The sequence below is a fragment of the Thalassophryne amazonica genome, chromosome 8 (genome assembly GCF_902500255.1).
Source record: "Thalassophryne amazonica chromosome 8, fThaAma1.1, whole genome shotgun sequence".
Lineage (NCBI taxonomy): Eukaryota > Metazoa > Chordata > Actinopteri > Batrachoidiformes > Batrachoididae > Thalassophryne > Thalassophryne amazonica.
The window spans coordinates 57,225,367-57,486,479 of NC_047110.1; the positions used below are offsets into that span (position 1 = coordinate 57,225,367).

The 261,113-nt window shown below is 40.6% G+C and overlaps 9 protein-coding genes across 13 annotated transcripts in view; 7 read left to right on the forward strand and 2 right to left on the reverse strand.

Moving 5' to 3' along the window:
• Positions 1-19,678: 19,678 nt before the first annotated feature.
• Positions 19,679-54,659, forward strand: gtf2h1 (general transcription factor IIH, polypeptide 1). The gene is made up of 15 exons (XM_034176332.1): positions 19,679-19,874; positions 20,156-20,324; positions 26,231-26,423; positions 32,352-32,517; positions 33,892-33,985; positions 39,783-39,932; positions 40,311-40,390; positions 40,482-40,615; positions 40,697-40,784; positions 40,892-40,980; positions 42,494-42,611; positions 45,679-45,769; positions 51,118-51,233; positions 53,702-53,794; positions 53,875-54,659. Exons 2-15 carry the CDS (start codon positions 20,171-20,173, stop codon positions 53,959-53,961), a joined length of 1,653 nt encoding a protein of 550 aa, XP_034032223.1. The 5' UTR covers positions 19,679-19,874; positions 20,156-20,170; the 3' UTR covers positions 53,962-54,659.
• Positions 54,660-63,938: 9,279 nt separating this feature from the next.
• Positions 63,939-121,362, forward strand: hps5 (HPS5 biogenesis of lysosomal organelles complex 2 subunit 2). Its single transcript, XM_034176336.1, is given in 34 exon segments — positions 63,939-64,063; positions 65,437-65,566; positions 67,442-67,466; positions 67,469-67,533; positions 67,535-67,552; positions 68,837-68,901; positions 69,045-69,237; positions 75,742-75,872; positions 76,208-76,231; positions 76,233-76,294; positions 76,297-76,417; positions 76,493-76,564; positions 76,702-76,772; positions 76,775-76,789; positions 77,012-77,189; position 77,758; positions 80,389-80,547; positions 85,985-86,048; positions 86,051-86,101; positions 86,104-86,142; positions 87,043-87,160; positions 87,548-87,697; positions 89,538-89,606; positions 89,701-89,747; positions 89,750-89,833; positions 89,836-89,985; positions 90,020-90,298; positions 90,388-90,508; positions 115,681-115,830; positions 115,927-116,046; positions 116,984-117,097; positions 117,213-117,319; positions 117,751-118,039; positions 120,645-121,362. Coding segments are annotated over 33 exon segments (3,321 nt in total). The 5' UTR covers positions 63,939-64,063; positions 65,437-65,458; the 3' UTR covers positions 120,706-121,362.
• LOC117515673 (Hermansky-Pudlak syndrome 5 protein homolog) lies at positions 90,847-96,063 on the forward strand. Its single transcript, XM_034176334.1, has 5 exons — positions 90,847-90,958; positions 91,900-92,012; positions 92,128-92,234; positions 92,668-92,950; positions 95,575-96,063. Exons 2-4 carry the CDS (start codon positions 91,987-91,989, stop codon positions 92,934-92,936), a joined length of 402 nt encoding a protein of 133 aa, XP_034032225.1. The 5' UTR covers positions 90,847-90,958; positions 91,900-91,986; the 3' UTR covers positions 92,937-92,950; positions 95,575-96,063.
• Positions 100,928-110,898, forward strand: LOC117515672 (thyroid peroxidase-like). Its single transcript, XM_034176333.1, is given in 9 exon segments — positions 100,928-101,051; positions 103,878-104,010; positions 104,093-104,222; positions 104,299-104,505; positions 107,044-107,410; positions 110,063-110,223; positions 110,316-110,534; positions 110,536-110,572; positions 110,655-110,898. Coding segments are annotated over 9 exon segments (1,485 nt in total). The 5' UTR covers positions 100,928-101,011; the 3' UTR covers positions 110,846-110,898.
• Positions 121,363-125,462: 4,100 nt separating the features above from the next.
• epx (eosinophil peroxidase) lies at positions 125,463-145,860 on the forward strand. Its single transcript, XM_034175479.1, is given in 19 exon segments — positions 125,463-125,477; positions 125,670-125,830; positions 125,942-126,117; positions 128,955-129,094; positions 129,173-129,235; positions 129,237-129,284; positions 129,286-129,300; positions 129,377-129,575; positions 132,116-132,490; positions 135,148-135,198; positions 135,201-135,307; positions 135,400-135,658; positions 135,741-135,911; positions 143,451-143,688; positions 143,785-143,996; positions 144,413-144,577; positions 145,401-145,484; positions 145,604-145,697; positions 145,773-145,860. Coding segments are annotated over 19 exon segments (2,631 nt in total). The 3' UTR covers positions 145,831-145,860.
• An 11,156-nt stretch (positions 145,861-157,016) lies between these two features.
• On the forward strand, positions 157,017-167,532 carry LOC117514909 (RNA polymerase II elongation factor ELL2-like). The gene is made up of 10 exons (XM_034175480.1): positions 157,017-157,154; positions 160,346-160,394; positions 161,360-161,515; positions 161,979-162,208; positions 162,804-162,928; positions 164,059-164,213; positions 164,947-165,010; positions 166,397-166,568; positions 167,324-167,368; positions 167,470-167,532. The coding sequence occupies exons 1-10, from the start codon at positions 157,017-157,019 to the stop codon at positions 167,530-167,532; spliced, it is 1,197 nt and encodes a 398-aa protein (XP_034031371.1).
• A 12,196-nt stretch (positions 167,533-179,728) lies between these two features.
• On the reverse strand, positions 179,729-207,350 carry rab3il1 (RAB3A interacting protein (rabin3)-like 1). 2 transcript variants are annotated; one of them, XM_034176337.1, is made up of 11 exons: positions 207,115-207,350; positions 199,751-199,919; positions 197,825-197,920; positions 195,056-195,133; positions 194,639-194,875; positions 191,886-192,014; positions 191,674-191,786; positions 191,481-191,504; positions 191,104-191,203; positions 190,938-191,004; positions 179,729-180,678 (listed from the first exon to the last, which is right to left on the reverse strand). In XM_034176337.1, exons 1-11 carry the CDS (start codon positions 207,333-207,335, stop codon positions 180,593-180,595), a joined length of 1,320 nt encoding a protein of 439 aa, XP_034032228.1. In that variant the 5' UTR covers positions 207,336-207,350; the 3' UTR covers positions 179,729-180,592. The 2 variants fall into 2 exon arrangements, with proteins under 2 accessions (XP_034032228.1, XP_034032229.1); XM_034176338.1 differs by lacking the exon at positions 191,481-191,504.
• Positions 207,351-209,280: 1,930 nt separating this feature from the next.
• On the forward strand, positions 209,281-228,047 carry best1 (bestrophin 1). The gene is made up of 11 exons (XM_034176339.1): positions 209,281-209,483; positions 209,596-209,873; positions 211,593-211,687; positions 212,483-212,716; positions 222,242-222,396; positions 222,494-222,571; positions 226,045-226,197; positions 226,288-226,368; positions 226,459-226,610; positions 226,690-227,973; positions 228,030-228,047. The coding sequence occupies exons 2-10, from the start codon at positions 209,722-209,724 to the stop codon at positions 227,774-227,776; spliced, it is 2,187 nt and encodes a 728-aa protein (XP_034032230.1). The 5' UTR covers positions 209,281-209,483; positions 209,596-209,721; the 3' UTR covers positions 227,777-227,973; positions 228,030-228,047.
• A 7,936-nt stretch (positions 228,048-235,983) lies between these two features.
• The window catches only part of incenp (inner centromere protein), a 53,254-nt gene continuing 28,124 nt past the window's right edge, over positions 235,984-261,113 (reverse strand). Inside the window, exons 12-21 of one of the 4 annotated variants that reach the window (XM_034176341.1) lie at positions 256,241-256,350; positions 256,059-256,170; positions 255,211-255,321; positions 253,829-253,956; positions 246,369-246,489; positions 243,453-243,536; positions 241,472-241,519; positions 241,132-241,194; positions 240,660-240,810; positions 235,984-236,421 (exon numbers count right to left, since the gene is read on the reverse strand). In XM_034176341.1, coding sequence (XP_034032232.1) covers positions 236,240-236,421; positions 240,660-240,810; positions 241,132-241,194; positions 241,472-241,519; positions 243,453-243,536; positions 246,369-246,489; positions 253,829-253,956; positions 255,211-255,321; positions 256,059-256,170; positions 256,241-256,350 — 1,110 coding nt within the window. In that variant the 3' untranslated portion in view covers positions 235,984-236,239. Of the gene's footprint in view, positions 236,422-240,659; positions 240,811-241,131; positions 241,195-241,471; positions 241,521-243,444; positions 243,537-246,368; positions 246,490-253,828; positions 253,960-255,210; positions 255,322-256,058; positions 256,171-256,240; positions 256,351-261,113 lie in introns of all 4 variants that reach the window. The other 3 variants (XM_034176343.1, XM_034176340.1, XM_034176342.1) reach the window with 3 other exon arrangements.

A 261,113-nucleotide genomic window follows, 5' to 3' on the forward strand; every position in this document is an offset into this window, starting at 1 on the left:
ATGAGCACAGCAGTAAAAGTATCAGAGTTATACTTCAGATTCTTCAATATTCAATTCCACTAACACAGAAACACAGTCTGACAAATTATTATACAAAGCTTGACTTAGCAATTAAAAGGATAACAGCAAGTCATTTTTCTACAGTAATGTTCAGTATTTGAGTAGAGAAATAAAGTCATATGGCCGACATCCATTTTAGAATTACAGACTATGAAATAATATCAGCACAAGTTAGTTATTCTGAGGCATTGTACTACCAATAATAAAGATGGCATTAACAATAACTTAATGAGTCATGAAAACCAGGAACTTTAGTCTGTTGTCATGTTTCATGGTGGCTTGGCCCTGAAGGTTGTAGGAGGCATATGCAGACTCACAGACACAGGTGTAGGATTAAGAAAAATGGCTTTATCTGGTAAGCAGGCAACAGGTTTGGTACACAGGATATCAGTCAATGTAGTGGAGGTACAGGCAGGTAGCAAGCTGAGGCAAAGTCCTAAAACAAGCAAAGTTCCAAATACATGGCATCATGGAGTTCACAGGGCTGAGAGAGAGGCAAAGTAAAAAAATAAGCAGAGTTCGGGGATTAGACGAGGCGGAGATCGATAACACAAGCAAGGTCAGAAATACTACAAGACTAAACAGGACGATGGCGTGAGGCTGGAAAGTGCACAAATACAACAATCTGGGGAGGGACTGTGAGACTGAGGGCTTAAATACTAGTGGAAGAATCAGGGTGCTGGAAGGGGGCATGACCAGGGAAGACAGGTAAGTGCAAGAGAGTGCAGTCAGACAAAAGTAAAGTGAACTGGGGCAAGATAATTAAGTGGCAGAAAACCCAACGGTGCAAAACATGACGTGCTTGACAAACCATAATAAACATGAAAAAAACAAAGGGGTAAAACTTAGAACTAGGGTGGTGAGTCAAAGAGTGGAAAACCAGAAAACTAATGATAATAATTAAAACTAGAGAGGACCTGATACAGGAAAGTGAATACAATAAACATGACAAAACAAACAATCAATCAATTCAATACATTTTTTTATATAGCGCCAAATCACAACAAACAGTTGCCCCAAGGCGCTTTATATTGTAAGGCAAGGCCATACAATAATTATGTAAAACCCCAACGGTCAAAACGACCCCCTGTGAGCAAGCACTTGGCTACAGTGGGAAGGAAAAACTCCCTTTTAACAGGAAGAAACCTCCAGCAGAACCAGGCTCAGGGAGGGGCAGTCTTCTGCTGGGACTGGTTGGGGCTGAGGGAGAGAACCAGGAAAAAGACATGCTGTGGAGGGGAGCAGAGATCGATCACTAATGATTAAATGCAGAGTGGTGCATACAGAGCAAAAAGAGAAAGAAACAGTGCATCATGGGAACCCCCCAGCAGTCTACGTCTATAGCAGCATAACTAAGGGATGGTTCAGGGTCACCTGATCCAGCCCTAACTATAAGCTTTAGCAAAAAGGAAAGTTTTAAGCCTAATCTTAAAAGTAGAGAGGGTGTCTGTCTCCCTGATCTGAATTGGGAGCTGGTTCCACAGGAGAGGAGCCTGAAAGCTGAAGGCTCTGCCTCCCATTCTACTCTTACAAACCCTAGGAACTACAAGTAAGCCTGCAGTCTGAGAGCGAAGCGCTCTATTGGGGTGATATGGTACTACGAGGTCCCTAAGATAAGATGGGACCTGATTATTCAAAACCTTATAAGTAAGAAGAAGAATTTTAAATTCTATTCTAGAATTAACAGGAAGCCAATGAAGAGAGGCCAATATGGGTGAGATATGCTCTCTCCTTCTAGTCCCTGTTAGTACTCTAGCTGCAGCATTTTGAATTAACTGAAGGCTTTTTAGGGAACTTTTAGGACAACCTGATAATAATGAATTACAATAGTCCAGCCTAGAGGAATAAATGCATGAATTAGTTTTTCAGCATCACTCTGAGACAAGACCTTTCTAATTTTAGAGCTATTGCGTAAATGCAAAAAAGCAGTCCTACATATTTGTTTAATATGCGCTTTGAATGACATATCCTGATCAAAAATGACTCCAAGATTTCTCACAGTATTACTAGAGGTCAGTGTTATGCCATCCAGAGTAAGGATCTGGTTAGACACCATGTTTCTAAGATTTGTGGGGCCAAGTACAAAAACTTCAGTTTTATCTGAGTTTAAAAGCAGGAAATTAGAGGTCATCCATGTCTTTATGTCTGTAAGACAATCCTGCAGTTTAACTAATTGGTGTGTGTCCTCTGGCTTCATGGATAGATAAAGCTGGGTATCATCTGCGTAACAATGAAAATTTAAGCAATACCGTCTAATAATACTGCCTAAGGGAAGCATGTATAAAGTGAATAAAATTGGTCCTAGCACAGAACCTTGTGGAACTCCATAATTAACTTTAGTCTGTGAAGAAGATTCCCCATTTACATGAACAAATTGTAATCTATTAGACAAATATGATTCTAACCACCGCAGCGCAGTGCCTTTAATACCTATGGCATGCTCTAATCTCTGTAATAAAATTTTATGGTCAACAGTATCAAAAGCAGCACTGAGGTCTAACAGAACAAGCACAGAGATGAGTCCACTGTCCGAGGCCATAAGAAGATCATTTGTAACCTTCACTAATGCTGTTTCTGTACTATGATGAATTGTAAAACCTGACTGAAACTCTTCAAATAGACCATTCCTCTGCAGATGATCAGTTAGCTGTTTTTACAACTACCCTTTCAAGAATTTTTGAGAGAAAAGGAAGGTTGGAGATTGGCCTATAATTAGCTAAGATAGCTGGGTCAAGTGATGGCTTTTTAAGTAATGGTTTAATTACTGCCACCTTAAAAGCCTGTGGTACATAGCCAACTAACAAAGATAGATTGATCATATTTAAGATCGAAGCATTAAATAATGGTAGGGCTTCCTTGAGCAGCCTGGTAGGAATGGGGTCTAATAAACATGTTGATGGTTTGGATGAAGTAACTAATGAAAATAACTCAGACAGAACAATCGGAGAGAAAGAGTCTAACCAAATACCGGCATCACTGAAAGCAGCCAAAGATAACGATACGTCTTTGGGATGGTTATGAGTAATTTTTTCTCTAATAGTTAAAATTTTGTTAGCAAAGAAAGTCATGAAGTCATTACTAGTTAAAGTTAATGGAATACTCAGCTCAATAGAGCTCTGACTCTTTGTCAGCCTGGCTACAGTGCTGAAAAGAAACCTGGGGTTGTTCTTATTTTCTTCAATTAGTGATGAGTAGAAAGATGTCCTAGCTTTACGGAGGACTTTTTTATAGAGCAACAGACTCTTTTTCCAGGCTAAGTGAAGCTCTTCTAAATTAGTGAGACGCCATTTCCTCTCCAACTTACGGGTTATCTGCTTTAAGCTACGAGTTTGTGAGTTATACCACGGAGTCAGGCACTTCTGATTTAAAGCTCTCTTTTTTAGAGGAGTTACAGCATCCAAAGTTGTCTTCAATGAGGATGTAAAACTATTGACGAGATACTCTATCTCACTTACAGAGTTTAGGTAGCTACTCTGCACTGTGTTGGTATATGGCATTAGAGAACATAAAGAAGGAATCATATCCTTAAACCTAGTTACAGCGCTTTCTGAAAGACTTCTAGTGTAATGAAACTTATTCCCCACTGCTGGGTAGTCCATCAGAGTAAATGTAAATGTTATTAAGAAATGATCAGACAGAAGGGAGTTTTCAGGGAATACTGTTAAGTCTTCTATTTCCATACCATAAGTCAGAACAAGATCTAAGATATGATTAAAGTGGTGGGTGGACTCATTTACTTTTTGAGCAAAGCCAATAGAGTCTAATAATAGATTAAATGCAGTGTTGAGGCTGTCATTCTCAGCATCTGTGTGGATGTTAAAACGCCCACTATAATTATCTTATCTGAGCTAAGCACTAAGTCAGACAAAAGGTCTGAAAATTCACAGAGAAACTCACAGTAACGACCAGGTGGACGATAGATAATAACAAATAAAACTGGTTTTTGGGACTTCCAATTTGGATGGACAAGACTAAGAGTCAAGCTTTCAAATGAATTAAAGCTCTGTCTGGGTTTTTGATTAATTACTAAGCTGGAATGGAAGATTGCCGCTAATCCTCCGCCCCGGCCCGTGCTACGAGCATTCTGACAGTTAGTGTGACTCGGGGGTGTTGACTCATTTAAACTAACATATTCATCCTGCTGTAACCAGGTTTCTGTAAGGCAGAATAAATCAATATGTTGATCAATTATATATCATTTACCAACAGGGACTTAGAAGAGAGAGACCTAATGTTTAATAGACCACATTTAACTGTTTTAGTCTGTGTGCAGTTGAAGGTGCTATATTATTTTTTCTTTTGAATTTTTATGCTTAAATAGATTTTTACTGGTTATGGTGGTCTGGGAGCAGGCACCGTCTCTACGGGGATGGGGTAATGAGGGGATGGCAGGGGGAGAGAAGCTGCAGAGAGGTGTGTAAGACTACAACTCTGCTTCCTGGTCCCAACCCTGGATAGTCACGGTTTGGAGGATTTAAGAAAATTGGCCAGATTTCTAGAAATGAGAGCTGCTCCATCCAAAGTGGGATGGATGCCGTCTCTCCTAACAAGACCAGGTTTTCCCCAGAAGCTTTGCCAATTATCTATGAAGCCCACCTCATTTTTTGGACACCACTCAGACAGCCAGCAATTCAAGGAGAACATGCGGCTAAACATGTCACTCCCGGTCCGATTGGGGAGGGGCCCAGAGAAAACTACAGAGTCCGACATTGTTTTTGCAAAGTTACACACCGATTTAATGTAATTTTAGTGACCTCCGATTGGCGTAACCGGGTGTCATTACTGCCGACGTGAATTACAATCTTACCAAATTTACGATTAGCCTTAGCCAGCAGTTTCAAATTTCCTTCAATGTCGCCTGCTCTGGCCCCCGGAAGACAATTGACTATGGTTGCTGGTGTCGCTAACTTCACATTTCTCAAAACAGAGTCGCCAATAACCAGAGTTTGATCCTCGGCGGGTGTGTCGTCGAGTGGGGAAAAACGGTTAGAGATGTGAACGGGTTGGCGGTGTACACAGGGCTTCTGTTTAGGGCTACGCTTCCTCCTCACAGTCACCCAGTCAGCCTGCTTTCCCGGCTGCTCGGGATCTGCCAGGGGGTAACTAACGGCGGCTAAGCTACCTTGGTCCGCACCGACTACAGGGGCCTGGCTAACTGTAGAATTTTCCACGGTGCAGAGCCGAGTCTCCAATTCGCCCAGCCTGGCCTCCAAAGCTACGAATAAGCTACACTTATTACAAGTACCGTTACTGCTAAAGGAGGCCGAGGAATAACTAAACATTTCACACCCAGAGCAGAAAAGTGCGGGGAGAGACAGGAAGGAGAAGCCGCCATGCTAAATCGGCTAAGAGCTAGTAGCTACGCTAAGCTAGCGGATTCCTAAAACACGCAAAGTGAATAATGTGTAAATAATTTAGAGGTGATTCAGCAGAAGGAGTGCTTTAGTAAGGCACGTAAAGATTCCACTGGGAAACAAATCGTAATCTAGATAACTAGATCTAACTGCGCAGATTAAACAGCTAACAGATACAGAAAAACACCGCTGTGCTCCGGAACAGGAAGTGATACAATACCGCAGTGAGAGCCAACCACCAGTAGAGGCAAGCAAGAAGTCTGTTTAGACTACTACTGACTGAATAGGAAATAAATGATGAACAAAAACAAAACCAGAGACTACAGAATACAGGTAATGCAATGAATGACTAAACCACAAATAAATTACAGAGAATTAAACCAGTAATAAAAGCATTACTGTTGTGTGGGCCGCTGAAGAGGAGGTACTGCTGGCCCACCACCACCAGATGGCGCCCTGCTTGAAGTGCGGGCTTCAAGCACGAGAGGGCGTCATAGCAACCGGGAGTGACAGCTGTCACTCATCATCAGCATCAGCTGTCACTCATCCACATCATCACCACCACCTTAAAGGCCGGACTGCAACTCCACCTCCCTGCCGAAAAATCAACTACCAATCAGGTAATTTTCTCTGCTGAACAAAACCTTGTGTAATAGTCTGAACTTCTTTTGCAGCCGTTTTCCTGTGGTGTTGCCTTATCTGTGAGATTGGCATTTGGTGTGATCAGTGACGGCTTCGCTTCACACCCCAACCAGATAAGTGGTTAGACAGGAGCTGCACGAGTGTGTGATTGGAGGTGGAGGTGCTCCCTCCTTACTGAATACAGACTGTGGGATTTCTGAGTGTGCGACCTCACACTCATCAGAACTGTCTCTGTTCTCTGCCAGCAGTACCGGGTCTGACTGCTGAAGACAGCGGCCACCTGGGGCGCAGGGCTTGGCGGCTCCGGTGTTCTTCAGCTCCGTTGGCAGTGGAAGCTGTGTGGGATCCGGCTCTTCTCTCACCAGGCGTCTTCTATCGTCGAGCCTGCCCACACGTCACCTGGTGTATGATTGACAGTCACCATATTGTTATTGTCTGTACGTCGTTGTGCGATTCACAACATTAAATTGTTACTTTTGGCTTATCCATTGTCTGTTCATTAACGCCCCCTGTTGTGGGTCCGTGTCACGACACTTTCACAACAGGATTTCTCGGCCAGCGTCATGGATCCCGTGGGGCGTCAACCATCGCTTGAACAGCCAATGGGAGAGCGAGGTGCACAGGCGCCAGCAGATGCGTGTTGGGTGAGCTGCAGCACATCTTAACCGCCTTTACCGCTCGGTTGGACTTAGTTACCGAGCAGAGCAGTGTTCTCAATCGTAGGATGGCGGCTCTCACCGCCCAGGTGGAAGCGAATGCTCAGGGCGCTGCTGCAGCACCTCCTCCTGCTGACCGTGTGCCAGAAACAGACATTCCGCTGGTCATTCAATGAACCCCCCCACCGTCCCCTGAAGCATACATAAGCCCTCCGGAGCCGTACGGAGGCTGTGTGGAGACATGCGCGGACTTCTTGATGCAGTGCTCGCTCGTCTTTTCACAGCGTCCCGTCATGTATGCAGCAGACGCTAGCCGGGTGGCTTATGTGATCAATTTGCTTCGAGGAGAGGCACGTGCCTGGGCTACGGTGCTTTGGGAGCAGAATTCACGGCTCCTAACAGTTTACACTGAGTTTGTGAGGGAGTTCCAACAGGTGTTCGACCACCCTCATAGAGGCGAGACCGCTTCAAGTGTGCTGCTGTCGATACGGCAGGGGCGTCGGAGCGCAGCGAAGTATGCAGTCGACTTCCGCATCGCGGCAGCGCGAGCCGGCTGGAATGCTGTTGCGCTTCGCGCCGCCTTTGTAAACGGACTGTCTCTGGTCCTTAAGGAGCACCTGGTGGCAAAGGACGAGTCGCAGGATTAAATGGTCTTATCGACCTGGTTATACGGTTAGACAACCGATTAACAGAACACCGACGGGAGCGAGACGAAGGGCGTGGTCAGGCACAAGCCGTCCCTCTTCCTCCCGGGTCCGAAAGGGAGCCGACTTCCCCACGCTCCGCTGCCAGGGCTCTCCACGTGACGACAGCTCCCCCTGCTGATGTTGCTAGGGAAACGAGCAGGGCCAAAAAACGATCAGATCAGAGACAAAGGAGGCTGATCCATGGAGAGTGTTTTCTCTGCAGCTCTACCGAGCACACACAGAGAGAATGCCCCAAACGGTCAAAACAGTAGCACTCATCCTTAGAGACTGGGCTAAGGGTGGGTCACAACACCCACGTGGGGAAACCCCGACGATCTGCACGAATCCCAGTCACGATCCTGAGTGGGGATCTAACCCTTCACGCCCCAGCACTGGTGGACACGGGGTCGGAGGGGAATCTGCTGGATAGCAGATGGGCAAAGGAGGTTGGGCTCCCTCTAGTGGCCTTACGTCACCATTGTCGGTGCGGGCGCTAGATGGCACCCTTCTTCCATTAATCACACACCAGACACAGCCAGTGACATTGGTGGTGTCTGGGAATCACAGAGAGGAGATTGTGTTTTATGTAACACCTTCTACCTCCCGAGTGATTTTGGGTTTTCCATGGATGTTAAAACACAATCCCCGGATTGATTGGCCGTCTGGGGTTGTGGTTCAGTGGAGCGAAACCTGCCACCGGGAGTGTTTAGGATCCTCGGTTCCACCCGGTGTGACAGCTAAGGAGGAGGTTTTAGTCCCCCCCAATCTGGCGGTGGTGCCAGCTGAGTACCATGACCTTGCTGACGTCTTCAGCAAGGATCTGGCACTCACGCTGCCCCCGCACCGTCCGTACGATTGTGCCATTGATTTGATACCGGGCGCTGAGTACCCGTCCAGGCAGGCTGTACAACCTCTCACATCCGGAACGCGACTCAATGGAGACCTACATCCGGGACTCGTTAGCTGCCGGGTTGATCCGGAACTACACCTCCCCGATGGGTGCTGGTTTCTTTTTTGTGGGCAAGAAGGACGGCGGACTACGTCCATGCATTGATTACAGAGGGCTGAACGAGATCACGGTTCGCAACCGATACCCGTTACCTCTGTTGGATTCGGTGTTCACGCCCCTGCATGGAGCCCAAATCTTCACGAAATTGGATCTTAGGAATGCTTATCACCTGGTTCGGATCCGGGAGGGAGACGAGTGGAAGACGGCATTTAACACCCCGTTAGGTCACTTTGAGTACCTGGTCATGCCGTTCGGCCTCACCAATGCGCCCGCGACGTTCCAAGCATTGGTTAATGACGTCTTGCGGGACTTCCTGCATCGGTTTGTCTTCGTGTATCTAGACGATATACTCATCTTTTCTCCGGATCCTGAGACCCATGTCAAGCATGTACGTCAGGTCCTACAGCGGTTGTTGGAGAACCGGCTGTTTGTGAAGGGCGAAAAGTGTGAGTTCCACCGCACTTTGTCCTTCCTGGGGTTCATAATCTCCTCCAACTCCGTCGCCCACGATCCGGCCAAGGTTGCGGCGGTGAGAGATTGGCCCCAACCAACGAACCGTAGGAAACTGCAACAGTTCCTCGGTTTTGCAAATTTCTCATCAAGTTCATCAAGGGCTACAGTCAAGTAGTTAGCCCCCTGACAGTCCTGACCTCCACAAAAGTCCCCTTCACCTGGTCGGATCGGTGTGAAGCCGCGTTTAGGGAGTTGAAACGTCGGTTCTCGACTGCACCGGTTCTGGTGCAGCCCGATCCCAAGCGCCAGTTCGTAGTTGAAGTGGACGCCTCTGACTCAGGGATAGGAGCCGTGCTATCCCAGAGCGGGGAGTCCGACAAGGTTCTCCATCCATGTGCCTACTTTTCCCGCAGGTTGACCCCAACTGAACGGAACTATGACGTCGGCAATCGGGAACTTCTTGCGGTGAAGGAGGCTCTTGAGGAGTGGAGACACCTGTTGGAGGGAGCATCGGTACCATTTACGGTTTTCACGGACCATCGGAACCTGGAGTACATCCGGACCGCGAAGCGTCTGAACCCCAGGCAAGCCCACTGGTCGCTGTTCTTCGGGCGTTTTGACTTCCGGATCACCTACCGCCCATGGGACAAAAAACCAACGATCTGACGCCCTGTCCCGGGTGCATGAAGAGGAGGTCAAGACCGAGCTGTCAGACCCCCCTGAAACCATCATCCCCGAGTCCACTGTCGTGGCTACCCTTACCTGGGACGTGGAGAAGACCGTCCGGGAGGCCCTGACACGGAGCCCGGACCCAGGGACAGGTCCGAAGGACAAACTGTACGTCCCACCAGAGGCCAGGGCTGCGGTCCTTGACTTCTGTCACGGTTCCAAGCTCTCCTGTCACCCAGGGGTGCGAAGGACCGTGGCAGTGGTCCAGCAGCACTTCTGGCGGGCGTTTATGGAAGCCGACGTCCGGGAGTATGTCCAGGCCTGCACCACCTGTGCCAGGGGCAAAGCCGACCACCACAAGGCCCAAGGCCTCCTCCAGCCTCTGCCTGTGCCTCATCGCCCCTGGTCTCATATCGGCCTGGACTTTGTCACGGGCCTCCCGCCGTCCCAGGGCATGACTTCCATCCTCACGATAGTGGACCGGTTCTCCAAGGCGGCCCACTTCGTGGCCCTCCCGAAGCTCCCGACGGCCCAGGAGACTGCAGACTTCCTGGTCCACCACGTCGTGCGTCTGCATGGGATTCCATCAGACATTGTCTCAGATCGTGGTCCTCAGTTCTCCTCCCAGGTCTGGAGGAGTTTCTGCAGGGAACTGGGGGCCACCATCAGTCTCTCGTCTGGGTACCACCCCCAGACGAACGGGCAGGCAGTCTAAGGCACACCTGTGCACTAATCATGATGTCTAATCAGAATCTTGATATGGCACACCTGTGAGGTGGGATGGATTATCTCAGCAAAGGAGAAGTGCTCACTATCACAGATTTAGACTGGTTTGTGAACAATATTTGAGGGAAATGGTGATATTGTGTATGTGGGAAAAGTTTTAGATCTTTGAGTTCATCTCATACAAAATGGGAGCAAAACCAAAAGTGTTGCGTTTATATTAAGGTTGAGTGTATAATTCTATGAAAAGTAAAACCGTAAAATCCTCAACGGAAGTCTAGACCCAAATAAGAGGAAAACCCAGACATGAACCCCGGGCCAGAGCAGATCCTGACATCAGTGGTCCTGAATGAAAACAAGGTATCCAATGTTTTACAGAATATTTAAAAAAATAACTTAATTACTGGATTAAATTGCAACATAAAGCATGTAACAAGTGGTCAGCAGCAAAACTATCCCTGAAAAGACAGGTTCGCACCAGGTTGTCTTTGCTGAAACCAAATTCTCTGAAAAGTTCCAGGATTGCCTTGCTCAGAAACAGTCCCATGCAAAAAGGAGACTCAGTGAATTCTCTGTAGTTCAAGCTGTACTTGTCAGAAGCTACAGTAGAGGAGAGAAATGGGTGAATGGAGAAGTTACCCAAGTTCTGGGTCCTGTGACGCACATCAATTGTTGGAAAACAAACATGCAAACTCAGAGAACAAGGATGAGGGTGATCATTCTGAATTTGATTTTGACATTAGACTGAAAAGGTCAGAGTAGGTCACAGTGCCTAAAGAAACTGTGCAAACTGAAAATGAACAGATGAATGCATTTCCACAGGGAGTGGTGGAAAGCGATCCACCTGAACAGACTATGGAACATCCAAAAACGAACGTTCGTCCTCCAACAATACTGCACAAAGGTGTAAATGAAAAAAAAAAATATATGCAGTATTGATTTACAGGGGAGGACTACGGTGTCTGAGTATGACCACTAGAGGCGGTCACACTATAAGAGAGGCTGCTGTGCAGACAGCAGGCAGACAGGGCAGATGAAAGCAAGCAAGTGGGTAACACCATCCAGTTGTGCTGTAATTAGTGTAATAAAGTTGCCGTCGTTCCTGTGCAAATAGCGTCATTTCTCTACCATGATGAACCACATTTATTTCTGTTACAACACAACACAGCACACAAAGTGCCACTTGATAAATCCCATGCCCCGCTACAGCAGCCAGCAGTAGGGGCATCCATGGACAGCCACGCTGTAGACATATGGGTCCTTTCTCATGAGGGAACAAATATATTCTGTGCTCAATGGACTACGAGGTCTGTTAGAAAACTATACAACCTTTTTATTTTTTAAAAAACTATATGGATTTGAATCATGTGCGCTTGCATCAGCCAAGCTTGAACCTTCGTGCGCATGCATGAGTTTTTTCACGCCTGTCGGTTGCGTCATTCGCCTGTGGGCAGGCTTTGAGTGAGCACTGGTCCACCCCCCTCGTCGGATTTTCATTGTCAGGGAAATGGCTGAGCGATTGGAGCAGCGCTGAATCAAATTTTTCCAGAAACTGTGAGAGACAGCCAGGTGGACACCATTCGGAAAATTCAGACCACTTTCAGTGAGGATACTCTGGGCGTCACACAGATTAAGGAGCATTACAACCGGATTAAAGATGGCCCACAGCGGCGGAGGGCGCGCCGCGCTCCGAGCGGCCATCGACAGGCTGAAACGACCAGATCATTTCCAAAGTGAACGCTGTGTTGATCCGGGACGTTGTCTGACTACCAGAGAAATTGCAGAAGAGGTGGAAATCAGCACTTTTGCAGCACATTCCACTGTTACGGAAGATTTTGTAATGAAAGACGGACGTGCTTTTTGTTGTGCGCCATTGCGGCTCCGTCCCGACGCGCGAATTCCTCCGCACGTCTGCGCAAAAAGTAGTTCCTAGATAATTGTGATATATTCTTGTGAGATAATAAGTATATCTCATCTCAATCAATTCTAAAATGTACCAGTAATAAAATTATAAAGATAAGTGAAGTTTTAAGAGTGGTCGTAATAAATATTTAGGAAACCTAAATTTTTGGAGTATGGAGTTAAATTTGTCTCAATATGTGCAAATGCACAGAGGGTGATTTACAAATATCCTTTGATTTGTACACGGGCTTTGTGATCCACAAACACAAATTTCTGATTTGTAGCTTGTGTGTGGGTTTTTACAAATAAAACTGAAAATTCTGTTTGTGAAGGGTGATTCAGCATTGGTGGATCACCGAACACACACATTCATCACTTTGCTCAGTTACGCAATATTGAGTCATTCTCAGCGCAAAACTGCAGTTGAGATCCACAAATATGTCAGTCGCTATTCACATTATTGGCAGAATTATTGGGGGAGCTGAGGGGGGGCTTGGCTCATTATTGAGGGGACTTAAGCCCCCCCAAGCCCCCTCCCTTGGCGCCGCCACTGTCATCACGATGGCTGGTAGCATCACTATATTCACAGGAAGGCGCTAATTGCTCTGTGAGAGGAACAGCAGAAGCTGCTGAAGGCTGCAGACAAAGGAGCAATGACTTCATCTGAGCAAATTCAGAGGCTAGCATGTTGATCTTATCAGACAAGATCAGTTCATGGCTACTCTTTTTTTTTCCTGGAGCAGTAAGGGCCTCAACATATGGGCACTTATGTGATTTGAAGGCCAGTGTTGCAGAGGGCGTCTCAGCTTCAAGCCTGGCCAGGCTAGCCAATATGTCTGCCAATGGTATGGAAACACAATTGAAACAAGCGTCTTCTGTGAGGGCTTGTATTTTTTTTATATTTTTTATTAATTTATATTAAGTTGTAGAGATTTCTTTCAGTTTGAGTTGAAGGAAGATAATTTTAGACATTTGTTTTTTATTATTACTATTTTATTTATTTATTTGTAGTTGAAACAGCATAGACAAATTCAAATTGGTAATATACAAAGTGTTCCAATACTTTTGGAGGGCACTGTATATTGACTGAAATGATAATCAGACATAATCCAATGTGTTTTTATCAAAAGCTTAAAATACATTGAGTTCTCTTTCGACTAAAACTAGACTAAAATTAACAGATTTATAGTCAACTAAAACATGACTAAATAAAAATGGTATGTGAATGACTAAATATGACTAAAACTCAAAAAGACATTTGACAAAAGAATGACTAAATAAGCAAAACAGGTGACAAACTTAACACTATTGAGGCCATGCCTGATATCCTGTGGACATTGTACCAGACCGTGGTGGTGAAGAAGGAGCTGAGTCAGAAGGTAAGGTTCTCAATCTACATATTGCCTGTGGTAATGAAATTTGGGTACAGTTGGTGAAAATGTGGTTCCTCAATCAGGTATACGAGGGCTGTCAATAAAGTAACGGTCCTTTTTATTTTTTTCAAAAACTATATGGATTTCATTCATATGTTTTTACGTCAGACATGCTTGAACCCTCGTGCGCATGCGTGAGTTTTTCCACGCCTGTTGGTGACGTCATTCGCCTGTGAGCACTCCTTGTGGGAGGAGTCGTCCAGCCCCTCGTCGGAATTCCTTTGTCTGAGAAGTTGCTGAGAGACTGGCGCGTTGTTTGATCAAAATTTTTTCTAAACCTGTGAGACACATCGAAGTGGACACGGTTCGAAAAATTAAGCTGGTTTTCAGTGAAAATTTTAACAGCTGATGAGAGATTTCGAGGTGATTCTGTCGCTTTAAGGACTTTTCACGGTGCGAGACGTCGTGCTGCGCTCTCAGGCGGCGTCATCAGCCTGTTCAAGCTGAAAACCTCCACATTTCAGGCTCTATTGATCCAGGACGTCGTGAGAGAACAGAGAAGTTTCAGAAGAAGTCGGTTTCAGCATTTTATCCGGATATTCCACTGTTAAAGGAGATTTTTTTAATGAAAGACGTGCGGACGGATCCGCGCGTCGGGACGCAGCCGACGCGGTGTGGCGGCACAGGAAAAACACCTCCGTGTTGATAACCATTTGTAAAATCCAGGCGGCTTTTGATGGCTTTCAGTGGAGTGAGTATTAACAGGCAGGACATGTTCCAACTTGTCCTTAAGGCTTTCAACAGAGGTGTTTTTCCTGTGGCGGAGCGTCGCGGCGGCTGCGTCCCGACGCGCGGACCCGTCCGCACGTCTTCATTAAAAAAATCTCCTTTAACAGTGGAATATCCGGATAAAATGCTGAAACCGACTTCTTCTGAAACTTCTCTGTTCTCTCACGACGTCCTGGATCAATAGAGCCTGAAATGTGGAGGTTTTCAGCTTGAACAGGCTGATGACGCCGCCTGAGAGCGCTGCGCGACGTCTCGCACCGTGAAAAGTCCTTAAAGCGACAGAATCACCTCAAAATCTCTCATCAGCCGTTAAAATTTTCACTGAAAACCAGCTTAATTTTTCGAACCGTGTCCACTTCGATGTGTCTCACAGGTTTAGAAAAAATTTTGATCAAACAACGCACCAGTCTCTCAGCAACTTCTCAGACAAAGGAATTCCGACGAGGGGCTGGACGACTCCTCCCACAAGGAGTGCTCACAGGCGAATGACGTCACCGACAGGCGTGGAAAAACTCACGCATGCTCACGAGGGTTCAAGCATGTCTGACGTAAAAACATATGAATGAAATCCATATAGTTTTTGAAAAAAATAAAAAGGACCGTAACTTTATTGACAGCCCTCGTATGGTCTTACACTCAGGGACAGGGTGAGAAGCTCGAAATAAGAGGCCATTGTTGTAGCAAAAGTATTTGCAACTGTGTATTTTGAGCCACAAATGTGTTTAAAAAAAAAAATCTGTGCGTGTGTAATCGTGTGTCTGTGAAAATCGGGCCATTCCATTGCATGTGTTCTTACACGTGATGTGACCTTGCTACACTTTAGCCGCAAAAGATCCACAAAGGCGTGCAGCGATTTGTACCTGTGTGGAGACTTACCACCAGGGGCGCAAGCATCAATGATATCAGTCACCGCTACTGTTTTAAGCCTGGACAGGCCCTCGAAGAACATCTTTGGGGGCATTTTTTTTTTCTGTGTTTTGGAGATCACGATAGATCTTCTTGTGTCTTTTAAAACTAAATACACATTTTTTTACACATTTGTGGATCTGGTTACACACACACAGATTTTTTTTTTTACATATTTGTGGACCTGGTTAGTGGTCACACATTTGTGGACCTGGTTACACACACAGATTTTTTTTAATCTTCTTTTTTTACACATTTGTGGACCTGGTTAAACATTTGTAGATCTGTATAAACAGACACAGATTTTTTTTTTTTTTTTTTTTTGGTTTGAATCACATTTATCTAATAGATTACAATTTGTTCATGTAAATGTGGAGTCTTCTTCACGGACTAAGGTTAATTATGGAGTTCCACAAGGATCTGTGCTAGGACCGATTTTATTCACTTTATACATGCTTCCCTTAGGCAGTATTATTAGAAAGCATTGGTTAAATTTTCATTGTTACGCAGATGATACCCAGCTTTATCTATCCATGAAGCCAGAGGACACACACCAATTAGTTAAACTGCAGGAATGTCTTTCAGACATAAAGACATGGATGACCTCTAATTTCATGCTTTTAAATTCAGATAAAACTGAAGTTATTGTACTTGGCAACACAAATCTTAGAAACATGGTGTCTAACCAGATCCTTACTCTGGATGGCATTACCCTGACCTCCAGTAATACTGTGAGAAATCTTGGAGTCATTTTGATCAGGATATGTCCCTTCAATGCGCATATTAAGCAAATATGTAGGACTTCTTTTTTGCATTTGCGCAATATCTCTAAAATTAGAAAGGTCTTATCTCAGAGTGATGCTGAAAAGCTAATTCATGCATTTATTTCCTCTAGGCTGGACTACTGTAATTCATTATTATCAGGTTGTCCTAAAAGTTCCCTGAAAAGCCTTCAGTTAATTCAAAATGCTGCAGCTAGAGTACTGACAGGGACTAGAAGAAGAGAACATATTTCACCCATATTGGCTTCTCTTCACTGGCTTCTTGTTAATTCCAGAATAGAATTTAAAATTCTTCTTCTTACTTATAAGGTTTTGAATAATCAGGTCCCATCTTATCTTTGAGACCTCATAGTACCATATCACCCCAATAGAGCGCTTCGCTCTCAGACTGCAGGCTTACTTGTAGTTCCTAGGGTTTGTAAGAGTAGAATGGGAGGCAGAGCCTTCAGCTTTCAGGTTCCTCTCCTGTGGAACCAGCTCCCAATTCGGATTAGGGAGACAGACACCCTCTCTACTTTTAAGATTAAGCTTAAAATTTTCCTTTTTGCTAAAGCTTATAGTTAGGGCTGGATCAGGTGACCCTGAACCATCCCTTAGTTATGCTGTTATAGACTTAGACTGCTGGGGGGTTCCCATGATGCACTGAGTGTTTCTTTTTATTCACCTCTTTTTGCTCTGTATGCACCACTCTGCATTTAATAATTAGTGATTTATCTCTGCTCCCCTCCACAGCATGTCTTTTTCCTGATTCTCTCTCCTCAGCCCCAACCAGTCCCAGCAGAAGAGTTTTTCCTTCCCACTGTCGCCAAGTGCTTGCTCATAGGGGGTCATTTTGACCGTTGGGGTTTTTCTGTAATTATTGTATGGCTTTTGCCTTACAATATAAAGCACCTTGGGGCAACTGTTTGTTGTGATTTGGCGCTATATAAATAAAATTGATTTGATTTTACACATTTGTGGATCTGGTTACATATTTGCAAATACTTTTGCTACAATAATGGCCCCATACTCGAATATCCAAGAAGGACTAAATGTGGCATTGCTGCTCCTTCACATCAAAAGGAACCAGCTGAGGTGGTTCAGGCATCTGGTGAGGGTGCCTACTGGTCTTCCAGGTACACCTAGCTGGGAGGAGGCCCTGAGGAAGACCCAAGATTGGTATCTCCCAGCTATCTTGAAAATGCATCAGGATCTCCCAGGAATAGTTAAAGGACTTGGCCAATGATAAGGAAGCTGCTTGGTCTGCTGCCACCGTGACTCGGCTAAGTGGCAGAGAACAAATGAATGAATCTGAAACTTTTTAAATTTCATTTATATAGCAAAGCTGCCTCAAGGCATTTCACACAAGTAAGGTCTAACCTTACCAACCCCTAGAGCAAGCACACAGGCGACAGTGGTAAGGAAAAACTCCCTCTGATGATTTGAGGAAGAAACTTCATGCAGACCAGACTCAAAGTGGTGACCCTCTGCTTGGGCCATGCTACCAACACAATTTACAATACGAATATACAGTGGGGGGAAATAAGTATTTGATCCACTGCCAATTTTGCAGATTTTCCCACCTACAAAGAATGGAGAGGTCTGTAATTTTTATCGCAGGTACACTTCAACTGTGAGAGACAGAATCTAAAAAAAATCCAGAAAATCACATTGTATGATTTTTAAATAATTAATTTGCATTTTATTGCATGAAATAAGTATTTGATGACCTACCAACCAGCAAGAATTCTGGCTCACATAGACCTGTTAATTTTTCTTTAAGAAGCCCTCCTATTCTGCACTCTGCACCTGTATTAATTGCACCTTGTTACCTGCATAAAAGACACCTGTCCACACACTCAATCAATCACACTCCTACCTGTCCACCATAGCCAAGACCAAAGAGCTGTCTAAGGACATTAGGGTCACCCTGTAGATCCACACAAGGCTGGGATGGACTACAGAACAGCAGGCAAGCAATTGGGTGAGAAGACAACAACTGTTATGGTTATTTATTAGAAAGTGAAAGAAACACAAGATGACTGTCAATCTTCCTCGGTCTGGGATTCCATGCAAGATCTCACTTTGTGAGGTAAGGATGATTCTGAGAAAGCTCAGAACTACACAGGAGGACCTGGTCATTGACCTGAAGAGAGCTGGGACCACAGTCGCAAAGATTACATTAGTAACACACGATGCCGTCATGGTTTAAAATCCTGCAGGGCAGCAAGGTCCCCCTGCTCATGCCAGCACATGTCCAGGCCCGTTTGAAGTTCACCAGTGACCATCTGGATGATCCAGAGAATGCATGGGAGAAGGTCATGCGGTCAGATGAGACCAAAAAAGAGCTTTTTGGAATCAACTCCACTTGCCGTGTTTAGAGGATGAGAACAACCCCAAGAAAACCATCCCAACCGTGAAGCATGGGGGTGAAAACATCATACTCTGGGGGTGCTCTTCTGCAAAGGGGACAAGACAACTGCACTGTAATGAAAGGAGAATGGATGGGGTCATGTATTGCGAGATTTTTGGCAAACAACTTCCTTCCCTCAGTAAGAGCATTGAAGATGGGTCATGGCTGGGTCTTCCAGCATGACAATGACTCCAAACACACAGCCAGGGCAACTAAGGAGGGGCTCCATAAGAAGCATTTCAAGGTCCTGGAGTGGCCTGGCCAGTCTCCAGACCTGAACTCAATAGAAAATCTTTGGAGGGAGCTGAAACTCCAAACCTGAAAGATTTGGAGAAGATCTGTATGGAGGAGTGGACCAAAATCCCTGTTGCAGTGTGTGAAAACGTGATCAAGAACTACAGGAAACATCTGACCTCTGTAATGGCAAACAAATGTTTCTGTACCAATTGTTAAGGTCTGATTTTCTAGGGTATCACATACTTATTTCATGCAATAAAATGCAATGTAATTATTTAAAAAATCATACAATATGATTTTCTGGATTTTTTTTTTTTTTTTTTTTTAGTTCTGTCTCTCACAGTTGAAGTGTACCTACAATAAAACAATACAGACCTCTCCATTTGTAGGTGGAAACACCTGCAAAATTGACAGAGGATGGAACACTTATTTCCCCCACTGTATACAGGAAATTTTGAGACTCCATGCTGGTGTTCAGGACGGGAGGCTTGCAGAAGACGGCCACACTCCCACTTCTGATGGAGCCGCACCTCAAACAGAGAGCAAAAACAGAATCGGGTGGCAGAAAGATAACAAATACAGTATATTTGTCAGCATTAAGCAACAAGAAAAACAGAAGAAAACAAACAAAAAGAAACAAAATATAGAAATCAAGCGTAAACTATTACCTCACAAAAAGATATTTGGCACAGTTTTATTGTTGTTGTTGTTATTATTTTTAATGGTTGCAATTTTATTTATTTATTTTTTTTTTTATTTTTTTTTTTTACCTGGCCCACTCATCTACATTTTACTATCCAAGCGCTGTGCTCGTTGTTACCAATGCAGGGAACAAGAGTCCGCTTCAGTTTGACTCCAAAGGACTCACATGAGGTATTAGAGAAATTATGCAGAGGGTGTACCGAGCTGTTTTCAGTTTTAGAACAGGAATTGCAGGGAGGATTTAAGGAAATGAGTGCTGTAACTGTTCTGAAAAGTACTCCATTACAGACGGTGGCAGTACTGCACGTAAAAGTTGTTTGCCAGCCGCTATAACAAAAACAGAAGAAGCAGCGTCTTGCCGTCGTGACAGTTGGGTAGTCATGTCTGTGCAAGTCTGGTTGTTCACTGTTGGAGTGATCTAAACTGTGTTCCTGATGTCTCGCTCGTTAGATTTTAAGTTTTATAGTCGATCATTTTGATAGAATGTGTTGCGGGGAAAGCGAAGTATATGTGGTAGTATCGAGTGAAATTGAGCTACAGTAAGTTTATTGCAGATTTCTTCAGGCATTTTGTCTTGAATGCTAGCTAACAGGACACAGGTTGACGTTCGCTAAATTACCATGGTGCTTGCAGTCAAATCGTTTTAATCAATTAAAAAGAAACTTATCGTGTTTATTAAGAACATTGGAATATGATCAGCTATAACACGTGTTCACTGTTAATCTCTTTGGGATCATGATGTTATAGCGTCACATAGGCGCTTGTGTAGTTATTTCTCTTGGGATGGAGGATGTGGATTTTTCACAGTTTGTTCGGTCAGCTGTTTGTTTCAGCCATGGCTTCGCTGTCAGAGGAGGTTCTTCTGGTGGTGAAGAAGGTTCGTCAGAAGAAGCAGGATGGCACACTTTATCTCATGGCTGAACGCATCGCCTGGGGTCCAGAAGGCAAAGACCGCTTCACAGTCAGCCATTTGTATGCAGATATTCGCTGTAAGTGTGTGATTAAATCATTGATTTGTCAGTTGCTAGACAAGCAGCGTACATGCGACTGGACGAAGACCCTGTGCTAACTGTAGCCTTTAAATTTGCAATTCAAAAACAATGGGATCATAGGGCCTGACTGTTATTCCCCCACTACGGGGGGGTTTGGGGGTCTTGGCCCCTTCCTGGGAATGGAGCTATGGCTCTGTGACAAAAAAAAGTGTAAGGAAAATTGGTGTGGAATACAGGTGAACTAATCATAGTTTATTGACTTCTGTTTTATTATGTTTCAACGCTAGAGGACACACAAAAAAAAAAATCAACTGAAACATTTCAAAACATTTGTTTCAAGACTGTTGATGTATAGAGTTTGCAGCAATGAGCTGTGTTGCTTTACAGGGTAATTTTCATGTTCATGCCATATTTGTTGATTGGAAGCTTGTTTGTTCCAACCATTCCGCAGTGCATTCTCAAGCCACCTTAACACTTGCATGAATTTGATCCCCACACTGACATGCAATCGTGTGTGCCAATGAGTAAACTTGTCGTAAACACTTGTAAACTATGCACGGCTGCGTGCCAGTGCACAAAGAAAATTTTGAAAGGTTTAAAACTTCTCGCATGCATAAATTTCGTGCCACTTGGATGAACTAGTCATGAACATTCCGCATGTTATTTCCAAACACTGCATGTTATTGCGCACAGGGCATCTTAACCTGAAATTAGATTATGTAGAGATGTTACATCTATAATAAAAATAATTTTAGAGGTACATTATCTAACTAGTACAAAGGAATAAAAATGCAAGTGTTTTACCAATCCATTACTATATATATATGTAGTATAACGCAATGCTAAAATACCCTCGGCCATATGAGCATTGCACTCGTTGCAGTTGTTTAATTATTAAGATCGTATTGTCTTATGTACAGTTTGTACATGTTCAGTAAAGCCCCTCTATCAATCATTAAATCAAAAACAATATTTACGTTTTAACGGTATCTACAGGAGGCTTTGCATGTGTGTTTACATGAGCTTTTGACGAGCAGAAGTTGTGCAAGTCAAGGAATATATGTAGATCACCCTCTGTGCATTTGCAGGTATTAATGAGACAAATTTAACTCCATAGGAAGTTTGCTAACATCCGCTAAATATCTTATAAATCACTTCAGAGGTGTTATTGGGCTCCAAAACAGCTTTAGAAATGTTTATTTCTCGCTAGATTTGCAGCTAGCTTCCAGCCTGTGATGTCATCATACTAACGTCAGCGAAATAAGTTCAGAGGTGTTATTGGGCTCCAAAACAGCTTTAGAAATGTTTATTTCTCGCTAGATTTGCAGCTAGCTTCCAGCCTGTGATGTCATCATACTAACGTCAGCGAAATAAGTTCAGAGGTGTTATTAGGTTCCAAAAATGGCGTAGAAGTGTTTATTTCTCCATAGCTCTTACATAATATATGAGAGACATGCATATAAACACAAAGCAAAGCTTTTGAAGAGCCCAGCCACTGATGTCATGGTGCAGCTGTACTATGATTGGCTGTCATCCCGCAACACTCAAAAACAAAGCGGAACAGATTCAAATAGAATGTGACTTTTTACCTTCTTAAAATATGTCAAGGTTAGCCATCTTTGAACATGTCCAAGGTCTGTGTCCCAAGAATGCTCCCTGTGAATTTGAAGACTGTGGCAGTAATAGAACTGGACTTACGCTGTATATATACACACACACACACACACACACAGACAGATGGACGGATGCCAGGTCTTCACAATACCTGATGGCCATACGTTGGTGTCAGAGTTGAAATCTGTAATAAGCAACTCAGTTAACTAAACACAAAGAATGATCACGCCAGAGACTGAATTTCATTTCCTGATCAGGGAGAGCCAGCGTGACCCCCTCGTCACTGTCCGTCAGTCAGCTCTGAAGGGCCCGCCCACTTTGCTCCTGAATTTATTAACACACAGACATATTACAGAATAATATACAAGGCACAGCTGTGTTTTTCAGTCAGTTCATTCTGTATCACTTCGCACCTGGAAGGCGCCCTGCAGTCTTGCTCAGACAGATAGTAATTGTTCTTCAAGTTGAAACATTACAGCGCCAGCCTCGAACTTATGTATAGGCTGTGTTATTCTCTGCTCAAGGCCGAAATATTAATCTGTGCTCGACAAAAACATAGCTCTTAGCAAAACAATCTGTGAATTCTTTCACCAACAAATGTTACTTTCCTCTGTGTTAGCATTCAGCAAAAGAACAAGTGTTGTTTTCTCATGGAACAGTTGTAATGATTACTCAACAGTTTAGTTTATATTACTGTTTTAACAATGAGTGATTATTTAGAAGAATAGTGGTACATGAACTTTTACATATGCACATATATATATGGAAAACAGAGAACAGAATCAAAACAAAATGAAAGGCAGCATCAAGATAAGGGCATCAAAGTAAATATAAAGACATTAATATTTGTTAATAATATTGACAATATACGAGGTCTGTCCGTAAAGTATAGGTCCTTTTATTTTTTTCCAGAACTACACTCAACAAAAATATAAACGCAACACTTTTGGTTTTGCTCCCATTTTGTATGAGAAGAACTCAAAGATCTAAAACTTTTTCCACATACACAATATCACCATTTCCCTCAAATATTGTTCACAAACCAGTCTAAATCTGTGATAGTGAGCACTTCTCCTTTGCTGAGATAATCCATCCCACCTCACAGGTGTGCCATACCAAGATGCTGATTAGACACCATGATTAGTGCACATGTGTGCCTTAGACTGTCCACAATAAAAGGCCACTCTGAAAGGTGCAGTTTTATCACACAGCACAATGCCACAGATGTCGCAAGATTTGAGGGAGTGTGCAATTGGCATGCTGACAGCAGGAATGTCAACCAGAGCTGTTGGTCGTGTATTGAATGTTCATTTCTCTACCATAAGCCGTCTCCAAAGGTGTTTCAGACAATTTGGCAGTACATCCAACCAGCCTCACAACCGCAGACCACGTGTAACCACACCAGCCCAGGACCTCCACATCCAGCATGTTCACCTCCAAGATCGTCTGAGACCAGCCACTCGCTGCTGAAACAATCGGTTTGCATAACCAAAGAATTTCTGCACAAACTGTCAGAAACCGTCTCAGGAAGCTCATTTGCATGCTCGTCATCGTCATCGGGGTCTCGACCTGACTCCAGTTCGTCGTCGCAAACTTCGCACAGCCATTGAAGAGGAGTGGACCAACATTCCACAGGCCACAATTGACAACCTGATCAACTCTATGCGAAGGAGATGTGTTGCACTGCATGAGGCAAATGGTGGTCACACCAGATACTGACTGGTATCCCCCCCCAATAAAACAAAACTGCACCTTTCAGAGTGGCCTTTTATTGTGGACAGTCTAAGGCACACCTGTGCACTAATCATGGTGTCTAATCCGCATCCTGATATGGCACACCTGTGAGGTGGGATGGAATATCTCAGCAAAGGAGAAGTGCTCACTATCACAGATTTAGACTGGTTTGTGAACAATATTTGAGGGAAATGGTGATATTGTGTATGTGGAAAAAGTTTTAGATCTTTGAGTTCATCTCATACAAAATGGGAGCAAAACCAAAAGTGTTGCGTTTATATTTTTGTTGAGTATATATGGATTCATTCATATGTTTTTACATCAGACATGCTTAAACCCTCGTGCGCATGCGTGAGTTTTTCCACGCCTGTCGGTGACGTCATTCGCCTGTGAGCACTCCTTGTGGGAGGAGTTGTCCAGCCCTTCGTCGGAATTCCTTTGTCTGAGAAGTTGCTGAGAGACTGGCGCTTTGTTTGATCAAAATTTTTTCTAAACCTGTGAGACACATCGAAGTGGACATGGTTCGAAAAATTAAGCTGGTCTTCAGTGAAAATTTTAACAGCTGATGAGAGATTTTGAGGTGATTCTGTCACTTTAAGGACTTTTCACGGTGCGAGACGTCGCGCAGTGCTCTCAGGCAGCGTCATCAGCCTGTTTCAAGCTGAAAACCTCCACATTTCAGGCTCTGTTGATCCAGGACGTCGTGAGAGAACAGAGAAGTTTCAGAAGAAGTCGGTTTCAGCATTTTATCCGGATATTCCACTGTTAAAGGAGATTTTTTTTTAATGAAAGACGTGCGGGCGGATTGCAGCGTCGGCTCGCAGCCGCCGCGACGCTCCTTCACAGGAAAAACACCTCTGTTGGAAGCCTTGAGGACAATTTGGAACATGTCCAGCTGATAAACAATTTCTCATATACTCACTCCACTAAAAGCCATCAAAAGCCAACTGGATTTTAACAAATGGTTATCAACACGGAGGTGTTTTTCCTGTGCCGCCGCGCCACGTCGGCTGCGTCCCGACGCGCGGACGCGTCCGCACGTCTTTCATTAAAAAAATCTCCTTTAACAGTGGAATATCCGGATAAAATGCAGCAACCTCTCTCTTGAAACGTCTCTGTTCTCTCACGACGTCCTGGATCAATAGAGCCTGAAATGTGGAGGTTTTCAGCTTGAAACAGGTTGATGATGCCGCCTGAGAGCGCAGCACGACGTCTCGCACCGTGAAAAGTCCTTAAAGCAACAGAATCACCTCAAAATCTCTCATCAGCTGTTAAAATTTTCACTGAAGACCAGCTTAATTTTTCGAACCATGTCCACTTCGATGTGTCTCACAGGTTTAGAAAAAATTTTAATCAAACAAAGCGCCAGTCTCTCAGCAACTTCTCAGACAAAGGAATTCCGACGAGGGGCTGGACGACTCCTCCCACAAGGAGTGCTCACAGGCAAATGACGTCACCAACAGGCGTGGAAAAACTCACGCATGCGCACGAGGGTTCAAGCATGTCTGACGTAAAAACATATGAATGAAATCCATATAGTTTTTGAAAAAAATAAAAAGGACCTATACTTTACGGACAGCCCTCGTATAGAAATCTCTGTCAGTTGGCCTCAGGTAATTATAAATGATTACCTTTGAGACAAAATTCCAAATGCATTCTCCACCACACACTGTAGATAATTTCTCTGTGATTCTGAGAGTGATGAGAAAATGGTTTCATCAGCCATGTTCTGAGAGCAAATGCGTCATCGGGTACGAAATTATGTGGCGCAGGCTTTAATTTTGTATAGCGTGGCATCAAGTGGGACAAATTTTTTCGCCAGTGTGGGGATCAAATTCATGCAAGTGTCAAGGTGCCTTCACCTTTAAAGATTATGATTCCGTTTCACTTGTAGAACACGCCTAGAACTCCCAGAGATGTTAATGATAAATGAACTGCATTTATGTAGCGCTTTTCTGTCTGAATCAGAAGCTGAATGCGCTATACATTGATACATACGCTAATGTCAGGGTGCTGCCATACAAGGTACTCACTACACACCGGGAGAAACTTGGGGATTAAGGACCTTTCCCTTGGCTGGGATTTGAACTGAGGATCCTCTGTTCTCAAGCCCAACAGTTACCCACTAGAACATCACCTCCCCAGTGATAGTAGAAAACTTGTAACTTCCTTATAGCAGAATTACTGTCAGCAGCAGATGTGAAATTTGTTCATTCTTCATTATTAATGATCTGACGAAAATGTACTTAATTGAAAGGCACAACATAATTCAGTCAGTGGCTGCAAAGAAAACTTGCACCCTTTTGGCCCTTTCTGGAATACTTTGGACACTACTGATGTAGGGGATGTTGGTTCAAAATATTGTTGAATAAACTACTTTCATTGCCAATTTTATGGGACATTGAATACCACGAGGTTTATCGTGTCACGGACTGTACAGATGGACATGTTATTTTTAGAATACGTTAAAATATAACTGAAATTGTCGAGGCAACCACCTTGACAAAAGTAATTATGAGAGTTCTCCAGGTCAAATACATTTCTGTTCTGTGCAGGTCAGAAAATCAGCCCAGATGGCAAAGCCAAAATTCAGCTTCAGCTGGTTCTTCATACCGGTGAGAGTACTACATTCCACTTCGTCAATGAAAGCAGCGCACTTAAAGATCGTGAGGCTACCAAGGAACTTCTCCAGCAGTTGCTTCCCAAGTTCAAGAAGAAGGCTAACAAGGAATTAGAGGAGAAAAACAGGTACAGCTCAACAGTTGTCTGAGTATTGTGTCTAAATTTAGAAGTGCCTTGGATCTGGGTTTTTATTTTAAGTATATTCACTAGTCTTGTGTTTAATTCTGGTTCATGTAATTATTTACAATACACAATATCATTTATAGTCCAGCTGCCAAGGGCTGAAAAAAATACCCATACCCCTCCCAGTGGTAGAACAAAATGAGACCTGTTTTATTTGAAGGGTATGGATGTCTACTTTTAGAAAATCATGGTTGTACTAAATTAAAATGTGTACAGTGCAGCAGATTAACCCCCTGTTTGCCAAAACATTAACATGTCTTTGTACTGCAATATCTGATATATTCCCCTAACAAAAAAGGCACAATATGTAATCAGGGCATCAATTAACCCCAATTTTTATGTGTAAGGCATACCACTACATACATTCTTAGGGTTTAATTAAGTTCTTACCCTACTATGGGGATATTAACCCTTTAGAATCCAAACTTTTTATGAATTTTCCCCCATATATTTTGTTGATAGCACAGATTATTCATGAGTGAATGGGAATAAAATAAGTTGAAGTTTATAACATTTGACAATTTTATGTCTTTTATTAGAAAATACCAGGTAGAATCATTTAAAATGAGTACAGTGCTTCAAATTAACCCTTTGTTAGCGGTAAACCATCAGTTCACAGTTAGCTATTTGACTGATTGTGGCTGAGAATTCCTTTGGGGATGAAAGTACATGACTTTTATATAAAAATCATCACAAAGAATGTTCTGAAGTCCTTTTAATGACAGTATAGACAGTTTTAACCCCTTTCCAGCTAATCACATGTTGATCTAGCAATCATTATTTGAAACTTGCAGAGGGTATTTGTGTGACCAGTTTCGATCGTCATTGCAAAATACACATATGCAGTTATTTTACTGCACATTTGCAGTAAAATATTATTTGCTGCCTCATTAATTAATGCACAATTGGTCTGCCATAGAAGCACAATGACCTTCTCAGAAACAATCTGTTGGCTTAATTAAGTTCATTGAAAATTAAAATTTGTACCATCTCATTGTTTCTACTCTTACTTACCTTTGTTAGACAAATTAATACTATCTTATTATAACTTATTTTGGTCAAATTTGGTCATATTTTGTTCGTTTAGTCCTGATTGAGATAAAATCCATTTCTTGAAACAAAGGATAAATTGTGGAGCCATCTATAGGCAAATTGAAGACATAGAATCTATGGGAAGCTACACCTGAAAATGATGAAAATGGTTATCAACAGCCAACTGCTCTTTAAGTTGCTGCGTTCAGAAATACAGTGAATTAACTGGGTAAAACCACTGAAAGATACCTAAAACACTCCGTTGTTTGTATTAGTAGTGGTTAATTTCAGAAAGATTATCAAAACTGTACAGCCAGATGCATTCCGGCAAGTTTCGAAAGAATTCTTGATCAACATGTCATTAGCTGGAAAGGGGTTAACACTGTCTATACTGCCATTAAAAGGACTTCAGAACATTCTGTGTGATGATTTTTATATAAAAGTCGTGTACTTTCATCCTCAAATATACGCTGGCACCACTTGTTTCCGCATCCGCCATATCACGGAATCGTGTTGGCTCCAGGCAGACAATCGGACTATCCACATAGGCTTATCACGATAAATAATATATTGACTTAACGTTGGATATATAAAGAAGAAAGTGATAGTTTGCTTGCTTCAATATATTGCACATGCTTGTTTGTTTACATAAGCCACCAACATTTCAGTGCTTCATGCTGCTTCTGTACCTCCTGCTTTCTGCAGGAAGCAGGATCAGCCCGCTCAGCCTGTTTTCTATATAGGAAGCACCACCAGCCAGTTGAAGCGAAGTAACTGCAATATTCCATCTAGAAAATTTGGAAGAATAAATGAAGTTAATTCAATTACCTTTTTTTTCCCAAAAATATTAATCAATTCAATCAATTTCAATCAATTTTTTTTTTATATAGCGCCAAATCACAACAAACAGTTGCCCCAAGGCGCTTTATATTGTAAGGCAAGGCCATACAATAATGATGTAAAACCCCAACGGTCAAAACGACCCCCTGTGAGCAAGCACTTGGCTACAGTGGGAAGGAAAAAACTCCCTTTTAACAGGAAGAAACCTCCAGCAGAACCAGGCTCAGGGAGGGGCAGTCTTCTGCTGGGACTGGTTGGGGCTGAGGGAGAGAACCAGGAAAAAGACATGCTGTGGAGGGGAGCAGAGATCGATCACTAATGATTAAATGCAGAGTGGTGCATACAGAGCAAAAAGAGAAAGAAACAGTGCATCATGGGAACCCCCCAGCAGTCTACGTCTATAGCAGCATAACTAAGGGATGGTTCAGGGTCACCTGATCCAGCCCTAACTATAAGCTTTAGCAAAAAGGAAAGTTTTAAGCCTAATCTTAAAAGTAGAGAGGGTGTCTGTCTCCCTGATCTGAATTGGGAGCTGGTTCCACAGGAGAGGAGCCTGAAAGCTGAAGGCTCTGCCTCCCATTCTACTCTTACAAACCCTAGGAACTACAAGTAAGCCTGCAGTCTGAGAGCGAAGCGCTCTATTGGGGTGATATGGTACTACGAGGTCCCTAAGATAAGATGGGACCTGATTATTCAAAACCTTATAAGTAAGAAGAAGAATTTTAAATTCTATTCTAGAATTAACAGGAAGCCAATGAAGAGAGGCCAATATGGGTGAGATATGCTCTCTCCTTCTAGTCCCCGTCAGCACTGTAGAGTGCTGACGGGGACAGACAGGCAGACAAAAATATTAATGTAAGCAAAAGCTCACTAATCCACATTTCTAGTGAATCACTGTCCCCATATGTGATCAATCTGCTGCATAGATAGATGGATAACTTGGTTGATCCCTTGGGCAAGGTCCCTCAGGGAAATTAATGTTCTATTTGCAGCTGGAAGCTGGTGGTGGAAAGCAAACACAGGCTGCTCCTGTGTTTGCTCTCCACCACAGGAAATCCAAGGTGGATCTGCATGTTGAATTGACACAGGTTTTGTGCCGGATGCCCTTCCTGACACAACTCCACATTTCATGGAGAAATGTTGCAGGGGTGGGGTTTGAACCGTGAAACTTCCACACTGAAACCACGTGCACAAACCACTTGGGCACCACCTCTGCCCCTACTCGTGCTTAATTCCACCTAACGGTAGTCAACCCATAAATGAGTAAAGAGGTGGAATATGGGCAAACCTGGCATAACTTGATACCTGCTGACAGTGCTAACATACAAATTAAATAACGCAAATATTCCACTCAGCCGAAATACGGGCGCACAGATATCTTAGATCCCCTGTTAGTACAATTAGCGATGCAGCAAGCCATATTAGATATTTCTTACAAAATGCTCATAGAACACATACACAGTCAGTTCACAACAGCTAGCAGCCACTTCTTGTGGCCTTTGCTTCAGGGGCTCTACACTCGACTCATTGCCACATTCTGTCATTCAAACTGATCTCGCTCCTAATTATTTGTACCTTTCTAACTTAAAATATCTTAAACTGATGACCTATAAAGCCATTCACCCCTATACAGCTGTCATAAAGGAAGAAACTAGCTAGAGACCAAAACTGTTTCTTTGTACCAAGCTGTAAATATGTTTACCTCTGCTATAAAGTTGGCTATTTTACTGCTGTGTTTGCACATAATGACGGCAAGTCTCGAATGCCACAACATATACATTCTTGGCTGCTGATCACGAATGTGATGATTTGAGGCAGAGGCGTCAGGTGTCCTCAGGAACTGCTGCAACCTGTTACCACGCATTACGATTAATGGTACTTGTTGCTGGCGAATGATCAGGAACCATTACGCACGGTCAAGAATAATGTTCCACGCTGTTCTGTGCTATTGCGCGTAACAGGGCATCATTACGTTCTCTCACGTTGTGAATGAGGTGAATTGTCTCCACACACACACCCATATTCATCCATCAGCTGCTGAACAATTCAGATCGCTTCGGTTTGCTCCTCAAAATCCACAGCAGAAGAATGTTGTGACTGCATGCGTAGTTGGGTTCTGTGACATGGAGTGACGCAGAGAGGAGGAGGAGACAGAGAAACCCAGATGTGTGGCTGCACATGGCTCTCGTCTCATGCGTTTTCCCAAACATCAGGCGCAGCAGCAGGGTGGAACACCTGCAGGAGCACGCTGATAAGCATTGGAACGAAACTTTTAGCCGACTTGGCGTCACTGTCCTTCAGCATACTGCAGCAATGAAACTGAATGCGGTGCGGCTGGGTTTAATTGTGCGTATGTCAGAGAAGAACACTGTCACGCTCTATTAAGGATCACCACTACTCAAGACAGATCAACACGCTCAGTTGCGACCTCCACGACATCAGGCGAAATGAGGGTGGTGCGTGACATTCGTGGAAGATTTTTTTTGACAGCCAAAAACATGCTCCACGAATATCACGCACTATTAAGAAACCTATTCAGATGTGTTAAGTCACATTATGAATGTCAGGAATGTGCCAAGAATGATGCAAATATGAACATGTAACACGTGCCACTCAGTCACACCACTGACTTCATGAATGAAGCTGTCAACAAAGGAGAATCATGTAAAAGTATGCAGTGTCCACACCCTACTTTTATCATAAATAGACATCTTTTAAGTTAAGCGGAGCAGCGCACAGAAAGAGCAGCAGAGCAGATACACAGCGAGAGTTACCATAGTGGCACAACATGCCCTTATATGGCAGACATGTAGGAACCGTCTTTAAGAAATGAAACAAACAGCCAGTATTAATAGTGTGTTTAATGTGTGTGTTGTGATGTTTTAATAATAAATCATTTGATTGGTCAATTAAAGTAAATAGTTAACTTGGATCAACTGTTGTATTTTGCTACAAAATCCGAATGGGATGTGAAACTATAACATTATTTTCTTCAACAATCATTAAATTTTGATCATACATTATAGAGCTTGTACAGCAAGAATAGATTAATTGATAAGAGTAAATCCTGTGTTTGGGCCGCATAAGACAAGCACAAAACCAGAATTACAGAGCAACACGGTGCACAGTACATTTACTTGAAAGCATAGGATCATATAAGCAAATGTTTATTAATTTGCATGCATTAAATACAAAATTAAAATGTTCCATCATGCTATAGATTTGCAATAACAATGTAAATTGAATACATGTGCATGATGTGGTGATTTATGCTACGCTGAGGCTCGCCGTTGAAGGCTTTGAGCTTCCAAATACTTTGAGGACCAGTAACAAAATTGCTGCTGCTGGTCCTGACCAGTAGGCTCAATAAATATTTCTCTAACCATGATTCTGTGGAGAGTAACTCCCTTTTGGTGCCAGTCTCAAATGGCTGTTCAATAAACTGCAAGACCGAAGGTTGGGGGGCTTGCTCAACACTGTATCATTTTCAGAAATATGTCAGGGGAAATTAGCCTGCACCCACTCGGTCCTCTTGTCACATTGTCACTGTCGCTATGGACAAAATCGACTTCTACGAGTTTAATTTGCCCAAATATAGAGCTGACTAAAGGCAACGAAACAGTGTTACATACTAGGATCTGGTCAGTTGAAGTGGGGCAGATCTTCTGATCGTCAGTCATGTACAACCAATCAGTAGTTTTCTGCATATAATGGCATTACTTATCTTATGAAACAAACTATACGCTTCTAACTGTGGAAGCTTTGTGCATGTAAATATTTTGTAAGAACTCACTCTTCCACAGCATATACAATATCCATTTTAGAGGATTTGGTCTTAGATTTAACTTAAGCATGGTCCCCCAATCCTGACTTACATAATTATCTTTTTAAAGAGTCATTAAGCCATCTCATCTTTGTCTGAACTGCCTTCAAACAAATTATTAACTATAAAAATGTAACTACAACAGTTGATTTAAAATTTTATTGTTCTTCCTGTAGAATGCTGCAAGAAGATCCTGTGCTTTTCCAGTTGTATAAGGATTTAGTCGTCAGCCAAGTGATCAGTGCCGAGGAGTTCTGGGCTAACCGGTTAGGAGGTATAAATAATGTGGATCTCACATTATATAACTACAAACAAGATGTTGGTATATCTGGAGCTTTTTTGGTGAGTATCTAAAGTGTATCTCATGTAGAAATTAAAGTAATCAATCAATCAGGAAAGAACTGATTTAATTTTCTAGGGCAAAGTCAGGAAATCTTGGAAAATTGGAAAAATCCCTGTCTTTAACATTGAACAAATTTTCAAAAATTCGTAACTGTCAGAAATGATCAAATCTCTTTCATATTTGAAAACTTTATGTAGGGTGGCATTCTTTATCGACTGACAAAGTGTGATCCGGATCTGATCCAAATGACAGATTTTGTGGCCATTTAAATTTAACATTGAAAACCCCATTTAATGTATATTTTACATGATATCTTAATTACTAGGGGAGCTACGACCACACTACCTTTGCACCCCCCCAGGACTAAACCAAACCAACTTTTTTAGGTGCCTTAGATGACCCCAAAACACAATCAGGATGGTCCCAAAAATAAAAACTGGCCTCAAGCCAGTTATCCAAGATGGCCTCCAAGATGGCCACCAAAATAGGGTTTTTCACTAAAACACCTTTAAACAACATATAAACAACTTAAATATCACAGAAGACCATTGCAGGTCACAGCAAACTCATTTGTGCCTAATCTAAATTCATTCATGGGTTTAAGATTCAAAATGGCGTCCAAATGGCCGCCAGTAGACCCTTATCATTGAATCTCTGTGATATTTAAGTTGTTTATATGTTGTTTAAAGGTGTTTAAGTGAAAAACCCTATTTTGATGGCCATCTTGGATAACTGGCTTGAGGCCAGTTTTTATTTTTGGGAACATCCTGATTGTGTTTTGGAGCCATCTAAGGAACCTAAAAAAGTTGATTTGGTTTAGTCCTGGCGGGGGGTGCAAAGGTAGTGGTCGTAGCTCCCCTAGTAAATCAAATGTGCCCCAATCACTCTTATACTCGAAAGTGAGTTGGAGACTGGCACTCGCTCTTGCCTGACAAAGTCTGATCTGGATTGTGGATGTTGTGGACATTTGAATTTAATATTGAAAAGCCCATTTGATGTACATTTTGAATTGTATCTCAATCAAAAGTGCCCCAATCATTCTCATTTGTGATAATGTGGTGCATTCTCAATGAATAGACTAAATTTAATCCACATCTGACCCGTATTCCGGATTTAGAGGATATTTGATTTTAACATTGAAAAGCCCCATTGAACTATATTTTGTTATGTTTTATCTTATGAAAAAGACACTTCTGACAGGGCTTTGACCTTGAAAATTTTTTCCAAGGTAAAAATTTGTGGAATTGGAAACTAGTGTTGGCGGAGCTTTGTGCTCTGCAGTACTCTAATTATTTCATGTTGTGGATAAAAATGTAATAATACCTCAACATCCTCCACATATCATTAACAGTTGACATTTTCGTACAATACAGGCTGACATTCGGCCACAGACAGATGGCTGCAACGGCTTGAGATACAATCTTACAGCTGACATTATTGAATCCATCTTCAGAACATATCCTGCAGGTAAAAGAATTATATCTCCACAAGTTAGGACTTGAACTATGTATACCAACAGTAACAGCAGACCGTGGATATGCTGTTAATTTTCAATGTTGACTCCTTGCAGTATTCTGGTTTTATGTAATGACTTTACTTATTAATGCACTGACAGCTCTTGAGGAAGAACACCTATATAAAATTATCTCATGCAGACTTTTGTTAATCTGTAAATCCGCACTTCATAATAGGTAGATGTATATGTGGTGATTTCACACTAACCTCTGCAGTTAATTAGCAATTTAATGGGTCATGAAGTTACTTTTATTGTATAGCATTTTTAAAGAGCCCTCCATGAGCAAAGAGCATACCAGATTTGATCAGTCTGTGTTAAGAACTCTTACTGTAATTGCAAGTTGTGCAGTGTTGGACAGAATAATGTCTCATTAAAAAAAAAAAAACTATTTACGAAAGATACCATATCATGCATTGTGTTTAGGATATTTTATTAGTGTGCATCAGTTTAGGCAGGCAGATCATTGACAAAAAATATAAAGTTCATCTGATTATTGTGGACAGAATATATTGCCACATTTTTCATTGTTTCCATCATGAATTTTATGTTGAAGATGCCCTTTTGGTTTACAGATGCTGCAAGTGGGAACGCAAGTTTAATATTTTCACTCCACCTACATGATGACATTTAGCTGTGCCATACAAGTTCACTATTCTGTGGCATTCTGTCGTGTATTGTTGTGAACCCTGCTGACTGATGGAGCTCACCAAATGTTTGTGCAGTGATGCCCACTTTGGGTTAGTCATCTAAGGGTGGAGGGTGATAGCCATTCAGAGTAGAGAGGCACCGTGACGTCACTGGCTGGTCTCTCTCTGGCTGCTAATTTGTCATGGCAGAATCCGCTCCGAAACCGCTATGTTTTTGCGTAAACATAACATGCTTCTCATATATTATGTAAAAGCTAAGAGAAGTAAATACTTGTAAAATTAAAAACACTGTTTTTGGAACCTGATAACTCCTCTGGAGTGATTTACAAGACATCTCGCAGATGTCAGTGTGCCTGAGCATCACACATAGCGAAATCTGCTCCGAAACCGCTATGTTTCTGTGTAAACATAACATGTTTCTCATATATTATGTAAACGCTAAGAGAAATAAACACTTCTGAAACTAAAAACACTGTTTTTGGAACCTGATAACTCCTCTGGAGTGATTTACAAGACATCCCGCCGACATCAGTGTGCCCGAGCATCACACATAGAGGAATCCGCTTCGAAACCGCTGCATTTCTGTGTAAATGTAACATGTTTGCCACATATTAAATAAAAGACAGTGAGAAATAAACACTTCTAAAAGTGGAAACACTGTTTTTGTAACCTTATAACATCTGTGGAGTGAATTACAAGACATCTTATGGATGTCAGCGTGCACGCGCATCACACGCACTCAAAGGTCATTTTCAGTCTTTTCAAAAGCTCATGTATACGCATGCCCTCCTGGAGACACCATTAAAAGGTACACAGTCATACAGCCGAGGGTATTTTAGCATTGTTCCAGGTTAGAACATAAATGTGTTGCTTTGCCGTACTCAGAACAGGATTCTCCCCAGAAATTTTTAGTATAGCAGTGCTGTTGACACTTACTACCCACACACCACCAACGAAGTAGGTCCTCCAGAGGAAGCTCTAGCAAGTACAAATGGAGGCCATTTCCTGCAACTTAACCTTCAGTCTTCTCTAAATATACAACTAAGAAAATACATTAAGCACGATACATAAGAAAATCTCCAACACCAAGTTCTTCTTATGATAGAATGTTATTTATTGCACAAGGCACACTCTAAATGTACCAAATAGCTCTGAAATTAACTTAATTAGACCATGATATTTTTTACCTTTTACATACAGGTTTCCAAAATATTGGACAATCAGGTACTTAAGCTCACAATAACACCCAAATCATTAGCTCATTTACTGAAACTAAAGCTTTTGTACATTTCTATTATTGTTTTGATTAAATATCCATGTATTTATATTATGTATTCAGACTGAACTTACTAAATAAAATCAGTCAATCAAGGAGGTTGTCTAGGGCATGATGTCATTGTTGCATGATCGTCATGGCAACAGCTGTGCAGTTTTCGCATTGGTGAATGTATGCATTTCACACATGCTTTCACATGGTCAGGGATTTAGCTAATTCCAATGGAAATGGAGAGTGGGCAACTGGGCTTCAAATATTCCAGCAGACAGCCCAAAGCAAGCGAACACCTGGACATTCAGAAGCGGGCTGGAAGAGCTGCAGGTGTGAGTCGAGCAGAGATGGAGAGAGAGCTTCTCATCAGTTGGGCCTGTGGCCTGGAGGAGAGATGCGTAATCAGTAACAGATGTCAACAGACAGTGGCAGCAACAGAGAACGAGTCATTTGGAGAAAAAGTGTTTAAACAGTTTAGTCCCACAAAACACACATGGAGATATATATATATATATATATATATATATATATATATATATATATATATTTTCCCTTTTACATGAGGGACCGTAACTTCAGTGTACGAACCAGTAAAGCGTCCAGTCCACACCTGAGAGCTGTTGTGCACTGGCGCTGCCCCACAAAAAAAGGCACGTTAATGATAAATTAATAAAAACTGTCCGGTGTGAAATGGACGATTCTTGTTTCTTGCCTGCAACAACTTTTGATTCCCATTTAGTAACTTTAATCAACAGAAAGGTGAGTCCAAATCGCTCAGGTGTGATTTTGGCCCTTTCTTCCACACGGACTTCAAGGTTCTGTGGACCACATCTATGAAGTTTATTTAGTTCTTTTCATAAATTTTCTATTGGGTTCAAATCAGGTGATTGGCTGAGTCATTCTAGCAGCTTTATTTTCATTCTCTGAAACCAGTTGAATTTCCTTGGCTTTATGTTTGCGATCTTTGCTGAAAAACAGCTCCAAACCATGATGTTCCCACCGCCGAACTTTGCTGTTGGTATTTACCCATTGTACTATTTAGCTACCATATTTTCTGGAGTATACATCACACCTGTTAAAAGAAAATGCCTGTTGAAGAGGAAAACCCCACATATAAGTTGTTTACTCACTGCATGTCAAAGCTGTCTCAAACAACTAGAACAGTTCCATCAGAGAGGTCAAACTTTCCAATGCAACAGTGCTATAGCGTTGATAATCAACTACATTGGGCTGGTCATGTACTTAAATTGCCCAAATACAAATATATAAGGCTGTGCTGCATGGGCAGCAGGAGCGCATGTTGACACATAAAGACACTCAAACAAAACTTATGCACTTGTCAGCTTGAACAAGAGTGGGCAGTCCACCCCCCCCCCCCCCCCCAAAAAAAAAAAACAAAAACAGGAGGAAATGGCACCAGAGCTGATGTAGTTAGGTTTGAGAAACATCATGTAGGCAGTTTGGGAGCCAAGCTTGCTAAGGCCCCCTTTACACAGGATGGCGGCAGTTGAGAGCCTGTCGTGCGGCTTCAAACACAGCTGATCCACAGAGGTGATGCAGAAACACCTTTCTGTGTAACCACTTCAACAGGCCTTGTGCAGTGTTGTCTCATGTAGAGTTTGTGTGCTACAAATTACATCACATTTCCACGGACTTCTGCCACTTTTTTGGACATATATGCTGGATTTTGAATGGTTTACTATTACATTTCCTCACTGTTCGTGCACTCAGTGAGAGAGAGAGTGGACAATACAAGCTCAATATTAACTACATAGTCTTTCACGCTCGTTATTTTGGATTTATCTTGTGTGTGCATACCTTTCTCCGTCATTCACAGGTGGCGTTGGCTAAATCTGCAGAAAAATTACATCATTGGATAATTAACACCCTTCACTGATCTTTTTATGGCTGGAAAACAAATGACCCGTAAAATATATAAACAGATTTTTTAAAAACCATTGCGGGGACTGAAAAAGTCACGGCTGTTGTCTTGTTTGCACTTGGTTCTCCTCTGGCCGGACTGTGTGTTAAACTCTGGATTTTATAATTGACGGGAAAAAAGGACAAAACTGTGGTGAGTCCACAATGAACTTAATGTACCTACTTATATATTAAAATGTTCCATGTAAGGTGTTTTCATGCAGGTTCTGTCAGGCACACGGTAGTGGGGGGGGGTGGGTGGGGGACATGCATGTATAATCCAAACTGAATGTGCACCTATACAGAGATGTGGAAAAATTATTAATTTAATATTTACCTAGTTTTGTCTTTCATGGTGAGAGGTTTTTAGTTAGTCAGTGCTACAGGTTGTCATCATAACAGTAATCGTGGTGCAGGTTACTTCTTTGACGTGTTTGATGTGACGCGTGCTTTTGGCGACAGCTGAGCTGCATGTGCACTTGTGCTGAATTGATGCCGGAGCTTTCAGGAGCCCAGAATGAACCATCATCTGCAGGAAAAGTAAAAGACAAATCTTTATGCCTGATTTCTGCTCAGATTTAAACACACACAAACCTTTCTTATGAACTCTGCAGACATCAGCTGATAAGGAACCCCTTTTTTTGCTTTATAGCAGAGCTTTATAAAATGAACTTAATGTACCTACTTCTATGTTAAAACATTCCATGCAAGGTGTTTTCATGCAGGTGCTTTCACATGCATGGCAGTGGGGGAAAAAATGCACACACACGCGCATAATCCAAATTGAATGCACTGCAATGTACAGAAACATGGGAACGGATTTGTTTAATATTTAGCTCATTTTGTCTACCACAGCAACAGGTTTTTAGTTAGTGCTACAGGTTGCCATCGTAACAGTAATAGGGATGCAGATTACTTGTCTGACATGTTTGACGTGACTTGTACTTTTGGTGACAGCTGAGCTACTTGTCCGCTTGTGCTGAATTGATGCCGGACCTTTCATAAGCCCAGAATGAATCATCAGCTGCAGGAAAAGTAGACAAAGCTCTCTGCCTGAGCTCTGCTCAAAGATTTGAACATGCACAGATCTTTCTGATAAACTCTGCAGACATCAGCTGTCAAGGAACTCATTTTGCTCTTTATAAAATGAGCTTTATTCATAAAAATCATGTCACACGGCCCCGATCATTGCATACCCATTGGCTTTGATATTGTAATAATATTGCTGAGTTCATGCCCAAACTCATGTCACTCTGGTCGTGTGTCAATGGATGATCTGCTGTTGCCATGGCAAAAATGCTGCGGTCATTGCGTGCCCATCGGGCGGTCATGGGGTGGTCTGTAAGGTGTTTTTGTGTGGCCTGTGTGGTATTTGTGGGTCTTCTTGGCTTGGCAGCTCTTCTGCAGAAATTAGGTGCGGCTTCATACTTCACGGTGACTATTGCGATCATGGCGATTTGTGAGAGGATACCAAGTAGACCTTGTAAGGTCCTGGTGGTGGCTGAGAACCTCTTTGGCGACATCTAGCATTCGATGTAATTTCACTGGACAAACTTTGTCCCTGTGTAAAGTGGGTTTCAATGAAAAGAAAGGGTTAGCACCACTGGACAGGATCCTGTGCTTGGCATGTGGAAGGACATGCAAGGCACAGATTGGGATGATTTCCTATGAAAGAACATACAAACAACACTCACAATAGAATGCCCGAGAAATGAGAACTTGTTCATCGTCACTGATTCAAAACATCATGAACAGGAGTCATATTCAATGCTTTTATTTTCAAAGTTTCACTAAAAAAATTTAAAAGGTTACTGTGAAATTACCCATACTTAATTGATGTCCATGTAAAGGCACACTTGATGTTTCTTTTCAGATACATAATGATGGTTTAAATGTGTTTATTTCAACCTGCAGTGAAACAGAAGTATAGTGAAAATGTGCCTCATAACCTGACGGAGAAGGAGTTCTGGACCCGCTTTTTTCAGTCCCATTATTTTCACAGAGATCGCATTAACACAGGAACACAGGATATTTTTTCAGAGTGTGCCAAGCAGGATGAAAAAGGTAGGATTTGTAAATTTTATTTTTGTGTAAATAGTACACAGTTTTGGTCAAATAATAACATACACTCATTTCTGACGACTGTTATGGTAATATTGGTCTTTCGGTGATTTCTTTAAACTGTTCTTTATCTGAGGCAGAAGGATTGTACAGCATATGTCTTTAATAAAAAAATAAATAAAAATTTGATTCATGTTTTTTCTGAAATCAAAATGGGGCCAAATATTATCAAGACAGTCATGCCTGTGATGAGTGTATGTAAACATTAGATAATTCACTGTTTGGTAGAGGGTATGTGAATTACACATACAGAATATTGTATTTATTATTGCACTCTGATGCATGGGGCCACAAGTCTGACTTTTTAAATTTGTCGCACAGGGTTAAAATCTATGGTTGTTCAAGGAGTGAAGAATCCTTTGGTCGACCTCATTTCCTTAGATGATAAAACATTAGATGAGGTGAGAACTGAGGTTTTTTGTTGTTGTTTTTGTTTTTTTTGCTAGTCGCATTCTATTCTCCCTTCTTAATATGCCTGTTTCTGTCACACAGGGTTATGGCATTTGTTCTGTTACACCCTCAACCTCCAGTTCAAACAAGACATTGAAAGAGAGCAGCAATTCTGCCATCATAAAACGTTTCAACCATCACAGTGCCATGGTGTTGGCAGCAGGCTCACGCAAGGGGTACGCAAGGTTTGGGGGGGAAGGGGGTAAAGAAAAGTAGATGATCATATATTTGTTGTTTTGTTAATTGCATCTTTGAAGGGAAACACCCACTGACCAAGCCAGTGAGACGAGCAGTACAGATGGAAACTCAAGGGATTCTGACTTTTTCCAGCCTCCTGTTAAAAAGGTATGATAGCAGTGACATTTTTTTAATATAGATTTTTGTAAACTTTTATCACAATATAATCACAATTATATATCACAGTTGTGTCACTTACTTGTGCTGCTTCTCAGGTTAAATTACAAGAAGCCATAGAATACGAGGATCTGCACATGGAGAACGGATCAAAAACGGTTACGCTGAATCTCAAAAAATCTGACAGGTACAGCTTGTTCATTTCATCATATTTCTTTTGCCTCTGCCAGTTTACTTTTGACAGTGGGTACTTCCAGATGCAGGTGAATTTAATTTATGTTTTCATAGGGCTATGGATTGATTTAAAAATAATTAAGCAACCACAGTTTTCATTGTGTGTAATCATGATTAATCCTACCGCAAACATTGAGTCACCAACGAAATGTTTATCAGCAAGGAGGAGGATGACCCTGAGCCAGGTACAGAGCCTCCTGCTCTTCAGACATGAGGAAAACATCAATAAATTAGAAAATAATAATCATGATTAAAACAGTCACCCCCCCACCCCCCCCCAAAAAAAAAAAAGAAAAATTGAAGTATTGAGGACTACTCATAGAAATAAGACCTACACTGTTCTTGACGACACCATATTTTATGACCAGCATGCCCATGGGTGCACAGATGAGTGCAACGAAACTTGTTGCAACTTCATACACAGTGTGGGAACTGTGTATGAAAATAACAATTTGTCTGATGGGGGGGTGCTTGTGCTGTGTGCATTAGGGCTGCAACATACGCTTATGTTCGTAATCGACATACGCTTATGTTCGTAATCGACTAATCAGGAAAATAATAGACCAATTAAATGATTAGTTGTTTGGTGTATAAAATGATGAAAATGCTGAACAGTGTTTTCCCAAAGCCCTAGATGATGCCTGCAAAATTGGATGCACCATTTCAGTTAAAATGTGACATTGTGACGTTAATCTGGAGCCCTGTCTCCTTCAGCTGTACTGTGGCTTCCCACTGGTTGAATTGTTTCCAACTGTATTGGTTAAATGCAGACTGCAGATTTGCACTTTAGTGTGCATGTACAGTAGTGTTCAGAATAATAGTAGTGCTATGTGACTAAAAAGATTAATCCAAGTTTTGAGTATATTTCTTATTGTTACATGGGAAACAAGGTACCAGTAGATTCTCACAAATCCAACAAGACCAAGCATTCATGATATGCACACTCTTAAGGCTATGAAATTGGGCTATTAGTAAAAAAAAAAAAAAAAAAAGTAGAAAAGGGGTGTTCACAATAATAGTAGCATCTGCTGTTGACGCTACAAACTCAAACTATTATGTTAAAACTGCTTTTTTAGCAATCCTGTGAATCACTAAACTAGTATTTAGTTGTGTAACCACAGTTTTTCATGATTTCTTCACATCTGTGAGGCATTAATTTTGTTGGTTTGGAACCAAGATTTTGCTCATTTACTAGTGTGCTTGGGGTCGTTGTCTTGTTGAAACACCCATTTCAAGGGCATGTCCTCTTCAGCATAAGGCAACATCTACTGAATCTACTGGTACCTTGTTTCCCATGTAACAATAAGAAATATACTCAAAACCTGAATTAATCTTTTTAGTCACATAGCACTGCTATTATTCTGAACACTACTGTATGCACTGTATGTTATTGCTTAATTTCTTATTTAGATGCAAACATAAGCATACTAATACAGTATCTTACAGCCTTTTTTCTTCTTCTATAGATATGCTCATGGTCCTGTGCCACTCCAGTCCCAACAGTACACCACCAGCCAGGATATTATCAACTCTGTGAGCTACATCCGGCACGAGATGGTCAAGTATAAACCCAAACTTACTCAGGTTAGATTGGTCCCAGTCATGTTACTGGAACTTCATAAAGTCATATCATAAATCATAAAGTTGAGCTATCCTAATGGCTAAACCTGGAGATGTGAAGTGTGATGGTGTAGGACTGTTTTGGTCACATCAGACTTGGTGATCTGGCTTAAATCCTATGTTACACAGGATCTGGATCTGTCTGATCCTTTTTGTGTAGAGTTTCCATGATCTCCTTGTGCTTGCCTAGGTACTCTCAGAGTACTCCAGCTTCTTTCCACTTCCAAAAACATGAAAGTTAGATGAATTTGTGACTTTCAGTTGACCGTTAGTGCAAGTGTGAATGTGTCTATCTGTATGTGGCCCTTCGATAGAGTGGCAGCCTGTAAATGGTAAATGGACTGCATTTACAACCCCTGGCAAAAATTATGGAATCACCGGCCTCTAAGGATGTTCATTCAGTTGTTAATTTTGTAGAAAAAAAGCAGATCACAGACATGACACAAAACTAAAGTCATTTCAAATGGCAACTTTCTAGCTTTAAGAAACACTATAAGACCTCAGGAAAAAAAATTGTGGCAGTCAGTAGCAGTTACTTTTTTAGACCAAGCAGAGGGAAAAAAATATGGAATCACTCAGTCCTGAGGAAAAAATTATGGAATCATGAAAAACAAAAGAACGCTCCAACACATCACTAGTATTTTGTTGCACCACCTCTGGCTTTTATAACAGCTTGCAGGCTCTGAGGCGTGGACTTAATGAGTGACAAACAGTACTCTTCATCAATCTGGCTCCAACTTTCTCTGATTGCTGTTGCCAGATCAGCTTTGCAGGTTGGAGCCTTGTCATGGACCATTTTCTTCAACTTCCACCAAAGATGTTCAATTGGATTAAGATCCGGACTATTTGCAGGCCATGACATTGACCCTATGTGTCTTTTTGCAAGGAATGTTTTCACAGTTTTTGCTCTATGGCAAGATGCATTATCTTGAAAAATGATTTTGTCATCCCCAAACATCCTTTCAATTGATGGGATAAGAAAAGTGTCCAAAATATCAACGTAAACTTGTGCATTTATTGATGATGTAATGACAGCCATCTCCCCAGTGCCTTTACCTGACATGCAGCCCCATATCATTAATGACTGTGGAAATTTATATGTTCTCTTCAGGCAGTCATCTTTATAAATCTCATTGGAACGGCACCAAACAAAAGTTCCAGCATCATCACCTTGCCCAATGCAGATTCGAGATTCATCACTGAATATGACTTTCATCCACTCATCCACAGTCCACGATTGCTTTTCCTTAGCCCATTGTAGCCTTGTTTTTTTCTGTTTAGGTGTTAATGATGGCTTTCGTTTAGCTTTTCTGTATGTAAATCCCATTTCCTTTAGGCGGTTTCTTACAGTTCGGTCACAGATGTTGACTCCAGTTTCCTCCCATTCGTTCCTCATTTGTTTTGTTGTGCATTTTCGATTTTTGAGACATATTGCTTTAAGCTTTCTGTCTTGACGCTTTGATGTCTTCCTTGGTCTACCATTATGTTTGCCTTTAACAACCTTTCCATGTTGTTTGTATTTGGTCCAGAGTTTAGACACAGCTGACTGTGAACAGCCAACATCTTTTGCAACATTGCGTGATGATTTACCCTCTTTTATGAGTTTGATAATCCTCTCCTTTGTTTCAATTGACATCTCTCGTGTTGGAGCCATGATTCATGTCAGCCCACTTGGTGCAACAGCTCTCCAAGGTGTGATCACTCCTTTTTAGATGCAGACTAACGAGCAGATCTGATTTGATGCAGATGTTAGTTTTGGGGTTGAAATTTACAGGATGATTCCATAATTTATTCCTCAGAATTGAGTGAGTCCATATTTTTTCCCTCTGCTTGGTCTAAAAAAGTAACCGTTACTGACTGCCACAATTTTTTTTCCTGATTTCTTATAGTGTTTCTTAAAGCCAGAAAGTTGCCATTTGAAATGACTTTAGTTTTGTGTCATGTCTGTGATCTGCTTTTTTTCTACAAAATTACACAACTGAATGAACATCCTCCGAGGCCGGTGATTCCATAATTATTGCCAGGGGTTGTATATAGCGCTTTTCCATCTGCATCAGATGCTCAAAGCGCTTTACACATCAATGCCTTACATTCACCCTGATGTGAGGCTGCTGCCAGGCAAGGCGCCCACTACACACCGGGAGCAACTAGGGGATTAAGGACCTTGCCCAAGGGCCCTTAGTGCTTTTCTGGTCAGGCTGGGATTTGAAACGGGGATCCTCTGGTCTCAAGCCCAATTCTTAACCACTAGACCACTACCTCCCCTAACTACCCTAGACTGTCCAGGGTGTACCCCACCTCACTCAATAACCACTCAGACAGGCCTCAGCCCTTAATTGGAATAAGTGGGCTCAGAAAGTAAATAAATGAATGAATGTAAAGTGTATACAGAGTGCACGCTATGCTGTTCCTTCCACATTTCAAATTCTAGGTCATAAATTGCTTTCACTGACAGTGATGACAAACATTCACTGAGGTTGTACAGACTTTGTTTGTAGTGAAAGTCTTGAACTCACCTTTTTGCTTGACGTTGTAAAACAAAAGATTTAAATTCTTCCTCAACATGAAAATGGTTGCTAAATGGTTGTAACATTTATTTTTTTAAACCTACTTACTCTAATCAAGGGTCACAGGGGGTGGCTGGACCCTATCCCAGAAGTCATAGAGTATGAGACGCGGTACACCCTGGACAGGACACCAGTCTATCACCAGGCCACATATAGACAGACCTGCGGTGAATTTAGAGTCACTATTCATCTAACCTGCATGTTTTTGGGAGTGAAAGGAAGCTGGAGTACTCTGAGGGAACCAAGGCAAGCACAGTGAGAACATGCAAACTCTGACAGAAAGGAGCAGGCAGGAAGCAATCCCATGACCTTATTGCTGTGAGGCAGCAATGCAACTCCACCATGGACCATGTCTTTTTTTTACCGTCAGTAAAAGATTTTCCAATAATTTAGGTCCCAGTTATACATACTGCATTTTAACCTTCACTTTGACCATGTTTTCACCACAGTAATCTTCTCGGCAGGTGTTATCCAGCACAGCAGCTAGTTCTGCAATTGCAGCTCTTTCTCCAGGGGGTATCGTCATGCAAGCGGGAACGCGGCAAGCCATACATCGTATGTTTTGTACAGTTGCTAGAAATTCACATTTGGTTCTGTGATGATTGTTGGCAAGTGATGTGTTTAGAAGAGGTCTTCACAGGTCCCCTTGGGTTTGAGACCCAAACCAGATCATGTCCAATTACACTATGTAACAAATTTTTATTTTTGTTTTGTTCCTGGATACACAGTGTGTTTTCCTAACCTGTTATGCCTTAAATAAATAGAAAATAGCTGTTATTCCACAGAAACTTTGCTTCTGTGATCAGGACAATGATATGTTGAAATTTGTCTGTTTTTCAAGAATATTCTCGATTTGCCTTCACTACTACTGAGTAGTCTTCCAGAATATTCTTGAACTGCTAGAACTGTCCAGATTTTTCTACAAGTTTCCAGAATTATCTAGAAATTTCAAGAAACTTTTAGAACTTTCTAGAACATAAAAAAAATTTAAATCAAAGTTTGTGCTGAATGTAGTCATTTTTCCATAGACTTTAGACATAAGCAGTTGAAATATAACACTTAGAAGCCAGGAACAAAAATTGTGTTATCGGTCCTTCTATTCAACACTGGAACAGTTCAGTTTTGGTTGTGACAGGTCTCAGATCTACTAAGAGATCAGAGCATGCATGCTGTGCTACAGGTGAGATAAATCCTGAAGAACAGAGAATGCAGCATCCTTGCATATTACAGTAAGGTTAAGAACTGTGGATTTGAACAATGCAGCAAGTCTTGAATACAAGAAATGACAACTTTCTCTTGCCATCTTTCTCAGCATGTACAGCCCCAAAGTATTCACAGTGCTACATTTTTTACACATTTTTTGTTACAGCCTTATTCCAAAATGGATGAAATTCATTTTTTTTCTCTCAAAATTCTAAAACTAAAATAAACTAAGAAATCACATATACAACCCCTGGCAAAAATTATGGAATCACTGGCCTCGGAGGATGTTCATTCAGTTGTTTAATTTTGTAGAAAAAAAGCAGATCACAGACATGACACAAAACTAAAGTCATTTCAAATGGCAACTTTCTGGCTTTAAGAAACACTATAAGAAATCAAGAAAAAAAAAATTGTGGCAGTCAGTAACGGTTACTTTTTTAGACCAAGCAGAGGGAAAAAAATATGGAATCACTCAATTCTGAGGAAAAAATTATGGAATCATGAAAAACAAAAGAACACTCCAACACATCACTAGTATTTTGTTGCACCACCTCTGGCTTTTATAACAGCTTGCAGTCTCTGAGGCATGGACTTGAGTGACAAACAGTACTCTTCATCAATCTGGCTCCAACTTTCTCTGATTGCTGTTGCCAGATCAGCTTTGCAGGTTGGAGCTTTGTCATGGACCATTTTCTTCAACTTCCACCAAAGATTTTCAATTGGATTAAGATCCGGACTATTTGCAGGCCATGACATTGACCCTGTGTGTCTTTTTGCAAGGAATGTTTTCACAGTTTTTGCTCTATGGCAAGATGCATTATCTTGAAAAATGATTTCATCATCCCCAAACATCCTTTCAATTGATGGGATAAGAAAAGTGTCCAAATATCAACGTAAACTTGTGCATTTATTGATGATGTAATGACAGCCATCTCCCCAGTGCCTTTACCTGACATGCAGCCCCATATCATCAATGACTGTGGAAATTTACATGTTCTCTTCAGGCAGTCATCTTTATAAATCTCATTGGAACGGCACCAAACAAAAGTTTCAGCATCATCACCTTGCCCAATGCAGATTCGAGATTCATCACTGAATATGTCTTTAATCCACTCATCCACAGTCCACGATTGCTTTTCCTTAGCCCATTGTAACCATGTTTTTTTTTCTGTTTAGGTGTTAATAATGGCTTTCATTTAGCTTTTCTGTATGTAAATCCCATTTCCTTTAGGCGGTTTCTTACAGTTCGGTCACAGACGTTGACTCCAGTTTCCTCCCATTTGTTCCTCATTTGTTTTGTTGTGCATTTTCGATTTTTGACAGTTTGTTTGCCTTTAACAGCCTTCCCATGTTGTTTGTATTTGGTCCAGAGTTTAGACACAGCTGACTGTGAACAACCAACATCTTTTGCAACATTGCATGATGATTTACCCTCTTTTAAGAGTTTGATAATCCTCTCCTTTGTTTCAATTGATATCTCTCATGTTGGAGCCATGATTCATGTCAGTCCATTGGTGCAACAGCTCTCCAAGGTGTGATCACTCCTTTTTAGATGCAGACTAACGAGCAGATCTGATTTGATGCAGGTGTTAGTTTTGGGGATGAAAATTTACAGGGTGATTCCATAATTTATTCCTCAGAATTGAGTGATTCCATATTTTTTTCCCTCTGCTTGGTCTAAAAAAGTGACCGTTACTGACTGCCACAATTTTTTTCCTGATTTCTTATAGTGTTTCTTAAAGCCAGAAAGTTGCCATTTGAAATGACTTTAGTTTTGTGTCATGTCTGTGATCTGCTTTTTTTCTACAAAATTAAACAACTGAATGAACATCCTCCGAGGCCGGTGATTCCATAATTATTGCCAGGGGTCGTACATAAGTATTCACACTCTTTGCTCTACTTTATTGATGCACCTTTTTGCAGAAATTACAGCTTCAAGTCTTCTTGAATGATTCCACAAGCTTGGTGCACCTATCTTTTGGCAGTTTTGTCAATTCCTCTTTGCAGTACCTCTCAAGCTTCATCAAGTTGCATCGGGAGCATCAAGGCACAGCCATTTTCAGATCTCTCCAGAAATGTTCAATCGGATTCAGGTCTGGGCTCTGGCTGGGCCACTCAAGGACATTCACAGAGTTGTCCTGAAGCCACTCCTTTGATATCTTGGCTGTGTTCTTAGGGTCATTGTCCTGCTGAAAGATGAACCATTGCCCCAGTCTGAGGTCAAGAGCACTCTGGAGCAGGTTTTCATCCAGGATGTCTCTGAGCATTGCTGCATTCATCTTTGCTGGGATGGTTGTCCTTCTGGAAGGTTTACGTCTTTCCACAGAGAAATACTGGAGCTCTGACAGAGTGACGATCGGGTTCTTGGTCACCTCCGTGACTAAGGCCCTCTCTGATTACTCAGTTTAGACGGGTGGTCAGCTCTAGCAATAGTCCTGGTGGATCCAAACCTTTTTCATTTATGGATGATGGAGGCCACTGTGCTCATTGGGACCTTCATAGCAGCAGAAATGTTTCTGTACCCTTCCCCAGATTTAAGCCTTGAGGCAGTCCTGTCTAGAGCCCTACCGATATGGATTTTTTGAGGCTGATGTCGATAACAATATTTGGATGAAAAACAGCCGATAATCGATAAATTGGCTGATTTGCCGATAGCCGATAAATCAGCCGATATATATATATATTTTTTTAAATGAATAAAATGTTCTTTTTTGGACCCTTAACAAAAAAGGTATGAGCTAAAAGCTGAAGCTTTGTCCTCATATTGATTAACTTTATAACCAAGAAGAATTTTCAAGTTCAAAAAAATGCAATCAAGAATTAAACCTTTGTGAAATTAGCAAATACATATCCTTAAAAAGAGTTGTGAAATACATCTGATCTTGTACCTCTTGTTGATGCAACTTAGATATAGGTTCAGGATAAGGATATAGATCCTTATAAACTTACTTGTATGCTTTTGTCAGCCGATCAGTGCAGTGTGACGGCGAGTTACGGGGGCTGGTGATGAACACATTTAAGCAGGGGTGTAAGCAGCTCTCAGTTGAATGGATTCAGAGCTCCATCTACTGGACAAATGGACAACATTTTACATTGCCGACACAAACATTATTTCAGTAATTGTTCTGTTTATGAGAAATTAGCTGCGTTCTTTCAGCAAAATTTCAGCCGATAGTGAGTACTTTGAAAAGGGCTTATATCGGCCAATAATATCGGTGGCCGATATATCGGTCGGGCTCTAGTCCTGTCTGAGGTCTACAGACAATTCCTTTGACTTCATGCTTGGTTTGTGCTCTGCTGCACTGTAAACTGTGGGACCTTATATGTAGACAGGTATGTGCCTTTCCAAAACCTGTGCAATCAACTAAATTTACCCCACGTGAACTCCAGTTAAGCTATGGAAACAACTCAAGGATGATCAGTGGAAACTGGATGCACCTGAACTCAGTTTTGAGCTTCATGGCAAAGGCTGTGAATACTGATATACAAGTAATTTCTTAGTTTATTTTATTTTTAATAATTTTTTTTTAAAATCCCCAAAAAGAAAAACTTTTTTTCCACAGTCATTATGGAGTATCGTATGTAGTATTTTTGAGGGGAAAAAATGAATTTCATCCACTTTGGAATAAGGCTGTAACATAACAAAATGTGGAAAAGTGAAGCGCCGTGAATACTTTCCGGATGCACGGTTTGCGACAGGATTCAGCTGTGCATACGTACCCGTGTGGAGAGATAAAGATATACTCTCTTGATTAGGTGGCAGGTGTGGATAAATTAACATCTTTTTCATATGAGATAGTTTGCATCATCTTCTATTCAATATTGCTTTATTTATGTTACATTTACATATATAAATCTATCTGTGCATGCCTTGTTTCCACAGACGATGTGTGCAACGTCCGTAATATATGCAGGTCACCATCTACTGCTCAATGCAAAGAATTTTTTTTTTTTTTAACAGAGGCCACAGCAGGTGACAAATTCCCAGGATTATAGCTGTATTCCAAAATCACAAAAATCCTTGATGTGCAAAGTGAAAATTGCTACGTCACAAACAAACACTGTATAGTGCAGAAATAAATCATGCTCAGCATGTTCATGATACATAATTTTTGCAAAGTTCATACATTGCACAGTTTATTTTTATGCATTTATTTTTGTGCATTCTGTGAGTGACTTTTTTCTTCTGTATACACACGCACACAATTTAGATAAATTGTGTGTGTCAAAGTATTCTGCCATCTTTAACTGTGTTCATCATTTCCTTTTGCCTGGGGTTGTCTATTGAACTTTTCCTACGCTGTCCCCACAATTTCTGGTGGTACTGCTCCATATAGTCTGTATCTAAAAGCTTTCAGAAAATGGAAGCAAATGTGGATGAAGTGAATGCAGACTGTGTGGACGGGGTTTTGCTGCTCCTAGGATCCGTCACTCATAACGAGCAGCACATCACCCTTGACTGTTTTCTCGTCATTTTGGTTGTTCTTGTGCATGGCCTTTTGAATTGAGATAGTTGATAGTTGCCTGGGAGTTCTGTAGTACTAGAGTGAGATTACTTGATGTGAAGTTTTTGTTGTTTTTTGTCATTTCTGTGAGGGTTTTCTTTTTCCATTTAGCCAATGTATCTTCAACCTGTCATAAAAAATTATTACAACAAAAAATGATTTTAACTTCCTTATTTTGAATATTTGCTTTCTCAGAGATGATACCCAATGATGTTCAGGGGGAGTTGAAGCACCTTTATGCAGCTGCTGGAGAGTTGTTGAGACACTTCTGGTCATGTTTTCCTGTGAACACACCATTTTTGGAAGAAAAGGTACTGTTGTCCAGTGTATAGAGAAACTCAAAGTATTAAAAGTAGGTTGCCCTTTGATTGGTTTTGCTTTGACGTCACTTGGTTGATAAAGTGTTTATGGGACATGTTTTGCACAGTTTAAACATCATTGCTAGGCCATATACTCGTATATTTCATGAGCTGAACTTAAAGATCTAAATCATTTTCTATATACACAAAAGACCTGTTTCTCTCCAGATATTGTTTACAAATTTGTCTAAATCTGTTAGTGAGCGCTTTGTTAGTCAGCTCATGAAAAATGGGAGAAAAAACAAAAGTCTTGTTTATATTTTTGTTCAGTGTATAATAGCACCAACAAAAAATTATTTCTTTCCTTCATCTCTATCAAGAAGACTAACTACAGGAGGAAGCACATGAGTGAAGTTTTGAGATTACCTGTTATCCAGCTTGCGTTAGCATCCAGATTTTTTGTAAATCACTTCCAAATCTACCAAGTGTTGGTAATATTGTCTGATCCCTTGAATTTCTTCCCTTAGGGGTTGAAATACTAAATTGTTTCAAGCCAGCATGAATTTTGATAATATTGGCAAGCACCACAAAAATTTAATTGAAAAAACACTGTTAAAGCAAACTGAATTTAAAAAAAAAATCACTTGTCTCAAACACTGCAAGGCAGAAACAAAGCTACATGTAACATCTGCACAGCTTTGTTTCAAAACTCGGTGGGCCCACTGAACCTTTCTTTGTATCAAATTTTGTTCTTAAAAGCCTAGGTTGCAAAAATAGAATGAGATGATGAGTTATGGTAATGCAGAAATTGCTTCTTGCATGATAGTTTTGTTTAATGCTGTTTATACCCCCCCCCCCAAAAAAAAAAAAAAACATCCACTGCAATAAACAATTTATGACTTCAAAAAACGTACTAAAAAGCCAAATGATGGGAACAGTATAATCGTTGGACACACCATGATTGGATTATAAACTATACTGTACATGTATTTGACATAGAAATATTGCAATTGTTTTTGCACTATTTTTCCACAAAAGAAAATATAAACCCAAGTGAGGATCATTTTGCACTTGCTAATCACATTACAATGTTACATATTACAATATTACAAACATTTAAATATTAACCTTAGATAACAATATTGACATATAGATCTACTTTGTATCTACTGTCTCGATCCGCGTCATGGCCCAGTTTGTTTAACAAACATGAAAGCGTATGGCTGGGACCGTGGTATGGTATACAGCAAACTTTACCTACCTGTGAAATGTAAGTCCACTCCCACGAGTTTCACGAGTATCACAATTCCTGCAATTAATTGCAGCGCAAGGAGGCTTCTTGAACTTCTTCAGCTCATTTCCCACACGTAGATGTAAAACAAAGTTAAATTGGTGAATATTCGTAAATATTATCAGCAACGAAATTGTGCGTGTGCTACGAGGGTCTTTTGCAATCGGCGTTCGATGTTTTGGGGGAAGCAAGATGGCGTTTTCTGTACCTCCGAGGGCTTCACGCCTCAACAGCCAATCAACGTTCAGCGATCGATCGGGCCCATTCCATGTAGTGTAGAGTTCAGTGGCTTACCCTCGTAGACGCGATACCCTCACGAGGGCTGACCAGAATATCAAACAGGTTTGATTTTCCTCTGACCATACGATTGCCGATCGGGCGGTGGTCGTCAGAGGTTTAATGCCACTCGTTATTCCATGTATACTACACAATGCAGGACGCACGATTAAGCTGAAACTTGGCACGTCCGAAAAATTCTCGCACGAGTGAAAAATCGGCTGAAAAAAGGCCAAAACTCACATAGTGTAAGCCCAGCTTTAGTAAATAGATCCCCTGACAGTTCTATAAAAATGTATAAATTGTTTTACAGATAAATGAATGTAAAATGGCTAACTCGTATGTATACATCACACACCTAATGGAGGAACTGAAAGACTGAACTGAACTGAAAGGTGTCACACAATTGACTCATTTATTGTTGCCAAACAATAAGTCAAAATTACATTGTGTGCTTTATTTTCATAAAAATATATTTATTTTTTAGAAATTAAGAGTGGACTCATCACCATGGCCTAAAAAGATTAAAGGAGAAAGCCATTACACCAAAATCAACACACACCCAAACACACACACAAAAAAAACAGCTATTACATGGGTGTTTTGCTGTAAAAGCGACTTGGTGTACTTAATAAAATTAATTTCATCAGTAAGACGGAGCTTGATTGGGAAATCACCTAGTGCACAAAACTGATGGTTGCCAGTATTTCAGCAAAATACTGTGAGAATCTTGTGGAAAACCACCTTAACGATTTGTTAAAATGCAATTCCATTGAATGTTAAACACATAAACTGTTGACCCACTAAAAATCAAATATATAAAAATCTCTAGAATCTCTTTAGAAGTGTTTCTCATGCCCACGTATATTTTTTTCTTTTCTCAGTTGTGCTCGTTTTTGTTCCTTTCAAACAGGTGATAAAAATGAAGTCCAACCTTGAGAGATTTCAGATGACCAAGCTGTGTCCTTTTCAGGAGAAGATTAAGCGTCAGTATTTAAGTGCAAACGTAAGTGCTGATTTACCGTAAAATGGCTTTGGAGTTCACACGGGGATAGTTGGACTAAATCTTTGTGATATTCTCCACAGCTGATAGGGCATTTGGAGGAAATGCTGCAGACAGCTTATAGCAAGTTCCATGTGTGGCAAACCCGTCGGATGTCGAGGAAAACTTGAGGATAGATTGTCAAAGAGAGGAATACACTAAAAATGTATGGACAACTGGTCTGTCTGGGCCCACGTCTGCTGCAATGAGACTACGGCCCACAGCCTGCTTCACCAGTGGTTCACACTGACTTAAGAAGATATGGATGGCTGCTGCTACAGCTGCAAATATAAGCAATGTTCAAGCAAGACTAACTGCGTCTCAGTCGTATACTGTAACTGTTTCTTACTCTTCCATTGGTATTTAATAAGTTGCTGAGAGATCAGTTCCTGTCACGACGGAACTTTTAAATGGTGTGACATGACCAAATTACAGGTAAATATATGTGAAGCACTCAGGACAACAAGTGGACATGTGAAGTACAAGCCAAATATAGGAATGCTGATCTGTGAACATCATCTGAGCCCAGAGCAGGATGTGGAGGTTGGACGTGCAGGCAAGCCCTCCTGAGCTTTATGGAACCATGTGTTCGGTAAAGTCTGAAGCAGAAGCGGGACAATTGATATATAGCAATACTGTAAAGACAGTTCTCTAGTGCTTTAGTGTGTGGTCCACTCACACTGTCACTGGTTTGTAATGTCTAACTTCTATCTGCACTGAAGACTAAATGTTCCTCTGAATTACAGCTTTTGTTTAAGATGTTTTCTGTTGCAGCTGCTGTTTTCTCAGCATTTGCAACATCTCAGCGCTTTCTATCTCTATCTAGGTTGCGAAAAGAAAATGGTATTGGAGACTTTGGATAATAAATAGATCTCTTTTCTCCACTCTGTCTAACAACACAATATATACAGTTGTATGTAAAGGTTTGGGCACCTCTGATGATTTCCATGATTTTCCTTTATGAGTCATTGGCTGTTTGAGTCAGCAATTTCAGTTAAATACAACCGCTGGCAAAAAATTATGGAATCACCAGCATCGGAGGATGTTCATTCAGTTGTTTAATTTTGTAGAAAAAAAGCAGATCACAGACATGACACAAAACTAAAGTCATTTCAAATTACAACTTTCTTGCTTTAAGAAACACTATAAGAAATCAGGAAAAAAAATTGTGGCAGTCAGTAACGGTTACTTTTTTAGACCAAGCAGAGGGAAAAAAATATGGAATCACTCAATTCTGAGGAAAAAATTATGGAATCATGAAAAACAAAAGAACGCTCCAACACATCACTAGTATTTTGTTGCACCACCTCTGGCTTTTATAACAGCTTGCAGGCTCTGAGGCATGGACTTAATGAGTGACAAACAGTACTCTTCATCAATTTGGCTCTAACTTTCTCTGATTGCTGTTGCCAGATCAGCTTTGCAGGTTGGAGCCTTGTCATGGACCATTTTCGTCAACTTCCACCAAAGATTTTCAATTGGATTAAGATCCGGACTATTTGCAGGCCATGACATTGACCCTATGTGTCTTTATGCAAGGAATGTTTTCACAGTTTTTGCTCTATGGCAAGATGCATTATCTTCTTGAGAAATGATTTCATCATCCCCAAACATCCTTCCAATTGATGGGATAAGAAAAGTGTCCAAAATATCAACGTAAACGTGTGCATTTATTGATGATGTAATAACAGCCATCTCCCCAGTGCCTTTACCTGACATGCAGCCCGATATCATCAATGACTGGAAATTTACATGTTCTCTTCAGGCAGTCATCTTTATAAATCTCATTGGAACGGCACCAAACAAAAGTTCCAGCATCATCACCTTGCCCAATGCAGATTCGAGATTCATCACTGAATATGACTTTCATCCACAGTCCACGATTGCTTTTCCTTAGCCCATTGTAACCTTGTATTTTTCTGTTTAGGTGTTAATGATGGCTTTCATTTAGCTTTTCTGTATGTAAATCCCATTTCCTTTAGGCGGTTTCTTACAGTTCGGTCACAGACATTGACTCCAGTTTCCTCCCATTCGTTCCTCGTTTGTTTTGTTGTGCATTTTCGATTTTTGAGACATATTGCTTTAAGTTTTCTGTCTTGACGCTTTGACGTCTTCCTTGGTCTACCAGTATGTTTGCCTTTAACAACCTTCCCATGTTGTTTGTAATTGGTCCAGAGTTTAGACACAACTGACTGAACAACCAACATCTTTTGCAACATTGCGTGATGATTTACCTTCTTTTAAGAGTTTAATAATCCTCTCCTTTGTTTCAATTGACATCTCTCGTGTTGGAGCCATGATTCATGTCAGTCCACTTGGTGCAACAGATCTCCAAGGTGTGACCACTCCTTTTTAGATGCAGACTAACGAGCAGATCTGATTTGATGCAGGTGTTAGTTTTGGGGATGAAAATTTACAGGGTGATTCCATAATTTATTCCTCAGAATTGAGTGAGTCCATATTTTCTTCCCTCTGCTTGGTCTAAAAAAGTAACCATTACTGACTGCCACAATTTTTCTTTTTCCTGATTTCTTATAGTGTTTCTTAAAGCCAGAAAGTTGCCATTTGAAATGACTTTAGTTTTGTGTCATGTCTGTGATCTGCTTTTTTTTTTCCCTGCAAAATTAAACAACTGAATGAACATCCTCCGAGGCCGGTGATTCCATAATTTTTGCCAGGGGTTGTATATCATATAGCAGACAAACAGTGATATTTGAGAAGTGAAATGAAGTTTATAGGATTTACAGAAAGTGCGATAATTCTTTAACAAAATTAGGCAGGTGCATAAATTTGGGCATCCCAACAGAAAAAAAAGATCAATATTTAGTAGATCCTCCTTTTGCAGCAATAAAAGCCTCTAAATAACTTCCTGTAGCTTCTAATGAGAGTCTGGATTCTGGTTGAAGGTATTTTGGACCATTCTTCTGAACAAAACATCCCCAGTTCAGTCAGGTTTGTTGGTATTCGAGCATGGACAGCCCGCTTAAAAATCACACCACAGATTTTCAATAAGGTCTGGGGACTGAGATGGCCATTCCAGAATGTTGTACTTGTTCCTCTGCATTAATGCTTTAGTCGATTTGGAGCAGTGTTTAAGGTTGTGGTCTTGTTGAAAGATCCAGCCCTGGCGCAATTTCAACTTTGTCACGGATTCTTGAACATTGTTCTCAAGAATCTGCTGATATGAACTGGAATCTATGTGACCCTCAACTTTAACAAGATTCCCAGAACCTGCACTGGCCACACAGCCGCACAGTAGCAAGTGTTTTTTCTTGGAATGCTGTTTTTTCCGCCATGCATACTGCCCCTTGTTATGTCCAAATAACTCAATTTTAGTTTCATCAGTCCACAGCACCTTATTCCAAAATGAAGCTGGCTTGTCAAGCAACTCGGTTTGAGGAATGTACCCAGAAAAGGCTTCCTCTGCATTACAGCATCTCCTTGTGTGTACTGTATAGTTGAATGATGCACAGACACTATCTCCAGCAAGCTCATGTTGTAGGTCTTTAGAGCAGGTTTGTGGGTTGACTATTGACTGTTCTCACCATCCTTCGCTTCAGCTTATGAGATTTTTCTTAGCCTGCCACTTTGGGCCTTAACTAGTACTGTGCCTATGGTCTTCCATTTCCTCACTATGTTTCTCACAGTGGAAACTGACAGCTTTTTGTATTCTTCCCCTAAACCATGATGTTGAACAATCTTTGTTTTCAGGTCATTTGAGAGTTGTTTAGAGACTCCCATTTTGCCACTCATTAGAAGAGATGCAAAGAGGAGAAATATTTGTAAATGGCCACCTTAAATACCTTTTCTCATGATTGGATTCACCTGTGTAAGGAGGGCAAGGGTCAATGAACTTACCAAACAATTTTGTGTTCCAATAATTAGTGCTAAATGTATTCAAATCAATAAAACAAGGGTGCCCAATTTGATCCACCTGCCTAATTTTATTTAAATAATTAATACACACTTTATGTAAATCCTATAAACTTCATTTCACTTTTCAAATATCAGTGTGTTCGTCTGCTATATGATATATTAAACTGAAATTGATTTATAAAGGAAAATCACAGAAATCATCAGGGATGCCCAAACTTTTGCATACAACCATATATGTATGGATATATACATACACACATACAGGTGTGCTCAAATGTTTACATACTCTAGCAGAATATTTGATTTTTGGGGGGCATTTTTCAGAGAATATGAATAACTCAACTTTTTCTTCACTTACGGTTAGTGGTTGGGTGAAGCCATTTATTGTCAAACAGCTGTGTTTACTCTTTTTAAACCATAATGACAACAGAAACTACCCAAATGACCGTGATCAAATGTTTACATACCCCAGATCTTACTACTTTGTATTGCCTCTTTAACATCAGTGACAGCTTGGAGTTTTTCTGGTAGTTGGGGATGAGGCTCTCTGATGTTAAAGCTGCTACTGAATGTGTCTTGTACTTTATTTACATCAATTATGAAGAAATACAAACAGTATGGCACTCTATGGTAAATCTGCATGGAGTAGACAGTTCTGACTGTACACGAATAGTGAGGAAAACCACCAAGATATCCAGACAACCCAGAAAAAGTTACAGGCTTATGTGGCTGGAGAAATTGTGCACAGTGGAAGCTCTGCATTTTGTATCACCAGAAGGTACATCTGAGATGCAAGCCCAGATTTGATCTGTTTTGTTGAAAGAAAATCCTTCTCCACCCTACTCCACTATGAAGCTGCCAGGGTATGTAAACCTTTGAATACATCTGTGTGTGTATGCACGCAGTGCATTCAGAAAGTATTCACAGCAGTATACAGTAGCCTCGTTCCAAAATGAATGAAATTCTTTTTTTTTTTCCCCCCCCAAAATTCTATACATAATACCCCAAAATGACAATAAAAAAATGTTTTTGTATTGATATTTATTAAAAAAAAAAAAAAACGAAGACTCATGTATAGAAGTATTCACAGCCTTTGCCATGAAGTTCAAAACAGGATGCTCAGATGCATCCTGTTTCCACTGATCATCCTTGAGATGTCTTCAACTTAATTGGAGTCCACCTTGGGTAAATGCAGTAGATTGGACATGATTTGGAAAGGCACACACCAGTCTACATATACGACCTCACAGCTGACAGTGCGTGTCAGAGCACAAACGAGCATGAAGTCAAAGGCAGAGGCACAAATCTGGGGAAAGGTGCAGAAACATTTTTGGTACTTTGAAGGTCCCAGTGAGCACAGTAGCTTCCATCATCCACAAATGGAAGGCGCTGGGATCCACCACGACTTTTCAGAGGGCTGCCCACCTGTCTAAATTGAACAATCGATGGAGAAGGGCCTCTGTCAGAGCTCCAGCATCCCTCTGTGGAGAGAGGAGAAGCTTCCAGAAGGCCAAACATCTCTGCAGCAATCCACCAATCAGGCTTGTGTGGTAGAGTGGCTGGATGGAAGCCGCTCCTTAGTAAAAGGCACATGCCAGCCCACCTGGAGTTTGTCAAATGGCACCTCCTCCAGGACACTCTTGAAGAACTCTCACCATGAGAAACAAAATTCTCTGGTCTGATGAGACTTGAACTCTTTGTTGTGAATGCCAGGTGTCATGTTTGGAGGAAACCTGGCGCCATCCCTACAGTGAAGCATGGTGGTGGCAGCATCATGCTATGGGGATGTTTTTCAGTGGCAGGAACTGTGAGACGAGTCAGGATTGAGGGAAAGATGAATGCAGCAATGTACAGAGACATCCTGGATGAAAACCTGCTCCAGAGCGCTCTTGACTTCAGACTGGGGCAACGGGTTCATCTTTCAGCAGGGCAATAACCCCAAGTACACAGCCAAGATATCAAAGGAGTGGCTTTGGGACAACTGTGAATGTCCTTGAGTGACCCAGCCAGAATCCAGACTTGTATCTGTTTGACCCTCTCTGGAGAGATCTGAAAATGGCTGTGCACCAACGCTCCTCATTAAACCTGATGGAGCTTGAGAGGTGCTGCAAAGAGGAATGGACAAAACTACCCAAAGATAGGTGCACCAAGCTTGTGGCATCATATTCAAGAAGACTTAAGGCTGTATTTGCTGCCAAAGGTGCATCAACAAAGTTTTGAGCAAATGGTGTGATTACGTATGTACATGTGATTTCTTAGTTTTTCATTTTTAAAAATTTCAAAAAACATTTTTCATGTTATAGGGTGTTGTGAGTAGAATTTTGTGGGGGGAAAATGAATTTACTCCATTTTGCAATGAGGCTTTAACAACAAAATGTGGAAAAAGTGAAGCACTGTGAATACTTTAGACGGGCAGCCAGCTCTAGTAACAGTAGTGGTGGATCCAAACTTCAATCTTCTATATCAGGATGATGGAGGCTACTGTGCTCATTGGGACCTTGAAAGCAGCAGAAATGTTTCTGTACCCTTCCCCAGATTTGTGCATTGATACAATTCTGTTTCTGAGGTCTGCAAAGGATTCCTTTGACTTCATGGTTGGTTTGTGCTCTGACATGTACTGTCAACTGTGGGACTTTATATGTAGACAGGTGTGTGACTTTCCAAATCATGTCTAATCAACTGAATTTATCCCAGGTGGTCTCCTGTTCAGCTGCAGAAACATCTCAAGAATGAGCAGTGAAATCAGGATGCACCTGAGCTCAGTTTGAGCTTCATTACAAAGACTGTGAATACTTCTATACATGAGATTTTTTTTTACTAAGTTTGCAAAAATCGCCAAAAAAAAAAAAACACTTTTTCACGTTGTTATTGCATATTGTATTGTAATAGAATTTTGAGGAAAGAAATGAAATTCATTTTGCAATAAAAGCTGCATAGGCCACAATACATGCCCATCTAAAGCCCTGTTTCATACAATTGTAGCATTATTTATTTATTTATTTATTACCTCCACACAGGAGCACCAATAAATATATGTAGCGGATATTTAATAAAGCCTCCACACGGGGGACCATTAGAATGTAGTGTTTAATAAATTTACAGATATTCAGGCCTCGTAACAGGGGACCATAAAGATGTAGCAGAATAAGTAGTTAAACTCCCAAATTTAATTAGATTGGGTTAGGCCCATCTGATGAGGTCACCAAAATAATAACAATTGAGGGTTTAATACTTATTTAATTATTACTCGGGGCACCACCTATTTATAGCATAGGTACTTTAAGCATTCATTAATTTATCAGTCTCAAATTAATTAGTCAGTCTCAGTTTAATTAAATCAGTCTCTGATCTGAAAGTTATGAATTCTCAATACGATTAACCACAGGTTTCCTTCTGAACACAAAGTGAACCACAGCAGAAATATTTACAATTTATTTTCAATTATATAGAAATGAACAGTTTACTGGGGTTTTGTGGACAGTGATTAAATAAGTTCATTCATGGAAACAGTTTTCTTACTAACTCAAGAGACGTTGAAAGAGAGAGATAAAGCTTAAAGACTTTAAGTGAATAAATCCGATTAGAATTGAATAATGAAATTTGAAGCCAATTAACTTGAAGAAATTATTAAAGACACATATTAATATATTTAAATAGAAGCAGAATTAAAAATATAAGAAGAGCCACTTCACACCATTAACAACAAAAAGCCCTTTTACTGGAACCTTTAACTGGGTCACTTAGCTGGTCCATTGAAAAGGTGGTTCGGACGGCCCGTCCGTCCGTCCGTCGAAGATGTAGGTTCTGCAGCGTGCTCACTTGGGTCAAGGGGTTAACTCAGCGGTTTCCCCGTGTGATCCCAAAGGCTTGGGACGGTTGGTTTTACCGACAGGATGGCTGCATGCAGTCAGGTTTGAAATCAGCTCTGTCATCAGCTGCAGGACCTCAGAGGTGGAAGGTGTTTGTTGAAAATGGGTCCTGATAGCTTTTCAAAAGTGTGTTGGAGCCAGATTGTGTGGAAACGGGATGCATTCAGTAGCAGTCGATTTAGAAAATTAACACTTTAAGAGCATTGAAAAACAAATACCACAGAAAAGGAGAAATCACTTTTCTGTAAATTCGCTATTAGTTTGAAAAGCTCAGCTTGTAAGGTCTCTTAAAAATTCAAAATACTTGATGCACCTAAAGCGTCAGGTTAAAACTTTAAGGGTTTGTCAAAATAAAGAATGACTGAAATGAGTGCCACATGGTAGCTTAGCTTAGCTTAGTAATGGGGCTGGGGCCTTGGCCCAAAAATAAAATTAAGCATTAAGGGAAGAGAGAGAAGAAAGAGTTACCGGCAGAGAAGAGAGGAGAAGGAAAAGGGAGCTGCCGGCGGAAGATAGAGCGGCATACGCTGTTCTAACTTTTAAAGTGGAAACTGATGTCACCAAACTCCACCCATATTAGGGTGTGTAATCTCACAGAAAGCTCCATGTCCTCAGAGGGCAGACAGATATGATTCAACTATTTAAACACATTAACAAACATAATGGATACACATTATTACTAGTCAGACACATCCTTTGGATAAACAGAATACTTCAACATCACATTTTAGATAATGCCAGAAAGGAAATACTGATAATGCAGAAATAAAAAGAAATACTGATGCAATTTTTTTTATTTTAAAAGAAAGGTCTTTTCCTTTGCTTTAAACCTCAAGCTAAAAGCTGATTGTCAAGACAAAGTTTTATGACTAGGTGTTATCATGGGGGAAGGGTTATCATGGGGAGAGGTTCTGTCCTGGGCTTGAAGTCATAAAATTTGGGTTCTCCTGGCCTGGAGAAGCTCAGATTCTGACGTGAAGCCATTATAATGTCATATAATTCATAATGACTGAAAATTCACTTGATAAAAAGGCAAGGGCTCCCCTTTGAAGAACTTTGAATTACAGTTTTGTTTTTCTCAGCGAAGCAGTGTTGACGCCAAGGGGGGGGGGGGGGTCTCAGGCTTTTCTTCCAGATGGCCAAGGAATTTCTCGACTGAGGGTGGAAGCACAGTCTGTCTCCAGTTCAAAACTCAGGTTTTTGTTGAGACAGCATTAATGTATTTATTTAATCAGGGTGAATCGAGGCCATGTGCTACATAATACATAGGGGGACAACTTTATTCTTGAAAGGAAATTCGAAAAATATTGTTGCTCAGAAAATGTATATCCCACATCAGAAAGCTGCCCACAAAAGTGTGAAAACAAATAATTTTGGCAATTATTTTCATTTTAAAATTTGCGGCCAAGTGATATTTAGAGTCATGTCTTTGTTTACATAATAGGACAGTTTCTGCAATTCCGATCCTTTGCATTTTCATTACTTTTCAGTAGCAACTGCCTAAAATCAAATATCTAGTATGCAGAAAATTTGACATTTTGTGTTTATGTGCATTGCAAGATCTTGTTATATCTGGGGTTTCATCCATTACCTGGGGTCCTTGGGGAAGGGTCCTGGGTTGGGTCCTGGAATCTTGTCCTATCCTTGGGATCGTGACACTTGTATCAAAGAGTCAAGTGATCATTTCAAATAGGTAAGTTGTAGATCAGTCTTGTCAAACATAATGCTGCAAAAACTGTGGACTTCATATTTTATACAGAAAATGACAAAAATTTACCCCGCCCGCAACAGTGCCTTTTTCTTAAGTGTTTTTTTTTATATTACTACATTGTAATCTATAATTATTTTCCAACATGATCTGCTTCACTATACCCCTCCAAAATGTAATATGTGACATCGAATAGATTACCTGCTAATAATAATTTTTCATCATATACATGGCAGATGCAAGAAAGACTTGCAGTACTTCACAGTAGTTCGGATAATGCCCATAATCAATTTAAATCATGAATCTGATGATCAGTGGAAACTGATGTACCATAGGAAAACGCGTTTTCATCAACTGCACGTCATCATTTCATGAGCACCCCTCCCCAGAGTGGGACATTGATATTCCTAATCAGGGACATTTCCTACAAAGCCAATTTTAGGTTGCCCCCACCGTTGTTGCACGAAAATTAAAAATTAGGCATATTAGTTATATGTCCCATTGCCTAGCAACATAAAATGAAGAAAAAGTTAAGCACTATGAATACTAAATAATACACTGCAAGTACTTCGGATTCGCCACTTCGCGCGTGTGTAATTTATCAAGAGCATGACGTCACGACAGGGGGTGGGAGGGGAATCACGCTGCCTTCAGGAAGTGCACATCAGCTGAGCGCAGCGGTGACACACACACAGACGGGTTGACACCTCAAGTAATGTAGGGACGTGAGGCAGTGGCTCGGTGTGCGTTTGACGTCTTTGTAATGAACTGACTCTTTCGGTGAGTTTATTTCATCGTCAAACCTGCAAACAGCTTCGTTCCATCAATGTCTACGCTAGCTTGCGCGTGCTACTTGTTCGGCGAAGCTTTAGTATAAAAATAAGTAGCGTGTAGAGACTTCACTTGCATTTTTGTGAATTTCCACACGAACGTGGTGTCTGTGAGAAGTTATTGTGACTTGTGGTTTCCCTTTCATTTTATTTTAGAAAATGTTTGTGTCAGCAGGCAGGTCTCGTGATGTAAACTGCATCAGTCAGTTACAGCGCCCCTGCTGGTTCTTAGTAGATACGTATAGCGACCCGTAAAGTAACTCGATTTCGTTTACTTTACTAATTAAAGGGACTTGGCTGTAAATTTATGCGTTGTTGAGGAGCTGTTACTTTAAATCAGAAGAATTTTACAGTAAATCATTTTTTGCAGCCATTTTTCTTTAAATGGCTCAGGATGATCGGTATATAAGCATTTAAAAGTCATGGAATATGTCATTAATTAATGTTATTCATTAAGCAATAAAACCAGTATAGCACTCTATAATAAATCTGTCTAGAGTAGTGAGTCCTCACTGTCAGGATTCAAAAATAATAGTTACAAGGTACATTTATTTTGAATTGTACTTTGCTGTCAAATGAATTCCTCTTTTAAGCAACATAGAATATCCCATAACTAGATGGAATTGCTTTTTAAAGCTTTTGAATCTGTAATTGGAATAATTAGGGGTTAATTGGGCAATCTTTACATGAACCAGTGGCTTCTTACATTATCTGGGTGGGCAGAGGGTCAGGAATCTAAAGAATTAAGCCTAAGTTGCCAAAGCAAAAATTTGCATCTTCCAGAGTCTGGTTCCTTCTTACAAACCACCTAGAAAATACTTCAGGTACCATGAGCAACTGTACAATTTATTACACAAATCTATGAGACACTTGAGATCATGCAAATTTAACATTATTAAGGAAAGGGGCCCAAATTAAAATGGGCTTTTCTCCCCAAGGTCCAGCAAAATCTCAGCATTACCACTAAGTAACTGTTCGAGTGGGAGGCATTTGATAGAAATTTGACATTATCCACCTTTAAGATAATACTCAGTCACTGTTAACCCAGGTGGAAGCATTCCTAACACCTACATAAAATACAACCCCCTCAGAGTGTTTTTTTTTTTTTTTTTTTTTTTTTTTAAGGGTTCATTTAGAATTATGATAACATGTGGTTGGAAGTACTGTGAAGTGAAGTCATGGCATGTTAATTAGAAAGGGCGGGTATTTGATGAAAGTCATGTGATAACAGTTAGCCGAGAGTCGTATACAAGAAAGAAGTGCAGTGACTCTTGGAAGTCCTTCACATTTTATTCCTTCACCATCTATTTTATGCTTTCCCAGCTGTGGAAGTTCACTGGGGACAATGCCTCTGTTTCCGGTTGTGTCAGAGAATCATGGTCATGTGTTGGCAGAGTTTGACTGCCTCGATCCACTTCTGTCTGCACTTCGTTTAGACTCTGGCAGACTCAAGGTAGGTTTCATCATCACAGTATGTATGAATAAATGAATGTTCCTATTAAATGTCATATTTTTTTTCCAGGTGATTTTTAAGATTTCTTATAAAATTATGAGCAATCGCTTCACCTGGCTGCTGCAGTTAATGGTTATTTTAGAAATTTTTTCTTCCTCTCTGAGTCTAGTCATTTATACTTAACTAGAGTACCATGCTTGTAAAGTGCAAATCTCCACCAACGTTAGTTTCCAATTCCACAAATTTTTACCTTGGAAAAACATTTCAAGATTAATTCCTGTTAGAATTGGCTTTTCATAAGCTAAAACATAATAGAAAGTATAGATCAAAAGGGCTTTTCATTGTTAAAAATCAAATGTCCACTAAATCTGCAATACGGATCAGATGCGGATCAAACTTAAGTCTATTCATTGAGAGTGCATTTTTCACCTCATTGTCAGAATGAGTGATTGAAGCACTTTTGATTGAGATATAATGCAAAATGCACACCAAATGGACTTTTCAATAGTTCATTAAAATGTCCACAAAATCCACAATCTGGATCAGATCCAGATAAAATTTTGTCAGGCAATAGTGCGTGCCAGTCTGCACTTCACTTTCAAATATGATAGTGACTGGGGCATGTTTAATTAAGATATAATGTAAAATCTATATATTAATAGCCAAGTGGCCTATGTGTGTGCATGTGTATGGCTTCGGTCACAGAGAAACTGGGGAGACATGACATTTGACATTTGGTATGCTTATGTGTTTTGGGTCAAGGATGAACGCTGCGTAAATGGAAAGTTGATAGGGACAAATATTTTTGTGTGCATGCATAGGTGCGTGCATGTTATAACTTCGATCACCGGACAAACTGGGGAGAGCTGACGTTTGCCGTTTGGTACAGTTATGTATTTTGGATCAAGGATGAATGCTGTCAAAACGGAACGTTGATAGGACTAATGTTTTTGGAGAAAGTACAAATATTACAGTGCTGTAAAAAAGTGTTTGCCCCCTTGACCCTTTACATGTTAGATTTTTTTATTAGGACATCAAAGAACAAAACAAAAATTCAGGCCTTGTATATTAGAATTTCCAAAATCATGCTCTTTAAACTCACAGTGAAAGTAAATCTGTACAGTTTGATAAAAATTAATTAAAAATTTAAAAGCCAAAATGATGGTGTGAATAAGTAAGTGCCCCCTTTAGTATAGCAAATGTAAACCATCACTTTTATATACAGTTTTCTTCGGACAAGTCAGGGGATGGATACGTGAACATTCCCAAGACACAGACTATGTCTTGGACATTATTTACATGAATTATGAAGAAATACCAACAGTATAGCACTCTATGGTAAATCTGTGTGGAGTAGATAGTTTTCAAAAATTGAGTGACTGTATACGAAGATGAAGAGTGAGGAAAAGCCACCAAGGACACCAGGACACCTGAAGAAGTTAAGACTTCTGTGGCTGTGATTGAATAGCTTGTGCAAAGTGCAGGTTTTGAGTGTTGCATCACCAGTTAGACAGCTTCATGATGAAGTGGTATAGAGAAGCTTCTATTAAACAAGAAGGAAAAAAAAAACATTTGAAAGTTCCAGCTACAATTTGCCAGAAGGCATATTGGAGTTTCAAGTATAGATGTTGATGTTTGTTGAAAGAAAGTATCTCTGTGCAACTCCACTATGAAATGGCAGGAGTGGTGATACAACAATGCAACACGTGCACTTTTTAAATTCTGTCAGTATAATTGAAAGGACATCTTGTTACTAGCTGCTCAAATAAAGGTATGTCCGTCTCTAGTTGGGCTCATATTTCTTGCTAATTTCAGTCAGAGACTATTCACAAATGTTTTGACTTTGAGTCTGTGCTTATTGCATGTGTGTTACAGTGCACCTGTTTGGCAGTGTCCAGGAAGTGCTTGCAATAGGAACATCAGCAGGAGGGCTGCACATAATTCAGAGGGAAGGCTGTAAACAGAGGGCTCATCCTAACTCACAAGGTGATACACACTGAAGTACTGTATTCGCATTTATGCTGCAGGTAACCACAGATGAGCTGCAAACAATAAGTTTGAGGGGGGTGGTGTGGGGGAGTCATTTTTTGTGGAACATTATTGACGAGTCCTGTGGTTAACTGATTAAAAATGGCAATAAGTGTGTGTGTACAGTTCCTGTAGTGGTCATTGTTTAATTTGTCATCACTAAGTGCAAGGGGGTATGGACTTCCTGAGTTTTCGCTGCTTCTCCTGGAAACTCCTCTCAGAAAATTGGAGTTGGCTCCCTTCCATGCTTCTTAAAAAGGAGCCACTACAGCTCCGTTCCTTTTCCCTCTATAGCTATACTTATAACTGGTCACAATAATTTGTTCAGTTTTTAATTTGTGTGTATGCTCCAGTCTCCATTTACACCTAGTTGCATTCTGTTGGTGGATTGCACACAATGCTGGCTTTTATGCACAGATCACATCAGCTGTAATATGCGCACAACGTCCAGATTCAGAGGTGTGTGTGTTTGTGTTTTATTATGGACAAAGTGTAATGAGGTCAAAACAAAATTATTAATTGAAATTTGAGTTCTGGTTTCTTTGCAGTTATGAGTCGGGCAGCCTGACACCCAACAAAAAACTTGAACACAGTTTGCATTATACCAACAAAATATCCCTGATGTTTACAATGAATGATTGGTGTGTGTGTGTGTGTGTGTGCGTGCAAATTGTATTTTTATTATTAGATGTTTTTTTTCTGCCTATGAGAAGGCTTTAAGAGCTCCTTAATAGCGCAGCACAAATCACGAAAGTGCTTTTACGGTTCATCCAAAAAGAACAGAAATCTTGAGTTTTGCCAAGTCATAATGTCACAGTTTTTAAGTTTGTTAGATTTGCCACAGTGCCAAATCACAAGCAAACTACTCCTCACACCAAAAGAAACATGAAACCTATGGGAATTGTTCCTGAAGTCCATTGGTCCACCTGCACATTTACCTTGATGTTTAGGATGGTCTGACAGATTTCTCACAGGTCTCTTTTGGTTGATTTCACTTGATCGCGAGCATCTCTCTACTCTTTTCATTGTGTCATTGCATGTAGGAGAGGAGCAGCAAATGGAGTGTTCTTTTGTTTTTGTTTTTTTTAAATGGAGCTGCTCTCTCTCCTTTATCTGGATAAAAAAGAAGCCCTCCCCTCCTTGGCTATGGCAAGAACGAGCACTTTCCTTTCTAGAGGGCACTGTAAAGCCCTAACTGTCTTCTAAGTTCTTGTTAGCTGATTACCTGACATGTTCTTCCAGGAGGGATCTATCATTCAGGTGGCATGGTGCCCTAACGATGAAGATGTCATCGCTGTTGCAACTAAGTGAGTCGGTCTGTCTACAAGAAAAGGGGTGTCTTATACCTATCTGCCTTTGAACAACATCCACCAGTTGTGATCTGATTCTGCCTTCTTTTTCTACATACAGTATGTTTTGACTGTTGTTGCACTGTTCATCTCTGATGCAGTCAGGGTCTGGTGGTGGTATGGGACCTACAGCTTGAGCGGCGGGGTCGTCCAGAGAGAGTCGGTGTGTCTTGGGAGCACAGGGGACAGACCATCACTGCTCTTTGCTGGGACACCATCACACTGAGAGTGTTCATTGGGGACAAAGGAGGCAAGGTGTCATTTCTCCGTGCAGGCTCTTCTAAACTAGGCAAAGTATGACTCACCTTACTCTTAAATATCGTAGTTGTATTTTTCCTAGAACATATGTAGCAGGCAAAAGGGTTTTAGTATCTATTAATGGAGTAACACCTGACCCACTACACAGCGAAGGCAACTAAGTGTCCAGAAAGAACAAAACAGGAGGCGGATGTCTCAAAATATTAAAGATTTAACAACTCAGAATAAAAGCGAAAGTAGCCAATTGTTCGAACATTGACAGTGCCACTCTAAAACAGGGGAAAAAGTCAAAATAAGGGCAGTCTCGATTAATAGCACATTACAACAGTTTCAGCTGCTGATTGGTTAATCGAATATCCGACACACATACATACATACATACCCTTTTATTTAACCAGATAAAAGCCTCATTGAGATCAAAAATATATTTTCCAAGAGTGACCTGCCCAAGAAGGCAGGTCACTCTTAACATGGTCACTAAGAGACCTAAGAACTTTCATACACAACAAACATACAAAATATCTACACACATATACATACACCCATATAAATAAATCAAATCACAACATCCAGCAAGCATGGGATACAGGAGTGGTGGGCACAGCTAACCAAATAGTTAGCTTCGATAACTGCTAATCAGCTAACTGAAAAGTTGTCTTTTATAATGCTAAACCGATAAACTGCCTGAAAATTTATTGGAAGCTACAGCTAACCGATAACTTTCCATTTTGTCTCCCGTACACTCTTAGCTACTAACAAGCCGATTTTGAGTTTAAGCGCCGCCAAAGGTTTTAATAGAATCAAAGGCAATCACAAACCCAAACACAGCCAATGAGCCAGCTTCTGTCTTTGTGCGGCCTGCCCACTGCTGTGGGGAAGCGTCATTTACCTTGATAGCATACAGTGGTCCAGTCATGAGGCAGAGGTCTTGAAAAGGAAAGCAGGTTTGACTTATGGTTTTGATTTATAAATAAAATTAATCCAGATCGCATAGAAATGCGAAGCCACCGAATTGGACTTGCCCAGATTAAACAAAAATGAAAGATAATTAATGCCTTGCCCAGCCTTATCAGCAGGTGATTGGAGGCCATTAATAAATTAAAATATAATAGATTGTACCACTAAATATAAAAACATATGCTGGATAATTCATGTTTGTTATGCACAAGGATGAAGCCTGATGATGACAGTGTGGCTGTATGCCATTTACCACATCCTTTCACACCCATAGCATCTCCTTCACGCTTCCCTATTATACATCTTGTAGGCCCTTTAGTGACTTTTATGATGAACTAGCGTTCGAATACCTGGCACATTATTATTATCATTATTAAATTTAATTTATTCTATTATTATTGTTGTTATTGTTATTTCATGACGAGTTTGAAATTGCCCCTGTCCCAACTTTTTGGAAATGTGTTGCAGACCTGACATGCAGGGATGAGTATATATTAACAAATGAAATGTTGAACACATTAAAGATGAAATATCCTAGGTTCATACTTTCTGGACTGAAATAGAAGTCAAAAGAAATGTAAGAATTAGTTTTGTTTTATTACCCCTCCATTTTCCTCATCTTCCCAGCTTTTTCTGATTTGTTATTAAATAATGGAGTATATATGCAATGTTTTACTGTGATAATGTACACACAGCTTTACATTTTTAAATATTTTGTGTTCCAGTATATGTTGTTATTATTCATGTGAATTTCCACTGTGGACGGACAGATGATAGACTTTGCAAAAGACTGGAAATGGCTGTGGTCAATACCTACTTTAAGAAGAGGGAGGAGCAAAGGGTGACATAAGAGTGGAGGAAGGTGCATACAGGTGGACTCTACACTCTTTGTAGGAGATGTAAGGTAAAATAAATTGGAGACTCTAAGGTGGTGGCAGGAGAGAGTGTTGCATGACTTTAGAGGTGAAGAAGAGGAAGAGAGTTGTAGCTCAACAAAGGATCAAATGGTGGAAGCTGAAGGAAGATGTGTGAAATTCAGTGAGTAGGTGAGAGAGGGACTGGATGGAGGGGAAGCAATTTTGGAAAATTGGAAAAGTACTGCAAATGTGGTGAGGGAGGCAGCTTTGAAGGTACTGGGTGTGACATCTGAACAGTAGAAGGAAGACAAGGAAACTTGGAACGAATATATTTAGGAAAGCAAACAGAAGTAGAGATGCAGCGTAAGGTGAAAAGAGAAGTGTCAAAAGCTAAGGAAAAGGCATATGGTGAGGTGTACAAGAAGTTAAACAGTAAGGAAAGAGAAAAGGATTTCTAGTGATTGGCTAGATAAAGGGACCAAGCTCGAAAGGATGTGCAGCAGGTTAGGGTGGTAAAAGATACAGATGGTAATGTGCTGACAAGCGAGAAGAATGTGTTGAGAAGGTGGAGGGAATATTTTGAGGAGCTGATGCAGTAAATGAGAGAGAGAGAAAAGGCTTGATGATGTGGAGAGAGTAAATCAGAAAATGCAAGAGATTAGTAAGGATGAAATGAGGGCATATATGAAGAGGATGGAGTGGAAATGCAGTTGGTCCAGATGACATTCCAGTGGAAGCATGGAAATGTTTGGGAGAGATGGTAGTGGAGTTTCCAGATTGTTTAATAAAATCTTGGAAAGTGAGAGGATGCCTTAGGAGTGGACACAAAGTGTTGTGGTTCCTATTTTTAAGATCAGGGGTAATGTGCAGAGCAGAGGTGTAAAATTGACCAGCCACAGGATGAAGTTATGGGAAAGAGTAGTAAAAGCTAAGCTTAGAACACAGGTGATCTGTGAGCAGTAATATGATTTCATGCTGAGAAAGAGCACTACAGATGCAATGTTTGCTCTGAGGATACTGATGGATAAGTATAGAGAAGGCTAGTTGCACTGTTTGTAGATTTGGAGAAAGCTTATGACAGGGTGCCAAGAGAAGAGTTGTGGTTCTATAGGAGGGAGTCTGGAGTGGTAGCAACATATGTGAGGGTGATGCAGGACATGCACAAGGATAGTGGCGAGGTGCGCAGTAAGAATGACAGATTTGTTCAAGATAGAGGTTGGATTACACCAAGGATCAGCTCTGAGTGCTTTCTTGTTTGCAGTGGTGAGTCTCCATAGACTATGATGTTTGCAGATGACTTTGTGATCTGCAGTGAGAGTAGAGAACAGGTTGAGTCTAGCCTGGAGATGTGGAGATACGCTCCGGAGGGAAGGGGAATGAAAGTCAGTAGGAGCTGAGCGCATGTGTGTGAATGAGAGGGAGCACAGAGGAATAGTGCAGTTACAAGAGTAGAAGTGGTGAAAGTACACAAGTTTAAATACTTGGGGTCAACTTTCTAAAATAAAGGGCCTTCACACTGAACACGTCAGAAGCGTCAAAAATTGGTCTAAAAAGCATTATTTTCAATGAGACGCGTTGCTTTTTAGACGCATCAGAAGAGTCGCGTCAAAAGCCGAGCTAAACCGACGCTTCTGACGGGAGCACGCATTGCCGCTTGTCGGCAGGCTGATGCGGTCAAAGTTCAATCCAATCCAACTTTCGACACTCTGAGCTGTGACGTACCTTCGCGTTGTCCAATAGGAATGACGCGTCGGGCCAAAACACGGAAGACTCGTGGCAGAAACCACTGATCTCTACAAAATGGATCGGTGCAGAAACCACTGATCTCTACAAATGGATCGGTGCAGAAACCACTGATCTCTACAAAATGGATCGGTGCAGAAACCACTGATCTCTACAAAATGGATCGGTGCAGAAACCACTGATCTCTACAAAATGGATTGGTGCAGAAACCACTGATCTCTACAAAATGGATTGGTGCAGAAACCACTGATCTGTACAAAACATTAACATGTGACAGGACTACTCATTTATAGAGCAGTTTTCTGAAGAAAAATCATTGGAAATGTTTTTTTGTTGTTGTTTGTTACCTCAATTTGTGATTACTGTTAAAAAAAAAAAAGTTTAGAACACTTGTAATTAAAATAGCTAAATAAATCAATAAATGGTTCTTTAGAAACCTTTCATCTGTAAATTAAAACCACCTGTTATTTCAGATTAGATAATTTCTTGTTTAACATAAGGAACCTTGGACATTTATTTTTAGACAAATAAAATAACATTTAAGTCTGGTAGATTATTTATATCTCATTTCAACCAGAAAAACAGACACTAAATAAATACAAATGTTTATTATAAATGCAACAGGAAATAATTTAACAATGACTGCAGTGTGATTGTAAAGTAGGATTTCTGTGACATAAACCTCGTTTTTTATATAGTCATTTAAACTTGTAATTTCGTCAAAATATGTAATTGCTTTTAATGTTATCAGGACAGAGTCATTTCTAAAATATGAATTTGAGCACAATAAGTGGAGAGCTTCTACCTGTGCAAATGTCTTTTGACTTTGATTCGTGGACATTTTTAATGATCCGTTCATTTATTGTTAAAATATAAAATGAAACAGCTTTTTAAAAATAATAAAATAGTTGCTGTGCAAAGAGCCTTTATTTAGAAGCAGGTGATGTTATGCTGGATTCTCGGGACCAGATGAAGGTCTCTTCTACAGCTTTGAACTCTGGTGGTGTTGCTGAAGACACTTTGTCCTATTTTGAAGAGCAGAGATGTTTTCTTCGACTGGACTTCGTGGTGTTCAGCTCATCAGTGGAAGTTTGGTGTCTGCACAGCAAAATGTTCCTGATTGGGACAAATAAAAATATTTCTTTAATATAAGAACACTAAACAGTTTATATATAAAAAAAGGGAAAAAAAACCGGCAAAAAAATGATGGAAAAAAAAAAACGCCTGAAAAAATAAGTTATTTAAAGTTTAGCTTTTCTGGTGTCTGCAAAAAGCTGTAGCTTTATTGGTAAAAATAAGAGACTGAACCATCTACAAATTAAAGTGTTCACTCAGATCAACTGTGCTATAAAGCTAAGCTAACATAAGCTGATCAATAAACCTTCGCAGCAGTGCAGAAACATCACGTTTTACTTTTATTTTATCCTCACCTCGATAAAGCTGCAGAACTAACCTCCGTTGGGCAAACTGGGACTTCGCAAATATCCAAAAACTGGGAGATTTCGGACTGAGTGGGTCTGCTCCATCCCCCCGGCTGCCTGCCTCGGTCTGCCAAGGAATGATGCCTGAAGGCCGGCTTCTCCGTGCGGGTCGGCCTACTGCTGTTTTTTTAAAGCTTTTTTGTGGTTCAGGCGACCCAAATTCAAGATGGCGATCGCTGAACTTTTTTCAGGTTGTGGAAACAGCCAGAGTGTGAGGTGGCCGCAATCTCCGCCCCCTTGCCGCTTCCGAAGCGACACGTCTGACATCACAACGCGTTGGAAACGCACAAGCCTGGCGTTATGACGCGTTGGGGGGGCGTTAAAGCGTCGCGCTGAAGCTTGCAGTGTGAAAGGCCCTTAATGGAGGGTGTGGTAGAGAGGTGAAGAAGAGAGTACAGGCATGGTGGAGAAAGGTGGCAGGAGTGAATTGTGACCAAAGAATATCTGCAAGGGTTGAAGGGCAAAGCTACAAGACAGTGAGACCAGCTATGTTGTATGGCTTAGAGACGGTGGCACTAACAAAAAGACAGGAGACGGAGCTGAAGATGTTGCAATTCTCCTTGGGAGTGACGAGGATGGACAGAATTAGGAATGAACATATCAGAGGGACAGCTCAGGCCGGAGGGTTTGGAGACCAAGTTAGAGAGTTGAGATTGAGATGGTTTGGACATGTGTAGAGGAGGGACCCAAAGTATATAGGGAGAAGGATACTGAGGGAGGCCAAAGAGGATGTATATTGATGTGCTGAGGGAGAGCATGCAGGTGGTTGGTGAGATGGAGGGAGATACAGAGGACAGTGTTGATCTGCTGTGGTGACCCCTAACAGGAGCAGTTGAAAGAAGAATATTTAATAATATTCATGTGAATTTCCAAATATGATTTATTGTCCCCTGCTACACAGTAGTAAAGTGGGGATTGGAATGGGTTGCTTAGAAGTTTTGTTTTTCTGTGTCCAAATCATCAGAAGAGCTACATGTTACAACATAAACAACTGAACAGAATGGGATGAAACTTGACTTTTTTTTTATTGTGTACTGTTGTTGTATGAGGCTGAAGATGCAGGTTGTGCCCTTTTTCTTTTTTCCTTTTTTAAGAGTAATGGCTACTGTTTCCCATTCTATAGGCTTGTCGGGACCCATGCGACTTGTATTCTCCTAAATTTGTTTCACAATGAGGCATTTTAGCAAAAGCAGTTTCAGTCAGAACACTGTAAAAGACTTTATGGTGAAAGGTGTTCAATTCATTTGGAAACTAAGTACACATCAAAAATGCATTCCTTTACAATGACCTTAATATATTTTATTCATAGTTGCTGCACACAGCAACAGTAACACTAGCTACTGAATGAAATGTGATCAAATGCACATTTGTTATATGTTAAATAAAAAGGTACACTGTGCTTTAATTTCAGTTATTCATAACTTATGACCATCTATCCTGTCACAGAGATGACGGTGACAACGTTGCCTTGTTTTATTCAATAATATTTTGTTTGTGCATAGGGGTCAGCGTTCATTATGTTTCCTGTTCAACCCATCACAACTGTTGACTCCAAAGTAGTTCAGCTTGGGTACCATGATGGTCGCCTGCTTGTGTCTTCCCTTCGCCGTTGTTACCTTTATGACACAGAGAGGTGTGGATCAATATAGCGTCTGTCCTGTATGTAGGCACACAGATAAATGTCATAGTCAGAACACCCATATTCACATGGCGTGTGTGTGTATATATCTCAAGATGTTAGTTCTAAGTATCATTTACTTAATTTTCACTGCATAATTATTTAATGTAAAATAATTCTACACCTGCATACTTGGTAAGATTTTTTTTTTATTCATATCAGTGATCAGTTATTAATTTTTTTTTGTTGTTGATTGTTTTGTCGTCTTGTAAAAATTTTGCATTATTTTTGTTGAATGTTTAGCAATGGTGGTGGGGTTTTTTTTTTTCTTCTTTTTTATGTCATTAGAGAGAGTTCTGGCGTGTTGGAACAAAGACGTGAAGGAGAGTATGGAGCTTGTTTTTTCCCCCAGGGCAAGGGTGTAACAGGTCAGCCTCCCTGTTGTACTGTGCCCGTCCTGGGTCTCGTATATGGGAGGCCAGTTTTAATGGTGAAGTTCTGAGTACCCATCAGTTCAAACAACTCCTCGCCTGCCCTCCTGTGCCTCTCATCACGTACAGGTACTAAATATTCTTGCATTTAGATAACTTTCTTTTAAATGACAGCCTATCAATGTGTACCTCCATTACCTGCAGAAATGAACCATGTTACAGTGGAGAACAGATGGCCCCTCAGTCACTTGCTTTCCAAAAACTGCTTTGTTTCGGGTAATGATACACTTTTGTTTTGAATTTTGTGTATATGAGACAGTGAGTGTGTGTGTGTTGGTAGGGCATGTGAAATCATAAAACAATACTGAACAAGGCAACAGAGAAACCAATTAAACTATCCTCACATTGTGTAGAGACCAAAACTTGCTGACCTGGACGGATTTTGCTGTTTATATCTTTACACCTCAGAATGGCCAACTCCTTTTGTGACTGAGGTCAAAGGTATGTTTCATTATTCTGCCCGTATCCTTTCCTGTCAAGTCAGTGAGCAATGTACATCATGTTTGTACTTACATTTGTCTTTGTGCTGCAAAGTTCATCCCAACTTACCATAGGTTCTTATGCTATTCTAATTTATAAATGTTTTTTTTAATCATTTTGTACAAGTCAGTCTTGAAAATACGGCATTTATTGTTTGTTGTTGTTGTTGTTTTTGTTTTTTAGATTTGGTCGATATTGCAGTCTCTCGCGGTGAGCTCTTCTGTCTCCATAGCAATGGGCATCTGTCCCACCTGTCCCTGTTGTCTCCAGACCGCTGTGTTGAGCGCCTTCTTCGAAGGGAGTCCTGGCTTCTGGCTGCTGCTGTCTGTTGTATGTTCCAGCACACCATAACCCCAGCAAGGTAAGGAGGCTGCTGCTGTCACACTTACTGTGGGTTTGTCCACATGTGGAGTGTATTGTGTATCAGGTTAAGATGTGTATATAATACTACAACACCAGTTCCAATGAACTTGGGATGTTGTGTGAAATGTAAATAAAAACAGAATACAGTAATTTGCAAATCCTCTTCAACCTACAGTGGGGCAAAAAAGTATTTAGTCAGCCCCTGATTGTGCAAGTTCTCCTACTTAGAAAGATGAGAGAGGTCTGTAATTTTCATCATAGGTACACTTCAACTATGAGAGACAAAATGAGAAAAAAATTCAGGAAATCACATTGTACAATTTTTAAAGAATCCTGTGGGGTCAAAATGATTATGAGAACGGTGAGCAAAAATCCCAGACATACACGAAGGGACCTCATGAATGACCTGCAGAGAGCTGGGACCAAAGTAATAAAGGCTACCATCAGTAACACACTACACTGAGAGGGACTCAAATCCTGCAGTGCCAGGCGTGTCCCCCTGCTTAAGTCATTACATGTCCAGGCCCATCTGAAGTTTGTCAGAGAGCATATAGATGACCCAGAAGAGTATTGGGAGAATATCATGTGGTCTGATGAAACCAAAATAGAACTTTTTGGTAAAAACTCAACTCGTCATGTTTGGAGGAAGAAGAATGCTGAGTTGCATCCCAAGAACACCATACCTACTGTGAAGCATGGGGGTGGAAACATCATTCTTTGGGGCTGTTTTTCTGCAAAGGGGACAGGACGACTGATTCGTGTTAAGGGAAGAATGAACGGGGCCATGTATCGTGAGATTTTAAGCCAAAACCTCCTTCCATCAGTTACAGCATTGAAGATGCAACATGCCTGGGTCTTCCAGCATGACAGTGATCCAAAACACACCGCTCAGGCAACGAATGAGTGGCTCAGTAAAAAGCATTTCAATCTCCTGGAGTGGCCTAGCTAGTCTCCAGAACTCAACCCCATAGAAAATTTGTTGAGGGAGTTGAAAGTCCGTGTTGCCCAGCAACAGCCCCAAAACATCACTGATCTGGAGGGGATCTGCATGGAGGAATGGGCCAAAATACCAGCTACAGTGTGTGCAAACCTGGTGAAGACTTACAGGAAACATATGACCTCTGTCATTTTCAACAAAGGTTGTTACAAAGTATCGAGTTAAACTTTTGTTACTGACCAAATACTTATTTTCCACCATAATTTACAAATAAATTCTTTAAAAAAATCCTACAATGTGATTTCCTGGATTTTTTCCCTTTATTTCCTGTCATAGTTGAAGTGTACCTATGATGAAAATTACAGACCTCTCTCATCTTTCTAAGTAGGAGAACTTGCACAATCAGGGGCTGACTAAATACTTTTTTGCTCCACTGCATATTCAATTGAATACACCACAAAGACAAGATATTTAATGTTCAAACTGATAGACCTTTTTTTTTTTTTTGTGCAGCTATTTGCTCATTTTGAAATGGGTGCCTGCAACACATTTCAAAAAAGCTTGGTCAGTGGCAACAGAAGACTGGGAAAGTTGATGAATGCTCAAAGAACAACTGTTTAGAACATTCCACAGGTGAACAGGTTAATTGGAAACAGGTGAGTGTCATGATTGGGTACAAAAGGAGCATCCCCAAAAGGTTCAGCCATTCACAAGCAAAGATGGGGCGAGGATCACCACTTTGTGAACACCTGCGTGAAAAAATACTCCGACAATTTAAGAACAATGTTTCTCAACGTTCAGTTGCAAGGAATTTAGGGATTCCATCATCTACAGTCCATAATATAATATAAGATTCAGAGAATCTGGAGAACTTTCTACACGTAAGCGGCAAGGCCGAAAACCAACATATTGACCCATGAACTTTGATCCCTGCATTAAAAATCAACATCATTGTGTAAAGGATCTTACCGTGTGGGCTCAGGAACACTTGAGAAAACCATTGTCAGTTAACATGGTTTGTCGCTACATCTACAAGTGCAAGATAAACCTCTACCATGCAAAGTAAAAGCCATACATCAACAACATCCAGACACGCCGCCGCCTTCTCTGGGCCTGAGCTCATTTGAAATGGACAGACGCAAAGTGGAAAAGTGTGCTTTGGTCTGATGAGTACATTTCAGATTTTTTGGAAATCATGGACGTCGTGTCCATCGGACAAAAGAGGAAGAAGACCATCCGGATTGTTACCAGCGCAAAGTTCAAAAGCCAGCATCTGTGATGGTATGGGGGTGTGTTAGTGCCCATGGCAATGGGCAACTTACACATCTGTGATGGCACCATCAATGCTGAAAGGTACATCCAGGTTATGGAGCAACACATGCTGCCATCCAAGCAACGTCTTTTTCATGGATGTCCCTGCTTATTTCAGCAAGACAATGCCAAGCCACATTCTGCACGCGTTACAACAGTGTGGCTTCATAGTAAAAGAGTGCGTGTACTAGACTGGCCCGCCTGCAGTCCAGACCTGTCACCCATTGATAATGTGTCGTGCATTATGAAGCGCAAAATACAGCAATGGAGACCCCAGACTGTTGAACAGCTGAAGTCGTATATCAAGCAGGAATGGGACAGAATTCCACCTACAAAGCTTCAACAATTAGTGTCCACAGTTCCCAAACACTTACTGAGTGTTGCTAGAAGGAAAGATGATGTAACACAGTGGTAAATATAGCACTGTCCCAGCTTTTTTGAAACATGTTGCAGGCATCCATTTCAAAATGAGAAAATATTTGCACAAAAACAATAAAATTTATCAGTTTGAACATTAACTCACTCGATGCCCTTGGCTCTTAAACGCGTCTTTTCAGCGCCAAAGACGTTTTTTTCTGATAAAGGAAAGTCTGAAGTTTCTTTTGGTATGTTTGTTGTTGACATGGACATAGAACTCAATTTTCTATGGGTCTTGAAAAAAAAAAACTCAAATGCTGAAAAAATCCTGGCACTGGGATGTTCTGAACTTTGAAAATGGCTGGCACTCAATGAGTTAAATATCTTGCCTTTGTGGTGTATTCAGTTGAATATAGATTGAAGAGGTTTGCAAATCATTGTATTCTGTTTTTATTTACATTTTACACAACGTCCCATCTTCATTGTAATTGGGGTTGTACACTGTATACGTGAAATAACACGGTACTCTCCCCAAGGGCTTTGTTGCTGTGGTGTGCAGGTAGATTACTGAGGAAAGTCTTGCTTATTTCAGGCCAGGAAATCAATTCCTATAGACCGTCTTGAACACCTGAGGGCACAGCTCAATTCGAGCACGCATCCTGATCTGACTGGACAGTTGGAAGAAATAATCTCAAAGGTCGAGCCTGTGGACTCTGCCTCCAGCAGCCGCAGAAGCAGCATCTCCTCTCATGTAAGTTTGCACAGAATCGCGTAAATCATTGTCGTGGTAAAGAAGATAGTCTCTTGGTCGTGTTATCTAGACATGCCTGCGCGTGGGTTTATTTAACATGGGAATGCCATTCCATACGACCAACACACAGTCTTTGACAGAGCCTTAGTCTGGTCGGCTGGCTGGAAAATCCCAGATGGTTGGGGTCTGAGGACCTGCTGAATCCTTGATATGCCTTCACAATCATTGGGTGACAACCCATCAATTCCTCTGCCTGATTCGCATTTGAGGACTTCTTGTTTCACAAGAGCCCCATTAGCCATCTCATGTTCAGGGTTCCTGTTGGGCCTTCATGGCTACTGTAGTGACCATGGGGCACACAAGGTCCCCACCGTGCAGGGCTGTGAAAACTCCACGGATCCGAGGAATTCCGCGGATTTCATCATGGGAGGAGGGGGCTAAATGTAGCATGTGGACATCGCAAACTTTTAGAGCTCAAGTTTTAAAAGAAGAATTTTGCAGCATGTCTATGTCACGGAGCGACATCAGACAGAGCGAAGATGGCGAGAATGACGGTTTGAAAAAGTCTGATAAGAACAAGAATCTGTGGAATTGTCGCTGGCTTCATGAACACATCTGAAAGATAAACAGGACAGTGAACTGTGCCATCAAACACTGTAAGAATTTTTCTCTCCAGAAATTAAACATTGTGCTGTTCAAACAGGATTTAGACAAGATTATGTGACTTTTTTGATTATTAATCTAGACTTTATTTTATTGGAAAAAAGACATTGTGGCTTTGAATGGATTTACAGGAATTTATACAAGAATGTAAATGAGTTTTTATTAATGTAGACTTTTTTCATAGGAAAAAGACACTGTGGATTTACAGGAATTTACACAACCATATGTGACTTTTTTACTATAAGGTGTGTTATTGTTATTTTACCCTGATTTTCAAAATATTCTACATTACAAGCTTTAGCTGTGGTTTTTGAAATGCTTTAATAGTCTTTTCAGTCTTCATGAATTTCATGTAGTTTAATTGTTCTGAGTTAATGCATAATTCTGTTTACAATTAAAAGGAAAATCATTCCAGGTCCTACTTCTGCATCATATTCTGTTATTTCAACATTGTTATTGACAGTTAAAATGAAAGGTTGAATCTAGGATCATTTCAATATGCACATCTTTTGAGATGCTGAAAATGTATCATTAGATACAAGATTTGTTTGGTTTCGGGGGCCCCGCAGGCCCTAAACCTCGGCTCGACCCCCTGCAAATTTTCCTTGGATTTCACAGTTTTCATTTCACAGCCCTGACCGTGTTTCACCCCAACTGGCAATTCCCTACTTGATCAGTTACCCAGGTGTCACGATGTGGACGAGGGGCTGGACTTTGAAACCCACATAGGTCATTAAGTCACTCTTGCTAGTATCAATAATTACAGCTTGCTTTGCATACATAATTTGTCAGGTAACATATATAATTTATTTTTGTTTGGCATCTAGTTCATGTACTGTATAAGTATTTTCATTTTATGACAACACCTACTTTGTCATGAAACCTGTTGAATATTGGTGGTGTGTATCAATAGCATTTGTTTGTGTATTGATAGCATTTGTTTGTTTGCCTTTTGTTGGTAATGACAAAACATTGAAAATAAAATTGCATATATAATCTTGCTAACAATAGACATTGAACGACAATGTGTCAACCCTCTGATGCTTCTTATTGGTGATGTTTTAATGTAAGATTGTAAAAAGTGAACTTGTCCTTTTAAATCTCCCATCATATCAGTTAGCGCTATTCTTTATACCCTTTCAGTCACCAAATGCTTTGACTTGATACCTGTGTAAGGTCCTCACAACAGAAATGCCTTGTCTCTAAATTTCAACCCATCAATTGGGTTTGTCTGCTTTCTTTTTCTCCATCTGAGTCTTCCAATTCCATCTTCTCTGCTGCCTGCTCTTTCCTTACTAGAAAGTTTTACAAAATTTTACAGGTTTACAAAATTACTCATGGAAAGCTTGTTAGTTATGTACAGACAGGTTGTTCATTGTTGCATTGTATTTTCTATTAGCTGATATTTTGTGATGGTGACATTCTTCTGATAAGTAATGTAATTAAATAGAAGTGATGTATCTAGGTCAGACAACGGCCAATTAAATTCCCCTTTTCTACTTTTCTTTTACTAATAGCCCAATTTCATAGCCTTAAGAGTGGTGCATATCATGAATGCTTGGTCTTGTTGGATTGTGAGAATCTACTGAATCTACTGGTACCTTGTTTCCCATGTAACAATAAGAAATATACTCAAAACCTGGATTAATCTTTAGTCACATAGCACAACTATTATCTGAACACTACTGTATATTGACGAGCGCGCACGCATGATGTCCGTGGCTTCTCCACTCGACACTGAGGCAAAACTGAGTCTTTTCAGATTATTTTATTTTACTGTTTTGTGGATCATGGGATAGTTTCATCTCATGCAGACTGAGACGTTATGAGCAGATGAGGACTGGGAGGCTTTTAACTTGTGACGCAAAGCGGCTTGGTTAACAGCAGAGACTCGATACATCAGCCGCAATAATGAATTACAGCCAGCGCTGTAGCCTGGCACCAAACTCCTGTGTGACAAATGGACTTTTCTTCAGCCACGACAGAAGGAATTAAATTTTCAGACGTCATTTTGTAAAGGTGGATAAGTTTTCAGATGATCTCACTGAAACTGTCAGGTAAGACTATATTATTTACTCCATGGGTGAGTGGTTTTAATATTTAATAATGTGTTAACGCTTAACGTACAGTACATTAAGTACTGTACATCAGTTCATTGCGACCAAAGAGCTGGCAAAAAAACCAAAACAAAAAAACAGCTTATCTCTACCGGCATGCCGAAATCACCTTCCAGTATTGTCACTGTTGTCAGACTGAAGGTTTTCCTCCAAGGTTTCTTCTCCCTCATTGTCATCTAAATAAAGCTCAAAACCATAAGGTTGTGCCCCCCACAGTTTTTTGAGAATCACCTCCAGACTGGAATTAAAGAAAAAAAAGCTCCACACTCGAAAAAAAATCATCCGAAAACAGCTCGACGTCCACTGTGTTTACAGTTGATTTTGGCTTGAATCAGCAGGTGCCGTTCCGGTGATGACGTAGGAACAACATGGCCGCAGCTGAGGGCTGAAATAAAGCGCAGGCTTCAGACAGCTGTTTATCCTTCATCTGCGCACTTATCATTGACTTTTATTGTTCAGGATTTTTTAAAATATTTCATCATTTCTAGTGATTATTTGTGCACATTTTTTTGTGTCACTGACACTTTAAACTCAAACTGAAAGCAAATCTCTACAACTTGATATAAATTAATTAAATATATAAAAGCTGAGATGATAGGTTGCATAAGTTTCAATTTCTGTTCAGTTTATTTCATTTATATAGTGCCAGATCGCAACAAGGTTGCCTCAAAATCGCAACAAGGTTGCCTCAAGGTGCTTCACACAAGTAAGGTCTAACCTTACCAACACCCAGAGCAACAGTGGTAAGGAAAAACTTCCTGAGGAAGAAACCTCAAGCAAACCAGACTCAAAGGGGTGACCCTCTGCTTGGGCCATGCTACAGACATAAATTACAAAACAATTCACAAAACGAACATAGAGGAAATGTTGCCGGTGCACAGGACGGTTTCTGGAACAAATACCACACCCATCTCTGGATGGAGCTGCACCTCAAACAGAGAGAAAAGAAAAAAGCAGAATCAAGCATCAGAAAGATAAATACAGTGTTAAGTGTAATAAGTCATGGAACACTTTGTTATATCTGTGAATAATCAGTTTTGTTGCCAGTTTTCTTCAGACAAGCCAGGGGATGGATACATGAACATTTCCAAATCACTGAATATGTCTTGGACTTTATTTACATCAGTTATGAAGAAATACAAACAGTATGGCACTCTGTGGTAAATCTGTGTGGAGTAGATCTCAAGAGTCAGGAAAGACACAAAAACCCCCAGAAAAAAACAAAAAAAAAAACAGAAAAGTTATGCAGGCTTCTGTGGCTGTGATTGGAGGAATTGTGCATAGTGCATGTTTTGCATTTTGTATCCACAAAATAGAGCTTCATGATTAAGTGGTACAGAGGAGGACTTTCTTAAAAAGACCTGAAAGTTCAGCTACAGTTTGCCAGAAGATAAATCTGAGATATGCAAGCTTAGATTTGATGTTTTGGTGGGAAAAAAAATCTCCATTTGCAAGGTATGGTTTTCTTTGCACCTGCTTGAAGTATAATAGAAGATATTTGTCCGATTTCCTCAGTCCTTGGGGGTAGATTGCATAGATAAGGTGAAGAGTAGAATCACGGGCTAAGCTCAAGCCCATTATAGTATTTTTTTTCTTTTATCACCTCCAACCATCCAAACTAGTACATTCCCAGAAAATATGAAAATGTCCTGTTGACATACTCCCACAGTTCCTCCAACACTGAGCCTTGTCAGGGTCTTTACATTGTTCACTCTTGGTACTAGCGGTAATAATAATAAATTTACCATATTTTTCCATGCAAATTCCCCTCCACAGCCTTAGCTTGAAATAATTACCACAGCATTGCATATATTTGATCAGTTATCAGCTTTAATGTATGTTGTATTAAGATTTGTCCCCATTTGTAAACATTAGTATAATCTGGATATCTGTTTCTTGGAGCATTTTCCTTTATAGGAGAATCAAAAAGTATCTTAACCAGGCCCGTTTCCTCCTCTATTTTATCATAATCTATATTATAATAGCCAAGTGGCCAATTTATCTTTTTATTATGGGTTTTTGTGCTTTGATTCCTGGAAAAGTCCTATATAGTCAAATAATAATAACAAATGTGATTTTTCTCCCCTCTCAGTATAGAAATCGCACCAGCATAAGTCACTGCACCTCATTCTTTCTCTCCCGTGAGGGGTCGCCACAGCACATCATTCATTTCCATCTCACCCTGTCCTTTCTAACTTCCTCTGTCACACCAGCCACCTACATGTCCTTCTGCAGCACATCCATAAACTCATCTTTGGCCACCCTCTTCTCCTCCTGTCTGGTGATTCCATCCTCTGCATCCTTCTCGCTATATACCCTCTGTTCCTCTTCTGCACATGTCCAAACTGTCTCAATCTCACCTCTCTAACCTAGCAAAAATTATAATAATAAATAAAATAAGTGACATTGTGCTCTGTGATAGATTGTTGTACCCTCTCTCATGCCCTATGACTCGTGGGATACTCCTCCCCGACTCAGTTGGCCCTTGATTGGAGTAATGAATGAATGAAAATGAATGAATTAGGCTATTGTATAACAGTACAAATCCAGTATGAATATGTCACACTTTAAAACTACATATGGTACGTATTTTGGAGTCTTGTGCTTTATCCCTTCACATTGTAACAGAGTGTACTTCTCCCTTTATAATCATCCAGGAGAGCTTCAGTGTCCTGGATTGTGGAATCTATCGTGTTATTAGCCGCAGAGGAAGCCAGTCGGATGAGAGACATGTTCGCTCATCAATCAGTCAATGTCGGAGGAGGAGCGACTCAAGGATTCATCTTAATGCAAGATGAAGATCCAGGGGATCATGGTGAGAGGCAGATTTTCTGTTGAGCATTTGAATGAATTTCTATATGCCATCAACCAATGTCACCAGCAGGACCATTTCTTTTGCAGAATATTGTGTTGTTTAAAAGCAAATGTGATGGATGCTTCCAGTGTTGACCACAACCATGAGAATTAGTGTTTCATTGTGGAATTTGTATTTTTTTTTTCTTCTTATTTTTAAATTTTATTAATTACCTGTTTGTTTGTTTGTTTGGTTTTTATTAATTACCCCATGTTCAATTATCTCTAACATGGTCTTTTATCACACTACACTTGTTTCTGTATCATCTTTACTTTCAAATACTTGAAAAATATTATGAAAATTTTAGGGAATTGAAGATGTCTGTACAGTGAAGACCTTACAGTATATGGATTCTCACATGCTAAATCCAACCTTTTCACAACACACTGAAAACATACAAGTAAGGTGGATACATTTATAATTCTCAGTGTGCTGAGCTGCCAAACAATTGATTAGCATGAATATATGATTTATGGTAATGATTGTGATTTTCTCTGTTGTGTCAAACATATACACTATTAAACTGAAAGTGTGTTTATGATGTGGGAGGGATTTTTTTTTCAGACAATACTTAGTCAAATGTTGACCTGCTGCACCATCAGAGTTGTTACTGTAAGTTTAATTAGCACCCTGACAACTTTACAAATTATTAATAACAAGTTTCTTCTCTATTCCATTGCATTTTACTGTATCACTTCTTTGTTATATTTTTCATAATGTGCAGTATTTAATTTACATTTTTGTAGTGGTGTCTGGCACCTTTGCCCCACCTGCCATTTTGTCCTCTTCCTGTCATCATTCCCCTCCAGTATTCCATCATCTCCATGTTTCGTCTGGCTCTTGCCTCCCATCTTTATTCAGATCACAGAGTAGTGAGCGTCTGGAAGTTGGACCGATCTGAGCAAGGCATACCGTTCCATCTTCCCCGTCGTCTTTCCGGCCAAAAACCGCCCCGCATCGCACTGCAGGCTGTCAAGACAGGTAAACATCCAGAGACACAAACTACTACTGTTTACTGTTTCAGCACTCTAAAAACAATTTCCTTTGGCATTAATAAAGTTTTTTCATACTCTTAAAAAGACAAACGTGTTAATTAGCCTGTGTCACGGAGGAAGTAAGCAATTTTAGGGTTTTATTTAAAGGGAAAAGTGAATCCCCTACACCAGTGTATTAATAAAGTGCAGCTGTGCATATTGTAGCGTACTTCCCCTTTCTGCTGAAGAGCTACAACTGTTGGCTATTTTATTTATTTATTTTACTTATGTTCATCTGCATATGGGCGTTACATATTTCACTTCAGAAAAATGAATCACTGATTTCTTGTGATGGCACAGTGTGCTGTTACTGAAACCAAGCTTCCTTTTGTTAGTGTTTCTAGCTTTGTTAAGAAGACGACTGAAAAGATCAACACCATTCAGATGAATACTGACCTTTGGCCGCGACCAGACTTCAGAGAGGTTGATCAGGCAGAAATGGTTGCTGCCACGACTACATCCTCAGAGAAAATTCCAAATGAGTAAGTACAATCTCAGAAATTTCAACCACAACCATTTAAAGACACATTCTGTTTAAATCAGATGATCATCTGTTTATCTTCTTTATTATAGTAACTACTGTAATCTTACAGAAAGGATATACCTATCCTTTGTGAATATCCTTTCAGAAAAGAGGCTGTACTGATATCTATTTGTGATGTAAATTTATACAACCACTGTATGTATACATTTACAGTGCATCTGGAAAGTATCCAGAGGACTTCACTTTTTCCACATTTATTATATTGCAGCCTTATTCCAAAATGGAGTAGTAAATTCATCTTTTCCCTCAAACTATACTTACAACACCCCATGATGACATGATTTTTTTTTCTTCAAATTTTTTAAAACTAAGAACACTGAGAGACAATTTTGAAGAAGGGAGCAAGTGCTATTTATATTATAATATTGTGTTTTTAACCTTTCAACCATTATTTAGAGCTGCACATACAAAAGACAACAGAAATATGAATTTTCATAATCTAAGTTAATTATTCTGCTTCACCATAGACCCATTGATGTCTGAGAAGTAACCATTATAGGAGTAAATGGCCCCTTACTTAGCATTTAGGGGCTATTAGCCAACCAACTCATTGAAAATATGAATAGCCGTTTTCTGGTTGTAGCAAATTCCCAGCCACTTGATTTTGTTAAGCCCTGGTCAACCCACCGTTGCGTATTTTTTTTTTTCGCCGTACGTTTCTGCGGATGCCACAGCCACTACTTTTTTGTGAAAACGTACGGAGGCAGTAGCAAGAGGAGGGAGGGAGTACATTCAACGCACGTCTCTAGGAGTGTAACGATAAAGAGGAATGACAATAAAGCCGTGTGTGTTTGTGGGGTCGCTTTCTTTTTTAATGAGCGGGGACCGGAGCGGCAGGTGTTTTTCGGCGTTCTTTCCATGAAAAAAAAACTCCTGTAACAGTGGAATGTGCCGAAAAAGTGCTGATGTCCACGCCTTCTGCCTTTTTGTGAAAGTCAGACGACGTCCCGGATCAACAAAGCCTTCACGTGGAAATGATCTGGTTGTTTCAGCGGGGTTTGAGCCTGCGCGCTCTTAGCAGCTGTGGGCGGTCTTTAAACCGTCTGGATCACTCCTTAATCTGTGTAATCCCCATAAAATCATCCCTGAAAGCCATATTAATTTTCGAGCGGTGTCCACCTGGAGGTCTCTCACAGTTTTCTGGAAAAAAATTGATGCAGCAAAGCTCCAAATCGTTCAGACATTTATCGCAATAAAAAACGATGAGAGGGGTGGACCAGTGCTCACACAAAGCCTGCTCACAGGCGAATGACGCAACCAGCATGCGTGAAAAAACTCACGCATGCGCATGAAGGTTCAAGCTTGGGTGATGCAATCACACGTGATTCAAATCCATATGGTTTTTGAAAAAAAATAAAAAGGTCCGATACTTTTCTAACAGACCTCGTATTACTGCACTTTACATGGAAAATAGTACTGTGCGTGGGGCATTTTGTGACGAATATCTCTAGTTTATTTGATCATTTGTTCAACTTCATAGTAATGTTATTTATAGCTCTGTGCACTTTTTGTGTGAAGGTCATGTTGAAAGGATCTGTCAAACATATATGCTACAAAAACATTTAAAATTTTGTATTAAGAGTGCATTACACTAAATTTGACACTTTTTACTGCAAGCAAATATCTGCCTCAGATTGTTGCCTCAAAACTTTGCCGATTCTCAGTATCAGCCTTAAAATTCACATCAGTCGACACTATATATATATATATATATATATATATATATATATATATATATATATAAAAAACATCTGATACTGATCTTCCATTGAACACAGGGTTTTTGCTGAACTGCCAAGCCCAGAGGTCGACATGCAAGAACTCCGATTGGCAACAGAGCAAGCCATGTAAGTCGGTGTATATTTTGTGAAAATGCAAACAACAACATTTCAAGTGCTTACACATTTTTAAAATGCCAAGTTACTTTATTCCAATGTGCAGGTCAGAGATTCAAGATCCTTTGGTGCTCCTGGATCCAGTTTGCCTGAAAGAACCTTGCTGGAGTGGCTGACTGTGCTTGTAAAAATTCTTGGCCCTGAGGAGCTCAGGTCAGCTGCTGCAGGTCTTTCAAGTTTGCTGGTCCAGAAGAAGCAGTGTGGGAGGGAGATTATCTAAGCACCTGTACAGAACAAACAGTGGAGTCTTCCTCCTCATCTGGAGAACTGACAGACAGTGTTACAGAGCAGAGGAAAGAAGAGCTCTTAGAATTGGAGAAAAAGAGAGCCGGTGTTTGAACCAGCTGACCTCAGATTCCAGTGAGAACTTCCTGGAAGATTCAAATGGGTCCCTCTAGAACCTCTGCGAATCCATCCCCCCAAGTCTATACCGTCAGATCTCCTAACAAGTCTCACCCAGCTGGCTACACTATATGTAGAGCTGAGCTGCTTCGGAAGCCAGGCAGATGAGCAAGCAGTGAAGTGCTCCACCTTCCTACGCCGCTACTTCTTTCTGCTCGACCACGAGCGAGTGAGAAGAATGTGTCTGTTCTGTTATCACGAGCATCCTGAAGTGCAAAGCTCCTTCAGAGAGGCCATGCTAGGTCAGAGGCTGAAATTCCTAATCTGTGCTGCACTTATTATAGTGTATATGTTACTGTTTGGAATATCAGCTGCTCATCTTTTTCCTTAGATCTTACCCAGGACAGTAAGGTGGTGGAGGTGATTCAGAGAGGAGATTTGCTGAAATCACTACACAGCTTGAGAGAGCTGCAGCCCTGGACAGCACCTTTTCTCATCGCTCATTTACACAGGTTGCTGTTCCCTCAAAGCAAATCACTACATAATTCAGTTGTAGGTGTTGTGTATTGTATAAATTAAATGCACTGTGTCACCCAGGTTATATGAGAAACATGGAGAGGCAGCTGTACGTTCATTTTCCCCAGTTCTATCCTGTAATAACACCAGCCGATGTATTCACCATGGCTCAGCAAGCACTTCTTAGCATACCTTGATAATCTGGTCCAGTCACAAGCTGAGGAGAACAGGTACTCCTTCAGTTTTATGCTTTTGTTTAAAGAATTTTAAAAAGAGCGTATTCCCCTCCCTCTGTGTTCAAATTCTTTCTTTCCATTTCTTTTTTAGGTTGTCATTTTTGGGGTCGCTCTTGAACCAGAATCACTGCATCAGGATTGGCTGGAACTGGCACTGACCCATGATGCTCCTCATCATTACGACACCCTTACTCCTGATGGACAACCCAGGTGTGGATCTGTTCATACAATGTGGAAAGAATGTAAAACTGTGTTCCTTTTTTCTTTTAATTATTACTGTTCATTTGGAAGAATATATACACGCACATACACAGTGCTCTCCAAAATTATTTGGCCCTTTGGTATTTCACATTTAATTTTTTTATACCATTTCAAATGCAAAAAGTAAATCAGGGTTCTTAATATAAAAATTTCAAAAATTATCTTCCTCAAACTCAAAGCAAATCTCTACAACTTGATACAAATTAATTAAAATAGAAAAGCCAAGATGATGGGTTGCATAAGTAATGGGCCTGTAAATAATCAATTTTATTGCCAGTTTTCTTCAGACAAGTCATGGGATGGATACATGAACATTTCCAAGTCAATGAAGATATCTTGGACTTAATTTACATTGATTATGAAGAAATACAAACAGTATGGCACTCTATGGTAAATCTGTCTGGAGTAGACAGTTCTAAAAAACTGAGTGACTGTGCAAGAAGGAAAAGAGTGAGGAAAGCCACCAAGACACCCAGAAGAAGATATAGGCTTCTGTGGCTGTGACTGAAGAAACTGTGCACAGTGCATGTTTTTGCATTTTGTATCAGCAGTTACTGTATACAACTTCATGATGAAGTAATATAGAGGAGGATCATTCTTTCACCAAAATATCAGATTTATGGTTGCATCTCAGTTGTATCTTCTGGAAAATTGTAGCTGAACTGTTCAGTCTTTCTCCTCTATAAATCAGATTGTTGTGGTGTCAAAAGACAACAAACATAAAGAATGATTAGAGAGAAAGTTGAAAGGGAGCTGGTTCAGATCACCACCAACATTTGCTCAATGTTTCATTAGTCCAGGGCCATCTCTCCACAAAAGAGTACAGACACTCCATTGTCGTCATCTGGTGGACAGTGGTAATTGTGAATTAATGGGATTTTCTGTTCCAGGTGGCATTCACATTGTTTAGTTGGGGCTATGGACGCCTCCTGTCTCTGCTGATTCGCCTTCCATCAGACTTGTCCTCAAAGCAAAAGATGGCAGAAACTTGTCGCAGTCACGGGTACTTCAAATTATTATTTTATTTAGTTATTTATTTTTACACAAGATAAATCATTTGCTGTTGTTGACAGCCATGTGTGGAAATGATTTTTTGGGCTTCCATTTGATGTTTGCAGCTACTGGATTGGATACCTTTACCTCTGCCGTGAGCTTCAACATCGCAAAGAGGCATTCTCTACCATCTGTCAGCTGGATGACCTCACCCTACTAGAAGAACCTTATGGTGAAATGGTTTCCTCACAATTTTCCCTTTTCTGACTCTGAGACAAGTAATTTATAATCTGAAAAAGAGGTGCTGTGGGATCTGTCTTGTAATTTTAGAGAATGAGGTGAAATGTTGACTATGGTTAAATCAGTAATTGTTCCTGTAACTGTAGTAAATACAGACAGATTGTGAAACTTTACAGCATTTTAACTTGGAAAATCTTCCTCCATGTACCATGGAACACCAGCTTTGGCTAAACAGTAGCTTCATGTTATAGACATTGATTATGTAGTCAAGGAAAATTCAGTTTTTAATTACCTTCATTACACTGTCTACATTGATTGGAGTTACTAATCTGGCAGCCTGCCTAATGCCGAGATAATATAATTACAGCATATAACAAAAAGGCATTATAAACTACAGTATGTGAGGACATTGTGTTATTTGCTAGGTGTTGAGCCTCAGACCTTGGATGAGTGGAAGCTCCTGATCCAGTTGTCTCAGCAGTGTAACAGCGAGGTAGAGCAAGTTACAGGTGTGAATGGGAACGGGCTGACAAACGGCTCAGCAGATTGTGATCAAAAGGTCAACCCTGAGAACCTGACTCTGAGACTGGCTCAAACAGCCGGTCCTGACCGTGCACTGGCTGTGTTGGAAGAGTGCGGTGTGCAGATGCCACTTTCACCAAACTCCAGACTGGTTGTGAGCTGCTTAGAGTAGCAGAGAAAAGGCAAGGTGGGTCAGAGTGTGGATGGCTAGTTTGTCAAATCTTTATAAGCAATTGTGTGAATTTTAACAGAGCCTTAATGTGTAGTTTAAATGTCCTCATGTTAGTGATGGTGTGTGTGCTTGTGCGTGTGTGTAAGTGTTACAGATTCCCCTTACAATAAATATGCTTATGCACAATTATCCATCACTTTCATTACACTTACAGAGATTAAAGTTCTCTGTTGCTACAGCGGATTTCTGTCAATTGGGCTGCCAAAAGACAGGGTTTGCATAGTGATGGGATGACAACACTGGTGCGTCAACACTGTGCCGAGCACACAAGAGTGAAACCCCGTATCGGTGCGCGTATTTAAGAAAAAATCACGTGACCGATACAGGAACTGGGTCGTTCGGCTGCGCCATGCCAAATTGTGTTTATAAGGAAACAAGCTGTATCAACATGTTTGCGGATTTGGTTGGATGGAGTTTTGCTGGTGGAGTTTTGCTTGCCCTCACCTTGCTCCACTGACTTCATGGCACGTTTCAAAGATGTTTGCCCAGTCCTGGAATAATTTTGATCTTTTGACGCCAAATAAGATAAATCTTTTTCCTCCTTTCGGCATTGTTTACTGTTATTTTTCCAATTAGATATGTTTGTACTCCTTTACAATACTGGAAGAATAACCAGAAACACATACGTACACACCTTTATCAACTTGTACTGAAATGTTTATGCTCGCCATCTTCATCTGTACCCTGTGAAAGAGGTTTTTTCTAAGGCAGGGGAACTGGTGTGTAAGAGGAGAAATCGCCTTGGAGCAAAGACGCTTCAGAAACCTTCGTTCTTCAATAAAAATGCATAAATGAATCTATTTTCAGTCTTGTATTTCATATGCTTTAACACTTAAGTAACAAATTGCCATACACAAGTTACAAAGTTTTAACTCTGAATTTTATTACAGACAATTTGCTATATTTTACAAACCAGCTCAGTTTAGCATTTACACAAACAAGGTTTTAAGCAAATTTGAAACTCTTCTCATGAACAGCTTAACTCGACACACAAATTGAGCACATGAAATTATGCAATGATGAGATCATATTTTAGAGGACTGGCGATTAACTATTTCACAGGCTGACATTGCGTTTGCAGCACGGTAACTTTTCCATCTTATTTACCTGCAATGATTTTATAACTACTGCAGGGGTCACTAATGAGCGACCAACACAGTGGCTACACAGTTTGTGTGGTGTGTAAATACACTCCTTGAGGTATCATCATCCCATCACTAGCTTTGCACTGACGCCTTCCTGACGCAAAATCAAGGCTGGATGCAAGCTAGAAAATTTAACATGTTCAAAAATCAATTTTTAGAGTAATGTCTCTATTATGTTTTTTATTGTTTCTCCTGGCAGTAAGTCTGTGTGTCTGTTCCTTTGTGTTCTGTCTGCACTCTGCGGGAGGGGGAGGGGGTGGTGTGTTTGAATGTGTCACAGCGAGCAGAGCTTTACAAACATTTTTGACGTTTCTTTCAAAGTCTGCACCGAGTGTCTGTGAGTGTCCTTGCTGTGGTTCAACTAAAACCACAGCTGCAGACCTGCAACACATTAACATCAAACATGGGCATCCCCCCCAAAAAAATACACCTAAAATCTCTTTCTGAGGATGGCATGACGTAAAATGCACTCATACACCCTTCTTACCGCTCATTTAAGTCGCACTTTACACATAAATTCACAAATTCTTGATTGTTCCTCCTCAGACTGCAAACCAGGGGTGAATCCAGATGGAAAGAGGGTGTTGTGGGAGATGTGCCCTCCACAACACCCCTAGATTAAAGGTCTACTTTTGAAGACATTTTTCATACCACCACCGCTACTACTACTATTACTAGAATGCACCGATCCATATTGTTTCACTTCTGATCCCTGAATTTGGATATCTGCCAATCCAATACTGCTCTGATAGCAGAACTCTGTTTACTTTAATATTGTCATTATTGTTGATTTTATCTGAGGATATTTTGTATCCCCAGTTATACAGCTTCATGATGAAGTGGTATACAAGAGGATTTTTCTTAAAAAGAAAACCTGAAAGTTCAGCTACACTCAGGCGCTGCACCTAAATTTTATGTTATTGTCTGCCCTTTTGGCTGCTCTGGGTTCTGCTGGGTCACCACGCCAGATCCACCACAGATGCGCACTGGGATTTGGCACACCTTTTACACCGGATGCCCTTCCTGATGCAACTCAAGTTTTACCTGGAGAAACAGACACAGCCCCTGGTCTTCCAAAGAGGTCTCCCATCCAAGTCCTAATCAGCACCCACTCTGCTTAGCTTTCAAGAAGTGGAGAGGATCAGGCATACACAGAGCAGAGCCCAAGTCTTATTGTTGTGAAAACTTTGGTGTTTATTCAGGCATTATGTTGGCAACATTTTAATGTACGAACATGTGCAAATGCTACATCATAAACGTGCACATTAACGATATTATGTCTTATATCTGCCAATAAGTCAAAATAGTGATTATCATGTGCGGACCCGGCTGAAATGCTTAGGAGTTTGACAAACTCTACAAACCCATGAATGGAAATGCGTCATGGTTTTTGTTGTTTTCCCAAATCGGTACTGCAGTGTTGTTTCTGTTTCAGGGCAGTGATCCAGGTGATGCTTGAGCGCTGTGATCGATTCCTTTGGTCGCAGCATGCCTAACTCAGTGTCCTCCATCAGCATAGCAGAACTGTCTATGTAAGTGTCTCTAACTGTTGTGTGAGCTGTAGCTTGAATAATTTGCTGTAATATTTATCTGAAATTCATAATGTATCTTCTCAGTGAACACAGTATTATTTTTGGCTGCTGATGGACATTGTTTGGGAGTATTGTTTGTATTTTTTTATTGTGATTTATTTGGATTTATATCAGTGCTGTATAGAGTTTGGTCGCTTTTCGATTTTGCTATTGTATTTATATGCTTATTTTTGTGTACAGGAACTAGAATTTGCTCATATTTGTGAATTAAGAAACACAAACATATCACTATCCTGTTATAAGAAAAAAAAACTGTGAATTAAATGCACATATTCTTAGGGTGAAATGTACTAGCCTGTTATGATATCAATAAAGTGTGTGTGTGTGTGTGTGTATATAATGCCTGTCAAATTCCAGAAATTGCTGATATTACCTATTAAAGGCTCCTAACAAAAAAAGGGGGGGGGGGGGGTAATAATTGAGGGGATCTTTGGCTACATTTACGGTATTACCTTAAGAACCAGTTCCTTCTGATTTTAAAGAACAGGGGGAAAACTTCTAAAGAATTAATAAAGGTTTCTGTAGCAACATTTTTAATCTCAAGTCAGGTTCTTCCTTAGGACCCATCTCAAAAACATTGATGGTATCACCAGCAACCATAAAATCTTTTGTACATAAATGTAAGAAGCTTAGGGGCAGAGTGCCTTTGGGTCATTGAGAAAGGATACCTAAATTACCATTCAGGAATTGGCAAACTTTTGTTCTAATGTTCCAACAGGACTTCTGGGTCACAACTAAGTTGATGAAGTAGCGAGGCATCATCTTTAAATGAGTAGCATTTTAAACATTGATATTGCATCCAACAAGTATTACTCTGTAATAATTCAGTGGTTTAATGGTATTCTGTGTGGAGAATGAAATACAACCCCTGGCAAAAATTATGGAATCACCGGCCTTGGAGGATGTTCATTCAGTTGTTTAATTTTGTAACTTTCTGGCTTTAAGAAACACTATAAGAAATCAGGAAAAATTGTGGCAGTCAGTAGCAGTTACTTTTTTTTAGACCAAGCAGAGGGAAAAAAATATGGAATCACTCAATTCTGAGGAAAAAAATTATGGAATCATGAAAAACAAAAGAACGTGCCAACACATCACTAGTATTTTGTTGCACCACCTCTGGCTTTTATAACAGCTTGCAGTCTCTGAGGCATGGACTTAATGAGTGACAAACAGTACTCTTCATCAATCTGGCTCCAACTTTCTCTGATTGCTGTTGCCAGATCAGCTTTGCAGGTTGGAGCCGTGTCATGGACCATTTCTTCAACTTCCACCAAAGATTTTCAATTGGATTAAGATCCGGACTATTTGCAGGCCATGACATTGACCCTATGTGTCTTTTTGCAAGGAATGTTTTCACAGTTTTTGCTCTATGGAAAGATGCATTATCATCTTGAAAAATTATTTCATCATCCCCAAACATCCTTTCAATTGATGGGATAAGAAGAGGTCCAAATATCAACGTAAACTTGTGCATTTATTGATGATGTAATGACAGCCATCTCCCCCAGTGCCTTTACCTGACATGCAGCCCCATATCATCAATGACTGTGGAAATTTACATGTTCTCTTCAGGCAGTCATCTTTATAAATCTCATTGGAACGGCACCAAACAAACGTTCCAGCATCATCACCTTGCCCAATGCAGATTCAAGATTCATCACTGAATGACTTTCATCCAGTCATCCACAGTCCACGATTGCTTTTCCTTAGCCCATTGTTGCCTTGTTTTTTGTGTTTAGGTGTTAATGATGGCTTTCGTTTAGCTTTTTGTATGTAAATCCCATTTCCTTTAGGCGGTTTCTTACAGTTCGGTCACAGACGTCGACTCCAGTTTCCTCCCATTCGTTTCCGGCAGATTTCACTTTTAACAAGAGATTTTGTCATGGAAAGCCGCGTGGAGGCTTCGCGCGTCACGACCGATTCGCTGATGAAGCGAGACAAAGGAACACCTCCGTTTCGGAGTGTTAAAGGACAAGTTGGGACATGCCTATCTCGGCTTTCAGTGCTTACCAGTCAAGTGAGTATAAGAGAAATTGTGGAGAGCTGGGCTTGTCCCAACTTGCCTTTTAACACTCCGAAACGGAGGTGTTCCTTTGTCTAGCTCCATCAGCAGCTCCGTCGTGACCCGTGAAGCCTCCGTGCGGCTTTCCATGGACAAAATCTCTTGTTAAAAGTGAAATCTGCCGGAAAATGGCTGATGTCCAGCTCTTGTGATAACCAGAGAAATTGCACACGACGGTCCCGGCTCCACACAGCGATCTGTTTAGAAATGATGTGGTGGTTTCTGCCTCTCGATGGTGGCTCAGAGCGCGGCGCGCCGTGCGCCATTGTGGGTAGTCCTTAAAGCTGTAGTAACACTCCTTATTCTCTGTGAAGCCCGTAAAATTTTCACCGAAAGCCAGATAAATTTTTCGAATGGTTTCCAGCTGCCTGTCTCTAACAGTTTCTGAAAAAATTCTGATGGGAAAAAAAGCCCAAATCATTCCGCCATTTCCTCGCAATGAAACGATGACGAGAGGGGTGGACCAGTGCTCACTCAAAGCCTGCCCACAGGCGAATGACGCAACTGACAGGCGTGGAAAAACTCACGCAGGCGCACGAAGGTTCAAGCTTGGCTGACGTAAAAACATATAAATCAAATCCATATATTTTTTGAATAAAATAAAAAGGTCGGATTCTTTTCTCACAGACCTCGTATTTGCTGCCCAGTAGTAGGAGCGTATATTGGGTAGTCCCATGCCGCCATCGATCTTCAAATGTTGGAGCACAGCTTTGCTTACTCTGGGTTTCTTATTCTGCCAGTTGTATGAAGAAATAGTCAAATCCAACAAAGTAAAAAAGGATTTGGGAACAAATATAGGTAGAGATTGGAATAAGTACATAAACTTAGGTAGTGTGTTCATTTTTACAGAATTTATACGACCGGCCAGTGTCAATGAAAGGGGTGACCATTGTTGTAGAGACATTCTCACCTGATTGTGGAGAGTTATGAAATTTTCGTGGAATATGTCCTTAAATTTACGGGTGATCTCTAATCCTAAATAGGTAAACTGCCATTTCTCAATTTTAAGAGGGGTGCTGCTGTAATCAGCAGCCAGGGCCTCGTCACTTTAATCCAAAATTGACAAAAATTAAGCTTGGCTTTTGTCTTGTGATCAACTTAACTTTCTTTCAAGCCTTTGAATGTAAATTTTTGATAAATGGCTAAATGGTGAAACGGCATCCCCAACACACACACACACACAGTCATTGGTTCAGCAGATAGGCCCTAAAGTACAATCAAAGGTTACATAATTAACCCCCTAAATTATGCCACTTAATCATCCAGCAGCTTTTACAAGTAATTCCATCGATTTCTGAAGTCTTTTGGAATTTCCCTTGCTCTTTAAAGACATTCTTGGTGTATGTAAACTGGTGATACAGTGAAACTTGGACATAGTCGAGAAAATCCTGAGACAAACAGGTCTTGTAACTGTTTCAAAATAAATTTACATGGAAATAAAACTAGAAATTATATTTGACTTAAAACAGAGTATTTCATAAAATATGTGCATTTTGGGAAGACTGGGTGAAGATTTGTAGCCACACTGTATGTAAACTTGTATATCTCGAAATGTAGGCATAACTGTGATTTGTTTTTGTGGGGCTGGGGTCACAAAATCTCTATGGTTTAGGTGATGCACCCACCCCAAACAGCACTGAGTGGTCAATTGTGAAGTTTTACATAATTCTAATAAAGACTCACGTGTCCAGGTTTGCTTGTGCTTTCTTTGATCAGGCGTCTCTGAGAACACTTTTTTGGGGGGGGGGGGGTTTGTTTTTGCATTTCTTTGAACAAACACTCTTGTCCCAGTACAGACGGTACATATCAGCCAATGTGAGCGTACAGAGATGGTATTAATAAAAATGTAATGAAATGGGACTGATGACTCATTCGATGATATCACACACCTGGAGCATCAAAGGGAGGAGAGGGAGGAGGAGTGTAGGCTTGGTGGTGACTCACACTTGGGTCTGAAAGACTGAACACAGTTGCTCTTTAAGTCATACTGCAGTCACACTAACCTTTCTGTCCAATGCTTTATGCTGTCATGTACGTGACCCTGTCTCCTTACAATGGTTCCACTATCTTTTCTTCCCTCGTCCTCCAACTTAGCTGCCTGTCTGTGTCAGAGACACAGTAACCATCAGTGGCAAAGACTCTTAAATCATGATTTTTCTGGTCACTCCGAGTCTAATGTAAGACTGCAAAGTTTCATGTGTGATTTTCTCACATCTTAGTGAAGAGAAATTTGTTCACATTAGCTACTGAATATTTGCACCCACTAATTTCAGTTCTTCAGTACAAAAATAGACTTTAAAAAAATCTGAATTTGTCCATTTTCATCATGAGCAGGACGACAGAAGTATAATTGATTTGAAAGGGTATTAGTTCGAGGCAGTGTTTGATGTCGGCTTCCTGTCACCAGAAGAACAGATAAGGGGATTCTGCACATACCTGCTGGCCCTGCTGCTTGCGTATAAATGGCAACGTTGATGCTCAGAGCACAACACACACCTGTTGGCTCTGAAGCTTAGTCACAGTGCAGCAGCAAGACAGTGTGGTTACTTAAAGGAAGGGCTGGAAAAAGACAATCTTCTACACAGTTTGGGCAGTTTTTGGGTTCTAGATGGAAACAACACTCGTGAGTATTTTTCTTCTTCTTCTGCATGTGTACTTGAACTTTACAGAACAACTTACCACATTTAGTATTAAATATCTGGTTTCAGATGTCCCTCTCTCTGCTTGGACTAGTACTCATCCACCATCCTTCCCCGAGCGGTTTCACTGAACAAAGTCGTTGCAAACACCTCAAGTATGATTTATGATAGATTGACAGTAATGAGAACAAATACAGAGCAGCAAGTCTTACTGCATTTCTGTTTACATTCTTCACGTCAGGAACCATGTATCCGGGGTCCATGTTTGTGGAAGATGCTCTTCAAAGAGCGATCAAGTTGACTGATGCTGCCTATGCCAATACAAATGAAAGGTAGACATTAATATTTGGCTAAGAAGAATCTGTATCTCCGTTCTGCCCAACATATTCTAAAAGCCTAAAATGGTGTAATTTTGTCAGAATAAACACGCTTCTTAATTCCAGGGTGAAGATGTCTCTGGCTGAGGTGCTCTGAGGCCCAGTGATCTACTGGCCCAGTTCAAACAGACTGAACCAGAACCAGGACTCACATCCATGCTGCAGAGCTATTGGAGAACACAGTGGAGCTTATCAGAGAAATGGTCTACACCCATACTATGGTTCAACCCAGCCCGCATGGTACCGATTGGCACAATCAATGAACAGATGTTTGCACCTGTAGATTATGATTTCAGATGCCTGAAGCATTTGATTCTTATACACATGTAACCAGCTAATACAGATAAAGAAGTTTAACATTCTTTCAGAGCTCTGTGTTTATTGGCCCTATCTTGACTATATGTGGTGCATGGTGCCATACGCCTGGTGCAGCTGATGTAGGACATGTCCAACTTTACATTCTTATTTACATGGCAGGGCAGTGTAAAGGAGTTGATTTTATCTTCTGCATTAGTCATATTTTATTACCTCAGTGTATTTCAGTTTAAGATGTTCAGTAATGTAATGAAAGAGAGATGAGGGTAAAAAAAAAAAATTACTGTATATAATACAGATGAAACAGTCTTGTATCCACAAGGTCCCGGTGTAAAGTCACCCATGCTCGACCTCCAGTACTCTGGAGTTGAAGTCTGAAACATATCTGGTGTAAAACTTGTGCAAAACCAAAATGTGTATTCATACAGAATCTACAGTGGTGACCCCAAAATAAAACATTAAAAACAGTAAAAACAAGAGCATTAAAAAAAAAAAAGATAATAAACCAATCCAGAAGAAAAAATGAAAGTACCTAAAAAAAAAAAATAACTCAAGCAAGAAGACATACTAAAAAAAGAACAAGGAGAAAACTACGTCTACCATATCAAATGCTTCCAAAGTGTTGAGGTGGTGACCTGAGAAACCATGGGCGCAATTTGGTGGGGGATAGGAGGGACATGTCCCCCCCCCCCCCCCTTCTGACATATATGGGTGATTCTTAGACTACGGGCACTTATGTCCTTTGATCATATTGTATGAAAAACAGAAAAAAGGGGAAATTTCACACTTTTATAGTTATCTTTACAATGAAAGTGTGTTAAGAATTTGTTCTAGTAGTCTATGATGACTTTTTCACCTTTTTTTCAGCATCATTATATGCATATATTGCCGTTTTGTGCTTGTCCCACACCCAGACTTTTGATCTTCAATGATAAAATGAATGGTAAAGAAATGGTTTTTCTAATGTTTTAAAATATCTCTGAATAAAATATCAGTAAATAAGCAAACATAATTGGGGTATTCAATGTCATACAACTGTTGTGATTTTTTTTTAAACAAAATGTAGTTTTCCCACACTATTGCCGTAATTTCCACCACAACACTGTAATGTCCCTTTAAACAGTTTGCATGAAAGATTGTTTGGGTAGTTTCTATGGAGATAAACAGTGACATCAGAGTACATGTATATAGTGCCAAATCACAACAAACAGTTGCCCCAAGGCGCTTTATATTGTAAGGCATGGTGTGGTGGAAATTACATTTACAAGGCCAATAGTGCCTGTAGTTAAAGGATCACCCATATGTGTGTACTTGAAACATGCTATGCCAGTCTTATGTGCAAAACCATGTCAGAATAATATCTTTGTTTCTGCAAGTTTGTATTTTAGCAGCATTGACTTGTTTACAACACCTGTTTCTTGTTTGTCACATTCGGAATTTTCTGGAACTGCATTTGCCCAGATTTGAAACCAAAAATAGTTGTCTCTAGGGGCTAGTGTCTACACATAAGTATCAATGGACCATATGCTAATTTACTAACTTCTGAAAGTTAGAAAAGGAAATCAGAAAAGCTCTCTGGGACCTCAGAAAGCCCATCTGCAGTTATTGCTTGATCTCCAAAATCAGTCTGTGCAAGCGAAATTATGTTCAGTATGAGTGTTGTCATTAGTGCCACTTCAAAAATTAAATTCATGAAAAGTAATTTATCCTAAACTTATGATCTGTTGTTTTTTCAAACTTATGCAAAAACAAATCTTGAGGAGAGAAAAAAAAATACAGTATGTGATAGTTAATATTAAGAGCCTGTTCGTTCATATTTATGAATACAGTTTACCACATTGCAGTTGTTTGTTTGTTTTTTGTTTTTTTTATGAAAAACTCAACCTATCATTCTTTTTGAGTTCTACACATGTGGTGATACCTTGCTACACAGGATGTTAATAAAATGCTGGCTATTCTCAGAATAAAGTACTTATATCCACAGTTTCAAAATTGTATAAGTCAAATGGTGTCCACTTTATGGTCTTCTCAAACATTAAATTACTGTTCTGGATGCTCAGATGCATCTGAGCTTATCTAGAAACCGTTGGCTTCTGGGGGCCTAAAGCAGCCCCCAGACCCCCGGCCTATGGCTTCGGCCCTGCGGGCCTCGCACTTTGTCCCCCCAACTTTCTAGTTCTAAATTGCGCCCTTGTGAGAAACAAACACCGTGTTCCTGAGTCGCTTTAAAGTGATTAACCAAATCAACCAACTGGATTTACTGGCAGTGATAGTTACAACCTTAAATAACCATGAGAGGGAGTGTATATGATAACCTCAAGTACAAATGGAAATCAGCTGCGTGTGCTCCATGTTCCTTCCTGGCTGACTTAATAAAACCCTGGCCCGGGCCCAGCGCTCGCAGGATGTAGGACTATTTTGTGTTCCTCGGGTGAATAAAAAGTCTTTGGGGAAATGAGGTTTTTCTTACTGTGCCCCCTTTCTGTGGAACAGTCTTCTAGCGTTTATAAAGCAGTCAGATGTTGTGGATACTTTTAAAACCAGATTGAAGATACGTTTGTTCTCCATTTCATTATATTTCTTTTACTCTTGGGTTTTAGTTGTGCTTTTAATCTTTTAATTTATTTTAATTTGTTTTTTGGTTGTTTGTGTGAAGTGCCTTGGGGCGACGCTGTCGTGAGTTGGTGCTCTACAAAATTAATAAATTGAATGTGATCTTTGCATTCTGTTGGTTTTGTTCTTTCCTTGAAGAGCTGCTGAGTGAAGAAGAAATGCAGAATCTGCTGCAGGTGACAGGCTGCTCCGCTCAACTGCAGAGGCCCAGCTGTCAGACCACCTGTCTTTCTGAGCGGTACCGATCCATCACAGGAGAATGCAACAACAGGTGAGTGTTTGACACCCAGGCAAAATATCCAGTAGACAAAAAAAAAAAAAAATTCAGTCTTAGATGTTCTTTCCCTGTTTAGAAAGAATCCCAGATGGGGGGCAGCCAATACTCCGTATTCACGCTGGGTGCCTCCAGAATATGAGGATGTGTGGGGGACACCCAGAGGCTGGGACCCAGCTCGCACCTACCACAATGTCACCCTGCCTCCAGTAAGAACCCTGCAGCAGCAGTACGTCACCCACTGACCCGTCAGCCCTGATACTCCTAACACTGTGTGTTATCCAGGTGCGGTTCGTGTCTCAGGAAGTGCTCTTCACTCACAACAACAACATCTCTCTGGACTCCACTCTGTCCCACCTGTTGGTAGAATGGGGCCAGTGGATAGATCACGACTTGGTGCTGACACCCCAGAGCCCCAGCACAGCAGCCTTCAGGACAGGAGCAGACTGCATCCAAACCTGCAGCCGCAACACACCCTGTTTCCCCATACAGGTGCATGTAAATGGCACAAACTCAAGTTGTGCTGCTATCTTCATATGCGACAAAGTCCACAATATATAACACATATCTAATACGCCCATGGAATTTAGACGTCTTTTTAAGATGTCAACTTACACTGAGACAACTGCTGCTTCATTGGTAGCTGTAAATATCTCCAGTCTTGGCTTCACTGATATTTGCCGAACACTTAACCCGCTCTGTTTCACATACAGAATCTGATTGTATCTGTCAGGGAAGAAAAGTACTGTTAACATCCGCCATCATGCAAATTAAATTCTGCACCATGGGGAGACATATTGCAAATATCAACTGTTTGTTATTTCGTATTTATATGTTGTTGTTGTCCTTTCGGCTGCTCCTGTGTGTTCGGGGTCGCCACAGCGGATACAGCCAGATCAGCATTGGCATTTGGCACAAGTTTTATGCCGGATGTCCGTCCTGACTCAACTCCAGTTTTACCTGGAGAAACACACACAACCCCTGGCTTCCAAAGAGGTCTCCCATTCAAGTACTAACCAGGCCCCACACTGGTTAGCTTCTGAGATCTGACAGGAGTATCAGGCTTACACAGAGCAGGTCAGCTGCTTATGTATTTATATGTGAATACTTATAAACCATTATATTTGAGTGTCTCACTGAACTATCAGGTATTCCCAGAATATTTTGAATTTATGTCCAGTTCCTCTGTACATCTTCATATTAAGTAAGTCTGTCTCAACCTCTCATTTCACCTGCCCCTTTGCAGTCCACCCAGCTGTAAATGGGCAACTGCCGACCCTTTTCTTATACAGCCTAAAGCCCCATTTACACATAGATGGTAAACTCTCCCGGAAGCGTCCCGGCAGAGATTTTGCCCCCTCTGGGCCGTTTTAGGGATCAAACGCCGTAGTTAACGCCGGCACACAGTGGCGTGGTTTTTCCGGCTTCACCAGGAATCGTCGAAAAAATTATTCAACATGTCGAATAATTCCTCCCGGAGAAGTGGCCTGACAACGGAGACAACGCGAACAACGGCGTTTAATATTTTTTTTAATCGCCGTGTCATCCCCCCCTTCCTGTAGTGCCGCAGTTTACACCGCCGTAATTGCCGGCTAGCATTGTATCCCTAACCAACGGCATGTAAAACGGCGATAGAGCCCACATCGGCATCCTCAAAGGCATTTTAACCGGCAACAGAGGCAGACAAAACGGCGGCGCTAGCGGACAGTACGCTGTTCTAAATGCCACCTCCCGGTTAACGGCGTTCCAAACGGCCGATAGGCGGCGGTCAGTATAAAAACGCTAGCGTGCTGCATGCAGGTCTCTCACTCGCGGCCAGCTCCAGATATTTTTGCAGAGAAGCTCCAGTATGCCTCCTAAAATAAAATTGGCAGCGGCAAGGACTTACCAAGAGGTCTGGTTCAGAAGCAGAGGGTAGCCCTGTGGTGGAGACGGAGCAACACCTTGAGGAGGGGAAAAGGAGAGAAAAGAAAAGGCTGAGAGTTGAGCTCCCTCCCCCTGCACTGACAGCTGCTTCAGCCTATTATACTCTAGGGGCGGTGCCTATATGCAAAAGTTCCTGGAGTAACGCAGGATTTGCCTGGATAAATCCAGCGGTACACAGGGCATTATTGGCGGCAGCAGAACACCGCCGTTCTCACACGCGTCTTAACCTGCAATTGTAAAGGATAGAACTGGGTATTAACCCCCGTTGCCTTACGTGTGCCGGATGCTACGACGTCAAAACTCCGCTTTATTCGTTGGATTTAGCAGCGTTTTATCCGCGTATATGCGGCTAGTACGGCGCTCAAAACGCCGGCGAAATGCTCTGCCCCTTTCTACCGCGAAAACAGCCGGAACTACCGCGAACTTCGGTCTACATACTACCCGCCGACAAAACCGTCTCTTTGTAACCTGGGCTTAAGTATCCAGGTGCATCTTAAAAATAAAATAGAATATCGTGGAAAAGTTAAGTCTTTTGTCGGTTATTTCAGGAAGTGAAAATGTTATGTATTCTAAAGTCATAAGATATGAACGGTAATTTTTCAAGTATTGAGTTATAGTTTATTTTTGGAGGTGTAAGCTGTAATTATCAAAATTTAAAATAAAAATGTGCCAAACATTTGAGTTTATATGTAATAAATTGAGAAATATAAAATTTTCATTTTCTACAATAACAGAAAAAACTTTAATGATATTCTCGTTTTGTTTTGTTTTCTTTCTTTGTTTGTAGATGCACCAGCCTGATGGGCCTCAGGGCCTTTACAAATTCAAGCGATAGAAATTTTTATGGATTCTTCACTTGGAATTTGGATGCTGAGGACCTGTGTTTTAGCGAGTGCCTGGTGGTACTCCTGGCTGTATTTTGTTTACCTCATATATAAAGCCAACAGTATTGGTTTTCCTTAAATTATAGGATTTATTTCCCATACTTTTAAATCTTCTCTGTGCTAATAATTGTTAGCTACAGCTTTTTAGTACTTTTAACTAACCTTGTTAAAAGTTGAGCATGTTTTTCATCAGCAGGATGAAACTGACATCTCTTTACAGATCCCACTATCAGATCCTCGCTATGGTCTCCAGAGTTGCATGCCTTTTTTCCGCTCTGCTCCTAGCTGTGTTGCTGGATTGTTGCCTCATCGGCACCGGGAGCAGCTGAACACTATCACCTCCTTTGTTGATGCCAGCATGGTATATGGCAGCTCAGACAGTCTGGCTTCAGCTCTGCGAAACAACTCCTCTCCTCTGGGCACCATGGCCACCAACCCTCACTACTCAGACGGAGTTCTCGCCTACATGCCCTTTATGCCACTTCAGCAGGCTCAACTGGATCCCTGTGGTCCTCGGAACACTAATGCTTCAGCAGCATCAAACAGATCCATATGTGGGAAGAACACCACATCCTGCTTTCAAGCTGGTGAGTAAATGTGGTAAATCAGGTATTATTAAATCTATGGTTACCTCGATCAAGGAGGCTGTGTGTTCTTGGTGCTTTGTCCGCAAGTTATCTCAGAAGCACATGAACAGATTCCAAATGATATTTAGCAGAGAGGCAGTCCCGGCGTCATGGGCAGGCCTTAGAGTGCCTGGCACGCCCTCAGAGGCAGTCAGGCCCCCTCTGGACAGATGAGCCTCTGTCACCCGCCAACCACAAAAAAAAGAAATCACAGGCTACCTTGATTGCAATTTGTACATATTTCCAATATAGATTATTTATAATAATATTGATAAACACACTGTGCTTTATCTTATTTTTACTAAAATAACTGAATGATTTCATTGTTTCATGAAATGATCTGGGTAAAACAGAAACGTAACACAGAAATGATATGTGTAGAGTGTTGACTACTTACGGAAGACCATTACATTCACTGGATAAAAAAAAAATAGACACCTTATCTCGTAATTTGTAATTATGAGAAAAGATCTCGCAATTATGAGATCAGGAAAGGTGCCACATTGACCACTGCTTTGCTCAGAACCACATACTGCACATCCACAAGGAAAACATCTTTACGCAATGGGGGTTTTCAAGATCCCACTAGACAGCGCCTACACGTATGTGTATTGACGTCACAACTCTATCTGGTTTGGGAGACGCGGCTTCTTTCAATAACAGCAACTGTCAAGAAACTTTCTCGTGTGTGTGGTTGGAGTTGTGTAGCGGTAGGAATAGCCTTTTGAATGCTAGAATAACAATGTCAGTTGCAAAAGAAATCAAATAAAAGTGAAAAGATGTTCATTGCACGTAGAATGTTGGTATTTTGGTTGTTAAACTTTCCTAGCAGCGAAGCCCCGGTCACACAGCACTAACAAATGACACTGAAGCCAAAACAAAACAATAAATCTGGACTTATGTTGACTTTCAGAGACATCATTTAACCATCATCCAGCTTCGTTCTTCGTTCCCGATGACAACTTAGTCGTCCGTATTCTGTTTTGCTTTCTGGCTGTCGGCTCCTCACCTGTGGAACCAGCTCCCAATTCAGATCAGGGAGACAGACACCCTCTCTACTTTTAAGATTAGGCTTAAAACTTTCCTTTTTGCTAAAGCTTATAGTTAGGGCTGGATCAGGTGACCCTGAACCATCCCTTAGTTATGCTGCTATAGACGTAGACTGCTGGGGGGTTCCCATGATGCACTGTTTCTTTCTCTTTTGCTCTGTATGCACCACTCTGCATTTAATCACTAGTGATTGATCTCTGCTCCCCTCCACAGCATATCTTTTTCCTGGTTCTCTCCCTCAGCCCCAACCAGTCCCAGCAGAAGACTGCCCCTCCCTGAGCCTGGTTCTGCTGGAGGTTTCTTCCTGTTAAAAGGGAGTTTTTTCCCACTGTAGCCAAGTGCTTCCTCACAGGGGGTCGTTTTGACCGTTGGGGTTTTACATAATTATTGTATGGCCTTGCCTTACAATATAAAGCGCCTTGGGGCAACTGTTTGTTGTGATTTGGCGCTATATAAAAAAAAATTGATTGATTGATTGATTGATTTGCCTGGAGAGCCTGTGCGCACACACACACAAATGGCTGTGGGACAGTTTGCATGCCATCTTTGGCTGTCTGTAGTGCACAGCTGTTTGATTGTTTGTGCAAGATGTTGGGCTTGGGAGGTTGGACGACATTGGATGATAGTCAAACGGAACACCTACGGTACGGGAATTACGCAAGCAATGAGGAACCGTCGTTGGGATTCGTAGAGGAACGAAGCTGGACAACGGTTAAATGATGTCTCTGAAAGTCAAAGCAAGTCCAGATTTATTGTTTCATTTTGGCTGTAGTGTCATTCGTTAATGCCCTGTGACCGGGGCTTTAGATCGACATTCACACCACTACAGTACTCCTTCTCATTCCTTGTGGGTTACCAACAACAATGACAACAAAATAACTTTCCAATACAGTGTGGAATTCACCTCCACTGGCCAATTTTCTCCCTGGAAATCTGACAGCTGAGCAGGTGTTTCTAGTGACGCCAAACATGTGAGCGAGAGGCTCACTTACTGGAAGTCTCAATTTCAAGATGGCGGCGGATCTTGAAAATCCCCCATTCCACTGCTTCCAATCCCTCAGTAAAGACAAGTGTGAGAATTCCCTAATCATAATTGAAAATCAGCCAATTTGTAACCACTGACAGCGCAGTGTGATCAAGCACAGTGTGGATTTTCCCCTGAGATGATCCTGGATGAATGAAATTCCTCCAGGGAGGGGCAGGGTGCACCTCTGTCATATTCATGCTTCTTCCTGCTCCCTTTCAAACAAGTTATGTTGACATTGTTGTTGTTTTGCCTTTTTTAGATTTTGTGGTTTGTGTTTGTTTTCTTCTATATTTTTGTTTTTAATGTCTGAAATAAAACCTTCAATCAATCAATCATAGTCAGGGACAAAGTGAAGCGCTGTGAATACTTTCCGGATGCACTGTATATGGATCTGGGGGACAAAAATGTATTTATAGGCAGGGGTGGATCACGAAAGAAGGACAGGAATTTGGTTTCAAGATTAATTTAAAGGAGACTGCGGTGCTTTGGCAGAATACATTCTTTGAGTGATGTTATAGTTCATTAATATTTTGCAGGTGATTCAAGAGCCAATGAACACCTGGGAATGATTGCATTGCACACACTCTTTTTGAGGGAGCACAATCGGTTGGTCAAAGAGCTTCATTTGCTCAACCCTCACTGGAGCCCTGACACCCTTTATCAAGAGGCCCGGAAGATCATAGGAGCCATTCACCAGGTATCACCCACAGTTTGAGCAGGATATCCTTTCGCCTTTATCAATACGAGAATTCACAGCCTCCTGGCTGACTTAATTCTGACTTATTTCAGATTGTAACATGGGAGCAGTATTTGCCGCGGGTTCTTGGTGAAAGCGCCATGTCTGAGCTGGTGCCTCCCTATGAGGGCTACGATCCTGAAGTGGATCCCAGTATTGTTAATGTTTTTGCAACTGCTGCATTTCGTTTTGCACATGTCACTGTGCAGCCGATAGTAGCCAGGCTGGGGCCGGGATATGTCACTAACCCCCAGCATCCCCCTACCGCTTCATGAATCACTGTTTGCCTCTTGGAGGATTGTGCAAGAAGGTATAAATACAGTACTGTAAGTCAGAACATTTGAATTGCTTTGATGAATGCTTTATTTATTTATTTCCTCTTGATGTGTCAGGTGGAATAGATCCTGTGTTGCGTGGTCTTTTGCTGTCTCCAGCCAAGCTACAGATGCAGGGAGAGATGATGGTGGAAGAGCTGACAGAGAGGCTGTTTCAGGCACAAGGAGGGATTCCTCTGGACCTTGGTGCCCTGAACCTTCAGAGAGGCCGGGACCACGGCCTACCTGGTACCAGCTTTGTTCTGTGACCTAGTATTGAATGATGCAGTAGCATCCTCTGATGTCAACGACGATTGTAAAAAAAAAAAAAAAATAATATATATATATATATATATATATATATATATATATATATATATATATATATATATATATATATATATATATATTCCAGTGCAGCATCAGTGTAGTCTTCATTGACATGCTTCATTATCACATAGATCAGGGGTGCCCAACCTTTTTTGAACCAAAATCTACTTTTAAAGTCGATAGTGTATCAAGATCTACCAAGCCATATCGAACACCATAGCGGAGCCACAATTTATTGTGCACCAATATAATAACAATTTTCTGGCACAAAGATAAGTTTCAACAATAATAATGCATTACTGAAATAAATGTGCATCGTGCAAAGAATAAGCACAAGTAGGCCTAGGACTGGCCTGTAACAACACAACAAACAACCCAAATTTCAATGCTTAATTCAAGTTGGAAAAGTTATTCCCTACCCTTAGTGGGACTTCTGGCAATGAGAGGATGCAGGCAAACTCTCATAGTCTGGACAGTAGGAGCTGAGTGGCAGCCCTAAGCAGGCTTCAAGGTGGTCTTCAGTCATGGTGGATCTGTATTTGACTAAATGATTTTCATGTGTGAAAAGGCAGACTCAAAATCCAAAAGGTGCAGTCATGCCACTTTGGACGTTACAGTAGTGTTCAGAATAATAGTAGTGCTATGTGACTAAAAAGATTAATCCAGGTTTTGAGTATATTTCTTAGTTACATGGGAAACAAGGTACCAGTAGATTCAGTAGATTCTCACAAATCCAACAAGACCAAGCATTCATGATATGCACACTCTTAAGGCTATGAAATTGGGCTATTAGTAAAAAAAAAAAAAAAAAAAAAAGTAGAAAAGGGGGTGTTCACAATAATAGTAGTGTGGCATTCAGTCAGTGAGTTCGTCAGTTTTGTGGAACAAACAGGTGTGAATCAGGTGTCTCCTATGTAATGATGAAGCCAGCACCTGTTGAACTGCTTTTCTCTTGAAGCTGAGGAAAATGGGACGTTCAAGACATTGTTCAGAAGAACAGCGTAGTTTGATTAAAAAGTTGATTGGAGAGGGAAAACTTATACGCAGGTGCAAAGAATTATAGGCTGTTCATCTACAATGATCTCCAGTGCTTTAAAATGGACAAAAAAAAAAAGATGCGTGGAAGAAAACAGAAACAACCATCAAAATGGATAGAAGAATAACGAGAATGGCAAAGGCTCACTCACTGATCAGCTCCAGGATGATCAAAGACTGGAGTTACCTGTAAGTGCTGTGACAGTTAGAAGACGCCTGTGTGAAGCTAATTTATATGCAAGAATCCCCTGCAAAGTCCCTCTGTTAAATAAAAGATGTGCAGAAGAGGTTACAATTTGCCAAAGAACACATCAACTGGCCTAAAGAGAAATGGAGGAATATTTTGTGGACTGATGGGAGTAAAATTGTTCTTTTTGGGTCCAAGGGCCGCAGACAGTTTGTGAGACAACCCCAAACTCTGAATTCAAGCCACAGTTCACAGTGAAGACAGTGAAGCATGGTGGTGCAAGCATCATGATATGGGCATGTTTCTCCTACTATGGTGTTGGGCCTATATATTGCATACCAGGTATCATGGATCAGTTTGGATATGTCAAAATACTTGAAGAGGTCATGTTGCCTTATGCTGAAGAGGACATGCCCTTGAAATGGGTGTTTCAACAATTCACTGACCCCAATCACACTAGTAAACCAGCAAAATCTTGGTTCCAAACCAACAAAATTGCCTCGCAGATGTGAAGAAATCATGAAAAACTGTGGTTATACAACTAAATACTAGTTTAGTGATTCACAGGATTGCTAAAAAAGCAGTTTGAACATAATACTTTTGAGTTTGTAGCATTAACAGCAGATGCTGCTATTATTGTGAAGACCCCCTTTTCTACTTTTTTTTTACTAATAGCCCAATTTCATAGCCTAAAGAGTGTGCATATCATGAATGCTTGGTCTTGTTGGATTTGTGAAAATCTACTGGATCTACTGGTACCTTGTTTCCCATGTAACAATAAGAAATATACTCAAAACCTGGATTTATCTTTTTAGTCACATAGCACTACTATTATTCTGAACACTACTGTATATAATCCATATCTATATTTTCCCCAAATAGAAAACGGAGACCTGACAACACGCTGAATGGATGCAAAGTCAGTAAAGGGCTTTTCACATTCTGACAAGATGCTCTGCACTTGATCATCATAATGTACACTCTCAAGCTCCGCACAGTCTTTGCCCTGACGCTTAAGTTCTGTGTCCATGTGAAAAGTTCAGCAGGTCACACTGTTGTAGCCTGCTTGATAGTAGGTGTAACTTGCTTTTAAATGTGTTCACAAAGCTGATCATTTTGATAATGTGTTTGTCCTACCCGCAGCTCTAGATTCAAATTATTGAGCTTGTCAGTCAGATCAGTAAGAAAGGTTGTTTTTGAGTTTTTATCTGAAAAGGGGGACATCAAACCTCACCAAATTTGTGACTCACAGCACCTGAGTATTATTTTGGTAAACATAAACAAAAATCACTTCAACTAATTTATCTGTATTTACTTCTGATTTGATGGGCACATGGTAAAATTCATTTCCCCCATAGACCAGTGTCTTAATCACTCGGTACGGCTGCAGAGAGCATCCCAAAAATGTGGTGTGGAATGTAACCCATAGTGTTCCAGTCTGTTACATTTAAAACCCATGTTCCTAAACTGCTAATTTATTCAATAAATAAAACTCTAGTTGTGTTGGTTGAAAGTTGTTTGAGAGCCTTAAATCCATGGGGAGATTGAATTTAGTTGAACAATAAAGTAACAGTCATCAGTTATTCGCTTTATGTTTGTTTCGCATCCTGGTTCAGCCAGTTGCGCTCGAGTCCTAATATAGCCACCAAAAATAGCACTCTGGGGTTTTCCTGCGAGCTCATCCAAAAAGAGTATAACATGACTTATCTCAATAGTGGATGTTATGTATTCCCCATGGTCCAAAATTCAAAAATTGAGCGTCACATATTGGTGACCCATATGTAGACGTATTTGATATGTTCTGGATGACCACAGAACTTGATGAACGTGTATCAGCTATCGTATAATTAGTGTTAATTTTCTCACCTGTTTTAGTTAGCCTTTTGTCAAATGTCTTTGTTTTGTCATTCACATTTATTATTTAGTCATATAACAGACTAAAAGTCTGTTAATTTTAGACTAGTTCTAGTCAAGACACTTTAGTTTTTGATTCAAAAAAACAAAATCTGATTACCGTTTTTGTTTCACACATCTGAAATAGCGAATGTAATCATTACCTGACTAAATACACTTGTTGACTGATTGAATGTTTCTGGTGTTTTCCCTCAATATTTTAAATCTGCAAGGCTTCCCCCTCAGATACAATTAGACATTTTGTGTTGTGTTGGGGGGTTTGGCTGGATGTTTTTGTGTTGTTTCTTTTCTTTGCTCTCCAGGTGGTATGCAAACTGGTTTTTGTCTGTGGAGACGGTGCTGGCAGAAGAATCCTTCACCCTCATCAACATTATTGGCTGCACTTGTGGAGGATGTCCACGTGCAGGCCTAATGACTCGCAGCACCTGCGGATGATGCTCACGTGCAGACTTAAGGACTTTCAGCTGAAGCAGATAATTAGATGGCGTTCTGCATTTAAGCCATGAGTGGTTCAAGCAGAATTGCCGGGAACTCGACCTTGTGACGTTCGTTTGTGAGACGCTGAGGACCGCGCCTGGGTTTGACACATCGTGCCTGTGAAGGAGGACGGGTGAGGGACACATGCTGTCAGCACACATCAGAGGTGATTGATTGTCTGAATAAGTGTTAATAGTAATTTGGTATTTTGTTACGCAGTATATTTGAACATTGATGAGAATTGTGCAGCTCGCTTCTCACGGCCGTGGCGTGCGGACTGATGATCCTCCACCTGTTGTGAGAAGCTGCTCATTTACATAAAGCTTAAAGTCAGACCTCAATGTGTTGCTGATAGCGTGTGCCTTTGAAGGATATTAGTTGTAGCTGTTGACTTACCTCACCTCTTCTATCCTTCACAGAGTCAGTTTGTCGTGTCCACCTGGGGGGTGTTTGGCGGTGAATTTGAGTCCAGAAGCGCCGGGCTTCGATCCCTTTGAGCACTGGAGAGCGCGCCGTCCTTCACTCCGCCAGACAAGCCATTTATTATGTTGTACACAATTATTGCACAGAAAGGGAAATAAATGTTTGTTTTTGGAACCGCTTTCTGGTTATTTAGCGCTGGGTTCAGTCAGACGCAGGTCCGCTCCTCAACCCGCGTCAGCTAACAGTAGTTCCCGGCCATTCTAAAATGGACCCAGCGGCAGAAGCGGTTCCATTTGCCGAAAGAGGTCAAGAACACTTGGAGAAAATATGGGAGCAATTACAGCATCTCGCAAACCAAATCAAACAAACAGATGCCCACGATGTGTCTGTTCTGTTATCACGAGCATCCTGAAGTGCAAAGCTCCTTCAGAGAGGCCATGCTAGGTCAGAGGCTGAAATTCCTAATCTGTGCTGCACTTATTATAGTGTATGTTACTGTTTGGAATATCAGCTGCTCATCTTTTTCCTTAGATCTTACCCAGGACAGTAAGGTGGTGGAGGTGATTCAGAGAGGAGATTTGCTGAAATCACTACACAGCTTGAGAGAGCTGCAGCCCTGGACAGCACCTTTTCTCATCGCTCATTTACACAGGTTGCTTGTTCCCTCAAAGCAAATCACTACATAATTCAGTTGTAGGTGTTGTGTATTGTATAAATTAAATGCACTGTGTCACCCAGGTTATATGAGAAACATGGAGAGGCAGCTGTACGTTCATTTTCCCAGTTCTATCCTGTAATAACACCAGCCGATGTATTCACCATGGCTCAGCAAAGCCACTTCTTAGCATACCTTGATAATCTGGTCCAGTCACAAGCTGAGGAGAACAGGTACTCCTTCAGTTTTATGCTTTTGTTAAAGAATTTTAAAAAGAGCTTATTCCCCTCCCTCTGTGTTCAAATTCTTTCTTTCCATTTCTTTTTTAGGTTGTCATTTTTGGGGTCGCTTCTTGAACCAGAATCACTGCATCAGGATTGGCTGGAACTGGCACTGACCCATGATGCTCCTCATCATTACGACACCCTTACTCCTGATGGACAACCCAGGTGTGGATCTGTTCATACAATGTGGAAAGAATGTAAAACGTGTTCCTTTTTTCTTTTAATTATTACTGTTCATTTGGAAGAATATATACACGCACATACACAGTGCTCTCCAAAATTATTTGGCCCTTTGGTATTTCACATTTTAATTTTTTTATACCATTTCAAATGCAAAAAGTAATCAGGGTTCTATAAAAATTTCAAAAATTATCTTCCTCAAACTCAAAGCAAATCTCTACAACTTGATACAAATTAATTAAAAATAGAAAAGCCAAGATGATGGGTTGCATAAGTAATGGGCCTGTAAATAATCAATTTTATTGCCAGTTTTCTTCAGACAAGTCATGGGATGGATACATGAACATTTCCAAGTCAATGAAGATATCTTGGACTTAATTTACATTGATTATGAAGAAATACAAACAGTATGGCACTCTATGGTAAATCTGTCTGGAGTAGACAGTTCTAAAAAACTGAGTGACTGTGCAAGAAGGAAAAGAGTGAGGAAAGCCACCAAGACACCCAGAAGAAGATATAGGCTTCTGTGGCTGTGACTGAAGAAACTGTGCACAGTGCATGTTTTTGCATTTTGTATCAGCAGTTACTGTATACAACTTCATCATGAAGTAATATAGAGGAGGATCATTCTTTCACCAAAATATCAGATTTATGGTTGCATCTCAGTTGTATCTTCTGGAAAATTGTAGCTGAACTGTTCAGTCTTTCTCCTCTATAAATCAGATTGTTGTGGTGTCAAAAGACAACAAACATAAAGAATGATTAGAGAGAAAGTTGAAAGGGAGCTGGTTCAGATCACCACCAACATTTGCTCAATGTTTCATTAGTCCAGGGCCATCTCTCCACAAAAGAGTACAGACACTCCATTGTCGTCATCTGGTGGACAGTGGTAATTGTGAATTAATGGGATTTTCTGTTCCAGGTGGCATTCACATTGTTTTAGTTGGGGCTATGGACGCCTCCTGTCTCTGCTGATTCGCCTTCCATCAGACTTGTCCTCAAAGCAAAAGATGGCAGAAACTTGTCGCAGTCACGGGTACTTCAAAATTATTATTTTATTTATTTATTTATTTTTACACAAGATAAATCATTTGCTGTTGTTGACAGCCATGTGTGGAAATGATTTTTGGGCTTCCATTTGATGTTTGCAGCTACTGGATTGGATACCTTTACCTCTGCCGTGAGCTTCAACATCGCAAAGAGGCATTCTCTACCATCTGTCAGCTGGATGACATCACCCTACTAGAAGAACCTTATGGTGAAATGGTTTCCTCACAATTTTCCCTTTTCTGACTCTGAGACAAGTAATTTATAATCTGAAAAAGAGGTGCTGTGGGATCTGTCTTGTAATTTTAGAGAATGAGGTGAAATGTTGACTATGGTTAAATCAGTAATTGTTCCTGTAACTGTAGTAAATACAGACAGATTGTGAAACTTTACAGCATTTTAACTTGGAAAATCTTCCTCCATGTACCATGGAACACCAGCTTTGGCTAAACAGTAGCTTCATGTTATAGACATTGATTATGTAGTCAAGGAAAATTCAGTTTTTAATTACCTTCATTACACTGTCTACATTGATTGGAGTTACTAATCTGGCAGCCTGCCTAATGCCGAGAATATAATTACAGCATATAACAAAAAGGCATTATAAACTACAGTATGTGAGGACATTGTGTTATTTGCTAGGTGTTGAGCCTCAGACCTTGGATGAGTGGAAGCTCCTGATCCAGTTGTCTCAGCAGTGTAACAGCGAGGTAGAGCAAGTTACAGGTGTGAATGGGAACGGGCTGACAAACGGCTCAGCAGATTGTGATCAAAAGGTCAACCCTGAGAACCTGACTCTGAGACTGGCTCAAACAGCCGGTCCTGACCGTGCACTGGCTGTGTTGGAAGAGTGCGGTGTGCAGATGCCACTTTCACCAAACTCCAGACTGGTTTGTGAGCTGCTTAGAGTAGCAGAGAAAGGCAAAGGTGGGTCAGAGTGTGGATGGCTAGTTTGTCAAATCTTTATAAGCAATTGTGTGAATTTTAACAGAGCCTTAATGTGTAGTTTAAATGTCCTCATGTTAGTGATGGTGTGTGTGCTTGTGCGTGTGTGTAAGTGTTACAGATTCCCCTTACAATAAATATGCTTATGCACAATTATCCATCACTTTCATTACACTTACAGAGATTAAAGTTCTCTGTTGCTACAGCGGATTTCTGTCAATTGGGCTGCCAAAAGACAGGGTTTGCATAGTGATGGGATGAACAACACTGGTGCGTCAACACTGTGCCGAGCACACAAGAGTGAAACCCCGTATCGGTGCGCGTATTTAAGAAAAAATCACGTGACCGATACAGGAACTGGGTCGTTCGGCTGCGCCATGCCAAATTGTGTTTATAAGGAAACAAGCTGTATCAACATGTTGCGGATTTGTTGGATGGAGTTTTGCTGGTGGAGTTTTGCTTGCCCTCACCTTGCTCCACTGACTTCATGGCACGTTCAAAGATGTTTGCCCAGTCTGGAATAATTTTGATCTTTTGACGCCAAATAAGATAAATCTTTTTCTCCTTTCGGCATTGTTTACTGTTATTTTTCCAATTAGATATGTTTGTACTCCTTTACAATACTGGAAGAATAACCAGAAAACACATACGTACACACCTTTATCAACTTGTACTGAAATGTTTATGCTCGCCATCTTCATCTGTACCCTGTGAAAGAGGTTTTTTCTAAGGCAGGGGAACTGGTGTGTAAGAGGAGAAATCGCCTTGGAGCAAAGACGCTTCAGAAACCTTCGTTCTTCAATAAAAATGCATAAATGAATCTATTTTCAGTCTTGTATTTCATATGCTTTAACACTTAAGTTAACAAATTGCCATACACAAGTTACAAATTTTAACTCTGAATTTTATTACAGACAAATTTGCTATATTTTACAAACCAGCTCAGTTTAGCATTTACACAAACAAGGTTTTAAGCAAATTTGAAACTCTTCTCATGAACAGCTTAACTCGACACACAAATTGAGCACATGAAATTATGCAATGATGAGATCATATTTTAGAGGACTGGCGATTAACTATTTCACAGGCTGACATTGCGTTTGCAGCACGGTAACTTTTCCATCTTATTTACCTGCAATGATTTTATAACTACTGCAGGGGTCACTAATGAGCGACCAACAGTGGCTACACAGTTTGTGTGGTGTGTAAATACACTCCTTGAGGTATCATCATCCCATCACTAGCTTTGCACTGACGCCTTCCTGACGCAAAATCAAGGCTGGATGCAAGCTAGAAAATTTAACATGTTCAAAAATCAATTTTTAGAGTAATGTCTCTATTATGTTTTTTATTTCTCCTGGCAGTAAGTCTGTGTGTCTGTTCCTTTGTGTTCTGTCTGCACTCTGCGGGAGGGGGAGGGGGTGGTGTGTTTGAATGTGTCACAGCGAGCAGAGCTTTACAAACATTTTTGACGTTTCTTTCAAAGTCTGCACCGAGTGTCTGTGAGTGTCCTTGCTGTGGTTCAACTAAAACCACAGCTGCAGACCTGACACAACACATCAAACATGGGCATCCCCCCCAAAAAATACACCTAAAATCTCTTTCTGAGGATGGCATGACGTAAAATGCACTCATACACCCTTCTTACCGCTCATTTAAGTCGCACTTTACACATAAATTCACAAATTCTTGATTGTTCCTCCTCAGACTGCAAACCAGGGGTGAATCCAGATGGAAAGAGGGTGTTGTGGGAGATGTGCCCTCCACAACACCCCTAGATTAAAGGTCTACTTTTGAAGACATTTTTCATACCACCACCGCTACTACTACTATTACTAGAATGCACCGATCCATATTGTTTCACTTCTGATCCCTGAATTTGGATATCTGCCAATCCAATACTGCTCTGATAGCAGAACTCTGTTTACTTTAATATTGTCATTAGTTGATTTTATCTGAGGATATTTTGTATCCCCAGTTATACAGCTTCATGATGAAGTGGTATACAAGAGGATTTTCTTAAAAAGAAAACCTGAAAGTTCAGCTACACTCAGGCGCTGCACCTAAATTTTATGTTATTGTCTGCCCTTTTGGCTGCTCTGGGTTCTGCTGGGTCACCACGCCAGATCCACCACAGATGCGCACTGGGATTTGGCACACCTTTTACACCGGATGCCCTTCCTGATGCAACTCAAGTTTTACCTGGAGAAACAGACACAGCCCCTGGTCTTCCAAAGAGGTCTCCCATCCAAGTCCTAATCAGCACCCACTCTGCTTAGCTTTCAAGAAGTGAGAGGATCAGGCATACACAGAGCAGAGCCCAAGTCTTATTGTTGTGAAAACTTTGGTGTTTATTCAGGCATTATGTTGGCAACATTTTAATGTACGAACATGTGCAAATGCTACATCATAAACGTGCACATTAACGATATTATGTCTTATATCTGCCAATAAGTCAAAATAGTGATTATCATGTGCGGACCGGCTGAAATGCTTAGGAGTTTGACAAACTCTACAAACCCATGAATGGAAATGCGTCATGGTTTTTGTTGTTTTCCCAAATCGGTACTGCAGTGTTGTTTCTGTTTCAGGGCAGTGATCCAGGTGATGCTTGAGCGCTGTGATCGATTCCTTTGGTCGCAGCATGCCTAACTCAGTGTCCTCCATCAGCATAGCAGAACTGTCTATGTAAGTGTCTCTAACTGTTGTGTGAGCTGTAGCTTGAATAATTTGCTGTAATATTTATCTGAAATTCATAATGTATCTTCTCAGTGAACACAGTATTATTTTTGGCTGCTGATGGACATTGTTGGGAGTATTGTTTGTATTTTTTTTATTGTGATTTATTTGGATTTATATCAGTGCTGTATAGAGTTTGGTCGCTTTTCGATTTTTGCTATTGTATTTATATGCTTATTTTTGTGTACAGGAACTAGAATTTGCTCATATTTGTGAATTAAGAAACACAAACATATCACTATCCTGTTATAAGAAAAAAAAACTGTGAATTAAATGCACATATTCTTAGGGTGAAATGTACTAGCCTGTTATGATATCAATAAAGTGTGTGTGTGTGTATATAATGCCTGTCAAATTCCAGAAATTGCTGATATTACCTATTAAAGGCTCCTAACAAAAAAAGGGGGGGGGGGGTAATAATTGGGGGACCTTTGGCTACATTTACGGTATTACCTTAAGAACCAGTTCCTTCTGATTTTAAAGAACAGGGGGAAAACTTCTAAAGAATTAATAAAGGTTTCTGTAGCAACATTTTTAATCTCAAGTCAGGTTCTTCCTTAGGACCCATCTCAAAAACATTGATGGTATCACCAGCAACCATAAAATCTTTTGTACATAAATGTAAGAAGCTTAGGGGCAGAGTGCCTTTGGGTCATTGAGAAAGGATACCTAAATTACCATTCAGGAATTGGCAAACTTTTGTTCTAATGTTCCAACAGGACTTCTGGGTCACAACTAAGTTGATGAAGTAGCGAGGCATCATCTTTAAATGAGTAGCATTTTAAACATTGATATTGCATCCAACAAGTATTTACTCTGTAATAATTCAGTGGTTTAATGGTATTCTGTGTGGAGAATGAAATACAACCCCTGGCAAAAATTATGGAATCACCGGCCTTGGAGGATGTTCATTCAGTTGTTTAATTTTGTAACTTTCTGGCTTTAAGAAACACTATAAGAAATCAGGAAAAATTGTGGCAGTCAGTAGCAGTTACTTTTTTTTAGACCAAGCAGAGGGAAAAAAATATGGAATCACTCAATTCTGAGGAAAAAATTATGGAATCATGAAAAACAAAAGAACGTGCCAACACATCACTAGTATTTTGTTGCACCACCTCTGGCTTTTATAACAGCTTGCAGTCTCTGAGGCATGGACTTAATGAGTGACAAACAGTACTCTTCATCAATCTGGCTCCAACTTTCTCTGATTGCTGTTGCCAGATCAGCTTTGCAGGTTGGAGCCGTGTCATGGACCATTTTCTTCAACTTCCACCAAAGATTTTCAATTGGATTAAGATCCGGACTATTTGCAGGCCATGACATTGACCCTATGTGTCTTTTTGCAAGGAATGTTTTCACAGTTTTTGCTCTATGGCAAGATGCATTATCATCTTGAAAAATGATTTCATCATCCCCAAACATCCTTTCAATTGATGGGATAAGAAGAGTGTCCAAAATATCAACGTAAACTTGTGCATTTATTGATGATGTAATGACAGCCATCTCCCCAGTGCCTTTACCTGACATGCAGCCCCATATCATCAATGACTGTGGAAATTTACATGTTCTCTTCAGGCAGTCATCTTTATAAATCTCATTGGAACGGCACCAAACAAACGTTCCAGCATCATCACCTTGCCCAATGCAGATTCAAGATTCATCACTGAATGACTTTCATCCAGTCATCCACAGTCCACGATTGCTTTTCCTTAGCCCATTGTTGCCTTGTTTTTTGTGTTTAGGTGTTAATGATGGCTTTCGTTTAGCTTTTTTGTATGTAAATCCCATTTCCTTTAGGCGGTTTCTTACAGTTCGGTCACAGACGTCGACTCCAGTTTCCTCCCATTCGTTTCCGGCAGATTTCACTTTTAACAAGAGATTTTGTCATGGAAAGCCGCGTGGAGGCTTCGCGCGTCACGACCGATTCGCTGATGAAGCGAGACAAAGGAACACCTCCGTTTCGGAGTGTTAAAGGACAAGTTGGGACATGCCTATCTCGGCTTTCAGTGCTTACCAGTCAAGTGAGTATAAGAGAAATTGTGGAGAGCTGGGCTTGTCCCAACTTGCCTTTTAACACTCCGAAACGGAGGTGTTCCTTTGTCTAGCTCCATCAGCAGCTCCGTCGTGACCCGTGAAGCCTCCGTGCGGCTTTCCATGACAAAATCTCTTGTTAAAAGTGAAATCTGCCGGAAAATGGCTGATGTCCAGCTCTTGTGATAACCAGAGAAATTGCACACGACGGTCCCGGCTCCACACAGCGATCTGTTTAGAAATGATGTGGTGGTTTCTGCCTCTCGATGGTGGCTCAGAGCGCGGCGCGCCGTGCGCCATTGTGGGTAGTCCTTAAAGCTGTAGTAACACTCCTTATTCTCGTGAAGCCCGTAAAATTTTCACCGAAAGCCAGATAAATTTTTCGAATGGTTTCCAGCTGCCTGTCTCTAACAGTTTCTGAAAAAATTCTGATGGGAAAAAAAAGCCCAAATCATTCCGCCATTTCCTCGCAATGAAACGATGACGAGAGGGGGTGGACCAGTGCTCACTCAAAGCCTGCCCACAGGCGAATGACGCAACTGACAGGCGTGAAAACTCACGCAGGCGCACGAAGGTTCAGCTTGGCTGACGTAAAAAACATATAAATCAAATCCATATATTTTTTGAATAAAATAAAAAGGTCGGATTCTTTTCTCACAGACCTCGTATTTGCTGCCCAGTAGTAGGAGCGATATTGGGTAGTCCCATGCCGCCATCGATCTTCAAATGTTGGAGCACAAGCTTTGCTTACTCTGGGTTTCTTATTCTGCCAGTTGTATGAAGAAATAGTCAAATCCAACAAAGTAAAAAAGGATTTGGGAACAAATATAGGTAGAGATTGGAATAAGTACATAAACTTAGGTAGTGTGTTCATTTTTACAGAATTTATACGACCGGCCAGTGTCAATGAAAGGGGTGACCATTGTTGTAGAGACATTCTCACCTGATTGTGGAGAGTTATGAAATTTTCGTGGAATATGTCCTTAAATTTACCGGGTGATCTCTAATCCTAAATAGGTAAACTGCCATTTCTCAATTTAAGAGGGGTGCTGCTGTAATCAGCAGCCAGGGGCCTCGTCACTTTAATCCAAAATTGACAAAAATTAAGCTTGGCTTTTGTCTTGTGATCAACTTAACTTTCTTTCAAGCCTTTGAATGTAAATTTTTGATAAATGGCTAAATGGTGAAACGGCATCCCCAACACACACACACACACAGTCATTGGTTCAGCAGATAGGCCCTAAAGTACAATCAAAGGTTACATAATTAACCCCCTAAATTATGCCACTTAATCATCCAGCAGCTTTTACAAGTATTCCATCGATTTCTGAAGTCTTTTGGAATTTCCCTTGCTCTTTAAAGACATTCTTGGTGTATGTAAACTGTGATACAGTGAAACTTGGACATAGTCGAGAAAATCCTGAGACAAACAGGTCTTGTAACTGTTTCAAAATAAATTTACATGGAAATAAAACTAGAAATTATATTTGACTTAAAACAGAGTATTTCATAAAATATGTGCATTTTGGGAAGACTGGGTGAAGATTTGTAGCCACACTGTATGTAAACTTGTATATCTCGAAATGTAGGCATAACTGTGATTTGTTTTTGTGGGGCTGGGGTCACAAAATCTCTATGGTTTAGGTGATGCACCCACCCCAAACAGCACTGAGTGGTCAATTGTGAAGTTTTACATAATTCTAATAAAGACTCACGTGTCCAGGTTTGCTGTGCTTTCTTTGATCAGGGCGTCTCTGAGAACACTTTTTTTGGGGGGGGGGGTTTGTTTTTGCATTTCTTTGAACAAACACTCTTGTCCCAGTACAGACGGTACATATCAGCCAATGTGAGCGTACAGAGATGGTATTAATAAAAATGTAATGAAATGGGACTGATGACTCATTCGATGATATCACACACCTGGAGCATCAAAGGGAGGAGAGGGAGGAGGAGTGTAGGCTTGGTGGTGACTCACACTTGGGTCTGAAAGACTGAACACAGTTGCTCTTTAAGTCATACTGCAGTCACACTAACCTTTCTGTCCAATGCTTTATTGCTGTCATGTACGTGACCCTGTCTCCTTACAATGGTTCCACTATCTTTTCTTCCCTCGTCCTCCAACTTAGCTGCCTGTCTGTGTCAGAGACACAGTAACCATCAGTGGCAAAGACTCTTAAATCATGATTTTTCTGGTCACTCCGAGTCTAATGTAAGACTGCAAAGTTTCATGTGTGATTTTCTCACATCTTAGTGAAGAGAAATTTGTTCACATTAGCTACTGAATATTTGCACCCACTAATTTCAGTTCTTCAGTACAAAATAGACTTTAAAAAAATCTGAATTTGTACATTTTCATCATGAGCAGGACGACAGAAGTATAATTGATTTGAAAGGGTATTAGTTCGAGGCAGTGTTGATGTCGGCTTCCTGTCACCAGAAGAACAGATAAGGGGATTCTGCACATACCTGCTGGCCCTGCTGCTTGCGTATAAATGGCAAACGTTGATGCTCAGAGCACAACACACACCTGTTGGCTCTGAAGCTTAGTCACAGTGCAGCAGCAAGACAGTGTGGTTACTTAAAGGAAGGGCTGGAAAAAGACAATCTTCTACACAGTTTGGGCAGTTTTTGGGTTCTAGATGGAAACAACACTCGTGAGTATTTTCTTCTTCTTCTTCTGCATGTGTACTTGAACTTTACAGAACAACTTACCACATTTAGTATTAAATATCTGGTTTCAGATGTCCCTCTCTCTGCTTGGACTAGTACTCATCCCACCATCCTTCCCCGAGCGTGTTTCACTGAACAAAGTCGTTGCAAAACACCTCAAGTATGATTTATGATAGATTGACAGTAATGAGAACAAATACAGAGCAGCAAGTCTTACTGCATTTCTGTTTACATTCTTCACGTCAGGAACCATGTATCCGGGGTCCATGTTTGTGGAAGATGCTCTTCAAAGAGCGATCAAGTTGACTGATGCTGCCTATGCCAATACAAATGAAAGGTAGACATTAATATTTGGCTAAGAAGAATCTGTATCTCCGTTCTGCCCAACATATTCTAAAAGCCTAAAATGGTGTAATTTTGTCAGAATAAACACGCTTCTTAATTCCAGGGTGAAGATGTCTCTGGCTGGAGGTGCTCTGAGGCCCAGTGATCTACTGGCCCAGTTCAAACAGACTGGAACCAGAACCAGGACTCACATCCATGCTGCAGAGCTATTGGAGAACACAGTGGAGCTTATCAGAGAAATGGTCTACACCCATACTATGGTTCAACCCAGCCCGCATGGTACCGATTGGCACAATCAATGAACAGATGTTTGCACCTGTAGATTATGATTTCAGATGCCTGAAGCATTTGATTCTTATACACATGTAACCAGCTAATACAGATAAAGAAGTTTAACATTCTTTTCAGAGCTCTGTGTTTATTGGCCCTATCTTGACTATATGTGGTGCATGGTGCCATACGCCTGGTGCAGCTGGATGTAGGACATGTCCAACTTTACATTCTTATTTACATGGCAGGGCAGTGTAAAGGAGTTGATTTTATCTTCTGCATTAGTCATATTTTATTACCTCAGTGTATTTCAGTTTAAGATGTTCAGTAATGTAATGAAAGAGAGATGAGGGTAAAAAAAAAAAATTACTGTATATAATACAGATGAAACAGTCTTGTATCCACAAGGTCCCGTGTGTAAAGTCACCCATGCCTCGACCTCCAGTACTTCTGGAGTTGAATCTGGAAACATATCTGGTGTAAAACTTGTGCAAAACCAAAATGTGGATTCATACAGAATCTACAGTGGTGACCCAAAATAAAAACATTAAAAACAGTAAAAACAAGAGCATTAAAAAAAAAAAAAGATAATAAACCAATCCAGAAGAAAAAATGAAAGTACCTAAAAAAAAAAAAAATAACTCAAGCAAGGAAGACATACTAAAAAAAGAACAAGGAGAAAACTACGTCTACCATATCAAATGCTTCCAAAGTGTTGAGGTGGTGACCTGAGAAACCATGGGCGCAATTTGGTGGGGGATAGGAGGGACATGTCCCCCCCCCCCACCTTCTGACATATATGGGTGATTCTTAGACTACGGGCACTTATGTCCTTTGATCATATTGTATGAAAAACAGAAAAAAGGGGAAATTTCACACTTTTATAGTTATCTTTACAATGAAAGTGTGTTAAGAAATTTGTTCTAGTAGTCTATGATGACTTTTTCACCTTTTTTCAGCATCATTATATGCATATATTGCCGTTTGTGCTTGTCCCACACCCATGACTTTTGATCTTCAATGATAAAAATGAATGTAAAGAAATGTTTTTTCTAATGTTTTAAAATATCTCTGAATAAAATATCAGTAAATAATCAAAACATAATTGGGGTATTCAATGTCATACAACTGTTGTGATTTTTTTTTTAAACAAATGTAGTTTTCCCACACTATTGCCGTAATTTCCACCACAACACTGTAATGTCCCTTTAAACAGTTTGCATGAAAGATTGTTTGGGTAGTTTCTATGGAGATAAACAGTGACATCAGAGTACATGTATATAGTGCCAAATCACAACAAACAGTTGCCCCAAGGCGCTTTATATTGTAAGGCAATGGTGTGGTGGAAATTACATTTACAAGGCCAATAGTGCCTGTAGTTAAAGGATCACCCATATGTGTGTACTTGAAACATGCTATGCCAGTCTTATGTGCAAAACCATGTCAGAATAATATCTTTGTTTCTGCAAGTTTGTATTTTTAGCAGCATTGACTTGTTTACAACACCTGTTTCTTGTTTGTCACATTCGGAATTTTCTGGAACTGCATTTGCCCAGATTTGAAACCAAAAATAGTTGTCTCTAGGGGCTAGTGTCTACACATAAGTATCAATGGACCATATGCTAATTTACTAACTTCTGAAAGTTAGAAAAGGAAATCAGAAAAGCTCTCTGGGACCTCAGAAAGCCCATCTGCAGTTATTGCTTGATCTCCAAAATCAGTCTGTGCAAGCGAAATTATGTTCAGTATGAGTGTTGTCATTAGTGCCACTTCAAAAATTAAATTCATGAAAAGTAATTTATCCTAAACTTATGATCTGTTGTTTTTTTCAAACTTATGCAAAAACAAATCTTGAGGAAAAAAAAAAATACAGTATGTGATAGTTAATAATTAAGAGCCTGTTCTTTCATATTTATGAATACATTTTACCACATTGCAGTTGTTTGTTTGTTTTTGTTTTTTTTTATGAAAACTCAACCTATCATTCTTTTTGAGTTCTACAACATGTGGTGATACCTTATCTACACCAGGATGTTAATAAAATGCTGGCTATTCTCAGAATAAAGTACTTATATCCACAGTTTCAAATTGTATAAGTCAAATGGTGTCCACTTTATGGTCTTCTCAAAACATTAAAATTACTGTTCTGGATGCTCAGAATGCATCTGAGCTTATCTAGAAACCGTTGGCTTCTGGGGGCCTAAAGCAGCCCCAGACCCCCGCCCTATGGGCTTCGGCCCTGCGGGCCTCGCACTTTGTCCCCCAACTTTCTAGTTCTAAATTGCGCCCTTGTGAGAAACAAACACCGATGTTCCTGAGTCTCTTTAAAGGATTAACCAAATCAACCAACTGGATTTACTGGCAGTGATAGTTACAACCTTAAATAACCATGAGAGGGAGTGTATATGATAACCTCAAGTACAAATGGAAATCAGCTGCTGCGTGTGCTCCATGTTCCTTCCTGGTGACTTAATAAACCCTGGCCCGGGCCCAGCGCGCGCAGGATGTAGGACTATTTTGTGTTCCTCGGGTGAATAAAAAGTCTTTGGGGAAATGAGGTTTTCTTACTGTGCCCCCTTTCTGTGGAACAGTCTTCTAGCGTTTATAAAGCAGTCAGATGTTGTGGATACTTTTAAAACCAGATGAAGATACGTTTGTTCTCCATTTCATTATATTTCTTTTACTCTTGGGTTTTAGTTGTGCTTTTAATCTTTTAATTTATTTTAATTTGTTTTTTGGTGTTTGTGTGAAGTGCCTTGGGCGACGCTGTCGTGAGTTGGTGCTCTACAAAATTAATAAATTGAATGTGATCTTTGCATTCTGTTGGTTTTGTTCTTTCCTTGAAGAGCTGCTGAGTGAAGAAGAATGCAGAATCTGCTGCAGGGTGACAGGCTGCTCGCTCAACTGCAGAGGCCCAGCTGTCCAGACCACCTGTCTTTCTGAGCACGGTTACCGATCCATCACAGGAGAATGCAACAACAGGTGAGTGTTGACACCCAGGCAAAATATCCAGTAGACAAAAAAAAAAAAATTCAGTCTTAGATGTTCTTTCCCTGTTTAGAAGAATCCCAGATGGGGGGCAGCCAATACTCCGTATTCACGCTGGGTGCCTCCAGAATATGAGGATTGTGTGGGGGACACCCAGAGGCTGGGACCCAGCTCGCACCTACCACAATGTCCACCCTGCCTCCAGTAAGAACCCTGCAGCAGCAGTACGTCACCCACTGACCCGTCAGCCCTGATACTCCTAACACTGTGTGTTATCCAGGTGCGGTTCGTGTCTCAGGAAGTGCTCTTCACTCACAACAACAACATCTCTCTGGACTCCACTCTGTCCCACCTGTTGGTAGAATGGGGCCAGTGGATAGATCACGACTTGGTGCTGACACCCCAGAGCCCCAGCACAGCAGCCTTCAGGACAGGAGCAGACTGCATCCAAACCTGCAGCCGCAACACACCCTGTTTCCCATACAGGTGCATGTAAATGGCACAAACTCAAGTTGTGCTGCTATCTTCATATGCGACAAAGTCCACAATATATAACACATATCTAATACGCCCATGGAATTTAGACGTCTTTTTAAGATGTCAACTTACACTGAGACAACTGCTGCTTCATTGGTAGCTGTAAATATCTCCAGTCTTGGCTTCACTGATATTTGCCGAACACTTAACCCGCTCTGTTTCACATACAGAATCTGATTGTATCTGTCAGGGAAGAAAAAGTACTGTTAACATCCGCCATCATGCAAATTAATTCTGCACCATGGGGAGACATATTGCAAAATATCAACTGTTTGTTTATTTCGTATTTATATGTTGTTGTTGTCCTTTCGGCTGCTCCGTGTGTTCGGGGTCGCCACAGCGGATACAGCCAGATCAGCATTGGCATTTGGCACAAGTTTTATGCCGGATGTCCGTCCTGACTCAACTCCAGTTTTACCTGGAGAAACACACCACAACCCCTGGCTTCCAAAGAGGTCTCCCATTCAAGTACTAACCAGGCCCCACACTGGTTAGCTTCTGAGATCTGACAGGAGTATCAGGCTTACACAGAGCAGGTCAGCTGCTTATGTATTTATATGTGAATACTTATAAACCATTATATTTGAGTGTCTCACTGAACTATCAGGTATTCCCAGAATATTTTGAATTTATGTCCAGTTCCTCTGTACATCTTCATATTAAGTAAGGTGTCTGTGCTCAACCTCTCATTTCACCTGCCCCTTTGCAGTCCACCCAGCTGTAAATGGGCAACTGCCGACCCTTTTCTTATACAGCCTAAAGCCCCATTTACACATAGATGGTAAACTCTCCCGGAAGCGTCCCGGCAGAGATTTTGCCCCCTCTGGGCCGTTTTAGGGATCAAACGCCGTAGTTAACGCCGGCACACAGTGGCGTGGTTTGGTTCCGGCTTCACCAGGAATCGTCGAAAAAATTATTCAACATGTCGAATAATTCCTCCCGGAGAAGTGGCCTGACAACGGAGACAACGCGAACAACGGCGTTTAATATTTTTTTTAATCGCCGTGTCATCCCGCCCCTTCCTGTAGTGCCGCAGTTTACACCGCCGTAATTGCCGGCTAGCATTGTATCCCTAACCAACGGCATGTAAAACGGCGATAGAGCCCACATCGGCATCCTCAAAGGCATTTTAACCGGCAACAGAGGCAGACAAAACGGCGGCGCTAGCGGACAGTACGCTGTTCTAAATGCCACCTCCCGGTTAACGGCGTTCCAAACGGCCGATAGGCGGCGGTCAGTATAAAAACGCTAGCGTGCTGCATGCAGGTCTCTCACTCGCGGCCAGCTCCAGATATTTTTGCAGAGAAGCTCCAGTATGCCTCCTAAAATAAAATTGGCAGCGGCAAGGACTTACCAAGAGGTCTGGTTCAGAAGCAGAGGGTAGCCCTGTGGTGGAGACGGAGCAACACCTTGAGGAGGGGAAAAGGAGAGAAAAGAAAAGGCTGAGAGTTGAGCTCCCTCCCCCTGCAACTGACAGCTGCTTCAGCCTATTATACTCTAGGGGCGGTGCCTATATGCAAAAGTTCCTGGAGTAACGCAGGATTTGCCTGGATAAATCCAGCGGTACACAGGGCATTATTGGCGGCAGCAGAACACCGCCGTTCTCACACGCGTCTTAACCTGCAATTGTAAAGGATAGAACTGGGTATTAACCCCCGTTGCCTTACGTGTGCCGGATGCTACGACGTCAAAACTCCGCTTATTCGTTGGATTTAGCAGCGTTTTATCCGCGTATATGCGGCTAGTACGGCGCTCAAAACGCCGGCGAAATGCTCTGCCCCTTTCTACCGCGAAACAGCCGGAACTACCGCGAACTTCGGTCTACATACTACCCGCCGACAAAACCGTCTCTTTGTAACCTGGGCTTAAGTATCCAGGTGCATCTTAAAAATAAAATAGAATATCGTGGAAAAGTTAAGTCTTTGTCGGTTATTTCAGGAAGTGAAAATGTTATGTATTCTAAAGTCATAAGATATGAACGGTAATTTTTCAAGTATTGAGTTATAGTTTATTTTTGGAGGTGTAAGCTGTAATTATCAAATTTAAAATAAAAATGTGCCAAACATTTGAGTTTATATGTAATAATTGAGAAATATAAAATTTTCATTTTCTACAATAACAGAAAAACTTTAATGATATTCTCGTTTGTTTTGTTTTCTTTCTTTGTTTGTAGATGCACCAGCCTGATGGGCCTCAGGGCCTTTACAAATTCAAGCGATAGAAATTTTTATGGATTCTTCACTTGGAATTTGGATGCTGAGGACCTGTGTTTTAGCGAGTGCCTGGTGGTACTCCTGGCTGTATTTTGTTTACCTCATATATAAAGCCAACAGTATTGGTTTTCCTTAAATTATAGGATTTATTTCCATACTTTTAAATCTTCTCTGTGCTAATAATTGTTAGCTACAGCTTTTTAGTACTTTTTAACTAACCTTGTTAAAAGTTGAGCATGTTTTTCATCAGCAGGATGAAACTGACATCTCTTTACAGATCCCACTATCAGATCCTCGCTATGGTCTCCAGAGTTGCATGCCTTTTTTCCGCTCTGCTCCTAGCTGTGTTGCTGGATTGTTGCCTCATCGGCACCGGGAGCAGCTGAACACTATCACCTCCTTTGTTGATGCCAGCATGGTATATGGCAGCTCAGACAGTCTGGCTTCAGCTCTGCGAAACAACTCCTCTCCTCTGGGCACCATGGCCACCAACCCTCACTACTCAGACGGAGTTCTCGCCTACATGCCCTTTATGCCACTTCAGCAGGCTCAACTGGATCCCTGTGGTCCTCGGAACACTAATGCTTCAGCAGCATCAAACAGATCCATATGTGGGAAGAACACCACATCCTGCTTTCAAGCTGGTGAGTAATGTGGTAAATCAGGTATTATTAAATCTATGGTTACCTCGATCAAGGAGGCTGTGTGTTCTTGGTGCTTTGTCCGCAAGTTATCTCAGAAGCACATGAACAGATTCCAAATGATATTTAGCAGAGAGGCAGTCCCGGCGTCATGGGCAGGCCTTAGAGTGCCTGGCACGCCCTCAGAGGCAGTCAGGCCCCCTCTGGACAGATGAGCCTCTGTCACCCGCCAACCACAAAAAAAGAGAAATCACAGGCTACCTTGATTGCAATTTGTACATATTTCCAATATAGATTATTTATAATAATATTGATAAACACACTGTGCTTTATCTTATTTTTACTAAAATAACTGAATGATTTCATTGTTTCATGAAATGATCTGGGTAAAACAGAAACGTAACACAGAAATGATATGTGTAGAGTGTTGACTACTTACGGAAGACCATTACATTCACTGGATAAAAAAAAAATAGACACCTTATCTCTTAATTTGTAATTATGAGAAAAGATCTCGCAATTATGAGATCAGGAAAGGTGCCACATTGACCACTGCTTTGCTCAGAACCACATACTGCACATCCACAAGGAAAACATCTTTACGCAATGGGGGTTTTCAAGATCCCACTAGACAGCGCCTACACGTATGTGTATTGACGTCACAACTCTATCTGGTTTGGGAGACGCGGCTTCTTTCAATAACAGCAACTGTCAAGAAACTTTCTCGTGTGTGTGGTTGGAGTTGTGTAGCGGTAGGAATAGCCTTTTGAATGCTAGAATAACAATGTCAGTTGCAAAGAAATCAAATAAAAGTGAAAGATGTTCATTGCACGTAGAATGTTGGTATTTTGGTTGTTAAACTTTCCTAGCAGCGAAGCCCCGGTCACACAGCACTAACAAATGACACTGAAGCCAAAACAAAACAATAAATCTGGACTTATGTTGACTTTCAGAGACATCATTTAACCATCATCCAGCTTCGTTCTTCGTTCCCGATGACAACTTAGTCGTCCGTATTCTGTTTTGCTTTCTGGCTGTCGGCTCCTCACCTGTGGAACCAGCTCCCAATTCAGATCAGGGAGACAGACACCCTCTCTACTTTTAAGATTAGGCTTAAAACTTTCCTTTTTGCTAAAGCTTATAGTTAGGGCTGGATCAGGTGACCCTGAACCATCCCTTAGTTATGCTGCTATAGACGTAGACTGCTGGGGGGTTCCCATGATGCACTGTTTCTTTCTCTTTTTGCTCTGTATGCACCACTCTGCATTTAATCACTAGTGATTGATCTCTGCTCCCCTCCACAGCATATCTTTTTCCTGGTTCTCTCCCTCAGCCCCAACCAGTCCCAGCAGAAGACTGCCCCTCCCTGAGCCTGGTTCTGCTGGAGGTTTCTTCCTGTTAAAAGGGAGTTTTTCCTTCCCACTGTAGCCAAGTGCTTCCTCACAGGGGGTCGTTTTGACCGTTGGGGTTTTACATAATTATTGTATGGCCTTGCCTTACAATATAAAGCGCCTTGGGGCAACTGTTTGTTGTGATTTGGCGCTATATAAAAAAAATTGATTGATTGATTGATTGATTTGCCTGGAGAGCCTGTGCGCACACACACACAAATGGCTGTGGGACAGTTTGCATGCCATCTTTGGCTGTCTGTAGTGCACAGCTGTTTGATTGTTTGTGCAAGATGTTGGGCTTGGGAGGTTGGACGACATTGGATGATAGTCAAACGGAACACCTACGGTACGGGAATTACGCAAGCAATGAGGAACCGTCGTTGGGATTCGTAGAGGAACGAAGCTGGACAACGGTTAAATGATGTCTCTGAAAGTCAAAGCAAGTCCAGATTTATTGTTTCATTTTGGCTGTAGTGTCATTCGTTAATGCCCTGTGACCGGGGCTTTAGATCGACATTCACACCACTACAGTACTCCTTCTCATTCCTTGTGGGTTACCAACAACAATGACAACAAAATAACTTTCCAATACAGTGTGGAATTCACCTCCACTGGCCAATTTTCTCCCTGGAAATCTGACAGCTGAGCAGGTGTTTCTAGTGACGCCAAACATGTGAGCGAGAGGCTCACTTACTGGAAGTCTCAATTTCAAGATGGCGGCGGATCTTGAAAATCCCCCATTCCACTGCTTCCAATCCCTCAGTAAAGACAAGTGTGAGAATTCCCTAATCATAATTGAAAATCAGCCAATTTGTAACCACTGACAGCGCAGTGTGATCAAGCACAGTGTGGATTTTCCCCTGAGATGATCCTGGATGAATGAAATTCCTCCAGGGAGGGGCAGGGTGCACCTCTGTCATATTCATGCTTCTTCCTGCTCCCTTTCAAACAAGTTATGTTGACATTGTTGTTGTTTTGCCTTTTTTAGATTTTGTGGTTTGTTGTTTGTTTTCTTCTATATTTGTTTTGTTTTTAATGTCTGAAATAAAACCTTCAATCAATCAATCATAGTCAGGGACAAAGTGAAGCGCTGTGAATACTTTCCGGATGCACTGTATATGGATCTGGGGGACAAAAATGTATTTATAGGCAGGGGTGGATCACGAAAGAAGGACAGGAATTTGGTTTCAAGATTAATTTAAAGGAGACTGCGGTGCTTTGGCAGAATACATTCTTTGAGTGATGTTATAGTTCATTAATATTTTGCAGGTGATTCAAGAGCCAATGAACACCTGGGAATGATTGCATTGCACACACTCTTTTGAGGGAGCACAATCGGTTGGTCAAAGAGCTTCATTTGCTCAACCCTCACTGGAGCCCTGACACCCTTTATCAAGAGGCCCGGAAGATCATAGGAGCCATTCACCAGGTATCACCCACAGTTTGAGCAGGATATCCTTTCGCCTTTATCAATACGAGAATTCACAGCCTCCTGGCTGACTTAATTCTGACTTATTTCAGATTGTAACATGGGAGCAGTATTTGCCGCGGGTTCTTGGTGAAAGCGCCATGTCTGAGCTGGTGCCTCCCTATGAGGGCTACGATCCTGAAGTGGATCCCAGTATTGTTAATGTTTTTGCAACTGCTGCATTTCGTTTTGCACATGTCACTGTGCAGCCGATAGTAGCCAGGCTGGGGCCGGGATATGTCACTAACCCCCAGCATCCCCCACTACCGCTTCATGAATCACTGTTTGCCTCTTGGAGGATTGTGCAAGAAGGTATAAATACAGTACTGTAAGTCAGAACATTTGAATTGCTTTGATGAATGCTTTATTTATTTATTTCCTCTTGATGTGTCAGGTGGAATAGATCCTGTGTTGCGTGGTCTTTTGCTGTCTCCAGCCAAGCTACAGATGCAGGGAGAGATGATGGTGGAAGAGCTGACAGAGAGGCTGTTTCAGGCACAAGGAGGGATTCCTCTGGACCTTGGTGCCCTGAACCTTCAGAGAGGCCGGGACCACGGCCTACCTGGTACCAGCTTTGTTCTGTGACCTAGTATTGAATGATGCAGTAGCATCCTCTGATGTCAACGACGATTGTAAAAAAAAAAAAAATAAATATATATATATATATATATATATATATATATATATATATATATATATATATATATATATATATATATATATATATATATATTCCAGTGCAGCATCAGTGTAGTCTTCATTGACATGCTTCATTATCACATAGATCAGGGGTGCCCAACCTTTTTTGAACCAAAATCTACTTTTAAAGTCGATAGTGTATCAAGATCTACCAAGCCATATCGAACACCATAGCGGAGCCACAATTTATTGTGCACCAATATAATAACAATTTTCTGGCACAAAGATAAAGTTTCAACAATAATAATGCATTACTGAAATAAATGTGCATCGTGCAAAGAATAAGCACAAGTAGGCCTAGGACTGGCCTGTAACAACACAACAACAAACAACCCAAATAATTCAATGCTTAATTCAAGTTGGAAAAGTTATTCCCTACCCTTAGTGGGACTTCTGGCAATGAGAGGATGCAGGCAAACTCTCATAGTCTGGACAGTAGGAGCTGAGTGGCAGCCCTAAGCAGGCTTCAAGGTGGTCTTCAGTCATGGTGGATCTGTATTTTGACTAAATGATTTTCATGTGTGAAAAGGCAGACTCCAAAATCCAAAAGGTGCAGTCATGCCACTTTGGACGTTACAGTAGTGTTCAGAATAATAGTAGTGCTATGTGACTAAAAAGATTAATCCAGGTTTTGAGTATATTTCTTAGTTACATGGGAAACAAGGTACCAGTAGATTCAGTAGATTCTCACAAATCCAACAAGACCAAGCATTCATGATATGCACACTCTTAAGGCTATGAAATTGGGCTATTAGTAAAAAAAAAAAAAAAAAAAAAAAGTAGAAAAGGGGGTGTTCACAATAATAGTAGTGTGGCATTCAGTCAGTGAGTTCGTCAGTTTTGTGGAACAAACAGGTGTGAATCAGGTGTCTCCTATGTAATGATGAAGCCAGCACCTGTTGAACATGCTTTTCTCTTTGAAAGCCTGAGGAAAATGGGACGTTCAAGACATTGTTCAGAAGAACAGCGTAGTTTGATTAAAAAGTTGATTGGAGAGGGGAAAACTTATACGCAGGTGCAAAGAATTATAGGCTGTTCATCTACAATGATCTCCAGTGCTTTAAAATGGACAAAAAAAAAAAGATGCGTGGAAGAAAACAGAAAACAACCATCAAAATGGATAGAAGAATAACGAGAATGGCAAAGGCTCACTCACTGATCAGCTCCAGGATGATCAAAGACTGGAGTTACCTGTAAGTGCTGTGACAGTTAGAAGACGCCTGTGTGAAGCTAATTTATATGCAAGAATCCCCTGCAAAGTCCCTCTGTTAAATAAAAGATGTGCAGAAGAGGTTACAATTTGCCAAAGAACACATCAACTGGCCTAAAGAGAAATGGAGGAATATTTTGTGGACTGATGGGAGTAAAATTGTTCTTTTTGGGTCCAAGGGCCGCAGACAGTTTGTGAGACAACCCCAAACTCTGAATTCAAGCCACAGTTCACAGTGAAGACAGTGAAGCATGGTGGTGCAAGCATCATGATATGGGCATGTTTCTCCTACTATGGTGTTGGGCCTATATATTGCATACCAGGTATCATGGATCAGTTTGGATATGTCAAAATACTTGAAGAGGTCATGTTGCCTTATGCTGAAGAGGACATGCCCTTGAAATGGGTGTTTCAACAATTCACTGACCCCAATCACACTAGTAAACCAGCAAAATCTTGGTTCCAAACCAACAAAATTGCCTCGCAGATGTGAAGAAATCATGAAAAACTGTGGTTATACAACTAAATACTAGTTTAGTGATTCACAGGATTGCTAAAAAAGCAGTTTGAACATAATACTTTTGAGTTTGTAGCATTAACAGCAGATGCTGCTATTATTGTGAAGACCCCCTTTTCTACTTTTTTTTACTAATAGCCCAATTTCATAGCCTAAAGAGTGTGCATATCATGAATGCTTGGTCTTGTTGGATTTGTGAAAATCTACTGGATCTACTGGTACCTTGTTTCCCATGTAACAATAAGAAATATACTCAAAACCTGGATTTATCTTTTTAGTCACATAGCACTACTATTATTCTGAACACTACTGTATATAATCCATATCTATATTTTCCCCAAATAGAAAACGGAGACCTGACAACACGCTGAATGGATGCAAAGTCAGTAAAGGGCTTTTCACATTCTGACAAGATGCTCTGCACTTGATCATCATAATGTACACTCTCAAGCTCCGCACAGTCTTTGCCCTGACGCTTAAGTTCTGTGTCCATGTGAAAAGTTCAGCAGGTCACACTGTTGTAGCCTGCTTGATAGTAGGTGTAACTTGCTTTTAAATGTGTTCACAAAGCTGATCATTTTGATAATGTGTTTGTCCTACCTCGCAGCTCTAGATTCAAATTATTGAGCTTGTCAGTCAGATCAGTAAGAAAGGTTGTTTTTGAGTTTTTATCTGAAAAGGGGGACATCAAACCTCACCAAATTTGTGACTCACAGCACCTGAGTATTATTTTGGTAAACATAAACAAAAATCACTTCAACTAATTTATCTGTATTTACTTCTGATTTGATGGGCACATGGTAAAATTCATTTCCCCCATAGACCAGTGTCTTAATCACTCGGTACGGCTGCAGAGAGCATCCCAAAAATGTGGTGTGGAATGTAACCCATAGTGTTCCAGTCTGTTACATTTAAAACCCATGTTCCTAAACTGCTAATTTATTCAATAAATAAAACTCTAGTTGTGTTGGTTGAAAGTTGTTTGAGAGCCTTAAATCCATGGGGAGATTGAATTTAGTTGAACAATAAAGTAACAGTCATCAGTTATTCGCTTTATGTTTGTTTCGCATCCTGGTTCAGCCAGTTGCGCTCGAGTCCTAATATAGCCACCAAAAATAGCACTCTGGGGTTTTCCTGCGAGCTCATCCAAAAAGAGTATAACATGACTTATCTCAATAGTGGATGTTATGTATTCCCCATGGTCCAAAATTCAAAAATTGAGCCTCGTCACATATTGGTGACCCATATGTAGACGTATTTGATATGTTCTGGATGACCACAGAACTTGATGAACGTGTATCAGCTATCGTATAATTAGTGTTAATTTTCTCACCTGTTTTAGTTTAGCCTTTTGTCAAATGTCTTTGTTTTGTCATTCACATTTATTATTTAGTCATATAACAGACTAAAAGTCTGTTAATTTTAGACTAGTTCTAGTCAAGACACTTTAGTCTTTTTGATTCAAAAAAACAAAATCTGATTACCGTTTTTGTTTCACACATCTGAAATAGCGAATGTAATCATTACCTGACTAAATACACTTGTTGACTGATTGAATGTTTCTGGTGTTTTCCCTCAATATTTTAAATCTGCAAGGCTTCCCCCTCAGATACAATTAGACATTTTGTGTTGTGTTGGGGGGTTTGGCTGGATGTTTTTGTGTTGTTTTCTTTTCTTTGCTCTCCAGGTGGTATGCAAACTGGTTTTTGTCTGTGGAGACGGTGCTGGCAGAAGAATCCTTCACCCTCATCAACATTATTGGCTGCACTTGTGGAGGATGTCCACGTGCAGGCCTAATGACTCGCAGCACCTGCGGATGATGCTCACGTGCAGACTTAAGGACTTTCAGCTGAAGCAGATAATTAGATGGCGTTCTGCATTTAAGCCATGAGTGGTTCAAGCAGAATTGCCGGGAACTCGACCTTGTGACGTTCGTTTGTGAGACGCTGAGGACCGCGCCTGGGTTTGACACATCGTGCCTGTGAAGGAGGACGGGTGAGGGACACATGCTGTCAGCACACATCAGAGGTGATTGATTGTCTGAATAAGTGTTAATAGTAATTTGGTATTTTGTTACGCAGTATATTTGAACATTGATGAGAATTGTGCAGCTCGCTTCTCACGGCCGTGGCGTGCGGACTGATGATCCTCCACCTGTTGTGAGAAGCTGCTCATTTACATAAAGCTTAAAGTCAGACCTCAATGTGTTGCTGATAGCGTGTGCCTTTGAAGGATATTAGTTGTAGCTGTTGACTTACCTCACCTCTTCTATCCTTCACAGAGTCAGTTTGTCGTGTCCACCTGGGGGGTGTTTGGCGGTGAATTTGAGTCCAGAAGCGCCGGGCTTCGATCCCTTTGAGCACTGGAGAGCGCGCCGTCCTTCACTCCGCCAGACAAGCCATTTATTATGTTGTACACAATTATTGCACAGAAAGGGAAATAAATGTTTTGTTTTTGGAACCGCTTTCTGGTTATTTAGCGCTGGGTTCAGTCAGACGCAGGTCCGCTCCTCAACCCGCGTCAGCACATAACAGTAGTTCCCGGCCATTCTAAAATGGACCCAGCGGCAGAAGCGGTTCCATTTGCCGAAAGAGGTCAAGAACACTTGGAGAAAATATGGGAGCAATTACAGCATCTCGCAAACCAAATCAAACAAACAGATGCCCACGTTACGGAGCTTGCAGCGCAAGCCGTTCTGCTTCCTGCTGCTCCAGCTGCGGCACCATCGATACCGGTGCAGATAACTCCGTCACCCAGAGATTCAGCTTCCGAACCAATTATTTGTCATCCAGAGCCTTATGCGGGAAACGTTGAAGCTTGTGCTCCGTTTTTGATGCAATGTTCTCTGGTTTTTGCTCAGCAACCGGCTTCCTTCTCTTCTGATGGTAGCCGTGTCTCATATGTGACAAATTTGCTCCGAGGTGACGCCTTAGCTTGGGTCACTGCGTTGTGGAGTAATAATTCTCCATTGTTAGGCTCCTTTAAGGATTTCTCCCGGGAGTTCCGATTGGTTTTTGACCATCCGGTGAAAACAAATACCGTTGCCCAACGGTTGCTGAATCTCAGGCAGGGGAGGCGGAGTGCGGTGGATAATTCCATGGATTTCCGAATTTTTTCTGCTCAGTCCGGTTGGAATAAGAGTGTTTGTGGATGGTTTGAACGATTCATTAAAAGACGAGCTAGCAGTCCGTGACGAACCAAACGATTTAGATGAGCTAATATCTTTGGTTATTCGTCTGGATGATCGGATAAAGGAGCGTGGACGCGAGAGAGGGCGGACTTCAGAGCGGGTCTTTTCGTCTCGGGGCTTTCCCCGACACAGATCTGGGCCGCCTCTTCTTCGCCCCACTGAGACTCCTCCGACGGGACCTCTGGCTCCTCTTGGCTCCACATAACATTTTGTTTTCTTTTAAATCCAGTGCTGTAGGGGCGCAGATCTTTTGAAATGAAACATTTGTTGGATCTAGTTATTCCATTTGCATGTTCAGAATGGGCTGGAAATTTGTTAAAGGAAAGCAGAACAGAAAAATAAATCAAGACTGGTAATGTTTTTATCTACTGTAACAGCCACATCTTGAGCCAATTTAATTTAAATATGATGCACACTTCATATTTTATTGTTTTGTTATATTTCATGTTATTTGTTATATATTAGTCGTAATGTTAAATTGATATTAGATTGATGTCACATTTGCTGCTGTGTTCAAAAATCTACACACAATATCTTTAATCTGAGCCTGAGAGAGCTGGTCAGACACTTTAACACTGAGACAGTGTAATTGTAACTTTTTTTCATTAAATCTTTGTCATTCACATTTGATGAATTTACACTGCAATACGTTTACTGTTGATTTACTTTTTGACTAATCCACTGACGTGTAATGTAAACCGTGCAGTTCTCTTCTTAAACGTGTAGTTATTAAACACAAACATTTTGGCTGTTAGGTTCCTAGTTTGTAAGAAAAATGTAATGTAACTTTCTGGAGGCTGGTGTGGCCACACTAGTGGCCTTTACAGATATATGCTCAAACACACAGCAAGATGACCCTCTGCCCCCCCCACCCCCCACCGACAGAGGAGCTGACAAACAAAACTGAGATGTTATTTTTAAAACCTTTTTTAATGTCTTTAATGTGCAGGACGTCCCATGCATTCTCACATGCACTTGTGACACACATTATATGTTGCGTCCAGCCTTGATGATTTTGCGTCAAGATGGCATCAATGTGAACTCTGCTGAATGAGACTCATGTTGGAAACATTTTGAAAGCATAAGAGCTTGTAGAGGTTTCCAGTTTGGTGGGCTCAGGGTCTCATCACTGCTTTTTGCAGATGATGTGGTCCTGTTGGCTTCATCGGCCTGTGACCTCCAACACTCACTGGATTGGTTTGCAGCCGAGTGTGAAGTGGCTGGGGTGAGGATCAGCACCTCTAAATCTGAGGCCATGGTTCTCAGCAGGAAACTGATGGATTGCCTACTCCGGGTAGGGAATGTGGTCTTGCCCCAAGTGAAGAAGTTCAAGTACCTCAGGGTCTTGTTTATAAGTGAGGGGACAATGGAGTGTAAGATTGCCTGGAGGAGACCCCGGGGAAGACCCAGGACTAGGTGGAGAGATTATGTCTCCACACTAGCCTGGGAACGCCTCGGGATCCCACAGTCAGAGGTTGTCAATGTGGCCCGGGAAAGGGAAGTCTGGGGTCCCCTGCTGGAGCTGTTGCCCACATGACCCGATCCCAGATAAGTGGTTGAAGATAAGATGAGATAAGAGCTTGTAGATGAAAATGGAAGGAATTTTGTTTTAGTTCATGCGAAACATTTTAGTCTTCTCTTTTTCATCAACAATAATTCGTGTTAAGCTCCTTTCACACCGGGCCTACATAGAGTTGCATAATGCGGCATACCAACTAGGTGGAGTTTATGTAGCTCTACACCAAGCTTAAGCAGCTCAACACAGAGTTTATGAGCCTTATGCGGTAGTATGCTAAGGGATGCAAAGGGATACGCGAGACAGATGCAAAAAATTTAAAATGTTTAATTTTTTCGTGTAGAGCGCTAAATCACAACAAAGCTGCCTCAAGGCGCTTCAACACAAATAAGGGCTAACCTTACCGACCCCTCTGAGTGAGCACACAGGCGACAGTGCCATCAAAGCTTACCACTTTGTGGCGACAAGAAGCAATTTACTTGGAGTTTTTTTTAGCTTGCTCTATGGGCTTACATTGAAGGTTTTTGCATTTTAACTCGATAATGGACTGATTTTATTTTTGTCCCTATTGAAAAGATGAACCCAAAAACATCTTTTAAAGAAAATATAAGAATGAAAATGGGAGGTGGGAGGTCAGGTTGAAAAATCCCAGTTCTCCTTTAGGAATGATTTTAATTCCAGGTGTCTACTAAATGAGCCATAAATGACACTTGAGGAAAGTTTTTTTGTGTGTGTCTTCATTTAAAGTTAACAGTAAATGGAGAGAAAAAAACATTCAAGACAGCTCTGTGTGTGTGTGTGTGTGTGTGTGTGTGTGTGTGTGTGTGTGTGTGTGTGTGTGTGTGTGTGTGTGTGTGTGTGTGTGTGTGTGTGTGTGTGTGTGTGTGTGTGTGTGTGTGTGTGTGTGTGTGTGTTTATAAATCATAACTCAGACTTTTCTTTTCTCAAAGGTTTAATTTCTTCTCATGACAGGATATGGATCATGGCGAAGATTTTGTGGCCTCTCTATTCCAAATACTACGTCCGACCTGACAAAAATCCTTGATAACCTCGCTTTGGCTCAGAAATTCCACTTCCTGTATGGGACGCCACACAACATTGATGTGTGGGTGGGTGCGATCTCAGAGCCCACTCTTCCAGGTGGCAGAGTTGGACCGCTCCTGTCCTGCCTGCTGGCAAAGCAGTTCAGAGCTTTGAGAGACGGGGACAGGTTAAAAATTATAATATTAGATGATTGTAGGATGTCTTCATGTTGACATCTGAACACTTTAAATAAGAGACAGAACTAATGTGTGTTTGTCTCTAGGTTTTGGTGGCAGAGGGAGGGGGTGTTCACCAGCAGTCAGAGACAACACCTCCACAGAGTGTCTTTATCCCGCATCATATGTGACAACAGCTACATCACACATGTTCCTGTTGATCCGTTCTCACGCACTGAGAGCCCAGACGCCATATTGGCTTGTTCCCACCCCCTCATCCCCCACCTTGACCTCAGCCCCTGGAAGGAACCAGATACAGGTGAGGAAGCATATGAGGATGGAGTGCAACAGGCAGTTTCTGCTGCTGCCACATCAAAAAATAAAAAGGTTAGCACTGGTGTCTCACAGTAAGGAGGTCATGGGCTTGCTTCCCACCCTTTCTATGTGGCCTTTGCATGTCCTCCCCATGTCTGCGTGGACTTCTGGACACTCCGGTTTCCTCCCACAGTCAAAAACATGTTTTTTAGGGTCTGCTCTTTTCTCTGCCCCTGACTAAGGCAGTGTCTCTACATCTGGAGTTGGTCCCTGGGTGCCAGACTGTGACTGCCCACTGCTCCTAGTGGTTGGATTGTGTCTAACTGTAATTACATGCAGAGGAGAAATGTCGTTATATGTATGATGACGATGAAGGCTCCATTCCATTCTGTTTCCTTATCTGGATGGATACTTTCCTAGATCCTAGCTGTGGTCCCATCCCAAGGATTCAGTCCGGCTACTCCATCCTCTGTGACTCAGTGATTCTCTATCAGTGTCACACGGGCTTCAATCTGTTAGGGTCTTCATCTGTGAGCTGTGATCCTGGAAGCTATCAGTGGAGCCCTACACCCCCAACCTGCCAAGGTACGGTCATGACTGGAATACATTACCACTAGGGATGGGAGGGACTGCAGTATTTTACATATACTGAACAGTCAGCTGTGTAAAATAAAATTAATTTACTTCATCTGCATATTGTGGGGAAATACATTCACCGGCTGCTTTATTAGGGACACCTTGCTGGTACCCGGTTGGTCAGACCTGTCTTCATTCTTTAGACAGAATAGATTCAACATGGTGTTGGAAACATTCCTGACATGTTGGTCCATATTAATATAATGGCATCACATCGCCTGTTCAACCAATTGGCCCATTCTCCTCTGACATCAACAAGGAATTTTCATCCACGCAACTGCTCACTGGGCATCTTTTTTTTTTTTTTTTTTTTTTTTGGATCTTTCTCTATAAACCCTAGAGATGGTTGTATGTGAAAATCTAAGTTGATCAACAGTTTCTGAAATACTCAGACCAGCCCGTCTGGCACCAGCAACTATGCCACATTCAAAGTCACTTAAATCCCCTTTCTTCCCCATTCTGATGATCTGTTTGAACTTCAGAAAGTTGTCTTCACCATTGTTCGATGCCTAAAATGCGTTGGCTTGCTACCATGCGAATGATTGATTAGCTATTTGTGTTAGCAAGCAATTGAACAGGTGTACCTAATAAAGTGTCCAGTGATTACAGTTCAGAGATTAAATCAGGATGAGCTCTGTCATTGGCTCTCTGCTTAATTAAAATCTAAGGGTGCCTTAATTTGGCAGGGCATTAAAGTGCCACTTCTTAAAGATGTTTTAGGTGACATCACAAACGTCATTTGCTCATATGTAATGTGGGCTGACTGTTGCAGATATTGATGAATGTGATGAACAGATTTCGTCTTGCCCACAAAACATGGAATGCTTCAACGTACCTGGTTCCTTTATTTGCTCAGGTTAGGTCAGATCATCTTGAATTGTGCTGCTGTCATTTTGAGCACAAGCTTCAAACATCCAGAAAAAAATGAATACAAGACTGAGCTGAATGAACATTTGTTTGTTTACCCCAATGCAGAGTCGTCCTTGCTGTCAGCCGTGTCTGTCACTGCAGTAACCGTGGTGATTGGTGGTGTGGCCCTGCTGGTTATGATCATGATCTGTTATAGAAAGTACGTTTTTGTCAAGCATTACAACATGTTTCATGAAAGCAGAATGAATGATTAAAATGAGTCATTGTTTTGCAGGTATTTCAACAAGAAAGAAGTGTTGGTCCATGCTGGATGTTGTAAAGACAAAAGTTAATCAGCATTAATAAAAAGCGGTTTTAGTGATTATTTTGGTCATAAATGTTTTTATGTTCAAAACCTGTGGACTTTGGAATCTATGTACTTAAAGCTGTACGGCCCTTCAAATTTCACAAAACTGACAGAATTTTATTACTACTGAAATCGAACCATTATAATGTTTTATCTTTGTAACGTTGCAAAATTACAGCTCATTTTAATGAAAAGAACACATTTATCTGTGGGGAATTGCATGGCGAATATTTTTTTTTTCTTTCTTATTTCTTTATGCAGTGAATCTGCAGGAGGAAGCATGCGTGAGGTTTTGAGATTACAGTAAAACTCGCATGTAATGGACTCAGGTGGGCCAGCGCATTTTGTGCATTATAATCAAAATTTGCTGTAGCCTATGTATAAAACGGACGAAATCTGCTATATGTGTAAAACGAACAAAATACGTTATATGTATGTAGGTTAGGTTAGGAAAGAGGGGGTGGACTATCAGCCCAGCAGAGCGTAGACCACAAATGGGCACATTGCTCCCCCCCAACATAATATACAAATAATGAATGTTTATGAGTTCAATGGTACGAATATATTTCAGCTGGAACATTTCCAGCTGTCACCAAATTAAATATTCGTTTTGGGTTCCTTTGTCTTGGAACCTGACCAGATTAGGAAACTAAAGCTAAAAAATGTCAAGTGACATGGTTTATTCGTCCCATTTGTGTTGCATTGTTTGGTTCCATTTAGCGTGCAAATTTCTTTCCATACGTTTGGTACCACTGCACTCTGCGCACACATGGGCGCTCACACACACACACGTGTGCACACACACAAAACAAATCCACTGTGCTGTAAACCGTCTGGAGGCATGAAGAGCTGTTAGGAGGAAGTTAGAATAAAAAGCTGGACTAATTTCTGATTTTTTTTGCTGCACTGAGGAAGTACACAGTCTTTTGTTTTTTTTCCAAGTACATGAAGTTGGTGCACGGCATCACTGACGACATAGCCAGAATTATTTTTGGACTTGTATTTAAAGTTTGTGTTGGATTGTTGATGTTAGAGCAGCAGTGATGCACCAAAGCTGAACAAATTTCTGACGTGATTTTTCGCTGGAGTGAGGATCGTACACAAACTCTTTTTTTTCTGGAAGTACAGAAAGTCAGTGCACTGTTGCACCATAATCTAAGTTCCTTTTCTGTTGTTTATAAATTAATATAATATCAAATGACAAGCATCTATTTTAGCCATTATATAAAACAACTAACAAATGTTTTTACATACAAAGCACCAATCAAATGACATGGATCCACTCAGCCATTATATAAACCTTCTTAGTTAAAACTTTTGGTACACTTGATAAAGGATATCGGGTTTCTTAGCTTTAGTTTCCTAATCTGGTCAGGTTCCAAGACAAAGGAACCCAAAAACCTCTGCCTCAGTCTACGTCATGCTGGACACTGGCCCAAAAGATGGAGAGGCATCTCAGGTTCCTCCCCACAAACTGTACATGTGCTGACCTGTTGGAGTGTCATTACCATTCTATGTCTGTTCAAGAGGTTGTGATCTGTGCGAGTCCCAACCACTGTACTTATTATACTTCTAGGCAGGCCAACTAGCTCCCTGGAAAACCTTAGGTCTGGTCCTTCCACGAACCGTCTTGCCTGCCTGCAGTCACACAAGTGCTGCCATCATTTGTCGTGCTGCTTCCTGATCCAGTTACGGAGGGTGGACTTCTGTACAGTTAACAGATTAGTTACAGTCAGGAATCCCCAGGACCAGTTAGGCTTACGTATTTCCTCGATTAAATGGCTGACCTTGAATAAGGGCTTCCGTCTTTTAATGACCGGGTCAAAACTTCGTCTGAAAAAATAAACACTTGCCTTTAAGTGCTGACGCATTAATGTGCGTTAAAGATTACATTTGGTCAAGTCGTTCCTTTTTCTAAGTCTGCTGTGGAGTGGTACCTTAAAATCCTAAAGCCTGATTTATGCTTCTACAACTCTGTAACTCTGTTGCCATGCAATGATGTTGACATGCGTTTAAACCTTTTAAGTTCTCCGTCACATGTTTATGCATTTTACCACAGGAACAGCAGCTTTTTCTGGATTAATTTGTCCCTCAACGAGCTCCACTTCTTTCATTATCAACCGTCAAACCAACATTACAGTACGTACAATTTCCTCCATGAATTGTGGGTCATTTCAGCATCTTTTTCCAACTCAGAGTCGTGAAGTTGGTCATATTTGCAGACTTTATTGCCAAAAGTATTTGATCCATGATTGAAATGTGATCGGCGGGCACCCTGCAAAAACTATTACAATATGACGAGAGAGGAAGGAGTGAAAACGTAAAAGTGACCAATCACAGCTCTTGCAGTCTCCGTTGTTAAAGCAGGTGTGCATCAGGCTGCGGAGAGGGTTCACAGCCCTGCACAGAGGCCTCTGATCTAAAGCTGTTCTCTTTGGTCCGTCACACCCAGGGATATGTGTGAAACTTAACACCATATTACAGTGCAGGCAGCAAGCAGCATTTCGTTAATAATCACTGGCCTTGAATTACGCCCGGCCTCATTTAGGTGCCAGATCTGACCATGGTTTGAAAAAAATAAATCACAGAGAAAAACCTGCAAGGTCCTGCGTGCCTCTTTATGTGGTTTGGATGTGCATGTCTCCATTGTATTATTTGAAAAAAAAAAAATGCCCAGGATTTTAATCAAGGAAATACAGTACCCACTTTCCTCAAATTGGCTAGTGTCAGTGCTAAACTTCAATTCATACCTCTGTTGCGAATGGGCACATCCAGACTGCTCTGCCCAGTACATGTGAGGGGTTTTTAATGGGAATACATGCGATGGGGTGGGACATCTTGTCGAATGTGAGCAAAAATCCATTATACAAAATCCGATATACAGTGTTTATTACAACCCCAATTGCAGTGAAGTTGGGACGTTGTGTAAAATGTAAATAAAAACAGAATACATTGATTTGCAAATCCTCTTCAACCTATATTCAATTGAATACACCACAAAGACAAGATATTTAATGTTCAAACTGATAAACTTTATTGTTTTTGTGCAAACATTTGCTCATTTTGAAATGGATGCCTGCAACACATTTCAAAAAAGTTGGGATAAAGTGGGGCAACAAAAGACTGGGAAAGTTGATGAATGCTCAAAGAACACTTGTGACACAAGTGAGTGTCATGTTTGGGTATAAAAGGAGCCTCCCCAAAAGGCTCAGCCGTTCACAAGCAAAGATGGGGCGAGGATCACCACTTTGTGAACTGCATAAAAAATAGTCCAGCAGTTTAAGAACAATGTTTCTCAACATTCAACTGCAACATTGAATGCCCGTGACCTTCGATTCCTCGGGCAGCGCTGCATTAATAACCGACATCATTGTGTAAAGGATCTTACCGTGTGGGCTCAGGAACACTTCAGAAAACCATTGTCAGTTAACACAGTTTGTCGCTACATCTACAAGTCCAAGTTAAAACTCTACCATGCAAACCGAAAGCCATACATCAACAACATACAGAAACACTGCCACCTTCTCTGGGCCCGAGCTCATTTGAAATGGACAGATGCAAAGTGGAAATGTGTGCTGTGGTCTGATGAGTCCACATTTCAAATTGTTCTTGGAAATCATGGACGTCGTGTCCTCCGGACAAAAGAGGAAAAAGACCATCCAGTTTGTTACCAGCGCAAAGTTCAAAACCCAGCATCTGTGATGGTATGGGGGTATGTTAGTGCCCATGGCATGGGCAACTTACACATCTGTGATGGCACCATCAATGCCGAAAGGTACATCCAGGTTTTGGAGAAACACATGCTGCCATCCAAGCAGTGTCTTTTTCAGGGACGTCCCTGCTTATTTCAGCAAGCCACATTCTGCACGTGTTACAACAGCGTGGCTTCGTAGTAAAAGAGTGCGGGTACTAGATTGGCCTGCCTGCAGTCCAGACCTGTCGCCCATTGAAAATGTGTGGTGCATTAAGAAGCATAAATACGACAACGGAGACCCCGGACTGTTGAATAACTGAAGTCGTACATCAAGTAAGAATGGGAAAGAATTCCACCTACAAAGCTTCAACAATTAGTGTCCTCAGTTCACAAGCGCTTATTGAGTGTTGTTAGAAGGAAAGGTGATGTAACACAATGGTAAACATACCACTACCCCAGCTTTTTTGAAACATGTTGCAGGTATCCATTTCAAAATGAGCAAATATTTGCACAAAAACAAAGTTTATCAGTTTGAACATTAAATATCTTGTCTTTGTGGTGTATTCAATTGAATATAGGTTGAAGAGGACTTGCAAATCATTGTATTCTGTTTTTATTTACATTTTACACAATGTCCAACTTCATTGGAATTGGGGTTGTACATGGAAAACCATATAAAGCATTGGGACTTTTGCTTTTTTCCGGTGAGTGCAAGTATCCGGTTTATACGATGACTGTTTACATGAGTTTTACTGTACTTGTGATCTGACCCACTGTCTGGATGCGTGTTCCTGATGTCTTGTAAATCACTTCATAGAGGTTATCTGGTTAGAAAAACAGCATTTTTAGATTTTTTTTTTTAAGTGCTAATTTCTCACTAAATGTTACAAAATATATGAGGAACATATTAAAAATAATACAGGGAAAAGCTGTTTCAGAGCATTTTCTGCCATCTTGGTTTATCTTGTTCATGTGATCAACCAACACATGTCACACTGCCTTTCTTTACTCAGACTGGCAATCTCCATGTCCTTCCCAGCATACTTAGATCAGGGGAAGCCTCATGTCATTGCTACCAAATATATGTCAAGACATCTGATTGCTTGAATTTGATTGATATGCTAAATGTTTTCCAGACAGCATAAATTTTGATTATATTGCGTATCATATTGTGATTCCCTTATTTTAAATGCTAAGGAATAAAATTATAGAGGTGCCAAACAAAATTCCTTTTATGACAGTGGGTCTTTAAAAAACAGAGGCCATACAGCTTTAATTGTCTGTATTTCTTTATTCACAAGCCTTTAAAACAAAAAGCACTACTATAAAAACTAGTAAAAACTAAATATAATAAAAAAATAAGAATAACATAAAAGCACCAGGCCTTTACCCTGTACATAGATGGGTAATAATAGGAGTAGATTCTTGCTCACTGAGCAAATTATCTTGACAGCTATCTGTCATAGTACATAGCTCTTTAATATGTTGAGTCTAAAAACATCCTCATCAAAATTTTGTTGCCAAAAGGCAGTAACATTAATATCACAATCAAATTTTAAAAGAGAGATGCCTCATATCAGCACCAATTATAGAGTGGCAACCTAAAAGGCCCATATTACTAATGGTACTAACAACATTATTATCATTGTAAAGCATTTTATCAATAAACTTAATTCAACGTTTTTGCCAACAAAAGCTTGATATCCATACAATTTGCAAGATATGGCAAAATATTGCAATGTGTAGAATATGGAACACGCCAGACTTTACGTAAAGCCTTCCTCCAAGCACAATACAGATTTTCAATTTCATTAGAGTATAAAGGAAGGATCTGACTACTGTAAAAAGAAGTGCAATGTTTTTGAAACAACTCATTCCTAATAATGGAATTGGCATTTTTAAAATCAGCAAAGAACATATTACATTGGCAGTTGAAATCTGCCACACATTTATCAGCAGTTAGGCTGAAAATATCTTCATGTAATTCAAGTCTTAAGTAAGTGACTTTATCATTTCTTGGTACGTTGACATTGTTTACAAATATAGAAGGATCTGATGGTCTTGCCCAAGTACATTTGTAAATAATAAGATCACTTTTTCTTTTTCTTTTAACCATTAAACGTAATATCAAACTCTTGGGCATAATTATCACAAACTTAAATCACAAGTTCTAATGCACTCACACTAGGCGCAAGTAATTTGATATCATCCGCATAACCAAATGCGCCAGCATAGACATTACCCATATGACAGCCAACACCCTGTTATTAAATAGTATAAGACAGTCTCAACAACCAAAGTGGTACTCATGCTGGTTGACAAACCATCTTTGTACCCAAATTGCAAATTACTCAAATCTCGTTGTAATGCAAATTACAATGACAATAAAAGTGATTCTGATTATGATTATGATACTCTTTACTGCTCTCTTTGAAGAGGATGACAATATGTAGCACTTTACAAACAACACTGCGGTGATGGCACGAAAATGATCTGACACTGTTAAGTTGGACCACTTACCTTTTAGAATGGGTACCATGGTGCCATCTGACATACCATCAGGTGTAAAACCATGCTTAATCACAGCAGTATATAAAATGGAAAGTAGAACATACAATTTGTGACTACCATATATAATGTGATCTATTACAAGATCTGACGTACCATCCCTCTTATGACATTTAAGTTTTTTGACACCATCAACAACATCTGACACTGTAATGCTATGGACCCCATGAACACATGTACTGTTGGTATTACTCTCAACACATATTAATTGATTAATTTCAGATTTTAACTTGTCCATCTCATCATTTTCATAAGGAACACTGTTGTAAAGTGTAATATGTATATGTCACGGATATGAATGAGCGAAGCTCTTCAGCATCTCACCATGTCATTTAGGTCCTTCAGACTTTTTTTTTTTTTTTGGAAATGCTTCAGGGGAGCATTAGCATGGCTAAAACCTTTCGGCTTCTGGGGGGTCAGACCCACCGCCATTTTAAGCATTTTTCTTTATTTGCCTCTCACATGCCTGGAAGCTCTTCACCATCTAACCATGTCCTTTAGGTCCTTCAGACTTTTTTCAGTAAAATGGTTCTTGGGAGCATGAGCATGACTAAAACCTTTCAGAGAACCCCCCTCCCCCCCAGACCCCCGCCTTTTTAAGCATTTTCTTTATTTTGCCTTTCAGCTTCTGGAGGGGCTCTGCTCCCTATACCCCCCACCTTTTTAAGCATTTTTCCTTTTTTTTTTTGCCTTTCAGCTGACCCCCGGAATTACAGCCCTCTTAACCTCCTGCCACTTTAAGCATTTTTTAATGTAGATGTAAATTAATATTCAAAGTTTTCAGCTAGTTGACAGTAGGGTTGTACAATATGGCCAAATTATTATATCTCAATATTGTCATATCAATATGATATGACTATGATTTGACACAAAGTGCAGCAACAGTGAAAATTAAACATTCTTAAACAAAACAGTAATAATACCACACTAATTTTGCACTCATCATAAGGTTAGGATACTGTGCCCTCCAAAAGTATTGGAACACTTGGAATTTCACACATTTTAATTTGTTTATGCCATTTTAAATACAAGAAATACAAAAAATAAAGAATAAAATGTTCTAAAATGATCTTCCTCAAACTCAAACTGAAAGCAAAGCTCTAAAACTTGATAAAACCTGTAAATAATAATCAGGGTTGTTTTTTTTTGTTTTGTTTTTTTTATTTGTGTTTGCCAGTTTTCTTCAGACAAGTCAGAGGCTGGAAACATGAACATTTCCAAGTCACTGAATATGACTTGGACTTTATTTACATCAATTATGAACAAAAACAAAAGTTTCTTTCACCAAAACATCAAATCTTGACTTTCATCTCAGATGTACCTCCTGTCAAATTGTAGCTGAACGTTCAGGTCTTCTTTTTAAGAAATTCCTCCTCTACACCACTTCATCAGGAAGCTGGATTTTATATTTTTAATTAATTTATATCAAGTTGTAGAGATTTGCTTTCAGTTTGAGTTTAAGGAAGATCATTTTAGAAAAAAAAATGTATCTGAAATGGAATAAACAAATTAAAATGTGTGAAATAGCAAGTGTTCCAATACTTTTGAGGGCAAGAAACACAGAGGAGCAGCATCTTACATCTCATATATAGTGCAACAGATAAGAGAATATTTAGAGTGGAATCCTGCAAATGGTGATACAAGCATCAAATTTGGCACAAATACTCCATAGACATTAACTCTTGAAAAAACTGATTGGACACTTGAATTTTCAATAGGCAGCTGCAGGTAAAGGTCAATTGAAGAACTACACAGGGGTCAAAATTAAAAGATGTTCCAATCATATAAAAAACTACACCACATTATTTGCCTGATCATAAAGATTCCAAAGTGTGAGGATGATGATGTGGCTGAAGATGAAGAGGCTGATGATGACGATGCAGATGAAGATGTAGCACAATTTAATGCTGTCAACAATGACTAAGCTCAAGAAGGCTGAAGGCACCAAGATGTCTGATTTGTATGTCGTCTTCTTGTTTCTTTAAGAAGCAACATATTTGTGCCATTAATTGTATGCATGGTGCATTGTACGGCCACCAACCACACAGACACAGGGTGACTGAAGACTTTCAACCAGGTCCTCTCTGGTCCTTGTTTTCAGTCCAGGAAAATGATGATCAGTATCTGTATGCGGTTGCTCTTTAACACTACCAATCAATACTCGAGGAAGTGTTCAGTACTTGTAGTAAAATAAACACGGTGATTCTGTCTGCACACGGGTGCAGGAAAGCCCACACCTGCTGCAGTGACCCAGGTACATGCAACTTTATTATTTGTGATTTTGCCAAAAAAATTGTCTTCATGTGCAGTGAGAAACTGCAAAAGGCTGTGGATGAACATTTCATCTGTGAGTATGATTGAAATGGAAAGTAATGAACAATAATTTGAAGAGTTCTATACCTTATTCCAGCATATAGGTGTAGATAATAAGTGGGTTGGCTTGTGTGTAGCCACATGTTGAGTTTTGTGTTGGACAATTTTAAGACATTTATTAGGTCATAGGCATAGTTTTGGAGCTTTAGGCATTTGTTGCTATGAGCTTTATTATACCTCCGTCACACAGAGCCAGAATCACGCAGAATGGAATCAGAACGACGAATTGGCGCACATCCGAAGTGTCGGGTTCCAAAACGTGTGACAGCCATCTGCGAGAGTCCACACAGTTGTCCCAATCAGCCGTCGGCCCCGAGTGTGAGGCACATGTTCAAAACACTCCAGGCACCGTTTAGATGGGACACCTATCCGACGGCGGTCCATGTGCAATCTGAGGACCATCTGTCTGCAATTTACATATTCCAATGGCAGAAAAACAGGATCCGAAATTATTTGACCACATATGAGGGAACCTTGAGATGGTTCTGGCAGGGCAAAGCTTGCCGGTGTGATCTGCATGTGTCACGTATAATAATGTCCACACCGCCCCCACCTTGAAGTGCAAAGGAAATGTTGAAATGTATGTGGCATGCTTCATCATGATAATAATTATGAATTATTATCATGTACAGTGAATGTGAACAGCGGCTATCAAACCAAAAGCACTGTGCGCAACTGCCCGCACACCGCCGCAAATCTGAACAGACTGGTATATCCACAATAGACCTGACAGTACAAATATTTGTCCATTCCTTCCCATGGGCGACTTAAATAATGTGAATATTGTCTCCATCATAACTGTATATAACACGGGCAACTGCGCCTCTCCGTGGTGCGCAGTAACGCACATGTCAGGCTCGGAGCTGAACGGATCTCACGCTGTAATAAATGATCAACTTCTAACTGTGTAGGAGATATGACATGAAACTGTTGTGCCAGGCTGTGACAGAATTAATAAACATGAATCTTACCTCCAACAGCAGTCCAGGAGTGTTTCACAGCGTGGACGTGGAGCCGGACCGCAGCCTGTGGTTAAAATCCTCTCACCTGACTGCTGTGTGCTGGAATGATCCACGCAAAAATAAATGCCATGTGATAATCCAACCATCACGGCATCCAGAGTTGTGTTGTCCTCCTGAAGTGAGCAAAAAAGAAAAAAGAAATTAAAGTTCGCTGGAAAGGCTCCGTCTGACGCATGGGACTGCTTGGCCTACTGCCAGCAAACTTTCAACAAAGCTGTCCAGTAGCATGTGTGTGCATGCTCGCCTAGTGGCTCGTGCAGCATTATGCAGCCACACGCACAAACACACACACACGCCCGAGTGATAATTTCAGCCTCATGCGCGTGCGCGGGGCACACGTGCACCACACACACACACATGCGCTGTGCACTCACGCGCATGTGCAGGTGGGGAACACAGTGCTGCCTCCCACTCCAGTCCCATCCAGACCTTTGGACATCAGGCAGTCTGCGCCTTTTCTGGCCATCTGACAGCAGGCTGTGTCATCTACCTGTTGTCTACATGCGCTTTGGATGCCATCGTGCAGGTGTGGACGAGGTAATCCGGATGCGTTCTGACACTGCTGACCACGCCTCTTTTCCTCCTGACTGCATCAGATTATGAGAATATTTGCCGTGTCACGTTCGTTCCTGCACATTCTTCCTATGTGTGACAGGGGGCTTTACTAATATTAGGTTGAAGCTCATAGAGCTGTGTGTCATAAATATTGCCATTGCAAGGGAAAACCAACTCTCCTGTAGCTACTTAAGTGATGTTTTATTCTTTCAGGGCAACTATTACAAATTCCACTATTGCTATATTATCCATCATGACTTTGTTATCCATCCACTTTTGTTCTTGTTCACGTTTGTTCATCATATATATATGTGTGTGTGTGTGTGTGTGTGTGTGTGGCTAATGATTACACAAAACTTGTATAAACTTTGATTCAAGAATCAGAATTTTTAGAATTGAGTATTTGTCCCAGTGAGTTATGAGTAATTGAGAATAGAAGGGGAGAATGTAAAGTACTAAAAGAAAAAAGGAAATAAATAAAATACCTCATCATGGCACACATACTGGATTAGGAGGAATGAAGGTTATATTGACTGGAGAGCAAAAAGAAGGAAATGAGAGAATCAGCTCGGTTATATTACTCAGAATTGTTGATGTTCTAATAAGCTAAGTGCAGTCCACATAACTTAGGAGTGGTAAGATGGCTGCCCGTTTGCTTCAGCGGTTTGTACCACTGAACTCTAGTGTGTAGGCAACCACGCTCAACGCCCCGCCGACACGCCCCACCTACACCCTCTACGCTCCGCCCACACGCTCCACCCCCGCTCCCCTCTGCGCGTGACGTTTGAGCACGTTGCCAAGGTAAATAAAATAGCAGTTAGTGCACAGAAGCTGTTGTGTGCAGACATCAAATTGCAGCAAGGAACAGAAACATATAATAGAGGCCAGAAATCACAATTTGAGGAGTCAGCACTGATCTTACAAGCAGTCTAAGAAGAAGAAGAAGGAGCAGTTGTGAAAATGGCAACATTGCGGCAGGAGCATAGTTATGGGCTCTCTGGTGCTCAAATCAACAAAAACACCACCAACCAAAGTTTCTACCAGATTAAACTGACTGACAGTGCGATCTGGATGCTGGAAACATATCAGAACCTGAAGGTAAGAACCGCTGTAGCCTTAACTTTCAATTTTATTTCCAACTTCCACCAACTCTGAAGAAAATATCTCTATATGTTTGTTGTTTTGCTGTTAAAAGGATTTTACTTGTCAGTTATGAGTAAATGGGTTTTTAAAAGGTTTTAAAGGTACACGTTTTTTTAAAAATGAGTGATTAAAAATGCCTAAAGCTGTAAAAGTCTGTGATTTTGGATTACAGTCATTAAATTGATTTTTAAAAGATCATTTTTGTGTAATTTCACTGATAAAATTGAGTAAAGAAGCTGTCATCTGGAGGAGACGTGTCCTGGACCTGGATTTGATTTTTTTTTTTTTTGATTTAATTTGAACCATAATTCTACACAACATACATAAATCTATAATCGCTGATGATGAGACTGTGGTGTTTGGAAAAGACCACTAGGGGGCAAGCGCTCCCTAGTAAATAAAAGGGATGGTCTGCCTGCAGCAGGTGCAGACGGTGTGAGAGCCATGGGTGGACCTGGACACAAGAGACAATATTATTTCCATTGTGCACCAGTTGGTTCCACAGTTTGGACCGTGGGATAGTGCTAATGAATGTTTTGATTAATATTTAAGTATCACAGACAGGGTTTCGGGTCACACTACGCATGAGTTATTTGTATGGATCACAAATACTCTAAAAAATTAATTTCTTAAGTTTGTGGTCTATGGTACAACCCCAAATCAGAAATAGTTGGAATGTATGGAAAATGTGCAAAAACAAACAAAACAACATTGTGATTCCTACATGTACTTTGATTTTTTTTTTTTTTTTTTTGTGGCCAGTATGAACCAAAGATTTTTCATGTTTTGTGTGGTTGGTTTCATTTGTTAATATACAGTGCCCTCCAAAAGTATGGGATCACTTAGTATTTCACACATTTTGATTTGTTTATGCCATTTCAAACACAAAATACAAAAAAAATAAACATTTCTAAAGTGATCTTCCTTAAATTCAAACTGAAAGCAAATCTGTACAGCTTGATAGAAATTAATGAAAATATATATGCCAAGATGATGGGTTGCATAAGTAATGGAATGCTTTGGTATAATACCTGTAAATAATCAGTTTTATTGCAAGTTTTCTTCAGACAAGTGAGGGGATGGATACATGAACATTTATGAGGTCTGTTAGAAAAGTATCCGACCTTTTTATTTTTTTCAAAAACCATATGGATTTGAATCACGTGTGATTGCATCAGCCAAGCTTGAACCTTCGTGCGCATGCGTGAGTTTTTTCACGCCTGTCGGTTGCGTCATTCGCCTGTGAGCAGGCTTTGTGTGAGCACTGGTCCACCCCTCTCGTCGGATTTTTATTGCGAATAAATGTCTGAACGATTTGGAGCTTTGCTGCATCAATTTTTTCCAGAAACTGTGAGAGACCTCCAGGTGGACACCATTCGGAAAATTCAGATGGCTTTCAGGGATGATTTTATGGGGATTACACAGATTAAGGAGTGCTCCAGCCGGTTTAAAGACCGCCCACAGCTGCTGAGAGCGCGGCGCGCTCCGAGCGCCGATCGACAGGCTGAATCAACCAGATCATTTCCAACGTGAAGGCTTTGTTGATCCGGGACACTGAGGTCCACTGGCGCCCTCTCTGGCGCTATACCAGCACCGCAGAGAGGGCGCCAGTGGACCTCAGTCTGCGGTTCACCTCCACCTTAAAGACACTAACCACACGTTTGAGGACAAGGAAGTTAAAATATTAGCCAGAGAGAAGAAATGGTTTGAGAGAGGGGTCAAGGAGGCATTCTTTGTGAAACGTTTGAAACCCAGCCTTAACCGGGGAGGGGGTCTGAGACACACTTTATCCCCTGTTTACAATGGGGTACTCAGGTCAAAGGAGTTTCAGTCTTTTGGTCATGGTAATGAGTCATTCACGTCATCAAGGGAGCCATCAGAAAGGCATCCATCCCATCATTAGAGGGACAGCTGTCCTGCCATTAGGTGTGCTAAACTACAGCACAATAGTTGCTAATTAGAGCTATTGTTTAGTCACTAGCCTATAGCAGTCCTGCCTCTCAGTAGGAGGGGTCTGGTTAGGTTTAAAACTCCAGCTTTTGTTGGCTTCTGTTTTATTCTTCTCTACAAGAGTCAGACAGAAGTCAGACTTCCAGAGCAAGAATTTAGCTGAGGAAGCTTCTGCGATTGTGAAGCGAAACGTCCTCGCGTCAAGCAACCCAGTCAGTCGAAGATTCAAGCTTCTCTACTATGGAAACCACCTGGACCAGTGAGAGCCTACACAGAAACAAGGTCAACATCTATTAGATTCTATGACATGTGACATATGTTACCCTGTATCAATGATAACTAAGTATGACAGATGGTGCAAACTATTCCTTATTAGAACCCTATTAACCCAAACAATAATTTGCATCATTTTTTTACTGAATTTTAGCAACTTTAACTTTTGACCCTGTACAAACTGAAATTGACCTTTGTCACCATTTTTGCCTGTTTTTCCCCATAACCCCAGAACATTCCATCATACATAGTACAAACTATACTTTTTTGGAATTGTTATGATCAGACAAATAATATGATATAGTTTTCAACGTGATTGGAGCATTTTAAAATTTTGACCTCTATGTAATTCTTCATTGACCCCAACCTGGCTACAGCTACCACCCTCGGATGGCTATCATACATTTTTGTGTAGGCCATGATACACTGATGCTGGATTCTAAGTGTCGTTTAGGCACTTCAGCGGTACCGATTACGCCAAAAATTTAATGACTGGCTCATGGATTATACATTCTTATTCTTCAGTACTGCATGTGTTTTGTTTTTTTAAAGTGCCAGTTATGTGTACAGTCTTGGTTCAACCTGTGCATCAAGAAGGTAATTGTCATGCAGGGAAAGGATGAGTGATAATCACTTTTTTTTCTTTTCTGAATCTAAGACACACTATCAACAAATGTTAGTGAACAGTCCCTTTTCCTGCTCAATCTCAGCTGCAGGACAAAATGAAAAAGAGTTTCTGTCCACTTTGTATTAAAGGACATGTTACCTGTTGATTAATGACTTTCTACGTTGAATCATCCTTTGAGGTTTTGGCAGGTTTTTGGGTCGTTTTTATGAACCTGGTTGTGACAGAGATACTGGGGAGCGACATATTGCTCAAGTACAAGCTATCCGTGACACTATAATCAGGATTTGCCTTTCAGAAAGGCTCCTCCCATAACTGTCTACAGGTCATCAACTTTGACCTGGAAGGTTCTGCGTAGCTTCAGTGATTGGTCCAAGGTGGGAGATTATTTAGGTTATATTCAGTGTGTAAGGGAAAAAAAAACAAAGCAACGACTGAGGGTGGACTCATCTGTTTCAGTAGTTGCTGAGGTGGTTAAAGTTGTGAACAGTTTTTCAGCTCTAAAATTAGACTATATCACATCAGACTACATCTTTGAGAAATGCAGGTCAATGATGATGATGATTCCAGATGGCCTTTATTTCCAACAGGATCAGTGTCTTAGGGTTTTTTTTTCTTAGGCTCTTGTCAAACATATTCACTCTCCTAAATGTTTCTCATTTTTTCTCTTGTATAGTACATGAGATTCCAGCACCGACCACAGATGCCCCTGATGCCACAAGAATGATCAGGTTCAACTTGTCCAGTGAACCACAGTCCTATCTCGAGTGCATTCAGCAGTACCGTCTCAGGATAAGCAGCACTCACAACTGCTTTCACGCTCATCTGCAAATGGAATTCAAAGACTGACACCACAAGGCTGTACCAGTCACTCACCCCTCTTTTAGGGCCAAAACACACATTAGGTTCTATTCAACATGATCCCATAACACCCAGAGGGCGTCTGCCACAGAGGTGGGACCAGTATAACTGAGAACAGTAAGGCAGTATTTGTGGCCATGTGGGGTAAAAGGGGTCAATGAAAAAGTTAAATTAGTGCTGCTGTATTTCGGCGTAGCTCCTTAACTGGACACCTTGTCATCTGAAGAGATGATTTATAACACAGGTTGGGAATTTGCATGCAGAAAGGAGAAGTTCACAACAGCCGCTCTGTCTGTGCGTGCATTCATGCATGTGTCATATGATCGCCCACGTTGTTATTGACAGCACTGCCAGAATCTCAGCTAAATTGGCAAACTGACTGAGCTGAACCAGATAATTCCTAAGTTTAAACTCTAATAGGTCCTCCCTCTTTTTTCACTTCTCCCTAAAGGGGACGACAGGGACCACCTGGAGAGCAAAGGTCACATTCAGGGCAAGATGACCGTTTGTGCCACAGAACAGTCCTACCAGACTATGCGGGAATCCCTGTCTCAGATGGAGAAAGCCAGTCGGAAACGCTCAGCAATTGAGATCGAGAGGAGGCCAAGTAAGATGTTTATTAATGTGTTTCTCCTCCAAGCTGTTACGTGTTTCTGATCTCAAGTTTACATGGCAGTTTACAAGCACGTAGAGATCAAGAGCAAATAGCAGGGAGTTTTCATGTTGCCAGAAACCTTCCAAACTATTGTATCCTGCTGATATCCTGCAGGTAGTTGCCATACGGTGTGAAAGTTATCACATAATTGATCAAAGCGCTGAATTGCAGCTATTCATGCTTTAAAAAAAAAGAAGAGAGAAATAGAAAGGTGTCTATTCGGATGTCTTTGCTCTTCAACTTTAGGGTGTGATTTATATAACTGGATTTAGGCTTGGATTAGGAGAGACATGTTGGCCAGGCTGTAGATTACATACTTCTTTAGCATTTTGCTCATCTGTGTTAAAAGAATCCTGCCCTTATCTTTCACAGATTTCATGTTGAAATTCATTGTCTGACCCTCTTTTGTTTTCAGGAAAGTTTGGAAAGGTCCAGAGGAAGCAGAATCTAATGCCAGGCTCACGCAGCAGCAGCAGTAGCAAGAGGAGCCATGTTCTCAGCCCTGTGGCACTCTGGCCCTTGAGGGAACGGCTTATTCATCGGCTCACTTTAAGACCACACAAAAAATCTGATCTTCTGCTGTGGTTGGAGAGAGAGCAAGCCGATTTAGAGGACATGGCTGAGCTGATCTTGGTGTTGGAGGAGGTGAGACATCTGGCACATTGCTGTGTAAATACACTGCTGACACGAGACTAAATACTTTCAAATGCAACCGTTAAAGAAAACGCTAAGATACCTTACACAAGCAGAAACATTAATATGACTGCATACCTCCTCTAACTAGCAGATTATCATTGTTGTGCATCTGAAAACTGTAATCTCAAAAGATTATGTTGATTTAGTTTTATTTTTGCCATATTTTCTGTGAGCTTGTTCACAATGTTTTGGCGTCCCAAAACAGTCTTCAGGTGGAGACTGTGCCGCGACTATTAGGTGTAATTAAGGCTGTACGTTAACTACCTGTGGAGGAGAAGACTGTGATTTGACAGGAGAGCAGTGGCGTGTCTCCAGCTGGGATCTGATGTCTGAAAATTTAAAGTGGAGGGTTTGTATCATTCTGGAGGAAAAACATTTTGTTAAACAATATAGATCCAGTTCAGTAGAGACACTGAGGGCAGAACGGTGTGTTTTTAACTTTAATGTGGGTTTATGACTGTATGACGCTTCCAGAACCTCAACCAGATTCTCTCACAGACGATGCTGTGTGAATAACTTTGTTTCTTTTTTCTTTGACCTTTAGGTCAGCAATTGGAACCCAGCTGCTGACTGCTACTGTCTGAAGCCTGAGCTCCTCACACACGTCCAGAGAGACTGGCCTGGCTACAAGAGTGAGGAAAAGCAGCTCATTGACAGGCTCCTGAGTAGGTGGGTGTCACCGCCTCCCACCCCCAAAAAAATCCCCCACACAAATGCTCTCTGATGCTTAGTTAGTTTTGTGGAAATTCTCTGCTTTTAGCTTTACAGCAGAACATTTTGGAGTTTTGAATCATAGTTTTTGTGATACATTTTGGCACATAGCACAGGAGAGACTCAGGGTTTGATGTGTTTTGACGGTGCTGGCGTTGGCACAGAAAGGCCACCGAGTTCATGTAGACGTCTGCTGTGATCACGTTGAAAGTGGAGCTTCTAAATGACTCTGTCTCTGCATTGATGAATCTGTTACTGGACACATCAAAGCATCTGAAAATGTTTGCCTTGGCGGCATTAGCACGGACGGTTCAGAGCAGCAGGGCTGAGCTCTTCAGGTTGAGCCTCGCAACCTTGCTCGTACCTTTTCTCTGAGAGATCCTGGTCGCACGCTTCATGAGAATTTTGAGGAAAAAGTGGCAGCATTTGCTAAACACTCTGTTAACAATCCCTGCTAAGTGTAAAACACAGCTGTACTCAGAAAACAGAGTACCAAGTGTGATACAACAGAGATACATGTTGTAAACTGGATTTGATTTCTCAGGACACCCTATTATCGTATTATCGTACCCTATCGTATTTCAGTAATTTGAGATTAAAGGGGGGAAAATGGTCCTGAGCTCAGTGACAATCACATGGTTGAAAGTGTTGTGTGAACCAGAATTTTATTTTTTTGGGGGGGGGGGGCTTGTTCTGTGGTGTTTTTTTGGGGAAGGAGCTGTAGGAACCAGATTGACAGAAGAAGGTTTGGTCCAACACAGGTGAAATCTGCTGCTATTGTTCTGTTCTATTGTTCCCTGACTGGACTGTGTTCAGTCTTTGTGGCTGCCTTTTGCATATTGTTTCTCCAAAGCCATAAAACACAACATGAAAAAAATCTGCTTTTTTTTCTCTCCAGAGTGTTTTTGTATTAGATATTGTCTTCTGGAAGCCACGTCAAAATGAATAATTCCTGCTGATCCACTTGCTTTGTGACTCATACATATTTTCTCCTTTTTCTTTTTCTTGACACCTCATTTTAAAATGACTGTCCCGCTGAAGATGCTATGTCCTTCATTTTTTTTTGTTGTTGTTTTTTGTTTTTCCAGGAAACGCCCATCACACTCAGACCTGTCCAACGATCCTAACCCAAAAAAACAGATGACATCATCCCAGCCTGTGCCTCCACAGATGCCCTCTCATGGAGTTGGGACTTCTAGAAACCCCCACAGCTTGGCCCTGTCCTCTGCATACCTCCACAAAGGTCTGTTTCTGATTTGACCAAAGCCTTCACAGAGTGTAGTTTAAATAAAACAAAAAAGTCAGGTCTGGGATTGTGCACTGATGCACAGAACACTGCATCACTACACTGTGGCTGTTCAGTCGGCAACAACCCAGGCAGACAGGTGGTCCACCCCCCACCTCCTGCAGGTAGTAATCTGTCTGATGCATCTACGTGATATATATATTTATATATAAAACAAACATTTTTTCAACTAATTTTATAAATCACGACGTGTTAAAATTGTGCAGATCATTTCGTTCTTGTTTCATGCGTGCACAGCTGTTATAAATGAGTTTGGCCCCATTAGGCCAAATTGTGTCACCAATTTTGTTGAAAATTAGTGTCTTCATTTGTGAGTAATCTTGTTGAAAACACAAACACATGGTTGAACAGGGACAGTGAACCGAATGAATTGTACACGTTGATGACAACACTTGTAAAGAAAAGTTCATCAGTTCATCCTGCTTTATACAAGAGAGTGAGGAGTTGAATGCTGCCTCCATATCTGGGTGACCTTTGACCCTGAGACACAGCAGGCAGCGTTGCCTTCTGCCTTCCAGGTTGCTTACATCACCACCTGCCCTGGATCAGGCCTCTAATCACAGATAGTGATCAATAATTCCATTAGCCTTGATGCAGCTGGTGCTTACAACATTCTTATTGGCAGACTGACTTCACCATTTGTGTCTGTGTTTTTTCTTTCTCTCCTCAGGCCACACGGGAGAGAAAGTGACGTCTACTTTAACTTCATCGACTCCACTCCCCGACTATGTCAAGTAAGTTTAATTAAAGTTGTGTTTCAGCCTCGTACACACTGTACATTACTCATTTCAGGAGGCATTTGAACTTAGAAATCAGCTGCAGAAATGGAGTTTGAGTGACAGAATCAACAAGTTATTTTTGATCATTTTGAACTTTTCCTCAACTGAGCTTACGGAGTGATTTATTTAAAAAAAAACATAAAAAAAACAGAAGCATATGTCTTACATGTGTGCATCTGGTCAACACACATCATGCTGTTTTATGGCAACTCATAAAACCATTCTGCAGTGCCATCAACCGGAAATATTAAGAATACAAACCTAATCAATCATTAGTTTTAAAATGAAAAAGAAAAAAGTTTATACATAAAAACACATCTCAAAACAGTTCTGCAGTGTCATTATATGAATACAACACAAATCAAGGAATATCTATATATCAATTCAATGAAAAGCTTTGACATTATAAATAGACTCAGAACTATTCTGTAGTGCCATCTAGTGGAGATATTATCAGCACAAACAGAATCACTGATCATTTTTACCCATCGACAAAATAATGAAAAGATGCTAATGTTAATTCTTCCCCCAGTTCTTTCTGTAATACTGCCCCTTACAAAGTACAAACTTGAACTATTCTGCACTTTTAAATTTAATCAAAGTCACAGCAAAAATAATCAAGCCTGGGCCCTGCAAGAACTTCTCTTACAGACGATCCGCTCTTACAGAACCCCGGACAATGGATACAAGCAGTTTTTTATACAGGATTACATATACGTAACAGAGGTGGACCTTATTTCGCAAAATCCTTCTCTTATTGGCCCCGTGGACATTCAAGGGAGGTCCATCCCTCTGCCCGCGCAATAACGGGAGACATATGATTTATAATTGTAACCTAACTCTCTTTATCTTAAGTGGTACAAACTGGTTAAAGCCAGTTCTACATGTACATACCAAAGAAGAACAAAGGAAAGTGAGAATAAGAATGAAACTAACAGTATAACCATAAATGAAATAACTACCTTAATACCAAAACAAGTATAGAAAACAAATAAAGAAAACCATAATTGAACGCAGATCTCATTTATCAAGAAGAACATGACTGGAGCACTTTTAAAATTACTTTTAGGTGTACTTGTACAGTATAGTATGTTTATATTCATAAGAAACATTTGCTTTTTTCATCGGAGTCTAAAAGTCTTTTTTTCATGAATAGTAATCAGCAAGTGACTTTGTTCTATACCAGGCAGTACAACTATAAAGACATTAAGTTTTTTTTTTCCAGTTGATAATTTGATTACACTTTCATTGAAATAGTGTTGATTTTCTGTTGACAGATTAAGCTACAAACAAATGACAGCAGGTGAATAGCTTTCAATAAGCTCTATTTTGGTTTTTCAGCAAATACAGCACCATCACAACATTGGAGCAGCAGCAGAAATGTGAAGAGGAGTTTGATGCAGACTATCATGAATACCAAGTTATTCATGACCGCATCGCCACTGCCACAGAGAAGTTTGTGCAGATGAGCTCTGAACTGGACACGCTGCCTCCTGGGACGGAAGCTTATCAGGTACTGTCTGGACCAGCAGTCGACTCATGTCCATAAGAAATTTGACAGGGACAGTTTGCATTTCTGTAGACCACTATAATGGAGTCAAAATAAAATAATCAAGATGTGCTTGTAGACTTTTAGCTTTAATTCAAGGGTTTTCACAAAAATATCACATTAATCATTCAGGAATTGAGGCCATAAGTGGACAGTCAGGATTATTCTGAATACAGATAATCATTTTGACAGGCAGTTTTCATAAGACAAGTCAGTGGATGGATACATGAACATTTCCCAGTCAATGAATATGTCTTGGACTTACTTCTCTCATGATCAAAGGATGTGAACTTTCAGCTTCAGTTTGCCTCAAAGCATGAAAGACGTCAGATGAGACTTGATCCATTTACTTGTATGAAGGTCCTTCAGTCACTGGTGAGGTCAACAGACAAAAGATGCACTGTTCCCAGTTTTTTCAATCACATTTGCAGAAGCCTATAACATCTTCAGAGTTGCCCTTGGTGGCTTCCCTACCTAGTCTCCTTCTTGTATGGTCACATAGTTTTCGAGAACTGCCTGCTCCAGACAGATTGACCAAACAGCACCATGCTGTTTGTATTTCTTTGGGATTGAGGTAAATTATGTCCAAGACATATGTAGTGATTTCGAAATGTTCATGTATCCATCCCCTGACTTGGACTTGACTATGTGCTCTCCAGTACCAGACAGACAACAGATTACATATATGTCTCTAACACTTTTTTCTGTTGTTTCCACAGCGAATGCAGGACGATGTACTGGAAAAGTACAGACTCTATCAGAAAGTAAGACTTTTTTCTGTTTAATTTCACTGTTGTTGACACCACACATAATTACACAGTTTGTCTCACTGTTTTGTTGTTTTTTTGTTTGTTTTTTTATGAAGTGGTTTCCTGGATATCAAGAAGACAAGAAAAAATGTATCTTCACCATAAACTGGCGCATATGAAAAAGAGGATTACAGACTACAACCAAGCACTGGAGACCAGGGTGTGATCGGACTGGACTGAAAGGAAGAAAGGAAGATTTATTTATTTATTTGTTTATTTATTTGGCATATAAAGTTTATACGAACAGAATATTTATTTGGTGTATTTTCCATGTTTGTGTGTATATGAATTTCACTTGACTTTAGTTCAAACTTCGGAGGGGTTTTTAGTAGGCTTTTTCCTACGATACAAACCTGGGTTTTCTTTAAACCAAAATTAAACAGCCAGTCATCGGTGTAACTGGTGCAGACATTGATAAGTGAGTGGAGACCTGGGGCCGTTGAACTCAGTACTGTTACATCATCAGCATACACGCGTGCTGACTTTGTAATCTAAGACTCTAACGCCGGTATTAGCATTTTGTAAACTAAGTAATAAATCCTTAAGCAAGGGAGATAAACTTCCTTGCTTCATACCCTTAGTTAGATGAAAAGAAGGGCTGATACTGTGATCCCATCCAACACAGGCAGAGCTATTTTTGTATCAGTTGTGTCGGAATAATCAATACAATGTGAAATTTCATCATACAATTTGAACAAAGGACCATCGTGTCAAATTGAGTCATACCATTTCTGAAACAAGTCTCCCAGCCTGATTTTTAAGATAAGATAAAACTTTATTGTCCTTAAAACAGAAAGTTGACTTACATGGGCTGCCGAAGCCCCGAGACGTGAAAACACATCAAACATTCATCATAAAACATTCAACATAAAATAATTTTAAAAGTAGTGTGTGGTCCGCAACAGTGTGTTCATTTGGTCTCCCTCTGATTTAAAAGTGCGATGGAGTGTGGCACAAATGAGTTCTTGTATCTCCTCCTGTAATGATCCACTCTAAAGCGCTTCCCAGAAGGAAGAAGAACATGAGCTGAGTCTATAGAGATTTTATCCGCAAGTCGTAAGGCTTGTTTCCTGCGCAGCTCTGTGAATTTGTTCTCCACCGAGTGGCCCACAATTTTGGAGATGATGTTGAGGAGCCTCAGTATCCTGTTCTTCAACTGCACTGAGAGGCCACAGAACCACTCAGAGTGTGTTGCTGTATGGCAGCTCTGTGTGGTTCAGAATGACTGGACTGGCTCCAAAGGTTCAGAGTCTCCTTAGAAAGTATATTCTCCGCTGCAGCTTGTTGCACAGATAGTCTATGTGAACACTCTAGGAAAGGGCGCTGTCCACATACACTCCTAAATATTTGAATGAGTCAGACTGTTTGATGATCTCCTAATGTATATGACCACAGGAGCAATGGTGAGTTGAGGTTGGCCAAAGACGACTTCCTCAGTCTTGGCCGAGTTTATAATAAGTGCGTTCTGGTCACACCACTCAGTCATGGTACAGACGGGGTTGTTCTTTTCCTGAGAGTAGTGCCACCAGAGCTGTGTCATCTGAAAATTGATGGTTAAACTCTTTTATGACACAGTCACTGGTGTAGATGGTAAATAGTACAGGAGAACTGATACATCCCTGAGGAACCCCGCAGTTTGTACTGATTAGGGGAGAGTGTGTGTTGTTTATTTTGACCAGCTGTAATCGGTCTGTGAGGAAGGAGTAACACCAATGGATAAGGTAGGTGTTAAGTAGATGCATTTTTGAGAGTAAAATGTTGTTTTTTACTGTACTGAATGCAGATGAGAAGTTGATAAAGAGCACTCTCGCATAGTTTTTATTTGATGCATCCAGATTTTTTGACACCAGGTGCATGAGTGGCCACTGCATCCTTTACCATTTCCAAACTGCAGGATTGTTCTTGATTGTACTGAAATCACAGTCTGTAATACAGAAAACTTGAATGACCAGTGTAAACTGTACAGCCAGTACAAAGGCAGAAAGAACCACATTGAAGGCACTTGTTGGTGTAGCTCCCAATGGTGGCATCACTTTCATCAGCAACCTGTACGGAGGAAGCACTTCAGACAAGGCCATCACTGCAGACTGTGGAATCCTCAATCATCTCCAAACAGGTGACACAGTGCTTGCAGACAAGGGCTTCACCATCAGAAACATTCTCCCATAAAGCCTCTCACTCAACAGCCCCACTTTCCTTGTGAATGGCCAATTCACACAAGAAGAGATCATCAACAACAGGCAGAACTCTGTTGCCAGAATACATGTGGAGCGCTTCATCCAAAGAATTAAACTGCCATTTTGGACCATCTTCCTTACCGGTTCAAGAAATGTGCAAACAAACTCCTGAAAGTATGTGTTTGTTTGTGAATCTTCAGACACCAATCCTCAAGGAAGTTTGAGCTGGAAACATGAATTTTTCCATTCCATGTACGTAGCTGAAAAATTTTACATTATTTAGCTTTCACATTGAACGAGCGAAGCTCTTTAGCATCTAACCATGTCATTTAGGTCCTTCAGACTTTTTTTTTTTTTTAGTAAATGCTTCAGGGGAGTATTGGCATGGCGAAAAACTTTCACCTTTTAGGGGGGCTTTGCTCCCCCAGACTCCCCACCTTTTTAAGCATTTTTCTTTTTTGCCTTTCAGCTGACCCCCCTAATTACAGCTCTCTTAACCCCCTGCCACTTTAAGCATTTTTTAATGTAGATGTAAATTAATATTCAGAGTTTTCAGCTAGTTGACAGTAGGGCTGTACAATATGGCCAAATTATCGTATCTCAATATTGTCATATCAATATGACTATGATTTTACACAAAGTTCAGCAACAGTGAAAATTAAACATTCTTAAACAAAACAGTAATAATACCACACTCATTTTGCACTCATCATAAGGTTCGGATACTGTGCCCTCCAAAAATATTGGAAAATGGTAGTTCACACATTTTAATTTGTTTATGCCATTTCAAATACAAGAAATAAAAAAAAAATATAAAGATTAAAAAAATTCTAAAATTATCTTCCTTAAACTCAAACTGAAAGCAAATCTCTAAAACCTTTAAATAATAATCAGTTTTATTGCCAGTTTTCTTCAGAGAAGTCAGGGGATGGAAACATGAACATTTCCAAGTCACTAAATATGTCTTGGACTTTATTTACATCAATTATGAAGAAATACAAAAGTTTCTTTCACCAAAACATAAAATCTAGGCTGTCATCTCAGATGTACTTCCTTTCAAATTGTAGCTGAACGTTCAGGTCTTCTTTTTAAGAAAATCCTCCGCTACACCACTTCATCAGGAAGCTGGATTTTATATTTTTAATAAATTTCTATCAAGTTGTAGAGATTTGCTTTGAGTTTAAGGAAGATAATTTTAAAAGAAAAAATTGTATTTGAAATGGAATTAACAAATTAAAATATGTGAAATACCAAATGTTCCAATACTTTTGACAGCAAGTGAGAAACACAGAGGAGCAGCATCTTACATCTCATATTTATTGCAGCAGATAAGAGACTATTTAGAGTGGAATCCTGCAAATGGTGATACAAACATCAAATTTGGCACAAATACTCCATAGACATTAACTGTTAAAAAAAAAACTGATTGGCCACTTCAATAGGCAGCCAGGTAGGGTTCAATTGAAGAATTACACAGGAGTCAAAATTAAAAGATGTTCCAATCATATAGAAAACTACACATTATTTGGCTGATCACAAAAATTCCAAAAAGGTATAGTTTGGACAATCTGTGACTGAATGTTATGGAGTTATGAGGTAGATGGAGCAAGAATGGTGACAAAGGTCAGTTTCAGTTTGTACAGGGGTCAAAAGTTAAAGTTGCTCCAATTTTGGTAAAAAAAAAAAAATTATGCAAATTATTGTTTGAGTTAATCAAGTTTTAAAAAGTAACAGTTTGCATGGTGTCATGCTTAGTTCATGTTACAGAGTAACATATGTCACATCATAGAATCCAATGGACATTGACATTGCTTGACCTTTACTTTGGAGACCAAGCATTCAACACTGTCAAAACTATTCCATTTATTAATCCTATTAGCTCAACCAATAATGTACATCACTTTTTACCAAAATTGGAGCCACTTTAACTTTTGACCCCCTGTACAAACTGAAATTGACCTTTGTCACCATTCTTGCTGTTTTTACCGCATAACGCCATAACATTCAGTCATAGATAATCCAAACTATACCTTTTTGGAATCTTTATGCTCAATCAAGTAATGTGATGTACTTTTTAATTTGATTGGAGCATTTTTAAATTTCAACCCCTGTGTAAATCTTCAATTGACCCCTACCTGGCTGAAAATGCACATGGCCAGTTGTTTTTTCCAAAAGTGTAATGTCTAAGCTGTATTTGTGCAGAATTTGATGTTTGTATCACCATTTGAAGGATTGTTTCAGTTATCTACTGCACTAATAAGCCAACAGTGCATGAACCAGCTGCTGTCTGTTAGCTTAAACCTGTATATAAGGCAACCCGCATTAAAGGAGAAATGCTGCTTTTAACAACCTGGACCTCATTTCTGGCATAAAATACAGTCGTTTACTCACCAATATAAGTTTGGTGTAATTAGACATCCATGGTTCAAACGACGTGTTCAGTTAAACTCTGAGGTGAACATTTTTCTTCTTCTGCTAAGGTGGGTTAGAACCTTTTGTTGTACACAGCACCAACTACTGAACAGGAGGAACCTAGCAGTCAATGTGACTCACTGATTTCAAAATGCAGCTCTTTTCAACCAGATGTGTGGTGCCATGACATGTCAATCATCTGTGTCCAATCAGATTTCAGGGGAGTCCAGCACAACCCTGGCCTCTGCTCTAGTTCCACCCATGCCAGGAAGTGTTCAACATTTGACATTTCCTGTTTCACTGTTGACTCAAAATTTGGCACTTACTGTTTCAGTGTGAACTTGCCACTGAGTTCCTCCAAGATTCCATGGGATCTCATCTGTCAATCCAGGAAGTGTTTGACATATCCTTTGTCACTGTGGATTCAAAATTTGGCACGTCCTGTTTGGGACACAGTGTACCATGAGCGAGCTTTGTGCTGCTGTGCAGCACTTTGCTCGTATTAAATTTACTTGCAAAAAGATCTACAATATTTTCTTCACTTATTGCATCATCAACCTTACTGGGATATGAACATTTTCTTCTTTTAAAAGACTTAGTATTCTTGTACGATTTTGACACATATTGGCCACCGCATCAACCATCTTGAGTTCTTACTGGCCATTTGTCAGATCTGTCTGTTCTTTCTTTGGTCTCACCACGAAGCCTCCATTGTTGGATCTTGACGTCAAGCGGCCATACTTCAGGATGGAAAACCTTGTCTTTGTCTACAATATCAACAGACAGCTTACAAGACTTCAACTTAGCTTTCACATTAGAGGTCAGTGTCAGCTCAAAAATGTTTGACTACATTGTTATTGATAAAGTTCATGAAATGAGTGTCACATGTGTGAGGTAAAACTCTTGATATAAAGAAGTTGCACCTTGGTGGCGGCGCACCACGAACAACATCACTCTGCACACTACCCTGGATGGTGCACTTTTTCCCATAAGGCTGAGAGTTATTGCCACGGTTGGTGTTACCACGATTGTTGCTTCCCCAGTTGTTGCTGCCCTGGATGTTGTTGGTCACCTTGCCTCTACGGTTGACAAGGATCCACTTGTTCCCACCAGTGGCACCAGCAGGGCCACCACCAGACTTGGTTGGGAACCAGTATGTTGAAAACCGGTAGGTCCGCCATCAGCCGAAGAACCATTCTGGGTATGACCAGCAACTGCACCACAAGCCATCTGGACAGGCTGTAATCAGACATGTTGTTGACTTGGTGTTCAGGTACCACTGAAACACCACTAAGCTCAACAGGTCCCTCAGCATCAGACACTGTCATGTCACCTTGTTGTTGACCATCATTCATCTCATTGTTGCTAGCTGCGGCCACATCACCACCTGACGTCTGCATACTGTCTACAGGTTTGACTCGTAATGAAGCGGTCACACCAGCAAATGTGGGAGCAGGTGGAGTGAACTTCGTCTGCAACAGGGTGTCATGAGTCTTCACATCATTAGTAATAGCTTCCAACTCATCACGTCTCAGTGTTCTTGCCATATTTTCACTCAGGTTGCTCTCCAGTTTGCTGTACTTCTCAAGAACAAAGATCCTCTTCATGACAGCAAAATTATCAAAGTCTTTGGGATCACAATTACACAGATTCTGGAGATTCATGGCAACAAAATTGGTGGGCACTTTGTTATGAAGAAGCTCGAACATAGCCCTTACAATGTCATCAACGGACACTTCAGCCTTCATCTTATCTTGAACATTAGGTCTCTGCTTTAACTTAGTTGACAGTTTATCGCCATAATGCTGGTTGAGCACATCATGAGCCTGCAGGATGACGTCTTCACAAAAACATCTCCTAACCACCTCAATGATATTCTTCTTGACACGTCTCACATGACATCGCACAAATGTTAACAGTTCATTCTGTATGTATAAGGCAAGCTTGCATCCCGTCGCATCAGCAGTATGTATATTAACTGTTTGGTTGAACTTTATTTAAAACATCAGTGTACGTATAACCAAATGAACTTGTTTTACTGTTCTTTTAATAAATACTCCACTAAAACATTTAGCGACCCGTCTGCGAAAAGGGACTAGAATTGTTAATCTGTTACCTTTTGTGTCATTCATTAACTACAAGTCAAACTGTGAATTACTTTCTTTTTGTAATCACTCTGGCATGGCAAAGAAAATGGCAAGTGTACAAAGGCATTTTGATACCAGAGAGCATTCTTACTGGAATACTGGTGTGAAAAAGAGAATGATACTGTAAAGCTGCTCTGAGCAGGATATGGTGTTGGGATTCCAACAATTTTCTAAACTCATTTATTCCAGTTAAGGGTCACGTGGGGTTGGCACAGCCTGTTCAGAGTACATGCTCTCATTCAAACCTATGGTCAATTTAGTGATTCCAGGTCACCTAATGTGCATGTCTTTTGGAAGTGGCAGGAAACTGGAGCACCCAGAATTAATCCATGTAAACATGGGGAGAGAAAGGACCAGGTCAGAACTCAGGACCTTCTCAATTTGAAGCAACAGTGTTGACCACTAAGCCACTATGCTGCCCGTGATTGGATTCCTTTTCTTTATTCCTGCTCTAAAACCTGTTTGGTAACTGTGGGTGTGTAACAGCTTTTGTTTGCCAGTGACCTCAAATTACATCTAACTCAGTGGCTTGACCTGGGAGAGAACCGATCCCAACCTGTTCTGCTGAAAATATCACTGTGCTAAAACAAATTCCTGAACACTATGAATGAGCCAATATCAGCCATTATGTATTTTATCAGGTTTCATACAAACTGCAAACATGATATCACGCTATAATGTTTCATCTTTAATGGAGTGTTTACACTGGAGAGAACAGTTAATTCAGTTCACCGAGGAACATTCAAGCCCTAAAGCCTGCCGCACACTTACACAATGACTGAACAGAAATTAAAATTCACACATGAAATTTGTACAATGTTGTTCTGTGGTGTATTTCATCAGTACGTGCGCCATGGTGTGTTACTATATTCATGCAATATACAAGCACAGACGTACACACATAATATCTGTTCTGAATGACACACCCACCTGTCACCTAATACTGCCACCCTCTGTAATATGCACATGATAAATCTGTTATCAAAACTTCCATAAGTCCATTGTCAAGACTCCAAATGCAATACCAAAAGAAAATGAATAACTTCGGCCCTTGAAATGAAATCAATTTTATTTATATAGCGCCAAATCACAACAAACAGTTGCCCCAAGGCGCTTTATATTGTAAGGCAAAAGCCATATAATAATTACAGAAAAACCCCAACGGTCAAAACGACCCCCTGTGAGCAAGCACTTGGCGACAGTGGGGAGGAAAAACTCCCTTTTAACAGGAAGAAACCTCCAGCAGAACCAGGCTCAGGGAGGGGCAGTCTTCTGCTGGGCCTGGTTGGGGCTGAGGGAAGAGAATCAGGAAAAAGACATGCTGTGGAAGAGAGCAGAGATCAATCACTAATGATTAAATGCAGAGTGGTGCATACAGAGCAAAAAGAGAAAGAAACACTCAGTGCATCATGGGAACCCCCCAGCAGTCTAAGTCTATAGCAGCATAACTAAGGGATGGTTCAGGGTCACCTGATCCAGCCCTAACTATAAGCTTTAGCAAAAAGGAAAGTTTTAAGCCTAATCTTAAAAGTAGAGAGGGTGTCTGTCTCCCTGATCCGAATTGGGAGCTGGTTCCACAGGAGAGGAGCCTGAAAGCTGAAGGCTCTGCCTCCCATTCTACTCTTAAAAACCCTAGGAACTAGTAAGCCTACAGTCTGAGAGCGAAGCGCTCTATTGGGGTGATATGGTCCCTAAGATAAGATGGGACCTGATTATTCAAAACCTTATAAGTAAGAAGAAGAATTTTAAATTCTATTCTACAATTAACAGGAAGCCAATGAAGAGAGGCCAATATGGGTGAAATATGCTCTCTCCTTCTAGTCCCCGTCAGTACTGTAGCTGCAGCATTTTGAATTAACTGAAGGCTTTTCAGGGAACTTTTAGGACAATGTGATAATAATGAATTACAATAGTCCAGCCTAGAGGAAATAAATGCATGAATTAGTTTTTCAGCATCACTCTGAGACAAGACCTTTCTAATTTTAGAGATATTGCGCAAATGCAAAAAAGCAGTCCTACATATTTGCTTAATATGCGCATTGAAGGACATATCCTGATCAAAAATGACTCCAAGATTTCTCACAGTATTACTAGAGGTCAGGGTAATGCCATCCAGAGTAAGGATCTGGTTAGACACCATGTTTCTAAGATTTGTGGGGCCAAGTACAATAACTTCAGTTTTATCTGAATTTAAAAGCAGGAAATTAGAGGTCATCCATGTCTTTATGCCTGTAAGACATTCCTGCAGTTTAACTAATTGGTGTGTGTCCTCTGGCTTCATGGATAGATAAAGCGGGGTATCATCTGCCTAACAATGAAAATTTAAGCAATGCTTTCTAATAATACTGCCTAAGGGAAGCATGTATAAAGTGAATAAAATTGGTCCTAGCACAGAACCTTGTGGAACTCCATAATTAACCTTAGTCTGTGAAGAAGACTCCCCATTTACATGAACAAATTGTAATCTATTAGATAAATATGATTCAAACCACCGCAATGCAGTGCCTTTAATACCTATGGCATGCTCTAATCTCTGTAATAAAATTTTATGGTCAACAGTATCAAAAGCAGCACTGAGGTCTAACAGGACAAGCACAGAGATGAGTCCACTGTCTGAGGCCATAAGATGATCATTTGTAACCTTCACTAATGCTGTTTCTGTACTATGATGAATTCTAAAACCTGACTGACGCTCTTCAAATAGACCATTCCTCTGCAGATGATCAGTTAGCTGTTTTACAACTACCCTTTCAAGAATTTTTGAGAGAAAAGGAAGGTTGGAGATTGGCCTATAATTAGCTAAGATAGGAAAGGAAATGATATTGTGCACGTAAGGCATACAATATGTATGGAAGCCTTACCATAGCATTGGGACTATAAGTTGCACTAGAGTATAAATCTACATCGACCACAGCCAGAACCAGACCCTGATGTGCAGTGCCCATCTTCCACCTTTGCTGCATGGACTTAACTACATTAGGGGCACACATCTTAAGAGAATAAGCAAAAAACGCATCAAGGCCTGTGCTAAGCATTATGGGATTAGATACAATTTTGGCTACCAGATACTGCTGAGTATTTGATGGAAATGATGAATGCACTCTTCAAGTGGCTCCACAAGGACTGCAAGGAAGGTGCATCTTGTCATTGTTTACCATAGTAACATTCTACTGACATTAAACTGACTGTGATGGCTATAATCGACAAACTGAAATGTTTACTTCAAAGCAATCTAAAGAGGCCTCAGGTTTTTGTTTTTTCTTTTGAAAAGAAGTCAAAATTCTCTTAAAGCTATATGGCCCTTCAAATTTCAGTCAATATGTTGAAAAAATTACATCTCATTTTAATAAAGAAAACATATTTACTTGGGGGGAATTCCATGGTGAATGTTGTCTCTTCCTTCAAATGCCATCGCACAGACTATCTGCAGGAAGAAGCACGTGCACATGTATGAGGTTTTGATATTACCTGTGACCTAACCCTCTTGCTTGATGGTCATTCCAGGAGCGTGCACGCAAACATGCATAAGATATCTTGTAAATCACTTCAGCTGTGTTACAAAACAGTGTTTTTAGATTTTGAAGTGTTTATAACTTTTACAAAATAAAGTTGTGCTCAAAACAATAGTGCTTACAAAAGTGAACAAAGCTCAAAAACCTTAAAATGCTTTAAATTCCATACAGGCAAATGCATTGGAACACTAAATATTTTGTTTCCAATCAAACACAAAATTCATCAAAATTTATTACTTTATTACTCTGTGACCCTTATTTATGGATTAAGGCAGCAAATGTACATGCTGGTTGTCATGCATTACTCTCTGAAAATCTGAGTAAAGTGGGCCCTTCTAGACATTGTTCAGAAGAACAGCGTACTTTGATTAAAAAGTTGATTGGAGAACAAGTGCAGAAAATGATAGACTGATCAGCGACAATGATCTCAAGTACTTTAAAATTGGCAGGGACCATGGATCAGTTTGAATACATTAAAATAATTGAAGAGGTTGCCTTACGCCGTAGAGGAAATGTCCTTAAAGTGTGTGTTTCAACAAGACAATGACCCCAAACACACCAACGAGATTAATGTTATGGAGTGGCCAGCCCAATCCCCGGACCTTAATCCAACAGAACACTTGGGGGGTGACATCAAAAATACTGTTTCTGAGGCAAAACCAAGAAATTTAGAGGAATTGTGGAATTGCCAGACGCTGGTTGACTGCATGCAACACAGATGTGCAGCAGTTCTCAGAAACAGTGGTTATACTACAATCTTCAAGTATTTTTTCTGTTTATACAGTAAATGTTTGAGTGAGCAAACAAAAATGCAAATGCTACTTTTTTTGAAGAGCGTCATATTCCTTTTTCTTCAATTTCTGTAAAATAACCAATATGATAAATTTTTCTTACGTGTTTTCATTTGGACCAGAATGTGCAGTGTTCCCAATGCATTTGTGTGTATGGAAATAAAAGGTATTAGGCCCCATTTAAAAAAAAAAAGTTTATCATCCTTGACATCAGAAAAAAGTGGTGAGGGAGGGCGGATTTTTTTTAATTTTTTCTTAGAAACCGGTACATAAAACGTTATTTCAAAACTGAAAAACAACACATACACCACCTGCATACCAAGTGATTAACTAAAAAATTAACTACTTTTAAAATAAATCTTGTTTCCATGTTGAAGACAGTGTACTGCACACTAGTAGTGTGATAAACATGCGTACTGTGTGTGAGAGAAACAGAGCAATTGACTGTGAGGTTGTCAATGACAAGCCGCAATTTCCAGGCCGGGCTTGGTAAACTTCGGCTGTCTTCAGCCAAAGCATACTTGCCACCTTGCGGACGTGTCGGTTCTTGCACCAGCTGTACCACCGTCAAAGAAATTGCCCCCCCCCCCCAAAAAAAAAAGATGCAGGCTGATTTCAGCATGCGGACGGGGATGATAATTTTTTTTTTTTTTTTAATTGGGGCCTTATAAGGATTTTGAGCTTTACTAGCTTTTAAACTACATTATTATTTTGTATACTGTATATGAGAAAGATATAAGTGGTTTCTGAGCTTTTTCCACCATCTCGGTTTATTTATTACGCTGCCTTTCTTTACGCTGTGTCCTTCCCAGCATCCTCACGCAGCTCAGGAAAGCCTCCACATGATCTATGGTGTCATTACCAAATACCATGGCATCTGATTGCTTAAATTCTGTGGTCAAAATTCTAAACGGTCTCCAAACCAGAAAATTCTTATTATATTGGCAATATAGTATTATCAATTTTTTACTTAAATGCTAAGGAGTAAAATTATAGTGGTGCCAAATAAATTCTTTTTATGACTTAAATTTAAGAAAATCCAAAGGCCGTACAACTTTAACGTGTATACCATTATTTTTTGGTTGTGCAGTATGCTGCTGCTTTATGTTAATGTGCTTCATGTTGGCAATATCTTGTCCCATGATCAGGTAGTGTACTAAGAAGCTGCCATTGCACTTTCTTGTGAAATGTTAATTTCTACATTTCAAGACAGTCTTCTCGAGAAAGTCATCATAAATGGTGCTGTGAGGTCAAATAATGAGTAGACATTAGGTTGTGTGCTTCATACAAAATCATTTATCACTTGTATCATAAGTACACACTGCAGACAAAACCACAGTAAACAATATGTCTGCATAACTTCATCTGTTAAAGCCCCAGTTTCCAACAAGAAAGTGGTATTGTTTGAGTTTAGAAGTGTAACAACTACAAGTGTAACACGAGTGTAAAACTACGAGTGTAACAACAACTCGTACATCACTATTTGACTACACAGCCTTCAGGCGAGGCAAAGAAGCTGTTCCTTCAAAAAAATAAAAAATACAATTTTTTTAAAAAAAAGTCTACCTACCTGCATGTGCGTTGTTATACAGGCAGCATGGAGAATTTATAGTGCAAAGTGTGCCATCTAAATAAAGGCCACGATGTAAACAAACACCTTGGCAGGAGTGTTATTTGTATACGTTCACAATTAATTCAGATTAAAATTGTGACAGATGAGGGAAGAGAAACTGTGCTTACAAATTAATGCTGAAACATGAGTTGTGTGTAAGCCACTGTAGATGTTTGGACTTCACAAGATGGGAAAAAATTAAATGATTCTCTTAAGTGGTAGAGAGTTAGCTGATGATTGTAGGCTTTTTTTGGGTTGTAGAATCTGAAAATGTTTACAAATACAGAAAGAATATCTATGGTAGTTTTCACTTCTTACAACCCATGCTGAATGAAGACAAATCATCTTACTGCATATTAATAAGTAGCACTAAAGTACTTTTTGCTTTTCTTCCCTTGTTGCCTGACCTTTATCATGCCACTAATACTGCTACATAAACAGACACAAAGCCTGTTTGTTAGCACAGTTTATCCCATACTTGTCTGAATAACCAAGTTTCTTGGATTATGCCACCCAGCTGCTGGTCTTCTAGTTATGGTCAGTGAGGTAGAAGCCTAACTTGGCCACAGTCATCTCTCTGCGCAGTCGCATCACTTCCCAGAACATCTGCTCCCCTGAACGAAGCACAGAGACAAAAATTAATGACGTATCAGTGGACTAAGTACTCGTCTGTAACTCTCATTTACCTGAGGTTTAGCCTTGGTTCTACTCATTGGTGGGCACAGTTCTGCTAATCACCAAATCACTAATTAACTAAGCCAAAATTTTTCTCAGTTAACTTTTCACATAACTCTGAAGACCATTAGTGGACTAATAATCTTCCTCTAAATGTAGTTCCAACTTTAAATCCGCTAACACTTTAAGACGTTTAATTAACAAAAAAAAAACAAAAAAAAAATTGTAAACCCTAAATTCGTCAATGTTTGTTCTTGTTGGAGCTTATAGAGCTTACAGATGCAAGTCAGTGCTTTTCCCCACACATTGAGATGGCTACACCAAGTTAGGTGTAGACACTGTTCAGTTGCCATAGTGCTTTGCGATTTGCGACAGAGGTACGACACTGGTTTCTTGCGGCTGCAGTTGGATTTTAGATAGGAAAAGGCAGAACAAGGTAAAGAAAAATTAAATACCAGAATTTAAATGGCAGTGGAATTTTGGTGAAACTTGGATAATTAACAGGATTGGTGACAAGGAACTAAAAGTGGCAGTCAGGGAATGGAGGGTGTTCAGTTTGGTGACCTCAGAGTTGCATCTCTGCTTTTTGCAGATGATGTGCTTCTGTTGGCTTCATCAGACAATGAACTCCAATGTGTACTGAGCAGGTTCGAGGCCGAGTGTGAAGTGACTGCGACGAGAATGAACACCTCCAAATCTGAGATCATGGTCCTCTGTTGGAAAAGGGTGGATTTTCCCCTCTGGGGCAGACCGAGTTATTGAAGTGGAGGAGTCACAAATATCTCAGGGTCTTGTTCATGATTGGGGTAAGTTGCTTATTGTTGTTCACTCTCCATGCTGGTAATTGCGTACAAGTGACAAGTGTGTGAAGAGCTGGTACGTGCTGCAATCCAAAGCAACAGTGGAGATTGCAGCACACAAATGAAGTTCTTCTCAAACAGGTTAAGTGTTGTAGACTACTAGTGGTGGGCACAGATAACCAAAAAATTAACTTCGATAAGAGATCTGATAAAGATAAACCGATAAACCACCCAAAAATGTACTGGAAGTTACAGATAACCGATAAATTCCAGTATTGTCTCTAGTACACTTGCAACTACTAACAAGCTGAATTTGAATTTTAACACCACAATCACACCACTTTGGAAGCACCAAAAGCGACAACAGACCCAAACAATGAGCCCGCCCTTCTATGCTTGAACATCCTGCCCCATGCTGGAAGCTCTTGTTTACTACACAGCTTACAGTGCAGAAGCCAGGTGAGAGCAGCCACAAAGACAGCTCTCTACCAATCATAACGCTCCGGTCAGGCGGAGGTCTTGGAAAATAAAATCATGCTGACTTATGGTTTGGTGTGAATACTGATAGAATAACTCCATTAATGTCAATTCTGTCATTTGTCATTTGTAAGTTAAAATATAACATATATCTTTTAATATTGAATAATGCACTAATTCTGAGGTTTTGTAACAAACACAGACAGATCGCAAAGGATTCTGGGTAAAAGTGCCTCTGCTAAACACTGATTGGTTTAGTCATTTATTATGTAAACCAACACATTAAGGTGACGTTTGTTGGTGTTTACAGATAAATGTGCTTTTGTAAAATATTCCACTTTTTATTTGTAAAAACAGGCATTTTTACGGAGCCCTGGAAGTGTCATCGCAAAATGTTTTGCATGTGGAGAGAATGTGCGCTCATTTTATTAGTTTTATGATGTGCGCATGTTTTATGATGTTGTAAAACACGCATTCAATATTGTCTTGACACATAAATGTTGGCTTTACACTGTGCGAGGTTTGGCCCTTTTTCAGATGATTTTTCATTCGTGAGGGAATTTTTTGGACCGAGTTTCAGGTTAATTGTGCGTCCTGCATCGTGTAGTGTACATGGAGTAACAAGCTGCATTTAACATCTCACGACCACCTCCTGGTTGCCGATCGTATGGTCGAATGAAAATCAAACCTGTTTGATATTATTCTGGTCGGCCATCGTGAGGGTATCTTGCTGCTGAAGAGCTACGAGCATCCAACCACTCGCACTGTGCATGTGCAAACACCGCAGAGCTGTCTTGTAATGTTTTTTTGACATTTTGTTTTTAAACTTTGATGTCTCCCATCGAGAGTTTTTGTAAATTAAGTTTGAAAAAAAAAGCTTACGTTTTGCTTTTGGAAACACAAGTTCGACGTGTGGTTTTTGAATGTACAACGTGTGTGAGAACATAAATCGGGCGCTCTGAACTTTTACACCGTGCGCCTCTGTGGTACAGTTTGAACTGAAACGGAAGTACAGTGATTAAAATATCATACAGTGTCTGCTCAGCTTCAGGATGAATACTGCCATGAACACTACTGGCCAGTAGATGGCAGTAGAGCCTTGAAAACTTGCCAAAACAAAATTCCAGATAATCGTGTCTGCTACAATTTAAGATGTGTGGAATTTAACAAATTCAAATACAATAACGACGTCTATAAACCCAGAGAATATATTCATGAGCATTTTAGGCACTAGAGTTTAATGCTGTTGTCTGTGGAGCCTAAACAGAGTGTCTGAAATGCATTGTCCTGTCGTGAACATACTGAGATTACCCTATCCTACCCATAATGCACTGCTGGGCACAGCATGTGCTCACCTAAACCTTAAAATTAGCACATTACTTTAAACTAAAACATATATCTGATATTTTAACTTTTATAAACTTCAGACATGACAGTAATTTTAAATAACTTGTCCAAAATTAGTTAGGTAAATTTGAACCATAAGTAAAATGTATGCCTCTGGATGACTTGGGTGATATTGCCAGTGTATCAGTATGGTGTTAAAGGAATGATTTTTTTTTTTTGTGACCAGTTCTCCTCGCCTGCAGAGGATGGAGTAGTTTCTCCTGGAAGCAGCTCTCTTCTGTTTGCAGAGGGTAGAACTATACATCTGTTTAGGAAACTTTTAACAGGTAGGCGTTCAATGATTTTAAATTTTAAAATGTTTGCCGCTGTTTCAGCTTTGGTTACTACGTTATTGGTCTAAAAGTTATCGGACAAAAATTTACTGGAAGATAATTAGTCCGATAATGGTTTTTAAAGTTATCTAAAATGATAATCCGATAATGAAAACATTATCTACGATAATTATCTGTTATCGGATATCGGAACTGTGCCCACCACTGTAGGCTACGTTGATATTAATAATTCTATGAATGTTACAGAATTGATGAGGTCAACCACAAACATCATCCATGCACCATCAAGCCAGTAGCGTGTTACTGAATCACTGCCATTCAACAGACAGAGAACGTCTCTCCTTCCTCTCTGTCTTTCCACCATACTGTCTGTTTAAGAAATTCTTAGGCTTCCTAAAAGTCCTCCTCCCTACACTTAACAGTTTTTCACCTCAGGAGCCCTCAGGCATAAGATACTTTGTGAATAACTTTTATCTTATCAATGGAAAATTATAAGAAATGTCTTAAAATTTGAGGAATTCTAAGGGCCCCTTCATACATAGTGCAAAATTTGGACGAAGTACGCTCTTAGTGCGCATGACGCAGGAATCGTGCAAACCGTGTGAAATCATCCCTGCCTCTAACGCCTCGTACACCTGTTGCTACAACTATTTGCGCACACCAGCTCCTGAAAGACAGTGTGCGCTATGCGAACCCATCGCACTCTCTCGTGGCAGTTGTCAGCCAAATTCCAGGTAAAATGCACAAACATCTAACACAGCTCACATGGCACTTAGAAAATGTGTGGCCAGTCGCACTTTTGGCACGACAGCAGACTGCAGGTGACCACTGTCGCACTGGGAGGGAAATTTATCTAAGTTCCCCACGACTGTGGCTTTGGTGTGTGCACTGAGAACTGACAGGAGGTGTGGCTATGACAGAAGCAGCTGTGGTGATCTGTCATTTTGGACATCCCAACTGGACAACACCTACTGTGTTTGGACAGACATAGACTGTCCAACACCTGTCCACTGTGAGGGGCGTGTGTCTGATTGCTATACTTACGTGGACATAAATAAAAACATATCGCCCTGGCAACAAGCTGCAGCGAGTGAGCGCATGCACGGAGCGGACACTGACAGCCTGCCAGGTTGAAACGGACCGTCAGATCAGAACATGCAGCGGGCGAGCTGACCGTCACGTCACCCACTTGAGCTCTGTTACAAATGACGCGGTGTCTGTGCTGTGCCGCACCGTCCACAAGACATGAGTGTCGGGCAGAACACGCGAGCGGCCAACTAGATGCACCGGACCAGTAGTTGTGGACATCAGAACACACTGCTTCTCATTCATGTGATTTCAAAACTGTATGTCTGTGACCATGGGTCATCACCAGAGGAACAGATGGATCATATTTGTATTGCTCGCTTGATAAATGCAGTGCTTTATATGGTGTGTGATTTTTTTTTTGTATTTGTAATATTTCCATGTCCTTCCTGATATAAGGCTGATTCCCACAGGTTTTAAAGGACAAGCTCCGTAGCTCAGTGGTAAAGTCTCTGACTAGCAATCAGAGCTTTTTGAAAGGAGCAAGTTCACATCCCGTGGGTAGTATGTTTTTTCTTTTCTGTTTTTATTCCACATGAGCGGTGCGATGTGGTCCCACAGATACCGGCTGGTTTTTATTTTTTAAAATTTATTCCACATAAGCGGCATGATCATGTGGTGCACCTCGCACTGTTCCTGCTCAACAGACACTGTCGCGTGCACAAACTCTCGCACTGGGCTCGTGCACGCCTGCCCATCAGCGCGATGTTTCGTGGTGCGGAAATTCAAACTGTTTTGCCATCTTTCGCCATTTTCGACCACACATCGACCAAAACTTCGCACTGTGTGAAGGGGCCCTAAGATTTTTCTTAGAATGACATCACTAGGAGCTACTTTTAGCCTTAGGATGCTTTGTGAATACAGGCCCAGGACAGGGTTGAGAAGCTTGGCTCTCCTGGAGAGACCCAGAGCAGGGTTGCTGCTTCTTCATATAAAACAGTGTCAGCTGAGGTGGTTTGGGAATCTGGTGAGGGCACCTCTTGTTGTCTCCCAAGAGAGGTCTTCCAGGCACATCCAACTGGAAGCAGGCCCTGGGAAAGACCCAGGTCACACTGGGGGATTACATATATTTCTGAGCTGGCTTGGGAATGCCTTGTGATCACCCATGAAGAGTTAAAGAATTTAGCAGAGGATAGGAAAGTGTGGGATGAGCTGCTTTGTCTACTACCACCGCAACCTGGACCGGATAATGGAGCATAATGGAATGGAGGAAGATGGCGCCTGTGTGTTTGGCATGCCGTCAGCCCTGTCGCTCGTCGAGTTTTTTGCTATTTGTTGCTGTGTTTTTGCTCTGTGTGTTCTGCCGGGACACTTCAGCCTTGCTTGTGTATGGTCGCCAGTCTCTCTTGGACATTAATGCTCTTTATGAGCCGCTGCTGTCGTCTGGGTCTGGGCTTGGAGGGCCCCGCCCTGCTCTGCCACCTGTGCTCGCGGACGTCCCGCTCCACCTGCTCCGTTTTCCTTGCGTTCCTCTCCGGAGGAGGCGCTTTAGAAGGCGCGGAAAGCGGAGCGGTCTGTTGGTGAAACTTAAGTTTTACCTGGCAGCCTTCACTAGAGGGTCTGATCCTCGCCGCCTCTGTGATGGACTAAATTTTTGGGCGTGGGAGCGCGCGCTGCGCACGAGAGGCTGCTGGATTCGTCCTGTTCCTGAACTGATGACCGGACCAGCTCCACTAAAGCTGTGCCCATTTGTGCCGCAGCTTCCCGCTGCTGCCTCTCGCCGGGCTGTGGAGCTTTTACGCCGGTGCTGTCGTCTGCGGGCTCTCAGACACAGCGTTTCACCTGAGCTCCTCCGGCCGTTGAAACACGCTGCGTCACTGGCTGCTGAGGAGCAGAACTTCCGCATGACCTCATTAAAACCTGCTGATCCCAGCGAGATCCTTAGTTTGGGTCTCATTAACATCAGATCATTGTCTCTGAAGTCATTGCTGGTGAATGACTTAATTGTGGATCATCGTCTGGATATGCTTGGATTATGTGAAACCTGGATTAAATCCACAGCTGTCCTTCCTCTGAATGAGGCCTGCCCACCGGAGTACACTTTTAGTAACGTTTCACGTGATGTGAAGAAAGGCGGGGGTGCTGCTTTTATTTATAAATCCAGGTTTACTTTAGTAACTGTTGGGGGTCAGAAATATAATTCATTTGAGCATCTGATTCTCCGTTATGCCCATGATGCTAAGTACTGTCAGGGTCATAAAACTGGAAATCAGCTATGTTATATTGTCACTGTCTACAGGCCTCCTGGCCCATATTCTGATTTTTTAGATGAATTTGGCACGTTCATCTCTAGTCTTTCAACTAGTGTAGACAACATTTTGATTATTGGTGACTTTAACATTCATATAAATAAGCTCTCTGATCCCCTCGGTAAATCATTTATGGAAATCATGGATGCATTAGGATTTCAGCAGTTTGTTCATGGTTCAACGCATATCAGTGGTAATACTCTGGATTTGGTTCTTGCACGTGGCCTTGCTGTCACAAATATCGACATCCTGCCTCTTGCATCAGCGGTCTCTGACCACTCGCTTATTAGGTTTACAATTACACTGCCGCGTTAGTGGAGCAACAACCTTGCCTATCATTGCGGCGACAAATTAAACCTTCAACTTTGACTGAACTCGAAGCAAGACTACCTGAAATCCTAACTTCAAGCTTGATGAATTTCAGTCAGTAGACAGTCTTGCAGATAGCCTGAATTTAGTGCTAAAACCACACTTGATAAGATTGCGCCTCCTCTATTAAAGCCACGCCTTCCCAAAGCACAGACCCCTGGTTCAATAGTTATTTGCGTGACCTTAGGAAGAGGCTAGAGGGGTTGGAACGGAAATGGCGTAGTTCCAAACTAGAGGTGTTTCACCTTGCGTGGCGTGAAGCTATTTTAGATTATAAGCATGCTTTATTGGCTACGAAGCAGGCGTATTATTCTGAATTGATCAACAAAAACAAGCATAACTCAAAGTTCTTGTTTGATACGGTGGCATTTCTTATTCATGGACAGCCACCTGTTGGTCGTTCTCCTTTTTCAGCACAGGACTTTCTGGACTATTTCGAAAAGAAAATAGAAGATATTAGGTTGAGCACATCTCAGCATATTTTGGCTGAATCATTGTATCCAGCTACTGAGCTGGGGACTACTACTGAGGTGCTACCTAGATTCACGGAATTTAACAGTATCTCACAAGGTGTGCTGACGAAACTCGTGATGTCTACTAGAAGCACAACTTGTTTATTTGATCCTATACCAACAAAATTGTTTAAGGATCTTTGGCCCATTCTTGGGCCGACTGTGCTGGAAATTGTTAACCTTTCTTTAAACTCTGGATCTGTTCCAAATTGTTTTAAATCTGCAGTGGTTAAACCACTACTCAAGAAATCTAATCTTGATCCTGGTGAACTGAAAAATTATAGGCCGATATCAAATCTAACATTCTGCTCTAAAATTCTGGAAAAGGTGGTTTCACGGCAGCTTGTGGGCTATCTTACTGAGAATGACCTTTTTGAGCCACTGCAGTCTGCTTTTAGAAGACATCACTCCACAGAAACAGCACTTATTAAAGTAGTTAATGATCTTCTGCGAGCAATGGACTCGGATACTACTACAGCATTGGTGTTGTTGGATCTCAGTGCTGCGTTTGACACAGTTGATCATCATATTCTACTTGATAGGCTAGAAAACTGTTTCGGGATTACTGGAACTGCTCGTGTGGCTGACGTCTTATCTGTCTGGTCGTTCCCATTGTGTTTTGTGCAATGACACTACCTCTGACTTTAAGGGCATGAAGTTCGGGGTTCCACAGGGATCCGTTCTGGGTCCCTTGCTTTTTTCCCTGTATATGGCACCCCTTGGGAACATTTTGCGGCGTTTCAGGATTGCTTTTCATTGTTATGCTGATGATACTCAGTTGTATATGCCGATAGCTGCTGGAAATCCTGTCCACATAAAATCTTTACAGGACTGTCTTGCAGCAGTGAGAAGTTGGATGTCTAGCAACTTTCTACTTTTGAACTCTGATAAGACTGAAATGATGGTTCTTGGCCCAGCAAGACATCGGCACCAATTTGATCAGCTGGCGCTTAGCCTAGGTTCATGTGTTATACATCATACTGACAAAGTGAGGAACCTTGGGGTAATCTTTGATCCTACGTTGTCCTTTGACCTCCACATTAGGGACATTACGAGGACTGCTTTCTTTCATCTGAGAAATATAGCAAAGATTCGCCCCATCCTGTCTATGGCTGATGCTGAGACTCTGATTCACGCATTTGTCTCTTCTAGATTGGATTATTGTAATGCTTTATTTTCTGGTCTGCCGCAGTCTAGCATTTGAGGACTTCAGTTGGTGCAGAATGCTGCTGCCAGAATTTTGACACAAAGTAGAAGGTTTGACCACATTACTCCCATTCTGGCATCCCTTCATTGGCTACCGGTTTCTGCCAGACTGGATTTTAAAGTTTTATTGTTGGTTTATAAAATTGTTCATGGACTGGCGCCTTCCTACTTGGCGGACTTGGTCAAGCCCTACGTACCTGCGAGGCCTTTGCGTTCACAGGGCGCAGGGCTTCTGTGTGTTCCGAGGATGAACAAAAGGTCTGTGGGGTATAGAGCCTTCTCCTACCGTGGTCCGGCTCTTTGGAATGATCTACCTGCTGTTATTCGGCAGTCTGACACGGTGGAGATTTTTAAATCAAGACTGAAGACCCACTTTTTTAGACTGTCTTATCAGTAATTTTTTAATCTGTTTGTGTTTGCTTTGTAATTTCTTTTTATTCTACTGTGTTTTATCTTTTAACTGTGCTTTTCTTGCTTTTAATTTTGAATTTAGATTAATTTGTGTTGTTGTGAATTATGTGAAGCGCCTTGGTGCGACTTTGTTGTGATTTGGCGCTATATAAATTAATAAATAATAAATTATAAGTGGCAGAAAATGAATAAGTGTGGATGACTCTGCAGCCTGTGAAAACTCAGATGCAGCAATTCCTACTCTTACATACCCATACATTTTTATTTATGTTGTTTTGGACTTAGTGTGCACTGACAGGTGTATAAAACTACATGTCACTTGAAGCTCATGAACATTTCCGCAATGCAAGTCCCTTCGGCTGCTTCCTTGTTTTTCCACTCGAGGTCGCCACAGCAGATCCAATGTAGATTTATATTTAAGAATGCTTATGTGAGCATTAATTTTGCAGTTCAGCAGATTATACCTTATGATTCAGGAAATATTACAAAAATGCCCCTGTAACAGTACACAATGTTACACTGATACTCCACAAGTATGAAAAACATTTCAGCACAACGGTACATCTTATCTTAACAACTTAGCCACGGAATTTAATTGCAACAGTGGTGAGGAAAAAGTGCTATTTTTATTTATGTTACATAATAAAAAAATCCTAAGCCCGTTTTTAAGTCCTGATAAATACAAGAACATTTGAAAAAAAAAAAAAAACCTTAAAGCTTATGTCCCAAATTGGTGTCTTCCCAAATTAAAGATGTAAGTTGTACAATCATTCTGCTAAAAAAACAAAAAGAAAAAAAAAAAAAAAAAAAAAAAAAAAAAACTACAAAGCACTTTGTGTGCATACCTCAGCCAAGGCCATGTACTGTTTAAAACCTCTTCTGGATCCTGGATCCAAAATATGTTTTGGGTCAAATTCAAAATAAAATCCCTCATTTTCTAGAGCATTATCCATCTGCTCACCGCATTTCATTAACTTCTTCTCACAAATTGAGTTAAATGTTGCTACGTGCCAAACATTCTTCACCTTCCAACCTGAATCAGTTATTGCCTGTTAGATTACCTATCTGCTCCCCAAATTTTCAGTGAAATCCATTATCCTATTAACAAACAAACAGACAAATGTTGTTGAAACATTACCTCCTTGGTGGAGGTTAAAAAAAAAAAAAAAAAAAAACTCACAAAATGATATGGCCCACTCTGCCATACTAGTTGCTTGTATGCATCACATCTTTGCAGCAGTAATTATTTTGTGTTGAAACACTTGAATTAACAAACTGGTCAACCTGTTGACCAGTATTACCAGAAGTACTAACACAGCTTCAATAATCTCAAATAACCATAAGAATGTAATATTTTTAAGACAAAACAAAAACATATTACTTAAAATCAAGTTTTACTGTCAACGTACCGTCGTGTCTCACCAAGCCCTGCTGGATGTAACGGATGTAAGTGAAAAAATTGCAGACAGCCGTGATCTAAAATGGACACACAGGGACCAGGTTACACACGACGACACGGCATGGTAGCAACAGCAGCGTATCTAACGTACGATAGAGAGGCAGAGTGTTGCTTACCCGAGCTCGGCTGGACGGAGAGATGTAGTAATAGCTCTCTTTATCTCCAAGTTTGATGCGGTGGTGACAAATTTGGGACATTCCGCTTAAGGCACATTTTCTACAAAGCAGGAAAGAGTTCGAACTACAGACACAACAGCCCACTTTCATCTTGTATGAAATCAAATACTGAAGAGGAGTGTTAACGAAAAAAACAGGAGTGACAGCTAAAAAAACAGACATATCCTCAGTGTGAAGAGAAAAAGTAATTATACGAGACTAAAAGATATAGTCATGATTATAAATAGAAAAAGAATTTTTAACTAAAGGACAAACAGAACTGATATCATGCTGCAGTAATCGGTTAGTCAAACATTTAGTGATTACAAAGAACTTACGTTGCTATTGTTGCTCTAAAGCCACTGAAAGAGATTTTTAAAATCAATCAGAAATGTGCCATTTGATTCAAACCTTGTGAGATAACTAGTAAGTCGGCTCAGCTATGAACAACTAGACTCCAAATGAGAAAAGAAGACAAACCGCAGTTTACTCCTTTCAAGCAGCAAGTAACAGACATGATTGTGAACTCACTTAGGCCCACTACACTGGACAGCCGAGTCCTTAACCATCGGCACAGCCGGCATGGCCACAGGCTCGATGGTCAATGAGTTGCTTTCTACTGCACTCTGCACCAGCTGTGACAACTGTAGAGAGAGAAGAGGAAAAAAAGTCCATCACATTAACTCCAGACAGTAAAAGAAGTCTAGCAAAGTTGTTGTGCTAAGGGGCAGGAAAATTCTGGCCTCAGATTTTGAGAAGGAGAGGCAGGGAATGATGTCCTCTCTGTAGATGCGACTGAGGAAGGCAGAGGAGTGGTCCAGACTCAGCTTTTCCTTCCATGTCAAAAATTCTGTATATAGAACCAAGTCCATCTGCAAAGAGACAGAGGTCAGGTCAGAACAGGTTTGGAGCCACATCTACATCCACCACACTGCAGAACCACCTTGGGTTCTGGATGGCAACCACCCAAGCAGACAACTGGTCCATCCCCATCTCTCAAACATTATACAAATAATGAATGTTTATGAGTTCAATGATACGAATATTTCATGAGGTGAAAGCTGGACGTTGAATGGTACGTTCTAGCTTTCACCAAATTAAATATTTGTTCCATTGAAAGAATGTAAAAACATTCATTATTTGTTTTATATAACAGTTAAAATAGATCCTTGTCATTTGATATTTTATTAATTTATAAACAACAGAAAAGGGAACTACATTTTGGTGTTCCACTGCTGCTAAAGTCCAAATTGTAACGTGTAGTCCAGTGATGCTGTGCACTGACTTTGGACTTCCATAAAAAAGACTGTGTAGTTCCTCAGTCCAGCCAAAAATCACATCAGCATTTCATGTGAACAGCTTTTGTGTGTGTACGTATGTGTGTATGTTACAAGAATTAGCAGCGTCAGTTAGCTCAATCAAATCATTGTGGCACTGTCCCCCGTGTGCTTGCACACACGCTACCGGGTCGGTCAACTGTATACGTCCTCAAAGCAGCGAAAAAATAAATTACTTCAGAAATAAGTCCAGCTTTTTATTCTTTCTTCCTGGTAACAGCCTCCAGACAGCACAGTGGATTTGTTTTGTGTGTGCGTATCTTACAAGAATTAGCAGCGTCAGTTAGCTCAATCAAATGTCTCGGGAGAGTCGTTGTCCCCCGCGTGCGCGCACATGCAACCTGGTCGGCGCTTGTGCATGCGTGTACTACCAAACACTGTGCATCCTCAGTGCAGTGAAAAGTTAAAAATAATAATAAAAAAATCACATCCGAAATGAGTCCAGCTTTTCATTCCAACTTCCTGCCAAAAGCCTCCAGACAGTACAGTGGATGTGCGTGCACGAGCACGAGGACATGCACATGTCCACGATCAGGTGTGGCATACATGTGTGTGTGCAAGCACGCATGTGTGCACACAAGGACGTGTGTGAGATCGTGTGTGCGTGATCACGTGTGCGCGTACATGTGCGTGCACACAAGGGCGTGTGTGCAGAGTGCAATGGTACCAAACGTATGGAATCAAATTTGCACTCTAAATGGAACAAAGCTGCACTCTAAATGCAATGCAACACAAATGGGATGAATTAATCCATGTCATACAAAGCACCAATCAAATGACAAGGATCCACTCTGCCGTTATATAAAACCATCTATCTGTCACAGCCAGGTGAAATGCGGGCATCTCCTTTGGCTTCTATTCAATTTATTTCATGTATACAGCACCAAATCATAACAAAGCTGCCTCAAGGTGCTTCACACAAGTAAGGTCTAACCTTACCAACCCCTTGACGAGTAGTTTTCCAACTGTGAGGCGTGCTCCCCTGGGGGATGTCAGAGTTTTTCAGGGGTGCGCAAAAAAAAATAACTGTAAACACTGTTAACCAACAAAAGAAGGGGAAAAACGGAAAAAGTAAACATTGTTAGCTAACATGCCAGAAGCAAATTGGATACATTTTTAGTGTGTAAATGTAGCAACCAAAAAAAGATGAAAGAAGAAGACGATCTTCGTTTGCTCCTCTCTACAGTGCATCCTCACATCAGCCGCTTGTGCGCATCAAAGACCCAGACTCGTTGCTCGCACTAAACAAGAGGTGAGACTAGATGAGAGACTAAATATGCATAAAAGTTTAATTAATATTATTTATGTTAAAATATGTTAGTTATGTCAAAGACGTTTAAAAGCATAGATCTTTAAATGTTAAAAAACGATGTTTAAAATATGACAAAAGGTAAAAATAGAAGAACAGAAATTTTTTAAAAAACACGTTAAAAATGTATCAAAAGGGTGTAAAATGTGTGAAAGAATAGAAAGTTTAAAAATGTTTCAAATGTTTACAAAGGCTGTAAATGGATAGACAATTCCTTAGAAACACAAATATATTTAAAATGTGTTTAACGTGTAAAAGAATAAAAAGAAACACACAAAATGTTGAAATTGTGTGTATGTGTGTTGTGGGGAAGCACAGCTATTCATTTGTTCTTTGAGGGGGGCTCACTCTCCCACACCTTGAAAACCTCTGCACTAGAGCAAGCGCACATGCAAGAGTGGTAAGGAAAAACTCCCTCTGATGATGTTGAGGAAGAAACCTCAAGCAGACCAGACGAGGAGGGCTGACCCACTGCTTAGGCCATTCTAGCCATGTTATAGGGTTTTCACAAAGTTTTTACCAAGCTGAAGAAGCAGGAAGCAGAAAAACCAGAATAACATCAAAAACAAACTGCATTATTGAGATGAGAATGCAGTCATTGGCAGGGGGTGGCCCAGCACCCTGGGACGCAGGGCCAGCGTTCATCCATCATGTAATCATGTAGCAGTACATTCTAAAATCACGTTTTCCCGCAGGCAAACATCTGCCTCAAATATCAGTGTCTGCTTCCAAACCTTGTCGATAATCGGTATCGACCTTTAAAAAGACATATTGGTTGACCTGTATAATAAAGCAATAAGTACTGCTGGAATAAGAAGCCATTTACACAGAGAAAATCCTATCGTGTTACCTCTCTGTCCTCTTGAGTTACTGGTTGAAGTAAAATTGATGAAGCATCCAACGTTCCAGGTGAGGGTGGAAGTGAACCACTCGTGTTCTTGTTGTGAATGTGACCCCCAAATTGCTTGTATGATCCCCTCGTACCTGACGACTGAAGCTGTGGGTGCAGTTGGCGATTTGGAGAAGAAGGTGTTGATGTCAACACCAGGGTCTTGAGGGCGGTGACCTCTGCTTGCAGAACATCAATCTGTGAGCCAGATACAAGAAAATGGTAAAATAATAATAATAATATTGAATTTATACTTTTGGAAAAGATCTATTTATAATTGAATTCAGTTTAAAGAATTGCTATTTTTCAGAGAAACCATGAAAAGTTAAAAACCGATAGTGTTCTATTTAAACTGAACAGAATCAAAACACTACACACCTTCCCCTGAGCCTCCGTCAGCCGTTTCTCTGCTGCTGCTTGTTTGACGTTTGCATCTCGCACCATCTTATGAGCTTCCTGTTGTCGAGCGTATTCAAACATTAACACAAAGTTTAAAAGTACTGTTGGTCAAAGTTTGTAATCACACACATACTGTCTTGTAGGGGCGGAGGATCTCGCCAAAATATCAAGATAGTTTTTTAGGGGGACAGAATTGAGATCCAAACCACCACATCACATGATTAGTTGTGTACACGCGGTTCTGGATACAAAGCCTGGCCGTTTTTTTTTTCTACAGTTTGATGAGACATGTTTTTGAAACTTATATGTCTTTCATTCATCTGAATGCAGCCACTGTTGCTAGCTAACACTGATTTGCTAACTTTGGTGACAGCAAACTGTTTTTAACTTTTGCAACAGCCACGTTTCTGAACGATGTTCCGAAGCTTTGTACCGTGGGACCTCATTATGTCAGTTTTTAAATAAATGTTTCATAATGTTCTAACGGATTTGCACCCTCTGATGTTCAAACATAAAATGTGAATAAACTAGGAGGATAACTGTGTTCTAATTCATAGACAAGACTTTCATTAGTAACAACAAAACAAGTAAAAGCTGCATTAAGTGTGGCTTCCTTGTTTATTTCAATTTGACACTCTGTATTAATTACCAACTTTAATTTTGGTGTTTTGGATCTTGTCTATTGAGAAAATAGATGAATTGATGAAAGAAGACAATGCTCTGTGAGAGAATATTTTCCAAATCAGAACCAAGTTTGTGTAAGACAAGAAACCGCTTCAGTTAAACATAATGAACACCACAAACAATTAATTAGCATTATTCCGTTAAAGTTTTGTAGTTTTCTTGCAAATCAATAAACTATTTCATTAATAATCAATTTTTATGCAGTAAAACTTGCATATAATGGATTCAAGTGGAGTCATGGACCAGTGAATTTTGTCCGTTATAACCGAAATCCGCTATATGAATAAAACGGACAAAATCTGTTGAATGTATGTAATGGATTAGTTACAGTCAGGAGGCACCAATTAGGCTTACGCATGTCCTTGATTAAAAGCCTAACCTTGAATCAGGACCTGCCTCAATTAATGACCGGGTGAAAACTTCATCTGAAAAACATAAATGCCTGACTTAAATAAGCACTAGGCATTATGTGCATTAAAAAGATTATATTTAGTCAACTCGCTCTTTTCTAAGTCCGTTGCAGAGTGGTACCTTAAAATGCTAAATCCTGATTTATGCTTCTCCAGCTCTGTGGAGAAGTTCTCTGTCGCATCTTTATGACATTTATCACAGGAACAGCAGCCTTTTCTGGATTAATTTGTCCCTCAACAAGCTCCACTTCTTTATACAATCATCAACCTCCAAGCCAACATTACAGTACGTGTAATTTCCCTCCATGAACTGTGGGTCATTTGAGCATCTTTTTCCAACTCTGTGTTGTGAAGTTGGTCATTTTTGTGGACTTTTCTGGCAAAGGTATTTAATCGATGATCGAAATGTAATTGTATACGCACTGCAAAACTTTCAAAATATGATGGGAGAGGAAGGAATGAAAACGTAAAAGTGACATATCACAGCCTGTGCGCTCTCCGTCGTTTAGTAGTTGTGCATCAGCCTATGGGGAGGGTTCGCAGCCACACACAGGGCTTTGATCTAAGGTGGATGTCTTTGGTCCGCCACACCCAGGGATATGTGGGAAACTTAACACCATATTACAATGCAGGCAACAATCAGCATTTTGTTAATAATCGCCAGCCTTGAATTACACCCTGCCTCGTATAGGTCCCGTACCTGAGCACAGTTTTTAAAAAATAAATGATCAGTCTTTTAATTAAGGAAATACAGTACCCACTTTCCTCGAATCAGCGAGTATCAGTGCTGAACTTCATTTCATACCTCTGTTACTGGGCACGTCCAGACTGCTCTGTCCGGTACATGCAAGGGGTTTTTTAATGAAAATGCATTGCAACTGGACAGGACGTTCTGTCCGATGTGAGCAAAAATCTGTTATACAAAATCCATTATATACAGTGTTTATTACATGGAAAAACACACAAGAACATTTGGACTTTTGCTTTTGTCCGGTGAGTGCGAGTATCCAGTTTATACAAAGACAGTTTAAGCAAGTTTTACTGTATTGTATTTATTTCATGTGCTTATACTTTCATTGCCGAATTAATCTAATCAAGCACCACTTAAATTCCATACCAAACTCAAAGAAATCCCTCTTCACACAAATATATATATATATATACACACACACACACACACACACACACACACACACACACACACACACAATATAAGTGAACATTTTCATTTCATATTACTTTTAACAAATTCTATGCCAAATTTGATCATCTCCCACAGAATTTCTTCAGATCATCCACCCCTACTGTCTGGCTATATGTGGGCTTTTAATAAGGAGAATGAATCCCAAATCAAAACTCATTCATAAGTGCTATTAAGTCTGAAGAAAAGTTTAAAAGTATTTATACAGTCAAACCCTCATCCTAAGAGTTACATGATATAAGCATTACAAATCCATGTTTGCTGTAAGGTTCTACATGAGGAATGCAAACTGTATTTAAGGATATGAGCAACACGTCATGTCTCATTATCACTGCCTGAACGTGTTAAGATGTTTTAGCAATGCTGACACCAGGAACGACAAATATGAAATGTCCCACTTACTTCATGACTCACAAATTCTGACTTCCCACTGAATATTGAAAAAGTGCTGACCTGAAACAGACTGGCGGTCAGCTCCTCCAGCTCCTGCTCCAGCTGATTCCTGACCTGAGACAGACGCTCACACTCCTTGTCTTTTAGCTTCAGTTCCTGAGATGTATCGAAGAAAAGTTCACAACTATGTTTATCAAAAGCATATACATCTTTATTTTGGTTACTTTGTGTGCAAATGACACCGAATTCTCCAAATAACATATGGGCAAAAACTAACCCAGACTGCACTGTATCATCAAGACTGGGATTTGTTTAGTGAACATCTGAACATTCAGTCGCTTTTATGCAGTGAATGCTTTCACTTTGCAGCACTTGGCAATTATGCTTTATATCTGTACTATCTTACAATCATGATACTATTATTCTCATGCACATTATCTCCAAACTCTTTACATCTTAGATGAAAGCAATAGTTTCAGGAATATGAGCACAACTGAAAAAAAAAGTTAATGTACACTGTGTGTGTACATTGTGTGCATTAACACTCACTTTCTAACCACAGCGCAGGTTACAAAGCAACTGGATGCGAAAGAACGGCTGACTGTAAATCTCAGCAAAATAAGGCAATATAATAATAATAGTGTGTCCCCTACAGTGGTTTGTAGATAACTATATGCAATACAATGAAATGTTATCACAGCTAAGTAATAGTGTTTACCATTATTTTACATGGACACTGATACTCTATGTCGCTTCATCAAAGGCAGGTCAATAATGTCACAGTTTGATAATGTCATTGTCTGCTCTGGAACTGAGTGTTTTTTTTTGTTTTTTTATGGCATCATTACACAATGTGGAGTGTCCTGGCCTCAAGTGGAGGAGTTTAAGTATCTTGAGGTCTTGTTCATGAGAAAGGGACGGATGGAGCGTGAGATCGACAGACAAATCGGTGCAGCATCTGCAGTGATGTGGTCACTGTATCGGACCGTCGTGGTGAAGAGAGAGCTGAGCGGGGGGGCAAAGCTCTCGAATTACCCTTCGATCTATGTTCCGACCCTCACCTATGGTCATGAGATTTGGCTCATGACCGAAAGAACAAGATCGCGAGTAAAACTGGCCAAGATGAGTTTCCTCCGCAGGGTGGCTGGGCGCTCCCTTAGAGACAGGGTGAGGAGCTCGGTCACTCAGGAGGAGCTCGGAGTTGAGCCGCTGCTCCTCCACGTCGAAAGGAGCCAGCTGAGGTGGCTCAGGCATCTTTTCCAGATGCCCCCTGGACGCCTCGCTGGAGAGGTGTTCCGGGCACGTCCCATTAGGAGGAGGCCCCGGGGAAGACCCAGGACACGCTGGAGGGACTACGTCTTGCAGCTGGCTTGGGAACACCTCGGGGTTCCCCCGGAGGAGCTGGGGAGATGTGTGTGGATCGGGTGTCTGGGCGGCTTTGCTTGAGCTGCTGCCCCCACGACCTGACCTCGGATGAAGCGGAGGAAAACGGATGGATGGAATTTCTTTTTTTTAATAGCAGCATGAAGGCAGTGTAACATCACCATGATGAATCTTTGTTGCTTGCTCGAACAAAACAATATAAGATGGCAGAATATGCTCCAAAACAGCTACATTTCACTATCAAATCTAATATGTTTGGCACCCCCCCCCCCCCACCCACCCACACACACACACACACACAATATTTTATGAAAGGTAGCGCGAAATGAACACTTTTTTGTAACCAGGTAATACCTCTGTGGTGACTGACAAAACATCTTACAGAGATCTAACTAGCAACACAGGAACATCACAGTGAAGCACGCTGTACTGGAACATATCAATCGAGCTTTGGTTCCATTAAGCACAGAGGAAAAGATGACTGTGACAGCAGCCAAGCCTCAGGCTGTTAATGAAATGTCAAGCTGCTAACCATCAATATGGGCTGATGATAAACCCTAGTGCCCTCCAAAATCGTGCTATTGTATAATTAGGCTGCAGTACCTTCTTTGCTGCATCCAGCTGTTCTCTGAGGATCTCGGAGCCCTTTTCTCTAATTTCCAGTGAAGAACTCCGAAGCCGGGAGAAACTGCCATCGTCCATGCCCGATATTGGGTCAGGCTGGTTACCTCCTTCTAGTTTGTGTACTGGTTCTGGATCCAGATCTACCAGCCTTCACAGGACCACAACCAGAAACATGGTCAGCATGGTTAGAAAAAGACCAAATAATTTCAAGATGTCAAGACAAATTCAAAGGCAAACTAATTTAGAGGTAATAATAAATGAACATAGTTCGCTTTGTAATTGCAGTATCTAAAAAAAAAAAAAAAAAAAAAAAAAAAAAAAAAAAAAAAAAAAAAAAAAAAAAAAAAAAAAAAATTCACTCTTCAAAGTGCAACCAAATTTTTTCCTGGCAGTGTGTATCCCACATGTGTAACACAAGGTCTTTTAGGTGGAAAGTTTGGTTTTACATGAGAATTACTACATGTGACTTTGAGCATAGTGACTTTTGAGCACGAACAAAGTGGTCATTATTCAGTGTATTGTTCCTGTACAGAAAATATTCCCAGCTGCAAATTGTGATCACATGACTTGTTGGTGCAGTTTTTCAATCTTTTAGGTTAAGGTTCGGTTTCATGTAGATTAGGGTTAGTTTACTCGTATATTACATGATCTTATTTTATTTTATGCTGATCACATGACAGCATATGGAAAAATGGCCACTGCCAAGCAGGCATAAGTGTAAAAGATACACAAAACTGATTCTGGACATTATGACCCCTTTAAACGATTCGTTAAATAACACTGACAGCTCAAGCTTTTTTTCAACGTTATTAAAATACCGAAGCTGCTTACTGTAGGCTTTTCTCTCTCTCTCTTTTACTTTTCACTCAAGTAAAAGTTGTAGGCAGACTTTCACAGTTAGCTGTCGACAGCTAGTTGATAACTTTTTGATCGTGTTCGTTTTTACCTTGTCCAGGCTGGTGAATCTAACTGTCGGCGAGATTTTCTATCGTTTTCTTGTATTAGTAAGATATTCGGCGTGTTGTCAGTAAAATAAAACCTCGCTTTTTAAATCACAGCCGCGCAGGCAGCAGGAATGCTGATGATGACGTCACGTAGACAACCCACAACAGCGACATAAATCTTTAAAATAAAATACAAAACAAAGCATTTTTTGTTTACCGTCTTGGTTTACATAGTTTCGCCGTGTCCTTAAGCGAATTTCTTTTTTTTCTCTCTCTCTCTCTTTCTTTTTCTTTCCCCGATAGGTCACGTGACCTGTAATCCACCACAGACGTTCACGCAAACGGCTGTGATTTGATGCTTTTCTGCTTTGACTCCTTCATCTGCCATCATATTATAACAGCTTTTAGTGTGCACGCTGATAAATGGATCAGAAAAGTCCACAACTTTACAGCATAAAGTCGGAAAAAGAGGAAAATGTACAGCTTACCTTTGATTTGGAGGTGATTAGTCCAGAATAAAGCAAAATCCAGACAGAGAACTTTAAAGCTGTCACGCACGTCACTGCATAACGTGATGTGCCGGTTCTTGCATTAGCTGTACTACCGTCAATGAAATTCACCAAAGATTTAAAAAAAAAAAAAATTGCTACAAGCCGATTTCAGCATGCGGGCAGGGATGATTAACTAATGTGGCCTAAGGGTTTCCAAGGTATGTACATTATTTTTTCAAATAGTAACCATTTGAAATGGTCTGGGAGGGTGACCGAGTGATACACACACACACACACACACACACACACACACACACACACACACACACACACACACACACACACACACACACACACACACACACACACACACACACACACACACACACACACACTACACACTAAATGTCTTTAAATTACATGTTTTCTCAAATATATGAAATTCACAATTGTTTAAAATGGAATAAAGAGCAAAATTCTCACAATTAAGAATCTGAAACCACAGAACAGGGCAGACATATGTGACTTTGTACCCCATGGAAAGATATTACAGTGCCACCACCTGAAGATGAAAACCAAAGCCTCACCAACAAAAAACAAATTACTTTTTGACCCCTCTTGTTTGTGATCAGGGTAACCACACCAATTTTGGCATGGAGCTGCATGTTTTACACCTGATGCATCACCAGATGTTTAATTTCATCTTTATTTAACCAGGTTAGTCCCATTCAGATCAAGATCTCTTTTGCAAGGGAGATCTGGACAATTATAAACATTCCAATTCACCTAACCCGCATGTCTTTGGATGTGGGAGGAAACCGGAGCACCCGGAGGAAACCCACGCAAACACGGGGAGAACATGCAAACTCCACACAGAAAGGCCACAGCTGGGAATCAAATCCATGACCTTCTTGTTGTGAGGCAACAGTGCTAACCACTAATCCACATGCTGCCCAGATGTACTGGAGGATGTGTGGGCTTTGAAATACAGACCTTCTTGCTGTGAGACAAAAGCACTACCATGCAAGAGGTTGTTTTTTTAAATTCTGCAGTGAATTTGAAAAGACTGTGCGACTAACAAATATTTTGAAAAAAATTATTCATCATATGAATTAAAAGGGTTCAGAGAGCTTAGTGATAACACACACCTTTCAAAGTATCAGGCATAGAGAAAATGTTGTATGGACTTTTAAACAGGTGCATACAACTCAATAAAACATCTGAACTCATTACCATAAAATTAACTATTTTCCTATATATTAACTTGAAGCCATAAATTCTTCCTGGGCATTGACCAATCTCAACCAATCACTTCTTCATATCATAAACCCATTGTGCCTGCAAACTGTGACCAAAATCATATTAGACATTATGCAAATAGATTGTTAACAGACACATGAGGACAAAATTATTAACCCCCTAATGAAATTTAATATTTTCTTCAAAATTTGTCCAGGTTTTTAAACAGAGCAACAATTTTTCAACAAAGCATTTGTAAACATCCTAGTTTTATTTTAAATGTTTACATTATTTTACTTTGCACACAGAAACAAAATTATTTCACAACACTACCAGGTTCCAAGTTACTAGAACTGACCTTTTTGTTGAGCCTTAGCACAAACCACTGTTGTGCAATGATGTGGTTTAAATTTGTAGTAGTCAAAGCTTGTAAAGACTCTGGAATAAAAAATTAGTGAGAGATGTGTCTAAATTAGGGGTTCTCAATCCAGTCCAGAGCAGGGCGAGATGGAAAATGTGCAGGATCAGGGGTCCTTGAGGACTGGATTGAGAACTACTGCCGCTCAAACAACTACCAAGACACTAGTGAACGACTTAGCCAAATCAGGAATTGTAGTCTCAAAAAAGAATCATTACCCCTGGACAGGAATGGACTGTGAGATTGCAGACCAAGAAAAACTCACCTTCTGCAGAAGAGACACCTTCAAGTCAGACTGAAGTATCCTAAGGACAACCTGAAGAAAGATTTTATACACTCAACAAAAATATAAACGCAACACTTTTGGTTTTGCTCCCATTTTGTATGAGATGAACTCAAAGATCTAAACTTTTTCCACATACACAATATCACCATTTCCCTCAAATATTGTTCACAAACCAGTCTAAATCTGTGATAGTGAGCACTTCTCCTTTGCTGAGATAATCCATCCCACCTCACAGGTGTGCCATATCAAGATGCTGATTAGACACCATGATTAGTGTACAGGTGTGCCTTAGACTGTCCACAATAAAAGGCCACTCTGAAAGGTGCAGTTTTGTTTTATTGGGGGGGGATACCAGTCACTATCTGGTGTGACCACCATTTGCCTCATGCAGTGCAACACATCTCCTTCCTTCCTGGTACACGCTGTCGTATACGCTGGTCCAGAGCATCCCAAACATGCTCAATGGGTGACATGTCTGGTAAGTATGCCGGCCATGCAAGAACTGGGACATTTTCAGCTTCCAAGAATTGTGTACAGATCCTTGCAAACAATATTTGAGGGAAATGGTGATATTGTGTATGTGGAAAAAGTTTTAGATCTTTAAGTTCATCTCATACAAAATGGAAGCAAAACCAAAAGTGTTGCGTTTATATTTTTGTTGAGTGTATATACTGGAAGTGTGTCCTTTGGTCAGATGAGACAAAACTAGAGCTGTTTGGCCATAGAGACATTGCTTATGGCCCCTTAACACATAGTGCAAAGTTGTATGCAAAACGTGTAGAATCGTCACTGCCTCTAACACCTCGTACACCTGTTGTTACAACTATTTTCACACACCAGCAGCTGAAAGACAGAGTGTGCGCTGTGCTAACCCATTGTACACTCTCGCGGCAGGTGTCGGCCAAATTCCAGGTGACATGTAAGAACATCTAAACACCGCTCGCATGGCACTTAGAAAATGTGTGGTCAGTGGCACCCTTGGCATGACAACAGACTGCAGACAATTACTGCTGTACTGCTGTGAAATTTGTTCCACACGAGTGTGACTTTGCAAACAGACACTCTGACACGTGGGTATGTCCACCGGAGGCTTAGCTTCTGACAGAAGCAGCTGTGGTGATCTGTCATTCTGGACATCCCAGCTTGACAACACCTACTGTGTTCGGACAGACATGGACTAACAACTGTCCACTGTGAGGCATGTGTGTCTGATTGCTGTACTTATGTGGACATAAATAATATCGCTGTAGTGGTGACAAGCTGCAGCGAGTGAGCACACGCACGGAGAAGACAATGACAGCCCCCCAGGTTGAAACAGACTGTCAGATCAGAACACCCAGCGGGCGATCTGACCGTCACGTCACCCACGTGAGCTCTGTTCCACATGATGTGGTGTGTGTGCTGTGGCACGCCGTCCACAAGACATGCGCATCGGGCAGAACACACACCCGGGCGACTGGATGCAACGGACCAGTAGATGTGTACATGATTAGAGCGCACTGCTTCTCATTCATGTCATTTCATGATTGTATGTCTGTGACCATGGGTCATCTACAGAGGAACAGACGGATCATATTTGTATTGCTCGCTTGATAAATGTGGTGTTTTTATATGGTGTGTATTTTTTATTTATTTATTTTTTTGTAATACTTCCATGTCCTTCCTGATATGAGGCAGATTCTTGCAGCTTTCGAAGGATAGCTCCATAGCTCAGTGGTAAAGTTTCTGACTGGGAATCAGAGTTTTTGGAAGGCACGGGTTCCAGTCCTGTGGGTGGGATGTGTTTTTCTTTTTTTATTCCACATAAGTGGCGCAATATGGTCCCACAGGTACCGGCTGGTTTTTATTTTTTATTTATTCCACATAAGCGGCACGATATGGTGCGCCTTGCACTGTTCCTGCTCAAAAGACACCGTCGCGTGCATGAACTCTCACTCGTGCACGCCTGCCCATTTTCGCAATGTTTAGTTGTGCGCTAATTTGAACTGTTTCGCCATATTTGACCAAACTTCGCACTACGTGTGAAGGGGCCCTTATGTTTGGAGAAAGAAGGGAGAGGCATATAACCCAAAGAACACCGTCCATAATAATTTTGTTTCTGTGTGCAAAGTAAAATAATGTAAGCATCCAAAATAAAACTATGATGTTTAGAAATGCTGTGTTGAAAATTCCTTGCTCTGTTAAAAAAGAACTTGGGAAAATTTAAAAAAATGTTAGTTCATAGAGGAGCTAATAATTCATCTGTATTAATTATTAATTATTGGTTTTAAATAATTGCACTGATTATATTTAGGGGATTTGAGAATATCTTAAAATGTGATGGATATTATTCACAATTCAGATAGAAGAACTATACTACTTCACTATCTGTTCAAACAGTGGCCAAAGTGGATAGAATTGAAATCCTTGCTTTGTTATTAGAATAAAAAGATTTTAAAAAAACAGGTTACACTCTTACACTATGTCCTCACGGTATGTTGCACTTTATTGCTATTGTGTTCTTGAACATGATCATTCTTATGTCTTGCTTGCGCCAAGTTCTCTTTGTTATTTGTCTTGCTATAACCTCTCCTTGACCTGTTCTCGATCTACCTCTGCAGTTTCTTAATCTCGTGACCTCCTGCTCCTGCCTCCCTCTGATTTTCTGCTGGTAGGAACTGTGGCAGCAAACATGACTGATAGCAAACAGGTATACAGAGTTTCCTACTTGTGCTACTGTATATCTGTTACTTTGTTTAGCTGGACTATTTATCTGATATCTCACTGCCATTTTCTACACCTTCTGCCAAGGTTCAGTTATTACGTCCGCCAAGGGCATAATAAAATCATCTGTGTTTATTTATTTGTCTGTTAGTAGGATTACATCAAAACTACTGCACGGATTTTGACAGAATTTTCACCACAGATAGATATTAGGCCATGGAAGACTCCATTAAATTTTGGAGGTGATCCGGATCCAGATTCTGGATCAAGATTTCACATTATATCGACTTTGAAGGATACATTAAAAAAAAAACGACCTCACGGATTCTCACCAAATTTACAGGCAAATTTAGGGCATGGAAGACTCCACTGAATTTTGGCATTTCTGGCACAGGATTTGTTGGGAGTGATCCAGATCAATGTTCAGGTTCTGCACCAGAAAGATTCAACATCACAATATGAAACCAAGATCAGGAAGACACTACTTTGTTTCAACTTGTGAATTAAATATGACAGTTGGACCATTCTGGATCAGTATGCAACTAGTGCACTGTGTTGTGGAATCCAGATCCAGGTAAAGTCCGGGTCACGATGTGAATCACATATCTTTTATTCTGAGTCCTCATCAGTCCTTGGTAGATGTCAGAAATCTCCGATTGCATTTGTTTTGTTTATGCTTCAGTTAACATTTTTCTTTTATCCCTTTCCTTTTCATTGTAATGGTAAATGGACTGCATTTATATAGCGCTTTTCCATCTGCATCAGACGCTTAAAGCGCTTTACAGTCATGCTTCACATTCATGCTTCACATTCACCCCGATGTCAGGGGTGAATGTATGCTGCCATACAAGGCGCTCACTACACACCGGGAGCAGTAGGGGATTAAAGACCTTGCTCAAGGTCCCTTAGGGCCCCAAGGGCCCTTAGTGATTTTCCAGTCAGGCGGGGATTTGAACCAAGGATCTTCTGGTCTCAGGCCCAACACTTTAACCACTAGACCATCACCTCCCCTAATTGTTTTGTAAGAGGGTTATTTTTTAATCTCTTTTCTAAGATGACCACTCATCTTTAACTGCTGATCATGGCGTTTGATCCTGCTCCAGATTCTGATCACTCATCGTTACTTTTTTATCTCTGATCTTCTCACCAAAGGGATTATGTTTTCATGACCATTTTTCTGGCTATATTGCTTTGATCCTGCAATCGGGAAGAGTTGTTATGTTTGTCTAATTCAAGTCATTCCTGATGTGTTAACACTGTACCTTCCAACAGCACAGCCATGCTCTTCAGTCGCCCTGTTGGACTCTGGGTATCTGGGTGCTACCTCTTTCAGGACATCAGGTGTACTGAAAAAGATTGCAGAGGAATATACTGCTATTCCTGATCTCCCCAGCTTAAGGACTTCATATCCTGGGTTTGCAGAAGGTCCAGAAGGTGGTGAAGAAGAAATATGGACACTATGAATTCCTTCAAAAGCATCCATATCGCTCTCGGGTGGTGCAGACACGTCACAACCTCCTGCTGGATTGCAAATGCCTAAAAATACAGAAAATTATGCCGGTGAGTAAACTCATAAACTGATGTAAACTGTGTGTGAACTGCGCACAGGTGTGTGCCTTTGTGCAAAGAAAATTTTTAAATGTTCAAAATTTCTACCAGTTGCGCAAACTAGTCATGAACATTGCACAACCTATTCGAAAACCCTGCGTGTCAATGCGTGTCATTGCGCACAGGGCGTCTTGATCCAAAATTAGATTGACAAGATGTTACATCTATAATAAACATAAGTTTACAGAAACATTGTCTAACTCATAAGAGGGATTGAAAATGCAACTTTCACCAATCCATGACAATACCGGTATATGTACTACAAATAACTGCCATTGAGACAAGATTCCAAATGCGTTCTCCACCACACGACGAGCATGAGACAATCTTAGCTGTAGATAATTTCTCTGTGGTTTCATCAGCCAAGTTCTGAGAGCAAATGCATCATCGGCTACACATAATTATTTTATATAACGTGGCATCAAGCGGGACAAAGCGCGGCGTCTACCAGGACAAGGATACCTTGGTACGACGAATTACGCGGCAGTGCGGGGATCAAATTCATGCAAGTGTCGAGGTGCCTTTACACATGTTGTGGGCAGTAATGGTCCGAAATTTAAAGTTTCCAGTTCACCTATCCTGCATGTCTTTGGATGTGGGAGGAAACCGGAGCACCTGCAGGGAACTCACACAAACATGGGGAGAACGTGCAAACTCCACACAGAAAGGCCACAGGCGGGAATCAATCCCATGACCTTCTTGCTGTGAGGCAACAGTGCTAACCACTAATCCACCGTGCTGCCCTGGTAAGTAATCATTTACGAGGTCTGTTAGAAAAGTATCCGACCTTTTTATTTTTTGCAAAAAACATATGGATTTGAATCACGTGATTCAAATCCATATGGTTTTAAAGGTCGGATACTTTTCTAACAGACCTCGTATGTGATAATTTATTTTGCTACTTAAGTAAAGGTCTCATGTTTGTTCAATGAAATCAATAGGAAAAATGGAAATAATTTATAAATAATTTGCTAAAATGCCAGTTCTAAGACACCTGTCCAAGTATCTGTCCATTATGTCATTTTTATGACTTTTATGAGGAAAAAACCCTGAAGTTCGGTAAATACTTTCTCCTTCTACTAAAGTCCTTATACAACTAAAAAATGTGAAAACTACAGTTATTCTGTAAATACTACACAGGAGTGCAAGCCTAAATGTATATGTCTGTCCATTACATCAACACTCACTCACTCACTCATTTAAAATTTTAACAATAATCTGAGCAGTTTTATTTATTTGGTAGAGTATTATCACACCAGGAATGACCAGTCAAGCACCTTCACATGCGCCTGACAGTGTGATTTATCTCTGTGAGATTGTCCCTCTAAACTTAACTTCAGTATTCTAAGCATGTAGAATACACAAGTTAACAACAAAAACCACATACACTCACCCAGGTAGCCAAAACTGATTCCCAGATGTTATTCTTGCAACAGAAGTCCCTAAAAGAAGCAGAAATGGTCCTTAGATTACCTCTAGTGTGAGAGCTGAGGAAGCTGAATGCTGTCTCTGCTCGCCTTTGTCCTACTGTTGGTCTTTTGCTTAGACAGGAAAGGTCAATCCCTCTGCACATTTCTTCCAGCAGGGGGTGACACACAGGCTCACCTGATGCACTTATCCATGAGCAGACAGGGTGCTCCCAGAGTAAAAATACATTTTTCTTGAGACATTGGAAAAGAAGCAAAAGTAGAACACGGTGTGTGTTGCTTCAGTCCGTGCTGCTGGACTTGCTTTAATAAAGTCCTACCTGCTGAACGTGTGCACGGTACTTGTGCGTTCACCAACCTGTTGGCGGCGGCGGTGGTGTGTGGGTGCTGAGCGGCCCTCAGATTTGTTGAGATTAACAGGACCTGGACTCACAATACAGCTTTGTTGTTGAAACAGATTAACACATCAAGTGACCGGAGGTGCAAAAGTCCCTCCGTCTCTCTTTCTTTCCCAGTTTGTACAACATTCCCTCTGGAGCTGCATTCACACTCCTCAGGAGCTACATCGAGTACAAAGCTTATTTTCACTTTCCGCGGTAAGTACTCACGACGTCACAGTCTCGAGTTTGTCTGTAAAATTGATCTTTTGTGACCTTTGAGATTTGTTGCTGTATACTGACACTTTTTTTTTTTAGTTTGTCATTATAGATTTGTTGGCTTTATGAAATCCTGGTTGATTGGTAACTTTGAGCTGAGACAAAATAGAGAACAGCCCCTCACTGGTTTCCTTCATGTCTGGCCGAAGTCAGCCGTCTTGGCCAGTTTGTGACAGCCATGACAGTCACCTACTCTCGCCGGGTTGCAGATGCTGGTCTTGGAACCTTCTTTCACCTGCTTCTGCGCTGGAAAGGCAGCATCTATAAACTGCTCTATAGAGAGCTGATCTTCTTTACTCTACTTTACTACTTCTTCAGTGTTATTTACAGGTATTCAAACCAAATGGGATACACTCAAGTACACAAAGTCATCAGTGCAACCGTGAAACAAATGTTGTTAAATTGACTCCAAATATTGATTTGTGTTTAAGAATAATTATTCTCAAAGTTTTTCTTGGGATACTGAAAAACATTCAGTTTTGTTTCCCCTGTATTAAGCAGGTCTTTGGACAGTCTCTCATTGCTGATTTTTGGCCCCAAATTTCATCCTGATATCAAAAGTTGTTTTTTTTAAATCATTGGCAAAATTACCTACTCTTTTATATCCATGTACATATAAATGTAACCAATTATTACTGAGTACATATGATTCCCATTATTTGTTTGTTTTTGCACACACTCCTACAAAAAACTGCAGTTCCTTGACTGGCCACTTGAGGCTGGCTCCAAAACAGAGCACAATCCCATAGGAGTCCATGTTTAAATGTCCACCTTTAAAACAGAAATAAACATGTTTGTAGCCTGGTACAAAAAATGGTTTTGGTGTCTGTCAATAGTTTCCGTCTCCGTGACAACCATACAGGGCTGAATTTTTTTTCTGTAAATTTAGGGGAGTGGTTGCTCGGAGTGTTTCCGCCTCGCATGGTGATTGTAGCTCAATCTCTGCTTTTGTTTGGAGTGTTTTATTACAAACGCCTGGAATAATCTAGCTTGCTGTGTGGTGAAATGTCCTAATGTAGCTTCTACATCACTGCTGCAATATTCATGCTGAGTAAAATTCTCGTACGATTTAATGTTGTATGCTAATGGTGTTAGCACTTTTAGCAGCTATTGGTAGCCTGATCCATTAAGCCTCATAATGCACAATTATTGAGAATCAGAGACTCATAACTTTTAATGCCCACAACAAAGCAAACAGTTAGGAGAACCATCATCCAGTCCCCCAAAATATGATTTATTAAACACCTGAACTGAGGTTAGCTGCTAGCTTAGGTGGTTGGACTTGAAGAGAGGGGCATGTTTCTGGCTTCCTTCATCACACACTGAACCACCCATGGTCCACCTCTGTATTAATGAGTTTATCGTGAATGAGCGTTGCCACCCTTGTCAGCATGGCGAATTCCCTGATATGAGCTTCATATCGGCTGTTCCTGGTCTCTATAGAAAACCAATGGGTGACCTCATGCAGGCTTTGTCCAGTATATATATATATATATATATATATATATATATATATATATATATATATATATATATATATATATATATATATATATATATATATATATATATATATACAGTCTATGGTTTTAGATCACAATTTATCCAGATGTCACTCATGTTTTAAACATGTTTGAAACTTTCCCAATTGCTCAGTGTTCCACAACACTACGTTTACTACTGATTACACCAGATTTCAGGCCCCAAGTGGGGAGCCTTTTTTTTAATTCACCAAAAATGTAGGCAATCGGCTATCAAAAATCTTATATGGCCGTAGACCAGTGACTGTTAACATGATAACTCACAAAAATCTTCTCATCGGAACTTCTAATTATTAATCACATTTACAGAAAGTAATTGCTGCAATTGTAACACTTATAGAACAAAACATTACCTATCATTTCACTCTTGATATTTTTAATTTTTGAGTCCTGGTTGTAGAGTACTAAATCACAAATTATGCTGAGCAACCAAATATGTTGTCATTCCAGTTGCACGTTTGAGTTCATGTTATGTGACTTGAAAGATCTAAGCTGTTTTCTTCATTAGGTTTGTGTTAAGTGATGATCAGAAGCGGACGTTTGAGAAGCTTTCAATATATTGTGACCATTACGCAGAGCTCATCCCTGTGTCTTTTGTGCTGGGTGAGTATGAACAAGGGATCCCATTTTCAGCATTACATAGAATGTTAGTTAAGTTAGTAAAACTCAAAAGTAGCTTTTCAGATTAAAAAAAAATAGGTTTAGTAAGTCAGGTATACGTAATTCCTGATTTTTATTTATTTATTGGGTCCCGTCCATAGACTCTCATCTGCTTCACGCTATGGAATCCTTGGATAAGCAACAACACCAAAAGGCCTGGGATCATATATAGGACTTACTTATGATTATTACTTATATGATTCTTCAGCTTATAATTTTACAGCAGCCCATAGCACTCGTCAATGTAGGGGTATTGTTTTGGGCCTTGTGTGCCCAGTGCCCACCCATGTGAATGTGAACAAAATAAGGTTTTTATTCATCAAGCTTAGTAGAAATATTTTGAGTCTGCCATAACAAAATTATTTGCTCTTGAGAAAGATCTTTTAAGTAATGGTTGCAGGTCAAAATCAGAATTTGGTCTTATTGCTTCTATAGGGATATTTATGGTGGAATGCCTAATTGGTTAAATATACACTTGTGGTTACTATTTACAGTAATACAAAGTTGTGTATCACTTTTTTTTTGGTCACATGACCTTTTGACCTTGGGAAATTTTGCAATTTCAAACTCAAGGTCATAACTGTAGCAAGCAAACTGTTTGGGTCGTGTATCAGTCAAGTACAGTCACGACCACACAGCCATGTACGTATATTGTATCACTAAATCAAAAAGATGGGGCTCAGATGTTGGACTTGCTGAGTGCCCCTTCTTGTTTTTTTGGTTGTTTTTCTTCTGTAGGATTCTACGTAACCTTGGTGGTCTCCCGTTGGTGGGGCCAGTTTGAAAACGTACCTTGGCCTGACCGCTTGGCAGCATTAGTGGGAGGTCATGTCCGAGGAGTTGACGAGGCAGCCAGGTTGACCCGGCGAACTCTCATGCGCTATGCCAATCTCTCTGGTGTGCTTATCTACCGCTCTGTCAGCACTGCTGTCTACAAGAGGTTTCCCACCATGGAGCACCTGGTGCAGGCAGGTATGGTGTGGTATAGCATAACACAAGAAAGTGCATGACATCAACGTAAGTGTCATTTAAACATTTACAGCAACAATTACAACAATAACAGGCAAAATAAAAAATATTTAAAGAAAGCAATGGAAGGATGAAAACAAAATCAATTAGGAATAAGCTTGTTCAGGAAATACAGACAATCAATAAGTAAATGTATTTGAAACTGTGAAGAAAACTATCACTTGCTTTACAAAAGTAAGATGAAAACAGAACTGACAAATGCTAAGGAAAAGACATATAGTGAGCTGTGCAAGAAGAACGGGACTTGTACAGATTGGCCAGACAAAGGAACCAAGCTGGAAAGGATGTGCAACATGTTGGTGATAAAGGATGAAAATGAAATGTGTTGTCAAGCAATGAGTGCGTTGAGAAGGTGAAGGGAATGTTTTGAGGAGCTGATGAATGAAGAAAATGAGAGGGAGAGAAGGCTGGATGATGTGGATAGAGTAAATCAGGAAGTGCAAGGGATCAGTAAGGATAAAATGTGGGCAGCTATAAAAAGGATGAAAAGTGGAAAGGCAGTTGGTCCAGATGACATTCCAGTGGAGGCATGGAAATGTTTATGAGAGATGACAGTGAAGTTTCGAACCAGATTGCTTAATAAATCTTGGAAAGTGAGAGGATGCCCGAGGAGTGTAGAAGAAGTGTAGTGGGTCCTATTTTTAAGAACAAGGTTGGTTTACTGAGTTGCAGTAATTACAGAGGCATAAAGTTGATCAACCACTGCATGAAGTTATGGGAAAGAGGAGTAGAAGCTAGGCTTAGAAAGGAGGTGAAGGTCTGTGAACAGCAATATGATTTAAGAGCAGTATAGATGCAATGTTTACTATTAGTATGCTGATGGAGAAATATAGAAAAGGCCAGAAGGAGTTGCATTGTTGTGGACTTATGCTGCGTTCACACCAGGCGCGATCAGACGGCACAAATTCGTGGGGGTTGCGTGGCGACGGACGCGCCTCCTTTGCCCGGTGTGTCGCTCTGCTTTTGCTGCGAAAATTCGCCCCGGTGCATCATCAAATAGGAGGAGCTTCCATTCCGCTCGCCGGCTCCAGGTGTCAGTCAAGTTAACATGACGGACCTTGATCACACGGAGCGAGTTGTTGTGGAAAGCTCCCAATACAGGGAGTATCATTATTTGCTGCAGGAGCTGCGTCTGGATGACTGCTGCTTTCAGCGGTCCTTCCACCTCTGCGGGACCCAGTTTGAGGACCTCCTGTCCCATTCACGAGCGCACATGTAACTCATGAAACTCCGCTGCTTGCTGAAGCTCGCTCTTCCCCCCAAAAAACTGTCATAATTATGTTTAGAAACCAGTCACCATTTGTTTTATTATACATCTGTGTAGTTAATTAATAAAATATTCTCCACAGACGATTTGTTCGCGAGCGCACGTAAGAAAAAGAAAAGGAAAACCTCCGCTCCCCCTGCTGCAGGGCTGCTGCTCGCTCCAAAAACTCTGTCATAATTGTGTTTAGAAACCAGTCACCATTTGTTTTATTATACATCTGTGTAGTTAATAGGTAAAATAATCTCCACGGACGATTCGCTCGCGCGTGCACATAAAAAACAAAGAGAAAAACTCCGCTCCCCACTGCTGTGGGGCTGCTGCTCGCTCCAAAAACTGTCATAATTGTGAAATAAAGGACAAAAGAGACATAAGTCCTGCTCACAGGCAGCTACCAGATACAGGACATGTTCACATCTTCAGTCAAACTCCAGACATCTCCACGTCACTACATATTCAGTCTCTGATTGGTCATTGCGGTGCGCTGAGAGTTCAGATTTTTCAATTTGGGGAGGAGGGCAACGGGATGTGATGCAACGCAAGATCGTGCCACGAATGCGCCAATCACTCAAATCGCTTCACTTGCGTTGCTTCATTCGCGTCCATCGCATTGCGCTGCGTGACTTGGCGCCAAAACGCATCGTTCCATAGGATTACATGGCAAGCTGTCGCTGCTGTCGCTCGCGTCGCGCCCAGTGTGAACACGGCATAAAAAAAAGCTTTTGACAAGGTAACAAGAGAAGAGTTGTCGTATTGTATGAGAAAGTCTGGAGTGGCAGAGACGTATGTGATGGTGGTGCAGGATATGTACAAGGACAGTGTGACGGGGTGAAATGAGCGGTAGGAATGAAAGATACATTCAAGGTGGAGGTGGGATTACACCAAGGCTTTGAGCCCTTTCTTGTTCACTATCCGGTTGTTAAGTGTGATGTAACGCATCATGTGCTTTTCAACTTCCGGCTCCAAACAAAAAAGGCGCGCTGTCATTAACATTGAGAACTGCACTATGATCTGATCAGGCTGCACTTAAACCGTTGCACACGGACAACAGCATTAACATCACAACATAAACTCTTTGTATATTGTGCCTAAAACTCTCCTGGATATATTAACTGGGTTTTTAGACGTTGTTGCTGTGTTTGTTTTATGTAAAAATGTCAGACGCTCAGGTTGTTTCTCCATTATTTTCAATGGGAGTTGCTGCGAGCTGTGATCGCTTCCTGTTCATGTCGTTCGGGGAGAAAGTAAAGTTTGCACTTTAACGTCCTGTTTATTGTAATAAAAATTTTTTTTATTAACAAACAGACATGTATATTTTACCTGTGAATAATAAAATATGTAAAGTAAAAGAAAAAAGTTTTATTAAGTGTTCTGACCATAGAACCAGATGAATGCGTTTAACGGAGGTGGAGGCGGAGGTTTGCGCACAATGTAAACACAAACTGAGCTTAAACTGTAAATCCTTAAAAGGATCAAACAGACGTAACTTTAATTATAAACTTGGAGGTCTTTGGACCCGAAACAGATTTATCACGTGATGCGTTACAGCAGCGCTTAACAACCGGATGGTGATGGACAGGTTGACAGACAAGATCAGACAGGAGTCTCCATGGACTATAATGTTTGCAGATGATATTGTGAGCTACAGTGAGAGTAGAGAGCAGGTTGAGACTAGCCTGTAGATGTGGAGATATGCTCTGGAAAGAAGGGGAACGAAAGTCAGCAGGAGTAAGACTTAGTATGTGTGTGAATGTGAGGGAGCGTGGTGGAATAGTGCGGTTACAAAGAGTAAAGGTAGTGAAGGTAGATGAGTTTAAATACTTAGGGGCAACTATCCAAAATAATGGAAAGTATGGAAGAGAGGTGAAGAAGAGGGATTCCAGGCAGGGTGGCATGAGTAGAGAAAGATGGCAGAATGAACATATCAGAGGAAGAGCACAGGTAGGACGGTTTGGAGACAAAGTCAATGAGGTGAGGTTGAGATGGTTTGAACATGCACAGAGAAGGGACTCAGGGTATATAATGAGAAGGTTGGTGAGGATGGAGCCACCAGGCAGGAGGAGAAGAGGAAGGCCAAGCGGGGGGGTTCTAAATGTGCTGAGGGAGGACATGCAGGTTTGGCTTGACAGAGGAAGATGCAGAGGACAAGGTGAGATTGAAACAGTTGAACTGCTGTGGTGACCCCTAACTGGAGCAATTTAAAGAAGAAGAAGAAGGTTTTATATTAAAGTACTTGGAATAAACATTAGTTAATTAGTAATAAGACCTTTATTAGTCCTTATAAAATGATAATCAATGTGATTATGTCTTAACCAGACTATAATATTAATAATACATTTATTTATAAAGCAAAACAAATGAAGAAAAAAAAATCAACAAAGTGCTGAACATAACTCCAGAACAACATTTAAACATTTAAGAACATCTAAAACCTGCTGATTTCTTTTTAACCCTGGGGACACAGAGCAAGTCCAGATCCAGCAGCTGCAGGGTACGAGGAGGCACATAAAGTTCAAGTTCAGCAAGATGGTTGGGTGTTTGACCATTTTGAGCCTTATGTATAACCACACAACCCCAGTTCCAATGAAGTTGAAGTTGGGACATTGTGTAAAATGTAAATAAAAACAGAATACAATGATTTGCAAATCCTCTTCAACCTAATTGAATACACCACAAAGGTGAGATATTTAATGTTCAAAGTGATAAACTTTGTTGTTTTTGTGCAAATATTTGCTCATTTTGAAATGGATGCCTGCATCACATTTCAAAAAAGTTGGGATGGAGAAATAAAATACTGGGAAAGTTGATGAATGTTCAAAGAACACCTAATTGGAAACAGGTGAGTGTCATGACTGGGTATAAAAGGAGCATCCGCAAAAGTCTCAGGCATTCACAAGCAAAGATGCTGTGAGGATCACCACTTGTGAACAACTGCATGACAAAAATAGTCCAACAGTTTAACAACGTTTCTCAACGTTCAATTGCAAGGAATTTAGGGATTCCATCATATAGAGTCCATAATATAATCAGAAGATTCAGAGAATCTGGAGAACTTTCTACACGTAAGCGGCAAGGCCGAAAACCAACATTGAATGCCTGTGACCTTCGATCACTCAGGCAGCGCTGCATTAAAGGATCTTACCGCGTGGGCTCAGGAACACTTCAGAAAACCATTGTCAGTTAACACAGTTCGTCACTACATCTACAAGTGCAAGTTAAAACTCTACCATGCAAAGTGAAAGCCATACATCAACAACATCCAGAAACGCCGCTGCCTTCTCTGGGCCTGACCTCATTTGAAATGGACACACGCAAAGTGGAAAAGTGTGGTGTGGTTTGATGAGTCCACATTTCAAATTGTTTTTGGAAATCATGGATGTCGTGTCCTCTGGACAAAAGAGGAAATAAAACATCCAGATTGTTGCCAGCATCTGTGATGGTATGGAGGTGTGTTAGTGCCCATGACATGGGCAACTTACAGATATGTGATGGCACCATCAATGCTGAAAGGTACATCCAGGTTGTGGAGCAACACCTGCTGCCATCCAAGAAACATCTTTTTCAGGTACATCCCTGCTTATTTCAGCAAGACAATGCCAAGCCACATTCTGCATGTGTTACAACAGTGTGGCTTCGTAGTAAAAGAGTGCAGGTACTAGACTGGTCTGCTTGCAGTCCAGACCTGTCGCCCATTGAAAATGTGTGGCGTATTATGGAGCGCAAAATACAACAACAGAGACCCCCGACTGTTGAACAACTGAAGTCGTACATCAAGCAAGAATGGGAAAGAATTCCACCTACAAAGCTTCAACAATTAGTATCCTCAGTTCCCAAACACTTATTGAGTGTTGTTAGAAGGAAAGGTGATGTAACACAGTGGTAAACATACCACTGTCCCAGCTTTTTTGAAATGTGTTGCAGGCATCCATTTCAAAATGAGCAAATATTTGCACAAAAACAATAATGTTTATCAGTTTGAACATTAAATATCTTGTCTGTATTCAGTTGAATATAGGTTGAAGAGGATTTGCAAATCATTGTATTCTGTTTTTATTTACACTTTACGCAAGATCCCAACTTAATTTTATATATATATATATATATATATATATATATATATATATATATATATATATATATATATATATATATATATATATATATATATATATATATATATATATATAAAGAACATTAATAAAACCCTTATGAGTTTCTTAATATTGTTTGTAAAAGAATAAGAAATTTTATTACGTTTGTTGATAATTCTCAGTTATCCAGATAAGAGATATCAAAGTTTAGTTTATAGCAGCTGGATTGTTGTTGTTCTTCAAGACATTTTGCCTATCATTGCAGTTTTAAAAAATATATTTATGGATGTAGTAAGGCAAAATCCAAAATGAAATATGTTATTAGGTTGGCTGCCTTGGATTGAGCTGGTAGCACATTGGTCTTGTCAATTTCAATTCACTTTATTCATCTTATATAGTGCCAAATCACAACACCGCTGTCTCAAGGCGCTTCACACAAAACAATTCAGAAAACAAAATAAAATGAATTAAAATATTAAGAAAGCACAGGAAAAGAGTAAAAAAAAGTAAAAGCATAATAACATAATATGCCAGTATGCTAGCTATATGAAAGGGAAAATAAGTAAGTCTAAAGTCTGGACTTGGAAGTCTCCACAGAATCTGACTGTTTTATTGATGCAGGGAGATCATTCCACAGAACAGGGGCACAATAAGAGAAAGCTCTGTGAGCGAGAAGTCTGTTGTTCAAACCCCACCAGAACTATAAAGATATGTCAATTTCAATTTTCAATTTATTTTCATTTATATAGCACCAAATCACAACAAGGTTGCCTCAAGGCACGTAACACAAGTAAGGTCTAAACTTACCAACCCCCCAGAGCAACCACACAGGCAACTGAAAAACTCCCTCTGGTGATCTGAGGAAGAAACCTGAAGCAGACCAGACTCAGAGTGGTGACCAGCTGCTTGGGCCATGCTACAGACATAAATTACAGAACAATTCACAAAACGAATATACAGGAAATTTTGCTGGTGCACAGGATGGGAGGGTTGCAGAAGAAGACACCATCCCCATCTCTGGATGGAGCCGCACCTGAAACACAGAGAGAAAACAGAATCAGGCATCAGAAAAAAGAACAAATACAGTATAATTTATGAGCATTAAGCAACAAGAACAACAGAAGAAATACTAAAGTGATTCTCGGCCACTAGCCCTAAGCTTCACTAAAAGACCCAGACTTTAGATAAAGTTGAGGCTGCGGACCACTCTCTTTACTAATAAATGAATTTAAAGGGGTAAAAAGCATAGTAACATACTATGCCAGTATGCTAGCCATACGAAAGGAAAAATAAGCGCATCTTAAGTCTTGACTTGAAAGTCTCTACAGAATCTGACTGTTTTATTGATGCAGGGAGATCATTCCACAGAACGGGGCACGATAAGAGAAAGCTCTGTGACTCAAAGACTTTTTATTCACCCTCGGGACACAAAGTAGTCCTTCACCCCGAGAACGCAGAGCCCGGGCCGGTACGTAGGGTTTAATTAGGTCAGCTAAGTAGGGAGGTGGTAGTCCGTGAATAATTTTATGGGTTAGTAGCAGAACCTTAAAATCTGATCTCACAGGGACAGGAAGCCAGTGAAGAGATGCCAAAATTGGTGTAATGTGGTCAAACTTTCTGCTTCGTGTCAAAAGTCTGGCGGCAGTATTTTGAACCAATTGGAGACCCTTAATGCTGGACTGCAGTAAACCAAAAAATAGAACACTGCAGTAGTCCAGTCTAGAAAAGATAAATTCATGAATCAGGGTCTCAGCATCAGCCATAGACAGGATGGGACGAATCTTTGCTATATTTCGCAGGTGGAAGAAAGCAGTCCTTGTTATATCTCTAATGTGGAGGTCAAAGGACAACATAGGATCAAAAATTACCCCAAGGTTCCTCACTTTGTCAGTGTGATGTATGACACACACAAGCCTTGGCTAAGCGTTAGCTGGTCAAATTGATGTCGATGTCTCACTGGACCAAGAACCATCATTTCAGTCTTATCAGAGTTGAAAAGTAGGAAGTTGCTAGACATCCAGCTTCTCACTGATGCAAGGCAATCTTTTAAGGATTCTATGTGGATGAGATTACCAGCAGTTATCAGCATGTACAACTACTGAGTATCATCAGCATAGCATTGAAAGGTAACCCCAAAACGCTGCAATATGCACCCAAGGGGTGCTATATAAAGGGAGAAAAGCAGGGGCACTAAACTGGACCCTCGTGGAACCCAAATTTCATGTCACTAAGGTTAGAGATAGTGTTATTGTACAAAACACAGTGAGAATGACTGGTCAAGTATGATGTCAACCATGCAAGGGGATTCCCAGTAATCCTAAAATGATTCTCCAACCTATCGAGTAGAAAATGATAATCCACAGTATCAAATGCAGCACTAAGATGTAACAGCACCAGAACCATAGTGGTGTCCGAATCCATCGCAAGCAGAAGATCATTCATCACTTTAGTGAGTGCTTTCTCTGGGGAATGATATTTTCTAAAAGCAGACTGCAGTGGCTTCAAAGAGATTATTCTCAGTAAAATAGTCCACAAGCTGCTGTGAAACCACCTTTCCCAGAATTTTAGAGCAAAATGATAGATTTGATATCGACCTATAGTTTTTCAGTATACTAGGGTCAAGATTAGATTTCTTAAGTAATGTTTAGTCACTGCAGATTTGAAACATTTAGGAACAGATCCAGAAGTTAATGAGAGATTAATTATTTCTAGCACAGTTGGCCCAAGAGTGGGCCACAGATCCTTAAACAGTTTTGTTGGTATAGGATCAAATAAGCAGGTTGTGCTTTTTGTAGCTGTTATGACTTTTGTCAGCACACCTAGTGAGATACTATCAAATTTTGTAAATCTAGATAATATCTCAGTAATGGCACCCGCCTCAATAGCAGGGTGTAGTGTGTTACCTAATGTCTTCTATTTTCTTCTTGAAGTAATCCAAGAAATCTTGTGCTGCAAAAGGACATTGAACTACAGGCGGTTGTCCATGTATAAGTGTTGCCACCGTGTCAAACAAGAACTTTGAGTTATGCTTGTTTTTGTTGATCAAATCAGAGTAATAGGTCCACTTTGTCACCAGTAGTGCATGCTTATAGTCTAAGATAGCATCACGCCACACGAGTTGGAATACTTCTAATTTTGAACTACGCCATTTCCATTCTAGACCTTTAGCTGATGCTTGAGGGCACTCAAGTAATCATTGAATCAAGGTGACTGTGTCAGACCGGAGAATTTTGTTTCTCATGGTTTGAGAGTCCTTCTGGTGCCTTTTGAAAAACTCCAGACAGGCTGCCATGTGCCTTTTACTAAGCAGTGGCTTTGGTCTGGCCACTCTACCAAACAGGTCTGATTGGTGGATTGCTGCAGAGCTGGTTATCCTTCTGGAAGGTTCTCCTCTCTCTACAGAGGAATGCTGGAGTTCTGGCAGAGTGACCATTGGGTTCTTGGTCACCTCTCTGACTAAGGCCCTTCTCCCCTAATCGTTCAGACGGGCAGCCAGCTCAAGGAAGAGTCCTGGAGGATCTGGACTGCTTCCATTTACGAATGATGGAGCCCACTGTGCTCACTGGGACCGTCAAAGCAGCAGAAATGTTTCTGTACCCTTTCCCAGATTTGTACCTCAAGACAATCCTGTCTGCGAGGTCTACAAACAATTCCTTTGACTTCGTGTTCGGTTTGTGCTCTGACACGTACTGTCAATTGTGGGACCTTATATCTAGACAGGTATGTGCCTTTCCAAATCATGTCCAGTCAAATGGATTTACCTCACATGGTCTCCAATTAAGCTGCAGAAGCATCTCAAGGATGATTAATGCAAACAGGATTCACCTGAGCTCAATTTTGACCTTCATGGCAAAGGATGTGAATACTTACTATGTACATGTGATTTCTTAGTTTTTTATTTTTAATAAATTTGCAAAAATCTAAAAAAAAAACAAAAAAAAAAAAAAACTTTTTTCATGTCATTGTCATTATGGGTTATTGTGTGTACAATTTTGGGGAAAAAAATGCATTTCATCCATTTTGTAATAAGGCTGGTACATAACCAAATGTGGAAAAAGTAAAGTGCTGTAAATACTTTCTAGATGTTGTATCTGTGCTGTTTGTCGATACCAGGTTTGATGACATCAGAGGAACTGAGGCACCTGGAGGACCTTCCCTCCCCTCATAACAAGTTCTGGGTTCCATGCATGTGGTTCGTCAGTCTGGCTTTGAGAGCTCGGACTGAGGGCCGCATCAACAACGACGTAGCACTCACAGCCATTCTCACGGTATGTTTTCAACATGTGGGAGTACGAAAAATCAGAGAACATTTCAGATGAGATATTTTAAGTTCATTTTTCATGCCCTTCTTTTCTGTCTGGTCAGGAGCTCAACAACTTGCGGGCAAAATGTATGAAGCTGTACGGTTATGACTGGATCAGCCTGCCACTCGTCTATACACAGGTTTTGTTGATATGCTGTGCTATGGCTGTGAGAGACACAGAGGCAGGAGAACTAATGAGCGTATTGTTTTTGTTTTGTGATGTGCCTGATTTTCTACCCTTCTGAAAGAGGCACGCCAGGCTCCACAAGTGACATTGTTAATTTTCACCCAGTGGAGGTGTCATTTTCACAGCCAAATGTGCTTGTGCTCATGGGTGTGGTTTCTTAAAAAGGAGGTGTGGTCAAATGCAAAAGTGGCTAATTCCTGTCATCCATCACAAGAAAGTGTTTGCATGAAAATTCAGTAAGGTATATCTTATATATTATATTACAATTCTAAGGTGGAACTATCCTAGTATACTAAGGTATATTTAAATATCTAAAAAGGAACAGTAAAATAGAAGAGTAGAAAAAAGTAGAGTAGAGCCACTTAGGTGCCTGGTCTTGAGAACCAGGGATCGTAAGTTTTGATTTCTTTTAGATGGCATGTTCAGCCACCTAAAAGAACATCTAAAGTCTAGTGCAGAGACTTTGTGGTATTTTAAGAGCACAACACTCAGACTCGCGTTACATAAGTGGGTTCCCCACACATTTACACTCAGTGCACAGCAAATAGCATATAATAGGAACATGAAAGTGCTTTCAACACAAAGTAATTAGTATGAAATAAAAATGATTAATAAAATTTGATGCATGGTGGTAACAGGTGTTCAAGAGTTTCAGCGTTTGTTCAACTGTCACAGCAGTGACAGGTCTTTGTTGCCATGCATGTGCATGCCCTCTGTCAGTGCAGATCCATTTCTTCACCGAAAATCATCTCCACACCTTTCCATTTGCAATTTAATACCACAGCACTGTGCAGTGGTACACTGATTGGTTGATGCCTGCAGAATGCCCACAGCACACCCTTGAATAACTGAGACAATTAATCCAGCTTCTTTGTACCCTGCATTCAGGTCTGCACTCAGAAAATACACCCTGGAGACAGACCCAAGATGGATTTGCATTTTGCAATTTGTACAATGTACTATCAAATGTCAAGTTACCTCCCCTATCTGGATTCACCCTATAGTCCAGGAGCCAGTCATCAATTTTGACCTGATTGGTACCAGTGAAGGTGACCAAACAACACTTAGAATCCAGCCTCAGTGTACCATGGCCTACACAAAAATGTATGATAACCATCAGAGAGTGGTAGCTGTAGCCAGGTAGGGGTCAATGAAGAATTAAACAGAGGTCAAAATGTAAAAATGCTCCAGTCATGTTGAAAACTATATCACATTATTTGACTGATCATAACAATTATAAAAAGGTATAGTTTGGACTATCTGTGACTGAATGTTCTGGGATTATGGGGTAAGAACAGCAGAAATGGTGACAAGGGTCAGTTTGAAATAAAAGGATTAATAAATGGAATAGTTCTGACTGTGTTGAATCTTTGGTCTCCAAAGTAAAGGTCAAAAACGGTCAACGTCCATTGAATTCAAAGACAGGTGGTATATGTTACCCTGTAGCATGATAACTAAGCATGACAGATAGTGCAACCTTTTCCTTATTAGAACCCTATCAACCCAAACAATAATTTGCATAATTTTTAACTGAAATTTGAACAACTTTAACTTTTGACCCCTGTACAAAATCAAATTGACCTTTGTCACCATTTTTGCTGTTTTAACCCCATAACTCCAGAACATTCAGTCACAGATAGTCCAAACTATACCTTTTTGGAATTGTTATGATCAGACAAATAATGTGATATAGTTTTCAACATGATAGGAGCATTTTTACATTTTGATGTGTAATTCTTCATTGGCCCCTAGCTGGCTACAGCTACCACCCTGTGATGGTTCTCATACATTTTTGTGTAAGCCATGGTACACTGAGGCTGGATTCTAAGTGTCGTTTGGTCACCTTCACTGGTACCGCAAACCTGCTTGGCTCATGGACTACCACCGCATATAGAAAAAGATTTAACCCAGAATGCATAAACATCCTTTAAAAAAGCAGATAAATTCACTTCCAGGAGCATTAATATCAATACAGTGACACATTTCGCTTAGCAGTGCCTGGTTAATGTGCTTTATTTTGTAATTATTTTTAGTGTTTGTTTACTGTTAGGGCCCTGTCCACAGAGTTTGGCCATATCAGCAAAAGTTGTGTATTATGTCAGTGTTTTGTCCACACAGAACCGATGTTTTCGGAGCCCGATGTCACTACTTTTTGCAAATCTCAAAACACCGGTGTCACTGACTGGACGGTCCCCCCTTCAGATCAGTCTCCCTGCCTTCACTGTGCATGCGTCATTTCGGAGCGTAGCAGCGATTAACAGATTATCACCTTGTTTCTGCTTAAAACTGACTTTAGAATGATTTAAGAGGTTTTATTTTGTCATCTCATGGTTAATAATCACATTATTCCCTACGATCAGTTTGGATGTAGAGAGTCTGACTCAGAGAGTCAGTCTCAGATGCGCTGGTGTCATGCTCTGATCGGTCCCCCATTATGAAATAATGCTGAATTTATGTGGAAATGATTGCGTACAAAAGCTTCAGAGATCTGTCACTGAGATAGATGATGACTGGAGTGCAGTTTTAAGTAGAAGTGAGGCCATAATTGGTGAATCACTGCTGACACCCCAAAATGACACATGCGCAGTGAAGGCAGGGGGACTAATCTGTAGGGGAGACCGTTCAGGCTGCGACACCGGCTTTGCATTTTTGTCATAGAGGTTTTTGTGTGTACAGCCAATACACAACTTTTGTGAAACGTTGATGTCAATTTCTTCTTCTGTGTTTTTATACAGCACAGAAGGTTTATGTGCATGCTCCACATCTCTGTTTTTTGTGGAAGCATTATAGTGCCACATACAGGCCTGGAATATATACTTGTGTTTCAGGATGTGCATTTATTAGTACTTTGTTTGTGCTTTCTGAATACACCACGAGTTCCAAAGGAGCCAGAACCAGAAATACATTTGTCTGCAAACCTTGGAAAATTTAGGCAACAACAAATAGGGCACCCCCTATAGTGGTACTTATAAGTACCTATACACAGTAGGAAGAACTGCTGCTTGTTCTGTAAGACACACTGACTGAGTCTGTCTGTTCATTGCTTGTTCAACAATTTAGGTGGTCCTCTTATGCCCTCCCTTGAGAAAGGGGGCATGGCAAGCGATAACTTCTTTCTTTCTAAAGAAATAGCTGCAGAAACAGGATTATTCTGTAAAAACTGAAAGCATTTTCTTCTTTTTTATGTCATTTTAGTGTGAGCAGGTACTTTAAAGTTACAAATCTTTAAAGTGGTACACAGTATAACATGACCCCTTTAAACAGGCCTCTCTGCCACGGTCATCATGGACTTGAAATTTTAGCAAAATGAGAATTTTTACTTGGTTGTGCAAAATCAGTTAAAACCAATTGACATGTTTACAAGACTTTGTATATTTTTCACAGAAGCAGATGTGAGATACTACCAAACATAATATCTTTAAATAGGTTGTGACAGTGGCGGTCTACAGCTTTTTCTTGGCTTGTCTGATCGGTCGTCAGTTCTTGGATCCAGCTCAAGGTTACCCCGGTCATGATATGGATTTCTGTCTACCTGTGTTCACCCTGCTGCAGTTTTTCTTCTACGTTGGCTGGCTGAAGGTGAAGCACAGCAGACGGAGTAATATTCAGTGTACCACTTGATAATCGCCAAGAGGTTTTATTTATTCACCTATTTGTTTATCATTTCAGGTGGCTGAACAACTCATAAATCCCTTTGGTGAAGATGATGACGACTTTGAAACTAACTGGCTAGTTGATCGCAATTTACAGGTCTGGATCCAAAGCAAACTACTTGTCTTTGCTTCCCGTATAAACAGGGACCATGTCAGACTATGTGCTGTGGTTTTTATCCTCTCCTAGGTGTCTCTGTTGAGTGTGGATGAGATGTATGACAGCCTGCCGCTGGTTGAGAGGGACACGTACTGGAATGAGTCTGAGCCTCAACCGCCTTATACTGCTGCCAGTGCGGAACACCGCAAACCCTCTTTCATGGGATCGGCACTGGACATCAGGTTAAATAACATTTAAATTTTTCCAGTAGGCAGTTCTTTAACTGTGCCACTTATCTAACATCTACATGCTCTAAACTAGTGTTCCTAAGGAGGAGATGGAATTTCAGACCAATCTGGAGCAGATCAACGAGCATGAGGAGGCCAGCTACTCCACCCCGCTGCTTGGAGGGTTGGGTCGCCTCCTTGGTGTCCAGTCACCCAACTTTCCTCGCTCCTCCCGAGTTTCTCTACTGCGCCGCCGCCCTGGAGCTCCACTAAGTCGCTTCCCCCTCTTTTTGCATCCAGAGGCACCTTCAACCACGGGTCACCCCCGACACCCCATCAACCCAGAGCGAGACTCAGACTATGCCTTCTCCTCTATGCCCTTGTATGACAGACCTGGTTTCTACAGCTGCCCACAAACACCAATCCACTGCGTACCACCTGTGCTGCCCCGCCCTCGGCCTTCCCGGCGAACTCAGAATGAGTGGGATCGCAGCAGCAGCTCCCTGGCACCTCCAATGGCAGCTTCACAGTTCATACAGCCCGACACCCCCAGTCAGATTCCCCAACCACCATCGTCTGCTTTCCCGTGGCTGGGTGAGAACGGTGAAGTGCCGAGTACATCTGCCTTCTCCTTCCCTGACCCTCCACCGGAGCTCTGCCCAATATCCAAACTTAGACCTGGACATGGCCTGCTGTCTCGCCGTCCTCCACCTCCTCACCTCACTCTGGAACCTCTGCCATCAGACGACAGTCAGCCTGGACCCCAAAGTGCTCGAGTGGCAGCAGCTGGAGGGGAAAGGGTGTTTTCATTCAGCCCTCCATCTCGTAAAGCGTTAGCAAATCCAAGTAATCCCAACAATAGCTCCAGCAGTATTAATGCCATAGGCATGAACAGCACCGCAACAGGAAGTCTTTGTAACAGTGCAAGTCACAGTAATTTTAGTAACCATGGGAACTTCAGCACAAACATGAAGGCAAGCGACAGCAGCACCGACAGTGGCTTGAGCAATACCATGAACATAGTGTCCAGATCAACCCCATTACAGCAAGAAGTCAATCACCAGAACTCACCCAATGATTCTGGAATCTCATTGGTTGAGGGGGATCTCCTAGGGGTTCTGGTGGATGGTGTGGTGAGCAACACCATTGCTGGAAGGGAGCAGGACTCAGAAAAGGTGTGACATATAATTTTAGGCCACAAAGGATTTCACAATGTCAAGGTACTGAGGTATATTTTTGTCAGCCTGAGACAAATTATCTGCTGCAAATTGACCTTTTCTTCCTGTTAAATGCTGACAGAGCAGTTAACATGCCCTCATTGGCCACTTCATTATATACTCCTGTTCAACTACTCATTTCAGAAACACAATGGATTTTGGTAAACAGTGTCCTCAGTGGTCAAGAGATGGTCAAAAAATGTCTTGTTGATAGTAGAGATCAGAGAAGAATGGTCAGATATGTTTGAGCTGACACAAACTACCCCCCCCCCCCCCCCCACACACACACACACACAACACACCAGTTGTATATCTTTTGTGATGAAATACCCTGAATAACATATTGAACATATGATGCAATTTAAAAATAAACAACAATAAACAAAGTCCAATTATCTCCCTTTGAAGACACCACACCAGAGATCGTTAACCTTCTGCACGTTTTCTGTAGTGTACTACCATTGTGTGATGTTTCGGCAGACTTGTCTGTATGAAGTCAATATCATAGAGTATGATACATTAATTAAACACACTCATCTCTCCTCAACTACGGACCAGAATCATTTTCCTTTCTACACTTCAACTACATATGGTGTGCTAAGACGTTTTATTGAACTCCATGAAATAGTTTTGGAGAAGGTGCACTTATAAGACTCGTGGACAGATGGACAACTCCTACATTCACCCCCCCAACCACTACCACTACCATCCCAGATTTTTATCTGCCAAAGTCATCAGAAGACTGAATGCACAACGTCTCAAACATTGAAGATGAGCTACAGCAGCAGAAGACCACACCGGGAAGCACTCCTGTCAGCTATAAGTAGGAGGTTACATGGACACAGGCTCACCAAAACTGGACAATAGAAGATTGGAAAAATGTTGCCTGTAAGATGTGTATAGATGTCTGCTGTAACAATGAAAGAACAGGGTCACAACTAGATTTAAACTACATGAAAGCATGGATCTGCCCGACCTTGTATCATTAATTCAGGGTGGTGGTTGTGCTATGGTGCAGCAGCTGAATGATGCCATTATTCCATTTGTGTGGGGGATGTTTTCAAGCACCTTGTGGAATCTATGCCATGAAGAATTAAGGCAGTTCTTAAGGGAAAAGGAGGCCCAACCTTATGAAATGGACACTGAGCATATATGTGAAGCAACAAAGGCTGAAAGGTTCTTTCAGTCTGAGTGTGCAAACGCAGTGCGCATCGCTCTAAAACCCATTATTTTCAATGAGAAGTGTCTCGCAAATGCCATGTCGTGACGCACAAAAACTGAGCTTGTGAAACACTGCCGAGAGTGTGCACCACGGCGGTCAAAGTTCAGCTCAATCCAACTTTCACCACTGCATGCTGTGACGTGGCTTTACGTGTCCAATAGAAACAAGGCATCAGGCTAAAACACGGAAATGGACAGAATGCAGAAATATGTGTCAGAGGAACATCAGAACAGCTAATTTATACACAGCAGGTTTCTAAAGAAAATCCTTAGATTTTTTTTTTTTTTTTTTTTACTTTAAGATTAATTTCTTATTACTGCACATTTGGAAGTAAAAAAAAAAACATTTCTTACATTAGCAAACTTGTAAAACTTGTAAAAATAAAAGATGTCTGTTATTTAGGATTTGTCAATGTGACAAAACTTTTTTTAAATTTAGTAATTCCAACATTTAATTACGTCCTCTTGACTATGCGATTGCTTTAAATCGTGTAATCAGGCCAGAGTAATTTATACAATATGAATTTGACTAGTGATTGTGGATGCTTTGCAATTATGCACAATAGGGGTAGGGCTTCTTGTACCTGTGCAAGTGTCTTATTGACTGAACTTTGACTTCATGGACATGTTTAACAATTCATTCATTTAATGTTATAATATAAAGGGAAACAGCTTTTTGAAATAATAAAATAGTTGCTATTCAAAGAGCCTTTGTTTAATTTAGAAGCATAGCAGCAGATGTGAGTTTTCAGAGACGACAGGTGAGCTGGATCATTAGGACATTTAACCAGATGATCTTCTCTGCACACTTTCCTCATTTTGAAGAGCAGAGATGTTCTCTTCTTCCTTCTGGACTTCAGGTTTTGGCGTTCAGCTCATAGATGTCTACTGAACCACTTAATGGAGAACCGGGCGATCAGCTCATTTGCTGACTGTTGCCAGAGCGCCGCCATCTTGGTTAGCGTTTAACAACCAGACATAAATAGAAATCAGTGGGGATGATCAATGTTTACAAGAGAGTTTCACCATAAATCTGCATTTTCTGTGTTGGAGGCTGCTGGCAACAGCTCACAGGCTGCATCTCCATCTAGTGGATTAAATAGAAATTGATGGTTCAGCTCTTCACTGGAAGTTTTTTTTTAAGTGCATCTATATTTTCAAGGTTCTCTGCACAGCAAATGTTGAAATGTCCCTGATGTGGGACAAGTGAAGAAATGTTTCCTAAAATATAAAGAAACACGATAGTATTGTGCTATTTTCTTTAAGGTCTGATTACTAGATAGTTAAAAAAAAAAAAAGTTTTATAAATCTTGTAGTCACAGCAGTAAGAAAAAAAACTATTGCATAGACTTATTTGGTAAAAAATCATAATAGATCAATTTACAAATATAAAACATTCACTCAGCTACACAGTGATTAATTCTGCAGCTAAAGGCTAAGCTAACATTAGCTGATAAAATTTCAGAGTTCGGGAACGGCCTACCAGTCTGAAAGTTCATGTCAATAAATGAATATATTTTGATGCCAGGTTTCAGTAGGCTGCACTATTAGCTGTATATTTACATGTACTTTTCATTTCAATTAAAAAGCCATTTCTTTCATCTGTGATGCGAGTGAATTTCTGTTTAATTAAAACAAAAACACATCACTTTGTTTTTAACTTTGCTGTTTATAAAGATGCACCATACAATATAAATGTCATACACAATATTCCATAATTAAGTGTCACCGACCGAATGGTCCCCCTAAAAATCAGTCCACCCCGCCTTCACTGCACATGTTATTTTGGTGTGTCAGCAGCGATTCACCTATTAACGCCTCATTTCTGCTTAAAACTGCACTCCAGTCATCATCTATCTCAGTGACAGATATCTGAAGCTTTCATATAACAATCATTTCTACATAAATTCAGCATTATTTCATCATAAAAGATGGGGGACCAATCAGAGCGCCAAAGAAGCACGTCTGAGTTGGTGTGCCTTTGGGTTGGAGAGTGGCGACATGATGAGAGAAAAAAAAGAAAAAAAAGTCACGTGAATCATGGTGCCATCTTGGTTCCAAAATAGCGTTCGCTATTAATCTGCATGTGAATCCAGCCATTTTTTATTTGCTGAAAATTCTGGGTTGCTGTGCATTTGGAGGCACAAATACAAGTAGACACAAGTGCTTCAAGATGTGCAGATTCCCTTCAGATCTGAAAAGAAAAAACATTTGGGAAAATAAAGTCAGCCATGTGGGATGGAAGCTGACTTCATCATCAAAGTTTTGAGAGGTAAATTTATTGTTCAGTCCCCAAAGTAAAACTCACCTAAACTGTCTTCGTATAAACCAGATATTCACAGTCACTGGTGTTGCACACCGAACGGTCCACCCCTAAAAATCGGCCCGCATTTTGCATCTGCGCATGCATCATTTTGGACCACAGAAGCACGTCTGAGGCGGAGTCTCTTCACAAAAAAGTCCTAATGTTTTTGTATTGTTTTCCATGTAATAAACACCATATACGAGTATAACATATTTTGTTATCAGATGAAATCTCCCAATCAATCACACAGTGTATTTCCATTAAAAACCCAGAGCAGTCTGGAGGTGCACAGTGGCAGAGGTACAGATTAAAGTTCAACGCTCTGACACTCGCCGATTTGAGTAAAGTGGGACCGGAGTCATTTCCGTGATTAAAATTCCGACAGCTTATTTTCAGTGTTCAGACTAGGAATTGCATGCAGCCTGGACGTGCACCTGTTAAATCAGACACAGCAAAAGGTTGTGATTTGACGCTTTTACTCCATCTGCCATATTATAATAGTTTTTGCAGTGTGCACACTGATAAAAAAAAAGTATCAAAAAAGTCCGCACATTTACAGCATGAAGTTGGTAAAAGAGGAAATTGTCCAGCTTACCTTTGAATTGGAGGTGATGATTGTAGAAAGAAACGCTTGTTGAAGGTCAAATTAGTCCATAATAAACCATAATCCAGAGACGGAGAACTTTAAAACTGTCACGCACGTCATTGCAGGACACAAAATTACAGCTGTGCAGCTGCATAAATCAGGCTTTAAATTAATTAAATAAATCATAAATTGTAAATTTGATAGCTTAACTATTTTTACATCTATTTTGATAGTACCTGTACCTGGATGTGCTGCTGTATGTGGTTAAATGATTTTTTAAAATATTGAAAACATTAAAGGGTCATTCAGTAGTTCAGCGCAATTGGAACCAAAATGGCGCCATGTTCTGAGTCCATGACGCTCTCTCAATTAAAGCACACTAGTCTGAGTCTGATGTGCTGCTGCACCTACGTCATTTCGGAACTTCAGTAGCGATTCAGATTGTGTTTCTGCTTTCATCACGTTTTATTTAATTTCATCAGGCACAGAGGGGTCAAAAACAGCCTGACACATCAACTCAGAAAGGTATGGCAAAATGCAGCTTTGGTAATTTTACCATTGTATTTGTTTATGGTTCTAAGCAAGCAAAACTCAAAGGAGCAGATGACACAATTAGTCTATGAGCCAGTCATCAATTTTGACCTAATCTGTACCACGTAAGGTGACGAAATGACACTTAGACTCCAAACTCAGTGTACCATAATGTATGATAACCATCCCAGCGTGGTAGCTGTAGCCAGCTAGGAGTCAGTGAAGAATTACAGGTCAAAATGTAAAAATGCTTTAATCATGTGGAAACCTATACCACATTATTTGTCTGATCATAATATTTCCAAAAAGGTATAGTTTAGACAAACTATGACTGAATGTTCTTGGTGTCAAAGGTCCGTTTCAGTTTGTACAAAGGTCAAAAGTTAAAGTTACTCCAATTAAAAAATATTCAGGTGATTGGTTGAAATAAAAGGATTAATAAATGAAATAGTTTTGCTGTGTTGAATGTTTGGTCTCCAATGTAAGGGTCAAACAAGGTCGACATCTATTGGATCCTATGACTTGTGACATGTTACCCTGTAACATGAAACTAAGCATGACAGATGGTCCAAAATATTAACCCAAACAATACATTTTGACCACTGTATAATTCTTCAGTGACCCCTAGCTAGCTACAGCTACCACCCTGGGATGAGTATCATACATTTTTGTGTAGGCTATGGTACACGGAGGCTGAATTCTAGGTGTCGTTTTGTCAGCTTACATGGTACCAAAAACCTGCTTGGCCCATGAACAAAATGGGTGCTATGAACCAGGCTTTCTTGTATACAATAACAGCAAAGAGGCTTACATTATTAAGGCACTTGAGTTCATGTGCTGTTAGATTTTCAATCTGATAATGGAACGGGCACAAAATGATATAGATCACTATAGCCATCCACTTTACATGACTTACTGAACCAAGGAATATTACTTGGGCACCACAGTCTCGTTTGAAGGCAGGCGCTAAAGGGTTAAAATATGACACATGTAATTTATCTACTTCCGGGGATGGAAATATGGCATTTTCTCTAAGATTTTGGACAAATTACATGCAAAGTGAAAATATAAAGAAAAAGTGACAATGCGGTGGGATAGTTGATGTATTGTGGTTTATGACCCAAAGCTCAAACATGTCAAGGCAGTTGTGTAGGTGGTAGCTACTCTGGCTAGCTGTGTAGGCTATCACTTACAGACATGACGCCTCACTCTCACGAGTGCCATTAGCTTAGTTTATGACAAGATAAAAGTGGATGCTCTCGTTCTGTCCAAACGACTCTCCAGTTTGAGTATTCTGTTAGTACACACCCGCAGGTGACGTGCTTGATGAATTCCTACGCAAAAAGTAGTTCCCAGATAATTGATTAGTATATCTCATCTACATTCTAAAATTTACCAGTAATAAAATTATAAAGATAACTGTCATTTTGAGTGGGCCGTAATAAATATTAAAGAAACTTAAAGTTTATGAGCTGTATGGCTTAGATGGTAGCACTAACAAAAAGACAGGGCAGAGCTGGAGCTGTCGCAATTCTTGTTGGATATAATGAGAATGGACAGAATTAGGAATGAACATATCAGAGGGACAGCTCAGGTGGGACAGAAGACAGAGGCTAGATTGAGATGGCTTGGACCTGTGCAGAGGGACCCAGGGTATACAGGGAGAAGGATGCTGAGGATGGAGCCACCAAGCAGAAGAGGGAGGCCAATAGAGGTCTACGGATGTGGTGACAGAGGACATGCAGGTGGTTGGTGTGACAGAGTAAGACAGAGGGCAAGGTGAGATGGAAACAATTGTTCTGCTGTGGGGATCCCTAATGGAAGCAGCCCAAGAATTCTTTCACATATTGGTTTGAACAGGAAAGTTGATCGAGCAGGATGTCTGGGCTTGCTAAAGCCAGCATATGGTGAATGTTCTTTATTCACATTCGAAGCCTTATTGCTAATCATACACCAAGGCTGAATGTCAATTCTACCCATTGGCCCTTCCCCTTACCCCTTTCCATTTTGCACGAGCACCAGACAGAGGGGTGTCTCAATTCTCTTTTTGGAGCGAGGCAGAGGGGAAGGCAGAGGGCTTCAAACCCCTCCAAACGGAGTGAATCTGGACGCACTCTGTTTGGAGGGGTAGGAGGAGCTTACCACTGTCTCCAAAGAAACAAACATGGCGCCGAAAGAGCTGCACAAATGAAAGCAACTTTCATTACAAATTACGCTGTTTAGAAAGTTATAACTTGCCAAAAAACTTTACAGGCAGTTCCCTATGACAGCAACGTGTATGCCGCTCGTTGCGTATAGTCGTTCTGAAGAATATCATAACTTTGCTTGTGCGCTGAGGCGTTATAATGCGCATACACACAAACGCTACGATAAGACACTTTTATATCTCACAATGGAGAAAATCATGATAAAGTGTAAGCACGTTAATTTGTAAGTTCATAAATCTCTGGATAATATCAATCCCTGCTGTTGGATTTCAAGGTCTGTAACACATAAATGGTAAATGGACTGCATTTATATAGTGCTTTTCCATCTTTATCAGACGCTCAAAGCGCTTTACAATTATGGCTCACATTCACCCCGATGTCAGGGTGCTGCCATACAAGGCAGCTCACTACACTAGCAATAGGGGATTAAAGGCCTTCCCAAGGGCCCTTAGTGATTTTCCAGTCAGGTGGGGATTTGAACCCATGATATTCTGGACTCAAGCCCAACACCTTAACCATTAGACCATCACCTCCCACGTGTGTATTTTGTAAACAGGGTGCCCTGAGCGCACTCGTCTCCTAATAAGCTTTCAGGCAGAAAATGAGAAGTTTCATCAATGGGATTAAGTTGGAAAATATATACACACACATATATATATATGTGTAACACAACCTGATGTCCTAACAGACTGCTATTATTTGTCAAGAAAATTTCTAAAGGAAATAGGGCTGGATGCAAAAAAATGCAAACAATTATTATAAATTACAAATTAATTAACATGACACGATTGCGATGCGTCAAAGAAATCTGCGACTTCTATTTCTTTGCATTTACGCAGAAAGGCGAGAAAATAAAAGAGCAAACAGGCCATTGCAACAAGTTGCATTTCGGTTGCCATGTTAACAAACTGAATACGACAGTTTGACACGGGCAGTTTTTTTTTTTTTCTCCTAAGGTGGAGGGGTGTCTCACTTCATAGGGCTAGAGGCATACCCCTTCGCCTTACCCCTTGTTTTAAAGGGGTAGGTGTAGAGGCAGGGCCAAGGGAAAGGGGTACGAGAATTGAGATTGGGGGCAAATCTTGATTGTGGACACAGCTGCCAATTTAAAACTGTCTTCTCTCAAATCCTACTCTTTAAAATAGACTGTTTTGACAATCATGATTTTGTTCTCCCATAAGACTGGAATAAATCCCAAATACCAGACATCTTTTATTCAACAAAGACAACACAAATTCAAGTTTTCATGGATAATCTGGCTATATCTGTTGGAAATATTCACATCTTGCTAGGATATGATGTACAGCCATTTATTTCCTGAAAAATATCCATTTTATTGTGTCTACAGTGTACAAGAATAAAACCTACATTCATACAGGCTTTGCAAATATCACCAAAATCTCCATGACTACTACCAAATTTAACATGACCAGGGGAACAGTCAACAACTGCTTATTGGAAACAGGCTTTAAAATAAAAGTTTATTTTATACAGGCATAACTGTTGGGGTGCGGTGTGAAGAAAAACCCAAACAAACAAAAAAAAGGACAAGTTCACCCAGATCCCATTCGCACAGTTTAAAAGCGACTTCCATTTCGAGGAGGTGACTGCCAGACTGCAGAGCTGGTGCGTTTGAAATAGCGAGGCTTGCTCTTGTAAAAGATGTTTTCCAGCTTCGGGAGTTCAATAGTTCCAAATAGTGCGTCTAAATCAGGTGGGTTGAAGTACTGCTTCATGATGCTGTGCTGAAGGTTGTGACCTACATGACAATAACCAAAGTTACATACAATACCTTGACACATGGAGAGGACTAAAAGTTTAAGAGCACACAAAGAATGTGTCAGTTGGATTAAATGGCGCTGGTGCCTTCAAAACGCATGCGCACACCATGGCACGTTCCATTTCTAATCAGAGGTTGGAATTTTAGTTATGCCACTAAGAACACCCCGCACACCCCAGTTCACAATCCAAGATGACTGCTCTAGGCACAGTGGGTTTTGATGTTTTCACACTTTTTTGTGTGTCCAATTACATGGATCATGCATACAATACTGTCCTACTACTGTCTGTGGACATTTTATGTTTCAAATACCACACAATGTGTTGTTTAACTGGTGCCAATAATATTGGCTAACCGGTGTTGCTAACAACAACAGGCTAGACCATGCTACAAAATGAGCAGTAAATGAAATACCTAATGTAACTTCTGTCCGCCCAGACCTTTGCTTGAGCCGTTGCCCCGTGACCCGACTCCGGATAAAGCGGAAGAAAAAGGATGGATGGATGGATGTAACTTCTGTGTCATCTGTTCTCTTCCATGAGATCTTGTTGGTAGAACAAACATTTTTTTGCAGCTCTCTATACTCCAATCTTCTGATTGCGATGTGGTGTGTGGACACTAGAATGCATTTCCGTCAAGTCCCAGTCACAACTTCCTGGGTAAAGGGATGTCTTATGAGCCCCATTTTAAAGTAATAAAAAAGATTAAGTAAAAAAAATAAAATTCACCCTGCTGTGTTTTAAAGACTTCTTTGGGGGGGGGGGACAACTTATACAATACCATTTTTTAAGAGTTTTACTTTGTACTTGTACACTCTCACCAAGCCATCAACAAAGACGTATGGGGAGCAGTGCATTTTAATGCGGGCATGCATCCTCTATGTAAATACACGGATATGACAATCTATGGATAACAGTGCAACAAATGCTTGTAACTTGCCTAAAGGAAGGTGGACAGTCCATTAAACATGTCCCAGATGTAACAATCAGAACAATGTGAATATGACATTGGTGCTGTCAGCTGTAATCTTTTACACACATTTGTCATAGCTTTATTGGTAGAAATTCAGAATTCAGTATTACAACAGTAAAAATAACTTGTGTGAAATTACATTTAATGTCTTGATTCAAATGTGATTCACACAAATGATAGCTCTGGTTGGGAGGAAAGCTGGAAAAACAGCAGTTTTCCCATGAAGAAGTGCCATCAGGGAGATTGCAGAATGCTTTTTTGGTAGGTGTAACATGTAAATATCGACAAGCACGTTATCGAGCACGCGTATGCTGTCGTGCAGCCTCCTTCCTCCACAAGGAGGCCAAACAGAGTAATTAACGTTTTTTTTTTTTTTTTTATTTTATCTGTGTCTTGGTGGGTCAAGGGATTTATTTTCATTGTGTGTAGAATACTGAAGAATCAACTGATGTCTGTGGTAAACGCTGGCGTGAATTAATGAGGCGCTGTCACCCTTTCAACTTTTAAAATAAATTAATTTTGTCATGGCACAAAGCATCCATATTCTCTGGTTCAGGCTGAGACACGCACAAAACACAGAGGGAGTTCTTTTCAAAAGCCATGTTTCTTCAGCTGCGACAAGGAACTAAAGTATTTTCAGACGTATTTTTCCAAAATCAGGACGCTGAAAATCAGGATGATGAATTTGACTGAAACGAACAGGTAAGATTAAGACTTTATATTTACAGTATGTGTGACTGGTGTTAATATTTGAAACAGTCTGAACTGTTCACATGACTGCAGGTTTCAGTTGTTGAGCCAATCAATGGATGTATTTTGACTTACGAGTAACTTACAAGAAACGTGTCAACAATCACATAACTTATCTACAACTTATGGCCTGCGTATGTGGGTCGCATCAGTCATTTTATGTCTAAAAAAAAAAACAGTGCATGCCCAAAATTTTTCAACATACTCGCCATACTGACGTATATCAGAGTGCTTCAACATGCTCTGATACAAAACATACCCATAAGTTATTAGACGTATGCCACCATAAGTAATATCGTCAAGTTGTGACAGGGGTGTCGGCACATTTTTGGATTGTGGGCGATCACAGTACAACAGCGCCCTGTGGAATAAACTGCGAGAGCCACTACTCGTATGTGATTTGGATGAAGGCAAGTCACCCCCCGCAGACAATGGAGGTGGGAGTTCACATTTAGTTACGTGAGATTTACACAGTACTGAGCATGACCCAAATGTTTTGTTCTTTTTTGGAGTGAGCAGTTTCACAGCACTTGTTGTCACAGGGGGTCGTTTTGACCGTTGGGGTTTTTCCGTAATTATTGTATGGCCTTGCCTTACAATATAAAGCGCCTTGGGGCGACTGTTTGTTGTGATTTGGCGCTATATAAATAAAATTGATTTGATTTGAAAAGGGCAATATTTTAAGTGTTTTTGCCTGCCACAGCAACACACAAAACGGAAGTTGTTCTGTTTTTGACAAAGAGAAAAGCGAGAGAGCGGCTCACAATCACTCAGCTATAAAAAGGTACATTAAACTGACCATTTTTCTTCTACTATTTAATGGGAAATGATACACTGCCTCAAGTTTGAACTATACAAAGATTGTTTTCACACTGCAAATGTCTCCATTTTGACCAGACAAAATTTTAAATGAAAAGACTGCAAATTAGCAAAAAATTAAAATGCTGAACTATGGACATGAATTTATTTGGGGGAATGGGGAGAGGGGGGTCAACAGTGGCAAAGCGTGAGCTAAATAATGCTGTGTTCCATTGACCTCAGACCAGGAATGACATTTCTCCCGAGCTACGTAATTTCTGGATTATAGAGCGCACCTGAATATAAGCCGCACCCACCAATTAAAAAAAAAAAAAAAAAAGTACATAAATAGACCGCACTTGTCTGTAAGCCGCGGGACTCCACGTTCTAACATGAGATATTTACACAGAAAGATGTCAGACAGAAAGATTTTTTTTAAACTTTTAATTAAATATGGACCGTAAATGCGTTTTTCTGACGAACATGTCATCCAGAACGCACACGATGTTGCGAAGCGTCTCAGCTCCACATGGAGGGCTGAGTAATTTTAACTTTCTTTTTTCCCGTTGTAGATCATGAGGTAATTTCATCACGTACAGCCAGGATCACCTGGTGTCTGTGGTAAATGAGACGTTAATGAGGTGCTGTGACTTTTTCAACTTCTGGCTCAAAGACAGAGAACCAGTGGGTGGAGGCTCCTCTGACTGATCTGACGGACCAACTGTGGCGCAAAGTGCCAGAAGGACTTTTCTTCAGCCATGACAGGGAATTAAAGTATTTTCAGACGTTGTTTTCCAAAATCAGGAGGCTTTATGTGGATAATTGTTCTTCAGGAGGTGATGATGAATCCACTAAAACAAACAAGATTTTTTATTTACTCTATGTGAATTTACAGCGCATGAGGACCACAGCTTTCAGCCAATCAATGGACAGCATCAATTGACATATTTCGACTTATGAGAAAGCCTGTAAAAATCCATAAATTAGCCACATCATTGTTTAAGCCACAGTGTTCAAAGCGTGTGAAAAAAGTTGCATTTTACAGTCCGGAAATTACGGTAAGGGTATTCAATTTTCCAGACAGAACTGCAAGTTAGAAAAGAAGGTAGATGTATCCACAATTTCGGAGAAAAGAGTGCAAATAAAAAAGAAAAAAATTTGGCCCACCAAAGAGACCTTATGGAAGTGAACAGACGCAGCAGACATTACATTGTTTTAATTTACTGTTCGGTCAGGAGTGCTGTGTAAGCAGTCCTTGTTGTTAACAACAGCTAAAGGGTTAGCCAATATTATCTCCACCAATTAATAAATATTACACAATGTTTTACACATTAAAATATTGCAGGATTAGGTCCACAGAAAGCTGTGGGACAGAATTTTATGCACTATTTATTAAATTGTTCACAAAAAAGCCAGAAGTGCTATTAAAAAAAAACAAAAAAAAACTACTGTAACTGCCATGTGACATTTGTTATTGCTGGGAGCAGCCATTTTGGACACTGAACTCCGAGTACAAGGGATATGCATGGTTTGACAAATTGGAATTACAACTTCAGAGGGCGATTCTGGCGGGTGCATCTGGGAAATTATTACCTCACACTACAAATGAACATATCATTAGTGAGCATGTACACAGGGGTGCATGACCCAAAAAGGTTTGAGAATGCACAGAATAAAGTATCAAAATTTATACATACCTTCTGCCCAAGCCGGTATTGGTTTTCTAGGGGAAGATTCATCATCAGTAGAATCGTCACTGTTTTGGTCCATCCCATAATTCTCTGGATTCTTCAAAGCTGCAGGTTTATCACCACCCTTTGGAGTGATCTTGTATGACTGTGGAGACTGCTGTATAGGACAACAAAAAGCGTCCAAAGCTTCAGGTTACTTTATTTATTTATTTATTTTTTGTTTTGAACGACAAAACAAAACAAGCTGGATTCCGATCAAGAGACTGACCCAAGACATTACACAAATTTAATAATAACTTGGGGATTTGGGCAGCAACTATAGATAAGATACATATACTGTGCTGTCCCTATTGGGAAATGTGTCTTGGACTCATAAACAGTCCTTGAAGAATATATACATGCAAAACAAACCAAAAGCAAAATAAAATAAACTGCACTTCTAACTTATACACAACACACACCATCTACTTAAACTTACATCAATGTCCACAGTCACATTCAGACCACCACCTTTGGCTTTGGGTGTGCACATTGTGGAAGACTGAAAGATAAAGTTGTAGACATCACACTTTAAATCTCAGTCAAAAAAAAAAAAAAAAAAAAAAAAAAAAACATTAATTCCAAGACATCCTCAGAGGATTCCAACATAGGAGGATATCCAGGTATTACAATGCAGCAGTTACAGAAAAATATTAATATATGTTGTCCAATAGCAATTCAGTCTACGAAAAGTGAAACCCAATATACAAAAAAAACTGTTTGCTGCTTTATCACAAGTGATTCTGCTGGATTTTTTTTTTCTTACATGAGTCTGTTACCTCAATATCCACAGTCACATTCAGGGCAGCACCATTGCCTCCATGGGTCTTTTGTATCCGGGGAAAAAATAAAAATTAGATTAATTTATCACATCATCAAGATAATGCTACTTTTTGCCATTATATTAACAGAGTATTTCACATTTGCTCTTGCCCCATTTACAACCCCAATTCCAATGAAGTTGGGACGTTGTGTGAAGTGTAAATAAAAACAGAATATAATGATTTGCAAATCCTCTTCAACCTATATTCAATTGAATACACCACAAAGACAAGATATTTAATGTTCAAACTGATAAACTTTGTTTTTGTGCAAATATTTGCTCATTTTGAAATGGATACCTGCAACACATTTCAATAAAGCTGGCACAGGGGCAACAAGAGACTGGGAAACTTGATGAATGCTCAAAGAAAACCTGTTTGGAACATTCCACAGGTGAACAGGTTAATTAGAATTAGTGAGTGGCATGACTGGGTATAAAAGGAGCATCCCCAAAAGGCTCAACCGTTCACAAGCAAAGATGGGGCGAGGATCACAACTTTGTGAACAACGGCGTGAAAAAAAGTCCAGCAGTTTAAGAACAATGTTTCTCAACGTTCAATTGCAAGGAATGTAGGGATTCCATCATCTACAGTCCATAATATAACCAGAAGATTCAGAAAATCTGGAGAACTTTCTACACATAAGCGGCAAGGCCGAAAACCAACATTGAATGCCCGTGACCTTCGATCCCTCAGGCAGCGCTGCATTAAAAGCCGAAATCATTGTGTAAAGGATTTTACCGCGTGGGCTCAGGAACACTTCAGAAAACCCTTGTCAGTTAACACAGTTTGTAGCTACATCTACAAGTGCAAGTTAAAACTCTACCATGCAAAGCGAAAGCCATACATCAAAAATATCCAGAAATGTCGCCGCCTTCTCTGGGCCCAAGCTCATTTGAAATGGACACACACATAGTGGAAAAGTGTGCTGAGTCCACATTTTAAATTGTTTTGGGAAATCATGGATGCCGTGTCCTCTGGACAAAAAAGGAAAAAGACCATCTAGACTGTTAAAGCACAAAGTTCAAAAGCCAGCATATGTGATGGTATGGGGTGTGTTAGTGCCCTTGACACGGGCAACTTACACATCTGTGATGGCACCATCAATGCTGAAAGGTACATCCAAGTTTTGGAGCAACACATGCTGCCATCCAAGCAAAATCTTTTTCAGGGACGTCCCTGCTTATTTCAGCAAGACAATGCCAAGCCACATTCTGCATGTGTTACAACAGCGTGGCTTCGTAGTAAAAGAGTGCGGGTACTAGACTGGCCTGCCTGCAGTCCAGACTTGTCGCCCATTGAAAATGTGTGGTGAATTATGAAGCGCAAAATACGACAACGGAGACCCCGGACTATCGTACAACTGAAGTCACACGTCAAGCAAGAATGGGAAAGAATTCCACCTACAAAGCTTCAACAATTAGTGTCCTCATTTGCAAACGCTTACTGAGTGTTGTTAGAAGGAAAAGTGATGTAACACAGTGGTAAACATACCACTGTCCCAGCTTTTTTGAAATGTATTGCAGGCATCCATTTCAAAATGAGCAAATATTTGCATAAAAACAATAAAGTTTATCAGTTTGAACATTAAATATCTTGTCTTTGTGGTGTATTCAATTGAATATAGGTTGAAGAGGATTTGCAAATCATTGTATTCTGTTTTTATTTACATTTTACACAAGATCCCAACTTCACTGGAATTGGGATTGTAGTAATGGCGGACAACTTCTTTAGATTTTATGTTGGTGATACATTTAGCTCTGTGGGAGTCAGCACTCAGAGTATATACCCTTTTTCCACAAGACAAAAGGAAAGTGGTTGTGTCCCCCTAATTTTAGGTGACTACAAGTAACAAATGTAATTCAAATTGTGAATAAGTGATCTGTCAACTTTCTGGAAGAAACTTGAGAGGTGAAAACAATTTTAACTGCCATGGTACCTTTATATCAGCAGACTTTTGTATGGCAGCTGCTTCCCTCTCTTTGGCAGCTTTCTCCTCTGCAGCGACCCTTTGCTGCTCTTCCTAAAGGAGAAACAAGTTCAGTGAGAGGGCAGACTGCTGAATAGAAATTTGAATTATACAGTGCCCTCCAAAAACATTGGAGTACTTGGTATTTCACACATTTTAATTTGTTTATGCCATTTCAAATACAAAAATAAAATTTTCAAAAATGATATTCCTTAAACAAACTAAAAGCATATCTCTACAACTTGATATGAATAAAAAATATGAAAGCCAAGATTATGGGTTGCATAAATAATGGAACGTTTTGGTATAATACCTGTAAATAATCAGTTTTATTGCCAGTTTTCTTCAGACAAGTCAGAGGATGGATACATGAACACTTCTAAGCCACTAAATATCTCTTGGACTTTTTTTTACATCAATTATGAAGAAATACAAAACACGATGGCATTCTATGGTAAATCTGTGTGGAGTAGACAGTTCTCAAAAACTGAGTGAGTGTGCAAGATGGAGAAGAGTGAGGAAAGGCACCAAGACACCCAGAAGAAATTATAGGCTTCTGTGGCTGTGACAGGAGAAACTGTGCACGTTTTGCATTTTGTATCACCAGTTATATAGGTTCATGATGAAGTGGTAAAATTCTCCTCTATACCACTTCATTAAAATAAAATGTGTGACATGCCAACTGTTCCAATTCTTTTGGAGGGCACTGTAAGTACAGATGTCCTGATCAAAGTTAGTTTTTTTTTGTTGTTGTTCATTTTTTGCCCTAGAACATATTATTTTCAGATACAGAGTCCTGATAATAAGTAAATTTTCTACCATTTCTTACTGTGATATTGCCAATATGTGCAAAGTTAACTCTGTCTTGAAACAATTTAGAGTTTCTACCCCTGAAGGGGAGCAATTCAAGCAAATAGATGCCACGATCCACATTTGGTAGTGACATCAAAGATTACATGGGGGCTTCCCCTGAGCAGGGCTGTGAAGTGAAAATTGCAGGGGGTCTGTGGGCGCAGCCCCCAGGAGCCGAGGTTTAGGGCCTTGTGGGGCCCCAGAAACCAAATTAAATTTTCATCTACTGATACGTTTTCAACATCTCCTGGAAGAATAAATCTCAAAATTAGTGCATATTTAAATGATCCTAGATTCAACCTTTCATTTGAACCGTCAGTGATCATGCTGAAATAACAGACTATGATGTGGAAGTAGGACCTGGTATGATTATCCTTTTAAATGTAAACCAAATTATGCATCAACTCAGAACAATTAAACTACATGAAATTCATGAAGAAATTCATGAAGTATGTTATCAATAACATACCTTATAGTAAAGAAGCCACACATTCTTGTGTAAATTCCTGTAAATCCACTCAAAGCCACAGTGTCTTTTTTTCCCATGAAAAAAGTCTACATTAATAAAAACTAATTTGCATTGTTGTGTAAATTCATGTAGCCTAAATTCATTCAAAGCCACAATGTCTTTTTTTTTTTCAATGAAAGAAAGTCTAGATTAATGAAAGAAAAAAGGCACATAATCTTTTCTGAAATCCTGTTTGAACAGCACAATGGTTATTTTCCAGAGAGAGAAAAAAAAATTCTTACCAGTTCGCTTTTCCCGTTTATCTTTCAGGTGTGTTCATGAAGCCATCAACAATTCCACGAATTCTTGCCCTTATCACACTTTTTCAAACGGTCTTTCTCGCCATTTTCGCTCTGTCTGATGTCGCTCCGTGACACAGACATGCTGAAAAATTCTTCTTTTAAAAACTTGAAAGTTCTAAAAGTTTGCGATGTCCACATGCTACATTTAGCTAAGCTTCGCACAGGAGCCACAGTGTCACCGCAGCAACCAACCAGTCCCACTTTACGACAGCTGTCGTAACAGCCAGGCTTTGAGTGGCATTTATTCTCCTCGAAACTCCACAGATCCGAGGAAACTGATTTGTATCTGTAACACACAGATCAGTGTCCGCGGACTTATAAAACTTACACAATGTCGTAGAAAAAGAGAACGCTTTGTGATAAGCATTTTAAAAACTCAGTAACGATCACGATTAAAGAGTACAACACTAACACCCCCACCATAATGGAATCCGTGGAATCCCGCGGATCCACAGAGTTTTCACAGCTCTGCCTGAGCTGTGCAAGGGTACTGGGAAGCACACAGCAACTGCCAACGGGAATAAAGAAAGGCAATGTGGTGTCAGCTGGTTGGGCAGAAAATGCTCCAAAATAGCTCATTTCTGTACAAATGTAATACAGATAAGGCAAAATTATTACTCCCCCCCAAAAAGACATAACAGTTTCTTCAAAATTTTCCCAAGTGCATTTGTAACAGAGCAAGGAATTTTCCTGAAGAAACTGGGGGAGGTGATGGTCTAGTGGTTAAAGTGTTGGGCTTGAGACCAGAAGATCCTCCATTCAAATCCCCGCCTGACTGGAAAATCACTATGGGCCCTTGGGCAAGGCCTTTAATCCCCTATTGCTCCCAGTGTGTAGTGAGCGCCTTGTATTGGCAGCACCCTGACATCGGGGTGAATGTGAGGCATAATTGTAAAGCGCTTTGAGCGTCTGATGCAGATGGAAAAGCGCTATATAAATGCAGTCCATTTACCATTTAATCTAATCATGATGTGTGGCACATTGCATTATCTTACATGGATATTTTCCCTGCTCAAAGTGTAAATCGGATGCAGTTTTGTGCCTCCACACAGCAACTGCCTGCTCACAAAGCAAGGGCATATCTTGAACAATGTACGAGGCCCAGAAACACATCTTTACGACTGATCTGACTGCCCACCTTGTACATTCATCTTGCAACTGGTGTGCACAGCTCAATATTTTTAACACAGAAGTAAACACTCATTTCCATTCTTAATTTCTTACTAGTTTCCTCTTTTCCTCAAGCTCCTTTCTCTTCTCCTCCAGTTCTCTCCTCTCTTTCTCTCTTGCTGCCTTCTCCACTTCCTTTTGCAGAGCAAGAACTTTTTCTTTCTCGATTCTCTCCCTGAAAAACAGACATTAAGACAATTAAAAATGAAATTTGAATCTTTTAAGGGCCATCTTATGCCTGGTTCACATGGCAAGATAATTATGCTGATTTTGGCCCTGATCTTCCCCTTCCGACAAGCTTCAGGAAGCCCTGACTATCGTGATGGTGCTAAAGATAATCCTATCAGATATTCCTGCTGTGTGTGGTGTGTTAAGAGCGCTCTAGTCTGTTGGGAAGGACATAGGGATCGTTCAGACCTCAAATCATGAATATTCAATATATTGGATTGTCTTGACCCAATATCCCAGCATGTGGGGTGGACCCCGAGCACGCAGCCTGTTGAATGTCACGTCTATCCAATCAGAAAGCGAAGGTGACAGAAGCATGGAGAGGAACCCAAAATCAAAACAGCTGTCATAGTGCACCAGAAAGTCCGGTGTTCGTGCTGTCTCCCCTCCTTTAACCAACGCTTTTTCTATCGTTTTTTTCTTAGTTACAAAGGGTCCACAAACTATTGTGATTGCTTCTTCCTTGTCCACCATGTTTGTTTACTCTGACGTTATGTTTGATCTCGAGAGGATTTGTGAGATTTCCAGTCTGACCTGAGAATGTCCCTGTGTGAAATTTGTTTGTGTGGTGTTGTGTTTACTATATGGCTGCACACTAGGGTGGCCAGAAAATGTATAGGAATTTTTTATTTTTTTTTCCCAAATTTGATATCGCACACCCCCCTATTTTATGAGAAACATTGGAAAAAAAAAAAAAAACTATGCTTGTGAAATTTTAAGCCAATCCAATATGTGGAAGTGGTCTCCCAGAGGCATTAAAAATCAATATAATTCAGTAGGATTTGGCGCATATGAAGTCTTTGTCCAAAACTACCACAAAAGGTCAGTTTTCATCAGGTCTGTAAAATATCAATTATAAACTGATGCAAAATCATCTCTCAAAAGCTCAATGGACTGTCAAATAAACTTCAAGAGATCCAGTCTCAAGCATAAGAGATTTGGAACAGTTCGGTAGGGGATCAGCCGGATCACACACACATGCACAGGGAGAGAGCTCATGCTGACTCTCCATGGAAACAACCTCCCAGCTGAAGTGCACCGTGTATCCTACCCATCTGAAGCGATCCATGTTTGATATTGCAACCAGTCTTTTTCATGAAGAAAGCATAGACATTCAGAGGTCACACACACACACACACACACAACAAAGCAGTATGCAGGTATGGACATGAAAATCATATTTTATTTGATATCATAATTAATCATTGAACACTACTAAATTGCTCAATGCTTCAGAATGTTAGTGTGAACTACAAATTATTATAATATTCTTAGTATATAATCACTTATGTTTATTGTAATAATCTAAAACATTTGCTAACTGTTCTTTCACAGTTCTACAAAAGGTGCAGCTGATTTCAATGAAATCCTGACTAAAAGTGACGAGCAGCAACAACTTCTGTACCAGGTGGTTGAGCACCACTGAAAACTAGTCCCAACAGATGCTACAAAGCAACAACTCATGTTAATTCAGTTTGTTACTGTTTGATTACTCATGCAGAGACAATCCGAAACACCTCAGTTAACTGTTGTTCTCATATGACTGCACGCTAAGAGTAACTTTTAATTGTTTGAATCTTTCAGCATTGAAACAGTTTTCCTATATTTTAAATATTAATGTATTACAAAAATGGTTCTTTCATGTTACTTTTTCAATAATAGTCTGATTATTTACATTATTAATGTCACCTATACTGGTTCAATAACTAATAGGCCATTGGTCCTACAGTTTAATTTTAAATAAAAGTTTAAGTGGAAATATTGTTTAAGTTTGAATAAAAGTTAGTTTAAGTGGAACTTCTAATCGCTGCAATACTTGTGTAATAGTATTAACGAAAATGTATCCATTTGTAGAAAGCGATATAATTAAAATCAATAAATGTTCATCATATTTTGGTTCTGATGCATTTTGTTCTTGATTATATTGACCAAAGGTTAAAATCAATCAATCAATCAATCAACTTTTATCTTATATAGCGGCAAATCACAACAAACAGTTGCCCCAAGGCGCTCCATATTGTAAGGCAAGGCCATACAATAATTATGAAAAACCCCAACGGTCAAAACGACCCCCTATGAGCAAGCACTTGGCCACAGTGGGAAGGAAAAACTCCCTTTTAACAGGAAGAAACCTCCAGCAGAACCAGGCTCAGGGAGGGGCAGTCTTCTGCTGAGACTGGTTGGGGCTGAGGGAAAGAACCAGGAAAAAGACATGCCGTGAAGGGGGGCAGAGATCGATCACTAATGATTAAATGCAGAGTGATGCATACGGAGCAAAAAGAGAAAGAAACAGTGCATCATGGGAACCCCCCCACAGTCTACGTCTAAAGCAGCATAACCAAGGGATGGTCCAGGGTCACCCGATCCAGCCCTAACTATAAGCCTTAGCGAAAAGGAAAGTTTTAAGCCTAATCTTAAAAGTAGAGAGGGTATCTGTCTCCCTGATCTGAATTGGGAGCTGGTTCCACAGGAGAGGAGCCTGAAAGCTGAAGGCTCTGCCTCCCATTCTACTCTTACAAACCCTAGGAACTACAAGTAAGCCCGCAGTCTGAGAGCGAAGCGCTCTAATGGGGTAATATGGTACTACGAGGTCCCTAAGATAAGATGGGACCTGATTATTCAAAACCTTATAAGTAAGAAGAAGAATTTTAAATTCTATTCTAGAATTAACAGGAAGCCAATGAAGAGAGGCCAACACGGGTGAGATATGCTCTCTCCTGCTAGTCCCCGTCAGTACTCTAGCTGCAGCATTCTGAACCAACTGAAGGCTTTTAAGGGAACTTTTAGGACAACCTGATAATAATGAATTACAATAGTCCAGCCTAGAGGAAATAAGTGCATGAATTAGTTTTTCAGCATCACTCTGAGACAAGACCTTTCTGATTTTAGAGATATTGCATAAATGCAAAAAGGCAGTCCTACATATTTGTTTAATATGCGCTTTGAATGACATATCCTGATCAAAAATGACTCCAAGATTTCTCACAGTATTACTAGAGATCAGGGAAATGCCATCCAGAGTAACGATCTGGTTAGACACCATGCTTCTAAGATTTGTGGGGCCAAGTACAATAACTTCAGTTTTATCTGAGTTTAAAAGCAGGAAATTAGGAGGTCATCCATGTCTTTATGTCTATAAGACAATCCTGCAGTTTAGCTAATTGGTGTGTATCCTCTGGCTTCATGGATAGATAAAGCTGGGTATCATCTGCGTAACAATGAAAATTTAAGCAATACCGTCTAATAATACTGCCTAAGGGAAGCATGTATAAAGTGAATAAAATTGGTCCTAGCACAGAACCTTGTGGAACTCCATAATTAACTTTAGTCTGTGAAGAAGATTCCCCATTTACATGAACAAACTGTAATCTATTAGACAAATATGATTCAAACCACCGCAGCGCAGTGCCTTTAATACCTATGACATGCTCTAATCTCTGTAATAAAATTTTATGGTCAACAGTATCAAAAGCAGCACTGAGGTCCAACAGAACAAGCACAGAGATAAGTCCACTGTCCGAAGCCATAAGAAGATCATTTGTAACCTTCACTAATGCTGTTTCTGTACTATGATGAATTCTAAAACCTGACTGAAACTCTTCAAATAGACCATTCCTCTGCAGGTGATCAGTTAGCTGTTTTACAACTACCCTCTCAAGAATCTTTGAGAGAAAAGGAAGGTTGGAGATTGGCCTATAATTAGCTAAGATAGCTGGGTCAAGTGATGGCTTTTTAAGTAATGGTTTAATTACTGCCACCTTAAAGGCCTGTGGTACATAACCAACTAACAAAGACAGATTGATCATATTTAAGATTGAAGCATTAAATAATGGTAGGACTTCCTTGAGCAGCCTGGCAGGAATGGGGTCTAATAAGCATGTTGATGGTTTGGATGAAATAACTAATGAAAATAACTCAGACAGAACAATCGGAGAGAAAGAGTCTAACCAAATACCGGCATCACTGAAAGCAGCCAAAGATAACGATACATCTTTGGGATGGTTATGAGTAATTTTTTCTCTAATAGTCAAAATTTTGTTAGCAAAGAAAGTCATGAAGTCATTACTAGTTAAAGTTAATGGAATACTCAGCTCAATAGAGCTCTGACTCTTAGTCGGCCTGGCTACAGTGCTGAAAAGAAACCTGGGGTTGTTCTTATTTTCTTCAATTAGTGATGAGTAGTAAGATGTCCTAGCTTTACGGAGGGCTTTTTTATAGAGCAACAAACTCTTTTTCCAGGCTAAGTGAAGATCTTCTAAATTAGTGAGACGCCATTTCCTCTCCAACTTACGGGTTATCTGCTTTAAGCTACGAGTTTGTGAGTTATACCACGGAGTCAGACACTTCTGATTTAAAGCTCTCTTTTTCAGAGGAGCTACAGCATCCAAAGTTGTCTTCAATGAGGATGTAAAACTATTGACGAGATACTCTAACTCCCTTACAGAGTTTAGGTAGCTACTCTGCTCTGTGTTGGTATATGACATTAGAGAACATAAAGAAGGAATCATATCCTTAAACCTAGTTACAGCGCTTTCTGAAAGACTTCTAGTGTAATGAAACTTATTCCCCACTGCAGGGTAGTCCATCAGGGTAAATGTAAATGTTATTAAAAAATGATCAGACAGAAGGGAGTTTTCAGGGAATACTGTTAAGTCTTCTATTTCCATACCATAAGTCAGAACAAGATCTAAAATATGATTAAAGTGGTGGGTGGACTCATTTACTTTTTGAGCAAAGCCGATAGAGTCTAATAATAGATTAAATGCAGTGTTGAGGCTGTCATTCCCAGCATCTGCGTGGATGTTAAAATCGCCCACTATAATTATCTTATCTGAGCTAAGCACTAAGTCAGACAAAAGGTCTGAAAATTCACAGAGAAACTCAGTAACGACCAGGTGGACGATAGATAATAACAAATAAAACTGGTCTTTGGGACTTCCAATTTGGATGGACAAGACTAAGAGACAAGCTTTCAAATGAATTAAAGCTCTGTCTAGGTTTTTGATTAATTAATAAGCTGGAATGGAAGATTGCTGCTAATCCTCCGCCCCGGCCCGTGCTACGAGCATTCTGACAGTTAGTGTGACTCGGGGGTGTTGACTCATTTAAACTAACATATTCATCCTGCTGTAACCAGGTTTCTGTTAGGCAGAATAAATCAATACGTTGATCAATTATTATATCATTTACCAACAGGGACTTAGAAGAGAGAGACCTAATGTTTAATAGACCACATTTAACTGTTTTAGTCTGTGGTGCAATTGAAGGTGCTATATTATTTTTTCTTTTTGAATTTTTATGCTTAAATAGATTTTTGCTGGTTATTGGTGGTCTGGGAGCAGGCACCGTCTCTACGGGGATGGGGTAATGAGGGGATGGCAGGGGGAGAGAAGCTGCAGAGAGGTGTATAAGACCACAGCTCTGCCTCCTGGTCCCAACGCTGGACAGTCACAGTTTGGAGGATCCAAGAAAATTGGCCAGATTTCTAGAAATGAGAGCTGCTCCATCTAAAGTGGGATGGATGCCGTCTCTCCTAACAAGACCAGGTTTTCCCCAGAAGCTTTGCCAATTATCAATGAAGCCCACCTCATTTTTTGGACACCACTCAGACAGCCAGCAATTCAAGGAGAACATGCGGCTAAACATGTCACTCCCGGTCTGATTGGGGAGGGGCCCAGAGAAAACAACAGAGTCCGACATTGTTTTTGCAAAGTTACACACCGATTTAATGTTAATTTTAGTGACCTCAGATTGGCGCAACCGAGTGTCATTACTGCCGACGTGAATTACAATCTTACCAAATTTACGCTTAGCCTTAGCCAGCAATTTCAAATGTCCTTCGATGTCGCCTGCTCTGGCCCCCGGAAGACAATTGACAATGGTTGCTGGTGTCGCTAACTTCACATTTCTCAAAACAGAGTCGCCAATAACCAGAGTTTGATCCTCGGCGAGTGTATCGTCGAGTGGGGAAAAACGGTTAGAGATGCGAACAGGTTGACGGTGTACACGGGGCTTCTGTTTAGGGCTACGCTTCCTCCTCACAGTCACCCAGTCAGCCTGCTTTCCCGACTGCACGGGATCTGCCAGGGGGGAACTAACGGCGGCTAAGCTACCTTGGTCCGCACCGACTACAGGGGCCTGGCTAGCTGTAGAATTTTCCACGGTGCGGAGCCGAGTCTCCAATTCGCCCAGCCTGGCCTCCAAAGCTACGAATAAGCTGCACTTATTACAAGTACCGTTACTGCTAAAGGAGGCCGAGGAATAACTAAACATTTCACACCCAGAGCAGAAAAGTACGGGAGAGACAGGAGAAGCCGCCATGCTAAATCAGCTAAGAGCTAGTAGCTACGCAACCTAGCGGATTCCTAAAAACACACAAAGTGAATAATGTGTAAATAATTTAGAGGTGATTCAGCAGAAGGAGTGCCCCAATCAAGGCACCAAACAGGCCATGAAGCAGCACAGGCAACGCACGACAACAGCGAACGCACGACAACGGTGCTAAAATAAAATAAAAATAAGTAAATAAATAAATAAATAAATAAAAACGAAAGCGTTAGCAAGCTAGTTAGCTTGCCAACGCTGATGAAAGTTAGCTGATAAAAGTGCTCCGTCGCGATGTTTCGACCGTTAGAGGTCTTCCTTAGGCGTTGGAGCACAGTAAAAAAGTAAAAAAAAAAAGTAAAAAGGTAAAAAAGTAAAAAGTCTTGAAAAAGACTGTTAGTTCAAGTCCAAAGCAGCAGGTAGCAGTCTCTGTGTAAACAGTCCCAACAGAGAGCCAAAATTCTGATGCAATCTCACTCCGAAGACCAAGTCAGCAAAGTCCACGTTCCGCTGGCAGTCAAATTGGAAAGGATAGAAATCTTTATGTAGTGTAATGACACTGGCATTATTCTGAACGAGACTCGCTGAAATTTCTAATTTTGCAAAAAACAGCGGGGCCTTGGGAGACCACTTAGACATGATGGATTTTCATTAAATTTTAACATGTTTTCTTCACCATTTCTGCTAAGGTGAAGGGGTGTGCGACTTGAAAATCAAAAATTTCTGCCACCCTACTGCACACTGTACGACCAAAACTGTTATATCTGAGTTCTTTCTTTTCTTTTTAATGCCATGTGGGGTCTCCCAGGTATTGAAAACCTACCGACAATTTTAAAATCTTGCAGTGTGAACCAGGCATTAGTTCAGTGTAGTGACATGTTTAAGATATGAACCACTTCATTTCGGAATTAGCTACTGCTGCTATGACACGACACTTGTAGCATTAAAGACATTCAGATGACCTTTCAGCTGCAGCTTGTCGTTCTCTCTCACGCTCTTGTTCTCTCTTCAGTTCCAAAGCCCTTTGGGCTTCAGCAAGTTTACGAGCTCTTTCGTCCTCCTCAGCTTTCTGCTTGGCCAGGAACTCCTCCTGTTGTTTTAAATATTGAGATAAGAAAAGACTAATGACAACATGTTAAACTAAATGCTTGCTGGGCTAAAAATTCACTTTAGCTGCATCGTTATGAAGATTGGGGGGGAGCCCTGACGTGAAAATTTTTTGAAAGAAATTACAAACAAAAGTTCTGGAGCATCTGCTGGTGTTGCGCATCACCACACCACACTCATTAACAAAGGCCCCCAACTTGGTGCAGTCCACAACACTACACAACACCCAGTACACGCAAGCACTGAACAGTGTCAGAGCAGAACACATCCTTGACAAATACCAAATATATTGGGAAGAAAGATTCTGGTCCCCACTCCACAGCACCTGTGTACAGGCTGGATATGACATGATGTCTAGCGACTCTAATTCCCATGAATTCGCAGGATGACACACAAATCAGCCCAATCAACTGAATCAAACCTTTTGTAAAATTCAACACACAATACAAAGAAGCATTAGCAATATTCACACTTGTATTTAGTGAGTATTCACAGAGATAGGATGAGATTGACTTCTTGACTTGAAGTCCGACTGCTCTGGTTACAGAATGGCAAGTACTGTTCATTTCCCGAGGTACATCTGACCTTACAATTAATCACAACTGAACCAAGCACCGCCAAGACTCTATTACGGACTGTGCATCACACTGATAAGACGCCATCAAGACTATCGTGATATGGTCCTGTGTAATCTTGCATCTCAACATGAATATTCAAGAAGGCCCAACATTAAAAGACTACAGGACGACAGCCAAAGGACTTATCAAGAGAGTCCAGGACACCCCAAAAATTATCATGACCTGGCACAATTTGCTAAGACGTGGTGTTAAGATTATGGGAAAAAAAAAGTGGGGGGAACGAGGCTTTAACTGGGACTGAATCCTGTTAAAAATAGTCCTTTGAAGCACTTTTCCCAGCACAGAGCGCAATGCAATGTAGCTGCTGCAATCCAGGATTGTCACCTTTTCCTTTCTAGAGAGGGACAAGTACTTTCTTCTAGTCAGTAGGGACGATACCAGTCTCCTACACTGAAACAAAGACTGTTTGAAACATTGACACAAAAAATTGAGATGGGCTCAAATTGATTTAATGGCTTCTGCTTTTTGTTTTCAATGTACTGGGGGGGGGGGGGGGGGGGTGCAAGTCAAAAGGGGACAAAGCACAACAATTACAAATTCCTAGTATGATTAATGAATAAAAGTACATCAACTGCAGCACAGATAGAACAAAGTCTCACAGCTTGTTTAATCTTTCTCTGCCGAGCCTCTTCTTCCAAGTTCCTCTTTTGTTCTAGCTCCTCTTGGCGCTTCATGGCCACCTTCTTCTTGGCCTTCTCTTCTGCCTGGTGCTACCATGAAAAACAAACATCAGCATCAACTAATTTTCACTTAGCGTATTTTCCAGAATATAAGTTACACCGGTAAACATCAGCATCAACTAATTTTCACTTAGCGTATTTTCCAGAATATAAGTTACACCGGTGTATAAGTCGCTTTTATCACATCATACAATTGGCACAACTTTTACCCCGGATGCCCCTTCTGACACAACTCCACCCACATGACATGGAAAAATGTAGCAGGGGTGGTGGTCAAGTGGTTAGTGCACTTGGTTTCAGTGTGGAAGGTTCCCAGTTCAAAGCCCACCCCTGCCACATTTCTCCATGTAATGTGACCCACTTCAAAGGTAATTCACTCCTCTTGAGGGGCACAGGACTGTTTTTGTGGATCTTGATTTCAAAATGCAGGCACCCACTCATAAAACTGACAGAGTCTAAATTTGTTAACCAAAGGTCATAACCCCAATAAAATGGGCCCAACTCAAACGATATAATATGCTTATTACCAACTACAACAAGTTTCATGAAAAGTCCTCCTAAAAATGTGAGAGGAGATGATTTCAGAATGCTTACACCCTTTTTGGGATGGACGGCCAGACGGACGGAGAGACAAACTGACTGATGGAAATCGCCACAACATAACACCCCTTCAGGCCTTCGGCCAGCAGGGGATAAAAACCGCGACTTATACTCTGGAAAATATGGTTACTTGTTTAATGATTCATAGCCAAAACTATGCCACACACCTTATCAATAATCTGAGCCATTTTTTGCTCAATCTTCTTTTTTTTCTCTTCCTCCTTCTGTTCTTCCTTTACTTTTGCCTCAAACACTCTCCTCAACCTCTCGTCCCTTTTCCTATAACAGAAAGGCAACAAATTATTAAAATGTCAATCGTTTTATGTCAATACAGTAACTGAGGGTTAACCTTTTAAGTTCCTCCTGTTTCTTTTTCTTTTCCTCCTCCATTTTCTTCAACCTTTCTTCCTCTTGCTCTTGCTTCTTCTTAAGTGCTTCCAATTTGACACGTTCCTTTGTCTAAGGAGAGAGAAGGATGTTTAAAACGGGTTGAGAAAATCATTCTGGAAGGAAAGAGCAGACGGGGTGCTATTAGGAGGTAAATGTCAAAATAACCCAGTGGCCGGTGGCGTGCATGAAAGAGACAACCTCTTAAGCATTCCATTAAAAAAAAGAAGCAAAAATCCATCTGGATAGACTTTGTGTTTGCCTGGGTTTCTGAAGACACCAATTGAGAAAAGCTGCAGAAAACAAATGTTGGCATGGAAGACTTGACACTTTTAACACTTTTCTTTCAAACACTACACAAAGTCAAAAACCAGTAGTCACCCTGGAATTAACCACAAAAGATGCCTGTATAGTAAATACAGAGTAGATGAATATCAGTACACTTTACTGTTACTGATCCAAAGAACAGAGACTTCATTTCCAGAGTTATCTCCATGAGCAACAGGTAATGCAGATCAGAAATACAATTCTCCCTTATATGATGGATTTTCACTTCAGTTTCTTTCAAACACCAAAGCTGTGTTTTGCAGAAAACACTTGCATTGCAAATACTAGGAGGGATGTCCCAATGCTAGTGTTTCCTGTTGGCTCTGTATCAGTGTTGTGCAATTATTTTTCTGTACTGGACATTCCATTACACAGCTTGTTTTCAGTTATGCACTGTAACAAAGCAATTGCTGTGCAGTATTTAGACCCATTGGTCCCAGTGCTTATCCCCAGATGCTGCAGCACAAACACTTGATTCTGGATCTCCCCCTGGACAAGATACCACTCCAAAACAGGTTACTTTCATGACCAAGGAGACAACGCAGATGAAGCGTCATGCGCAAGGACACAGACAGGTAATGAGTGGGAACAAAATCCAGGTCTAGATATTGGTAGCCTAACTGTACCGCACTAAGACGTTCAAACAAAGAGCATGCGCTGACGTCATCAAACCACACCCTGAGATCGTATACCTCCATGTTTGACGGGAAATGGCTGAAAGCAATCAACTGTTTACAGCTGACCATCATTCCAAAATTCTGCAACCTAAGAGCAAAATCCTCTTTTGCTGCAAAGTCCGCAAAGGATAGGTGCAGCATATGAAAAACATTGTGTGGACTGGCCTTCAGGACCCGCATTTTTTGTGGATGATTTCAGAGCTGCTGGCATGTGAATGTCCCTGATATTCAGTACCCGGACATCTATAAATAATTCGTCAGGGATACAAATACTTAATTGTGGGGTCCGTAAACAAGATCATCATAAGACGTATCTCAGATCATCAAAGCAATGATAATTTGCTTTGCAGTTTTGTTTTTGAATGGCGGCATGGAAAATCGCACGTATCTACAATGGACTGGTTAGATTATGTTGTTCCTCCTGCTTAGCGAGACATCCAGGTACGTTTCATACCAAAGTATCTTGCTTTGATGATTTATCATTGCTTTGTCATGAATACGGCCGTTTGTGTGCTTTCTGGTATACGAGTACATTCACAAAATGGTGGTTAGGCTTTAACAATCATTAATAAAACCGGAGCTCTGACATGCTGAAAAGAGTATTAAAACCATTTGATTCATGACATTTTTCTGTTTGAGTCTAAAACTGTGATGTTCATGTTGTCACAATGTGGGCTGTTCCATCGTCCACCTTTTGGGAGCGGACAATGCAGTTCATGGATGAGTGGACACAGCTGCTGTCACTTTGTTTACCCTCTAGTATGCTGGTATACTTGCTGGTTTGTGGGTTTTACTACGTCACGTGCATAGCCTCTATTCAAAGGTCTAAGAAAAACACCACTGCAACAATTTAGAAAAAATTATATCCATTTGTATACATACTCCCTCAATTTGCAGTAATTAGAAAAAATATTAGCATTATTAATACAAAAACATTTTTACAGCCAGTTTCTTCAGACAAGTCAGGGGACATTAACATTTCCAAGTCATTCAATAGATCTTGCACTTCATTTACACCAATCATTAAGAAATACAATACAACAACACAAAACTGTAAAGCCCCAGTCATACTAATGATTGACAGAGCAAAAGGATTAGCTACGTATTTAAATATTTTGTCCTATGGCACGTTAGTCTCCCGTGGAGTTGGGGCGCTAATGGGCAGATGACGTCGCATTTCCAGAGTTCTGCAGTGAGCAGAAATATTTTCCCGGTTTACAGACAAGAATGCTTCATTTGACCCCTGGAAGCATGAACTGTGGATGGAAAACTTATTTTTGTAGGACAAAAACAAACATGAATGTATAGAATCAATTCGTCATACATTTTCTGCCATGGTGGAGTGGTACAGAGAAGGATTTTCTATTAAAAAAAAGAATAAAATGCTAAACTTTGCCACAAAGCACATGAGCGACTCAACCCTAGATTTGATCTGTGTTCTTGTATGAAAATCCTTCTCTGTTCAAGTCCTTCATGAAGCTGTCAAGGGTGTGCTGCTAGTTTCCTTCCTCATCTTGCAAAGTCACTTATGCTTTGAGAACTGCCTATGCCAGACAGATTTTGTTTGTATTTCTTACCGATTGATGGAAATGAAGTTCTAAACTGTGACATTAGAAATGTATCCATCTCTGGACTTATCTAAAAGACTTCTGCAAAAGTGATGACTGGTATTCACAATAATCATTGCATTGTTTGTCTAATTACTTACAGGCTGTGAAAATGCAGGGACTGTGCATATAAATGACTGAAATGGCTAACTACATTAATTTAAATCATTGAATTAAAACTAAAGGTCTACACTACAAACATATCTTGTGTCATGTCAGCTCCAGTATGATGCATAAAAAGGCAAAGTAAAAACTGCCACTGTCAAACTGTACACGTATTTCAAGTGAAACAAACATTTGTTAGATTAAACACGGCAAAGAGTGATTATTAGTGATAGATCGTAGATGAGAACAAATGACATCAGCTTGTAACATGTGCAACAGCGGGTTAATACTGAAATGTACAAAACACCTTTCACACAAGGACAGTGTAACACTGCAGGTTTGTGCTCAGCAGTGGTGGGCACAGCTAACTCAAAAATTTGCTTCGATAACAGATAATCAGCTAAATGAAACGTTATCTAAACCGATAAACCATCCAAAAATTTATCAGAAGCTACAGATAACCGATAACTTCCAGTAGTGTCTCCGGTACACTTGCAACTACTAACAAGCTGATTTTGAATTTTAACACCACGTTTGCTTCTGGTAGCATCAAAGGCGACTACATACCCAAACAATGAGTCAGCACTTCTGTCTTTTTGTGCCCTGCCAACTGCTGGAAGCTCCTGTATATTACATAGCTTCCAGCAGCGAAGCAGTTGAGAGGAGCAGCGAACCTCAACTCTGTACTCAATAACAGCATTGCCATGAGGTGGAGGTCTTGGAAAATGAAGCAGGACTGACTTACGGTTTGGTTTATAAATAAAATTAATACTGATAGAATAACTACATTAATGTCAATTCTGTCATTTGTACAAAGTTAAAATATAACATATCTTTTAATGTTGAATAATGCACTAATTCTGAAGTTTTGTAACAAACACAGACAGATGCCAAAGGGATTATGGGTAAAATGTGCCTCTGCTAATACTGATTGGTTGACTCGTTCATTCTATGTAAACCAACACATACATTAATGTGACGTGTGTCGTGTGTTGGTGTTTACAGATAAATGTGCTTTTGTAAAATATGCTATTTTTAAAATTTGGTAAAAAAAAAAAAAAAAAAAAAACAAGTTCTAATTAGATAACCATCTGATATAATCGGTGTCAAAATGAATAGAACACTGCCAACTACTGGTGCCCAGATGCTCAGTACTTAAGCTGAGCTTACACTGTGCGAGTTCTGATACCTATTCAGCCGATTTTTCACTCGTGCAAGATTTTTTTTGGATCGCTCCAAATTTCAGCTTAATCACGCATCATGCATTGTGTAGTATACATGAAGTAACGAGCTGCGTTTAACCTCTCACGACCACCTCCTGATCAGCAGTTGTATGGTCGGGTGATAATCAAACCTGTCTGATATTCTGGTCGGCCGTTGTGAGGGTATCCCGCTGCGGAAGTGCTACAAGCGTCCAACCTCTCGCACTGTGCATTGCGCAAACACCGATGCGGAATTGGAGAGAGCATACAGTGATCATCTCTTTGGGAGAGCAGCTTGTTTCTTTTCCCCCCTTCTTCAACTAATGTAAAGTCTTGTATTATGTTTTTTTTTTTTAAACTTTGACAATCCCCATCGAGAGTTTTTGTAAAAATAAGAAATGTAAATAAAGTTTGAAGAAAAAAAAAAAAAAAAGCTTCTGGAAACAAGAGTCCGACATGGTTTATCAACGTACAATGTGAGCTGTCAGATCGCATCAGAGCATCGGGCAGTACAGTGTGAGAACATAAATCATGCGCTCTGAATTTTTACACAGTGCGATTTTGTTGTACAGTTTGAGCTGGAGCCGAGTACAACAATTGAAAATATTGTACAGTGTCTGCCCAGCTTTAGGGTGAATACTGCCATGAACACTACTAGCCAGTAGATGGCAGTAGAGGCCATGAAAACCTGCCAAAACAAAATTCCAGATAATCCATGCCTGCTACGTTTAAGACGCATGGAATTTAATAAGCGCAAACTGAATTTCAGACACACACACACACACACACACACACACACACACACAACACACACACACACACACACATATACATACACACAACACACACACACACATATACACACCACACACACACACACACACAACACACACACACACACACAACACATAAACATA

Coding starts and splice junctions, on each gene's coding strand:
- rab3il1 (XM_034176337.1), bottom strand. CDS start 207,335: ATGGATGCTTTTGAAGGAATTCATAGTGTCCATATTTCTTCTTCACCA. Junction 194,876..195,055: donor TGACGGAGGCTCAGGGGAAG/GTGTGTAGTGTT, acceptor TCTGGCTCACAG/ATTGATGTTCTGCAAGCAGA. Junction 192,015..194,638: donor TAACTCAAGAGGACAGAGAG/GTAACACGATAG, acceptor GTCTCTTTGCAG/ATGGACTTGGTTCTATATAC.
- LOC117514909 (XM_034175480.1), top strand. CDS start 157,017: ATGGCAACATTGCGGCAGGAGCATAGTTATGGGCTCTCTGGTGCTCAA. Junction 164,214..164,946: donor CTCTGCATACCTCCACAAAG/GTCTGTTTCTGA, acceptor TTCTCTCCTCAG/GCCACACGGGAGAGAAAGTG. Junction 167,369..167,469: donor AGTACAGACTCTATCAGAAA/GTAAGACTTTTT, acceptor TTTTTTATGAAG/TGGTTTCCTGGATATCAAGA.
- gtf2h1 (XM_034176332.1), top strand. CDS start 20,171: ATGGCTTCGCTGTCAGAGGAGGTTCTTCTGGTGGTGAAGAAGGTTCGT. Junction 39,933..40,310: donor TGCCAAGCAGGATGAAAAAG/GTAGGATTTGTA, acceptor TTTGTCGCACAG/GGTTAAAATCTATGGTTGTT. Junction 40,391..40,481: donor ATGATAAAACATTAGATGAG/GTGAGAACTGAG, acceptor TCTGTCACACAG/GGTTATGGCATTTGTTCTGT.
- best1 (XM_034176339.1), top strand. CDS start 209,722: ATGACAGTCACCTACTCTCGCCGGGTTGCAGATGCTGGTCTTGGAACC. Junction 222,397..222,493: donor CACTCACAGCCATTCTCACG/GTATGTTTTCAA, acceptor CTGTCTGGTCAG/GAGCTCAACAACTTGCGGGC. Junction 226,369..226,458: donor TAGTTGATCGCAATTTACAG/GTCTGGATCCAA, acceptor ATCCTCTCCTAG/GTGTCTCTGTTGAGTGTGGA.
- LOC117515673 (XM_034176334.1), top strand. CDS start 91,987: ATGGCAGAAACTTGTCGCAGTCACGG. Junction 92,013..92,127: donor GAAACTTGTCGCAGTCACGG/GTACTTCAAATT, acceptor TGATGTTTGCAG/CTACTGGATTGGATACCTTT. Junction 92,235..92,667: donor CCTACTAGAAGAACCTTATG/GTGAAATGGTTT, acceptor GTTATTTGCTAG/GTGTTGAGCCTCAGACCTTG.